Source organism: Achroia grisella, unplaced genomic scaffold (assembly GCF_030625045.1).
Source record: "Achroia grisella isolate CSIRO2021 unplaced genomic scaffold, CSIRO_AGI_Agris_v1 utg359, whole genome shotgun sequence".
Lineage (NCBI taxonomy): Eukaryota > Metazoa > Arthropoda > Insecta > Lepidoptera > Pyralidae > Achroia > Achroia grisella.
The window spans coordinates 113006-348802 of NW_026712817.1; the positions used below are offsets into that span (position 1 = coordinate 113006).

A 235797-nucleotide genomic window follows, 5' to 3' on the forward strand; every position below is an offset into this window, starting at 1 on the left:
ATTACTAGAGAGAGAGAGAGAGAGTAATTTAGACTGATGACAAGGAACACCAATCTATAATAAATAAACAAATAACCATCTAGTCCTATGGTAAACAGAGCTTGTGTTATTATGTGGATACTAGACAACTGATATAAATATATAGTTTTTTTTTTGTAAATACATAGTATACATATAAAACACACAGACCGATAAAAATATTCATACTCATGAATACAAACGTTCGCACAGTGAGAGAAATCGAACTTGCGATCATCGGAAGTAAAGCGGTATGCGAAACAGTTAGACCATTGAGGGCGTCATCATCAGCGTATATCCCAAGATAGAGCGGCAACTGGGGATTAAAAATCACACATTATAAAAATTGAAAAGGGTAATGACCACTGAACCTGCGCATGCGCACGCGTTCCCAATATCGCGCTATTAACCGATGTTACATTAAATGAAACATCCAAATTTAGATTCGTTTTACTTGGAATACCCAATGCGTTTGTGTTTATAGAGCCCAACTACGTACTGCTAGTGTTCTTATACTAACTCCATGTATTGTACAAATGAAAATAGTATTAAAAGTTATTTCTAAAAAGGTACTTATTATTTCATTCAGTAAGAGTTTAATTTGAATGACTTTTTTAATTATTTCAAAATAACACGTCACAAGTCAGCTATAGCAAAAGTCTTAAGTCATAAATCTTAATTATTTTAACAAACAAATACAATATGTACTAATAAAACAAATGGAGGTAGCTTTATGTTTTGAAAAGGTGAATAGGCAACGGTGAATAGGCTCATATGAGTTGGTTACTAGAGAGAGAGAAAGAGAGAGTAAGAAATAAAAAAGAACAAGTGAGTATTTAACACAAAACAGAAAATAGGGAAGAAAGAGATAGGAGAAGTAGACCGCTTCGCTCTACATTTAGATAAAATCAAATCTTAAATGGGTCGGTTTTCATTCTATCAGAATCTATTGACGGTCTACCAAATCAGTATAATCCAACCAACATCAAACGTTCAATATTCTCATACAAGCTCTTAGTGAGATGCGTATGATACAATTTATCCTGGTAAGGGTATTGAACGAGCCTTATTATAGTCAATTAAAGAGCATCCAACTGTCCAATTGAGTTTATTACATGTGATGTAAGTATGTATTTATTTTATGGTTGCTTGTTTTGTCCGCAATGATTCACTTTAAAGTGATTCTACATTGATTATCAATAGGTGTACAGACCAATGGAGACTAGTGGCCAATTTAATAACAATGTACCTTAGATTGTCTGGATTCGGACATTGTATTTATCATTCTTTGACCTGTCATCCACAAATTCGTCCAGGCGGAATTAAAATAAATATAATAAACGAAAATTTCAAATTAACAATTTGAAATGAAATTTTTAACAAACAGAGATTAAATTTTTATTAGTTATACATATAGACGTACTTTTGCATAAAAAGAAAATTAGAATAGAAATGTCAACAATATTTGTTGTATTTGGATTACAATAAATACCTTGGACAATTAACACTTAGATTTTTTTTTTGTAAATACATATGTAATATGTATTTACAAAAAAAAATACAAATACAAATGTTTACACCGAAAATAAAATAGATAAATTATTTGATGAATAAAAATTATATCAGGCTCGATGGGATAGCGGTTAACACACCTTTGCTTCCGAGGATCGCAGGTTCGATTCCTCGCACAACTAGCAGCTAGATGTTTAAGTCCGTAATAGCAGTACAACACCATTATAACTAGGGAATCTACACTTGCGCTTGTCCATTTCGTTTTAACAAAACTTTCTGTAACAAGCACATGTGGCGGCCGACCATTCTGTCCATTTATAGACTGGCCATTGTTTTTTTTAGTTAAATGGTGAATTGCGTAACTGTTACTTTAAACATCTGTTCATTTATTGCTCAAGGCACCGATATTGCAATGGTTAAAAAGATTTATCTTACATTTTTTACTTAATTGCACTTTGTTACTTTTAGAATGAGAACTGTCTAATAATTTTAAAAGTTTTGGGTGTATAATATCATGTATATTATTTTACTAAATGGTCAAAAGTCGGCTATGATGGTCAGATAGTAGATGGAGCAGGCGCGTTCTGGAGTGGAAACCTCGTAAGGTCAAAACAAGTGTTTTTTTTTAAATGTAATATGACAGTGAGGTAGTATCGTCGATACGATGGTAGATGGAGCAGGTGCGTCCTGGAGTGGAGACCTCTTGAGGTCAAAACAAGTGTTTTTTTTTAAATGTAATATGACAGTGAGGTAGTATCGTCGATACGATGGTAGATGGAGCAGGTGCGTCCTGGAGTGGAGACCTCTTGAGGTCAAATGAAGTCTTTTTTTTTATTCTAGTTGAAATAGCAAAGAAGCTGACTGGTGGTAAGTGGTAACTGTCTATATATATGAATACCACAATATAAAAAACTGTATAAAAGTCTATGTTCATACATGATGATCTCAGTGTTGTGGTAGTTTAGCACATCGCCTTACATCCGACGGTCGCGGGTTCGATTCCTCGTATGGTACACGTTTGTATTCAAGAGTATAATTGTATATATCTTATATATATTTTTATGTATATATGTATTTGCGAAAATACATATATCTATGTATTTATATCAGTTGTACAGTAACCATAACAATGATACAATTTACCTTCACGTCTTACATTAAGATGCCAAATTAGTAAATAGACAGACATGCACTATATATATAATTTAATTCCACAAGTCCTCCCGGATGTCAAATTCCGAGCTTTTTTCTTACCTCATATATATATTCTACCTAATATATTGTAGAATTATAGAATGCTAATGTGTAATACAAAATAATAGCCAATACCTAGCTAATAAATACCTTAAAAAAATAGCCATGCCAGCCAACACAAACAATGGCCTGGCCTGATTGATACTGGCTGATGATGACTTCAAAAAAAGTAATGCATATGACAAAATTCAGATCCAAAATTGACAGTTATTGTGTATAGCCACGTGTTTCTGATTGTGAAAGATCTTATTAGTGAAATATTATATAAATACAGTGTAATTCAAGTGTAACAACGATTTTTAGAAAAATACTACTCAGTAAATAATATATATCAGGTGAGGTTATGTTTTATATTTTTGTTATATCTATATGGTATGCAGTAATAATAATAACATTCTGGACTGAATTGTCGTCACAACGTCATCTAGTCCCAAGCAAAGCTTGTGTTATGTGTACTAGACAAATGATATTAATAATATAATTCGTCCGCGTGGCTTCGTCCGCTTGGAATGGTAACATTAGATAGCATAACATATTTAATGAATGACATTTTAACAAAAAAGCCAATGAAATGAGTATTCATCGTTCTAGCCTCAAAAATTACGAATTTTCATATATACTTATATCCCTTATTTTATTTTACCACCTTAAGGGTAAAACTTTTACAAAATTTGAATGTAATATTTATTTATATTTAATTAACAGCCTAAAAAATAAGTTTCTATTTTTTAGCTTTAAAAATGACGATACTTCCATATAACCTTTCATCTATCATTTCAACCCCCTTAATTTTTCAATTAAAAAGTAGTCAGTTTGTATTCGCCGGTTCTTTTTATATATTTTTCATTATCATATTAAAATCAAATTCTGTTGTCAGTTGACATAATTATGAATATATTTCAATTGTTTCAATAATAATAAAAAAAGGTTTTAAACATAGTCCATGTCCTTTTTCTGGGTCTATCTCTGTACCAAATTTTATTCAAATCGGTTCAGTAGTTTATAAGTGAAAGCGCGACAGACAGAGTTACTTTCGTATTTATAAAGAAAGATTATATAAAGTTGTTCATAATACTATGCGAAAAGTAGAAAATGACAAGTATTTTTCTCTATTATGATTCATATTGAAAAAACTAATTCCAAAGTATTACAGCCTGACACGTGTGTAACGGAAACAAAATGGCGGAAGTCATGTGTCGTACTGGCGAGTGTTTCCGCTTCAGTCGGGTCACTGTGTCGCCAACTTACCACTGATATGGTCATTTCTTGGGTTAAATTGCTAACGTAACTTCAACGTCTAGCCAAGAAAAACTAACAAGTATTATTAGTTACTAGTTGACCCCCGCGTCTTCGTCTGCATCACACTTATTTCACATTTGTCATATTTCGCCTAATTTACATAATATCTTTTTAAAGCCTTTCTGTTATTCTGATGTATAAGCTATATTACTATAATTTTCACCAAAATTCGTTCAGTAGTTTTTGCGTGAAAGAATAACAATCATCCATTCATACTCACAAACTTTTGCGTTTATAATAATAAGATTACTGACCAGAAAAACAGCAAACTTTCTGTAATCTACTACGCTTAGTTTGAATTAGGAATACGCAAACACATTTTGACTTTGTCACAGTAGCTATCGGTCTTACATAAATATCTTTCCATTAAAATTACTCATAATATCACTATGATAGAGTACTAGAGTGTTTATGGAGATATTATTCTTCAATTCTGCCATAAAGTATGGAATAGATTGAGTACATTCTTATTGAATAAGTGGTACTGTTCCGTACTATTATAATGATGACCATAAAGACTTCACTTGACCTATAGCACTATGGTGTTGTGTACAGAAACTACGAGATTTGGATAACAATTGCTTTATTCATAATATGTAGGAACTTAAATAACAACTAAGAGGTAAAACATAAACACATGAGTAAGAGGCATGCGATAATCAACATAGAAAATGTAGAGAAAATTTACTATATAATAGACATTAGTTACTATTATGTTATACAATACAATTTATATTATTTTGGTTGGATAAATAAGTTTTTTATAAATCATATTATTTCAGATATCCTAGAATATTAAATGAAATCTGAAGTAATTATACTAATTAAACCTGAAAAATCTAGTTCTTTGAATACCAGACTGTTGGTACTGATTGGTAGACATGTCTATTTACCTGCACTTTGTTTTGTAAACAGTAACATATATATATAAATCTAGTTACTACTAGAATTCGAATTGACGTCCTCCATCTATGAGTCGCAGTTGTAAATCACTAAATCACGACGCACTCAATACTAACTTAAATTTAGATTCATATTCCACAAAATACCAATTTCGAACGTGACTTTATCACGCTTACGAGTATATTACTTACGAAATAAACTACGCTATCAATTGAATAAAGAATTATCGAATCCAATGGACAATTCGCGATGATTTTTTAAATACTATTTGACGTATAAACCTTTTGTATCTTTTCGTATCTTTACCAACAGTTGTCTGGAAGATTGCTTAGTAATAAAATTTAAGATTCCTTTTGTATTAGTTCACATAAAATTATTATAATTTGTTTCTAATGCAAAGCAGAGCATCAATAAACATCTTTATTAGTTGAAGTCGACTGAATAGATCGTAAATATCTATAATACACAATAGCTCAGACATTATTACAAAAATGTGCCTACAAAAATTAGAAATCTAGATGTAGACTGAGCGAACGGCGCGTGACCTTTATCGCGAGCTATGAAAATAATTGGACTAAATTACCTTTACAATTTGTTATTTCAGCACGCCTAAAATGTCGCTTGTATTGGTAGAAAAAAATCATAGTTACTTGACAGCCTAATACAAGAAGTAAACCTTGTACAAAGTCATCTAGGTCGTAAACAGATTGTTTTGTTAGCTGTGAGTTTTAGTTGAAGGGTGAGATATGCCAGTGAAATTATCAAAGTATAAGAGTAGCATCGAAAAATATCCACTCAAGGACTTAATATTTGACAACAACGTGATTATCATGGTACTGTTCATGTATATAAATGGTCACGTCATCAGACAGACACATCAGGACAGATGGGCAGTGAGCAAGTATGTCATTTTAGTTATTTATATATAATTGGTTTTTTTTCAAACATTTGTACAAATTTTGATATTTCCAAAGGACTTTTTATTAGACATGCTTCGTAAAGTTAAGTATTTATTTTATCTAAAACCTCTTTTTTTGTATTATGTATTTATTTGTATACACAATAACGTACTAATCAATAAACTTATGAACCAGCGAAAAAAGTATGATGTCAGTTAGCCTTTTGTGACATATGGCGATTCACTAAATCATAAAAATCTCTGCTGTCGTTGTCCAGCGTATAACATTAGTGCAGGCGGATGCAGCATTTCAAATCTATAATTACAAACACTTTTAACGAAGTCACAAATACAAAATGCAGCATTTTAGCGAACAGCAGTCCACCCAAGAATTATATGGGTGAAGCTTTGAGGCTTTTGTGACGGTACCAACAACTAATTGCAGTTCGAACTTATTTTATATTACTCCTAATTATGTAACCTCTTATCCTGTGCCGCTGATTAAATTTCATGATGTGTGATTTCACAAAAAAAATATATATATACCTATTTATGTTACTTGTTACATCTGATTAGATCTCAATATTATTAGCGAGTAATTTTGGCTGAATATATTATTTTAATGGAAGCCCTCCAGCAAGGTGAACCGACGATCTGGCCAAGATCTCTGGAAGGTTAGGACTGGTATCCATTTTATCCTGGAATTTCACTGCCTTAGATTCGAGCAGCGCAGGACCGATCGTCGTGAAGATCTTTGGGGGTGGTCTTTGTTCAGTAGTGGACGTCTTCCGGGCTGAAATATGAATGATATTATTTTTAGAAATAAAAGAATTCTATAATTTTTTTTTTATGATAATGAAATACATACGCAAAATCTACTGAAAGGATATAGATGTAACTTTACATTAACATAGCTTATACATCAAAATAACACAGTCTATCATTTTAAATGATATCATGTAATTGAGTAATAATGATAAATGACAAGTAAGTGTGATGCAGACAGGGTCCCGCGGGTTAGCTGTTAATCATATATATAATATATATAATCATATATATTATGTTATTACGTGATGCCTGCGATAATGTGCAGCCATTACAGAGGACTGGCATCCATTTTATTCTGGAATTTCACTACCTTATCGTTCAAACGAAACCAGCTTACAAAGCAAACTGCTTGGTTGAGACTAAGGTGGGTAGGTAACTTAGTATAGACAACTTTTGTTATTATTCAAAAGTTCAGTGACAGCGTATTTTTAAAGTTATTCAAACAATGTAATGTAAGAGCCATTTCTCAGTAATACATTTAATCATAGCGATACGTTTCAAAGAATGCCACATTTGCAATGGTACACGCAGTTTCTCCACGGTACTGGGAACTGATAAATTCGCCACACAATTTACACCGCGCCAGCAACATTGTGGAGTTAGACAAAACATGGGTTGATTGAATTCATTGGAATTTTATAAGATCCAAAGGGAGTGTTGTGTTGCTAAATACCTACATGTTTATTGAACACTCAAAGCTGTATTATATCGTTTATGTATGTTTGATTAGCTGTTACGCGTTATTATGTCCTCATGAAATTACAATCAATATTATTATTACTTATAATTTCTGAAATTAATGTGGCCTAAGTTACTTCTTATAACATTAGCAATGTGGGAGTAAAAGTTTCGTCAAAATCGGTTCAGCCATTTCATACATTAGTCAGATCAAACTGATAGAAATACATGATACATTATTTTTGTAAGTATGTTAATAATATATAAACGGTAAAACACACTTTATTGGTTTAGGTTTATTTATCTATGCAATTCAATATTACTTACTATATGTATGCTAGACTGATTCAATATACCATTATTATATCTACTTATATAAATTATCACAATAAAGACCTGTTTATATTATGCGTTTGGAAAATTTATCGGTTTTATTATAAACACTAACTAATGCAGACTTTGTACAATACTAAGTCGCCTGCGTCATTCAAACAAACTGCTGGCGGCAGAAATACGTACAAGTAAAACAAATAATAACTATACATACAGGGTGTCCCTGAACTCAACGTCAAACCAAAACGGGGTGACAGGATTGAGTGTAACCATCATGAGAAAAATCAGAAAAAAATCTATCCCATGCAGTTTGAAAATTATGGGCATTTAAGAAAAACCTAGAAATTTGGTCAAACTGTAACCATTTTTCGGTTATTGTATTTTATTTTTATTATTTTTGTTTATTTAAACTCTGGAATCGTAACCCAAAATAACATTTCTAGAACTACAGTCAAAAATAACGACACAATTACCTCAATTTTTCTAGAATTAAGACTATTTGTTAAATGTACGCACGTATGTGGCACGCATATGGCCCATCTAATGGTAATCCTGGTGTTTCAGGCATCCATAGCCTATGGATGCTACTACTACGTACTAGATAACTGATTTATACATAATTTCTCATCTATCCTTCACCAAAAAGAAGATGCCAAACCAAATTCACCTCGATGAGGTCCTTGCGTGAACATTATTTAAAATTTCTGTAACAGTATTCAGCCAAACTTGAAAAGATGTATTTCATGAGGCTATACGAATATTATATTTATATATATGAATGTTATAGTTTCATGTTATATTTTATTTGTATGTAATCCATAGGCTTATATATTCTGTTTATTTATATAATTATATATTATTTTTCTGTATGTATCTATTTTTAATTTTTTTATATTAATTATTAGAATTATTGATTAATTATTGGTAGAAAATGCCAGCACGCATTAAGTCCGCCATTTTTGTGTGCAAAAGAATCAATAAATAATTTATCACAACTATGAAGTAACAGTATGCAACACTTACGCCCCACAAACGTGGTTCAAGACTAGTCTACTTTACATAAATAGTTAACTGGCCCATTATGGTATGATGTTGTTATACGATAACATCATTTGCAAGGGTGCAACAACCCCTTTCTGAACTTAAGCCTTTCTTATTAATAAGGGCAATTTTACTATACGGAACCGACTACTTAAGAATCAGTTAGAAATATAAATTGACTATCCTTAGCAATTCATACAACGCCATCTAGTCCCAAGCTTATCAGAGCTTGTATTATGGGTACTAGACAAGTGATAGAAATATATACTTAATTTTTTTTGTTACAAATATTTGAAAAATACCGAGATGAAACAAATAATCATACTCATGAATACAAATGTTTATACCATGCAAGGAAGCGAACCATAAGAAGTAAACCGGTGTGCTAAACCAATAGATCACCGGGACTTAACACACACTTTTTTGGTGTTTATGAAATTTGAACTCACGATCTCGTGGACATAATTTAGAGTAGCAAATCACTGTGCCACAGTGTTTCAAAATGAATGGATATGTTTACAATAATATACAAATAGGTTTTGTAAATAAGATATATACTTAATAATGATTATTATATAAATGTTACACATACAGATAGCCACTTATGTACGTTATGCATTTTATGTCCTGCGTCAATCTTTGTCCATGTATATACAAGTATTTAAATAAAAAAATATAACCCTGAACAATTAACACAGTGCCATCTAGTCCCGGAAAACAGGGCTTGTGTTATGGGTAATATTCAACTTGTTTTTATGTATCCTAGATTTTATTGGTATCTTTTTCACACGTTGGGTTATATTTTCCCTGTGGATACCTAACGTTTTTGAAAATATTTTGTCACCTGTGTTCATTATGGATAATGTAGGATTCAAATGGTAACAGAAGTTTTTAAATCAGTCTAATAGTTTCGAAACGTATTCAATGCAAACAAAGAAACAATCAAATATATCCTCTTTATAATTTTTTTACAGATGAATACTTAACAAAAACTTTTAAAAATAAATTGAGAGAGTTCAATAATGAGTTAGTTTACTCACGGAGTTAAGTTGTACACTTAATCGTACCCTGTCAAATGGAACAACTAGGTCCTGAACTTGATTGATCGAGGCTTAAGAACGAATAGTATGCCTTCATAATCACAGAATAATAACATAATATTAGAGACCGGGGTAAACTCTGAACAAAATCATCTGTATGGATCCGTCTCATTAGTTTTAACCACCAGTTAGATTTAATAATTATAATATTAACCCTGGACAATTAATACAACCCCATTTAGTATCAAGCCAAGTAGAGGCTTTTTAATGTTAAAAATATCTTCTAAAGATCGTCCTCCCGCCAGAAGATTGATGAGAGGGTATGTGGAATTCTTACCAAAAAAAAAAACCGCACGGTATATCGTGTAGGTATGTACGACCGCCATTGCAGGTGTAACGTTAAGCTACAGTCTGGATTATAGGTACTAAACAATTGAAATAAATATTTAAATACATATTTTTTTGTTTCAAAACACCCGTAACAATGTTAACAATTAATTCTAATAAAATAAAACAAACAATTCATAAGAATTATGAATACAAATGTTTCCCGTCTGCATTGCGCTATCAGTATATATAGCTGGGATGAATGACGAAGATGAATGTAGGTCACTTTACCCTTCGAAATTCATTTTAGTTTCTTGCCAGGTCCTCTCAATTTAATCTGCATACTAAACTGGACGGTAGGGGGAAATATTAATATAAAAATAAGAAAAATATTCACACAAACTACTTGATGTTTAGAAGAGGTTATATATTTATTGACCTGAATAAATTTTTGTTTTTTGTTTTGATTTGATTTCACCAAATAATTGTTCCGATGTCAGGATTTGAAAACGCTTAACATAACGCAATAATCTGTTAAGACGCGAGAATATAACAAACAAACTAACCATAGCATTTATGGCGTCTCATATTTAATAATACAAACCACAATGACCATAGTAAAAAAGATTTCTATGTAGAGAAAACAAATATTTTCGCGAATTTACAATGAGCAAAGCCTTGAGAAAAATCTACTATACGAAGTCAAGTTTACAACCCTGGTGTGGCCTCGTGGCATGCAATGGAATGTTGCAGTATTACATTCATGTTTTATACATAACAATGAATGATAATGGCATCATTCTTTCTAGTTTTGCACAAGGTCTTACTTCCGGTGATCGCGGGTTCAATTCTGTCACGACACAAATAATTATATTCATGATGATGTTTGTATTGTTTGTGTTTTCTATGAATGTTATGTATGTATTTACAAATATATATTGGTATTTCTATCAGTTGTTTAGTACCCATAACACAAGCTCTACATATCTTGGGATGACACGACTTTGGTATTAATGAATATGATTTGTATCGGTCTTAGTGATTTCTATATAGGTATTTGATTTGCTAATTGTCATGCTGCACTACCGGTACTGCACCAATATACTGATAGGCAGATGCACCATTCCGTACTTTATTTGTCTACAACGACTATTTGCCATCAAGTGGTTTGATTTCCACAGGAAACTGGATAAGGCATGATATTCCATGCAAAACGTAAGGGCATAATCCAATTGTATTAATTTTTTTTGTTTTGTTTTTTTATTTCATAAGCGATTAAAATGTCTTCTTCAAATAAATGGTTTTGAGTTTAGTTTTAAATACAAGCAAAGCTGCGAAATGCCTCTAGTATTGTAATAATTAATCAGAATGGCACATAATCAATAATGAACTGTTTCAATGTTCATTTGTTAATACATTTTTTCAAAGTGCCAGTAATCGCACCCTCTTTTTCCCAAGACTCCTGGTCGCCCCTTGACCGTGCTTACGTCACGCGATAGGTCATTGAACCTGCGGTCACGTGAAAGCCTGTCTGAAATTTTGGTCCGAGTTTTACCACAATATAGCAGCTACATAACAATGCAAGTTACGCCATATCATTTTATGGGTAATTAATTTTTAGAATCTTTTAAGCTCTTATATTATACTCGATATTTTTTTTTTTGGAGTAACATTTTCATAATCTGGGTTTTTCTTAATGCACTATAAGTATAAACTATGCATTTTAGCGGAATTATGCTTTTCATCTAGAATTTATCATTGTTAGATTGCGGAGATAATGCGATTCTTTATGTGGAAACTGATCAATGAATATTTTGACTGTGGCCTCATCGTTAACTGAATCATAAAAAAATCCTTTACAGCTTCACCGGACGAAAGGGGGCGAGTGCAGATGGCATTCCACATCCGCGGAAGGACTTATAAAGTGGCTGAAGTCCAACTTCCGCCTGATGGATACGACTTTAGTCTGAGGGCACCGCTAGGGATACAAACCTCGGCTCAGGCCGTCATAATTTCGATCTCCTTTTGAATTGGACAGGGGATTGATCGGAAGGAATTTTACTCATGTACAGGTGCTGTTTGTAGGGACTGATCCACTCTCATCACTACGACTATTTTTGACATATGTTTATTTTGTTACCTAAGTGACTATTTATTTAATAATTTTTTCAAGTGAATTAGTATTTTTAGTAGTTATTTGTAGTATATTATAGTATTACTAGCTATTTGGTAATTTTTGTAAATTAATGTGTATATCTTGGCTCACTCATTATATTGGCTGAATTTGCATTCCAAATGAGAGCCAGCATAGGAATACTATTCAAAAATACTTAATTTTTTTTTGACAGAAGATTAAATATTTATATATTTATTATAACTCAAATTGTTTACAGTATATGTATCATATCATCATAAGTGTCTATAGGTCTAGCGGTTTAGCACGCCGCTTTACTTCTGATGGTCGCGGGTTCAATTGCTCGCACGGTGCAAACATTTGTATTCATGAGTATCTTCAGCTACTAGTTGTCTAGTACCCATAGCACAAGCTCTCCTTACCTTGGAACTATATGGCGCTGTGTTAATAGTCCAGGGTTATTTATTTATTATTTCATCGGTATACTTACTACCAAGGTACTACAATAAATAAATTAATTAAGTCATCACATATATATATCACTACAATGATGAGGTGATATCATTATGCTACATTTGTATAGTACAATCCACTGTTTTGTTATTTTTGTTACTTAAAAAAATCAGTTATCAACAATACAAAATGAATATCTAGCTATAGACAATCTTAGTACGAGAAGGGACTTCATGTAATGAATAGTTAATGATAAAGAAACCAGGCCGTATAAACATCTGACAAAAATACCTTTATGAAACTCTACCTTAAATTTTTAATTGGTCGACCTACATTGGCATCAAGTAAAAGATAATTTTAGTTATTATTTCACGCTTTCATTAGGGCAACGTTTTGTTATATATTTTAAAACATATAATAATTATAATAACCATAGACAATCTACTCAGCACCGTCTAGTCCCAAGTTGAGCAGAGCTTATGGTATAGGTACTATATCAGTGATAGAAATATATACATACTATACGTAGGAAACAACCAGACCAATACAAACAATTGTTTTAGTTTGGCATCTTTCATCTGGCTGACTGGCATCTTCCATTGGTACCCTTCCAGCGTAAACCGTTAGCACAGACAGGTGTATTCATTTACCATACATAAAAAAATAGCAATCTGCACGACCCAATTACTGAAAAGTGGTAATAGCCTATTCCAATCATGTACTGTCATTCATTACGATAAATTTTAAGAAATTATAGAAAATTATTGTCTTTCTTAAATTAAAATTATAACATTGTATAGTTTATTGTTATATATTTTATAAATTCATGTTATTTGTTGACAATAAATTTCTTTTCTTTCTTCCTTTCAATATTTTAAAATTAGGAAATAATGACATACTTATTAAATGTAGATTAAAACCATCTTTTAAAAAAATACACTATCGTTATGTAGAATACGATACATCTAGTATCCAATTAAAAGAAATAGTTTAAAGTATTCGAATACATCATCTTAATATCCATAATACTAAAGAGTATATTGTGCAATCTTTTATAATCTATGGTTTTGTTCAAATTCTTTACAGCATACAAAATTATAAATTATACAAAGTATATCTACACCTTTGACATTAGCATATTTTTAGTAGCAATTCAGTGTATTCAGTGTATTTCAATAGAGTCATTGTCATTTACATTTTTTAAACATGACATCCATCTTTCCTGTGCTTGGCAGGTTAGCCGGATATACACGATAAAAAAAAAGTTTGTGAATTTAGAAATATAGTGATTGAGAATGGTTTATCGTGCTCTGTACAATGCAGAGTGCAGCGCAGCGCGGCCGATACCGCGCCTTGATTTATATGATCGCGACATTTATTCGTATTTCTTACCGTATTCGGTAACTACATGCGTCAAGTTGGCATACCCAGTTATTTTTTTTGTACATATATAAATTAAAATTTATAAATCTATTTTATATATATAAAATGTATATTTAAACCTAAAAACATGAGGAGTTTTGATGATGACATGTTATGACAATTCCAAAGATATATATGAGCATATTATGTAATTTGGTTTTAATATTATTTATGGCACTGATTATTTATTAATTAACCGTAATACTTGTTAAATTTATATTATAACATTAATTCATTTTTTATAAAATAAAGGTTATGTGAAGACGTCACGATCTTGCAAGTTGCAAATAACCAGAAATAAATTATCAAATATCTACATTAAAATAAACTCTTTCTTCTTCTATTTAGTTTAGTCCGAGTATAAGAGTCTAGTCATCTGTTTTCGATACAGAGGATAACGCCCTAAAGTCAAAAACAATTGAATTCATTGAAATTAAATAGAAATGTGGTCTTTCTTTTATCTGACCGCAAATGGTCGTACGAGAATATAGTGTAAAGTAAATTCTTATTACAGGTAGTACCATCTCGAGCTATTTTTCCTCTTAACTCATAACTCGTAGTCAGTTCTCATCGCCGGCCCGCTGCTGCTACGCGTCTACACTGGCGCTACGCCGTAGTTAATTCGCTACGGCACTTTACAAAACTACCCGTTATTTATAGCATGTTTAGAAAAACAATTTTGTTTTTTCTTTAAAATAAATATAATAAATTTAAAATATATTACATTGATTCTTATTAAAAAATGAGGAATTCAGTTTGTACACGGGAATTCGATGGAATGCGGTGAGTTGCTTGTATTTTTTATAGTCTCGCAAAAGGTTTTATTGCTCGGAAATTACTGAGGTTTTGTGATTTATCTACATTTTTCGTATCGTGTAATCTGTTTATCGTGAAACTTATATTGTTTTATTGCTGTTATTAATTTAGAAAATCAACTTAGAAATTTATTTCTTCTTAATTTATATCTTATATTTTATTTTTATTATATTTTTTGGCTTAATATTTTACTAAAAATAGACGTCTGAACAAAAAATGTAAAGCGGAAACGGCTCTCTTATGATATGGTTATGGCCGGCCATCTGTTTATCTTATTTGTATATTTAAAACATTACTAAAGTTAGTGGTATGAAAATTGACAAATAATTGGTTTAAATATTATTTATTTATTTTAGGAAGATAGTTTAATAAAATAAATTTATAACGCGTAAAAATTGTATTTGCTGTTTCAAATAGGTAAATTGCTTTTATCTTAATCTGATCAACTTATTTTAATTATTTCATTTAAAGGTAACTATGTTGTGGATGATGATGATGATGATGGAATGTTGTCATCTGCGCGAACGGTTTACGCTTTCAGCGTACCAGTTTTATGTATGATAATGGAATGATAACGCTGGCGGGGTACCAGTGCAGGGTGATAAGATGAGCATGAGGTCAGGTCAGTTAGTCCATCGTAAGAAATTCACCAATGATTTATCACGATGGTTTCCAGGGGTACCGCGTGGAAGTCAACCTGACATGGTACATTGCTAGCAATAAGATTATCAGTCCATATTACTAACCATCCCCATTCCCCCCCGGCGTACCAGTGGATGATAGGATAAAGATAGAGTCAGATTAGTTAGACCTTTGTGGCCAATTTATTAGCAATGAAACAGTTGCCAGTAGGATCAGAATTATCAGCATTCCCTTATCCTAAAAATGGCTATAGTGATTATCAGTGTGCAACCATGTTGCTTATTTTATTTAACTTTTTATAAAATTAGAAAATAATTCTGTATCTCTAATTTTTTAGGAATTTTGGAATGATTAATTGTTTGTGATGGTAATTCAATACTTCATAGTAAATATAATTCCTTGCATTATTTGAACGCGTATTTTTTATTACATAGTTCTTGAAAATATAAATATAAAATTTCCAAAGTTACGTGAATAATCTTAGATAACTAGTTGATAATAAAATATGTAAATGTTGCCGAAAAATAAAATTATGTTTTTGACGTTATTGAGTATCTAATCATCATAAATCCTTCACGTAAAATCACGATTTTGTTCACATTAATGTTTAACATATGTTTGTTACATGTATATCTCAGAATATTTAAAGTAGCCGTGATTTTCTTTTTTTATATAATGAATTATAAACCTGGACAATTCATCTACTACCATCTAGTCTCTAAAGCTAAGCAGGGCTTGTCTTATGGATACTAGACAACTGATAGAAATATGTAAGTACATTTATTTTGCATAAAATAATAAATATATACATAAGATACATAGAAAACATCCTACAGACTAATGCAAACACTCATACTTAAGAATACTAATGTTTGCATCGTGCCAGGAATTGAACCTGAGAACATCGGCAGTAAACCAGTGTGTTAAAGCGCAAGACCTGTTAGGCAAATAAGCTGACAGTTCACCTGATAGTAATCATCGTCCTATATAAAAGAATGGAGCCTCTACATACCATTGTGAAAAACTAAGCCATCATACATTTAATTAAAAATTACAGTATTAATAATAATACTGTAATTAGTAATTATATTTGTGTATTTTAATAGTGTGTAGTATTATCGATTACTATTTTTGTTTACTTAATCCGACATACTTTTAAAGTGGTTCATAATATATAATTATTAAATTGCCATTATTGAACTGATAAAGCTTTGAACGCGTCAATTTCCTTTCGGAATACATTTGGCTGTGGTTGATAAATTAAAAAAGGATTGGATGTCAACCAGATTCGACATTACGTCTAATGATCAATCATCAATAGAATGATAAATCTAATGACAAGTCAATCCAAGTCGAGTTTACAAACCTCAATACAATAATTAGACATAATTAAACAAATGTATAATAAATAAACAGGTTTTTGTTGAACGAAGAAGTGCAAGTTTGTCCAACAAACATATTTATTGATTAGTAATTTGTGATATCGCCGCAAATCGGTGCGGGCACGCGACATTCGCTCAGTCAATATTTATGTTGACATATTTGTTTCATCGACTCCCCGGAGTTGACTCCAAACAGGGCCCGCGTACACAGAAAGTTCCAGGAAGTGGTAATTGCAATACTGTGTGCAATACAAAATATATATTATTAATTAAATATTATATAAAATGTAATAATATATATTTTAATAAAAAAAACTGTTACAGGACAAAAATCAAATCAAAATATCTTTAATCATGTAGGTCTATTACAGACTGTCAAATCTACCGTCAGTTTGAAGCGTGGCATCTTAGTTCTCAGGAATGGCAAAACATGAATGGATTACGGATGTCACATGATCTCCGTATATAGGTGACAGTTACCGTCGCCTATATATATGGTAGCTTGTTTGTCATTCTAGTTACATAAAAAAAATATAAAAAATAATTTGTTAAATAAATTATCTTAAAAATCCATTAGTGCTATTTTTGGTATCAATTATATTACTATCCAATGTATATTATATTAGTGAAAATATTATAGTATCCTCGCTAAATCATTGACTTTCTGCACAAGACAAGATTCTGGCCTCTATCGCATATTATGGTGGTCACTATATAATTGAATTTAAAATTAGATAGATCTGTATTATAATAATCTGTATTATAACTGTAAACGTCACTAACTATAGCGCAGTGTTTTTAGAGCATTTCTCAATCAATGTATATATTTATTACTTATATGATGTCGACACTATTGTTAATACATAATTTTAATAGATTGGTTAGGGTTTCCAAAATAAGAGTTCACGCAGTTCTTAAATATCAGAACATCTATGTGTAATTTGCTAAATATACAAAATTATTACAGCAACATTTAAGATGATGAAATAATTTTGTAATACGTATAGACGTATTTTTGGCAGTACAGTATAAGTTCTTTATATATAAAATTCTCGTGTCACAATATTAATTACCATACTCCTTCGAAATGGTTTGACCGATTTTTATGACATTTTATATTCACATTCAGTAGGTCTGAGAATCGGCTACTATTTATTTCATTCTGTCATACCCCTAAATGACAACTGTTGTCCACCCCTAACAGTTATTTTTTATTTTCTGGACAAGTTTTTTTATAATGTGGCATTAAAAATACATACAACCATTAATTTTCACTCTTCTATCAGAGACCCCTATTTTTTTTAATAGCAATTTTAATTTATTTGGCAAAACAACGTTGGTGGGGCAGCTAGTATTGATATAAAATCTGTTTACTTTAATTAGTATCTGTTATATCATATAGGTGTATATTTCACGATGTCCATGTTTCAATGCAATATTTAAAATTCGAAACCACAAACAAGTTTAAAACTTTGAAGTGCCTTTTTTCGTCGCTGTCTTGCTGCATACGTTTTAAATATGTATTTTGTTTTTATTTGCGGCTGTCTATTCCTGGCAGCACGCACAGTAAGGCACGGCAGACAGTTTTCCCCTTTTTTTCATGATAAAATTGCTTAATAAGTATCTATTTGGGATTCAGTACGGGGTAATATTGCTTGTGGAATTTTCCGCGGGACAAAGACCCTGTCGTGATGAGTTTTTATTTTTTATTTTGTCTATGGATTCATTTATGGTTACAGCGGATTAACATTGTGGATTCGTGATTATTGTGCACGCCTTTCAATATTGCCTCAACGATGTCGTACCATACCACGGTCCGCCATAATTTATTTATTTCGAGCAAATAAATGTTTTATATATTTATCTTATATACTTATCTATCAAAGATTTATTAGTATGTAATTCTAGTCAACACGTTCATTCGTCAAAATCAATTATATTTTTTATTTAGGCTAATGTCATAGTTGACGACTTCGGTAATCTAGAGGTAATCACACCGCCTTACTTCCGATGGTTGCGGGTTCGATTCCTCGTGCGGTACAAACATTTGTATTCATGGGTATGTATTGTTTGTATCGGTCTGGGTGTTTTATGTGTATGTGTATTGTACGTAGCTATGTAATATATGTATTTATATCAGTTGTCTACTACCCATAACAAAAGCTCTACGTAACTTTGGACTAGATAGCGCTGTCTGAATTATTCTATGATATTTATATATATAAACAAATTATTGTTTAGCCACAGCTTGTTCGCCATACCAAATACAAAAAATATATTAGATATAAATTAAGATGTACCTCATTTCTCTGTAATTTATATACACGTTAAATATTTTTTAAGACTTAGGTAAAATTGTGGGTCTATCCTTTCTACCACTACCCAACAACTGCTTTCTGTCTTTACCTAAGTAGAGAATGCCATATGCCATATGTGCAATAAAATATTAAATAAATTAAAATTTTTTTTTTTTTTAACTTTTTTGCACCAGTTACAGAAAATATTAATTACTATAAAAATATATAACAATGACGAGTACAAAATTTGTCTTAAGCAATTCTTACAGGCAACCTTTAGGTAGACAGTGAAAATATAAGAAAAAGAGTAGGTGGTACAAATGACAACACAACTAAGATGGGTATAAATAATACATGCAAATATACATAAATATATATAGACATACATATGTACATAAACTTAATAATACACATATCCATGGAAAGTTTGAAGGAAAGAAAGGGTCTATAAGAAAAGGAAAAGTAGAACGTAAAATGAGTTTTTACTGATGCTTTAAAGCTAGCAAGAGATTGAGCGCGCCGAGCGGGAATGTTCCACAACCTAACAGCCTGGACAGAAAATGATTTTGAATGAAATGATTGGGAAATCTAAGACGGAGATTGTTTATGATTGTTTATAAAATAAATAATTTATGGTCTTTGTAAATTTCTTCTATCACAATAAATAACAAGTAATTTGTCTTAAGTTCTTAAATATGAGCGGTGACGGGAGATTTCGTTTTCCGTTTTTAGTCTTTGGTTATAGCCAATATACTATGTTTGTATAGCAACCTGCCTATTATCCAACATCAATTTCAAAAGCATAAAATGACGTAAATTGACGCACTATAGCTTTGACATTGACCCGACGATGTCTATTAACGGCACGATATGTCACATGAAATGTCGTATTACAACATTGTTGGATAGTTACTAGGTAAACAGTGGGCTTAATCGATGACCTTTGATATAAATACCCGTGTTTTATAACCCGCTGTTTGAATTAAAGGAAATGTTTACCCTCATCTTGAAATCACCCGCTAGCGGCCATCCTGATTTTGATATCAACTGCCCACGCTGTTAGGTAAATTTTTAGCCTATCGTTAATTCAAATCTGTTCAAAGAAACGTTACTTTCCTCAGTAACGTGATCTTTAATGTAACCTTCTTCAATACATGGACTATTAAATGCAATAAAGTTTTTCATATATAGTTATTAACGCGATCAGCCATTTAACTTTTGAGCTCCGTAAAAAGGTTGCTTATAAATAAAAATGAAATTTTATTAAATAGTATTCAATTGTGTAGTCATGAAAACAGACAGACAATTTAATACACTTTGCCATTTAAAATGGACCGACACATCAATAACTCAAGTTTTTTTTTTATTTTCGAAAATTTTCCTATTGCACTTATTAATAAGTCAAGAATTTTAAATTTTGCAAAGATTTTTCTGTTACATCCGAATGGCTCAAATATTTTTTTTGGAAATCCACGAAGATATGATCATTATTTCCGGTAAGAAAAGTCGCAGGCGATGCTTTGACTTTTATACGGTTAGAAATAGCTTCGCAAATTACTTTATGACGACTATTTGACTAATACTGATGACCTATAATTAAAAATGTATAATTTTACTTTTAAAACTTTTGTTATCAAAAGCGACGCGTTGAATAGCATCATGATGTCGATGAAAATTCAGAGAGACAATTTATTTGTTTATTTATTTATTAAAACTGTAATAAACATATTAAGGTGCACATGGCGGACTTCTAGACCTAGAAGCATTTTCTCCCAATCAATCATAAGGTAAACAGAAATTCATGTGGGCGATGAATTATCAATTAAATTGTTGTTTTGCCTATATAAATAAATATCGCTATTAAAAAATAGGGGTTGATGGTAGAAGGGTGAAAAATTAGAGTTGTATGTATTCATCATAAAAAAATTATGATATAAATTACGTCCAAAAAAGAATTTACAAAAATAGATAACGACGATAAATAGGTTGCTGTTTCAGAGAAGTATGACAAGTAATACTGTCATACGAGAAAATTACTGATATTAATGCGAAACTATGTCAGTACGGATAAATATGTTTTTGATTACTCTTTCACGTAAAAACTATTGAACGGGTTTTGATGAAACTTTAAAGTTAGCTTATACATCAAAATAACACATAGCCTATAAACCTGCGGGCGAAACCGCGGGCACAGCTAAGTTTATATACATGTATAACCGTTTAATAACCTAACAATATATATCATAACTCAATAATATTTCCTATCGAACAGTAAACTACAGTTCAGTAACACAGCCGATAAATTATCTGGTATATTAAATGATAGCCCACAATATTGTCTTCTCTATTATTATCACTGTATTTTCCAATAATTTATTCAAGATGGGAACAGCAACATCGGGTGGCGTAAAGCAATTAGAATACGTTAGCAGGTACTGTATTTGCATACATTATTTATTATAATGGTTTTAATTGTCGACAATAGATAGTACTAATATAGCTACACGTGGGTAAAGGGGATGGTTAGTAACGTGAACTGATGACCTTATTCCTAGCAATGTACCATGTTGGTTGACCTTACCGCGGTCTCCTTGGAAACCATCATGATAAATTCATAGTGAATTTCTCACGATCAGGTCAGCCACCTGACTTGTTGATGTTCATCTTATTATCCTTCACTGGTGCCCCGCCATTGTAAACAGTTAGCGCAGGTTGGTGCACCATTCCATTATCGTCCATAAAAACGTATAGCTATACCTATACTTATAAAGAAATTGGAAAACAGAAGTCATTATGTTCTTATAAAACATTTATATTTTATTTATAATATTCTTGGAAATAAGACCAGAAGTGATTTTTTTAAAAAGAAATAATTACAGCTACCTAAGTAAATTAAACTCAAAAATAAATTTATAACAAAACAATTTTATTGTAACCGTTTAGCAATACATCTAAATTTAACTAATCCGAATCAAAATGATAATCACATCGCTTATTTTATACTGCAAAAATAATTAACTACGAAAACTAATTACAAACAGAAATAATTAATCTCGATTCAAATCAAATACTATCAACTTAGAAAGATTATAACCGATAGCTTAGCAGTTAACGACCTAACATCTAAATTAGTGTGTATTAAAATCGCCTTTTATAGGGTCTCCCCTCCAATAATCTTCTTCCCAACACGGCCTTTCCTGACAGGAGGCCGTCCATAGGCTCCATTAGCTGAGATGGTCCGTATCCAGGATTGGCATGGAAGTGCCTTCGCTGCCGGACGAGATCCTGGGTAGCGTAGCAGTTTCTTCCATCGGTCCCTGCTTCCCGGATGTTCCAAGTTGTGCCTCGTCAGCATCAGGTGCTTGAAACGGATTCCTCGCTATCGTCGTCTGCATCTATAGAATAAAAACAAAGCACAAAAACTTGTTCTCAAGCTTAAAACAAAGGGACACCTAAATTAGATAAGTTTAAACATCAATACGGTAGGCTAGCTTAATTAGCTTTGCAACAACGGATATAAAGCAAACTGTTATCTGTTCCGATATGCCGCCTCACGACTCGTTAGAGATCTACGCGCCCTTACGTGAGACATAACTTTGCGTGTGTGATCGGTGCCACACAAAAGAATGCTTCAACCCAAACTTACAACAATACATGTACAGTGCTTACTACCTAAACACTACACATACACATACGCCACGACTAATCAGAAAACTATCCAAACTCCAAGACAGTGTCCGAGCAAAATATCAAGCACGTTCCATATACCAGAATCGCATGTCTGAGCGCACTCCAAGACAGCATTCCGCAACATGAAACATAACACACATTAGTATATATAAGAAATAGATAACGACGATAAATAGGTAACGGGATACACAATAAGCTGTTTCAAAAAAGTATGATTTTTAAGTCAAAATAATCAAACTCACTCACCGCTAATGAAAGCAAAACGGACATCAGGAGTCCATTCTCAGCCATCATCATTATCATCATCATCATGTATTCCACAGCGACCTTTAGGCAGTATCTTCATCGCCCTGTAAGGTCCTCGCATGCAGGAGTTTATCAGCTTCCTAATTGCTTGAGCTTGTTTTCTGCGGTCTTCTGAGCAAAATCAGCTGTCAACTGGCTAAACCCATGAAATGGCGAACATGCTTAATATTTTGCGGTTCAGGTGAGTCAATCAAAGCTCCGAGCTTCTCATGACTCGGCCTAACCTGACTTTCACTAATAGCCTTCACTATAGAGGTCGCAGTACTGAATATGAACAATTTTACAAACTCATTTATGATCTCTAAAAGTTTTTGTAACTCGACATCAACAAGAGGTATGTTTATGATAACTTTAAATCTCTTTAAAATATAACCAAACAGTTAAAGTATTTCAACAAGGATGAAATAACACAGTTGAATCGCCGTCTATAAAAAACCTGTACTAGAACGCCCTGAATAACAGCCACTACTACATCATTATTGGTGGAAGTAACCAAAATGGCAAAACACGTATCGACGCTGTGACCCAATTTCTTACAAAACGAACAATATATATCATGATTTACTCTTGAATAATATTTCCTATCGAACAGAAAAACATTTAAAAACTTTTTCGTGTCGAATCCGTGGTCTGGTTATAAATTATCTGGTATATTAAATGATCAGTTTCGCATTAGTTGCCGACGCTCGTATATTGTATTCTCTATTATTATCACTGTATTTTCCAATAATTTATTCAAGATAATAACCTCAGCCAAGATATTCGCAATATCGGGTGTCTTTGGACATAACGGCTTAAATTCCTGTTTAAAATTTGTCCATGAACGATCACTTGACACCACTCGTTTATGAAGCGTCACCTTTAAGGCAGTTACCGATACTGTATCATTCCAATGATTACATTATTCATATTATAATCGGATCGAAATTTGAAATATAATTGTCGACTACCCGCATAGTTAATGGAACGTATTGCGTCCAATATAGATACATTTTTCTGGCGTCGATCGCGGATGTCTCAAAATGCGTTCCGAATCGCGAGATGGCGATGGTTATGCGTACGATCACGAGACGGCGACACGAGAACGTGAGTGCGTACATGACCTTATACCTATCCCGTGATCGCGACATGCGTCTATTTGGCGGATTCAACGTACGCATAGACTGCGTTGGCGATGGGCGACGTGTACATGAACGTGACAGCCCGGACGGCGAACTACGTCGTCGCGGTGGTGACCTATCACGGCTCTTATTTCGTACCGGTACAGATGGAGGCCTGATCTTTTCTTCCAATGCTCTAAGACGAGCCATCAAAGCTTCTATTTCAGAAGATCGATCACGGTGCCTACTACGACGATCGTTAATATCGCGGCTATCACGGTCACAATACATGCTACGACCATCGTCTATGATCACGCCCGTGATCTGACATTGACCTGTTGATGTTCATCTTATTATACCACAGTACTGCCAAGAATATCCTTCACTGGTGCACCCGAAATAAAATTGTAAACAGTTAACGCAGGAAATAAAATTGGTGCACCATTCCATTATCGAAATAAGACCATAAAAACGTATAGCTACCTAAGTAAATTAAACTCAAAAATATATTTATAAAGTTTGGAAAACAGAATCAAAATGATAACATTATGTTCAAAAATAATTATAAAACATTTATATCTTATTTATAATCTATATTAGATTTCATTTATAGTAACAGTCTAAATCACAAAGTGAGAGTTGTCTGTTCAGTCTCCCCTCCACTCTTAATCTTCTTCCCAACAATATATATTTCATTTCATTATACTTCCGTTGTCTCGTATATTAGATTAATGGATTGTAATGCAGTTTTTAGCAATGAATAGTGATTCAAGATGATTTGTATGTAGATATAACACATGTACACCCGTGCGGGGCCGGGATGGGTTGCTAGGACACAATAAAATATCGGGAATTGTGAACAGATTTGGATGATTCCAGTTTTAATTAGAACGTTTTACTTCCGTTTTGTTGCCATAGTAATTATCGTCAATATTGAAATGACATTAAAGTTCAATCTTGATTATTTTATTATTCTTTCCGCCATGTCAGTCAAAAAAGACCTTGCCTGTAATGAAATTAAATACATTTTGATTAGTTTTATTTTTTATTAATGTTTCACATCACCAGAGAGTTAATAATAATTTGGAATTGACACAGAGCCTGATACCAAAGACATTTCTTCTCACAATCTTTGAAGTCAAGTTACTATAAGAGTTGTATTAATGAATCTGTATTCATCATCATCATCATCATCTGCTTCTTCCTTATCCCATTTATTTGGGGTCGGCGTAATATGTTTTTCTCTTGCATTAATCCTTGTTCAACATGAATTTGTATTATTTTGTTTAATTTCGTCACCATTAGCATTTGTGAGACCACAAATATTCAGTGCGGAAACCTGACCGCCACTACGGGAAGTGCTACGACATTCACTTTTGGTGATCAAATTCCAACCATTATTGAGTCTACACCCATATTACAACACACATGCTAATGGTATCAGAATTAAACAAAATAATATAAATCTATACAGTAATGAAATCGACTTACAAAATTAACTTACCTAATTCGATTAAAAAGAAAACAAGAGTTGTAATTATAATATATTTGTTCGCAGTTGTTCGAAGTGTGGAATATGAAAATGTCACCATATTTGGGTGGGGGCAGCCAGCATGGATCGACGGTCGACACTGTCACCATCTACGCCCAATAGCCGAGGCATGGACAAGTACGAACAGTTGGCAGTCGTGAGTATATACATTTTTTTTATTTATTAATGTTAACAAACAAGACTTTGTCATATGGCTTAAGCCTATTTTGATACATCGATTAGTATTTTCTTTTTTTTATACTACGATGGTGGCAAACATGCATACGGCCCATCTGATGGTAAATGGTGACCGTAGCCTATTTTATTTATGGTGAATAATTTACATTGTTGAATTATTACATTGAATTTTATTAAAATAGCATGAATTATACTTTACTAGTTAAATGTCTGAAATAAATACATAAATTAAAGGAAAATGTCTGTTTAATAATATTTTTTTAAGTATGTCCATTTTACAAATGTTATAAAATAATAGCACTTATTTAATAAAAATCTTTTCATTTGTATTTAACTTCATCTTAATATACTTAATAAGCTTTTCAAAATTCTGACGGCTCTCTGTGAATTGTCCTGGGATAACAATATTATTATTAATTCATCCAATACTATATTGAAATCAAACGCTTTTTCCTTAATAAAGAATAAAAGACAAAACCTAAATAATGTTGTAATAGGTACAATTAGGTTTATGGCCTTGAAATAAACTAAATTTCAGCCTAATTACGTTATGTTTAAAAATAGCAAGGGACTGGAAGCAAATAGCTAGGTACATTAGACCGACCTAATTATCTTATACTGAAACAGTTGTTTGGAAACTCGCAAAAATAATCTTGCACGCTAGTTTTCGACCTTGACATGATAATTAACTTTAAATAGCATAGTTTTTTTTAATGGAACTGGAATGGCAAATAAGCTCACGGTCCGCCTGATGGTAAATGGTAATCGTCGCCTACGAACAACAAGGATATTATGTCATCATGTGACGACGGTGGTGCACCTCTTGCGTTGCTATATTAAAGACCGAAGATGCCTTTGTATCGTCGTAGTTCTCTTGAATTGACGGCCTATCTCATTCGCTTGTTTGTTTGTAATTCTTTATTGTACAGATTATTAACAGAAGGACACATATGTTTTAAAAAAATGGTACAATGGCGGACTTATCCCAAAAGAGGGATTTCTTCCAGTCAACCTTTGAGTGACTGAAAGGAACTGTGGAGTGGATTCAGGTACAATAAAAAAAATACGCGTCGAAAAGCAATATATGTATAAATATTCGTATTAGTTATCTGTATATTAATACGTGACCTATTATTCAGTAAATTTTGAGTCCTGTCGGCTGTAATATAACTGGTGCAATAAGGAGTCTTATTACATTAATTCGTGAAGCAAAAACTTTGTGCCCTTTTTTAGAAAAATTGCAGCGGGCGGAGTTGCAGTATGAAATTTCGCACACGTATAGTTTATAAAGGAGTGCAGAATGCTAACATTTTTTTTCATAATTGTGCATATATATAATACAATAAATCAATAAATAAAAACTTACCCACACTACTACGCTTTTGACAGACACACACGTATGTGTACTGTTTTGTTTAATTGTTATAGCTTGTTCAAAGATATTTTAGTATTATTTGAAATGTTTAAATCTCGACCATAATAGCCAATAGTAGCTTTTGATACATACACAAATGAAAATATAAGAGTTAGGAAATAAATTCCATTATCTATCAATCACAATTGATTTCAAGTTTACCTGACAGGTGGGCGAAGGTTCGTACGGCGTGGTCCTGAAATGCCGTCGCCGCGACAACGGACAGTTGGTCGCAATAAAGAAGTTCCTCGAAACAGAAGACGACGCGGCGGTCAGGAAGATGGCACTCAGAGAGATAAGGATGTTAAAGGTATTTAGTATTGCTATGCCTTTTTTTATTTCTCTAGTTCATTCTTACGTCTTCTACCACTTTCCGTCTTCTTTCCTCTACCCAAAGGTTGTCTGGAAGAGATTGCTTACGCATAAGACCGCCCTTTGTGTCTTATAGCTTACTGTTTATGTTGTTTGTAATACACTTCTGGTGCAATAAAAAGTAAATAAAGGTAGTAATTTAGAACGAATAGGGAAGACATAACAAGACTTTACCTGATCTTCCGTCCAATTCAAAGAGGGATCGATATGACTACGGGCTTTGCCAAAGTTCGCACTCCTAGCGGTGTCTTCAGATTAAAATCGTATTCGTCAGATAGAAGTTGGCCTTAAGCTGCTCCATAAGTCTAAATAAATTGAATTTTAGAGTTCCATTTGCACTCGTCCCCTATTGTTCAGTGAATGTAAAGGCCAGCTGCGACCAAAACCGTTAAAGTAATTCGTAAAAAAAAAACGTAGCAACGTGTTCATGTTCATCACGACATGTTGTAATGAAATAGGAAGATTATTTTATGTTTGCTAGTTGTAAGCGTGTCTACCATAGATTTTTCTTTAATATTATTGATTTCCAATTGCGCGAGGCGATTTTGGTAGTTATCATTAATAAATTGGTACTTATATTTTTATATTTAACTAGTACATAAATTTTTATTTCAAAATAGAAATTGCGGCATGATCATCTAGTGAACATGATCGAAGTATTCCGACGGAAGCGGCGATTCTACCTGGTGTTCGAATACCTGGATCATACGCTGCTTGATGAACTAGAAGCGTCTCCTGGTGGATTAGGCGAAGATACTGCCAAGAAACATCTTTATCAGCTGCTGAAGGGTATCGAATACTGTCATCAAAATTCTGTAAGTAGATATTCAATTCAATTTATTTACACAAAGAAGTATACATATAACATTTATTTAATATTTGTTTAAATAATTTAATTTTAAATTGTTGAATATATAATATAAATTGCTATAGGTACTGGCAGATGATTGTAAATTTTTATGGCCATACAATGTACTTACATTATTTGAAAAAAGAGCTAGTCTTTGTTTAGGAATATAGATGGTTTTAAATTTTATTCTATTTTGACTCCTCATGATAATGTGAGCATCGGTAACTCTTCCCAACGAGAAGCCAACCTAAATATATTTGAAGTTGTCTAATACCTACAACACAAGCTCTGTTTAGCGGGGACCAGATGGCGCTGTATGAATTGTTCAGAGTCAATATTATTATATAAACCATACTGTTACCACTGTCTGTGAAGTGGACCATCAGCTTGTTTGCCATTGCAATTAAATAAAAAACAATCGAATGATTCAGATAATTCACCGTGACGTGAAGCCGGAAAATGTGTTGGTCTCCAACGCGGGTATAGTGAAGTTATGTGACCTAGGATTCGCGAGGGCTCTAGCTGCCCCGGGCGAACCATATACAGAATATGTGGCCACTAGATGGTACAGAGCTCCTGAGTTATTGGTCGCAGAGCACAGGTGAGTGTTTATACAATTTGTTAGATATCCAATCAGCCATGTTTTCATATTGTAGTGTAGTATTACAATCAAAACTATTTTTATTCATGTCATCGTCAGTTCGGAATGTATTGTAGTTTGAATCGAAAATAAATCTCAGTTTTCGAGTTATTTTAATGCTATTGGCGTCAGATGATTTCTGTAGCTTCACTAGGGGTGAGTGCAGATAGCACTCCAAACCCGTGTAAGGACTTATGTATGTAGCCGACGTGCCTCGCGACTGCAAACCGGAACTGATAATAAAACTATGTAATATTATGTTATCTGTGATAAAACTAAAATATTAATAAAAATAAACACATAAAAATATATAGAAATAACCATAATGTATATATAGACTAATACTTACCTTTTACTATATATATGTATAATTTAATACTTTACTGTTAAAATATATTGTTTGTTTGTAGGGTGTATCTATAAGATTCTATATTACTTGCCTGAATACGTACTTATTTAGTAATTAAATTAATCCCACCGCTTGTGTGTAGATAGCGACCCCTATGCAGTTATCACTTCCCTCGCACCGCAGGCGAACGCGTCCACTATCCTCACGTATCCTCACTATATGCGCAAGCGACACGGACAGCTGTAAACTTAACTCATTATATTCACAATATCTCACCACTCCACGTTTACCTGCATCGGCTTCAACTTATGTAGCGGTCGGAGGCTCCCTCTGCTCAATACGGATACGACTTTAGTCTGACGGCACCACTAGGGGTTCGAAGTTCTGCTGAGGTCGTCGTAATTTCCCGTTGTATTAAATATTTAAAGATGGCAGATGGCAGTTTAAACTTTGATATATTTTGCAATGTCTAAGTTCAAAAAGGCGAACTGAATATTTAGATTGCATATTTTCTTTACTAAAGCATCTTTCCAGGTACGGCCCAGAGGTAGATATATGGGCCATTGGGTGCCTATTCGCCGAAATGCTTACTGGGGACCCATTGTTTCCTGGAGACTCAGACATAGACCAGCTAGCGCTCATTATAAGGATAGTCGGTAAGGTTATATTTATTATTTTAGATACATGTATATCATTAGTCTTTCGATTAAAGAATCAGATTAAACAGTGAAATTACAAAATAAGGAGGCTTAACATCATCTTCAGGAAAAGCAACATATCAAAAGTACCTTAGATGTCACATGAGGACGTAATGACCAAGGTTCTGTTCATGTACATAGGTACCATCCGATTACTTGCCAATCCAGAAATAAAAAAAATATATAATATTTACCGCCACGGCAATTTTAAAAAATCTGGCCAAATTGACATTTTATTTTTTATCACATTCCACTGCAAACTCTAATTCTACTGCAAGAGGGAATGAGGATTTTGTGAACTAATAACACCATTGCTGGCAATGTTCGCTATCAGGGTGACCTCCAAGTAGTTCCCCCTGTAAACCATCCTGATAAATTCCTTGTGACTTATCACGATAGGCCAACTGACTACCTGACTTCGTGCTCATCCTATCATCTTTCACTGGTGACCTTTTAGCGTAAACCGTTAATGCAGACGGGAGTACCATCCCTAAAAAAATCGACTGCATACTTATTATGAAAAAGCATGATATTTCAAAAAGTGTCCACAAAAAATTTTTTTAGTTTTTTAATAAGTTTTAAGCAAGTAAACACAGTACGATATAACTCGTAGTTGGCGTTCTAAAAAAGAACCCGATTTACGAGTTACCTCGTAGTTGGCAATCAACGTGTTAAGGGTTCACGACCGGTCCAGGTAAGCTGGCGCCTCGTCACCAGCAAGTGGTGTCGCGGCTGGCGGCGGCGGCGGCGGGTGTGGGTGCGGCGCGCGGCGGGCCGGGTCTGCCAGGCGCTGGCGCGGCGCGTGACTTGCTGGCCGTATGCTTGCGTACCGAGCCGCGCGCACGTCCGCCTGCTTCCGCACTCTTACGCCACAAGTGAGACTTTCATGTTTTTCTAGTGTATATATTATCTGTACTAGTATTAAAAATATGTAATGTCTCGGTCTATTACGGTTTACCGTTTATTATTTTGATTTCAAAGCTTTTCAATGACTAAGTTATATTATTTCATTCTCAAATTCAATATTTCTCTGAAATAAATAAATTAAATGTTTATTTATTTCAGAGAAATATTGAATTTGAGATACAGGTTTACAAGTTTATTTTATTTCAGTAATAATAAAGTAAAGAACATTTTAACTTACTGACTAAATGACTTAAGAAATGTATAATATTTTTCCATCTATATAGAATTAGTATATATCTATATAGTAAAATTCCTTTATTTAATTTAAAAAACTTTTATAAATAAATGTAATGTGAATTTTATTTCCAGATATTTTATTACGGACGGCTTTGCGGAAAATTTCAATGCTGAACTGAGGAAAAAACTTGGCAAAGAAATAGAGGTAATAATTCTAAGTTAAGTAAGTAAGTTAAGTTAAGTAAGTAAGGGTATAATAAACTAGACTTATATTTTATTTGTATCATAATACATTGTCCCATATTCTGATTGTTACGGGTTCAATTTCCCATAGGTGCTTTCTTAGCACTATGTACTATACAAGTAAATAAAATTGAAGTGTCTGTTTGTAATTTAAAATTAACAGCTTTTCACTAAATGCATTTGAAAGTATATACACGGCACTTATATAAAAAAGTCAGTCTGTCTAGTCATTCATCTAAGACGGCTGGGCCGATTTTGACGGGACTATTACTCGCAGATAGCTAATATTATAAGGAGTAGTTGAGACTAGTTTTATTTTAGAACTTCTATTTATTTTAATAAAAAAAAAGCCGGTAACAGCTGTTAGTACCAAATATATCGATTAACTGCATGGAACTGCAACCTTTGGTATATACCTCTTTAGGTTAGAAGGTTTTGTTGTTGTTTTGTTCCATTAAAAAAAGTATGGCGTCGCATTATGGTTGTTGAACATATCTTTAGGTGACGTGTACTATTTACCATCAGATGGGTCACCACTTTGTTTGCTACTGTTGGTACACTTAGAAAACACCTAAAATTGTAAACTTAGGTGTAAACTAACAAATCATTCAAAAAAATACCTTAGTTTTTCTTGTAAACATGATTCTTCATATTTCATTTTCTCTAATCACATATTTTATTCTTATATAGCCACCTCCAGCCCAACAAAATACAGCACGACCACCTGGCAAACCTCGTCAGCAATGGACACTGAGTATAATCCCGGTATGTTCTAACAATATCAATAATTTCATTGACTTATGTTTACACGGCAAAAGCACAAGGTCTCAACACTTAGGTGTATACTACATACTTATTAATTCCAATAGATGGCGATATAAATGATCAATATCGTTTTTAATATTTTTTTTGTTTTTATTTTGAAAAATATATCATAGTCTAATTTAATTAATCCTCTAAAATATATTTTTGGTTTATAAATAATAATTTATAATAATAATAATACTTTGAACAATTCACACAACGCCATCTAGTCCCAAGGTAAGCAGAGCTTGAGTTATTGGAACTAGACAACTGATATAAATACAGATATTTTTTTATTGTAAATACATACATATAAAATACCCAGACCGATACAAATAAAACGAACTCATGAATACAAATGTTTGTGTCGTGCTAAGAATCTAATCCGCGACCATAGGAAGTAAAGCGGTGTCCTAAACCGCTAGATCACCGAGGCCGTCGAATAATGATTCTGTACTATAGTAATTTAGTTACAGCATAATGAAGTTTCACAAGCTAATTAAACATATGTTTGCAGGATCACAGTCGATCTAGGACCGACAGCACTGCAGGCGAATCCCTTATAGACTACAACTACACTCCCAGTTAGTACCTATTTATAGTTTTAATTAAATAACAATATCATGTATGTCTCATTGCAGACACTTATGATAAGTGAAATCACACCGAAAGTAATTTGAGTAAAGAAGACCTGAAAAAACTCGGCCCTCACTCTTTTCAAATACATCATTATATTAATAGATAATTATTAAAAATTAGTTTTACAATGAATACAGTAGCCACCAGCATATGCTATTTATTACATAAATTTTCACTAAATAAAGATAATCAATCAGAAAACACATAAGACCACGCTATCGACTCCCGTTCAGAGTATGTTTATATTCGAATATCGTATATCGAATCGGTATATAATTCAATCTAACAAGATGCTTACATGATATTATGAAGAAAAATATTTAATTTTATATTTTTGTATTGGATAAACTCAAAAAACACTTGAATTTATGAATTCTGTATAAAAAATAAGCGGCATTTGTTTTAAATTTCGATTAAGAAATAAAACATAAAATTGAAGATTGAGGACTGTATATTTCTAATTGAAGTTTTAGAAAAATAAATACGCTGATATTGCAACTTATATACAACCATGTAATAAAACGTCCACAGACGTTAGTTTATAATCCACAGCTTAGTTAATGAAACTATAGCAAGCTCATTCAATGTATCCTATATTCTTTAGCCTCAGAACTTCGATTAGAGACCAGTTCAACAGAGAAGAAGACGCTACATCAGCCAGCACCAACGCACGAAAATACACAAGTGAGAATTTACCTGTTTTCTTACATTTATGAAAAAAAAATATATACAACTTAAATTTCTTTAGCAACGCGAATAATATACACTCTTATTAAAAAATCAAATGAAGAGAATGGTAAGAACAAAACAATATTTACAGGACTATAAACATTTGGTGTTTTTAAAAACAAAATGGAAAAGAATAAAGCACAAATACATATAGTATTTTCAAGATAAGGAAATAAACCTAACCCCAAGGCTAGGCAGACTGACTCTTTATTCTAATACTGATGGTCGTAGCTAGCCTTTACCGCTTCAGCAAACGATAAGGGGAGAGTGCGGACGGCTCTCCAAGCCCGCAAAAGGACTTATAGAGCGCCTGAAAGCCAACTCCTGCCTGACGGATAAAACTTTAGTCTGAGTCCTAGTAGGGGTTCGGTCCTGGGCTCAGGATGTCGTAATTTCCATCGCCGTTTGAATAGAGCTATGGATCGAAGGAGAACTAAATAATGTATGGTGTTTTATATTATAATTACACTCCCATTTTGGATATGGATTAATATTTTAATATTTTTAGTCTATGGATATGTTGCCTCCACCCGCGCGTCCCGCCCTACCGCGCTCCCTCGCTCGTGCCATCAACGACACTTTCCAAGTAAGTTATGCATAGACAATATAGAATGATTGCAGAATTCTACTAAGCAAAGGCGGACTAAGGCCTATGCAAGCTAGGTACGTGCCTGAAGCCCGTAATTTATGCGGTCCAAAATTTTTCAATTTTTTTTACAGAAAAATGTGAAATTTTTATTATTCCAGATTCATTAATTGATAATGCCTAGCCTGGAATAACAGGGTTGCTTTATCGTTAGTCCGCCACTCATGCTAAGATATTAGTTTTATTATTCATCATTCATCATCGTTTCTTTTATGGCTTTGAATAACTAGATACCGTTAGTTCAAAATGTTACTATTGATGGCAATAGCCGTAAACTTTTATTGAAGTGTTAGCTTAATTACAATGGTAGCTCCATTAAACCAGAAAAAATTTAGACAACGTTCTGTAAAAGATAAAGAACGCCATCTAGTAAACATTATAGAAATTAACTTCAAGTTACAATTTTTTGGGACTAGATGGCGTTGTGTAAAATATGTAAGGCTATTATTATTAGAATACCTAAACAATAATAAGTAAATATATTATTTTCAGACGTTCCCAGTACCTGTAAATAGTTACCCGCGTACGCCATATATTAAAAAGTAAGTACATAATTATATATAACTATACCCAAATAAGAAACAGACATCATTACATAGTATAAAACAAAGTCACTGTCGCTGTCTGTCCGTCCCCATGTATGCTTAAATCTTTAAAGCTACGCAACAGAATTTGATGCGGTTTTTTTTAAACGATAGGGTGATTCAAGAGGAAGCTTTATATGTATAACAAGTGGGTAGCTAGTAGTATATAATAAAAATACAAAATCAAAAGTATTATAGATTACATTACTATAGAATATCTTTGGCCACTTAAGCACATAAATTTTTATAGTTTACTAGTTGTGCCCGCGGTTTTACGCTTGAAATTTGTATTCTATGTGTTATTCTGATATTATTCTAAGTTTCATTAAAATCCATACTGGAGCTGTTTATTCGACCCTCTATACTTTAGAGAGTGTTTTAACCCTACCATCCAGTCCTTCATACAATCTATGCATTAAAAATATAAAATTTAAACATGCAAATATATGGATTTGTTATCTGTTATCATCAGGGTGAACAACAAGCTGGTGATGGATGAAGAGTTACTGCGTGGTCGCGCTGTCACGAAGAAAACAATCAAGAAACCGCCAGAACTTTCGCTACCATACGTGCCAGGAGGTTAGTGGTGGAACTGGACAATCTAGACCCAACCCAACCATCATCTAGACCCAAGCTAAGCAGAGCTTGTACTTGGGTACTAGACAACACATAGAAATAATTAAATATAATATAACATATTTTTTTCGTAAATACATACATAATATTTATAGAAAACATCCAGATTACTAAAATCATACTCATGAATACAAATATTTGCATAGTGCGTGGAATCGAATCCACGACTAACGGAAGTAAGTCGCTGTGCCAATAGACCAACGAAGCCATCAAAATTAGTTAGAATATCAGTTAAAATGTAGTTCAAATAATATTATATTATAGCGTCGTTTTACTTCCGTTGTTGGAATTTCTCGTTTCTTCATACGATTAAAATATAATAATAGTAATAATAATAAAAACTCTTTATTGCGCATAAAAAAAAATAACAAATAGTTACAAAAAAGAAAGAAAGAAAAATATGCGAACAAAAGGCGGCCTTATCGCTCAAAGCGATCTCTTACAGATAATCATGTTTACCAATATTTGTATTGGTAAACATGTTTGTTTGTACTATTTTTGGTGTTATAAATGTATTGTATGTATTCTAAAAAATGTATTCTGTACATCTATATATAATAGATGGTATTCTGTGAAAAATACTGAATTGTTAAAAAAAAATATTTACATGTATTTTCAGCGAGCAACAGCCCAATGAAAAAAGCGAAGAACCCACCCGCGCACACCACCGGCTCAAAATCATACGACATGTGGGTTACTTCGGTGAGTTTATAGTTAATAATAATAATAATGACTTAGTACATACCTGCTTTTATCCGCGACTCATTCATCCCTTTCATCCCTTATTACAGTCCCTTCATTATTTTTTAACATGAAACTCCTCTTAGTCTATGTATAATAATAATAACCCAGGACTATTCCCCCAGGACCATCTAGATTCAAACTAAACTAAAAAAATTTTTCCAATGTATTGGCGTAGCTCAAAAACTTTTCCATGGCCATAGAGTAAAAAACAAAATGTAAAAATTTTATAAAAAGTTTTTTTCATGCTTCATCTTATGATTGCATGAGAACCGAAGCACTTAAATTTTTTTATCACAAATATCTGAAAACTAGAATCTTCAAGCTTCAAGTGCTTATTTTTTTATTTTCTGTGCGGCCATTTTTCACTGAAATAGAGCCTGTTGAGAATCACCCATAATTTTGGAAAAAAAATTCTGTTCCCTTAATTTTTACGAGAAGTGTAGTTCATGACACAGAGATAATTATGTTATAAATTACTTTTTATTATAAAAAAGTAATGAATAAATTGTTTTTTTTTCATTTTGCAGCGAGTGCCCGAACTGGCAACGAACGGGCGATCACCCACTAACCTACCGTATATGTGACCTCACACATTCGGGTTATCGAGAGCTTACTACTGATCCGATCGCCCGGTTTTACACGATTTTTAACTACTGTATGTAATATCTCTAATAAGACTGCTGTTAAAAATAGTACTGAGGATTGTCCATAAAATATCATTGGGAATAATAATAATCTCAGGATAATACAAGCAGCGCCATCTAGATCCAAGTTAAACTATCTAAAACTTGTGTTATGGGCACTAGATAACTGATACAAATACATAGATATTCTTTTTCGTAAATACATACATATTATACACAGAAAACACCCAGAGCGATACAAACAATTATACTCATGAATACAAATGTTTGTGCCGTGCGAAGAATCGAACCCGCGACCATCGGAAGTAAGGCGGTGTGCTACACCACTAGAACATCGAGGCCGTCAAAATCTTCTTATTCGATACGATCTTGACAGAACGGTCATTTACATAGCGTCTTTATGTAGTGGTGTGAGAGGCAGATTTTATCCGCCGTACGACAGACCATTTCACCCTACTGGTTGACATACTGGTACACTCGTGTAGTATTTACGCTGTCTAAATTTTGCTCGTTTTGTAGCGTGTTGTGTATGTATCTACAAAAAAACTGGCGGTTTTTTTGTAGATACATACAAACAAACTCCGATATTTTTTTCACACACAGACACACAAGTTAACTTTAATTAAACATGGTTTTTATATGATTGTAAACATACTACAGGAATACAAAAATAGAGCAAAACTGTTGAAAAATCGTGGCTGTCGCCTATAGACCTGCATAATGTACATATAAAATGCTTTGTGTTAAAAACATGAGAAGTCCTTTACAATTTCCCTTATCTTCATACTGCATTACGACAGGCGCCCTCTACTAGACTTCAAAAATAATAATTAGTTAAAAACATTGATGGGGCTCTGTTGTGAAAAAAACCAACTAATGAATGGAAGATCAGTCCCCTGGTACCAAATAGAAAGCAGCAGAAGATAACTACTTATGCTTGTTACATGACCCTAAACCAGGTCTCATCGTCTCTCAAATCGACAGGTTTGCGATTACGTATAACTTTACCAGAAATAACTAACTTAAACTTGTGTAAAGTCGTCTGCATAGAGAACTCTGTCTTCACCACCTATTGCTGCTAGCCGTAAAGCAGCTTCTTTTTCCGGTATGTTATTCATAATAATAAACCTGGACAATTCACCCTTCACCCTGCATGTAGTCCCAAGATAAGCAGAGCTTGTATTATGGGTACTAGAAAGAAAATTAAGTGTTTATATCAACAACTGTTTTTTTCTTATACACATAATATAGATAGAAAACACTCAGATCGATTCAAACAATCATACTCATCTAATTAGTCAAGGGTGTTTATTATTTATGTTTGCACCGCGCGAGGAATCGAACCCGCGACTGTCAGAAGCGGTGTGCAAAACCACTAGACTATAGACTACTTATAGGCCGGGAACTTGAAACGGGTACTATCTTGGGAACCTGGACCATGATCATTTTGGGACTTTTTGTACAGTTTCTCTATGAGAAATCTTTGGATTTTTTTAATTAAAATTAATGATTGTATGTCATTAACAATGAAATTTGACACGGACAATCCTCGAAACGTCTGCACAGTTTTTGTACAAGTAAATTTTAGTATCATAAATATTATATACATCTTTGTTAATTAGATGTTAGCCCCACACTTTTTGTTATTGTTAAAACGTTATTACTTTGAAGATTTAAAGAAGCAATTTATCATATTTAATTTATTTATTATATTTATTAATTATAACAGCATAGAAAAGGATATAAATGTTAAGTATGCAAAATGTCAACATTAACGAAACGGCCAAAGAAATATAATATCGAATTTGTCCATAGAAATTTTTGACACATTTTGTATATGTAGATTTATTATTTATATGTATAATGACTATAGTGAAAATGTTTGTAAATATGTATAGTGTTATGCTGCTTATTCGCCTTTTAATAAACGCTATATTAAAATAACCGTATTTTATTGTAATGTTGAAGTCCTACATTTTCGTATTCATTTTTAATTTGTCTTCAGTACAAAATCTTATTTGACATAATATATGATATGGTTTATGTTCTCTATTAGTTTTTTTTGTTCTGTCCGTTGATTGACACAACATAAACGATAAATTATATATGTTTCATATGATATGGGCCGTACCCTTGTTTGCCAGAATCGTAGTATAAAAAAAAATTGTCATGACATACGTCAGATAGCTTTATATAAAAACTAGTTTTAAATACAGATTTGAGGACAATTTAAAAAATAAAACTTTTTTTTGTATATATATTTTATTTTAGTTGTCTATGACTATATATTTAGTAGTATACAAATTCTGATGACTTGAAACTAATTCTACAACATAGTAGATCTATCTGTTCTACTAACGACAAATGGCATACACATCGTTTTAAACAATAGACCTTAACGACTTGAGAAGAAGTCTCAAATTCTGATGCACAGAATTTAAACTTTGGCTCTTTTACTCCGAACTAGGTCGTAATCATATTTTAAGCATTGTAATACTGCAGCGATGTGTATTTATAGGAGATTGGTTGATTATCACAATAAATAACTACACAGTAAAGTAACATACTTTGTTCTTATTATTGCTAAAAATGCATATACTTACTCACTTATTCACAAAAACAAACTTATATTACTGAATAAGATGATCAGAAACACTAAATATAGAGAAAATAATAAGGGAAGCACAGAGTAGATAACACCGGTAATCGGTAGCACTATGGTCGACCACAGATTCAACTTGTGTCAGTATCTGTCCGTCTGTCGTAAATTATTCCAATATTATATGATACTCTTTCAAATTAGGAATTTTATTTCATTAAAAATTAGGATTAAATAGTTGATAGCTAAAATAATTGAACGTTGATTTTTATGAATAAGGAAGGCAGTGTTTTAGATCTTTCGAACTATCGAGATCAACCCCTACTATAGATAAATTGTGAGGGGGTATAATTTATTCGAATCAATTGTTAGCACCACGGATAATTGCCAACGAATACAATACAGGCACAATACATTAGCATAAACTTATCATAGAATATGATAACATTCTTAACTTAACACAATGTGCCGTTGATTTCGTGTAGTAACAATATTAAATCTCGGCTTATCACGTCCTTAAAACTAGCGATAAAGGTGAAACTATAATAATATACAAAAAGATAGCTTAGTGACTAAATATATGACTGATGCATTAAATCTCATAGGAGTTACAAGATTAGACAAAGCAGAGCTAACACAGAACGTCCGCCGAGTGTGTTCACAACAATCGAACTGACAATATTTTTTCCAAACATATTGTAATTTATGACAAAAATTCAATCTCTAAATTTATTTAACACACAAATACCTAATAATTTATTGGAAGACTAATGTTTGTATGATTGAGGAAGTAAGTACTAAGTAATTAGCTCTCTGATTAAATTGAATAGTTTGGTATTTAATATTCTATAAGATTCTCATAAATACCAAGATAATTTGGCAGTGAACTGATATAGTAGACTCGAGTTAGGCGCCTCACATGCGTCGTAAGTTACAGATCTACCGTATTTATTGTCACACAGTTAGTATTAAAAACCTAATCACAGATTTAATTTATGTATTTTATACAAAGAGAGTTTTAAAAACATAGATAAAAAAATAAAGTAGAAAACAGAAAAGCCACGTTTTTTACGTAACCAGGATAAGGCAGATTTATCCAGATCAAGTGATGAGTACAAGGCCTACCTCATGCATTGAAAATAAGGCAAATTGCGGTATCCCATCGCTCACTGATAAATAAGACATGAAGTTACGAAAGTGAGACGGTCAGTCAGTAATCTCGAAAGACGATTATAAGGCAGACATGCAGACGTCTTCTTTATATCTCTCGTAACTAGGGTGAGATATAAAAGTCTCACGTGACGGGTGTAAGGCAGATGGCTGCCTCATATGAGTTTAAGGCAGGCGAACGGTTGCTTCGCGCAATAAGTGTGAGATAGACAGGCAGGTATCTCGTGTGACGAATGTAAGGCAGGTGTCTGCCTCTTACGAGTGTAAGGTAGGTGGCGGAAGGCTCAAGTAGCGGCTGCAAGGCAGGCGGGAGTCTGCGCGACTACACACGCTGTCCGCAGCAGTTCACCGCCACTCTCTGTGATGGCGACTTTCTTATGATAATTTATGAGATCAGCTGAAACAATGTAAACAAATTATTAATAGCATATCGAGTTTCTTAGCATTCCATGGAATCACTGCGAGGGTGCCAGCTCTATTATGTGGCAGAGAGAGAAATTACGAGCGGTTCCCGGGACTTGTGTCCCGGGTGTCCGTTTAAGGAGCACCATGCCGACGTACGACAATAAAAAAATTAAAATATTTTTTTATTTAAACGTACTCTCATATGCATTTCGTGAAAAGTCATTAATTTGAAATTATAAACAGACACTTAATTCTATTCATAAATTATAATAATGTGTTTATCTAGTGATAATTTATAGTCTTCTTGTGGTTAGTCTGCGTTCCGAATAAAAAAAAATGTGCCTATTCAAAAGTGCTTATATATATCAAGTTATTTAACTAAAGATTATTTGTCTTTCTATTTAGTTGTATAATATATATACATTTATACCTAATGTGTCATGTGTGGGTTGGTCCGCCCCCAGCAGCCGGTAGCCGACCCCTCCTGTCTCTATGAGGTAGTGCTTGCAGCGACCACCCTCGCGGTACGAGATCGCATATCCCCACACGCGCTCCGAGATACGGACCAAGAAGCTACCCGCCGGCTGACCAGACAGAATCTGCTCTGCTTCTGATCGGGTGATCAGACCTGCCATTACAAAGGTTCATGAGCGATCATTGTTAGTAATGTGGGCTACTGTGGTCTGCGTTATTGACTGAACCAATAACGCAGGCGGGAGCACTAAGCTCAATTTCATTATCATCAATGAAGAAAATATTCATTAGTTTAACCATAGCAGTCTTTAGGCGTACCTCATCATAAAAGCATTCCTTCATTATTTTTAACTCTGGTATAAACCAGAGTATATTAAGATAAGGTGCGTGTTCTGAAGTATAAATTTGGAGATCTAAATATCAAAATTATTGGATAAATTTTGTACATATTCGTCTTATAATTTGAGAAGCAGATAATCTAACGGTTTCTGTGATAAAATGCGGTAACTATCACCTATATTCATGAACAGCACTGCTCAACAGTGTCCCAATATATATTATTGTTATCAGGAGTTGCCATTTTAAAGATTAAGGCGTTATGACTTCGTGTACTGGAATTTTCCTGCTCACCATTCAAATTAGACTAAAGATTAGAATTGCAACATGCTGACAAAATTAGGTGATAAAGAGTTGCAACAGAGTTTTACGAGCTATTAAGAGTAAAAATGATTTAATTGCCTTATTATCTTAGAGTGACGGTTGACTGGTAAAGAATGACATCCGGCATAAAGTCCGCCATGTAATTGTTTTCAAAAGAAAAATGGAACAAATAAAAATTACATATTTGTAACAAAATAATAATTCACCATGAAACCATTCTATGGGTTTATTGTTATCATCGAGCCCCACGCCTCGCTTCAGTTCCTGTGTCCTGAACCACTCCATCACCGCCTCTCTGCTTGGTGGTTTTCCAGCTGAAAGTATGTATTTAAAAATAATTATCGAACCTACTCGTAATTCAATGTTCTCAATAGTTCTCAACTTGATTGCACTCAGTTGCATATTATTATTTCTTTCAGAAAACTAGAGCCATATTATAAATACCTTATAGACTAACATACATATGAAATAATATTTAAGTAGAGTAGTAGAAAAAATACAAGTAAATATATATGTGAGTTATATGCACTAGGCTACTAACAGTCCTGTCTTGAGTCGCACAAATGACGCAGACTAGTGACTAACATTCTGGTTAGTTGCAGGGATACTTGATGACACCACGAGGTATGTCCAAGAGATTTGTCGTCGACGAGATATAAGTTACAAAAAAAATCTCGTGCCTCATAATAAAAACTAATTTACTACGAAGATGTTACGCGTGCGTGTACGAAAATTCTAGAACATTCTCGTTAAGTGATTCGCAATTTTCTCTACTCTCAGCGAATTGTTTATATGTACGTAGTCTAAGAGTGCGCAGCGCGTTTACATTTGGATATCGGAGTAGATAGACTACGATACCCAGCGAACTGCTTAAATGAGTGGACGTAGCCTAAGAGCTCTGATCTGAATATAATATAAGAACTGGTAGGAAAGTTACCTTGCGGCTGGGGTGGTGGTTGGACTCCCCGCAGTTCTGTGCTACGCCGATGAGCCTCTCGCGCTTGTCGTGCGATTTGACGCATCGTAGCTTCTGCTTCTTTTGCTTTGCGCTCTGTGGTAATAATAATATCCGTGTTGTGATCAAATCTTAAAATTAATTTTAACATAAATACGACAAAGCGACATTCATTCAATTCTTGCATATCATATATTTTTTGACAGCCGCGGCTTCGGTTATCTAGCGATTTAGCACACTTTACTTCGCTTATGATCGCTGGATCAATTCCTCGCACGGTACAAACATTTGTATTCATGAGTATGATTGTTTGTATCGGTCTGGCTGTGAAAAAATGTATATAATATTTCAAATTATATTAATTATACACAAGCTCTACTTAGCTTGGGATTAGATGGCTTGTGTAAAATGTTCAGGGCATTATATTATTATTATATATTATTCCAACATTATGTGTCTTAAACAAAACAGTTAATAGATCTCCTTTGATGATATTTTTATTCTTGTAAATTAACGGATAAAGCGAACGCTGCAATACTTATTGATTAGACAATCAAATCGGCAAATAATAAATGTTAAAATTATTTAAATTAAGATCAAAATAGTTTGCGTACCTTGGTCGAGCCAGGCGCGGTCGTCGTCCCTGATCTGGTTGTCGCGGAGAGCACGAGCGCGTCTCGCGCGCAGTCCGCGCAGCAAGTCTCCAGCACGGGCCGCAGCCACGCGCCGCTCCCACGCCGCCACCCGCGTGCTCACGCCGGCCGCACAACCCCCGCCCAGTTCCTGCACACACACACACAGATTAGTAGCCTTTACACGATATGTTCTTTCACGTACGATCAGAATTTGATGATCAATTTAGCGCGGAAAAGACAGCGCACGTCAATACGACGCATTTCCATTTTACCTCTTACCATTTTTCCCCGCATTCCAAGTCAACCAGCCGATTTCGCTTGTTGTTTTTGATTATTGTTATTTATTCCCCCGCCACCTCATGACGGATATAAGCTAATTCCGTCGTGAGGTGGCGGAGGAACCTCAAACCTCCTGTTTTAATTTTCCTGACCTTGTCCTATTGATTGTTTGGGTTCGCCGTAACGTGTATTTTTTAACTACATTATTCATCTCACAATGGAAACCGCGACACCTTTATTCACTTCGCCCTCAATGGGTGCTGAATACTCAATTGAAATTAAATTAATGCTATTACCATAGATAACAAAACTAACCTGTAATACATCTCTCTTGCCTTCGATAAAGTTGAAATGCAAGGTATTCTTGTTGAGGTCCAACTTCAAGGTGTCACTACAGTAGTCCGCGCTGTCGCCAATATCCCTCATGCCATTGTCAGAGATCTTCACCTCAGGCTCCAAGGCCTCGATTCTCTGACGAAGTTCATCCACTGTGCAGTATATTTCTAAAGTATCTTCTAATGGGTCTAATGTTTTCGGTGACAGATCAAATTTCTGAAAAGAATGACACAAATATTTCTTTAAAAAACATTGATTACCAAAGTGCACACTGTTTTAATTCGTCTGCACAGTTTATTAATTTTCATACAACATTCAAGAATTTAAAGACCAGAGACCAACAACCCGCAAGTTACCTGTCACGGCATATGTCGGCCATCTTGCCCACCAGAAATGTAATGTACGTTTTAACGTAACGTTAATTGTTATTGTATGTATGTTTATATAAATGTAATGGTTGTCAATTAAAAAAAGTTCCTTTTTGTTTAAGTTGCTAGGTGCACGCAAGGTAGTCAGTACCTACTCCATAAAAACATATTCAAGGTTTTTATTAGATACAGAATCAAAACTGCGCTGGTATTAAAAAACCCAATAACACATTATGATAATACAAATGTAAGTGCAAAGAATGAGACAGATAAAATATATGTTAGTTTAAACAACATCTCTGATAATAGTGCTCATTCAATATATACCTACTCGTATACCCTAAATTATCTTATCGTATATATACATTTTATGTGAAGTGGAAAGGATGTCAGTGTCGTTTCAGTTTTGTGATTTTTTCACAATGTTTATTATACTCGGGAAAATCCAATACCTAATTAGTTAACAATTTTTCAGTACTACGTGCCTACTTTAAGTGAAATCTTTTACAAATACTAAACGGTTTTGTTAATAGTTTTTTTGTTTGTTTTATTCCTATGGTTATCCTTACTATGTAGTTTGATACTCTAAAGCTTTTGTCACAATTATTATTAGGTTTAGATATTGATGATTTTATTATAAATTACCTGCTACTCGCGACTTTGTCCGCTGTATTGAGATAAAAGATAGCTTATGCAATAGTCTTCAAGCAAATTTTCATTAAGATTCGTTCATAAGTTTAGTAGTGATAAAGTAACAAGCAGATAGATAAATACATTTATAATATTGGTATGGATTCGCTTTTTCTTTGACTTTAACAAACACACAAACATTGTAACAAGTAAAAAAAGCGTATAAACATTAAATATATCTACGAATATTGTATTCATACAAAAGCGTGTGCGGGTTGTTTTTAAGAAACAAGGACGAGAATCTTCTGTTCGATCGCCATGTATGTCCATATATATTTTGGTCATTTATGGATCGAGTTTAAAAAATATTTTTTTATATTATTATTTATTTACTTACACAACTATTATTACAGGCCTAAGCCCAATACAATAGTGTATCTAATTCTATATTATACATGTTCGTTAATATAACATATAACATACAATGTTGTTTTTGTGAATTCACACAGACTACACACAAACAAATCCGTTGTCTCTGCTATTTTATTGAGAGTGATATGAATAGTTTATGCCTTTACCTGTTCTAAACTGTCGAGTGGTTTGTAGTCTATGAGCTGTGTGAGTTCCTTCTCCACTGATTTCCTGAGCTGGTGGGCTTCCTCACGCGCCTGAGCAAACACCCGCTGCCTTGCTTCCTCCGTCAGTATAGTGTCTATCGACTTGTCATCTGGATGTTCACCCATCACCCACACCTGCAATCAAGGATAAAAATACGTATAATTATATACTACTACTATACCCGAGAAAACATGTTTTGCCATATAAATGATTTCTGGATAGAGTCACTCTTATGTCTTAGGGGTATAAAAACAGCTTAGTACCCATTCTCAGACGTTCTAAATATACACCAAAAATGACCTAACCTAACAATGTATGACTAGGTCATGTAAGTTATCATAGAGAGCGGTACATAGCGCCAAACGCGCCAGTGAATGCGAGGAGAACATTCGACTGAAGGAAAGGAAAACTTGTTAGTAATGTGGACTATTGTGGACTAATAATTTCTTGTCAACAAGTTTCTGTGTCAAGTGTTCTTCTTCAATTCTTCTCATCTCGAAATCATTCCGAACTGACGGTAGATTTGACATAAAGATATTTAGTAACAAAAAAGATATTTTGTATGTGGAAAAATTTGAAATTTGAATGACCTCATTGCTAGCAATGTCATCATGTTAAATTCCTAGTGAATTTGCCACGACAGTCATCCTCCACCGATGCCCCGCCAGTGTATACCGCTATCGCAGGCGGGTGCACAATCGCATTATCATCCCTTACCAAAGAAAAAACATTCAGCTAAAATTTAAAAAATCGATTAAACCGAATAATGTGGCCGGACTTATATTATTCACAGTTTCCATTAGCAGTATAAAGTACAGCAATCAATCCACTGCACCTAATAAAGAAACGAGGCATTCAGCAATTGTGGCGACTTTTATTAATTACCGGCACTCCGGATATGGCATTGAACTCAAGATACAGAACACATTGTATTCTGTTTGATACAAAGGTCCCTCATGTAGTGTAACCATATGTAAATGTAATTAAGATACGTCTGATTTGACCACTTTTTTAGTGATCTTTTAGATGCCAAGAGAATTCTATTTAGAATGGTTTTTTTTGCGTCTATCATATACGATAGCATTAAATAACTTTTCTTCTATGAAAATTTTGTTCAAAAAGTTTTATTTTATTCTATAATAAATCTTAATTTCTTTCATTTTAATGATAAAATTTGGACCAATTCAAGCCTGTGTCATTTATAAAATAACTAATCTAAGTTGGTTTAGAATTTTTAAATACGTTAGCGGTTTTACTTTGATGTAAATATGAACAAAATATGACAGACAATATCATTTATTGAGTGCAAAAAAATATTACGGTACATTCCATAATGTACACCACACACACACACACACACACACCCCACCATATAGCTAATCTATACATACCCCAATGAACGAAACCTTCACGCCATTGTCAGTGCTCTATTAAATCAGTCAAACAGGTTTTGTTAGATAATCATCAGTTATATCTTTTTATCTAACTATACATTAACCAAAGCTGCACAGACAGAGATACTTTCTGTTTCTCCGCCATACTGGATATTTCTAAAATCTACTTAACTGATTTTTTAAATCCTTTTCCAATATCAGGTTCATTATCAGATAGTAAAATAGGCCATATGCGGGCAATATCGCGGGAAACGATTAATATTGACTTTTACTATTTTTTTAACTCTAACTCTAACTAACATAAGATGCCAAGTAGTATAAGAGTTCAGTAACGTAGAAACGAACTCTTTAGTATTACATGGAGTCCATTTTGAGGGAAACTTCGAGCAGTGTGACCTGGTTGTAGATTTAAGGGCCTTTTGCTGAACGCTGACCATGACCCTTCGTGTTTTTCTCCCGGCCCAGCCTAACCTGGTAATAGCCTGCTAGTACAGCTTTACATACGCGTTCTATTACAGAACCCATTGAATTTCTAAACAGGCCAAGATTTTTCAGATGACCTCTCGCTCTCACTTCGACCGCATATAAATTAACCACAGCCATTGATGGATGGATTTTTTTACTTTACATTATGTTTACTTAAAATGGTAAACCGACTTCACATATCATATTAATATGGGACATAAAAAAAATCCAAAGCACAGTAACGAGTTATAAAGGGATTAAACAAACGAAGTGATAAAATAGAATAATGATGAAAGTATTGAATGTGAACATCCAAAAATGCAATGCAAGAGATGTTCGCCAATCGGCATTGAAAGCTTTAGCCATTATTTTGCAATACGATGATTGCATGAATGGCGATTGTAAAGGTCACAATGAGTACTCAAGGCCAATATATGACAAAAAACACTTAAGTTATTAATGGAAAATAAATTAGCGTTTAGAGGGATAGTTTTTTATGATAGTCAAGGGGCGTGCTCTGCCAAAGCACTTAGTATAGATGTACAATTGTACATGTATAATATCTAGTGGTCGCCCAGTGTCCAAAATTTGAAGCATAATTAATTATTCGTCTGGGTATGTATGTATTTATTTACAAGAAATGAACCTTATAAAAATGAGCCCACGACCTTCAGGCGTAGAGCTTTGTGCTAAACCATCAGACCACTGAGCCTGTTGGTTTATAGTTATGGTACATACATATTATAGTCCAGAAAACGAAGAAATTCAAAGACTTGTAATACAGCCGATGCCAGGGCGGAAAAATCTCAATCAAAAATATAATGTTGTCCCTAGTATCTACAGTACATAATAAGGGTAACTGAACTTACCCAAGGCTCTCCATCCTCGCCCTTAAGGAATTGCACTTGTTTCTTGACGTTCTTCTGGAATTTGGGCCGTTCATCATCTTTGCTCACCTTCTGGTCCCACGCCTGCCAGCGACGCACCTGCAATCATTTTCAGAAACATTATGACATGTCGATGATTAATTTGAATAGTGGTCACCCAGTGGTCGAAATTCGACCATAATTAATTTAAAATTCAGTAAGACTGTAACAATCTGCAGATTTTGCAACCAGAGGAGGAAACGCCACTACACATCTTATGTAGTTGTAGTCCACTCATGCATACACGAAATATCTCCTTTGGAAAGTATACACTCTATCCTGAGGAGATAAAAACTATCGCCTCTAAGAATATCCTTCAATTCTTGTCCCTTCCGGGTCAAGGGAAAATGGCGAGCACAATAGATCTATGCAGGTCGCAGTGTCATAGGTCTCTGTTCCTAACAATAGCCCGAAACCCCAAATTATAAGAAAAAGACTAGACAAATAATATTTAAATATATTAATAATTTCTGTTAATAAATATTAATAAGTTCTCTATTTGACCATAGACTTTAACAATAAACAAATATATGAAAACGCGCAAAACATTAAACTTTACACACACTATCATGTGTGCAATGTAATTTTTTTATTGATTTAATGTATTTTTAAGTATAATTTAAAAAAATATTAGCACTCTGCACTCCTTATCTATGTAAACTATAAGTGTACGGAATTTCATATTCCTCCGTACCCGCAATTTTCGTAAAAAGAGTAACAAAGTTTTTGGTTCACGTATTAATATATACATATCTTTATTTTGCTCAGCTATGTTGTCATTATCATCATATACAACATATAGAATGTCGAGTTATATAGTATCTGTCTTCTGACACCGACGACGGCGCGACGGAATCAAAATGGTCGAGTTCAAAATGGTCTATGCGACCATTTTAAACAAACATGCGACATATTGAATTCATACATATTTTTATAATCTAAAAACTTGTATTAAAACTACATTATGTTTATACATTTTAATACAATTACATATTCAAATATGTGTCAGTTATCTAGTACTTGTACATAGTATAGGACCGTGTAATAAGAAATAGTCGATTGAAACCAATTTAAAACAAACACTTAGTTGATTCATTCATATCATTAAACTTAATTGCTAACAATGTACCATGGCAGTTTGACTTCCACAAGGTTTCCCCTGGCAACCGTCGTCATTTGATCAATTGATGATTTGTCTTGATTTTGATAAATAGTAATTTATATTATCGTAAATAAAATAAAAAATTCTTGAGATGAAGTGATTAGCTATATAAATACTCACGTCCCTGATTATCTACCGGTGCTATTGAACTATATATAGTTGTTAGGATAAGTAGATACTTAAATTCGCATTATAAATACATTCCCCGAGCCGAGTATAAGTGAAATGAGCAAGTTCTGAGTCATACTCGTAGGTTTATTCCAGGAACCGCTTTGTTAGTAATATCAGTATGACTGGAGGGTTATTATTCACTAACCACTTTAAAGAACACTGAAATCAACATTCAATTGTACATTTTACAAATAGGTAGAATAAAGAATTAACTAATATTATATGTCATAATAATAAAAATATAACTACTCGCTGTCTGTACATGTTTTTATGAAATAACCTATGGTTGGGAAACGTAACATAACCCAAAACAATAATCGAGTCTACACCCATATTGCGAAACGTGTTTCACCTCTAAACGAGGCATCATCATTGGATAGAGGTCGGATATAACTTGAAGCCCAGTGCTGACTTCGGCGACCAAACTAGCAAAAACGACTCTAGCAATTTGGTCGCCGAACAGTAAGCACGTCGCAATATGGGTGGATACTCAATAACGTTCGGAATTTGATCACCAACAGAGAAGGTTTCAAGAAGAAGAAGAAGGAGAACGCTTCCAATAAAGGTTTCCACAATAAATCTCAGTCTCACACATGCTAATGGTAGCGGAGTTGAAAAAGATATTATAGATGCATTAAATAATGAAATGGGTTTCCGCAAAAGAACATCTAATTCGATAAAAAATTTCTCAAACATTGTGGTAAGCTTCACTTAAAATTTAGTATTTGCTTTAATCGTTTAACAATTTTTGTGCTTTTGTTTGCAATGCGATTCTTTGTTTATAAAAAAATATATAAAAAAAATTGTATAGTTTAGAATATTATTTTATGAAACACACTGATTGCAATATTTCATCCGTAATGTGTTACATAATTACATGATTTATTAAAAAAAAACAACTGTCATTAAATTGTATAAATGTAAATAAATTACATTAAATAAGTCTGCTTTCCATACTGAATTATATGAAAATCAATGTAAATTATCAAAAAATATTCAATAACAATAAACGTTTTGATTTATTATAATTATGTAGAAGTTTATTGTTTTCTTTATCTTCAGTAACACATTATATCAATAGTTAAATTACACAGTCAAGGTTCATTTCACCGGCAAATTACATCTATTCGTAATTAAACAAAAACTGCCGTAAAATTTTTATAATGTGGCAACACTGTACTGTTGTAAACACATTGAGAAGTTCGGACACAGTTGGGTAAGTAGCTGACTCCGTAAGCATGACTACGGTAACATCACAGAGTATCGTCCATAGTCTTGACTAACTTCTTAGAAAGATTATCACAATAAAACTATAATATTTTATTTATGTATGTTATACAATACTCGTTAATTATTTTTTTAGAAAAGAAATTATCTTTTTTTAAATAAGCAGTTCTTAATAATCTCATTTATTCTATGACACATTTGGAACGCAGTTTCATCAAAAGAAGAATGAGCGAGAAACTTGTGGTTTGTTCTTTTAAATTAATTACGAATGTTTTTCAGAACGTATTTAAGACTTTTATGTGAATACGTACTGCCAAATGTGAATACAATCTGAAGAATTTACTTTTATACTGACAACAGAAATATTAACATGGCATACCTATTGATTTTGTTAAAATTGATATTATAGATTAAAAAGAAAATTATTATAATTTTTATGATTTGGCAAAAGTAAATATTTAACTGGCTTTTAAATAATGAGTTGTTGTTTTATAATCTAATATTCATATAGTAACTGTATATTTACTTAATATATCATTAGAATAATTAAACAAATATATTTATGTTATTATTTTGTTTATAGTACATTGTAAAGAGGAAGGAAAATAGTTTGAAATAAGCATATTTGAAATAGGTATACCAATTGTATTATATGATATTTCATATATGTATATGTATATATATATATATATATATTGTGTACCTGTTCTTCTCGCATCTTGCAGAATAGTGTCTGTTTCTGAGTTTCATCGAGCTCGGCGAGGATCTCCGGGTCCACCCACATGTCACGCAGTATCTGCTGCAACATGGTGACAGCCCTGGAAAGAAGAAAAAATAATATATATTTTCTGGACATACTCCAAAACATCTAGACAAACTTAGGTAGGTATATTGCGAATTTCCTAAAAATTCGCAATATAAATAAGTATAAGTTAGCGCTAATATATATAAGTTCGCGAGTATAGAGTTAGTTGATAGATCAGGGTAGCTCAGAACAATAAAGTAAAGAGGTGTATACACATACATATACATAATTATGTTTTTTTTTATATTAATGGAATGGTCCACCTGCCTGCGCTAACGGATTACGCTGGCGGGGTACCAGTGGAGGATAATAAGATGAACACGAGGTCAGGTCAGTTGGCCCATCGTAACAAATTGACGAGGAATTTATCACAATAGTTTTCAGGGAAAACCGCGTGGAGGTCAACCTAACATGCGTAGATATCATCTATAGATGGCGCTCTAGTGGTAGAATGTGGAAAGCGCATTCTTTTTATTTATGATTTTTGTAATTGTTGAGTTTAATACAGATACCTCATATCTAAACCAATGTTTTACTTATAATTAATAAAAAACATTAAAAAACAATATCATCCCATCGTACCTATAAAGTGCATAATACACCTTTATCACATTTTTTATATTAATTGTATGTTTAGGTATTAGGTATATATTATATATTCACCCAATAGTAATGTTTGTAGATTACTACAATTTTTTTCGTAAGCATGATAAGTCAATCAAAAATAAGTATTTGTGATTTTATAAGTATAGTGCATATACGAATACATACTAGTTCTTTTTGGTTTCCGTGCTCCCAACCCCAAAGATACAGGTCTGACCTAGTTTGAGAACTACCAATAATACTAATGGAATTCCAATGTAAATAAAGTAAGTAAATAAATAATGTAAAATTATAAGTAATGGAATCGAAGTAATCAGCAGGACAATGTGCCTGAAAATATATGGTCAATATAGAAATATAACATGACATATATGCAAAACAAAATTGTTGTTATTCTTATTATAGTGCTTATTGTAATGTTCATACTTAATTGTTACCGCTTTCCTTAAGGCTAAATAGCTAAATTAGCTATTCGACAACCGGTAATGTGAGTTTATAACATTAAATATTTGATTGAACTATACTTTGTTCAAAGTTATCTTTATTACCTCTGTATCACTTATTTAAGTCGCTGAAGTGCTAGTTTTGTTACGCTATGTTTCGGTGTTAGATATATCAGAATAGCAATGTCTGTGGCCTGACGTTGTGAAATGATGTTCTTGCTGCTTATGGTATTATTGATGGTGTTAGATCTTACGATTAACTGCACCTTGTAGAGCTTGTTTACCATTCCGATTTTTTATTTTGAAGCTAAATACTTCAATGCACATAATACAATAATAATAAAATCTAAAGCTTTTTTTTCGGTATCCATCAGTACGTTGGATTGGTTTGTTGGTTTAATTTATATTTATTATAATATTGGTGGATATGGGGTAGCATATTTAGGTGAAGATCTCCTTACAAAAGGTAATAAATAACATTTGTTGATATTAACAGCATGCGGCATTTTCACCTAACTGGTAGAAAATGTATATATGGACATATTTATACATATAAACTCTAATCGAAAGGCGGGATGCCGATTGAGTTTCCATATTGATAGTCTATAAACCTCTTGGGAACCGCAATTTCCGAGTATATAAAACTAATACGGTAGTGGTTGACCTACCGGTATATAAATGGTAAATACCTTGTAATTAAAAATAAGTATTTCCCGCAACTACATCAATTCAATATGGTAAGGAATTTGTAGGATACTTAAGTAATTGAATAAACTATATTCTATTTAGAAAAATTTCTAAAATTTTCTAATATATATCAAAACTTTGTAGTTTTGCCACTTTTGTAGTTGCAACACCATATAAAAGTTATTATTAATTATCAATGAAGCTTATATGCCATTAATAAGTTCAAGGTATCTGAATATTAGTATGTATTATAGTATGTTATTTGTGATATTAGATAAGAAACATTATTCTTTTCAAAATCATCATCGAGAATACTCTAACCTCATATTTTGAAAACGAATAAATTTAATATATCGTTATATATTGATATTAAATAAAAATCTTTTATTTGTTTATTATGAAGTCAAGTTTTTTGTGTAAATTTTTAGTTTTCTGTTCACTTTACTGACTATTGTTTTTTTTTTAAATCATATACCTATTTAGCTGTCTGTCGGCCGCACTCACAGACATTCTTCAAATTATCGCTAATAAATTATCATATTATTTTAATTAATCAAATAATCAGTAATAGGTTTTTCTCAGTAAGAATGTTTTAAAATATAAAGGTAACTCCAGAAACTTTGATATTTTAACGTCGCTATTACAGTATTACTACATACAAACAGACACTACCACATTATAAACATATTTAATGTTTATGGCAAATGATATACGAGTATATTATGAAAGGAATGTCGACCATTCAAAACATTATTGAAAAGAAATGGCTTATTATTAATATAAACATCCATATAAAATTTATCGGAAGTATGTTTAAACATTCTTCGAGATGATAACTGATGTTCATATTCGAGTTATGCATTACTACCAATACATTGTGAGAAGATTGCTAGTAATGTACATGTTAGGTTGACCTCCACGCAGAAACCATCATCATAAATTCCTGGTAAATTTGTCACGATAGGCTGGCTGACCTGACCTCATGTTCATCTTGGTGGCCCGCTAGGGTAACCCATTAGCGCAGACGGACGCACCATTCTATTATCATTCATTAAAAAATACTATATTGATGAGAAAATATAATATATTCTTTAAGTTTTCAATAAAAGCATTATCTGAATGTGGCTCTATTTTTTATGTCAACAGACTTTCTTAATTCTTTTTTACTTGAAAGCTCCTCGAAGCTGAAAGGTCTTTTAAAGTTCTATATGTATATCGATCTGATATAACGGCCTCGGTGGTCTAGCGGTTTAGCAGGCCGCCTTATCTCCGATGGTCACGGCTTCGATTCCTCGCAGAGTACAACCATTTATATTCATGAGTATGATTGTTAGTATTGGTCTGGGTGATTTCTATGTGTATTATGTATGTATTTACAAACAAATATTTATGTATATCTATCAGCTGTCTAGACAACATTTTAACACAAGTTATACTCAAGATGGCGCTGCGTAAACTGTCTAGGGTTTATCCTGCTAATAGGAGTATAGCTTATACTCGTAATTGCAACAATAACTTTTATGTGTAAAACATTATATTTATACAGTTTAAAGCTTATTTTTACAATCAGATTGTTATCTAATATAATATTTTATACAAATTATTGAATTACACGTTTATGTTTTAATTAATAAATGCTATTATCATAATAATAAAGTTATTTATAAATTGCGAACAAAAAAAAATTGCCTTATACTATGATATCTCATTAGTATTCATAAAATAGCTGGCCATGTTTTATGTTGTTCGTTCGTTATTTTGGTAACCGGTTACATAGGTTGTGTACCCCACAAGCATCATGCTAAAACGGTTGAAACCAATAACCGAGTGATTTATAATCAATGCATGACCTTAACGTTTATGATAACCGGCCGGTATGTAACTTTTGGTTAGTTAGGTAATAGGTTTTTAAAATTCCCATTCCAATTAAAATTCACAAGGACCAACGGCGGCGGCCATTTCTCTTAAATTGTTACACTAACAATGTTAATCCTGGATAATTCACTCAGCACCATCTAGTTCCAAATTCCAATCTAATCAGAGCTTGAATCAGTCCCGCGACGATTGGAAGTAAAGCGTTGTGCTAAATCGCTAGACCACACAGATCGTCAAAAATTAGACTGGTGGTGACAACTATACTAGCTGAGCCCGCGGTTTCACCCGTGTGAAATTTATAGCCTATATTTTATTCTGATACATAAGCTATACTCCCGTAAAGTTTCATCAAAATTCGTTCAGTAGTTTTTGCGGGAAACAGTAACAAATATCCATCTATACTCACAAACTTTAGCGTTTATAATATTAATAAGCTAAGATATATAGAGACCAATGCAGCGTTAATAATTCATGTGATTTAAGATTAATTTATGGATCGGAATAAACGCGGCCCAACCCTGCGATCTGTCGGCCGCGCGACATATTTGTCGTATGAATGATTAATGGTACACGACATTTATAATGTTTACACCGTGCGAGCAATCGAACCCATGACCATCGTAAGTAAAGCATTGTGCTAAACCACTGCTAAATCACACCCCGAGGCCATCAAAAATGAGACAGGTGGCGAATATATTTTACATACTTATACAGACCAATGGAGCGTTAATAATTGAAGATTTAACACGTTAAAGACCGCATGCCCATCGGTGGGTCACTCCGGAACGAAAGTAAATTTAGACATTGGGACCCGGTGATCATCCATGGGCACTTTAATTGAAATAAATCTAGGGGTTAAATAATGTCTACCTGAAATTATTGTACATTAAAAACATATTTAAATAAATTTAGTGGAAGTTAAAAAAAAATAACATACAAACAGTTACTAAAATATAGAAACGAGAAGAAAACATTAATATACATTCAATATATTTAATAAATAAATATTATATTATATATATAATAAAATAAACATATATAAATACCTAAACAAATACATAAATACATAATAATGATTAACTAAGAAACCGCATCATGTATTGATGGAAAGGAAATGGGATTTTATTCTTTTTTAAATGTGGTGATGGAAGAACGCAGGAAAGAAGCAGCTCTAAAAGAGAACGAATTTCCCATGAAATGGGCTCTACAGTTAGGAAGCTTCAGCATTCTGGACTTAATCTGACATGTTCTTTTTGGACGACTACGGTGGAGAATTGGACATATGTGAGAAATAAGATTTTTCAATGCGTTCTTCAATGTGTTAAGATTAATTAATGGATTGGAATAAACGCGGCCCAACCCTGCGAGCTGTCGGCCGACATATTTGTCGTATGAATTATTAATGGTGCACGACGTTTCTGTACGCACATTAGAATTCCAGCCGGGCGCAGGCGTCGCCGCGTTTTATGTCGTTTCACAGAACACGGTTACCATACAATGCTCTTGTAACCAGACAAATGCTGTGCTGATTGTTAAATCATTTTAAATTATGTCATATTCTAGTAGGAAATCTGTTTATCGAGATATTTCGTGTGTATACTAAAGTTTTTTCACGCTTTCTTCTACCACTACTAATATTGCTGCATAAATTTGTAGCGATCTGCACTTGCTTCTGAGTTATGGGCATGTATATAGCCATAGATAAGATATGAAATAACTAAGGACATAAAAATTATGTATATTTAATGGTTATATACCCTGCTAAACATATTTTAGAAATTACAGTGAATACCAATAATAATACCAGTACCATAAATATCCAAAATTAATAAATATAGAGTCGTATCAAGATCCTACAAGTGTTTTAGTTAGAAGAAGTAACAGCGATTTTCTTTTATACTATTGGAGGCGTGTGAAAATATAAATATTAAAAAAATATACAGTGAATACCAATATCATAAATATTCGAAATAAATAAATAAAAAATCGTATCAAAATCCTACAAGTGTTTTAGTTATGAGAAATAAACGAAACAGTGATTTTGTTCTATACTTTGGAGACGTGTGAAAGTAATAATATAAAACAATTAAACATTCATTATACTAGAGTGAAATATTATTAACATCATTATATTCAATAGTTTATGCAAGCTAACATAATAGACTCAAACCGAGAGCGATCTGACAAAGGAATCGTGACTGTTGCTACACCCAAGTACATACTCATAATTATAAAAGCGTAGGCAGGTACAAGTAAAGGTGACTTTAAATGTCGGATAAGCTCTCATACTAAGCTGGATGCAGACTACACTAAGACGAAATTATTCTAAACAAGGCCCGTCCCAACTTCGCACGGATGTATTATCAAGTGACCCCATAATACCCCTTATATGTTGCCATTCTGAAGGACTGCGATGTCATAGGTTCATATCATGTATTTTAGTTACTTTATCTCCACAATTGAGCCTAAATACAACTTATAGAGCAAGCGTGGTGGCTGAAATAGATGAGACTGAGATAAGAACGCAGAACAAACTAATTATAGTAATCCCCGATATAATAAGAATAGAATAAAATAGAACTTCATTTATTTATTTGAAAAAATGATTTTTAAGAACTTACATTAAAGCACTTTTCAGAATAGTCATCACATTTATTTTTTAATCTACCGCTCATTCGGAAAGCTGTCTCATCTCATCACAAGATGAATGAGAAAAACCTGTGTGTTGCTCTTTTAAATTATTTTATTGTTATTTGAACTAGCAACTAGCACTAATTCAATTAAATACCTAAATAGAATATATTAAATATACAACCAACTGGTTGAGTAACTAAATCTTATTAATATAATATATTATGGAATTTTGATCAAACTTTACAGTAATATAGCTATACATCAGAATAACATATAGGCTATATATTTCACGGGAGTGAAACCGCGGGCACAGCTAGTAAGAAATGCTTTGCACTTAAATAACTTACTTATATTTAGTTCCAAAACAGTGATTAGTTTATGGTGAAACTTTGTCTTAACGATATTAATCAAATTCACTATATCTATGAGTAAGCACATTATCCTTACAATGAAGAAAGTGAACGCACGGCCGGTGCAACGAAGACTGCGTGGGCGACGCCGGGAGTCAAGGCCAAACATGCAGACGGGTGTTGTAAATACATTCATTGTTAAAATCAACTACTACTAAACATTTAAACCACGAAAATATGGTCTTCAATTGCATTATTAAGAATAAATATAACAGGTCACATCTTGATCAGATTTATATGAGAACTAAATGTGCCCCGCGGTTTTGCCCGCGTTAAATTTCAATGTAAAATATAGCCTATATGTTATTCTGATGCATAAGTTATATTACTGTAGAGTTTCATTTAAATCCGTTTAGTAGTTTTGCGTGAAACAGTAACAAAAATCCATACTTACAAACTTTCTCGTTTATAATTATATAGATTTGGCCTCAGATAAATATGATCAATCAAGTAGCAGTATCATTATACAAATAAAAAATAGTTCTTCTTGTAATGAGTCCGCTTTCCGAATTAGCAGTAGAATAAAAAATATTAAGGTTATTTGAATAAAGATTATTATTATAGTAGTGATAATATAGTAAAGTTTGTTCGAACAATCGGACATGAGATTTCTATATAGATCAGATTGACAGGACACACATTAATAATACGTACTTTGAAATTTAAAATGTTATGTGAAATATTGTAAAATTGCAAGGAATTAATACAACACCTCGTTCTTCGGGAATTAGAATAAGTAAATGGAGTAACACATTATGATAACTGTTTCTATAGATGACGACATAACTTTCCATCAAGTATCCATAGCAGTTGTTAAAAGAAACATTATCATTTCACAACATGTGCGGTCCATACCACTACGTGTGAATGCCCCAAGTTCAATGGGGTCTTTTGGGACCAAATGTGATACTTTCGAACGATTAGTCCGCATTCAAAGTGAATTATTACCCGTTAAACGGCATATAATGGTTGCTTAAATTTCCTACCATACAAAACACTCGTCTAAGTAATAATAGGCGGAGATATTCGCAACATAACCGCAGTCCGCTTCATACAAATTGATGTCAATTAACAAAAACGTTTCATAGTAAGATATGTAGGCCGGCTGTAGGGTTGGCAATATTTTCAGCAAAAATTACAGTTTCATAAAAAACTACATACATTCTTAATTAATGGACTAAGAAAGTATAGTTGTTTTCTAGCGATACAAAATCATATTTTTTTTAATGTTACATTTACTATATATGTATACTAGGTGAACCCGCGGTTTCACGCGCGTGAAATTTATAGACTATGTGTTATCTGCTTGGAGGAACCGAGTTGAATATAATAACATATCCCTTTGCGCAATATGTATAAACACATTTTAAAATATTGGTATTAAAAAATACGGTAATTTAAATCATGCTGCTTGATTGTTAGTATAAAAAGTCCCAATTTTTTTTTACCTTTCATATATGGTTGATAACCCTAGCCTTACTATGTGCGTCGGTAAAATACGGGGAAAATGCTCTTGTACTGTTTAATGCCCATTTAGAATCCGTTAAAGTGCTTACTGTTTGCCTCGAGATGCGAGTGACTGACAAGTAAAACGATTATGTTAGTAAGTCGACTTACATTAATAGGCCAATATTACTGATTTTTTATTCCCTATTTACTACAGTAGCGGCCCGACCCGGCATCACACATGTGAATATTTATTTTTTAAACATTTTGAGACAAAAGAACAGTAAACATATCTTTATGTAGGACAGAAGTGGTTCATTATCCGAATTATTATTGATATTTTACTTATTAAATTATTTCGTTTGAACCTTAGGTTACTTTATTGAAATTTTAATGTTACTAAGAGACAATGTAGCATTCTAATGGAAAAAAGATATAAAACATGGGTTAAGCCATTTTTAAAAACACAAAAAAATAGGTATTTTGCGCTTTTTATTACTTTAGACAAGTCTCCTTGTTTAATCTTCTTCTATAATAAGCCTGGGCAGTACACACAGCGGTATCTAGTCCCAAGCTAAGCAGAGCTTGTGTTATCGGGACTAGTCAAGTGATGTAGATATTAAAGTATTTTAATTTTCTATAAATACATACATAATACACACAGTTTATAATACAAACTTTTAGATTATTGGGAATGATATACATATTAGATATCTTATAATTTGTTATAAATACGTATCTTTATAATTTGTTATAAAACACCTGATTTTTAAACGACATAGAAATTAAATTGCCTTCGACTCTACACATGTGTAGAAGAATAAATAATCTACTACTATACTACCAAATCTAAACAGAACGTGTATTAATAATCCGAACTCGATAAATAAACCCAATTGGTTGTAAAAAGAATCCTCAAAATGATTAAGATGTGAAAGATTTTTTATGACTATAAAAGAATTTTGAAAAGTATATTATTATTTATCTCCTCTTTTTTATTGTAAAGTACACATAAGGCGCGCCGCGCCGGTAATACCGTCCTGATAATTAACACGATTACACGAAGCAAGTGTGTAGATACCAGCCGCTAGGATTGCCAACCATAAAACAAATAGCCTCGTGCGAAGCATTAAAAAAAACTAGTACATTAGCTCAATTTGGTTTTCTAACTTTATACATCATAGTATTTTGACAGAGCGGTTTGACAGAGTCAAAATATCGTACAAACTTTTATGAGAATAAAAATGTTTTAATACCAAAGGCCAAAAATTTCTTTTTTATGTAATTGTAATCTACGGACATTTCAGACGACTACGATGTCATCTTATCCTGTAATTTCACTGCCTAATCTGCACCCTACAACCAAAACACAGCTTACAAAGCAAGCTTGGCGGCTGAACACCGCCGACTTTTTACAGTCCTATTTGTACGAGACGTCTCGTACAATTGACGTCCCTAAGTAAGTACAACAGCTGCATTCTCTGTCCCTCTTTAGCCGGCGCGGCGTCAAAATGGCGCGAGACGACCGGAACAAAGCGGCGCGGAGGGGTGGCGCGGAGCGGGCGGCGCGGCGCCGGCGTGGCGCAAGGGATGTCACATTCTGCTTACAAGATCGAGTAGTAACAATCGATTGTTTAATTAACATATAAATCGATTCAAAAATATAAACGAAGAAATAATTTATTTCATAGAATAATTGATTGTTTGGGCTTCATGGCCTACGAGTGCTGTTATTTTAGTTCATCACTTGATCTATTTTTTAAAACAACAGGCATGGTATGTAGCCTTTATTATTAAGATTGTTTTGGTCGGATGAAAAAGTATTTAAAAAACTATTTTTAATTAATCGAGTTGTAATAATAATATCGATAGTTTAAAATACATTTAGAATAACAAAATAGATGTTTTCTAATTATAATCGTTGAATATAATCGATTTTTTTTATAATTATAATCGAATAGTTTAATCGATTTTGTCATTTAATGTCAATCGCTTTTTGACATCCCTACGTGGCGTTGCTTGCGTGCTCGACCGCCGCGCCGCTAGTTCGCCGTCGGCGCCGGCCATCGCTAACTGTTACCAGTTAAATACTGTATTCTTTATTTAGTAATTTAATTTTAACAATGGCGGATATTGATAAGCTTACGTTAATGAAAACAAAGTTAAAACATCTTTCTATTAAAACATTGCATTGTTCCTCAAAAAGTAGTTTTTGTTGGAAAAACTTTGGATTACTAATGATTAGTGTGAACGGAAAAAAACGTTTTGTACCCTCAGATCAAGTGTTTTGCATGGTCTGTTTAGAGGACGCCAAAAACTTATATGAAGACGAATTATTTGGAAGGTAAGTACTAAACTACACATGTAAACATTACTTAACTGCTATAAGTTCTCTATATAATCATTGGATTTGGGCACGCCAAAATGTTTAAAACCAATTCATATTTAAAAGCTATAGATCGCTTTTAAACATGAATTGGTTATATGACCATATGGTATATATTGGATATGGCCACAGATTCTTAATTTTAATTATTATTTTTATTCGTATTATTATCACAGTAGAATATCTCAAGATGGTCGTTTGAGATTAAAGAAATTATTGAATTCGCTTATTATTATGTTTCAGTGTAAAAGTGAAATCGTACAGTAAGAAAATAAGCACAGGAAACCTTATGAGACACCTGAGGGAAGAACACCAAATTATGAGTGACGAACCTCGTAAAACTCGCAAAACCCGCAAATCTCGTCAAGTTCAAGAACGTAATGATGACCCTCAAAAAGAACATAACATTGCACCTTATAATGAATCTAAACCCCGTGATGAACTTTGTGAATCTCAAGAACTAAAAGAATTCGCAAATGTCGGCACAGGCGCCTCAAGCAAAGCTCTTGTTGTAAACAAAATATCTAAGTGGAAATTGGGAAAACATCTAGCATTATGGCTCTGTCGTTCACTTTTGCCATTTGACTCAATAAACGACGAAGCTATGATTGAATTGTTAAAAAATTATAATGTTACTCTTACAAAGGAAGACGTTCCATCACAAAGTATTATTCGATGTGCTCTGGATAATGTTTACGAATGTACGTTGGAATGCATAAAACAATCTGTAACAAAGTCAGCTTCGCAACATGTTGCAATTACCACAGATTTGTGGAGTGATTGTTACAGACATAACAACTATATAACTATTACTTTACATTTCCTTAATGAATTATTTACTCTTGAAAACATAACCCTTGCCACGCAACTCATCATAGGACCCAAAACAACTGAGAATATATCAGATTATGTATTGAAGACCCTGCAAAAGTTCGATCTTCTGGAAAAACATATAGTTCTTGTTTCTAAAACGGAACCAACTGCAAATAAAATGGCAACATTATTGTCAAAACAATTAACATGCGAAAGCCATTATTGTTTAGGAAAGGGCTTGCATGACCTTATTGTTGTGGACGGAATTAAAAATACGACTAATGTATTCAACCTAGAAATCAAGTGCAAAAACATTATCAACACATTAAGATTCAAACAATATGAGTTAGAAGATTTAATTGATAAAGAAGAACAAATTATATTAAGTTGCATAGCAGATGCTGGTCAAGTGATTGAAATTGATGAAAACGTGTACATTGAAAATGACAACGATTCTGAAATGGATTACAATGGAATAGCGGAAAGATTATCAGGATTAGAATCTATAAACAAATCTATACCAACACGTTGGGATAGCACACTGACTATGTTTGAAAGCTTATACAATAAATATAACATAATCCCTATCAATCGACTACTAAATAAGTTAGAAAAACCCGAATTAATATTAAATGAAAGCGAATGGTTACTAATACAACAGCTTACAAATTTCTTAGCTAAATTCCGAGATTGTGTTTTAATAATGAGTGCACAAAATTCTTGTACAATCAATATGGCATTAGTATTTAAGATGGAAGTCGCTGAAATTTTAGATACACTGGATATAAACGACAGCCTAGAAATATTTAATATGAAGACAAACATGAAAGCTAATTTAGACTGTCGTTTTCCAACAAATAAATTAACAGTTGCCGCCACATTATTAGACTGCCGATTTCAAACAATTAAAGAAATAGACGTGTATTTACAAAATCATAGTCTAAATCGTGTATCGTTTTTGGCAAGTTATATACGAGAAACTGTTAGTACAAATGATACGAATTTATCTAAAAATAATTTATCAACTACATCAAAAATCGATGTAAACGCTTCTCCGAAAAATTCTACGTCATTACTAATACAACTTGCCATGAAGTACGAAGCTAATAGAGATTCCGATGAAATTGAAAACAAGTCGATTGAAATTGAGTGCTGTAAGTACTTCGCGGAGTGCGATCCCCAGGATCTAACTAGGAGTGACATATTAAGTTATTGGAATGAGAGAAGAGTGTCACATCCCTACTTGTCTACACTAGCAAAAAAAATATTATGCACACCGGCCACTACTGTACCTAGTGAACGTATGTTCTCTATAGCTGGCCTAACAACAGCAGCAAAACGATCGCAACTTTCTGGAAATAACGGACATAATATAAATAAAATTCTATTCGTCCATGATAATTACAATAAATGTAAAAACTACATTGATAACATTTAATACTCTTCCTTATACAGTATCTACTATTGAATCATCTTTTAAAATTTATTATATTAGTAGTTTAAAGATAATTGTTTTATAATATTTTAAATACTACACTTTTAATCTTGTGTGATACATACATTCATTAATGATATCATAAGTACTGACAACAGAGGTTAAAAGCTTATATTCTGACTAATAAATGATAAGTAAACAATAAATTTTATAATAATTCAATTTCATTTCATTTATAAAAAGCAAAAAAGTTTAAAACACGCAATTAAACGAAATTCTGTTTAAAATGGAATACGAGTACTATTATATCGAACCGGGCCCTACAGTGGGTTTGCACTATTATCAACAAATACCTTATAGGAACATATAATATAATATAATGCAATAAATCTACGCCTTTCGTTTGCGCTGCTTTATATTCAAGTACTCTAGAGTACAATGACTACCCCTGATGGTAAATGGTAATTGTCGCCTATCATGTAACCCCCTGGCACCACTTGCGTTGTCATTTCAGAGGACTAAGATGTCTTGCCTCGTATCCTATATTTGAAACAGAAAAAAACTATACAGCAAGCTGCTTCGCAACCGAACAGTTTAGACTGAAGTACCTATCCTCACAGATCTCCAACATTGGATAATTTATTGCATTAATAGATAGGTAAGAATTTTAGTCACTACACATATAAAGATTAAATTACAAATCATTTACTTTAAAAAAAGTTACCACAGCAAAATACTGTAAAGAAGTTATCCTTAAAAAAATTGTATTGACAATAAAACAAGGCCTTGTTGTTGGTAATAATTTAGAAATGGCTAATAGCAATCATATCTATGATTATGAAAAATCTATGATATTATCTATTCCGTAAGGGACTTGCCGCAAAGATAGATTATATATTTCGTAATTGAAATGCGATTATTGTAAACGAGTACATTATCAATAAATCTGTTTCACAAACTTAAACAGCCTTCCATTGCAGACCTTGACTGAAATATTATGTAAGCAAAAAATGCAAGGCATTTATCTGCGATAGAAAGTGAAATTGAAATTTATGTGAAACATATAATTAATATTTTTGGCAGTATATCACGCGGCACTGCAACTAACTACTTTAAAAAAACTAAAGGTGACAGATGAAAGATGTCCAAGGTGGGAAACAAAGCAAACGTGCGAAAGTAGGTTGTTCATACAAACAATTAGAGGTTATATTGTTAACTTGGTGTCACGGAGTTCACGTAACAGATTTCTAGATTATTTTTACTTTCACAGGATAGATGATTCTTGTCTATATTTATATTTAAAAACGTAATAACCTATAAGTAGTAGAACATTTATAAAATTGTTTAAACGATAATCAAATCAACACGTGGCCATATTATTATTTTTTTTACTACGATGTGGGCATGGGCGTGTCGAGTCGACTCGACTAGTCGACACATGTTCAAAATCCTTCGACTTTGAGGCACATAAATATTTTATGAGCATATTTTTTGTGCACAGTGATGGAGTCTGTACCATGTCAGTGAACTTTAAATGTCCCTTGCTAACTGATGCAGCAAACTGTACGTATACTCGTACGTACTTTGCCTTCGCTGGTTTATTTGCTCTACTCTAATCGAAATTAAGTAATAATATAATCCTGGATAATTCATATAGCGCCATCTAGTTATAAGATAAGCAGAGTTTGTGGTATGAACTGATAAAGACTTATTTTTTTATGTAGATACGTACATAATATGCACAGAAAATACCCAGACCCATACCAACAGTCATACTCATGAATACAAATGTGCATTGTGCGAAGATTCGAACCCGCGACTACTGACAGTTAAGCGATATGCTGAACTGCTAGACCACCGAGATCATCAAAATTTAGGTTTTAATGACCTTCTACTAGAGATTGTGTGAATACAAAGTTGTTTGCGTGGGTGCCTATGCTTTACCTATTTTTTCGGGTAAGATATTTCAAAAACAGTGACTGTATAAGGTTCCGAGGTATTATACCTTAGTCTATCGGCTGAAACATGAGAACACATACTCATTTTGTGATGTCTGTAGTGTTCATTAATTTAGGCTATGATTATCACTTGAGTTATCAGATAAGCAAGCACCTTCAGATGAGCAGTCATCTTCAGATAAGCAGTAATCACCAGAAGATGACTGCTCCATTAATGTAAAAAGTTAACGTTATCGTAATGCGAAATTTACTAAGTATCTCATTAGAGTCAGAACCCTAATTAGAAAACAAAATGTTTAATAATTGATTATAATATATACATATTGCGCAAATTACAGTAAATGCAAACTAGTGGATTAGAGGTCGATGACTCAACGGCGGACTTAGCGTAATAATGGATTATGTTGCATTAATTTTATGATCATGAAAAGTAGCATACGACATACCTTTGAATGAAATCACTACATTCAAATGTTGAGTATTTAATATATTTAAAATATAATAAAAATAATATCTCAGGACAATTCACACAGCGGCCAATTCACTCTACTCGCAGTCTAAGCTGAGCTTGTGTTATGGGTACGAGACAACTATAATGAATACATAGATGCAAATATCCAGGCCTATATAAACAATCATATTCATGAATAAAAATGTTTGTAGGTACCGTGAGTGGAATTGAACCTACGACCGTAGGATGAAAGGCGGTGTGCTAAACCATAAAACCCATATCTATGAGTGAATTAATCAAAAACCGTTACCTTTTAACTGAATAAGCAACACTAACAGTTAATGGCAAAAATATGGAGAAAGTATGGTAGGTTCTAGAAAAGCGAAGTACATTATGCTGATTTTCAGAAAAAGAGTTTTGAACTGAGTTAGAACTAAAGATGCTGTGAATGCCTACTGTTATTTCTGGCCGAGAAAGGAGGGAGAGGGCAAGAAGATGCTTATTGAGAAATTTCTTATATAGTATCGTACAAAATATCTAATGAAACTACCAGTATAGCTCTGTAAATACATATTTGGTACGAACACTTATCTTGACATAGAAACTTAACTGGTCCAGTTCGAAACGTGGTGTTTTCTTCAAGGGAAAAAAGGGGAAATTCAACAAAACCTGAGCTGATAAACGAGAGAAAACTTATCTAGACGATGTCCTCATTTGGTAGTTTAACGACATTTAGTTTCTACAATATACCTTGCGTGGAATGTAGACATATATGGGCGAAGTCATAAAACTAAACAGCATTGTATCTAACCTGTCAGCGTGGATACGTTCTGCCACTTATTTCTACTGATAATGGGTCAAATTACATGGTAGGGAGGCATAAAACAATCTTCAGGAGTGAACTGAGAAGGACTGGATCCTTGAGTCAACGTATTTTGTGATGTATTGTCAACAAATTTACGTTAGTTTCATTGGAAATTTCTATTATGTTTATTTATTATTCGTATTTCCACATTATAATAAATTAAATAATACATTCAAAAGGAAATAATGTGTCATGTAGTTTCCCATTATGTAGTCATGTTATCGTATGTGTGAAATGGGTGGAAATTCCGTTGTTGTTTTTGGCTACTAATATTACTTATCTAGCTGTTATCTAAAGACAGAATATGCGGGAATAAAACACTTAACCAGAACACAGTAAATAGCTGTTAAAATTAGATTAATATCTGAAACTGTCCAAATATATATACATAATTGCTAATCTGTCACTAGCAATATCCTTTAAATAAGAATCAATAGCTGTTACATCAATAATAGTTTTAGTTGTAAACCGATCTATAGAAATACAAATAATCTTTATTCAAATAAACTCATTACAAGCACTTTTGAATAGTCATATTTTTATTCTACCACTCATTCGGAATGCAGATTCATCACAAGAAGAATGAGCAAGAAACTTGTGTGTTGCTCTTTTGAATAGATGTTTTTTATATAAATAATTACAGTATAACAAGTAAGAGGCATGCGATAATCAACATAGAAATCGCTACGCACTCATTATTAGTGTAATTAGATAATATTGTCAGTGCTATGGATTTAAAGTTTTTCTATAAAAACATTATTATCGTTAACGAATCCTTCAATTTTATAGTAAGCTTTTTTGCAAAGGAACTTTTTTATTTGACATTTAAATCTTTTTTCTGGCAGATTTATAACAGATATTTTATTGTAAAACCTTACGCAATTGCCATAAAACGAATTACTAACTTTAGCCAAACGACATTTAGGTAAAATCAGTTTGTTATTGTTACGTAAGCTTTAATTGGTGCAATCACTAACTCTTTTGAAACTGTCTATATTCTTCCTGGCATAGATGATATTTTCATAAATGTATTGAGAAGCAACGGTGAGGATATTTGATTCCTTAAAACACTCTCGCAATGACTCCCTGGAACCCATACCATAAATGGTATGGGTTCAAATCGTAATTGAAACTATCAAATGATATTGACAACCCTACAAACTGGGAGAAGGGATTTTTAGTAATGGAATGGAAACCAGTGGACGGGCCATCGTGGTTAATTTGTAGAATTCATCACGATGGGTTAACGGACCTAAATTATCCTATCATCCTCCACTGGTACCACGCCAGCATATACCGTTAGCGCAGGTTTTCATCCATAAAAACCTAACTGACAATTGCAACTTTACAAATATGAATTAATAGAAATAGAATTACATAATCTAGTTGTGGTTCATGCATTGTTGTTGCGAAATCTTCTGTTTATAGAACTGAATTATAACGTCGCAGTATCTTGATCTACATTCTAGTTTTTACATATCGTAAAGTAGGCTCGCAATATCTCAATGTCACGCCATTAAGCGGTACTAATGTTACCATACATATATACATACGTTATAACGTTAGCGCGTTACAACGCGGAAGGAATTGTATCGCGCAGTAACGTTGCGTGGACCAGAACATAACGATTCAGATGTTCTTCCTCTATAGTTTCCTTTTAGCCCAAGAGCCCACGACGGCCAGACATACGTCATATTAGTAAACGTGAAAGTTCTTGTATGTGTGTCCCCAACACAGGTAAGAATGATCCCCAAACATGAAACCTGGCTCGTGGTTCCTTTGGCAGGTAACAGGTAACAAAGGTGTAAAAAATTTCATATCAAATTCGTTATTTTAAGAAACTCCATATTTTCATATATTGTTCGTAGCATTATTATAACTTGCGCTGCTCATTGCCAGACACTTAGTGTGGTTCCAACCCCCCGCCGGACCCCCCTAAAATATACTATTTTATAAATAAACTTACGTCATTTTAATAAAGCTGAACTTTATATATATTATTGAGAGAACCATTAAACTGAGTTTCCTAAATAGCCAGACAGTTGTCTTGGTTCCTTATCCTACCAGACTCATTAAAACCGGGTTTCGTGTTTGGGGATCGTTCTTACCTGTGTTGGGGACACACATACAAGAACTTTCACGTTTACTAATATGACGTATGTCTGGCCGTCGTGGGCTCTTGCTCTATTTGCAATCAACTGCCTAACGGTGGTAGTTCTCAATTCTATCGTGTTTCTGTGTCTTTTATAATATAGTACCTAGGATACCAAGCTTGGTTAAGCGTTTTTATTTATTACTGCACATATAACTCTTCCATAAACACTCCAATAATTTTTTTTCCAAAGTTATGTTATGCATTTTGTGAGATTAATATTTATATTGTAATTGCCTTGTTTAAAGTAATAGAATATTCATTAAAACTGTAGGCACAGTTAATCTAATTCCGAACTGAATACAAATAATATATCAGAAAACAAAAGAGAAATGGCATATCGTAATGTTCTTCTGTTAGGGTTATTAATATTATTAAATTAAAATAATGACTACCTGTAATTAGTACTCCAGGTAGTCATTATTTTAATTTAATATTGTTAGAGATAAAGCTATCTATATAGTGTTGTAGATGTCGTGTTGAAATCATATACCAATTTATCAACTACAGTTTATAAAAAATTTACTGGTTTTCTATATTCCTTATAAATAACCAAGGTGTAACAAATAACATTTCTGTTCATATAACAGAATAATATTAATCTTATATACGTTTACATAATATGTGCAGTAGGTAATCTGTGCCTTTACAAATAACTCTGTGTGGACACAGTTCTATAAAAAGTATTTAACGAATAATTAGATATTTTAAACGGAACGCCATAAATGCCTTCTAACCTAAACAATAATTAGACCACAACAAATTGTTCGGTTCATTCCAATGTTGAACTTTCAAAACGATAATCGGCTATCTTTTGTATATTTTTTTGTGATTTTATATATAAATAATAGTTTAAATACGCCTTTTATTCTCATTGTTTAGTATTACAGTTGACTGGTAGAGAATGGCGGTTTTCATAGCGGTTTAGTGTAATGGAGGAAATTTAGTGCAGGAATTAATATGGCAAAACAAAAATAAAAAACCTTAAAATAGTCATCAAAGAATTTACAGTATAGCGGTATAGTCTGTAACAATATCTATGAATAATAACCGATTTTGTATGAAACATGCGGTATACGGTTTGATGTAAAATCGATATCTATTCAATTAATATAATCTGTAGTGTTGAGTATCTGATGGAGATATTCATTGGATTATATACAGCAGCAAATATAATTTATTCTTGATCTGATTCAGTTACACGTTACATACCAACTGTTACTTAGCAACAGGATTTTTTTTTTAAATTACTTATTTTAAATGTGATAGATTAGACTTGTTCTTCTAAAATCAATGTGCCTAATAATATCATATTCTGAAGAAATCCGTCAATATGACAATCGTTAGAAATCAGTCATACTAAAATTAATCTGTCGAAAGATAATGACTGTTGGACTCTTTGTCATTCCTATAAAGATAAACAAGACAAAACAATTAATCGGTAGATAGAACGGGAAAATGGAACTGGTGAATTTATATACAAAAAAGTTTTTCTCTTAGATAAATTATAACTTATTACAAGATAAGATTAATAAAACCAACTGATTATTAAAGAATAACTGTAATCAATAAAACTAATTTTAAACAACTGTGTTAAGTCAAAACACAGTCAAACATCGAGTTGACCTTCCTTTCGAAGTCGGTAAAAAAACTCGCAATTAGTCAAGTCATCGACCTCCGAATAACGCCTAAGATGCCTAATGAAACGCCACAATCACTTAGATTCAAGTTGTGAACAAGAAAGCTAGGCGACAATTACACTTAGGTACCATTACTAAGCAATATTCACTTAATACTTTCTCTTTCGGCAACCATTTAGTGAAAATCCTACATACTTAACTAACAATTTCACTATTGTAGTAATATTATACCTAGTTTATGAGTTTGGAAATCTGTGGTTCACAACACAGATTTCACACAAACTCGTTTTAACCTTTAGACGTGTACTATACGACAATAGACCCAGTACTAGTCAATAAATAAGAAATTACTAAGCATTTTTAAGGCGTCAAATACTTTACCAAATATTTGCAATCTATTTCAAAATAAAACGCAATTTTTGTCGTGAATAGCGAGGATCTGATGGTAAGTGGTAACTGTCAAACAGCAATAGACAACGGATATCAGATGATGCTCGTGATACCGTGCGTACCGCTAATATGTCATGTCTTTATATCCTGTAATTTCTCTTTTACAAAGCAAGATCGGCGGCTGAAATAAGTGAGGCAGGGTACCACGCGTGATATCTGTCGAAACTCGGAATTGAAATTAATATTGCAGTCTCCTATGATGGAACCTTCGTTTTCTATCTATCTATATCTAATATTTGCGTAGGGATTTACGGGGTGCTGCATGACATGTGTTTTTGTTACATAGTAAGATCCAAAACTGTAGCATAGATGCTACAGTTTCGGAGATCGTAATAATTTATTTATTTGCTCACTACAGCGAGCAAATAAATAAATTATTACTATCTACTATATACTCATTTTATGTTCTCGAAATGATTCGGTATTTTAATGTTGAGTTACGAGTCACACTGACCAAGTCTTTTTATTGCATTTATTATTAAAATAAACATATATAATAAACTAAATTTATCAGAGAAATGACTGTAGGCTCGCAAGCTGTCACAATGGAGTTAAATCTATCTAGAGAAATAGAGACATTCTGTCATTACCTGATAACCCGATCTATAACACAACTACACTGTGGAATAACCTTCCAGCATTTTTTCCAGGTATTTCCGAACCGATATTTAAACCCTCAAGAAAAGTGCTTATTCCTTTTTAAAAGGCCGGCAATGCACTTCCAATTTGCCTGGTGCTGCGTGTGCTCATCTGCCGCGCTAATTGCTTGCCGTCAGGTGAGCCCCAAGCTAGTCTGTAACGCCCCTATGCAATAAACAGCATGTATATGCAATAACAGTAGTAAAAGTATATTTTAATATTACAATAATTATCTAATTACCTCTTGTTGGTAAATAACAACACCGATAAAAATGTGTAATCCGGTGTCATATTTACGGCCATTTGCCGATAAAATATTAAATGCATGATAATGAATGTTTATAAACAAATCTAGCGATAAAAGCTATGAATACATTTTTGGTACTCATTAGTCAGTACTTATTTTTTTATTGATGATTTCATTTTATATATAAACATGTTTTTTTCGTCTAATTAGTTATAAAGTGTAAAATATAACTATGAAATCATTGACTGACTATTAAGTTACAGAATGGGTACAGTAGGTACTTAAAAATAATAATATTATCTTCGGACAATTCACACAGCGCCATCTAGTCCCAAGCTAAGCAGAACATGTGTTATGGATACTGGAGAACATACATAATATACATAGAAAACACTCAGACCGATTTAAATAATCATACTCTTGACTACAAATGTTTACCGTGCGAGGAATCAAACCCGCGACCATCGGAAGAAAGGCGGTGTATTAAATCGCTAGACCACCGAGGCCGTCAAAGTTATTAATAGTATGAGGAGGAATGTATTAATAACGTTTGTATGTTCATTGAAGGTCAACAATATAAGGAAGTAGCAATACAATACGAAAAGCACTTTCACTATTTCCCTGTTATTATGTACTTAATACTAGTATTTACACGCAGCTCCTACCGCATAACCCGGATACATATCCTATAATCCGGAACTATATCCTATATCTCCATCCTCAATACTATATGTCTTCTGTGTATCTCAAATGTTATATCTAGTGAATGAGACGTTAAGGTGCTAAAAGGAAACAGATAAATTCTTATATTATGTTAGGTAACAGTTTTTTTTAGTATATGAGTACATTTAACACATCTTGTAGTATAATATTTAAAATAAACTTTAATATACCCCTAAAATAAACTTTTGGGTTATATTATTAAATATGAACATCAAAATCTTACTTGTATTATAAACGCGAAAATTTGTGAGTAGGTATGGATGGATGGATGTTACTCTTTCACCCAAAAACTACTGGACGGATTTTGATAGCTTATTAATCAGAATAATACATAGGCCGTAATTATGTAAATAAAGATATTATGTAAATTGGGCGAAACATAATGAAAAATTTTAAGTAAGTGTGAATAAATGAAAATATATAAATAAAATTTAATATTTATAACATGCACCACATCGTTTCATATCCACGTAGACAACTTTGTCCAAAGGGTACATCTTTCTCATTACTTAGTAAGTAATGAGAAAGATGTTTTCTATGAATAGTGGTACGAAGTAAGATAAGGCAGTTAAATTACAGGGTATTGAAGCATGATACCGTTCTCATGCATTGTAGAAATAATAAATTTGAAACCATTTTTCGAAGTATTCTAATACTGTTGGCCGCAGCAGACCTTCACCGAATGAAAGGCGACTGCAGATGGCACTCCAACATCGCGGAGGGTCATATGGAGCGGCTGAAGACCAACTCTGCCTGACGGATACTACGTATATATATGATGTAGATACTGTTCATGTATATATACAATGAATAGGCTCATCAACTCGTTTACCATTCCAGTTATATAATAAAAAACCTAAACTTACGTAACAGAACGCTGCCTAGAAATAATTCGTATCAAGCAACCAGTTGTAAATACAATACTTTCATTTTTAACTCATTAAAACACTCGCCGCGACTACAGCGGGCATGTGTTATACTCATTAATTATAATTTAGTGTTAATTATGTGATGCGAATTATATACTTACTGCATGTGCAATTTATAATTAACTCTAAATATTATACATTTTATTGCGAACTTTCTAGTTACGCGGCAAAAGTGTTAAAATGGCGGCCAAGTGCTCAGCTTGTTAATATTTTTAATCGACTACAAAAGACAATATATCCATTACTAGCTGTGCCCGCGGTTTCTATTGCGTGAAATTTATAGCCTACTAGCTTTTGCCCGCGGCTTCGCTCGCGTTAATTTATACCCTTAGGGGTGGAATTTATCAAAATCCTGTCTTAGGGGATGCCTACGTCATAGTAGTTTCATACATTCAAAGTGTCAGCCCGATCGGTTTAAAATTGACAAATTTTCATCCCCTATTTTATCCACTTGGGGGTAGAATTTATCAAAATCCTTTCTTAGCAGATGATGTAGTCATAACATCTGCCTGGATGCCAAATTTTATCCCGATCCGTCCAATGGTTTGGGCTGTGCGTTGATAGATCACTATGTCAGTCACCTTTGAGTTATATATTATATTTAGATGTGTTATTCTTATGTATAAGCTATATTACTGTAAAATTACATTAAAATACATTCAGTAGTTTTTGCGTGAAATAATAACAAACACCCAACCATCCATCGATCCACACTCACAAACTTCCACGTTTATAATATCAGTAAGATTCATTGCGATTTTGTTAACTAGTATTATTAAAAGAGAATTGATGTTTTTTTTTGTAATAATAGATGTACTCAATAAAATATTAACAAATTTTAAATATTAGTTCAAATGATGATAATTTCTTAAATACTAATTAGCCTAATAAATCTGTATCGTTCTCGTGTTATCAATACTTTTGGGCTCGACGCAATAAATTATCATATTTTGTTTTATTGCGTTGTGCAATTCAATTAAGCTTCTAGTGTACGACGTTATTGATGAGCGATTAAGGACATTGTTTTACTTTCTTAATTGTATCCGTGTATTCCTTTATCAAGTAATAGTCCTTATGAGGTATTCAATTTTCTTTTATATACTTGTAATGGCAATCAAACAGACGCCGCATTGGTGATATACACATGAGCAGCACTACAGACATCACATTTTCATGTTATACCACTCACACGTAGCTATTCCAGAGGAATGACGTCATAGCTCTAACCCTGTAATTTCTCTCTCAAATAGCAGGTAATACCCATAAAGCCCATCTGTTGGTATACAGATGAACAGCACTATGGACATCACATTATCATATGAGACCCGTGATAACACTAATGCGTTGTCATTCATCCAGCACTAAGATATCAGACCTCTCATGTTGGAACTGTTTATACTCACAAAGAAAGTTGATTGGCAGTTGAAATATAAGATCGAGGTGTACATGGAGACGACTTTTCACAGTCTTTTCTCTGGTAAAGTAGTTTGTAGTCCAGTTGTTTATATAGTTTCTAATTGTACTAAGTTTATAGATAAATATCAATGAACATAAAACCCGTCAAGTGTACTATAACAGGATTATACTCTAGGTCGTCTATCGACATTTTAAATACCGTCTTTATTATAGTAGACTGATACCCGTTTTTACTAACCAAGTCCAAACGTATCCTTAAATTAGTATCCCTTAGTTTAGAGAATACCAAAATCGGATACTTAAGTTCGTTTTCACCACCTTAAGTTTTTAGCACCTAGGAGTTCCTTAAGTAAGTGATGGGTTGTTTTTATTAATAACTCATAAAATCGATTGTTTACTTTTGTTGCGATTATATTACAATTATCCTAAAATGTATGTATGAAGGCCGAAATAGGTATGGACTGGGTGAATGCGAACAGGGATGAATGGAAGAGAAAAACATATTACGTCGACCCCAAATAAATGGGATAAGGAAGAAGCAGATGATGAATATAATTCAAAAGTTCGTCGTGTCAAGTGGCAACATATTTTCCCACCTATTCTATAAGACAGATTATACATAATTTTTATAATCTGTCCTTCTTTAACCCTTTGCAGTACTTCTTCATTTAGCTAATAATATTTCTAATATATATACCATTTGAACGTCATAGAACAATATTTTTTGTTATAATCTATGCAAGCGCAGACGACGCGATAATACGTGCCATTGTGTTCAACAAGTAGAGCGGAAATGAAATAATATACGTATATTTTAATTCCGCCAACATTGCGAGCATAATGGAACAGGCCAATAGGTTATCAGAAAAAGAATTACGATGTTTCAGGCCTTTTTTAATGTGAATGATTTGAAAAACTGAGTGGCGGACCACAGATTCAAAACAGTAACCATAGATATTACAATATATTTTTCGACATCTTTGCTAAAACTAATACATCACCATTTCTGTGGACTAAGATAACATGTAAAGCCAAATATGTATAAATAATCATTACAAACCTTTTTTAAGAACAGGGCTAGCTGAAAACGTGGCAAGTCATCAACACCTGAAACAAGACAAACACTTTTAGAATTGTACACATATATACATATATGTTTATAATCTTCATTGTACCAGATAATAAAAAACTACTTGGCTAGGTCACAGCTTGGTGAAAAAATTACGCCACACAATTAAGAACAAATTCTGTGAAAACTGCGTCCAAGTGCCTCCAGCCATTTTTGTTCAAAAGCTTAATATTCGATGAGACAAACACAAAATATATAGTTTTCGGCTCAACATGATTTTACAAGCTACCCGCCCCGGCTACGCACGAGTGTACATGTATTATACATATAAATCGTCCTCTTGAATCGCTGTATCTATTGGTACAATTGCAAATCCGTTGCGTAGTTTAAAAGATCTAAGCGAACAGCGGAAGCTGACTGATGACTTAATTTTATATTATGTAAACATTTTTCATAACATAACATTGGTCATAAGATTAGTGGAAAATGAGTCTGTTTTCCAACATATTGTGAATACGAAAATTTTCTTACTTTTATATATGTATATATTTAGGCATTACATTCTTGTTTAAATAAGGTAATACATTGGAACACCTGTTTCTTTTTAATTTTCGCTTCAATGAAAGGAAATTGCCCAATAAAGTAATGTACACGACAAATAATGTGTAACGTTTTTACACATGTTTTAATTAACGGCACAGATACCCAGTTTCATATTCTGTGACATAATTAAATTATGGCCGCCACGTGTAGAATAAAATTACTATTATGCCATTCAGTTTCCTGTTTAGTTATGTACATGGGAACATAGAATTTACGCCTCCGATCGATCCCCCGTCCAATTCAAACGGGGACCGATGTTACGACGGCCTGAGCCGAGGTTCGAACCCCTAGCAGTGCCCTCAGACTAAAGTCGTATCCGTCAGGCGGGAGTTACCTTCAGCCGCTCCATAAGTCCTTCCGCGGGTTTGGGGTGCCATCTGCACTCGCCCCCTATCGTCCGGTGAAGCTGTAAAGGCCAGCTGCGGCCAACAGCATTAGACAAGTCCGAAAAAAAGAAAAAGCTAACATGGAAGTTGGAATTTTGTTTTGTCTTCAAATAGCGACCCGTCAGGGCTTCGCATGGATGTATTTAAAATCTGCGAATTTCTCGGATTGTTCTATATTCCTACCATACATATATTATACATATAAACATTCCTTATGAATCACTCTAGTAGCGTAGTTTTAAAAATATAAGCGAACAGTGACTTGAGGCACATTCTATTCTGTACATAAATGTATTGTTTCTTCTTTAATATTTGTTTATTGTATTTAATGTGAAATGTATTAAAGTAGAAGTTTATCTAACCAATTCATTAAAGTCGGAATATTTGTGTATATAAACCATAACATCGAGTAAAATATAAGATAAAATATAATAGGAACATGTTCAAGTTTATATAGAAACTCTATAAAGTTGGTAGAGCCCTCAACTATCTCAACCCTGTACATGATAATTTATTTATTTATTTTAAATCAGGTAACGTAATATTGTTTATATTGGCTCATATTATATATACCTTGAGAACTCACATCTATATAAAATAATAATATTGTCCTTGTTATCACCACATTCACTATAGCAATCTGCCACAGTAGCGTTGGTACACCACCCCCTTCGGCCAGTAGTCTTCCTTCATGAAGATGAGTACCATTTGCATTCAGCCTTTTTTTATAAAGGTAATTTCTCTTTTGTCTGTGGTCAATCCTTTTTGGACTCGGGGTCACTAACCGTTAATAACGTTCTAATCATTGGTTAAAATTATTAATAACCGGTTTCGCATGTATACCCAGGCTACTGACGCTTTACCCATAATAAGTGACTTAATCTTACAATCATCGTTACATCCATCACTTCTGCCCCATCAGCGTATACCATCAATACCAACATCCATTAAATAGTAACCCATATCCGGTTCTGAATAAGGTTTAGTATTGTTATAACAAGGAAACTATTTGTATGCATCTGTACACAACTGACTATTAACGAGTTGCGTAGTCGAGTAACATGTGACTATCAATGGCTTATTGAGTATTCTCAAAGTACTGCAAGTGTTGTAATATAAAACACATATTATTACGCTGTTACGATACTTCGTTTTGTTAAACTGAAACGTATAATATAACTAGCAATTATCAACGACTTTGTCTGCGTGGAATGCCACATATCGTCCAGAATATTTATATATTTTTATTAAAATAAATAAAATTTGTAAAATAAATATAGTTTACCTAATATACTCTTTTGAATATTAGCTATCTGCGAGTGAAAGTCCCGTTTCTACCGTTTCATAGATTAACAAGAACAAACATACAGACAATATTTTTTTTAATTAATTCTCAGGTTGTAAGTTCCATATATATTTCCATAGGCATTTAATGAAAAGCTGTTAATAAAAAATAATTATTTTAAATATTGTCTCTTCTTGCTAAAAACAGATATTTCAAGTTATAAGATTGAGATTTTGTTTATTATATTATGCTGCTTAAAATCGTTACAGAACTCATATAACTCATTAACGAACATTTTTAAGTCAATGGGTCTTTTATGGGAATGGGTACAAAATTTTACTGTAAGTTACTAAAGCATGTACTGGAATTTCATATATTCATTTATATATATTTCAATTTAAATCATATTTATTAAGCCAATGCATATTACACCGAAACAATTACTTAAATGACAAACGTGCATGGCAATAGTTGTTTATTGTTGGGATTGTCATTAAATTATAATCATAACATGTAAACAAACTGGCTTTTAAAAAAACAAATTCAGTTGAGCTTCTTGGCACTTTTCTCAACTGAATGTATAAATTGAACTTGACTATAGGGAACAAATATTAATTATAAATAATAAACATTAATAACAAACACCTTAACGTTCAAATGAAAATTAAGTGAGCGGCTAAAGTGTCCTACATGAATAAATAGTTTTTGAAAAAAATATAATATATTTCTGAAAAAAAAAAAAAATATTATAAATTATAAAAAATATTTGTATTTTGTAAGAAACAAGACGTAAAGACATCTACGAGTAGTTGCTAATATATCTGAGTTATTTGCAATTATTATTTACAACGGTGACTTTGCGCGGGCGTTGTTATGTAAATCGAACTTTGAGAAAGCGTAGCAAGTTTGTTGCTCGTTAGTTGTAACGTACAAGTAAGTTACAACTGTCAGTCGAGTGCGCTAAGTTATGTAACACTTACACATATAGTGTGCCTGGAATTCATATACATAGTAATAATACCGTACTTATTTACAAAGGTACGGCCTTATTACGCGGTTACCGCTTGCCAACAACTGGGCCGTCAGTCGCCATTCCGTATTCAAAAACAAAAAAACACATTTATAGGAAGATCCATAAATCTTTATAGTTCTCTTGGAAGAATTAATGATCTTCCAATGAAAAATAAAAAAAAATATTTTCTTGTTTTTGAAATTGGAATGTCTAAATTGTACGCATTTGTTATATATATATAGCACTACGACATCACGTTATTACTAATGAGTGGCCATTCCGGAGAACTAAGATGTCATACCTCTTATCTTTTAGTTTTACTTTATTTTTTAAAAACTGAAATAATACCGTATGTAATACTACCCTTATACGAGTATACATATAAGCAAGAATAAAATATATAATGAAGAATAATATAAGTAGAATATATTATAAATAATATGCAGTCACGAGTGGGCAACGCAAAACTTAACATCGCTGGATTATCTGAATACAACTTGGCGTCTCTCTGTTTAATATGGTTTGTTAACAGTGTTTCCATCACCAGAGAATGTCAGAAATTTATCGCAGAGACGTTTATAACCTTTTTTGAACACACGAGTTTACGGTATAACAGCAAAACGCCCATTAGAAAAAGAAATGATTGTAGACAGAATCAGGTGAGAAAGAGGTAAGCACGCAGATAACTTTTTGCAAAGTACCTCTGCCAAATTAGCACCGAATGACCTTGAACCTATGAACAATGGAATGTTTTGTGTACAAAACGGAAAGTTCAACAGACAACAAATGAACCGACAATTATTAAGGTCACATCCTTGTTAGCACTGGAATGTTAACTTATTTGCACCAAAACCAGTGACCTTGGTCAGCGGATTTATCACGCGGAATCGATTTCATAGAAGTTGACCTGGATTGTAAAGATTCTCGTGTGGTGACCTCGTACTAACAGATAGAGTGTAATTCAATCCTTCCCCTATAATATAAACTAGCAACTTAAACATGAATTTTCACGGCCTTTTCCGCATGGTACTGTTAGTATATATAAGAAAAAGATCTTTTTAAATTATGTTTTAAGTTTATATAACACAAACAAACATTTTGTTTGTGTAACTGGGATGGGATATAAGCTGACGGCCCACCTGATAGTGGCAACCGTCGCTTATGTACATGAACAGTGCTTATGCATTGTAACTTTAAAGTTATAGGGCATAAGGTCCATTATTTTCAACAACGAAATTGAAAAGCTTCTGAGATTCCTGTGTGCCTCAACCAACAATTATACAAGTTTCAACCGGCAGGAGATTAGTCGCATTAAAGTGATTGTTGATAACTTACAGTGCAAAATTACAAGGAAAGATAATGTGATTTGGCTTTGTACAGAAGTCTCTCGCGAAAATTTCGCTAGGTTTTTCTTTCGCGATGATAATGTAATACTGCATCTGCCTGCGCTAACGGTCTACGCTGGCGGGCACCAGTGAAGGATGATAGGATGATCATGACGTCAGGTCAGATTGCCCAAGGTAGCGAATTTCCAGAAATTGACTAGAAGGAAGTCGACATGGTACATTGCTAGCAATGGTGCTATTAGTCCACATTACTGACAATCCCCTTCCTCTCGCGCTGTAATATTAGTTTATCCATAACGTAGTGAGATAATGTTTTATTTCCAATTTGATAAAGCTAAGATCTATACAATGTGATGCTTTGTCTCATAATGTTATGATGCAGACTAAATAGATGAGTACCTAATATTAGCTATACTGTAGAACTAGCCTCACTGTTATAACGGTGGACGGGTTACCTTGCTTCGCGAAGCATGAAGTATATTTGTCATGCACACTTCATGTCGCTCGAAGCTATTTTTACATCCGACTTTGAAAACGGAGTAATTAATTCTCTACGAATGAAATGTCATATTCTTCCGGCCGTGCAATTTTCATAAAAAGGGGTACAAATAGCATTTTTGCTTCATGTATTAATATAATGTCACATATTTACACTTACACAATTTTACATACATACATAAAGGTTAGTCGACATCACAGAAGACCGAAGAGCTGGCAGCTACCTTGGACAAAGAATTAGTCTATTCAAAGAGGGAACGCTGCCAGTATCTTCGGAACGTTGCCTAAAGGGACCTCTTTTAATAATATATTTTAGTCATCAGATATTTTATATTTTTTAAGCTTTTTAATTTTAAGTTCTTAGTTGTACAATTAGGTTATGTAAATAATAAAAATAAACTTACTATTGCGTACATACATATTATACGTAGAAGACACCCAGACCGATACAAACAATGTTACTCATGAATACAAATGTTTGTACCGGTACCGTACGAGGAATCGAACCCAATAGTTTAATCCGCCAATTTCCAAAGCAATTGGAGGAAAAAAAGCATGTCCATTGTAGCAGTATAAAAACAAAACATAGCCAAATAATATGCCATGGACATGCCAGAATTCCTAAACAAGAATATAACCATATTTCATAGAATTATTACTTGACTGGTGTATCTATGGGCCACACCCTGATTAGCTCACGGTTTCATCTTCCATAAAAGGGCGTAAGGTCGATGGAATATCAATTATATTACACCATTCTCGGCTCTATGTCTTCACCATGTATTGTCTTCACTATAAAGAATGAATGGATTTGTTTGCTTGTGATGGACAGACTTAAAAAAATAAGTACATTTAGATTTTAAAAATTCTTTCACTGTATTTCTTTTACGTTATTTTTTATAAATGTTGCTGACGTACTGGCCACATAACTGTATAGTTCATATTTTGTATTTTTTTTTTGTATACAGGGCATTTAGGCCAATAAAAATTTTTAACAATAGCAACATTATTAAAACCTATGTTTGCGGAGAATTATTTGTATGGAAAATTCCAGAGATGAGAATCTTGAGATAATAAAAATCGTAGATTTCTGGTTATTTCCTAATGAATTATTTACAATGGTGAAACGTTACGTTAGCGAAATTTTTTAATCTGATTATTTATGACCCCTGAAACTGTAACTGCATATTTGAAAACAGCAACACTGCCATGTGGCGACGTCTTAGTGTTGCAGTCTTTAAATATGAAAATTGACCGACATATTCATAAACTGAAACTGAAGACCTATGTCATATTATATCAAAATGTCATCTTTCCATAGCATAAAATGAACTCACTTCCGTTGTCTGTTCGCTTAGATCTTTAAAACTACGTAACGGATTTTAATGCAGTTTTTAGCTGTAGATAGTGTTTCAAGAGGTTTATATGTATAATATATGTAAATCCGTTCGAAGCTGATGGGAAAAGCTAAGTGATAATTATGAGTACCCACGCCAAGATATAGGTGCTACTATCTTGACTAATATTATAAAGAATATATTTTTTTGTACGTTTCTAATGAAATATTAAATAAAAAACCTAACCTCTTTTAAATATCTCGTCATCTATGAGTGCCTAACAAAGTAGTATGTATTTTTTTTAATTAGAGATGTCTATACATTGATAGTCTCTTTCTTATTCTAATGAGTCTGCTTTCTGAATGAGTGGTAGAATAAAAAATATGACTATTCATAAGTGCTTATATTAAGTTTATTTCAATAAAAAGACAAGATTATTTTTATTTCTATTGTATTCGTACAAAGATGATGTATGATAGGAGTACCTAATACAAACTACGATAGGTATTTATTTATATATATAGGTATATATATATACAAACTGAAGTGGTCATTATTACTTTATTGTTTAAACACTTTATTACACCTATAAAGATTTATAGTCAAATAGGAGGGGAATGAACTATTAATTAGCAATTAAATTGAAATAGAAGATTCTCAATCTGGGTAGTTAGTTAGTTAGTTTACTTAAATTTAAGTAAGATAATTATTGCGATTAATTTTGAAAATATTATATATGATAACTAGCTGTCCCGGCAAACGTTGTTTTACCTTAAAATAAAAAAAAAAAATTAGGGGTGGACTACCCCTAACATTTAGGGGGATGAAAATAGATGTTGGCCTATTTTCAGACCTACTCAATACGCTCACAAAATTTCATGAAAATCGGTCAAGCCGTTTCGGAGGAGTATGGTAACGAAAACTGTGACACGAGAATTTTATATATAAGATGTACACGTTTAATATACATAAGTATGTATATTTAATCTGTTTCATAGGTTTTTTTTACCCATGCCCCATGGATGACTAGGTGAAAATGTTTTATTAGTGTATTTGTCCATTAATGTTTTAATAAATAAAAATTAATTGTAATTAATTACATTCGTCTTTTTTCGAACTATTCTATTGATAGAGCAACAACTATAGCTAGATTTACAGCTTCACCAATAGGAAGCGAGTGCTGATGGCCATCCAAATCCGCAGGACTTAAGGAGCTGCTGAAGGGTACTGCCTGACGGATACGTTTTTAATCTGAGGGCACCGGTAGTGTTCGAACATCGGCTCAGGTCGTCGTAATTTCAATCTCTCTCTCGATTGAACAGCAATTCAAACGGGATCGACCGGAGAATGGAGTGCGACTGAATAAATGATATACGGACTGTGTAAAAAACGGCATACATAAAAAGAGAGTAAGTTCTGATATGACACCTGCAAATATAATTCAAGGCAATGATGATAGGTAAATGACTAAAATCAATTAAATATATCACTATATCTATCAATGACCAAGTCATTATTATGCTAGACACAAATTGAAATAGAAGACGCATGTACTTACCTCAATTTATGTGAAAACTATCCGTGCCACTTCACTACTAAACTACTTGCATGCTCACTTGATGCTATAAAAGCTATTTATTAGTAGAACAAAGTAGTAGTACAAATATAGATGTGTGTGGGTATGTATCTATTTAAGGCAAACGTATCGGCTTTTTCTTGTGTTTTATTGAATTAGGTATTATTTGACTTAATTTGAAATTCATGTATTTTTATTTGGACAATATAATTTTGTATTCAGGTAAAAGGTCTAAGAAACAACATCCTTAACATAAAAAAAATTATATAAACATTAAAATTTTTAATGTGTTTTAATTTTTTATATTAAGATTGCATGTTTCCAACTCCTCTCCATACAAAACGTGCAACTATGAAAATTTTGTACAATAACTAATTAAACTCCATGAATATTTGTCTATAGGATACGGCAGCTAATATAAACATTTCTTATTAGTATGATTTTCTTTAAACAAATTTGTTTTAGAATTACGCATATCTGACAAACTCTATTTTTACCTAGTTCACTCTTCAAGAACCTATCTACTTCATCTAGCTTATTCATATTAAAAATCCAAGACAGTATAAATTAAAAAAAATGTTAGAACTGTAATGAATTTTCAGAATAACTTAAACAAAATAAATGATACAGAGGTACCCCACGCAGATAACTTCATACAAAGTCTACCTTCGTTATTTACTATATTAGGTAAACTGCGTAAACGCGTCAGTTTGTAAGTGTGGATGGATGAATGGATGGATGTCTGTTTCTCTTTCACGCAAAAACTACTGAATGAATTTTAATTACATGGGCCATAAATTCCACACGGATGAAACCACGGACACAGCTAGCTAAAAAAATAAAATAGCAAATAAGTATTCGATCTTAATATCTCTAGGTACCTCCAGCCTGCGTATCTAGTTACATACTATCTGACAGCTATTTACATAGATATCTTATCTCCCAAGACTATGCGTCCCTTGAAAGCGTGTTTACTTTCTTATTCCACTATTTGGCCTTCAGCATGTTGTGTTGCGAATACGTGGAGTTCCCGTTATCAGTCACCAATACTCTTATCAGTATGTTTACCGGCTGTAATAGTGTAAGTATAACAATCCGAAATAAGAACTATATATAACTACAAGGAAATTAATATTAATAAAAATGGAAAATTATCCAACAAGCTTGTGGCTCTGCTGATGGTAGATTATTCCCACCGCTCATAAGCACACGCAACACCAGGAGACTTGCAAGTGCGTGGCCGGCCTCTTAAGAAGAAATAATCTCTTTTCTTGAAGATTTGAAAATCGTATCGATTCGGAAATACCATTGCTGGAATGTGATTCTACAATGTGGTTGTACGACAGATGGTGGGAGACAGCCATTCGTCCAGATGATCACGATGGCAAGTTATTTTATACCAGCTAGTGCGATGGTGAAATTCAGCAGCTGGTATTAATACGAATAATTCCTCAAAACACTCTCCATGATATAGGCGATGGAAAATGCACAGGGATGCAATATCGCGTCGCAAAGCCAGTCGAATCTTTCAAAAAGACGCTGATAAGATTTTGAGAGCTTTCGACGTTTTAGTATTGCTGCGGATAACGCTTGACGCAAACTTGTCACTATACTATGCATTGTCTATATTTAAAATAGTGTAATTGTGTATGAAAATCATATAAACGATTTATCTATCTATCTATCATCATTTATAACATCTCTTCACAAATATACAACCGTGGTGATTTGTTGTACCCAAACTGTTACAGACTGTTTAAAGAGAATGATAAGAGAATTGTGGAGACCATGCGCTACCATTCCTGACGACTAAAATGTCATTCGTCCGTACCTTACTCTCGTTATCAGTTACCAATTCTCTTATCGTTCTATTTGAACAGGCTGTAACAGTTCGGGTACAACAAACCGAAATTAAGTTACAATATGCGTCAAAGTAATCGCTTTCTACAAGGAATTTATGTCAAAACTGCATAGTTACTCAGCCCGTCCTCGCACGGCACATATTGAGGAAATACCGTTTTTTTAAAATAAAGTATAGATCATATGTTTCACTGAGTTTACATGCATGTGTATTTTTTTTTAATCGTTCAGTTATTTTTGTATTTACAGGTATCATCAAAAAAAGTATTTCAAATTCATAATCATTTGTTTATGTAGGACATTGTAGCAACTTTATGTAAAATTTCTTCCACCCTTCACTCTCGTATTTTTAATTACAGATTCCTAAATATTGAACAACTTTAAATTTTTTATATTAGTGATATTTATTTATTTATTCTTCATTGTTCTATTTCAATTATATGTACAATTAGCAGGCTTAATGCAATATGGCGTTCTCTACCGGCTAGGACAGTAATAGGAAAAAGCACACCTTTGGTATTTATTTAACTTAGTTAAATATCCCAATACTGATATGCTTTCATAACCATAGCAATATGTAGTTGATGTTAATAAAACAATAAAAAAAGCTTGCTTAAATGCTTGTTTAAAAATTGTCAACTCAGTAAGTAATAATGGCACTAAACGATAAATATAATACTTCAATCAGTACCTACTCGGAAAACACTAGCTATAGACAATATTAACATCACGTCAACCTATCCATTATTTGTAACCGGATATCAGTATCAAGTATTATATTAAAAAACAGATGAAAAGAAATCATTTTTATCTTTGCGTAGACATTATAATTCTGATAAAATTGACTCAGAAACGTATTACACATAGGCAGCTATTATAAATAATAAAAAAAACATATTTTTCAATCAAAATTGTTACAATAATATTCATTTTTAATATAAAATCTTATTATGTAAATTAATTATATGTGTTTAAATGAGATTTAAAGTCTATTATTTGAAACTTATGTTAGTAGCATAGTTTATCTTAAAAAACAGATGAATAAGAATAGTTTTTATCTTTACGCAGATACCTACTATTTTACTGTAAAACATTATACACCTAGGAAGATGTTGCAAATTTAAAAATTTTCTTTTTACTTCAAATAAAAAAATCGATTTTCGAATGTTACCAATGTAATAACGGTATTAAAAAATATATTTTTTTACACATTGATAGATGTCGTAAATTTAAAAAAATTGTTTTCAATCAAGAAGTGTATTTTGAACATTACAATAAAAATAGCGATTTATGAATAAAAAATAATTTGTAAAGTTATAGCTGTTTAAAACGAGATCAAATGTACATTGTTAGAGCATATGTCACATGTCCACACCTCATAAATATGACACGAATTAGGTACCTAACTACTAGGTACATGCCCCACACGACGTGCCTCAATTCCGTTATTTCTGATTCACACAGTATGACACCATATATACACCACCATCCCATTGTATAAAGCAAACCAAATACAAAGAATCGATGTATTACCTATACATATACCTACTTTGTCAAATTCTAGAACTATTTCTACATACCTGTGAGCAAAGGGACTTTCTTATTATGCTGGTGAATATTATTACTGAAAGAGTGGTTTTTGAGAAGAAATAATAATTTATTTGTGTACAATTTATTCTATATAAAATATTATACCAAAGACATAAACATCTATATATATAAAAGGGCGCGTAATAATTGGTATAGGCACTGGAGCAATGTATTACTAAAAACACGATATATATACGAATATCATCTAAAGTTAGTATTTAAATTGTATAGATTACAACGAAATAACAACCCTGGACAACGCTATCTAGTCCCAAACCAAGCAGAGCTAGTACAGTAGTACTAAACAACTATGAAATACATAACAAATACAAAAGAACTAGAATAATACAGACATTAATACTCATGAATCCAATTTCCTATATCTTTCAAGAATCGAACCAGTAACTATCGGGAGTACCTACCTAAGGTGTGCTAATCCACTAGATCACCAAGACCATAATTAAATATGGTGATTACAAACTGCGAAAACTTAGAGATTAATTGGACTCTAATTTTATCGGACGGGTTTTTCGACTTTGGCGTATTGAAACGGTTACCTTGAAATAACTAGAGGGTCTATCATTATAATAAATAAATATATTGTTATTTGTTACACTGATTAAAGTTTACCCAGTAAATTAGTTTTTATTTAAAACACAGTTCAAGTTTCAAGAAAATTTTAAATTACAAATAAACACTTTAATTTTATTTATTTGTATAGAAAAATACACCTTGGTACATGTGCAATTACTGCATAGTTCATATTGCAAAATAAATATTGTTATCATTTATCCGCAAACAAAACCAGCATGAAATCTTCTAAACGCTACAAAACACCTACTAAAATGTAAGCCATTCTTTCAAAATGATAATCTCGTGAAAACAAACATAGTAATGTATATTTAAATGAAAGCCTGGCTTTCTACGTGTATGTTTTCTACTTTTCTACATGTAGACACAACATACAATCATCATTTAAATGTAACACATGGCGTACATAGTTCTACACTATAATTTTTTTTTAACATCATAGTATTAAAAAAAATAACGCCGTCTTTGGTAACTTATAAATAATTATTATAAAATATAAACTTACAATAGAAAACGTAGGACGACACAACTCCGGTTCCTTTGTCAAAATTAAAAAAAATCACGTATTCACTGCACAGTAAATTTCACAGATAAAATAAAATGCGTCGGAAAAAACTTTTTAAAAACTAATTTCCGGTAAATTTAAAATTGGAAGCGATAGCCCGCGCAACGCGTGCCGACGCTGCGCGCTCTCGATCGACTGGCCGCGTTCGGAAATCCAAGAATGTGTAATGTGATTGTAGCGCATACGAGAGAGAAGCGTTATTCTTTAACTTTAACTAATAATTTGTTTAATTATTTCAAGAGAATTTGTACAGAACAATTAGAAGGTATTTATATTCGCTTCTTATTTCTTACGGGGTAAGGAGAAGACCGGAGAATTTAACAGAAATGTTGCAAAATTACGTAATTTTCAATAAGTGTTAGTACTCATATATTATGGACGAATTTTACGGAAAGATATTAGATTTACACGTTCATATACATAAATGGTTTTATACACAAAAAAATACTCCTCCTCACTCAGAAAACTGTGTTGTGATGTGTCTGCACTCCAAACGCAGGCTATTTCAAGGTGTCAGCCTGCTAGTGTCACCAGAACTTTATGTTTATTTTATGTTTCAGGGTGTAGTTATGTTTGATATTTATTTATATATATGGTAGTATGTCGTAAATGTTTCCTCTGTGTTATCCGCCTAGATCTATGTATGTATGTGTATTATTATTATTATTTTATTATATTTATTATATATGAAGGTATCCGCAGAATACCAGCGTAGTGGCACCCCGTCACTACATATGCTGAGCGGAGACCTATTTGGTACTATAAAATTAATATAAACCGATAAAATGTAAATTAAAATTTAAAAATTATTTTCAGTATGTCATGTACCAAATAAACAATTTTCTTTCTTTCTTTCAATGTAAAACAATTTGGCTCTCCTTAGTCTCTGTTTACCTACCCTAATTCGAGATGTGACCTTATACGGTTATGTTTATTCAATTTCTATTAAAACTATTTAGCTATACTACTGCTGTATTATATATAACGCATTATCTGTTAAACCATTTTCTTAAATAGAAAAAATATGATACCTAGGTTTGTAAGACAGATTTTGTGAAGAAATAATTAATAATATATTATATAGGTACGCATTAATATATTATTTATACCCATAATATGATATTAGATTTTTTATTTATATTTTGTAATAAGTTCATCATATATCACCATAAATAATTGCCAAATAGTTATAATATGTATAATAATATATAACAATTTGTTATGTCGTGATATAAGACAATAAAATTACATGATATACAATGCACAATGGCTGTGGAGAATAGCTCTCGACATACTTCCGCCGCGCGGCATATCACGACGCAGGGTTGCCAACTGTACGAGAATTCTCATATAAGTATTGAAATTTTTTACCTTCCCAGCAAGAACGTATTGATAAGTTGTAAAATGTTGTGACCTACAGCCATCAGTCGCAATACGATGTCCTAAGAGAAACAATTTTAAGTTTTTAATGTTTTCGTACGTGGTTGGTTTTTAAAGGTGGCAACCCTGGCACGACGGCGGCGGCGTCGCAGGCGCGTGTTGGAAACTGGGCCCATTACATTTAACACGACTATTAAATTACCAATACTGTACTAAAAAAAAAGAAAATATTCCACAGAGTACACATCATGTGATTTTGTTTCATTACTACATACATTTTGCATGTATTAATTATAAAAAATATATAATTGATATTAAATAAGTTACGGTAAATAGAAATTAATACATTTTCCAAATGTCTATTTTAGACAAAATTATTCTTCTTTATAAATTATATACTACATACACCTCTATGACTTAAGTAGTAGTTTTTTTAAGTAGCAGTCGACTTCAAAAAAGGAGGATCTCAATTCGGCTATATTTTTTAAATTTATAAACCTATATGAAAATAAACTTTATTTGAAAGATTCAGATTTTCACATTCAGACATTCTGATTGAACCCATTTTATTTTTTTAATGTTCCGAGTCGGTTCTTTATTAATAAAAATTATTTATATAATAAGTTACAGTCTGTCCATACTCAAGATACAATCTATTCTATATCAACATTTTATTAAGATCCGTTCAGTCGTTTAGTTGTGAAAATTTAACAACGCACGTTCGCAGTTATCATACTATTCTATGTTCACTGTTTACTGTTACAAGTTAGAACTACGCGTTGTGTTTACATTTTTTGTACGCACCTAACGTTATCTTATCTACACATTGTATGTAGTACGGTTAGCTGCGTCTGCGCACACCTGCGGACCACGAGCGTGCATTATTGTCATACCTCAAACGGCACGTTGGAAAGAAATGATAAACCTATGAGACTATCATATTTAGTAAAATGTTGGTCATCCGCACCCTCCTATACTATGTGCCTTCTAGCATGGTGCGGGTGACAGTTGCCTGTATTTGTAGACTAGAACATTCTGGCTGGTTAAATTTAAATTACTACAATTATTTAATATATTACGTATGTGGTGAACAGTTGAAATACTAAGTCATAATTTGTAGATCGCGGCAACTTTCAAATTGAAACGAAACGTTACTGAAACTGTCACCCGTACCATGCTACAGCGTACATGGTATAGAAGGGTGAAGGTTGGGGCCTAGGGGCCCCGGCAACAACTTCGGGGGCTACTGTTGTAGCATGTAATCTCAATGGTTTCTAATTAATATTTTAACGTCTATTGTCACTCTACTTCTTATAATTCAATTTTACTAATGTCTACCTATTCTTGTTGTTTTTTTAAAATAGGTACAACCTTCTGATTAACTGGTTGTAGACCTCTTAGGGCGGGTTACTTAAAATGAACTTAAGGTAGGGACATAAATTGATTACAATTAAACTAAACCTACTAACCTAAATAACTATATACTAACTTAAGAATTAAACGGTTGTCGCCACTGTATCATGTTCGGGAATTAGTAGCGCCATCTTTCCCAGACTATCTGTCTCAAATAATGGTGGTGGGAGCAATATCGGCTGGTAGGAAGAAAAAACTTCCTGAAGAGACTCGCGGGAGATTCGCGGGTTCTATTCCTTGCACGGTACAAACAATTAATTAATGTTTCCTATGTACATTATGTAGGTAATTACAAAAAAAATATAAATATATCCGGCAGTTGTACCCATAACACAAGCTCTGCTTAGCTTGAAACTAGATAATAGTTGTCCAGGGCAAAAAAGTATTATATTAGCTTGACCGAAACAAATTACACTGTAAATATATACCAACAACATTCAACTTCTCTCCTTCAACAGTTATCCGGCAAGTAATTGACAAAGGTTATACAAGTCACGACACGAGCAGTATCACCTTTAAAACTAAGTAACGCAATTACTATTTAACCGACTCTAAAATCAAATAATATATTATCCACTATTTAATATGTTAAAAAAATCGTAATAGTATGTAATATGTTATCTGTGATAATAGTATGTAATTTGTCGCAAATTTCAAATTCAAAAATCATTTATTCATTTTAGCCGCTATATATGGTATGAACGTCAAGTCTATTTTTACATTATTTATGTTTATGTTGTGTTCTTGTACCCGGGAAAGAAGGAGGTAAAATGATGAGTCCAGATTTTGTACATATTTATAATTACGAAATATTTACAATGAATATATATATGTAATAGTATTGACAGTTATTTTATATTTTCACAACAGTGTTGCCGCGCGATTTGTTTAATTCGCCACGTTGGTTTGTAAAAACTCCTCTTCTTGGAAAAGTTATTATTATTTTACTTAGATTAGTTCAAGAATTCAATCGTGAAAAGGTAACAAATACACCAGACAGACACACCTTCTCTATATAGTATTACTGGTAGCAGTGTAGATGTTTGTTTGCAATCTTGGTTGGTGGTCGATTGTAACGACATAATCTCATTAGATTACCGAATTTATCGCACCGTCGTACATTAATAATCTCATAATTGATTTCTACGTATATATTTTATACATACATATAATTGATATTATAATGAGGCCCATAGACAATTCTAAACAATAAACTTGAGTAACTGCAAGGTCGAACTAATCTAACAAAGCAATTTGACAATGACTCAACGTCAACCGTTGACATATTTTCTTTTGTTTTCCACAGATAAAATAACGAGTGAAAGTGGTACAACGTTTGCTAAAACCGTGTAATTCGTTTATCGAGTTTGTATTCTTTTAAAATAGGTTATAAACGCACTTATTGTCTATAGCACAAACAAACACAGGATGGTATCTGCAGACGGATTATGCAAATGAAAAAAAAATATTTGCATATAGCAAAGGAATAAATAAGACAATTCTTCAATCTTTACTGTTCTCGCATTGCCTACTTATAACAAAATATTTATTGTTTTTAATTGTGTGTTTCAATTATTTTGTATGTTTTGCGATTATCTGTAAGCCAAATGTGTGCACGGCGCACTTTTTTATGTATATTGTTTATTTATTGTCTATTACTTTATATGTATAGAAAAATATTTCATTCTAACAGCCATTCTTATTTTATCTGCTTTTCTTTGGAATCATATTAAATATATGATGTCTACCTAAAAATCTTTTTTTTTAATAATTATATTTACCAGTATAATGAGAATACCTACAGTCCCTTCGTTCACAACCGGCTTTCTTGAAACAGAACTATTTTCATATGATAGCATACAAGCACTCCAAATTTAAAACCACTTTACAAATCAAATCTATTCAAATTTTATTGAATTCTCATTAACACTCTGTGTGGGGTAAAATCAGTTTGATGTTCAACTGTGAAAAATCGGCGCTTGTGCACAGGGCGGTCTAGGACGAGAGATTGCCCTGTATGCAGCGCAATGTGATTTGGAGGACCCTAAATCTCTATCTAGGAACCTCCCAATCACCACACTATTAGTGGCGTGTGTAGTAATCCATATTATAAAATATAAAATTAATTTCTCTGTGCTTTGTTCTTTTATAGGTCTCTTTACAAGTTGTATTTATTATATTTGTGTACATTTTTAATTCTATTATCATATTTGTAGATATATTTTGACAAAAGATAGCAAATTACGATATGTACATAATCGATCACAGCCATGTTATTTAATATCTAATCCGAACATACTATTATTTAACGTGTAAGTGCACTTTCTCCGAGGTTATCAATAAGAATTACAATTCACAGGAACAGGTTGGTAGAGTTTTCACATGATTAGCTTCTACACGTTGTTCATGTGGTCATAAAGGTAGCGTTTATAAACATTATTTCGAAAAAAAATTTCTTAAATTTGAAATTTTTCTCATGAAATATTACAAAAACTTATATATGCAGACAGTTTTGTAAAACCAAGGATCCATTCCAGGAGAAATTCCAAGAAACCTCTTTTTATAATATTAATTCGTTATTTAATTTCTCATTTATTATATTTTTAGAGAATTACAGTTAAGGTTTTACGGTATTATTAGCGTCTAGTTTGCTTACAAGAAACAAGAAGTCGAACTTTCTGGCTAAAATCGACAAAATTATGCCTATCTAAAAGAAAAGGTTTTACAAATCCATCATAGCATTTAAAAACATTGTTATGAAACAAGCGAGCTAAATAAAAAGGTTACCAGTTTCACGAACCAATTGAAATATCAAAAAACAGTGACACGTGATCGGAGAAAGGATCGTCCGGATCTAGATTTCTTTATCGGGGAATTTTTTCTTCTAAACCTACACTTTGGATGGTGTTTGGGTAATGTTTGGGAGTAATACCAGATAGTTTTCTGGCAACACTGGTCGCAACATAACCTATAATTAAAGTGAGATTAATACACAATGTGCCGGCGTACGTCCGCTGATTCTATGGCCACATTGCACTTGATAAATGATAGTCATCGTTGATGTCGGATCATAATGCTCTTTTTTTATCTGTAACTTTCTGTAACGTTAAAAACTGCTATTGATGTTATTTAATAGCGGTGTTACGAAACTGTTTATATATAAAAAGATTGTATGAAAGTCTATGGTTTCGAATACATTTAGCACCTTGAGAAAAAAGCTGAAAACACAATGACGTTCTAAACACATAATGTGTGTACATAAACAGTGAGGATTTCAATCTAAAAAAATAAAGGCCCACTAAAATTACCACTAGTATTTATTAAATAGATATTATGTGGACTTTTAAGAAATTTATCGATAGGATAGTTCAGATAGGTTTCGCCAGGATATAGGCTCTTTTAATTTAAAAGTTGGCTGTATGTTATTTTAATATAGATATACAAACGCATTGTAATAAGTATCCGGATAAAACCTGAGCGCGTTACCATTTTTTATAAATCAACATGTCTCAACCCAGGTGAGTTATACCTGCACAACATTATAGAGAGCGTGGACTGTAGGATGCTGGTAAAATATTAAAAAACAGTTTTTGTATACGAAATTTGTTATATCAACAACAAAAACATCATTATAAAACTAGGTACTTTGTTTTAACATGTTTTTGCTATTATGAATCCGTGTTATTTTTCTCTTTTCAAAAACGGGCATCTTTAGCTAAGGCTAAGGACATCAGGATAGACAGCCTGAAACCAGGTCAGTCCCGCCACAATCAGGACGATTAAATCTGTATTATACAGTAAACATGTACAACATTTATTTAAAAAGAATACAAGTTGAGTTTTTTGTCAGTTCTTCTCAAACTGATGATAGATTTGACATATCATGAGAATCTATAATAGAAATTTATTTATAAAGATATTTATTAACTTTTAATGTACATATATGTACGTTATGTATACATGAAAAACGGCGAAATGAGTGGGACGCGTCGGCGTCGTGACGCAAGCGCACTTTCGCCGCAAACAATGCACGCCGAACTTACAATGCAGTTTTTGTTCGTTCACTAAATGCACTTCGACACGAAATATTTAGTATGCGGCATAGTCTTATGACTGAAACAAGTATCAGTGGTATCGATTTTTTTTTATTCTACGATAGTGGCAAACAAGCAGGCGGCCCATCTGATGTTAAACGGTTACCTATGGACGCCTGGGACACCACCACTTACACATTGCCAGTATTTGGAACAATACATACAGTTTTAGGACAATTAGTAAGAAACATGCATGACATGTATGGGTAATGCAAAAAGGGAGGTGTTATAAGTTAGACGTGTCAGAGCGTCTGTAATTAGTAACTTCATACCTAAAAGACCGATTATGATGCATTTTTTTGTTTAAAGGCTTATATAATAAAGAAATCTTATTGTCAATAACACGAACATCTTGTTATCATGTGACGCCTAGATCATTGCCGTGCCGTGTAATTTTACTATATTTTTTATGTTTACAATTTAATTTAATTGCGTCGACGGGCCTGTTTGTTCATTTATCCTATTCAGACTCGTCAACAAGACCCCACGGCCACTTCTCGTCACATGAGCGCAATAAACATGACGCGGACATCAATGTCTATTTATTAAACTCACATGTTCTAATCACTTATAATAAAACTCTTATTGGATGATTGGTTGCGTAGAGTAAACATTTCCATAAAGTCAATCAGGGTTGTCTAGCGGTTTAGCACACCGCCTTACTTCCGATAGTCACGGGTTTGATTCCTCGCACGATTTGTATTCACGATTATAATTGTTTGTAATGATCTGAGTATTCTATGTATATTATATATATGTATTTAGAAAAAAAAATTAAGTATAGCACAAGCTCTGGCGCTGATGGCGCTGTATTTTATTTGGTAGATATTCAAGTTACATATAAAGTACTATTTTCTTAGTATTTCCTTTCATAATTCACTATCCTATGTATAGTGTCCCTCCAGCGTACGCCATTCCATCGTCTGAACTGATTTAGGAAATTCTTTTACTAATATAAAATTACGTTATTTGTGAGTATCCTAAGCTATATAACACCACGTTACGATCAACAACTCTACAACAACACCAATCTTAACATATTATAAAATGAAGTCGCTTCCTATGTATAATATATTCGCTTAGATCTTTTAAACTACGCAACGGATTTTAATGCAGTTTTTATCAATAAATAGAGTGTTTCAAGAGGAAGGTTTATATATATACCTGTACCCGAGACTTCGTCCGCGTGGATTATAACTTTATTTTCTAAAATAATAGTAGCCTAATTTACTCCTCATTACATCAGCTACCTGCCAAACCCGTCAAAATCGGTCTAGCCATTTCAGAGATTAGCCGGAACAAATAGATAGTCAAAAATTGTAAAAAAAAATATTTATTATTATATTATATATATATTATAAACGGTTATTTCAATATTACAAACAGTCACTCCAATTTTATTAAGTATAGATTAGTTTATAGTACCCGTGCGAAGCCGAGACCGGTAGCTAGTATCATACTACAATATACATACCTTGTAATTCAAATTCAAAATATTTTTATTTATTTACTACTATTTGCCTACTACAGACTCTTATGATATGTCAAATCCACCGTCAGTTCGGAATAATTTCGAGATGAGAATAACTGACAAGAAACTCAGCTCGTATTCTTTTCAAATAAATGTTGTACATGTTTACAATAATACAGATTCATTTAAATTCAAATTTGGGAGAATAGAGTGACCAATGTACCTTGTGTCTTGTAATAAAGATTTTCTATATTTAGTTACCTTCTGTGTGGTCAGTTATGTGACAAAACGAGATTATGTTACCACTTGCCGTAACCAGTTAGCTGAACACTGATTTAATTACTTTGGAATGCCTTTGTGTTGAACTAATTCGAGTTAATGAGCTGATGGGAAACTAATTTCAACTTCGTTATATTTCAACGTTTTTCAACACACACATATATGTTTACTACTAATTGACGCGCGCGGATTCGTTTGCGCCACATTTTCCTAGTTTTTGGCAATACCTTTTATTTTGAAGCTCTGCTGCCTATGGTCGTAGCGTAATGTTATATAGCCTTCGGCGAAAAATGGCTATCCAACACTAAAACAATTTTCAAAATCGGTTCAGTAGATCCAAAGATCTCCTTATAATATTATTATATTTTACTTCTTGGCTTCATTCTTAGCGATTTATGTTAACAAATTGTAGCAACATCTCCAGCTGTCGTCAGCCTTGCATGATATTTAGAATAAATAAAAATCATATTTGAGGGTACATCATCTCTCCCCTAGTCTACCTCTGTGCAAACGCTGTGAATATTGTTCATTCAACATAACCATGCTGAATCATTCGCACGTCTTAAAAAAGTCTATCGTATATTCGGTAAATTTTTTGCTTTACTTGACGGTCATCCTCTTTTTATGTAATAGGATATACAAGCTTAAGGCTCTCTTAATGGAAAGTGGTAACCGTCGACTATATACATGAACAGCACTATGGACATCACATCGTAATGTGATGCCCATAATACCTTGGCCAAGGCTCATGCCTTGCCATTCCTGAGAACTAAGATGTCATGTGTCTATATCCAGTAATTTCACTTCTTTATCTCGCCCTTTAACTTGCAAAATATGTGTGAGAACTTACCAAAAAAAAGTATTCATTTAAATAACATAATTAATCATGAAATCAATGGAAGCCAAAAGGATTTATTACAATAAAATTATATCTACCTAGTTAATAATCACTAATTAGGACACCTTATCTATACATAGATAGACAATAAATAACACTTCCCACTATTATTATAACAATGCTATCATATTACACCGATATATACCGAAGTTCAATACGGTTACCAAACTTAGTGACCTAAATACACAATTTCAGAGTGGTATGCTAATAAAATATTATCGGATATGATTATCTTGATTCTAGATATTATGTGACATTGAATAGGTGGAGGGGATTGTTACTAATGGGGACAAGTAACCCCATTACTGTATCATGTAAGGTTTCTTAAGGGTCAGCAACGCGCACGTGACCTACCTGGTGTTTCAGCCGTCCATAGGCTACGGTAACCCTTTACCATCAGATGATCCGTATGCTTGTTTGCCATCTACGTGGTATAAAAAAAATTACGTTAGATCGACTTTCGAGCGAAAACGATAGTGTTATACACTATCGTTTACGATTTTTTCCCGCCAAATCCTTCCAGGGTGGCCAAACTAATTCTCATTCTGTCATCCTCCACTGGTGCCTCCCCAGCATATGCCACTACTGTCAGTATGCGTGCACAATCATCCGGAGAAGCTGTAACGGCCAGCTTTGGCTAACAGCATTAGAGTAGTCCGAAAAAAAGATACAACAGTTCCATAAGAAAAAACTATTAGCCAGTATGGGATGATATTTCACTTACTTTGTACGTTATATTTAAACTGCATAAGTAGTAACTAAATTTCTGTTCACAAAAGTTATATGCTTCTGTATTATAAATCTTTTACTGCTTATAACATGAATTAATTCGCATATGTGTAATATAAAATACCGACATTTTGATATCAGAACTTTCTTATTGTTTTTAGGAAATAGTTTTTTATTAATGACCACTCGACCCCTCTATTCTATTCTATATTCAAAAGATATTGATAATTTAAAGTCTAAATTTCATTCATCCATTTTTGGTGATTCATTTTTCATCCATTTCATATGATGGAAACTCACTATTGGTATCTAATTAAAACATTGCAGAATAATCATAAAGCGGTGATAAATATGCTTTTGAAATAACATACCAATACGACGCAATTTGTACTTAGTCATGACGTCAATGTTCCATAATTGGCGTAAATATTAACGGCTGCTGACTGCTAAATATATTATTGTCTTGTTTATGGTCTGTCTATGGTTCAACTCTGTAAAACAAAATAGTATATGGGAAGATCCATATTGATTAACAGAATGTCTACTTTAACTCTCAAAACTTACTAGATTTCTCATTGTCATATATAAATTTGATATAGGTATAAATAATTAGCAAATGTTGAATTCATAGTAAAAACTATTAATTATATTATCTGTGCTGGTACTAAAGGCATGCATATCATTTATAATAAATTGCTTTGCAGTTTCCAAAAGTGAATAGATTGTTTATATACAGCAAATCTTCTGTTTTCAAATTCAAAAGCATTACAACACTCTCGCGTCACTTACATACAACAAAATATGTTTTGTATGAAACTATGTGCAAATATTTGTTTAAGAATAATATTTCAATATCAAGTGATTGCATAGATTGCATTTAGGCTGCTACTTCATTAAAGTAGTGCGTAATCTTAAAACGTTATGTTTATTTGTTCAGTGCGTTACTAATATAGGACATTTTAGCTAAATATACATTTTTTTTTAAGTTTTACGAAATATACCCAATAATACCCAAGTTTTTTTAATTAAAGAGGCAAAGTTCTTAGTATATAATAATAATAATAATAACCCAGTACAATTTACACAGCGCCATCTAGTCCCATTGTAAGCAGAGCATGTTTTATGTATGCTAGACAACTGATATAAATACGTAGGCATTTTTTTATACCGATATGATTGTTTGTATTACCGCTACAATCAATACTACATGAATACAAATGTTCGCACCGTGCGAGAAATCGAACCCGCGACCATTGGAAGAAAAGCGGTGTGCTAAACCACTAGACCATCGAGGCCGCCTATCATTTAAGTCTATATAGACTTATTCTTCTTTGTTCTTTGTCCTGATTGTCCATGATTCCTCAAGACTGAGGGTCGTGACCAGCAGGAATGTTTCTTCCAACCAAAGAAGCATTCCTGGTAGTCTTGTATAAAGACTTATACTAAATAAAAATTTGCGATATGTGTCAAAATCGCGGCCAAGCGGAAGCGGCGAGTGAATACAATATAATAACACCAACATAATAGGCTGTGTCCAATTAGAGCGGGTGTACGCCTCACTGCGCCACCAGTAGATCTTATAGGGCTGTTAGAATTGCACTTGTATTGTTGCAAATATAGATATGACAATTTCCATAAAAAAATATTTCTCGTACATCATAGATAGGTACATAAACATATTACACCGACCCCAAGTAAATGGGATAAGGATGAAGCAGATGATGATGATGATGATGATGCTATATAGGTGATGATGATACATATACTTAAAGGCGGGAATATGATTTTCAGACGTTTCGCTATAAACTAAACACTATCTCTTTCAAGTTAATTATATCTCATTATTTTTTATTCGAATTGTTATTATTTGTTATTTTATTAAAAGCTCATTATTTATATGAAACACTGGCGAAATATCGGCAACTTAATAAAAAGAAATAAAACGTGTTTTTTTTCTATTTTTACGTACAATTATGTCTTTTCAGTTATTTATTTATTAAGATTTGAATTAAATCGATTTAAAAAACCAATATTGCAGAAAGTTTATTACAAAAGGTGGTCTTGACATCAGCTATAGGTTACAATCTATTATAGCCAAGTCTATAAAATATTGTGTTTATAGTAATTTCTATAGTATTCTAAGAAATAAATATACTATTTTGTTTGTGGCAACCCTACTACATGGTGAATTATAAATGCAGATGATCACTGAAATGTTACATCACGGTTTCACTCCAAAATTCAACATTCACCATCGCCCGCACCTAATATGATGACTCTGACCGTCTGATGAATGGCATCGGTCAATCTATATTTGTTATGAATGATTATGGAATGGTGCACCCGCCTACGCCAACAGTATACGCTGGCGGGGCAATGGAGGATGATAAGATATTTAAAATGATAAAGTCTGTTTTAATGCTCTAATCTCTGGAACTACCAGTACAATTCTACAGGAATATTTGGCTATTATGATTTTTGCGTGCACATAGAACATTTGAGTCTCTAAGGGCTATAATGTGATGTTCACATTATAGCTCTTAGAGACTCAAATATTCTATATGCACGCAAAATAGTTCACTTATTTCCAAGAGCCATATTCATAACATTAATAGATTTCAAGACAAACTTGCTGTTCCTAAGTATCGTTTAGAAAAAGTGAATAGGTCTTTTATGGGAACGGGTATAAAAAATTACAATAACATACCAAAGGAACTGGAATTATCTTTAAATAAATTCACAACATCTGTTAAATTATATTTATTGAACAAAACCATCAAATTATTATTTGAAGGACAAACTAGTAGCTAGTTCATGAACGGGATTTTTACTTAATCTTATCTCTATTCATCTCTACCATCTTTGAGTCTTGCCAAGGATAATAATACAAAAAATTTTACGATTTTTAATTTGATTGTACAAAATATAACTTAGAATTAAAATTAAACTGAAAAGTTACAACGTTTCATGGACTTTGTTAGTCATCATCTTAGAAAAAATATTTTTTCTACGGTGACTATCCGAATTTAACCTTTGTATGGAGTCTAAGTTAGTATCATAGCCATGCCATGGCGGTATCTGATCGGTTTTTGTCAGTAAACCATACGACAAAGGAAATTACTGCGTAATTGACAATAGCAAATTAAATAGCAAATAAGGACCTTGGTACAGACCTTCTATTGGAAACACGCATCGGTGCACACTACCGGCCCTGTACGTTACATACTACATTTAAACGCAATCGATTTTGAACCTTAAAAACTTATGCCATGAAGGAACAATTTAAAATTACAAAAGTGTTTATTCATTAAAATTGCGTGTTCCAATATTTCAGCTGCGGTATCCTTATGGTAGTGTCATGATCATGACAATGCTTTATTTATTCTTCTTTCTTATGTACATATTTATTTTATTTATACTCTTTATGGTACCAGAAACACAGAAAATAATTATAATACTAAGTTTACATACTCACTCAAACAACAACTCATACAAAAGGCGGTCTTATCGCTACGCAATCTCTTCCAGAATACCTTTGGGTAGAGAAAGTAGCATAAAGATAAGAAAAGGGTAGATAGCGCACGTAATGAACAAATTATGTATATATGTAAAAAAATAACAACATAGACATACATATACCTACTAATAGTGCACGCAGATCTTTAGAAAGAATGAAGTAAAAGGGACCATGAGAAAAAAGGACAATAAAAACTTAAAGGGAAAGAATATATGATAATTTCACTGCCATATGTCTCTTAGCCATAACACATAGTACATTAAAATAATAAAGAACAAGCAAACCGTAACTTATCGGGCCGTAATGTTGTTTTCCATTCAAATTACATAAAAACAAATGTGAAGACTCTATGTACAGAATTAGATGTACTATTTCACATCAAAATTAGATTGAAATTAGACTGAAAACTAGATTACATTCATACCGACCACAAGTGGGACTATCTTAAACAAAAGTATAGGATCAGTAGCAGTAAGCAACGTGCTTCCTTAAGGTTTTATCTATAGATGCATTTCTAAATAAATAATACAATTCCCACGTTACAATTATGCGTTCCGTTTCACTTGAACGCTTGAACATCGGCTTATCTGTTACGGTACTGTACAACGGAACTGTTAGCCGGACCGGACTGGGATACTTTGTGCGTGTAATGTTACGCTATAAACTATATATATACCTTCTTACTGGTTTTTTTTATTAAGGGATTTGGGTTATCATTCGGTTATTTAGACCTGTAGCATTGCGACCTACATAGATCTTTTCTGCTCGCCCTGATTTAGAATAGAATAGAAATAATCCTAATCAAATAAAGTTGATATAAGAACTTTAGAATTCTATTGTATCACTCATTCAGATTGCAATCTCATAACAAGAAGAATCAACTAGAAACTTACGTGTTGCTCTTTTAAATAGATGTTGTTCTAAGTAAATACACATTATCAACAAAGGTTAGGCATACGACAATCAACATAGAAACCGCATAGCACTCAATATTTGTGCAGTCAGACAATATTGTTAGCACTATGATTTTTAAGTTTTGATTTTTTCTACAGAAAGAGTTCACTCCAAAATTCGTTTTGTCATTTCGCTGTGAATAGGTAACAAACATCCTGACAGATCCGCTTTCAAATTTATTATATTAAAATATGGATTTTGATTCTTGAAGAAGTATATTCTGATACAATTAACTTATTAATGACGTATCTTTCTCAGCAAACTTGATAAAAAGTGAAGCAGTTCTTCAGTTCTATGCAAATAACGGACATAAATAGATAGACTGTAAACACAATTACAATCAAACTTACTTTAAAAAACCGGCATTTACATACCATATCCGGCACTGAACAGTAAAAATTGAGAGCGTTATAATTATCACAAACGTTATCATAAAAAATACATAAATTTAAATACAACTAAACCGTATGAGACAGAAACAGAGTTGTGACTGGAGCGGAATCACTGCACAATATAAAGAAACAGAAATAATTTTACGTGTACACATTTGCAAGTAGAGCTCGCAAGGCAGTCGAAAGTAGGTAATATATAGAAAAAGATTATGAAAATAATATTAATATTTATAAAAAGAATGATGGACAATCTGTCAGCAACAATAATACCAACATAATCGCCTAACAAATTTATTACGGTAGAAATTAACGGAGTCTGGTCCGAGTTGATTGCGTAAGATCACTTTCATTGTTGATCCTTGTGACAGTTGCGAAACTGGTTTGGGTGGTTTTTCTACAAGTATGCTAATTTAAAATGCTTTGTCTCACTTTATCAGAACAATAAATATAAACATAAGTTTTTCTTATAATAATCTGGTTTTATTACGGAGTAATAATTGTTGTAACAACTTAGACGACTTCGTAAGTAACCTGCACGGTAACTTTTTATAGAATAGAGATCAAATTGAAAACTCAGCAAGTAAGCGCCATTTAGTATTATACTATCAAGATAAAGATACTTATTATTTGCACAATTGTTCGTTAATTTGATTTTCCTATGTTTATTTATTAATTATTTTGTATCCCGCAGTACAGAGTGCCTTGTGGCAAATGCCTTTAGATAATTCCTATCAGTGTACTCTATTTTGGGCTACCCTTCTCCAGTCTTGCTGTGAGACTTCATTATTTTTGATTTTTATTTCAATTGAGTTCATAATTCGATCTATTTATTATTACTGTTTTTCCATATCTATATAAATAAATAAAATACAAGTGACTGTTTGTAGTTTGAAATTAATTACTTTTCACTAATTGCATATGAAAATATATACGTGCCTTACATAATACGATTTTGATTTTTTTTGCCTCTCTATTTGTTTTTTATCTGAGACGACTGGACCGATTTTCACGGAACTTTCAGTTGCAAATAGTTAATGTTATAAGGGATAACTTAGACTACTTTTATTTAAAAAACGATATTTAGTTTACTTAACATAAATATTCCACGCAGTCGAAGTCGTGAAACAGCTATGATAGTTAGAAATAAAAATAGTTTTTAAAGTGATCTCACGAGTATCTATTAGAATAATTATTTTTACAAGTACAAAGCTAATTACTTGTGCCTACCTACTTAGATAAATTCTGATTTTATGCGTAGTTAACATTAATAATAATTGTTTTACTAGTTATTTACAGAGAGCCAATTAAACTGGTTGATCGAATAGATTGATTGACACAAGCCTACACTGCACCTACATTCTTTATAAATATACAATCTTTTACGAATCCTAGTTTAACTGTGATTAAGTTACTAAAATCATGTTTGTATGAAGGATTTGTATAATTAATATAAATTTTCCACATGTCTTCTTGAGAATATTATTCAGTTTAATGAATACATCTAGCACATTCTTTTGGTCCACCTTTACGACGTATCTGTTCTAATCTGATTTAGATAAACCACAATGAATCTATAAAATGTTTAAAAGTAATGACATTATTTGCAGTCTATTGCATGTATAAGTAAACGCTGACTATCTTAAAAATTAACTCACTAACGAAGCTAATAATGTAAGTGTTTATTTAAAACATTTCGATTTCACTCGGCGGCAGTGCCGCTGCAGTGGCTGCGTGCCCGCCACCTCGCAGTCTCGGACCGCGCCTTAAAAAGTTGTAAATTAAAAAGTTGACTCGTTTCGTTGTTGCTAATGCAGAGGTAAATCGTGCATTTCCCGCTGTCGCGTCGTTGCTAAATATCTTCACTGCACTTTCGTGTGCGAATCTTCTAATTACTCAGTAGAAAGTCACCGCTGCGTTTTTTCATCAGACGATTTGCGGAGCCAACAACGGCAGCGGAACGATTTTTGTGCGTTACTTTATTATTATTACGTTTAGATTCCGCACTAACAAGATGAAAGTCTGATCACACTTTTAATGAATTCCGTTTGCATTCCTGAGGACGCGGACGGGAGAGGGACGCATATAGTTGTTGCTAACCGAAAGTTTATTGGCTCACTGAGTTTATATAACTAATTAATTAAAAAAATATTTTTATTTCACTAAACATATAATTGTCGGTGAAAATAATTCTGCTTGGTGATATTAAATAAATGTACAATTGGCCGTCGTTAAAAACATTATTCAGACTCTGTACTCTTACGAAACTTGCGTGTTTTCAAACGACACTCTTCTCTAGATATATTTACCATAAAGATTGATACTTCTTGTTATCTTAGGTCCCCTTGTTTCTGCTATGCTTAAACTAAACCATGGATTTTGATGCGGGTTTATCTGTCATTTGCACAAATACGTATATGTAGTATATTTACAGAGAGTTGTAGTAGAATATATCGTAATATGAAGGGTAAAAAATAGGTAACTAGAAATCTATTAGTCAATTAACAATAACAATATTTTTTTTTCATAGACTATTTTGTTTAAAAATCACAGATGACATATGAAAATCTATAAAATAACTTAATAAATAAACTACCGTAGTCAATAGAGTTAACACGAGTGCCTTGTTTGTAGTAATCTGTATTTTTTAAAATTATATTTTGCTTTAGTCAATAGCTAATAACAATTTCTATATCAGAAAAAGTCTTTTAATATTTTTGAGTTTACCAAATATAATTGAAATATAATCATCCCGCCATTGATATAGCAAAATTTATCTAATTCGATTAATATTATACATGCAAATTATTAGTATGGACGGATATTTGTTACTCTTTCACGCAAAAAGAAATGAAAAGATTTTCATGAAACTTTACAGTAATATAGCTTATACATCAAAATAACACATAGGTTATAAGTATCAAGCGCGAGAAGCCGCAGGCGCAGTTAGTCTAATATATATTTAATGTAGTAATACCCTCTCTATCGTATTTCAAATACAATTAAGTAAATTACCCGGGTATTCATTATAAAGATTATCTATATAAACATGGCCCGTTGTAATGTTGTTTAATTTTCTAACACTGACAATGTTTCGTAACGGCAGCCTTGATAACTAACTAATTACGCTAACGCATTTTTTTTCAGTTTTAGTGCATTAAATGCATGTAATGAACACTTTCACAATATACTTACTGCGTAATACTATGTTGATATTGTTGTAAATGTTTACCGAAGTAAAACAATTAATTCGAAAGATTCTCAAGCTAGGATATAATCTATACAAATATTATAACAACCTCGGTGGTGTAGTGGTTTGATACACCGCATTAATGCCGAATCCGTGACGGGTTCGAGTCAGTATTAACATTTGTATTCACAGTATGAACGAGGATAATAATTGTTATATGAATGTGGATGGTTATGATTGTGTTGTATTAGCGAAAACATATTACGCCGACCACAAATAAATGTTGTTTATGTATATTTTGCAGGTATATATAAAAAAAATGTATCTAAATATTTTTAATAGTTGACTAAAACCTAGGACTAGATTGCGCATTAATTAACAACAATTATTTCTATGGGGTACCCCTATAAAACTATCCCATGGAAATAATCGTTGTTAATTGCTGGTTAATTCACTACGACGGACTAATAATAATATATTATCTACGGATAAGTCGCACAGCGCCATTTAGTCCCATGCTAAGTAGAGCTTGTGTTATGTCTACTAGAAAACTGATAGAAATACATAGATACATTTACATAAAATATACACTCATATAGAAACACCTAACTAACACAAACAATCATACTCATGGATATAATGTTTGAACCAGGCGAGGAATCGAACCCATGACTAGGCATAAGGCGATGTGTTAAATCGGTAGACTATCGAGGCCACCAAATATTTAAATTAGATTCATCCTAATCTTATCACCTACCACTGGTGGCACCTGCATTTTAGCGAATTGAACATTCCATTGTCATAGATTAAATGGACCAACATTTGACAAAAAAAAAACAATAAACACATGGTTTGCTGTAGCTCAGCTAATAAGCATTAAAATAGAGCACGGATGTACCTACGGCACGTAGTTTTTTTTTTATTCTTTTATAATAAAGGTTGACCTTGAGCGATCTAACCTTCTAAACTCAAGGGTAGAGCTCTAATAAATAATTCCTCGTAGACTACGCTAAAAATCTTAATACATTATCCACAACTGAACTGATGTGGTTTAGTTGAATATTTAGCAAACCATATTGTTATTTAGTTAAATTGGTATCTTTAATTGAGCGGGGCACGAAGCGCGGAGCGATCTTAAGGATCAGATTCGCACTCTTTGTTACGATACTCCTCCGAAACGGCTTGACTTAAGGTCGACCTTCAGGCCTCCATCGTTTAGCACTAAAAAATTCTGTTCGGTCAAATTTTTAAAAAGAAACGCGCTCCGCTCTACATCTGATCTTTTTTTATCAAATTTTATTTTGAGGTGTTATTTTCAAACATGTGACCTGGTGTGTAAACAACACACCGTTAACAAAACTAGTTTACAGTACACGTTACAAAAGATGTATTATGTATTATCTTGTTTAGGGAAAAAAGGAGATTGTTAGTAATGTGGACTTACCCCATTGCTAGCAATGTACTATGTCAGGTTGATCTCCACGCTATTCCCCCTGGAAACCATCTTGAAAAATTCCTGGTGAATTTGTCATGACGGGCTAACTGACCTGACCATCTCAATACTATATTTATTTCACTCATCTTATCATCCTCCATTGGTGCCCCGCCAGTGTAACCGGATGCACCATTCTATTATCATCCATAACAAAAAACAAAGTTGTGTTATCAGGGTCCTCACATTGGTTTACTCAACTTTCTGCCACTTAGTTCCCTAGTGTTAATTTTAATTGTTATACATATTATACTCCTTTTCCTTTAAATGTTGTGATTTATATGGTAAGTGTGCACAAATAAATTATTATTAATATTATTATTTATTTCAGAATAGCTGTTACACGCGACTTCGTCTTTTCAAATAAAATATAGTCTTTATCCGTCATCGTGACACCATCTATGTTAACGCCCAATTCCATTAAAATCTGTTTAACTGTTTAATCATGAAAAGGTGACCATACAGGCACACTCGAATCTATACAAATAAATATGTACTTACACCAAAAAATTAATTTAATTTTTTTTTTCTCTTACAGACTGCTTCTTGTTGCTAATTTCTGAAACAGCTGGATCAATTTTGGCGGGACATTCACACGCAGATAGATAATAAGTTTCAAGGAGTAATTTACGCTATTTTTGTTTTAAAAATTCTATTTATTTTAATTCCACACAAATGAAATCCACGACTTAATAGCTAATTTACAATGTCAGTATGGATATATTTTGTTATGCAAACCGAAGACAATCTGACTACCCACTAGATGCATAGAGGCAAGCGTCTTCGATAATCTATATCGAGTACAGAGCAATGGACATTACAAAATTAATTTGTAATACCCCACAAACTGCCACTGAATCTTGACATGTCTCTCCATACTCTGTCGTTTCACTATCTTATCTGACCCTTTAAACCGCAACACAGCTTATCAGCTTGGCGGCTGAAATATTTATATGAGAATGAAAAAGAGAAAGGAGAGAGGTAAAAATCACTAGCACAATACAACTGAGTATACTAGCCATATCCTAAAACTCTGTGAGTGGGAATGCAGATAAAAAATATAGTATGTGTTAATCTATGAAGGAATTGTTTGTCATGGTTACTTGTGAATCTATTCATAACAATATACCATGTCAGATCTCCACGCGATCCCCCCAGGTATACAACCTTGGTGTTCAATTCTTATGCTACGTTTACATTCAGACGCTTCCCCTGCTACTCGCGCTGCCGGAAATATTGCCGGGCGACAACTGAGCGAGAGGGCTGAATGTAAAAACACGCTGCCACTCGTGCTGCCAGTTCTTTGACTCGCGCACGAAAAACCGACAATCGAGGGAGCGCCGGGCAGCGCCAATGGTATGGGAAGTGTTTCCACTCGTGTTTACACTCTGCCGCTGCTCCCGTGCTCACTTCCCTGCCCGAGTGAATATCGCGATAAGTAAAATGACCTGACTCATTTTATCATCCTCCACTGGTGCCGGCCAGCGTATACCGTTACAGCAGTCGGGTACATCGTTAACATTTTCACGCATAAAAAATACTTATATCTTTTATCTGTGTTCTAAATTTAAGATTCATTTGGATCCGACGGATGGAAGTTATAATGTTTGTTACTCTTTCTCACAAAAACCACTAAACATTATAACAACCATCCATCCTTACAAACTTTCATGATTATAATATTAAATAAATAACTCTGAACAATTAACACAGCGCCATCTAGTACCACAGTAAGCAGAGCTAGTGTTATAGATACTAGACAACTGATATAAATACTTAGACACTTACGTAAAATACACCCAGACCGATACAAACAAACAACTATCATACTCTAGAATACAATTTTTTGCACCGTGCGAGGAATCGAACACGCGACCATCAGAAGGAAAGCTGTGTGGTAAACCGCTACACCACCGAGGCCGTCAATAATATGTTAATTATATTACAGCAATGATTATTTAGATGTTATTAATAATTCCTGTAACACTTGGTCAATGACGTAGGTTGTACGTAGTAATTGATCGCACATTTTTAATATCATTAATAATAACAAATAAATTGATGAAAAACCCGATGAATGTAAATATAAATCACCAAAAGAATGTACAGCCTTGTCTCTAAATTCATGTGTTCCCAGTCCTAAAAACTATATGTGCTTTACTCCTTTGTAAGTCAAGGAAGGTAGGCATATAAATATTATACCTCTCTGACTACTCCGTAAAGGATCTAGTGTGAAAATAGAAGAACTGATAAATAGTAATGAAAAATGACAGCATATTCTTTATTTACAATTATATTTTTGACGATTACACGATTGTTTTCATTTTTAGATCACATGTGTATTTTCATTTAAAGTTGTGATTAGTATTTTAATATTACCTCTTACCTTACAACACTGCATCCAAAAATGTATATTGATATTTAAAACAACACGGCGATATTGATCATTTCACAAAACGCGCCTTTGTCCGATATAAATCAAATTAAAAAGTAACGAAAGCAACCCAACCTGTCGACGAGGCGATGGGTAACCAACTGAATTGTTCTGGTTATGGCTTATGGTTGCCGGTTACCAAGTTTCACTGCTTTGTTTACGTCGGCAAACTTGTTAGACGGTTGGTTATGCCCCACTTATAGGAGATATATAAAACGCTAAAATTATTCAATACTGGATTAAGCTAGTTGCATAACTGTTACTATTATCTATGCGAAATAGATTTCCGTAATGAAAATCATGTCTTTGGTCCCACCGAAGACATGTTTTGGGGTGATAAGTGACTCGATAGTAAAAGTAATAATTATATTAACTGGGACTATCAATGCCATTTAAGGTCGATGTCCATATCCATACGGATCCCCCTAAAAACCACTATTTATAAATTAATTAATTGACCGGACTTACTTTATCTTCGTCCAGTACCCCGACAGCGTATAGATACCATCCACAATCATGCATTATAAAAAAAGCTATTAAGTTGGTGAGAATAATGTGATGTTAAGAAAAAAATTATGAAAAATCGGGCAAGGAATATTTGAACCCACAACTCCTTAAATCGACGTTGCCTCATAAATGTATTTACATAACGAATTACTTGAATAGGATATTTCATAAATTAACCCACGCATTGAACTCTAAGAAAAGAAAATACGTTTCAACTTTTCAAAATATGACAAAAGTTTTCGTAAAATTCGATAAAATCACCTCAGAATTTTATGGTATTCTGCAGACATAAATCTATGTAGATAAAACAGACAGATTTACTGGCACAATTAATAAATTAATGATAATTTATGATATGACAATAGGATCTTTCATTAAATTCAAATTATAAGTAGCGGATTTGATTTATGTGTGTCCTGACACATAAATCAAATTCGCTACTTATGTAACGATTTCAGTTACAACAGCGGTTACGACCTATTAAATATAACAAAGAAAGAAATTAAGATCATTAGAAAATGAAGTTCATAATTTTTTTTTTATTATTTGTTACAGATACATTGTTTAATCTATTTGAATTAATTATGAGTGGTAGCCTTGTATAATTCGCGAACGAAATTAGAACTAGTTCGCGTAGCCTATGGACGTCTGAAACACCAATACCCACTATAGAAGCTATATCTATTGATAAAAAAGCAACTTGCTCGGACTAATCAAGAATGAACAAAATAAAATAAGGAACTAGTTCGCAAGAGATTATGCATAAAAGTAGCTACCAGAGTGTAATAAAATACTAATAATATATATCTCATAAACTAGAAATAATAATCATGATAATTTCTAACAAATAAATTTTAATTTATTTAATACTTTAAGTATAATTATAATTTGTTACAAATGCGCATAGAAATCAAATTTAAAACGGAATTATGTAATTTTTTATTGACACTGGTGTTTTTTGTACCATGGCAATATTATTAACATACTGGGCTGTGTGAAAGGGACGGAGTTCCTTATAAATAAACCTCAAGAGATAATGTTCTTCTATAATTCATTTTTAATCAAAAAAGAACATTAGGTGTATTGTAATAAGGTTAAAATAATTTTTGTATCGTATATTACACTAATAATTCTCTTGCCACTGACAGTCATGTTTGACAATGATAATTTATGACAGTGACAGTTGAGGACAATTGTTATTGTTAATGTCACGAGATTTATGAAAAAACACCAGTATAACTTTATTCTTTATTTTCTATCCTACCACCAAATTATTGGATTGTATTATGTAATTGATAACAACTAGATTTGTTGTAACATGAGCGCACTATCATTCATAAAGTCGACAAAGGGCAAGGTTATCTTGGCTACAGTGGCTGCACTTCACATCACGATCTACGTAGCCAAACCTTCGTATTTCAAAGACGAGAGTAATTCACAAGCATTGGATTCGCGGCCTAAATACATGCCGGATAAATAATTACAGTGACCTTCTAGTTACTTAGTATTTATTTGCAAAAAATAAATAGGAAATTGATTTAGTATAGTATACCTATTATGTTTCTCTAATGGTCTATAAAGGCATTGTACGATTGTCATCGAGGTTAATTTGTAGCCGGAGTTTAACAAGAAAAATGAGTTCAGGAAGACCAGTCGTTTATATTACTCGCAGCGATATGCCAAAATGTGGCGTCGAATTACTAAAGAAAGAGTAAGTTTTGTCATACAATTATTTGATTTACAACTGACTGCCTCTCTGGTGATGGAATCCCTGAAAACAAACTCTGGATTAAAATATATTTTTAAGTTTATTTGTCATGTCACATATTGCATTTTTCCCTCGACACACACCTCTGAATCCCCCAACTAGAATATACAGTTATGAAAGTATATTATTATAGTTACAACATACAAAATACAATATAAATATTTATAGAAGTTGATATACATGTTATACACTGTAGAACAGACTTAATTAACAAGAAAGAGCAAGAAACTCATCTGATTAAAAAAAAAAGAGTAATACAAGTTTTCTAGTTTATGTTGATACAACAACCAACTAATAAAAAACAAAATTAATTAATATTATGAATGAAAATAAATAAATTATTTATTTAAAATTAAAAAATATATCAACATCAGCCCAATGCAGTCTGCTGCTGGACGTAGACCTCTCAAAATGCACTCCACTGGGCACAATCTCATCCAGTTACCACCTGCAACCCTACATATGTTGTCGCTCCACCTATAAGTATTATATGTAAATACAATTGATACATGTTTTTGTTGGCCAGGTGTGATGTAAGGTCATGGCCTAAACCATCACCAGTACCACGAGAAGAATTCCTCAAACAAGTATCAAGTGCAGCTGGCATCTATTGTTCCCTCACTGACAAAATTGACAAAGATATCCTCGACTCCGCAGGACCCAACCTGAAGGTAGTAGCGACTATCTCTGTCGGATACGACCACATTGATGTGCAAGAGTGCAAGAAAAGAGGCATTAAAGTTGGTTACACACCTGATGTACTAACTGATGCTACAGCTGAACTTACAGTAAGTTGATATGATTATACATATATATTTGGCACAATGCACATGAATTCACCTCTGCCACATGATGAACTTGGCATAAACAGTGCCTAGTCTTTTCTCTCCCTGCCCAGGCTAATCTGGTATGAGTCTGCTAGTGCTGCTTTAGAATTGAACTAGAATTGCTTTAGAATTGACGTGAAGATAAATTGTAGTCAGTATGGACATAATGATAGGGAATAATAGAGTAGAGTTTGTACATAGGAAGACAAGGTAACAGATAGTAGACAATATTAATGTATTTATTAGTAATAAGAAAAAAAGAAGACTATAACTTATAACCATATTTGGAAATATGAGATAATATAGGTTAAAATGATAATGATTGCATTAATTACTATATTGTATATGTTTACCAGTTGAAATTTGCTATAAAAATAATAAATTCCTTAATAAATTTGCTTGCTAAGCTTGAAAAAAATACAGTTGTATTTTTACAACTGTATGTTTTTCAAAGCCATATAAAGTATTTATTCTAGTAATTGATTTCTTAATAATTGAGTTAAAGACTAATCAATCAGATTACTTTTTCAATTTTGTAATAAAAATCACATTTATGCCATAATAAAATAATGCTAATTTAGTGAAAGTTTTCTCTGATAACAAATAAAACTATATACTATGCATATGTCTCATTCCAGTTGGCCCTTCTGCTATCAACGTCACGCCGATTACCGGAGGCTCAACACGAAGCAAGAACCGGTGGGTGGGTATCATGGGCACCAACATGGATGACAGGGCCAGGTTTGGCTGGTGCCACTGTCGGTATCGTAGGTTTCGGAAGAATCGGCCAAGCAGTCGCAAGAAGAGTGAAAGCTTTCAATACATCTAGAATTCTTTACTGGAATAGAAGTGTGAGATCAGAAGCCAAAGAAGTCGATGCAATCAAAGTTGATTTTGATGATCTACTAGCTGAAAGTGACTTTGTGATATGTTGTGCAGCATTAGTCCCGGAAACTAAAGAGATATTCAATAAATCAGCATTTGAGAAAATGAAGAATTCAGCTGTATTTGTAAACACCAGCCGTGGTGGTACAGTTGATCAAAATGCTTTGATTGAAGCTCTAAAAAATAATACGATAAGGGCAGCTGGACTGGATGTAACTACCCCTGAACCTTTACCTTTAGACAGTCCATTATTTAAGTTGAAGAACTGTGTTGTACTGCCACACATCGGAAGTGCCTCTATTGAAGCTAGAAACGTAATGAGTGAATTGACAGCTAAGAATATATTAGCTGCTATACAAGGCACTGAAATGCCAGCTGAATTAAAATGAAACTGCCGATATAGGGTAATTCTATATATGTATATAAATATTATTTATATAAGCAATGTTATTATTGAAATGGATACTTAACATATGTATATTGGATTTCTTATAAAAAAAATATATATATTCTTGTTTACATTGTTGTTATTAAATCATTTGTCTATTTTATAATATACAAAGAAATAAATAATAAAAATCCTACTTTACATCCATTACAAATTCAATACATATTGTTCACTCTTAAAATTTTACACTCAACATTTTTCCCATCTGAATTTTATTATTTATCCAATACCAGGAAAGCCAATAAATGAACCTGGCCAGGATAACTTACAACTCTAATATCTACATCAGTAAAAATGTGGTAATATATTTGTTAAAAGTCAGTCTGACTTGATGAAATGAGGAGCTGACAACCTAATTTGAAACTATAGGGGAAATAATATTTCATAAAACTTGCAACAAGCAAATGGCATGTATGATATGTATTATTGAATTTGCAATACCTCTTGTTTTATAATACATTGTCACATTTATTCCTATAGTAACTGAAAAGCATGTAACACACATATATTTCTCATATATGCCTTTGGAATTTAAAATTAAGGTACTTCAACAGTGACTTCAATTTTGCAATTACACAGTAAATAGAATGATCAGCGAAATAAGGATATAATTATAATAATATTATGATAACAGCCTTGTCATAAATATAACTGTTTAATAAATGTAACAAAAACATGCACCTAAAAATAATATTGAATGACATTAGACTAATCATTGTGTTCGTGCTGTGCTTCACTCTCTCTCCAATTGTTCTGCACCATCTCCACAATCATTCTCCACCATTTTGATTGCATAAAGTAATACAAACCACATACTATAATGAACAACCAAGATAATATCAAAAAGTGGTCTGTATCCTTTTCAACAACACTCGATACTGGGCCTTGGAAGTCCTTTGATGTGACGAGTAACCCTTGTGGATGCTTCCCTGTGATGGCATGCACAAATTTGCTGAATGACTGTATGTTATACTCTGTGCCATTGAATTTCCCAACTGGGCGTCCATTGTGGAACATTTTCAGTGTTGGCACACCAACAATCCCATACTGTGCATTAATACCGTAGTACTTCAATGCATCTAAAGCAACCAATCTAACATTAGGGTAAGACCGGGCTAATGCATTGAAGTGTGGGGCCGCGTGAGCGCTAAATGGACACGGTCTTGCATAAAATAATACCAAAACACAATCTGCCTCCATATCCCTACTTGTGATATCTGGTTTTATTTGTAACAACTTGGATAAATATGTGCCATTTATAATTTCAACAGTGGGGTCCAAATGGTCGTCGGACTCATAAATATCTTTACATTTCACAAGCTTCTTTGTTTCATTAGCTGACTGAGTGGTATTCTCTGCTGTGACGTTAGCAGATGTTACATGGTTATAGAAGTTTGTTAAAGTCTTGTTAACATCGGAAACTACGTTGGATAGTAAGGATTCTGACTCGTCAACGTTGGGAACATCGCTGTCGAGATTTGGCGTGTCAGCCAAATGATCTTCATCGACATCGAACTGTTCTGTATATGCAATAACTCCTGAAACATATATTTATATATTATTTCTATATTACCGGTTATAGAAATATTTTTGAGAGTTTATATGTACATACCTAAGATTAATAGAACCTTAATTAATGTGTTGAATGTAAAATTAGACATTTTCATAACATTTCCAACTTAAATTCTAAAATAAATAATGACTTATTATTGATGCGGCTTGACGATTCTTAACACAATAATTTTATATGTAGTCGAAAGCCTTTATTCTGAAACCTAAACCAAACATGTATCAGATTCTAATTTCTCAATTATCACAGTACTACAACTACCGCATTTATTTTTATTATTTGTTTTGCTTGCAATCCTTCTCAATTAAACTGTACTCCGTGCGTTATTGCAAGGTAACAGTGACAGTGACAGCTCAGAAAGACTGAGGTAACAGTCGCAGAAGATAAGCTTCGGTTGCTCAAAGAGAAATACTTATAAGGGATGGCGATGTGAGATTAATTAACCAAAAAAATTACTCTTTCGACCAAGAAAAAGGGATTATTAAATCAATAAGAAACACGATAAAATTTATTCATACTAGATGTTGTAATACGTACGTTAAATTATTTTTTAACATAAAATTATTTATGATTGTTGTAACAATTACTCAAAAAGTCTGTGGCGAATTAACTATTATCGCGCGGCAACACCGTTGCCTAGTTACGACAAACGAATAGAATAACAAGCTTGTCATTCGAGACCGAATCACTTTCTTGTACATACCTATATATTCATTGTAAATATTTCGTAATTATAAATATGTACATAACAACAATCTGGACTCATCATTTCACCTCCTTCTTTCCCGCTGCTGCTACAAGAACACAACATAAACATAAATAATAGCGGTAACAATATAGACGCTAAAAGTCTTTCGTGCTAATACTTATGCCTTATTGCAGTTATATTGATATTGGTAATTATTGTCTTTTTAACATTTTGTAATAATAGTGAAATCGATATCGAATCAATTATAAATTCTGTCATCCATAACATGTTAAGGTCCTCGAAGTATAGAATTACTGATTTAATTTTTTCAGTCAACATATTACTTCTTCAGTCAACATTTGTATAAGCTGCGAATATGACATAGGGTATTAAATTCTACAAATTTTAATAATAATAATAATAACTCTATTTATAACTGATTTTACTACCATAACTACTTACTATTTATAATTTCTTACCACAATCGTTTGTCTACGTTATTTGTAACCCTATCCTTACTAATATTATAAATGCGAAAGTAACTCTGTCTGTCTGTCTGTCTGTCTGTCTGTCTGTCTCGCTTTCACGCCAAAACTACTGAACCGATTTAAATGAAATTTAGTACGCAGATATTAGACGCCGAGGATGGACATAGGCTACTTTTTAATGCGAAAAAAGGGTTGTAAGGGGTTCAAAATGGAAATACAAGGTTATCTTTATGCGGTTGAATCCTTATTCGTTATTTTCATTTTTAACCAATCAACACATCGCGTGCGTTTGCGCCATTCGCCATCTTTTCATTTCACTAGCTAACAACCAATCAACACATCGCGTGCGTTTGCGCCAATAAGGTATCCATCACAGAGAACAAAACCACAGATAACATAATGTAAAACGAAAGATCTTGCCGGAAACATGACGTTGACGTTTAGTGAAAATATTGTTTTTGACACTTTTTTATGATAAAATCGTATATCGTGTGTATGTGTTTTTTCTTTAAACCTGAAATTGGCCGATTGCGAGACAAATTTGGCGATTTTTTTTATCAATTTGTTTTACGGCTCTGGATATAGCCCAACTTAAAGTTTTACAATATAAATTACAAAAATTAAAGTCAATATCCAATGTTAAATAATAATAAAATTTGAAGAAATTGTGATTGTACTGAACAACTTAAAAAGAAAACTTAATAGTTTTTTTTTAAGTTGTTCAGAACAGGGAAACAACATTTGACATTTATTATTATTTACATTTTTTAAAGAATGTTGTGGTGTGGCACTATCCGAAATTAAATTATTTACCCATTTTTGTAGGTTATACAGAAATAATGTGTGGGTGTTTATTTAAAAAGCATTAACACAAAATTAATAAAGTATAGGTATTAATAAATATATGGTTGTTGTATCAAAATAGAATTTTCTTATTTTTCACTAAAATAAAAACTGTCTCTTTTATAAAATAAATGACCTTTTCATTGTGCCATATATTATGGAACTATTTAAATTATTTAGCTGATTGTAAATAACAAAATGTTGGTTTGTAGATTAATACTGCAAAATTATTATTTGTATGGAAACGATAAAAATATATTTTTGTGCTGCGACAAAAACTAATATTATAAATGTGAAAGTAACTCTGTCTGTCTGTCTCGCTTTCACGCCAAAACTACTAAACCGATTTGAATGAAATTTGGTATACAGATAGTCTAGACCCTGAGAACGGACATAGGCTACTTTTTAATGCGAAAAAAGGGTTGTAAGGGGTTAAAAGAGGGGATGAAAGATTGTATGGAAGAATCGTCATTTTTGAAGCTAGAAGCTTGAAACTTATTTTTGAGACTGTTGATTAAATATAAATAAAAATGACATTCAATGTTTGTAAAAAATTACCCTTAAGGGGGTAAAATAAAATAGGGGATGCAAGTTTTTATGTAAATTCGTCATTTTTGAAGCTAGAAGCTTAAACTTATTGTTGAGACTGTTGATTAAATATAAATACATATGACATTCATTGTTTGTAAAAAAATTACCCTTAAGGGGGTAAAATAAAATAGGGGATGCAAGTTTTTATGTAAACACGTCATTTTTGAAGCTAGAAGCTTGAATCTTATTGTTGAGACTGTTGATTAAATATAAATACATTGACATTCATTGTTTGTAAAAAAAATACCCTTAAGGGGGTAAAATAAAATAGGGGATGCAAGTTTTTATGTAAAATCGTCATTTTAGAAGCTAGAAGCTTGAAACTTATTTTTGAGGCTGTTGATTAAATATAAATACATATGACATTCTTTGTTTGTAAAAAAATTACCCTCAAGGGGGTAAAATAAAATAGGGGATGCAAGTTTTTATGTAAACACGTCATTTTTGAAGCTAGAAACTTGAATCTTATTGTTGAGACTGTTGATTAAATATAAATACTTATGACATTCATTGTTTGTAAAAACAAATACCCTTAAGGGGGTAAAATAAAATAGGAGATGCAAGTTTTTATGTAAAATCGTCATTTTTGAAGCTAGAAGCTTGAAACTTATTTTTGAGGCTGTTGATTAAATATAAATAAATATGACATTCATTGTTTGTAAAAAATTACCCTTAAGGGGGTAAAATAAAGTAGGGGATGAAAGTTTTTATGTAAACACGTCATTTTTGAAGCTAGAAGCTTGAATCTTATTGTTGAGACTGTTGATTAAATATAAATACATTGACATTCATTAAGGGGTAAAATAAAATAGGGGATGCAAGTTTTTATGTAAAATCGTCATTTTAGAAGCTAGAAGCTTGAAACTTATTTGTGAGACTGTTGATTAAATATAAATGAATATGTCATTCAAAGTTTGTAAAAAAATTACCCTCAAGGGGGTAAAATAAAATAGGGGATGCAAGTTTTTATGTAAAAACGTCATTTTTGAAGCTAGAAACTTGAATCTTATTGTTGAGACTGTTGATTAAATATAAATACTTATGACATTCATTGTTTGTAAAAACAAATACCCTTAAGGGGGTAAAATAAAATAGGAGATGCAAGTTTTTATGTAAAATCGTCATTTTTGAAGCTAGAAGCTTGAAACTTATTTTTGAGGCTGTTGATTAAATATAAATAAATATGACATTCATTGTTTGTTTTTTAAAATAAAGTAGGGGATGATAGTTATTATGTAAATTCGTAATTTTTGAAACTAGAACGATGAAACTATTTTCATTGGTTCTTTTGGGGTAGATTTTTAAAAACCCCACTAATGTTATAACTGTGAAAGTAACTCTGTTTGTCTTTCTGTCAGTCTTACGCTCCAAAACAAAATAAAAATTTAAATGAAATTTGGTACACAGTTAGTTTACACCCGGACAAAGAATATAGGGTACTTTTGAATGTGAAAAAAGGATTGTAAGGGGGTTGCAATGGTAGGCTGTATGGAAGAATCGTCATTTTTTAAAACTAGAAGTTTGAGACTCATTTTTAGGCTGTTGTTTAAATATCAATAAATATGATATTCAATGTTTGTACAATGTCTACTCTTAGGGGGAGGGGGGGTAGTAAAATAAAATAGAGAATGAAAGTTATTGTGGAAATTTGCTGTTTGTGTGGTTGTGGAAGCTAGAACGATTAAACTTTTTTCTTTGTCTTTTTAGGGTTAGTTTATTAAATACCTTAGTGATATTATAAATGTGAAAGTAACTTTATCTGTTTGTCTCGCTTACACGCCAAAAATACTGAACCGATTTAAATTGAAATTTGAAACAGACATAGATAGACTAGATCCTGAGAAAGGACATAGGTTACTTTTTAATGTGAAAAAGGGTTGCAAGAGGATTGAAAGGGTAGATCCAAGGTTATATACATAGATGTATCGTCATATTTAAAGCTAGAAGTTTGAAATTTATTTTTTAGCCTATTGATTAAATATTTATTTTTACTTTTTATCATTTTTGAAGCTAAAACGATGAAACTTATTTATTTGACTTATATTGTGTTAATTGAGTTAAATATTTTTTCATTATTTACGCGGCAGCTAGTACATATATTATGAGTAACACTCGTTTCGTAAGCATAGTGATTACTTGCTCAATTTTTTTTTTTAATCATCATACAGTGTAGGCTAGTCTTTATCAAATTGTCAATGTCACTCATGTCATTATATATACTTTATTCTACATCCGCAACGATCGAGTGTGATTTGTGACCGAGTAGTGCATGAAAGTGCGTCGTAAATATTTCCACTGAAAATTATACAAAGAACTTCTTTTTATGTGTAATTATGATATGACAAAAGCTTATAATCGATATAGTTGAATTGTGAACACTGTGCAACGATGGCTCGTGTTTGTGAGAGGTTTTTGAAGACATTTCTGCCCTTATTAGGATGTCTAATAGTGATTCACTTAGCAGAACATGTAAGTGTCTACTACCTATATTACATTTATTTTCTACAATTCGTTCTGCACTATTAATTTCTACTGAGAATTTATGATTTGTATATCAGAATATTCATTATTGCGTGTTTTACTTACGTATCCATTACGGTATCAATCAATTTCTTGTTAAGTAGGTGGGCACATTAATTTCACCAAATCTACCTTCTTTTGCATTTATTTTATATCTGCTGTGTATACTCATGTATTCTTCACTATGCTATTCAGAACTGACTAAGTATTAATTTCTTGAGTTTTCTTGATAGTTTCAAATATTTTATAATAATATTTTGGGGGGAGGGGATTGCAAGTTTTGGAACATAGTGATCTCATTGGTAGGAATGTACCTTATCTGATCAACCTCCATGTGGTCTCTTAGCAACTTTCATGGTTACATCCTGTAGAATTCTATTAATGTAATAGGGAAGTTACAAGTTACATACATTTAGAGTGTTTTCATCTGCATTTTCACTCATTCTCTGTTGAATCTCTTCCATCTCAAATATTTCTAAAGTACCTAAAACTGTACAATCTATGTTTTTCAATCTATGTCACTCCTTCATAGTTACATCGACTAATGAAACTAATTGATAAATGATCTAATGGGTTTAATTTAATTCTTAGCACAATACCTAGCAAGTTAGAAAGAAAAATTATGTGTCACATTGTTTGTATGCGATGGTCTCTTAAACTACTGAACCGATTGTAAATTTGATTAGCACATTGTGTACTATTTGATCCAACTTGAAAGATAGCTTACATCTCAATATATAGTCACAATACTATTTAATTCAAGAACCTTAGCCACAGCAATGCATGGCCGGGTCTGCTAATATATTATATATACCTATATCTCAATTATTAATAGCTGGTAATAGTTCAAATACTTGCATTACAATCCTTAATATAATTTATCTTATATTAGTAGCACAAACCTCATGTTATTGTATTGATAATATAAAGTAAATATTTAATTAAATAATTCAGGTGTATGTGATGTGATTTATAATGTTTTAGATGTCTATAGGCTATAGTAACTGTTTATTCATCTCATGGGTTTAAAACCCAGCATTTGTTTACCACCATTGTAGTATAAAAAATATAAATGACAATGTATAACATTTGATAAATAAATAAACAGCTTCTGTGATCTACTGCTTTATATCTGATAATTGCAGGTTCAATTCCTCACACAGTGCAAACATTTGTATTCATGAGTATTGGTCTGGGTGTTTTCTATGTATATTATAGTATTTACAAAAAGTATTTAAGTATTTATATCAATTGTCTAGTACTCATAAAACAAGCTCTGCTTATCGTGGGAATAGATGACACTGTTAATTGTCCAGGGTTATTTTAAAAAAGAAAATTAATTCTGCATCTCTCCATTTAGCATCTAACCTGGGCTGTTGTGCATTTTAATACCTATACAATGACCCAAATTAATGATAGTTAAGTGGAAAACCTGTATATGATGACTACTTTTAACTTTTAACTGGAATTAAATTAAAGACATAAATATTTTTGAATCTTCAAACTGAATCTTACTAACTTAAATCTTTAATTTGAACCATATTTTATATTTACAGAAGTATTTGTTTTCTCCCCACATAGTATCAAATATATTTAGTATTTTATAATTTTGTTACACATGAGTGTAATAATTTTGAGTAAATATACCATTTGTATGTGCAAAAGCTGCCAAAACAATGAAGGAATACAAATATCATTAAATATAGTGCATTTTATTTATAATGTCATAGTAATTTTGTCTGATAAGTGATATCAGCCATACAACTTTTCCATTGTTGGTTTTAGCTCAAAGAGATTGCTAATTTTAATACATAGATTTTCTATTCATGTATGTACTTCATTTATATTTGTTTCAATTATAATTGATATAAAAAACAATTCTTACATAACAATTACAAGGTTTTAGAAACTATAAACAGGTTAATAATTATGTGTAGGGTCCTAAGCCAAGAACTTCAAGTAAAATACTTAGACAGACTGTAAATTTGTTTAATTTAAAATATGTGTTATAGACAATACAAAGAATGAAAATATAATAGTTGGCACATAGAGTAATACTTGGTGGTGAGATGTGAAGTGGACGCCACACAACTTTGCTTGCAGACTCCAGTTAGGCGAGCCCGTAATGTTGAAGCATTTATATAAACTTACTTCTCTTGATTTAACCAATTTTATAACTTGTTAAAATGCATGCATTTACCTGGTACCTGGATATCCTCAAAAGGACATAAGTTGTTTATATTTATGTTTGTGTGTTAATAGACCATACAACCATAATATTATGTACCCGAGGTTGACATACAAGGTTGATGAACAAGATCTGCCTACTCAATCCCTCTATGTCTGTGTATGTGATAATTACCAAGCATCTTGATTTCTAGGCCTAAAAAGCTATGAAAATGGTTGCAGGCATTTTAAGCTGTTAAGACATGAAAATAGAATAATAATGATTTATTTATTTGCTTGCTGCATTGATCTTACTAATAAAATTACAAGATAAGTTAAGTCCCTGTAGTGGTATACAAATATTGAAAATGTTGTTAACTGTATATTAGACTTTAGAATCTTGTTAAATATTTATTTGAATGGACATGCTGCACTTCCTATGGGTGTGTATATATTAAAAATGTTATCCAATGTATACACTTTAAATAACTACATAGCAACCAATGCCTTATTATTACATGAATAAATAGAATGATGTATGGCAATCAATAGCAGACAGAACTAACCAATTAAGATTAATTTATATCAATAACATGATGTATGCCTCCAATTGGTTCACATTAACTGTAGGTTGACCCCCATTCTCTACTAATTGTTTGAATCGGTAATTTAATAATATTTATTGAGATGAGGGTATGTATATCCATGAAATAAGCCATGTCAAATTGAACATACAAATCTTGTTATTTAGATTTCCGTTTTAATCCAATTTAGTGTAGAATTTGATAGATATACTTAGAATGTCTATTTTTATTTTCCAGAAAAGATTTCTATTTCCTGAGAGAATTTGATACGCTTTTTACATAAAGGTTTAGTCATAGAGTTCATATTAATTCTTTTAATTATTTTGTTGTATAGAAAGGTAACATGGTAGCAAAAGAATATTTTAATGAATGAGATCTTAAATTTGAGAATGCAGATATTCTATTGCCTCAGTTTAGATATAAAACCGCTGCTGTGTCGGGAATATTCCTCAAGGGAGTACTTTCTAAGAATGGTGTTCATAATTAATAGTTGCCTTACAGTGAACATCTAGAAAGATAGGTATAAGCTATAGGTAGGGAAAGGGACGGAACTGGCCACCATAATTATCAATTTGAACAAAAGAAACTGTTATATAAGGGGTAGATAAACAAACACAGAGACAGTCTGTTACGCGCTGATTTAATAACGACTTAGTTAGTTGGACTGGAGCTAGAAGACCAGCAGTAGCTCTAGGATGCATTTGAGTAGAAATTTCTAATGGGAAGCCACTCTACATCTCTACATGATTGCATCACAGAACAGATTCGCTTATAGTCTTAGGACTGATCACAAATATACTCGAGGACAAAAAAATAGTTACGTAGACGCAGCCACATCTTTATCTACTTAGGAATTTTGCTTAGGTACATTGCAAATATAACACAAATATATTATATATATACAACATATATATTATATACAACAATCATTCTCTGCACCACTCATGGTTGGTAGATAAAGCCGCAGGGTATTAAGTCCGCCATATGTACACATAGTTTTTGTGCATTGATAATTAATAAATAATAAAAAAAATATTTCCTCTTTACAATAGTACAGATTTGTGTTAATATTAGTCACTATGAATCATTGCCTGCTGATTTAGTGTCATAACAACATATTATTAGCTCATTGTATGACACGGGTTTCTTCATAAAATTAATGAAACATAAATAATAATATAACCTTGGACAATTCACACATTCCATCTAGACTGAAAATAAGCAGAGCCTGTATGTACTATGGGTACTAAACAATAAACCCCTCCGATCGATCCCCCGTCCAATTCAAACGGGGATCGATATTACGACGGCCTGAGCCGAGGTTCGAATCCCTAGTGGTGCCCTCAGACTAAAGTCGTATCCGTCAGGCAGGAGTTGGCCTTCAGCCGCTCCATAAGTCCTTCCGCGGGTTTGGAGTGCCATCTGCACTCGCCCCCTAACGTCCGGTGAACCTGTAAAGGCCAGCTGCGGCCAACAACATTAGAGTAGTCCGAAAAAAAAAAACTAAACAATTGATATCCATTTTTATGTAAATACATACTTACATCATATAGACAGAAAACACCCCATATGAACAGAATATTCATCATCATACAAACAATCATCATACTCAGGAATACAAATGTTTACAAATATATTATTTTATTCTTATATGATGCATCATACAAGAATAAATTCCGCGCCCATCGGAAGTAAGCTAAACCGCTAATCAAAGAGATATAATTAATTTTAGTGTATATATTTAATATAAATAAATAATGTAGAAAACACCAAGGTCACTCTACTCATGAATAAAACTGTTTGTATCGTATAAAAATCGAACCCGCGCCTATCGGAAATAAATCGTTGCGGTAAACAGCCAGACCATCAAGGCCGGCAAATAAATATGATAAATCTGCCACGCTTGAAAGCCGGTAAGGTATGGTTTTATTATAATACTGTCAGTCGGTCGGTTGTATATCATCTTCTAGCCTAAAGGTTTATTGAAAAGTTTCCTTTCAGTATTCAGGCTGCCTTCTATACACTGGCTTAAGTACTTTCTATGTGAGGTTCATTGCAAATACGTCAGATGAGGGCCTCCTTTTATTTAAAAAAAAAACTCAATAATAATACGTTAAATTGTTTAAAAATAAGTTGTTTAGTAAACCCATACTATTATTATAAATGACTAGCTGTGCCGTGGTTTCACCCGCGAAATTTATAATATATGCGTTATTCTGATGTATAAGCTATATTACTGTAAATTTTCATCAAATTCCGTTCAGTAGGTTTTGCGTGACAAACATCCATCCATCCGTACTCACAAACTCTCGCGTTTATAATATTAATAAGATAGTGTATGTGTGTTTTTTTTTAATAAACCTATCTCTTCGTTCCGAAGTTCTGTGGTATTTGCTCTCTCTACCATCATATTTTTACGCCATTGATTATATATAATAGTATAATTTAAAGTATATTCTATACTAAGTCAGTCCAGTAGTGTTGTATTCTAAATAATTATAGTTCATAACTGTTTTGGTTGTAAACAGATTGGAATAAAACAACACATTTAGGCCGTTTCCAAAATAGCGCGCGCAAACTGTTTATATTTAATTATTTTGGGTTCTTGGTTACTTTGATACATAATTAATCTATTATATATTTAGTTACTTTACCAGTTATTGTTTATTTAATCTTTTGACTCTAATGAATTTGTGTTAATTGGTAGTTTATATTTACACTCAACTTAAAAATGTAAAGTTACAACAATTATTTAAAAGTCAACACGTTAAATTTATTGGAGTCGTTCTTCTTGTGATGAGGCAGCTTTTGCAAAGAGCGGTAGATTAAAAAAAAAAGTATTACTATTCAAAAGTGTTTCAATGAAAAATAAAATATTATAAGTTAAGATACTGAAGGTGATGTAAACTAGCTTCCATGATAAGAAGATCCATAAGAATAAATGTAATATAAATTATAATTGTTTTTGTCTTAAGTATCGTGATTTTTTTCCATAATTCTAATAAATTATTAATTACAAATTAATTATTTATTCACGAAAACTGTACGAAATTAATGAATAATTCATTTCAAGTTGAGGAATTATGTTTGAGAAATATATTTCATTAATATTTATATTGTACCATACTTACAGAGCGTGATTGTACTTAACTGGGATTTCCACCCGACCATAATACATAGGTATATAGTAGCTTCCTATATATTAGTAAAATTTTCTACGTGAAATAGAAAAATAATCTACTACGAAATGTACAATATTATGATTGCTAACTTAACTGTTGCAGTCAGTCGTTACATCAAAACACATTTTTCTTAATTTCCCAATACGTTTATAAAATTATTTTACCATTTAAAAAAAGAAAATTGTCTTTTTTGTTAGTAAAAGTGGCAACCCTAGTGATTTCACTGCTTAGGACATAATCTATGATATTGAACTTCATGTTCTTCAAGGCGTATTTTTTTAATGTATGTATATTATGGTAGTGCTATTCACGTATACAGGTTACCATTCAAATTCAAATTCAAAATATCTTTATTCATGTAGGTCTATTACAGACTCTTATGATATGTCAAATCTACCGTTTTACATTTACCAGCACATGGGGTGTTGGAAATTAAAACCTCCTTGTTAATATTTTTTTATAGCCATATACTTTTAAATGTTCCTGTCACTGTTCTTCTTTTGTTTTTTTCATTGCATTTGATCTTTTCACAATATACGGAAGCAAATTAATTTCATTTATCCACAATTACCTAGTTTTATTACAATCACCATAATAACCAACTGAGAAATCCATAATACTCCCCAACATGGGGCATCATCTTATTTGCCATTCAGGTTAAAGTAAAACGAGAAACCTGACATGGTGCATTGCTAGCAATAGGGTTATTAGTCCATATCACTAACAATCCCCTCTCCCCCCTCTCAGAGTTGTTATTTAGTTACAATTATTTAGTTAGCAGCCTAGCTATGTAAGCTGTCTTTTGGTTGACAGGTGAGATATGGCAGTTAAATTATAAGGTATGGAGGCATTACATCTTAGGGCTCTGGAATAGAAACGCCTAATGGCTACCACAAGCGTCACAAGACTCGATTATGAGTACTTCATAGTAATTTTGTTTCGATTAATATTGGTTATTGTAGATTTTTTTTAACTATGATTGTGGCATACAAGTATATGGCCCATCTGATAGCATATCTGGTAAACGGTTATAATAGCTTATGGACGCCTGAAACACCAAGGGTGGCACTTAAGAAACTTTAATATATCCTTTTTGAAAAGTCCCATGGTGTAGTGACGCGACAAAACCTCGACAGGCAGTTTTTTTTTTGTGGATGATAATGGAATGGTGCACTAGCCTGCGCTAACGGTTTACGCTGGCGGGGCACCAGTGGAGGTTGATAAAAAGAGCATGAGGTCAGGTCAGTTAGCCCATCGTGACAAATTCACCAGGCATTTAACACGATGGTTACCAGGGGGAACCCCGTGGAGGTCGACCTGACATGGTACATTGCTAGCAATGGAGTTATCAATCCACATTATTAACAATCCCCTTCCCCCCTCGACAGGCAGTTCATTCCACAATCTGAGTGTAAGCGGTAGAAATTCTTCAGAAACCGCACTGTCCGAGAGCACTTAGGTTACAAAGTGTTGGAATTAATTAAATATACTTAAAGTTAATTATCTATGCAGAGTAGGTAGATTCCAAAATTGCCAGAACAAAAAATCATTATGATGATCACATCAGAATGGCCTTGGTATACAGATACTATCTATTTACATGACCACTATGTGAGTGCCAGATATTTTATTTATATTAAAATAAACATAATCACAACGATTAGTAACGCACACGTGCACACGAACTTTCGATAGATTAGATTACTATCTAAATTATGGTCATAGACTATTAAAAAAAATAGATTTGTTTTTTACATCTATAATTCTATGATATTATTGCCTTGACTTTACCCCATTATTTGTGGGAGTGTATATGTGGAGAGGATGGCATACCGCAGTATGCCATCCTCTTCCACTGATCATATCTGAGCATGCTCTCCTTTTATTCATATCATCTTTCACACAATCCATCCAATTGTTTTTTCGTCCTCTCCCTATGCATTTATCCACGTTCATACATCTATAATTCTATAGGTATAATGAACATATAATTGATCGCTATTACATGGAATATATATGAGAAAAAATATTATTGAAGGATTTTATGAATGTAATAAAAATAAACAATCGTAATAAAAATAATGATTGTTAGAATTTTTGTTTGTTTGTTGACTTGAAACTCAGAAACATGTTAACCAATTTGGGTGCTTGTTTTATGTATTCTAAACAAAAAAGTTGTACGGGTACGGAGTCACAGGGTAATCTAGTATTAATTATAATTAAAAACAAATTTTGAAAGCAATCTTAAATTTGATGATGAACTTTGATTTGATTAGAAATATATGACAAGCCACTAATCATCGAGATAAGTCAAATTACCCCAAATTCATTGTGGACGATAACATCTTTTAAACTTTGATTTATGATAATCTTAAGATTTTATCATAAAATTATTCTATTATTTTTCTTTAATTTGGAATGGCAAATAAGCTGATGCTTCACGTGATGGTAAATGTTAACCGTCTCCTGTATACATAAACAGCACTATGGACACATGCCACGGGCTTGTTACCGTTGATACGTGGCTATTCGGGAAGACTATCACATCATATCAGTAATCTTGTAGTATCACTGGCAAATTTTACCCTTTAATGTAATGTAGACGTAATTTAACGTGCTGAAAAAAAAATTTGTCCTAGAGATCACAAATCTGCTGCTTAGCCTGCTATTTCAATTAGTGCCAAGTCATCCAATCTAATCGTTAGTAATCGAGTAAATGAAATGTCGTCGTATGTCGTTGCCCTATACTTTACTCTTTTTTTACATGGCTGCATGTTTAAGTCTACTTGGTTGCCAGTGTCATTTTAATTGCAATAATGATGCAAGTATGCGGTATGCGCAGGGGGGGGGGGGGGGGGGGGGGGGGGGGGAGAGGCACCAGTTGAAGATAATAAAATGAGGATGAAGTCATAATGATGAATTCGACAGGAAAATAAAAAAAATGTATTTCAGTATTTATACAACAATACAACCTATGTTTTATAATGATTATTATTATCTTATATGATCATTCGTAACATCCGTTTTCATTTGCATACTTATATCATTATTTAGGTATATGATATCGGGAAATATAATCGGTAAATGCTATTAAATTATACATGCGTGTGTTTTAGTTCCTAGTTCTTATGAAACTGTTTATATTTTTGTCATAATATTTGCTCTTATTTAACTATAGTTAATATTTTATAGCGAAATGAAAATACTCCAGTTTAGCAATTTCCGTATTATTGAAGTAAACTATTAATTGCATAATGAAGGTAGGTAGTGTTTTGTCAACTCGTTTGAAAATAGAATAGATAAAAACATTTTTTTTGCAATTTTTTTTATTATTTCCTCTTAGAATGCGTTCGCAATGTTATAAGAAAATATGTTATTTCGAATAACCGCGTTCATTAATATAGAGCATAGTCTTCTGAGTATCAAACCTCTAATTAAATCATACAGCTATTAGAGGTTACGGAAAATTACTAGCGTTACATACAATCATTCACGATTAGAGGTTACCAATAAAATGCATGGTTTTGTTCAAAGCTTTAGGAAATAATTTTATTGACGTATATTACGATCGTAAAGGAACCGTGTTTATTTTTTAAATAATGTACCAAAAAATATTACATGCATAAAAAAATATAAAATGTCGTTCTTCTGCTGTCAGAATTTAAACATAGTTAAAAGAATTTTTGACTGTGCATTTTTGCTAATTTAAAAAATAATAATATCTTAGGACAATTCACACAGCGTCATGGAGTCCCAAGGTAAGTAGAGCTTGTGTTATGTATGCTAGACAACTGATAGGAACACAAAGATATTTTTATACGTAGAAAATCTGCGTATTTTCTATGTATAAAAAATGTATCTACAATACAAATAATTCTACTCATGAATTCAAATGTTTGTATTGTGACAGTAATCGAACCGGCGAACATTGGAAGTAAGGCGGTGTTCTAAACCGCTAGACCAACGCGGCCGTCATGAAAATTGTCTGAACCGATTAGATTTTGTTTTTCAATCAATAAATAAAACAAATTTATCGATTAACATCTAAAAAGAAATATATATACGTACGTATTCTTATGATAATAATCTATTGTTATTGTTACGTAGTCGCGGGCACAGCTAGTGGTCATTGTTTACTTAGATACCGTTTGTACCTGCCAAAATATTGCTCGTATACGATTAAAATCAAATTATGTCAGATTAATTATATGTTATTGCTAATTATTTAATTATTAACCGGCGACTTTACCCCCTTGAACGATAATAACATAACCCAGGTTATCAGGAAAATATTGGTTTTGGTGATAAAGTTTTCTTTTGTTAATCGGTTTTTTTACAGAGTGTAATTTGTACTTGTTTGTTTTCTTGTAATTTTTCTTTTACACAATATTTGTATTATTTAATATAATAACAATATCTCATTTAGGATATGGTTTATCGATTTTATTAAAATCCGGCCAGCTGTTTAATCGCGTTAATCCTATGCTACTATATATACTATACTTATAGTATTGATATAAGTACTGTTCATGTATATAGGCGACGGTCTAGCGGTTTAGCACACCGCTTTACGTCCGATGGTCGCGTGTTCGATTCCTCGTATAGTACAAACATTTGTAATCATAAGTATAATTGTTTGTATCGGTCTGGGTGTTTTCTATATATATTATGTATGTATTTACAAAAAAAATATCTATGTATTTGTATCAGTTGTCTATTACTAGGACTAGATGGCGCTGTGTGATTTGTCTAAAATTATTATTATTATTGGGAGTGCGTTGATAAACAGACTGCAAAACTCCAGAAGTCATAGGTATTTTTATTTTCACTGTTGTGTCATTTTCTCAGCTTTTGCTCGCTTTTTTACGCTTTGTGGCGTATATTTTTAGGAGGGCGTAGATAAACAAACTGTTCCAGTACAGTTTGCTGGAATAACAGAATTATTCCACAAGTCATTACTCAATATATTGGACATTGAGTCATTATTAGAATCACTGGTGTTATTTCGCGTCGTTAATATTCCTGCTGCGGCCGACTGCGCCAAGGTGATACCATCTGCCGAAGGTCGGACAACCTTGGTTGAATCGTGTGCACTCATAAAATTGCAGCTTACCAACTTTCGCCTAAAGTAGGAACGTTTGTCGAATGCAGCGTGATAACTGCCACTTATTAGGGGCTAATTCAGTGTTTCGTAACGTAGAGCCCATGCCCCACAGGGGGGCAATTCGAAAATGTACTCAACACGAGTTTAACCCTTTCGCTCCGGGCCATTTAAATGAATTACAATATGTCTGTGCCAAATTTAATTTTAAAAAATCTTAAATAACCTTTTTATAACTAAATTAAAATAATAAATTAATAATGAAAAATCTTTATTAAAATTATTTGGAATTTTGATTTCAGTTTCAGTTGAATCGTCTAGAGTTATATTAGTTTAATATAGTAATGTAGAAAATGTATGGAAAAGGACTTCTTTTCATAGTGTTTGGTATATTTGAGATCACTTAGTTTTTGCCTCGTAGTTTTAAATATTATATTTTTTACACAATTACCTGTGTACGAGTACATATGTAGATGTTTAAACGAAAATAACACAAAAATAAATCGATAAATTTGAAATTAATGAGAGCACCTACTAATGCTGTACTAATAATAGATTACATTTCACTTAAATATTACGGTGTATCGATTCTATGTATAAATAAATTGTATAACATAATTTATGTATGGTTAATAATTGTAGTGAAATATGGTTCTCTCTCTCATCTTAATTGAGATCGGCTCCCCTAATCAACCGTCACCACAGGCTTCGTGTCTGGATCCTTTAGCTTGGTGGTCTATCACCTTAGTACACACAAGCGCTCGTCGCGATGGTACCTACGATTTTGTTGATAAAGATAATAATAAAGATGACGTAGTTGTTTACAAAAATATATTTTCTATTAATAAAACAATCAATCTTGATAATTGCTCCATATTAAATCATCAATCAGAGAAAATCCTGATACCGGATGTAGTTTCGACCTATTCTCAGTAAGTGGTCTAAAATAAAACGAAAACCGCAAATTTCCTCTAACACTATAGGATTAATATAAAATAAGTCATGCATTTTTTAGGAATGTTGTCATTGTGTATGACGTTACAAATCCTTTGTTTTTAGAACTATTCAAATACTGTTTAATACGGCTGGCAATTGCAATGATGTATTGTAGGGTAAATCAATCATACTCGTGAACGGGTGCTGCTTGTGGTCTGTTCGGGTAACGAACACTGATTAGAGTATTTGCTTTTGCAGTAACATATACTGATGGTCACTCTATTCTCCCAAATTTGAATTTACAAATGAATCTCTATTATTGTAACATTTATTTGAAAATAATACGAGCTGAGTTTCTTGTCAGTTCTTCTCGTCTCGAAATCATTCTGAACTGACATGGTTGATTGGACATATCATAAGAGTCTGTAATAGACCTACATTAATATTTTGTATTTTGTTTTTTTTTTAATTAATAAATAACTTACCATTTCTTAGCAATAGAAAGACAATACAGAAAATATATAGTGTCAAAAATTGTAAATAAAAAGCATGGTTATAAATATGAAAGAAACTTTAAAAGGAGGTCTGTCGTCAATACTGATGCAGTTGTTAATAAAAGAGCAACTACTCATTTATTTCTCTTGTAAGACTTGAGAAAACTTAAATATATAATAATCTGTTCAAACCGAATCCTTACTTTCAAACTCAATCGGAAAATCGTTTAAAATTATTAGATTTACTAAATCATATATTGTTTAGGTATGTAGTTGTCACATTACGAATACAGGATGTAAATCGTCCAATGATCCGTACATCGGTTTGTTTATTGACACATCATTATAATGAGTGACACAGTGCGTCATACAACTCACATTGGTATCATGATGTCCTGGCTATACGAGGAAACAGATTCTTGTTTACCAAGAAATTGTTTCCTCATAATTTAAATATATATTTTTTTATATTGCTTAAAACGACACAAGTATGTATGTAGTGTAGTCATATTACCCAGTTTATTCAAAATACAGGTATGTCTCTTTAGATGATGGCAAATTAATAATTTGTTTCTATAACAATATACATATATATAATAAACAGGAAGGATTGTTTTTTATATATTTGTTTGTATTGGGTAAACTTAAAATGTAATTATCCTAATTTGAAATTAATTTTTATTTCACTATGAATGTTTTTTGTTATTTTTTCTTTTTGTACAGTTCGCGATATTTAAATCGACTATTAAAGGGAACTCAATTAGTATTATTATAAAAAGTATTACAAGATTTAGTTTACTAGTCCTCTTTAAGTTTATTAAAAAAATACATGCTGAAAATATCGCAAGTTTTAGTATAGACAATGGATATCCGACTAGACGTATAGATGAACTTCGTACTACGATCCTATGAAAGTGTGTACATATAGTCTGAGTTTCTTATTATATGAGTATATATTATATTCTCAAGCTGACCCCGGGGTCGAACAAGGGCATTACCTTATCCGTAACAATGAAACTGTTCCTTTCATACCTTTATAAACCAGTAAACATGTTTATATGGATTAATTTTTAAAATATTATCGGAAACTACCCAAATACGGCGTTAATTAAGATTGCATGAAATATTGAATGAAATGTCTCAAGATATAAGTGATCAAAGTACATATAAATTCTTTTGCATAAATTATATAAACCATTTATGCAATACATACAATAATCAAGAACAACTACAAATAACAATTTTATTTATAATTTAGCATAGATCTGTAAAGTCCTAGTGCAGTAGCACTTACTCTGTGTTTTTTGGCTAGGCTTAGAGTTTGGGATCTTCAATAAATAAATATACAAATACTCTAAACAGGAATACCGTATTTTATGTGTTCATTTTAACACAATAAATATAGCATACTTAGTAACTAAGAGCAAATTGCCTACAGAAAAAACCTCACAGGAGTTTTGCAGGACAAAAAATGTAATGTTGTGTAAATTGGGAAAAATAAAGCTTTTTGTCTATCTAATTGATGTATCTAATAATAAAGATTTCATGGAGCAAATTCTATTGAATTTAAAAGTAATGGTTGTGAGGCAAGTAAATATAAAATCTATATAACAACATTTCGACCGTGTATTTAGCGGTCAACGCACCGTCTATACAAAAAGCAGGACAACAATATCTTATTCAATGGAGGTAGACTTAGTATAGAATTGTCTGCGTAGGTACCTCGGTCTCAGCTATTTCTGCCGCTAATCGGCTTGCTCTATATGCTTTGAAGGGTAAGAAATGAAATGGCAGCGAAATTACTACCTCGGTCTTAGCTATTTCTACTGCTAATCGGTTTACTCTATAAGCTATATTTAGGGTGTTCTGTGTTCAGCTTTAAAGGGTGATTGCAGCGGAATGACAGGCAACGAACGCATTATATATTACAGTAATAAGAAATTGTATACCTAATACAATTAAAGTTTTATATATATATTCTTTAGTGCACTTTTAAACAGATTAGAAAACTAAATTTATTTTATTTTAAATAAACAAAAAATTGCAATTCGCCAGTAGTCCCTTGGTTGTCCACAAGATGTCCATAGTGCTGTGTATGTATATAGTCGATAGTTAATCTGCAGTCGGAAGGACTACAGGCTGCATATTCGGTGTATGACCAAGTCTTCATCTTACCTTTACAGCCTCCGGTTGCGCCATCTCTTTTCTTTTTCTGTATCTCTTCCCATTATTTATAAATTCTTACACAAATATCTGCATTTCGTCACCCGTATCAAATAGCGAGGAATTTTAATTATGATTAATGGAAATGATTTTGCGTCAAGTGTTTTATTGTTTATTTTGGTAGAATCAATCGAATTATATATAAAAGATTTGTGTACTAACTAATACCGTTTTGAAATTGTAACTTGCATCTTTTTCACCATTCCTTTCCGTCCTTTGAAAGTATAGTATTGGAATGTCCTATACTATACTTTCAAAGGTTTATAGTGCGTAATCCCTTTAAGGGGTAAATCCATTATAACACATATACATACAATGTCAATGCACCTATCTATATATTTCATAATAAATGTGCAATAAAACAAACAAACGTATTATTTTGCGGTAATCTATTTGTGGTTAGGGTATTATAATAATGCCCTAATTAGCCATCGGGTACATTACTGATAAATCTATTTTAATTGATATAGTAATAAAACAATTTTATGTTAATTATAATATTTTGTTGATAACATCTCGCAAATCTGCGTTGTGCGCGTTTCTTTTCTTGCAAAGTGAAAGTATGATGCGTCTGATTCGCAGAATTTTTTTTTAAAGTATGTATATACGGTTTATTGATAGATAACATGCTATTCCTCATATAGAGTACCTCTATAGAACTAGGTTTAGTATTTGATATTTCCCGCACCAACTTTGCGTGTAACAATTAATAAAGAATATTAAACGAAATTTTCCCTTTACGATACGATCATGTAATGAAGTAAAATGATAATTTTATGTCATTATATTTCATGTTTTTATATGAAGATTTATTCAATAAAGTTTCCTTTATGATTTTCAAACGTCCTGGAAATTATAAACATCCAAAAATATTGAGTTAAACCGGTAGCCGTTCTGAATTGATTTGTTTACATAGTTATATTACGTGAATTTTTAAGAAGTTTCGTGAAGGCTCTTTATTTTTTTTTTCTCTCGAATGGCTTCTGTGTTACGCTTGCTTGCCAGTGTCACGTCTTATTATTATCTGTCAGAATCCATAGAGGTTGAAGTTCAATGTTCACAATTTAAATATTTATGCGTAGAACAGTTCGATTCCATTTTGAATATTGCATTCATGACCCAGAAATAGGACTTTTAGATTTTTTTATCTGTAAGTAACTGTAATATTTTTGACTTCCTGCTGGCGGGATTTTGAAATTGCATATTTCAATAAGAATGTTCTAGAATAGTGGGAGAAGAACGCTTTCAATTTTAAACTTTAATCTGAACACATTAAAGGCTATATTATACTATAATAACAAGTTGTTTTGTAGGACTAATTGCTTCGGAATGTTTACTTTCCACATAAACATTGTATACGTTTAATGGTTCATTCAAAGAGTATAAATGAAAAATTGTTCTGCTATAATAGTTACTGTGTATGATAAATCTTGTAAATACGTTTAGAGACTGAGTAATAAAATTTGGCGAAGTTTGAAAAACATTACGACCTTCTAATAGAACACAAATAGATATATGAGCTATTACAGATAGTATCTTTACAAACAACAAAACAACAACAAAAAATATTAATGAGTTTAAAATATGTGTACCTGACAACAAAATGTTCTGCTTATTGATTCGTCCTCGAAAGGGTTTGGAGGTAATATATTATTAGGGTGTATACTGGTATACAAAAAAAACACAACCATGGAATTTCCAAATAACAATAATATTGTTTTTAGTACGATATATATTTTTTAATGGATGATAATGGAATGCTGCAATCGAATGCGCTAACGGTTCACGCTGGCGGGGCAGCAGTGGAGAATGATAAGATGAATATGAGGTCAGGTTAGTTAGCCCATCGTGACCATTTCACCAAATTTATCATGATGGTTTCCAGGGGGCACCGCGTGGAGGTGAACCTGATATAGTACATTACTAGTAATGGACTTATCAGTCCACATTACTAAGAATCCCTTTCCCTTCTATACGAGTATATTGTGTGTGTAATATATATAATATATATAAGTACATATAATAACTTGCCGACAGAAACATGTAGGCTTGGACTAAAAAAATACTAATATCACGTACTAATTGTTCGTGAACCCCGAACAAATACAGAATGCCTCTAATAATATTTTAGCACGTCTACACTAAACAACATTGGAGAAGCAGGGGAACAACAAAGACTCGCTAGTTTGTTCTAAATCTTGACCTTATTTAGCTATACCGTCTGGTTACTTGTCTCGCACACTTATACTTGTTGCTTGATGTTAAATCTTAAAATATCAACATTTTCCTACTTCAGCGCCATCAAGCAGACAGTAATAAAGTTATGAAAGCGAAGCTCCGACTAAAAGCTAGTAGGCTATAAATTTCACATGGATGAAGCTAGTGGGCGATATAGAGACAATTGCCGTCTACTTTACGCCACCAAAACATTATTTTTACATTTATGCGTTGACCGTTCCCATTTATCATTTTCTAAAATCATGTCTAAAACATCAATATCGGTGTAACAAGCCGGATTGCACCTTTATTATTCCTGTGGCCCATATCAACGGTTCTATGCTGAATAATGTATATAAATGTTTGAATTTACTGTGTGTTGAAACTTTTGGATGGAATTTTTTTATGTAGGCAATTGGAATGGCAAAATAGGTGACGGCAAGCGTCTGAGTAATGGCAACCGTTAGCTATATGCATGAATAGCACTATCAACACCATCATGTTGTAGGACTAAAGTAAAACTAATATTGTTATATCAGTTATACATATATTCTTGTATTTATCCATTACAAAAAATAAGACTATCGTGATCTTGTGGTTTACATTCGACTTAGAGCCAAGAGATCGTGAGTTCAAACCCGACCGATATCAAACAATTAGTATCACGATATATAACTAATAACTCTCCGGTAATGGAAACACCGTTAACATACCAAATTAATCAGACCACGGTAGAGCTGCTCGTAACGCAGACATTTGATGACTATTATCATCATCATCTAGGATAAACGTCGTCCCCGCAAAAACACTATCTGGTGCAAATTTGGACATGTTCGAAACAATATTTAGTACTGTTGTATATGTTTAAACCAAAATTATACAAGCTATTTAAGACGACGACAGACTAGGTTTTAGCGCTTAGACATTACAAACTGGAATATTGAAACATACACTAGTGGCGGCCTCTTGATTGAAACGCTCATTATTAATTCGAGTACCCTGTATATTATTATTAGTCACAAAATATAAAGATAAATACAAACAGATAGATTTAAAAAACATCCAATAAATGTGTTTTTTTTTTATTTTTTTATACCACGTAGGTGGCAAACAAGCATACCTACGGCCCATCTGATGGTAAACGGTTACCGTAGCCTATGGACGCCTGAAACACCAGGGGTATCACATGCGCGTTGCCGACCCGTAAGAAACTTTAACATAGGGTATGTTAAGGTTTCTTTTCTTGTTGTTGAAGGTGGCTTGAAAAACCCATGCTGTAGTCTCTCGAGGAAAGTATTATTCAGTTTTTGTAATTACATACTTCAATACATTTACGTTCAGATTTAAATAAATAATTAAGCTCGCTCACAAAATATATCGAAGCCAGATTATGAACAAAATGTACTCGTTATTTTAATTCCACCTTGGGATAGTGTTATTGATAACCTTTGTACATAATTTTTCTTTCTCTACTTTGTATATCTAAGATACAGTAAAAAATTAATAAACACTACAAACATTGATATAATGTACTATCAATTAAAAATAATGAATGTAATATATTACATATTTAATAATAATTACATGAAATAAAAATAAAATAGTCTACCATAATAGACGGACTCGGCGGTCTAGCGGTTTAGCACACGCTTTACTTCTGATGATCGCGGGTTCATTTACTACCGCGTTACAAACATTTGTATTTATGAGTAGAATTGTTTGTATCGAAAGAAGAAATTATTTATTTGGTACATAACAATAATAAAAATCATTTTTAAATTTTAAATGACATACTGGTTTATATAAATTACATAGTACCAAATAGGTCTCCGCTCAGCATATGAGTATGTCGTGATGGCCACGACGCTGGACGACATAATAATTATATACATAAATCTAGGCGGATAACAGAGTAAACATTTACGACATACTACCATATATAAATAAATATCAGTCATAACTACACATTGAAACATATAATAAACATAATGATCTGGTGACCCTAGCAGACAGACACCTTGCATTACCCTACATTTGGAGTGCAGACATATCACAGCACAATTTTCTGAGTAAGGAGTAGTAGTTTTTTTAATTTATTTTTTAAAATCTGCACAGTAAAGAATTCTTTATAGGTGGAGTGATATTATTCCAGCACTCCGAACGCGTTACCATCCAAAGTAAGTTGATGTGCTAAACCATTAGACTACCAAGGCGCTCTTATTTCCTCTAAATCATGCATTGGATTTTGATACAGTTTTAAGTGTCATTTAGACAATTTATTATTTTAAATTTATATGTACTAGTGGTCACCTAGTGGTCGAAATTCCATAATTAATTTAACATTCAGTAACACTATAGATAAATAATATTAAAGACACAATATTAATCTATTCTTAATTTGACCACAGACAATAAAGAAAGGAGTATATATGCGCGTGTGAGTCAAACACATGGTAGTATGTAATGTTTTTTTATTGAGTTAATGTGAGGTATTTTTTGTGCATAATTAAAAAAATATATATTATCCTTCTATATAAACTGTGTGCGAAATAACATACTCGTCCGTCTGCGCAATATTCGTAAAAAGAGGTGCAAAGTCTTAGCTTCACGTATTACCGTATATATGTATGTATGTATAATACATACATATATATTATACTTATACAACCTCTTTCACAAATATAACAAACAAGAAGTCGAGGCGATTCGCAAGTTGTTATATATACCTACAATCTGAGTATTTATATCTTAACTTTTGTTGAGGCTTGAAATTATACGGCATTCGTGGAATGACGTCATAGAGTTATTTCATATGCAAAGTTTGCGTATGCGCATATTACCAAAGTTTGATTGAATAATGATTGAATAACAAAACTTTTTGTTTTATACTTCAGTCAACAAACAAGTAACCAATTATTCAATTTTAGGCCAGCATTATTTCACTTATATATACGAATATCATCATATCATATACACGTTTAAAATACTACACGTAGTTTTTTTAAGGCAAATGCAATAAGTATAAATATAAATAATCTTTCTTCAAATAAACTTGTTATAAGCACTTTTGAATAGTCACATTTTTTTTGTTCTACCACTTATTCGCAACGCAGGCTCACCACAAAATGAGCAAACTTGCGTGTTGCTCTTTTAAATAAATGTTGTTCGAAGTAACCATACATTAATAAAGTTAGGCATGCGACAATCAACATTTAAACCGCAACGCACTCAATCTTTGTTCAATCGGATCGTCTATAGGATCTTGTAAGTTCATATTTACAAGTCGGAACGTGTGAATACAGCCTACCAACCAGCACTAATTTATTAGGGTCAAATATAAATACACAATAAGATTAAATCAATCGTAGTGATAAGAGCAGATCAGTCCCTACAAGCAGCACTCGTTCACGATTATGACGGATTATGTTATTTAGTACCTACATAAAGTCAATATATGTACATTTGGTCAGTTCATTATCATCTGTAATATATATCATGTCAACCGACAACATATTATTATTAATACTCCGCATCAGTAAGTCATATTACAGAATAGATAATAGTTACTAGTTTATTTTTCTTCTTTTTGAATACTGCTAATTAGGAATATACTTTTTTATATACAGTAGTCCAATCTGATGGCTGAATGAATGAATTTTTGTTTGTTTGTATTCCTTTTAAATTCATGATGCTCCTATGAATCAGACCTCAGGCGCTGTCTGCGAATCTTTCCGCTAGTCCATCTTTTAAATTGAGAGAATGTTAGATTCTCCGATCCCTGCTGTTGCGCGGCCAGTTCATTTCTGTGTCCATTTACAGTAGACTAGTAAAACGTAATTAAAAAATTCTTATCTCGCTCAACTGTAGACTAGTTTAATGAGATTAGTGTTATTCATTCGACACTGATTAACTTCATAATACAATGATAAGGATTGTTTTGACGTCGGTCGAAGAGCGGCGATGTGAGTCATCGGCTGTCCGGACGAATTTCTCAAAAACATAAGTCAAAGTTCAGTCAACCAGTCTGAATGAATCTCGACTGCCGTTAATGGTTGCATATAACTTTATACGTATCCTATTATATTGTCATTTAATCTATACTTACTAGCTATAACCGAGACCAACCAAAAAAAAACATATTTACTTAATAACCTATCCCAAAAAGCCAAAGAAAAAAGTTTTATCTTTGTAGCTTTAAAAATGACGATAGTTCCATACAAATTTTCATCTTCTCTTTTCACAACTTACGATCGTATTGTCGCATTAAAAAATAGCCTATGTCCTTATAAACTTTAAACACTATTGTTTGTACATAATTGTTTATATTTTTTTTATGTTATCTTTTAAATATGTATATTGTATTTATTTACAATTATTTAATTTAATTTCTTCTTTATGTTGGGTCCGTAATTTTGCGAAGAATTAACATACTCGTTTCTATTTCTTTATTGGATCTAACTGCATGCGGTTTTGTTCATTTTAATATAGACAACGATGTATCGTAACAGTACAAATTTAGCTGCTAATTTCAATATTAACATTTATTCATATTCAAGAATATAATTCTCCATGTATTTTATAATATTAATAATATTTCGATATAATTCCACCTGTGCCAGTAGTAAGCTTCCAGATTAGATTACATGTTACCTATTAATAACATAAGCCCAACTAATAAGTCTAAGTGGATTTATTACCTACGCTTATATATTATGTTATGGTAATAATAATAATATTATATTTATAAAGACATACATACACACACTTATTACACTCACAGACATTACATGTGAGTACATGACTACATAAGACTTTTTTTTAATATGTTATGCTGTATCTTCACGAAGTATGAGTAGATTTTGTGATGTATTTTTTAATTATTTAACTTCATCTCGAATGTAATTGTTGTTATTGATTAAGTCTGTATTTAGTAGTATATTAATATCGTATATTGTATTTTTCTTTTAGATTCCTACAGCCGCAGCAGATGGCCACTGTATATGGCATGGCGTCTGTTGGAACAACACTGAAAATCCTTTTAAGAAGAAAAATTGTTACTACGATGGGCCGGCCCTCCCCATTGAAGAATCTACAAGGGTAAGTCAACAATAATGTGTAAGATGTGATTCGGTCCATCGGTGATGATCTATGATAAGGTAGTGATGTTACAGGATAAGAGGCATTACATCTTAGTCCTTCAAAATGAAAAGACATGGATGGTATCACCGGTGTCACATGATAACGTAAGATCTGTAATGTTGTAGATATAATCTACTTACCATTAGAAAAAGTTTCAGCTTATATCTCATTCTAATCTTTATTATTTATTTATATGACAATATCTTCACGGTTTGTATGATTGTTTTCAACAACCAACAAATTATAGTTTCTACCCCTCAAGGGCGGGGGTATGACCTGTTCGAACTGGGTCACTGGTCTCTTGAACACTGCTATATTTAGCACATGCATGCAACAATGACGTCACAAGAGTCCTACTTTAGGGTAAAGAACTTGACCTGGCAATTGCACGATTTCAAACGCCTGCATGCAAACGAGAGTACCAAGAGGCGTAGATGAAGAACGGTGTCCCACATTTTTGTTAGAAATGTTAGTTGTTCGTCTGAATTTTTTAATAGACAATCCATCCATCCATTAATCCATTTTACCACCACTGTGGTATAAATAAATATGTTTTCACTAAGATTCGAATAATCGTTTAGTGGTAAAAAGATAACAAACACAGACACGCTCATTTATGATATTACTAAGTATTTATTAGTATGGAGTTGTCATTAAGTATAAGAAAAATTCTGAATATGGCCATTCCAAAGAAAAACCGAGAGTGAAAATATATAAAGTTATCACAGTGATCATTGCTTGAAAAACTAGAAATATTAAACATATTACAGCGTCATACTGCAGCGTCATTCTGTGGCAATTTTACTTCGTCACTTTCTTTTTAATTAAGAGAATACCACGAAAGAAAAGGACTAAACAAAATAATAGTTAAAAATATATACTTGGTCCTTGACAATGTTTTAAATAAGAGGAACTGAGTATAAAATATACAGAGCGTAGTAATTGTGGAGCATACGTTTTGATCGCCTTTACTTGTATTTGTCTCTCTCTCAATTAAGACTTCGCGACATTGATGTATGAGCACACAAATTACTCCTACTGACCCAAATAAAAGCGAGGGTCGTCTCGCAGAAGTTACATCTTGATAAATGGAAAAGTTTGGAAAAGTTCTCAATGAAATATTTCACATGTACTATAGATACTTAGCTATAGGTGATTAGCTTCTATTCTACCTGAGCTTTCATCAGTCTTACGTTTTCTTTTTATTGGATTTTCAAACAAACATATGATCATCCTGATGGAACTGATAACAGTTATCTAGAGGGAGTCTAGGGGCTGTTGCTTTATTGCTAGAAATGTGGAATGTTAGGTTAATCTCCACAAGGTTTTTCCTGGAAACTATCATGATAAATTCACAATGGGTTAACTGACCTGATCTTGTGTTCATCTTATCATGGTACAGAATGAAAATTTCGTTATAATCCATTAAAAAAAATACATTTTATAGATACATAGTATACGTGATCAGCTTTTATTGGAATAGAAGGTGGACCTTTATCAAACTGATGACCCTCCTAATGGAAACTGGCAACAGTCGCCAACAAAGTGTATGCAAATTCTTAATTTCCTTTCCTCGTAGCAGAAACAGCGAGGTTGCCAAATTCATATTTCAATGTTATATTATTAAACAGTGTAAGATGTGAATCATGACGTCATGCGTTCTTGTTTACTTTAATAACGTCAAATGTACTAATTTAACTAAATAACTTGTATATATTTGTATACCTATATGTAATTATCGATCAGTCTATGTATTCGCCAGGACTCTTACCAGAGCTTATTTTGGCTGTAACTTCACGACTGTTCGAATATATGTACATTACTTGAATGCAATATTTTTTTATCCTAGACGAGTCTGGGTCTAGTAGTCTTTAGGACTATTTTTTTACTTTATTATATTGAATCAAAATATTTACAATTTTACGTTCTTTAAAACTAGATTGAGGGCATTAAAGAAGTGTTACTACTATTCCGTAGATGATTATTATAATGATGACCATAAAGGCTTCAGTTGACCTATTGCACTGTGCTTGCTAACATAACAGAATTTGCTGTTTAAGTTACTATTATGTGTTAGACCTTGTATATTATGTTATCCTACACAATTTATATTGTTACTGCTAAATAAATAAATATCAGTATTTCCATCGGAGAATCATCCAGAAATATAAATTGACACACCTTGATATTGACGTCTGTCAGATTTCAATTCACGAGCTGCGTCTGAATCGAGGTAGTAATTGTTCCCTCTAATACAATATTGTTTATTGTTAGTGCCACGATCTATATTAAGGTTACTATATTAAAATCGGCTTGTTGTTGGGCTGGAGGTAACCTATTTTTCTATTTTTACGATGCTCTTGACTTCCCTCTATATTTACAGTAAAAGGAAGTCTCCAATCGTGTCTGTCTTTCTCACGTATGTATATATATCGATGATGCTATTTTAACACCCATTGTAGAAAATGTAGAATCTTTGATGTACCAAGATACTTTTATAAATATGGGCAGTTCATAAAGGGGTATTACCGAACTGTTTACCATTTAGATACAAAAAGTATTTTTATAACTAAGAATAAGCCTGGACAATCTACACAGCGTCATCTAGTACCGCAAGCTAAACGGAGCTTGTGTTATGGGTACTAGACAACTGATATAATTACTTAAATACATATTTTTGTAAATAATAAACATGAATTCAAATGTTTGCACCGAGACGTCAAAGTCAAGGGAATTGAACTAGCAACAATCGGAAGGCGATGCGCGATATACTAAAATTATCGAGGCCTGGGTATTGTGTGTTCGGTTAGAAATAATTATTATTGTGATATCTTCGTAAAATGGTGTTGATGTAAATATGAGAACGGTTTGCTTCGTTGGTTTAAGCATGCAGAAAGGATGTCTGATGACATAAGAGATGTACTATATGAAAGTGGATCAATCCAGATATGCAGGAATCGGAGTTGGCTCAGCCTAGTATAACCAGGTTGCTCGTGTGTTGTCTCAAGGAGAAGAATTGTGCGTAAAGACGAAACTAATATCTCTCTGACTACCCCATAAGACCTGAATATGGATGGGTAGTAATATCTTTTAAGATTATTAACTAGGCAACCATAAACGCATGAGTTACTTTATTAGTTTGTATTGCCATCATTAGCATGAATACAGCAACAACATAATATCTGTGCGCGTTATTTAGACGTTAGTCATCGCTGTCATTGCCTTCTGCCTCTGTACCTTGTCTTATATTAAGCAAAATATATGAAAACCCTCGTTTTAAACGTTTCATGTACACGTGAGACCTTGTAATTTAACTTAACATTATAAAGTCGAGTTCAAATATGATCTTTTGTTTAATTGGCTAGTTCATGCGCTTTTAGTATCTGGGTTCTGTATTCGATTCCATCTTAAAGTATCTTACATGCTGTACCTAATGTGACTCGAGTATGAAATCAATTCCAGTTGTTTTGCATACCGCTTTACTATCCGATGGTCGCGGATTCGATTCCTCACACGGTACAAACATTTGTATTCATGAGTATAATTGTTTGTATCGGTCTGGGTGTTTTCTGTGTAATATGTATTTATTTAAAAAAATGTATTTATATCAGATGTCTAGTACCCATAACACAAGCTCTGCTTAGCTTGGGACTAGATGGCATTATGTGAATTGTCCTGAGATATTATTATTATTCCTTATCAGCAAATTATAGTAGTTATTCTTCATTATAATTATCGTCTTACTCATGCAATTGATCGCCAGTCCTGAGTCGAGGTTAGAACGAGGTGTCCTTACTCTGAAGTAGTATAGAATCCGTCAGATAAGAGCTCAGTATTGCTGATGTATAAGTCCTTTCGTGGGTTTGGAATACTTTTTGAAGTTATCCTTTGTTGCGTCTGATAAAGATGTAAAGACCAGTTGTGGCCAACTTTAGAACAGTAAAAAATGTATATCTAATTGTTGGCATTATTTAGTACATTAGTCATCATCGGCATTGTCTTCAGTTTCTATACCTTTATGTGATATCAATACTCATTTCAAATGGTTCGTGCGCACGTGAGAACTTGATTTGGCTCAATATAATGTGTTTAAATATTTTATGATCTTTTGTTTAATAGGTTCATGCGCTGTTAGTTCCTTGGTTCTGTACTCGATTGAAAAATAATCGGTAACCGTGGTTGAAATATATTTTAACGGTTTAAGTGAATATTTCTGTTGGATGGAGTAAGTTATGGGTAGGAGTAGACAACTGATATAAACTGTCACAATACATGGTTTTGTAAATGTTTCATCCAGACCAATACAGTACTTGGTTAGGATGACCAAAGACCAAATAATCATACTCAAGAATACAAATGTTTCCACTGTACGAAGAGTCGAATCCGCGACCATAGGAAAGTAAAGCGGTGTGCTAAACCGCTAGACCACCATGGCCAACCAAATAGACGACGAATTTTTAGTCTCGGTAACATGACTAACAAGAGACTAAAGTTGACAATAGTCAGAGATAGAATGAATGTATTGCATGTTTTCGCGGCTACAATTATCTCGCAAGTCGTAACTTCTCTCATCGTTTAATTATACAAAGAAAAATAAACTTGCTTTCCTGTAAACGTTTGTAAGACGTAATTTGTTAGTTGTGTATGTACTTATGATTATGACGCAAGTTCTTGTTATAGTCGAAGGACTCCGTTTATCAGTGGCTGATCTTAGTATAATGCTATCACACTGATGATAATGGCATGTTATGGTATTTAACTGGTTTAAGGATAAAGTATTTTGGTATATGTTGTAACTGGCTAATCAGATATGTATTTTATTTTATTTCTAAATTTGTATTTGAATTTATAGTTCTTTTATATTACATTCTTGTTTTTTGATACTTCAATTCATTCTTTCTGTTGTCAATATGTTAGTTCTCTATTATTAATATATTTTCTCCGTTTACCTAGTCTTCTTTCTTATTACTACAACAGTATATATTTTTAGAAAAATATCAGCTTTGAAAAATTATTAAGATGTGTCACGTAAAGAAAATGCCAGCCGTAATATAAACCTCATTTGTTTTAAGTTATCTAATATTTAGGATACATACATATATGTATTTAGATATCTACATCTACACTAATATTATAACGAGGATACATTTGTATTTTTGTATGTTTCTAGCACAAAAACTACTGGATCAATTTCAAACATTCTTTCAACATTACAATTCTACATTCTTCCGTAATACCTTAAGCTATATTTACTACTAAAAAATAACTATATTTACAACTAGAAATTTGCGAAATCGTTGCTAATAAAAAATGTAATGATTTTATTGATTATGATGACTACAACGGTTATCTAGTTGAACTTAGGTGTCTGATGACGCGAGTCTTATTACTTATAAAGATAAATATCTCAAGTGCTTAATTGTAATATGATTATGAAGAAATTCTTAATAAGGAAATTGGGAACAACAAAAATGAGTCAGTAAATACATTTTGCCGGTTATTTATATGATAGTTTTTTTATATATATCGTTAGTCAATGGATTTATATTATTTTATTTAATTCCGCTACCGCCGTATATGTGAGATCACAAATATTCAATTAAAAAAATCTATATCATTACTCCATGGATTTATATTATTTTATTTAATTTACCATTAGTATATGTGATATCACAAATATTCAATTAAAAAAATCTATATCATTGCTCCATGGATTTATATTATTTTATTTAATTCCGCTACCATTAGTATATGTGATATCACAAATATTCAATTAAAAAAAACTATATCATTACTCCATGGATTTATATTATTTTATTTAATTCCGCTACCGCCGTATATGTGAGATCACAAATATTCAATGTGGAAGTATGCCCTCCGCTACTGGAAGTGTTACGACCTTCTCTATCGGTGATCAAATTCCGACTGTTATTGAATCTACACCCATATTTCAACAAGTGGTTCGCTTCTGAACAAGGCATCATCAAGCTTAGAAGCCTTAGTGTTGACTGTTCGGCGACCAAACTGCTTACCTATCCGAGTGACATTTGTTTCTCTTGAACGCAAGTCATGCATCATCACAACATCTACAAAAAATTTTTGGGATTAATACAGAAATTAATTGATTGCTAAAAATCTCTGAAATCCGTTCAGTCTTTGCGACTATAACGTGTGATATACGTATATATATATAGATATATGTATTATACTTTATACAAATATTATAAAAAGAGAAAGCTGGTTTTATTATAACGAAAGTTAACTCCGGAACCACTGCACCGATATGAGAAATTCTTTCACTGTTTAAAAGATACGTTTTCTGAGTGATTGGCTATTGATTGGATAATAATAATCCAAGACAATTCACACAGCGCCATCTCGTCCCAAGCTAAGCTAATGTGTTATAGGTACTAGACAACTGAGAGAATATTTAAATACATTTTTTTTTTAATATATTTGTAATTTACATAGAAAACACCCAGATCGATACAAGCAATCATACTCATGAATACAAATTTGTACCGTGGTAGGAATCGAACCCACAACCATAGGAAAGCGGTTAAGTATTATGTTTATATGAATAAAATTGATAAAATCGTGAAAGACTGCGCTAAGCAGCACCGGGTTATTAGTAACATAAATTACACAAAAAATAGTACATATGTATATATAAAATGGATACATATGTACGTTTTTTGTGTAGGTGCCCGGTATGCACAAATCATTTGAACATGACCTATCCATTACCATTTTGATTTTATATAAAAACAAAATCCGGTTTAGACGTAGGTGGAGGTACAGTCTAAATATTTATTTAGATTTCAGTTTCGTTATATTTATTTCAGTGCAGTTAAGTTTAACTTATTTGCATTTTATATTTTTTTTTGCAATAATGTAGTAAAGGTAGATAGGTATATAAAGAATTATACATTTTGAATTTATGTGTATTATTTTTCGATAAAAAATGAAAAGAATATATTTATGTAACCGACTGTAACCTGGTGTGGCGTAGTCGCATAACAATGCCTGGGCAAACAGCCAGGTAGTATACAACTATTTCATTATATACCTTATGGGGTACACAATAAAGTCTATATTTTAGACGCAGGCTATGGTGCATGCACTATGTTTTTTGTTTACCCCCGGCAGCCGCGATGAAGTCAATATGCTTGACTTACGACGTGTTTGTGAATCTAATGTTTATGAAAGTATATCTAATAATAAAATCTTTATTCCTTTAATACATCAACATTTTAAATTGTTACTGTTGTTCTATTTAAATTATTACAATTAAAAGGTTAATAATATATCAGGACAAATTACACAGCGCCCCCTCAGATCGCCGCAAGGGCCTGAGGTGTGACCGCGGGGGCGATTGCGTCTCCAAGAAAAGCCCGAGAAGGTGGCGCGCGTATCCCCGCGTGCCTTCTCAAGAGAGGTGGGGTGGACCCCCAAAATAAAAGCGAAGGGGCTCGCAAACTAAAGCGGGCCGACGTCGCCAGAGTTGCGGTGGACTGACATTTGATCTCGCGACTCCGGCTATAGGCGCTTCATCGGGATACCTTGGAGTTTTTAGTGAGTAGGAGTCTCACAGTACCCGCTTGCCTCCCCCGGGGCGGGCGAGTCTCCATGAGGGATTTTCTCCAAGTAAAAAAAAAAGCTAAGGCTTGTGTTGAAGGTACTAGACTGGACAACTGATACAAATATATTACATACATAATATACATAGAAAACACCCAAACTAATACAAACAATCATGAATATTGTGAGTCTGTACCATGCGAGGATCGAATCCGCGACCATCGGAAGTATCATAAAGCGGAGTGCTAAAATGCTAAACATAAATAGGTATGACTATTCTATAGTGCTTAAATTTAATTTTGGCGAATATAGAATTTCTACAATCTGTTTTGGTTACCGTGCAAAACTAAAACGTTGCGGCTGCCAATTTTTTTTATTACATTCCTAAACATCCGGCGTAATAAAGATGGAGTAAACTCATATTTAATGTTCGAAATTTTAACTAGATTGTTTTTTATGCGACTGGCGTTCAAACTGACGGCCCGCCTGACGTAATGTCACCTACATGACATGAACGGCATTACAAACAGTATTGCAATGTATCAGCCTCATTGAGCCAGCGGTTTAGCACACCGATATATATAAATATAAGGTTCGATTCCCCGCACAGTACAAGCGTTTGTTTTTATGAGAATGATTGTTTGTATTGGTCTGGGTGTTTACTATATACGTTCACTATCAGACTATCTATAGCATCAAGGACAAGGGAGTTATCTAGTCCTAATTTTATCCAAATATGTACTGTAGTTTATGTACAGTTTTAGTTCCTAAACAAAATTTTATAAGCGACTAGCTGATTTTAATTTATATGACAAAAGTTGTTTTGCCATATTAATTAAAAAGTTATTAAAAAATAGGAGTTGGTGATAGAAGGGTGAAAATTGAGGGTTGTATGTATTTTTTAATACCCCAATTAAAAGAAATTGTTGAAAAAAGTAAAAATTGATTGTAACCCTTATCACTTAGGGGTATTAAAATTTAGGGCTACTATCTATTAGCCGATTTTTAGACCTACTAAATATGCATATAAAATTTCATAAAAATTGGTCAAGTCGTTTCAGAGGAGTATGATAACTAACACTATGACACGAGAATTTTATTATTTGTTGATATAAATACATATGTTTCTTTATGTGAATGTCTTTTGTAGCTCATTATTGGGTATTATTAAAAATATTGAATACTGACTCACGCGATTTCGTATACATTTTTTAATTAAAAGACAGTCTATGTCCATCCTAGTAACACAGGATGAACATGTCTATGTTGTTATATATGTCTTTTGTCTAAATACCAGTACTATTAAACAGCCAGTATTCAATATTTAGAATGATTATTCTAAATTGAAAATATCTTCATTTTAAATTTAATTAAGATCCATTAAGCTGTTTAGTCGTCCAAAGATAAGGCTTATTCGCAGGCAGACAGACTTATCCGCATTCATAATATTGGTATCGATATTATTTTATATGTAGATAATGCAAACTTTACAAATATTTGATATCAATCTCAAAACAAATAACTAAAGTATAAACGTTTGGCATACCAAAAACTATGAGATGACAAAATTAACGGTGGATTCTCAACTTCCTATCTTAGATTACGAACTTTGCGTCGTTTCAGATAAAGGAGGATTTGTATTTTGTCTGATGTGTCGTGACATGACGCGTCAGAATGGTATCTGTTTAGTACACTTTGTATGGTAACTGTTCATACAGTACAGAGTCCCCGTTTTGTCATAGCGGAGGAGTGTAGGAACGGGGCGTCATAACATGTCAGACAAAAGTACAAGCACCAGTGTTGTGTTGTGACCCGTTGGTGTTTACCTTACCCAGAGCTTCGGCTGTTTTGAATCAAACTGTACAGAAGGCGTTAGAAGATAACATATATATATGAAAACTAACCGTCACGTAATGACACGACACGTCACGTCACAGCAGACCAATTTAAATCCACCTTAATTTCGTCACACAACAATGTATTATCGGTCAAACTATTTCTTACGATTCTAATAGTACTTCAATATTCTTTTGTTCCATTATTATATTTGTTCTTAGGTTCATATTCCTCAGAATATAAGAAAATAAACAACTAAAGTATAAAGTAAAGTAACGACATATGATAAATTCTGAGATGACAAGATTAAGGTGGAATCTCCACGTCTTATCTTAGACCAGCTACCCGCCCCGGCTTCGTACGAATGTACATGTATACTACATATTAACCTTTCTCTTGAATTACTCTATCTATTACTAAAAACTGTATTAAAATCCGTTGCGTAGTTTAAAAGATCTAAGCGAACCGACAGTGTATGCGACTTTATTTTATACTATGTAAAGATTATGAACATTGCATCGTTTCAGATAACTGCATCACAGAGAATATTATCGCTCTAAGTATTTTTTTTTTTAATTGTTATTTTGTTTATTAAATACACTGCCCACATATTCGTTCTTTGCCCTAGGGGTTGACTGGGAAGAAATGCCATAAGGTGTTCAGTTCACCATCTGCATCCTTTATTTGTGAATTTATGCTTAATGCATAATTTTACAAAAAATAATGTTTCCCTAAATAAATAAATCTTTAAAGATTGTCCTATGTAATATCTGTTTGTTTTTGTAGTGATGTGACCAAATAACCTTGAGACAGCGCAGTTTGTTGTTTTTATATTTGTTAAGTAGTTAATAGTTAATAATTATAGCCCAACGTTTATTGTAAGTTGGAATAATTATTAAATTTTTAACGTGATCACTTGTTAATAAGACAAATAAAAGATATTTAAAATTTTGCCGTAAATTCTACGTCAGTTCAAAGTTACATCGTCCATTCGTTCCCGGCCTGTGAAATGATGAAATCTCTGAACAGCCGAATTGTAGCTAGAATCCTTAAAGAAAGAAAATTGCTTATATCTGTTCTGTGAAGCTTATCTCATTTGGCGTCCTCGTGATCAGAAGCGGGCATTTAAAAAAGGTTCATTTTGAGAAACAATAAAAACCCATAAGTGCTTTGTGTTGGAGATAATACTTATCCGACTGATAATGCAGGTGTGCTGTTAGTTTTGTATGATAAGCACTTATCCTAGTATGACTCGTGTAGTAATCCCACTGTCTATCTATCAATTGCGCTATTACCGAAAAGGAAGTACCTGTTTACATTTTTTTCCATGAAATACATTAGAAATGTATGAGTAATGGTATTATTATGGGAGATTTTTTTTTCCAATATTGTCATAAATTTTATTTTGACAATTGAATGGTGCGGCTTTCAGGACTTTCTTAGTGTTAACCAACATTACAAAAAAGAAAATGTGTTCTCAAGTTAACAGTGTATTAATTATACGTCATTATGCCATTATTTCACAGGTTGACTTCTTCAAAACATTTAAACATACTCTGCTAAAGCGAGCGTAACCTGAAAGCGGAAACGCAGAAGCTAGGAGTTTTAAAAATATGCTCACTCAAAATAAAAAACAGGTTGACGTAATAGAGTCAGGATGTTATAGACTACTCGATAGCATTTGTCTACATATAGTATTATCGGAGGTTTGTTCCACAGAAATGTAGCTAGGACCCTTAAAGAATTACAGTACTGTATTTTTATTTACATTTCTGTAACATTTGAAAATCTAACATAGTTCAGAGTCGCATTTGACATTTCTAGATCTCGTTTTGTTAAGGTCTAAATGCGTCAGTTAGTTTGTTGAACGAATGCTCATGACTTTGTCAATCGATGTGTTGATCCTCTTGTTCCTATACGAAATTTGTAATTTGAAGTCGATTTTAAAAAATATGTGATTTAATTCTAGTTTTAACTTAAACGGTTATGTGGCACGATTTCCTTGACATTAATGAATCTGGTTCTGACGTAAGATTTAATTATAAGTTGGTACTTTAATAGTACTTATCTACACGATCATTTGTTTTTTAAAAATTATCTATAATAATGCTTGAAGTATTGGAAAGAGATAACTTTTACAAATATCCTAATTGTTAATCTATGATGTTATCTAACTGTGTACCAAATTTCATTGAAATAAGCTGTTTTTTTTATAATAACGATAAATATAACTCTCGACAATTCACACAACGTCATCTAGTTCCAAGCAAAGGAGACCATGTGTTATAAGGTACTGATAAAAAACCTCCATTCAGTTTTTTTAACACCCAGAGCAATACAAACTGGCGTTGTAGGCGTCCATTGGGTACCTTAACTATTTACCAACAGATGGGCAGTATATATGATTGTCACCTTCGTGGTATAAACAAAAATCAATACCTAATTATTCATTGTTAATATTATTGTTTCAGTCAATCCTAGAGTACTACTGCCCGGATATAGCAGCGGGTGGGCTAGCATGCTGCGACAGTGAGCAACTCATGAACTTGAAAGAAAAAATCGCCCCAGCGGAGAACATGCTCACGAGATGTCCAAGCTGCTGGGAGAACTTCGTCAAACACATCTGCAGTCTCACATGCGCCCCCAACCAAAGTGAATTCCTGTTCCCGAAGGAACTCGCGGATTACAATGGTTAGTAATAATATGTCTTGATGACTGTCACAAATGGGTTATTCACTATAATAAAAATAATCTCATGACAATTCACACAGCGCCATCTAGACCCAAGTTAAGCCAGCTAAAATTTGTGTTATGGGTAGGTACTAGATAACTGATACAAATACATAGATATCTTTTTCGTATATACATACATATTATACATAGAAAACACCCAGACCCCGATACAAACAATTATACTCATGAATACAAATATTTGTGCCGTGCGAGGAATCAAACCTGCAACAAAATCGGAAGTAAGGCGGTGTGCTAAATCGCTAGACCACCGAGGGCGTCGTAAGAACCTGCAGCACCTTAATATTATAACTGACCCGGCAAATGTTGTTTTGCCATATAAATGGTTAAAAATGGACTCATGACCCCATTGGTAGTATGTGTTTTGGATAATAACGACTGAAGATTTTGGCTAACAAAAAGTCTTGTCCTAATAAAAGGGTAATAAATAAAGGGGCTAGCCTGGCCATAGCGATGGGCTTACTGACCTGACCTCATGTTTATCTTATCATCCTCCACTCGTGCCCCCCCAGAGTAAACTGTTAGCGCAAGTGGATGCACTAGTCCATTATGTCCCTGGAAAAAAATTACATTGTCAAGATTTTCTGTGACGTCAAGACATTTGTAGAAAAGAACAACAGCAATTTTCTTGTCCATTCTTCACGGCTGAATCTGCATTCCGTATGCTTGAAATAAAGTTTAAACACTTTTCATTCTACAGGTTTTTGTATCGGCCTGATTCGTTTATTTATATGACTTTTTTCAGGTACAAAGAAACAAGTGAAGGAGGTTGACTATCATTTAAGTATGACTTACATGTCTGCTACATTCGACTCATGTGCACAGGTAAATAATTATTGCACTTATTAACATTTATACTAACCGCTATAGCTTTGTGTGTACTTATATACATACATTCAATACAAATAAATTATGAAAATATGCTAGAAAGTTCATATTCAAAGGCAGTGTTATCTGTATAAACAGACTATTACCTGTCCCACCCAGTGTCTTAGAATGGGACAGTATAATTTTCAGGCAATTGCGTGTCTTATTACGTGCCTTTTTTTACACAGAAAATATTTTATAATGTCTTATAAAATATTTTCTTTGTAAAAAAGCTTATTATAAAATTGAAGAATTTACAAATGATAATAATGTTCTTGTAGAAAATATCTAACTTAAAATTCAGAGGGCTGACAATGTTATCTCATTGAACAGAGATTAAGTACGTAGCGTTTTCTATGTTGATTGTCGCATGCCTAATCGTTGTTAATGTAAATATAATTAAAACAATATTTATTTAAAAGAGCAACACATAAGTTTCTTGCTCATTCTTGTGATAAGTCTCCATTCCGAATGAGCGGTAGAATAAAAAAACTTGACTATTCAAAAGTGTTTATATTAAGTTTATTTGAATAAAGATTATTTCTATTTCTATTTGTATTTATAGTATGAATAAATGATATATATGATACTTTCAGGTCCAAATGCCTTCGAGCAACCAACTGGCCTTTGATATACTGTGTGGAGATTACGCGTCGAAATACTGCACGCCGCAGCGGCTGTTCGACTTTTTGGGCAACGCCAATTCACCTTTCGTGCCCTTCCAGATAAACTATATTAGTAATGAAACCAAAGGCGATGGATTTATACCGAACAACCCTCCCACTACGCCCTGCAATGTTGGCAAGAATGTAAGTTATTTCAATATAAAATTAAATTTTGCACGCTCAATAATAAAGTGCTATAACTCAAAAATGATAAATTTTGGAAAATCAATATTAAAGTTTAACATTAAGGTTGAATTTATAAAAATTGTATTTTTAGTTAATGCAATTCATTATTAAGTGTTCGATTTTTAAATACAAATAATACCGTGTTTAGGATGCAAAAAAAACTTACTTCAATCACTTTATCACAGATAAGTGAGATTACTATCATATTTTGTTCAAAATATGTACCTCATGTCTTTCTATAATAATTAATTAATATTACAAAATGGAGGACTGACTATAGAACAAAGGGAATTATAGAGTTATTTATAATTTATAAATCTTAAACGTGTCAAATTTGTGAAATAATGTGAAATATACGCGTTATCCCAGGGAAAGAGTGATCACAATGAATAGCAAAATGCACTCACGATGGCTTTCCCGCGGTAAATCGCGCGCGCTTCTGTCGTGATATTCTGTAAGCGTTTCATCAATTCATTTCACTCATCGTGTCATTGAAGGCACTCGTATCCACTTGTCAAATATAAAGTTCCTACTCAGCTGTCGAGTTCGCCTATATTTCTAAGAAAATCACTAGTGCCAGTTTTACCTCCATCACGCTCTCGAGCGTGTGGCACTGCAGTCGCTATCGAATTTTACAGAAATCGTAAGTGATGCTCACAGAATAGTTCTACTGATCGCGCGTGAACGAATGCGTCGTGTGAAGGCAACTATTGATAGAATGCCCGATGTGTAGGGTCAACCGGGTTGTTCGTGCCTGGACTGCGCGGCTTCGTGCCCCGCGCCCCCTCCGCCTCAGCCTCCGGCGCGTCCGTTCAGCATCCACGGCGCGGACGGGTACGCGGTCATCATGGCCATCGTCTTCGTCATATTCACCACGCTCTTCCTCAGCGGTGTGTACTGCTGCAACCAGCAGGAGAATGCCATCGGTGAGTCCTTATTTGTAGCATCGGATATGATACAGGTTGTAAGATAAAAGAATCTGTAACGATACGAGTCGGCAGGAAGTGAGCAATAGATAGATAGAATATTATGAGTACTTTATTTGTAACATACAGTAAAGAAAAGACATAAATAATATATTAATAAATAATATATTATAGTTAGCGCCAGGAAGTAATCAATATGTAGATAGAATATGAATATATATAGAAATATAAGTTCTTTATTTGTAACAAATATTAAAGAAAAGACAAACAATATATTAAAGAACACATTTATAGTTACAGTAACACAGCCTTATTCCTAAAAGCAATATTTTCAACGTAACCAGCTACAGTAGTAAAAAGGTACAGTAGGCAAACAGGAGAAAATAAAAAAACACATATAATGATGAAGGAAAATAATAAGTGGTGATCGATTTTCGCCGATATTCAATAAATGTTTAGTGCGAGAAAATCCATTGTTTGACAATTTTTTTATAATAAAAACAAACAATAGATACAGCCTATTTTACTCATTCCAATGTCTTAGGTCTATGCCTAATAAGGCATTTTCAAATCATTTTCATATTTTTTTAAGTTATTTATAATAATAAATAACTTATCAAATTATCAAAACGAAGAACGTTGGTGAACCAATGTTCTTAATTTTGAAAATCTTTTAAGTATTTTTTTCTTTTGATCTACCTTTTTATAATATTAGTGTATATAATACTATACAAAATTAATAATTGTATTAATTAAAGGCAGAATAGTTTAGCAGTTACCAGGATATCATAAATATGTTATAGATACGGGTACGGAAGCATATTTCAAACAACTTCCTGGTTTCAATGGTGGTGGACAATTTATTTATCGTTCCTCAGAGACTGGTCAAAAATTTAAGTGACTTTGTTTTTCGAACGGCTTTCAAATGGCCAGTGTTAAATTATATATTATTATTTTAGTTTACTTGGTAACAAATAATTTAAAAAAACAACTTTAGTGGTATTAGTAATAATAGATATTTAATTAAATTAGTATATTTCATCTTTAGCAAAAAAAAAATATACCATTTTTGCCTCGTTCTGACTGTTATATATAGAATCATATGCCTTTGAAGTCTCTATTGAACGATGAAACCTTAATAATCTTAACCTTATAGTATATAATACTATAAAACTAAGTCAATATTCTTTGTTATTAATTTGTAGTGGTTAAACGAGGAGAATATATTTTTTAATTGCATCAACAATACTTTATTTATGTATATACATACATTATATTAAATAACACGAATGACGTATGAAATGAACACATTTGATTAAGTAAATAGCACATTAATATCAATATCATACTGTTATATACCTCGTTACGAATATACATAAGTTAGAGCGGGACGGCTATATCATACGTCTTAATCTCTCTCATGCATTCAGTAATTGTAAATGAATGTATTTATTATTGATAAATTAAGTTAGTACTCGTTATTTAGTTCTGATTATTTCGATTTTATTATTAAATTTAATAAATTAAAAAAAAAATGCATGATTCCAGTATGTAATGGTATGATATGATACTGAGTTTTCTAGCACAATGGGTGCAGTTTTCGATTTTTTTTCATTTCGATACGTTATGGTGAAGGTAATTTGTTTTTAAAACGATGTTATCATTATATGATTTAGTAATTGTATTATATACTAGTATAATTTACATTTTAAACGATTTTCAATATTTTTAATTGTTTATTCTGTTATAATTAATTGCGTCCGTAATAAACTTAAATCGTTAGTAATCTTAATCTAAATTGTAGATTACATTAGTTTACAATACGTTATCTATATTAAAAACATTGTTTTAACCAAAATTAAGATTTAACTTTTTTAAATCGGTAAGAAATAAATCAAAATAGAACAGTTTTAGTAACGCCACATTAGAATATGGATGTTTCTTCTATTATGAAGATGACCAAACAACTGCATGCAACAAATGCAACGGTAACCACTTTAAAATTGAGTACTGCCTGTATAATAAATATTATACACACTCTGTATAATAAATAATCGTGTGCAGTTCTACTCTGATTTATTTGTGTGCGACCGGTGTGAGGTTAGAGTGTGAGTAAGCTAAAGCTAACAGCGGTGCTTGGGACAGAGTGGGCGCGGACGGCGGAAGCTCGACGCGGCGGCGGCCCCGAGACCAGCCCGCTACACAGCCACCGCTCTAGTACGTACCCGCTCACATACACGTGCACACGCAATCGCAGCCGTACTCTCGCAAACGCACGCGTAATCACGCGAACGTGCGCGTACGCATACACACGCACCAGTACATAATAATACGCATAAATACCATGCGTACCGACACAACTGGCATTTATACGCATCTAGCTTCTATTCGATTTATTTTACAAATTTAATAAAATTGTATAAAGTATGTAGATACTTTTTATTGAATTATAAATACAAAAAGGCACAGAAAAACAATATATGACTCGACAATTGCTTTTACGTACTTTGTCGCTAAAACGATATTTTTTAAATGTCCTTTAATTCGAAACGTGTATAAATTTAGGATTGGATAGGTTGATGCATGAAATTGAACTTTGCGTGAAAGAGAAACAAATCTGTGTGAGAGAGAGTTAAAAAAAAATCGGGAAAAAATAAAAGAAGGAAGTACAACGTAAAACTATGGAATAGGGATGGACAAATCAATCCCCTCAGACTGATTCTCCTTTAATTTATTCATTACAACCCCTAGCGACTTTAATCTAAGGGGGTACCCTTAGACTAAAGTCGTATCTGTCAGGCGGGACTTGACCTTCAGTCAGTCCATAAGCCCTTCCATTTGTTTGTTTGTGGTTTAGAGTGCTCCGCACTCGCCCCCTATCGTCCGGTGTAGCTGTAAAGGCCAGCTGCAACCAACACATATTAGTCTAAAAAAAGGACAAATAAACGGAACATTGCAGATATAAGAACTAACTATTATTTACTCCCACTAAATCCCATATAAAGTACATTTAATTATTATTTTATTACATCTGAATGTGATTTATGTATTGCATGCTCTCTATTTCATATCATTAACAAATTATGCATGATTCTTAGCCGCATGTTATTTTTATGGTATGTATATTTAAAAATTGCTTATATTTGGTTTGGTAATTATTTATTACATATAATAATACAGTTACATAAACGTTTAATATTTTATAAACGATCTGATCAAATACTGAATAAAGAAATGAAAAATATTTAGACATGTTTTCACAATGAATGTAGAAATAAAGTAGGTACATACTTAAATGGGAATATTATTTGTAGATGTGAATTATTAGGTAGATCTCTCACCATTCGTGACTTATTAATGCAGAGCTGTCCAAATGATGGACCGCAAACCATGCGACCGCGTGCTAGATATCAAGATAGATAGATAAGAATTTTTATTTGATTAGTATAAACAAAAAGTGTTATATATTTTATTATACCCAAATTGTGTATTTGTCGGTCGCAATGAATTTATTTCTGCAACCCCAGCATTATTTTGTGGCTTATACGAATGTAAAACCGTAACTTGATTGGTTGATTAGAGTATCATTTGTAACGTTTTGTTCACATTGTCCGAATTTGTGATTTGTTAATAGTAATGTTGTACGTTAAAAATAAGTGTTGCAGTTTATTATAAGTCAAGGTTGAAACGTTTTAGAATATAAGAATATTTGTGAAATATTGGTTCGAAATGTTATGTCTAATTTTATTATAAAAAAACAACCAATTTCAATTGAGATTTGGGATAAAAACAATGTAGAACTAATACAATAGTACAGTCGATCGATTGTAGAAATATACCTTAATTACGATGGATTATTATTTACAAAATATACAATTTTTATAATTACACTAGCTAATTTCTTCATACTAATATGATTTTGTTGTTTCTACCTTGACTTATATGAATACGCAAATAACATATTTATATTTAAAAATATCATTCGTTATAATAGGTGTAGCCTCAGAAGGCAATCAGGACATGCCTGGTGAACCCACGTCTGGATGGAACGGGGAACAAACCGACGGTGTCGTTGAGGCAACCTTCTTCGAAAAACTCGGCGCTGCAACGGAAAGAATACTCGAAGATTTCTTCGAGTGGTGGGGCAATATAATGGCGTCTAGACCTTGGGTCGTATTGTTCTGGGGTGCGTATATCAATAATTTTTAACTATTATGAGTTGCTCAATTCGAATGCCTGTTTTATTAGGGACCTATAGGAGTTGACCGAATTATGTGGATCATGCCGTTTGATTGGCGCATTGTTCGTAAACCCCGCCCTCTTTAGCATTGTGCCAATCAAATGACAATGTCGACACAGTTCATTCGGTCGGAACGCAATAGTGTGAACCTAGTCTTAGAATCGCCAAGGATTTCGTCTGCTTTATTGTTTTATTTTTTAATATAAAAGTCTACATCTTTCCAACACGAGGACGGATGCAGACTAACTTTCTCTCTTTATGTCAAATTTCGATAAAATAAGTTCAGTCAGACAGAGAAACACTTTGAAGGAAATAATATTAGTATCTAACTCAAATGTTAATTTTTCCCACAGGTATGTGCGTGGTCGTCGCTTTAGGGTACGGCATGAAGTTCACCCAACTGACGACCAACCCAGTGGAGTTATGGGCATCGCCAAACTCCAGGTCACGCATCGAGCGCGAGTACTTCGACTCGCACTTTGAACCATTCTACAGGACTGAGATGGTCATCATCAGCTCCAAGGGTTTGCCAACTATAGAACACGAAACACCTGACGGTACAGTCAAGTTCGGGCCAGTATTTAATTCAACTTTCATGCTGGACGTTTTGGAACTGCAGAAAAGTATTATGGGTAAGTAATTTTTTACTACGATAGATAATACCAATCCAATCAAATATAATAAAATTTTCTCCTTCTTCCGTATCCCATTTATCTGGGGTCGGCGTAATATGTTTTTCTCTTCCATTCATCCCTGTTCGCAGTCATTTCGTTATTTACTCCCATTCTTACCATATCATCTTTCACACAGTGCATCCAGCTTTTTAGGATAGCAGTAATGAAGATATTTTTATTTTTTATTATGATTGTTATAGCACTAAACAAAGGCTACGGGATCGAGGATATCTGCTATCGACCGCTGTCATCGGCGTTTGAGAGCGAGGTGACGCCTGACAACTGCGCCATCATGTCGGTGTGGGGCTGGTTCGAAAACGACCCCGATCTCCTCGACCTGGACAGGATCATCTCCTGTAGCAAGTTAGTATCGTCTTATATTTACACCGGGTTACTCGTAAAGGGTGTGTATTAAGCCGCAAGGATATGGATCCCACGCGCAATTTATTTGTCTTTATCTTTGTCTTATTTGTTAAATTTCGAACTGACCGCTGCGGGACGCAAACGGTAAAAAAGAAAAACGACGGAAAATACGTATCATTTCAATAATTGTAAGTACAATTTTTGAATGATACGTATTTTGAGTTATACAATTATTGAATTTAAAATGAACAGAATATGAAATAATTTTTTATTCTACATCCTCGCAACTGTGCTGAAAAACGTCGGACGACATGCGTTTTTAACACACTCTGCTCTACAACGCCATCGCCATCGGCGTGCACTGAAATTCCGCCTCGTGTGTTGTAACCATCATAATGCACTTATATAGTAATATACGTATCGTATAATATATATGGTGTGTTTGCAGCAATCCTTACTTGTGCCTCGCACCATACGGCGGGCCGGTTCTGCCAGCGGTGGCGCTGGGCGGGTTCCTGGCACCCGGGGAGCAGCTCAACAGCAACACCCGCTTCCACGAGGCCACCGCCCTCATCATCACCATCCTGGTCAACAACAAATACGACAAGGAACAGGTACCTACCAGATGCAGTATTACTTACATTGATGTCCTCTGTGGTCTAGCGGTTTAGCACACCGATTTACTTCTGATGGTCGCGGGTTCGATTCCTCGCATGGTGCTTACATTTGTATTCATGAGTATGATTGTTTGTATCTTATGTAATATGTATGTATTTACGAAAAAATATATATCTATGTATTTATCAGTTGTCTAGTAACCATAACAAAAGCTTTATGTAGCTTAACTTGGAAGTAGATGGCGCTGTGTGAAGTGTCCTGAGATTATAATAATAATAATTATTATTATTAAGTTTTATTACTATGATACTGATTAGCTTAGTAATATTACTGTAACCTTTCAGCTGAAACCGGCCCTCGAATGGGAGAAAGAGTTCATCAAATTCATGAAAAACTACACTGAGAATTCAATGCCAGAATATATGGACATCGCATACACATCGGAACGCTCCATAGAGGACGAACTGGACAGAGAGACACAATCCGACGTGTCCACTATACTCGTCTCTTACTTCATCATGTTCGCGTATATCTCTATCTCCCTCGGACGCTTCACAAGTTTCTCGAGACTGCTGATCGACAGTAAAATCACTCTTGGTCTTGGAGGTAAGTTTTTAACCTTTTTTTATAATACGAAGGTGGCAAACAAGCATAAGGGCTATCCGATGGTCATCTAAACCGTTACCATAGGCTATGGACGCCTGAAACACCAGGGACGTCACCGATGATGTTTTCTAACGTAACTGTAAAGGCGCTATAATTTAAAGGGCTACTTTTAGTCCTGGTAACGTCCCAAAATTCTTATCACGACTCATACACACTAGCTACTCAGCCCGGCGTCGCAAAAATCGACTTTCTCTCACTTTTTTCTCAAAGGAATTCTATTGATTCGACTCCACTGAACTACAATATATATATATATAATTAAATAATTGTAATATCAGGTGTGTTCATCGTGCTGGCGTCGGTGGTGTGCTCTGTGGGCATGTTCGGGTACGCGGGCGTGCCGGCCACCATGATCATCGTGGAGGTGATACCGTTCCTGGTGCTGGCCGTCGGCGTCGACAACATCTTCATCCTCGTGCAGACCAGCCAGCGCGAGGCGCGCCGCCCCGACGAGACCATCGCAGAACACATCGGCAGAACGTGAGTGATCATCTTCGTGATGATTATAGTAGGTGGTCTACAGGCCATACTTCCGATGAGTGAGACGGGAGTATGATTATATAGGTCTGGGCGTTTTCCATTTATGTTATGTATGTATTTAAAAAAGAAATAAGTATTTCTATCAATTAGCTAATACTCATCACACATGCTCTGTTTAGCTTTACAATAATTGATTTATATTATAAGTTTGAACATTATTAAGTTTAGGTTGTCAAAGAAAGGTAGTCAAAGACTATTTTTCTATGCATGACTATGTTAAAGACATGGTAGTGTATGTAATATATTTTATGCATTATTAAAAAAATATTAGCATTTTGCATTCTTGCCTTCTCTATATAAACTATAAATGTGCGAAATTTCATATTCTGTATAAAGTTGTCGCTTAATGTATTAATGTAATGTAATGATACTAAGCACGATCAACGGCCAAATTTACGGGTAAAAATAAATAAAACGTGGTAAGAAGATTCCGTGATTTTTCTAAGGATTAACGTAATGACGATGCATAATACTAAGTACAAAAGGATTTCTATGGCCATGATCACGGGTAAAAATAAATAAAACGTGGTAAAATCATGCCATTTTTCCTAATACCTATATAAATAATGGCAGCGTCAAATTTAAAAAGAATATATATATATAAAGAGGAGTCTCTAAAGCGCCGAGTGGGTGTAGGCTGGGCCAGGTGGGCCCGTCGATGTTCCTGACGTCGGTGTCGGAGTCGGTGTGCTTCTTCCTGGGCGCGCTGAGCGACATGCCGGCGGTGCGGGCGTTCGCGCTGTACGCGGGCGCGGCGCTGCTGGTCGACTTCCTGCTGCAGGTCACCTGCTTCGTGGCGCTGCTCGCGCTCGACACGCGCCGCCAGGACGACAACAGGTCACACGCTTTCTTTTATTTATTTCATCATTCGAACGGCAGCAGATATAAAAAAATTACCATCCTGTAGGACACTTAGTATTTTTTTTATTTCATACTAGCTGTACCCGCGATTTAGTCCGCGTGGAATTTAGTAAAAAAGTTAATTACACAATTTTTCTAAAATAAAAGTAGCCTAGGTTACTCCTTATTACATCAGCTACCTTCCAATCAAAATAGGTTCAGAGATTTCAGAGATTAGCCGGAACAAACAGACAGACGGACGTACAAAAATTGTAAAAATTGTTATTTTGATGTATACTATATTTATATTTATATACGTATAGTAAAAAATCTTTATTTCAATATTGCAAACACACTCTCCAATTTTTGATTTGGTTGAAATAGCAGCTATTTTTTAAATAGAGGCAACCTAACCTAGGTTTTTATGAAATTGCCTTCAATATTTGAATGCCCGGGGACCCATCATTTAGTTATATATAACTTACTTCGAAACTTATACTAAGATTACATGTTTGTCTAAGTTTTTGACCTCACACATATTCCACATCCTACATCATCTCCTATTTTCGACCCGTCTGTAAACCAGACTAGGTCATCCTTGTATCATTTTGATGTATGTACCATATTTATATTTATATATGTATAGTCAATAAGCAAAAGTCATATTAACATTGGAACGGCAATTAGAGATTTTAATAATATTGCATTTAAGTATATAATAGTAATATTCATCAAAAAATATATATACTATATATATGTTTGAATTTATTAATGTGTCGCACACACTGTGCGAATATATACTGGTATATATTATTTTCAGTACATGCATTTAAAATATACATATACGGTCGATTATTTTGAATTATAAAAACCTTCATTCCTCTTGGGAGGTGCGAATGATCAAACAATATTCCTAACCTATGTATTGAAGCTAACATAGATATAACTCGATACCCAGGTTCGACGTGGTGTGCTGCGTGTCTGGCACGAAGTCTGCCGAGGGCACGGGCGGTGAGGGCGCGCTGTACAACTTGTTCCGTCACATCTACGTGCCGTTCCTCATGAAGCGCGAAGTGCGCGCCTCCGTCATGATCATATTCTTCGCCTGGCTCTGTTCCTCGGTCGCAGTGAGTACTCTATTTATAATACATCATTGTCTTCCCGTTATTATTTAATTTTGTTACTATCCTATTTTTATGCTTAATGAATAATTAGTTTGCAATTTTGTTATGTTGTTGTCAATTTTTTATCTTTACTTGTTAAGGACATTTTTAAACTCGTAGTTGATTTTATTTATATGTGTTATTTAATATAAAAAAATAAAGGCTAACATTTATGAAAAATAGATGTTGGCTGATTCTCAGACCTACTCAATACGCTCAAAAAATTTCATGAGACTCGGTCAAGCCGTTTCGGAGGAGTATGGGAACGAAAACTGTGACACGAGAATTTTATGTATAAGATTAATTTACTAATAAAGGCGCACTGTCCCCTCTGAGTTATACACGGTTTTATCACAATTGTTACCTCTAAATTTTATTATAATAAAGATGATTATTATTATTATTTATTTCTCGAAATTCGTCGATATTATAAGTTAGATTTAAATAAATATTAGCACGGTAAATAGTCACACTTTATTTAACACTTTTGTACAGGTTGCACCACACATAGACATCGGTTTGGATCAAGAACTATCCATGCCCCACGATAGCTTCCAGCTGAAGTACTTCCAGCACCTCAACCGGTACCTGAACATCGGACCGCCTGTGTACTTCGTGATCACCGAGTTGGACTACTCTACCAGGGACACGCAGAATATGGTCTGTGGCACGAGGTTCTGCAGACCAGACAGTGTCTCCAACCAACTTTATAGCGGTTTGTAGAAATTCTTCACTATTTTTACATATTATCTTTACATAGTGAAAAGTTGCAACCGCTGTCTGATCGTTTATATCATTTAAATTACGACAACGGATTGTAATGCAGCTTTTAGTAATAGATAGAGTGATTCAGTAGGAAGGTTTATATGTCAAGAATATCGAATATCGATCGTATCGAGTCGAACAATATCGTAATTTTTCTGTAAAGTCTTGTTGTGTTATTTAATATTTTGACTTTACTGAATTACTGCTAGTTGGTAGTTTGTATTCACACATTCATTTAAAAATGTAAAGTTACAACTATTATTTAAAAAGAAACACGCAAGATTCTAGCTTCTTCTTAGCGTTCTTCTTGTGATGATAATTATGACTATTTAAAAAAGCTTAAATTTAAGTTTATTTGAATTAATAATTTTTCTGTTCTATTCTATTCTATTAACTCTGACGACGCTTCATAGCAGTTTCACTGATGAGACCAATTAGATGTTATTAAATGTTTAATGTTACAGCATATCTGGCCGCCAACGAGACGTACATAGCCCAGGCTCCGAACTCTTGGCTGGATGACTTCTTCGACTGGTCTGCATCATCTACCTGCTGTCGCTACTTCCCGACTAATACCAGTTTCTGTCCGAATGACCGTAAGTACATTGTTTATGGATGATAATGGAATGGTGCACCCGCCTGCGCTAATGGTTTACGCTGGTGGGGCACCAGTGGAGGATGATAAGATGAGCATGAAGTCAGGTAAGTTAGCCCATCTTGGTAAATTGCAATTTACCGCGTTGGTTTCCAGGGTGTCCCGCGTGGAGGTCAACCTGACATGGTATTTTTCCGGCATGGAGTTATTACTCCACGGTACTAACAATTCCCTACCCCCTGCTGATTACATATTGTATTAATATGGGTGAAACATCGTGACAAAAGCTGCTTTATACAACTGTAACTTTCTTTTACAGATGGATCTCCATGCAAGGCCTGCAACATCCAACTCACTGGTCCTGAAAAACGTCCAGACCAGGCAGACTTCCAGCGCTACGTCCCATTCTTCCTGCAAGATAACCCAACCTCCAGCTGTCCCAAAGGTGGCAATGCAGCATATTCAGAAGGCGTCAACTACAAATATATTAGCCCCAATGTCTCCAAGATCGGAGCTACTTACTACAGAGGTTATCACACAGTGCTCAAGACCAGTCAAGACTATTACTCGGCTTTAAGAGGGGCCAGGACCGTGGCAGCGAACCTCACAGAGACATTGAACAGGAATCTGATGGAAGCAGGAAAGAATACAACAGTGAATGTGTTCCCATACTCAGTGTTTTATGTCTTCTACGAGCAGTATTTGACGATGTGGCCAGACACACTCAAATCTATGGGAATATCGGTGCTGTCTATATTCATAGTGACGTTCATATTGATGGGATTCGATCTGTTCTCTGCTTTGGTGAGTGTAGTCTTTCTTGTATAGCGTAATCTATTATTGTCAACGAATTTATTTATAATTTCGAAGACTGATTACATGATAATTGCTAAAAAAGTAATATCATCAAATTGTATAACAATTTTGTATATCTGGTGTTTGTATACTACCGGAAATTTCGAATATTGTACTAAATAAAGAAATATATACTGTTGATGTACCATAAATAAAATAAAGAAATATTAAATGCTTAATGGTAAACTGCAGTAAATGATAACATCATACTGACTCTCGAATAATAGCCATTTAAAAAAATTCATTTGATACGGCCATTAAACATGAAATCTGACAAGAAGATCTGACAAGAAATTCAATTGGTACATTTATGTATATATATTCGTTATTATACTTAAATACATTTTTAGTTAGATTCCTTACAACTAATGTTAACAAAAGATGACTTATCTCTAAAAGAGATCTCTTCCAGTCAACTCAATACAGCGTGGCATAGGATGTGTTGAGTGGGTCAAAATGTGCAAATAATCTTATTATTATTATTATAAACGCGAAAGTTCGTGAGTATGGATGGATGTTTGTTACTCTTTCACGGAAAAACTACGGAATGGATTTTAATGAAACTTTGCAATAATATAGCTTGCTAATAACATTAGAATAACACAAATTTTAAAAGATATTATCTAAATTAAGTGATATATGATGAAATTGATAAGTGTGATGCAGACGAACCCGCGCGGCTTCGTTAATAGCTAGTATAAATATAAAAATATATTTATATTATTGTTCTAATTGACAGGTGGTGGTGATAACAATCACAATGATAGTGGTGAATCTCGGCGGTATCATGTACATGTGGGGTATTAGCCTTAATGCCGTCTCGCTCGTCAACTTGGTGAGTAAACAGTCCAGAGATATCTTCTAAAGTTTCGTGTTTAATATACATTATTTCTGTTGTTACATTGGTCTTAACACGAATAATTTTATGGTAAATAAAGGTTTACCTCTCGATGTTTCGACTGGGCTGCACTAGCCTTGATCACTAGCGGTCGGAGTAACAGCGATGTATTTTTTATCCAGTAACTACCTTTTTAGTTTGAATTTATATATTCGTTTACTTGAACAATCGTCTTTAATATAAGTTAAGTCATAAATATTTAATATTTATTAGATATTCGTAACGTCATGTATCTTCTTGTTCTCTTATCAACATCATTGCCTTGCCTTTATCCCATTATTTGGGATCGGTGCAGTATGTCATTCTCTTCCACTGCTCTCTATCGGTTATCATATCTGAACTTACTCTTCTTTTATTCATATCATCTTTCACACATTCCATCCATCTTTTCTTAGGGCGTCCCCTCCCTTTATATCCATCCACATTCATATTATACACTTTCCAAAAGACATGATCCTCGTTCCTCCGCTTTCTTGTTCTCTCATCATAATAACTTAATACTCACTATTAATAAATGTGTCTTAAGTTTATTGTAATAAAGAAGACTTGTATTTGTAATCCCCGCTCGTCCGCGGCCCGTGCGGCAGGTGATGGCGGTGGGTATCGCGGTGGAGTTCTGTTCGCACCTGGTGCACAGCTTCGGAGTGTCCCGCGCGGGCGGCCGCGCGGCGCGAGCGGCCGACGCGCTCGCCAGGATGGGCTCCTCGGTGCTGTCCGGCATCACGCTCACCAAGTTTGGCGGCATCATAGTGCTTGGCACCGCCAAGAGCCAGATCTTCCAGGTATAGTAGATGCTGATGATGGAGTGGTATACCATGACGATGGAATAGTACGCCTGCCTGTGATCACGGTGTATGCTGTTGCGACAGTGGTATGCTGCGTAGACAGTAGAACATGAGATGTGAAGGAAGTCATGCTTGAGCTCTCAGTCTACGCTGGCGGGGTGATGGGATGAGGAGAAACAAAATTTAGGTAGCTCTTGTATCGAATTCAGTATTAATTTATCACTAAACATCGTGATTATTCATATTGAATTAGACAGAATGAAAAGACTATGAAAGCGTTCCAACGGTGCACGTTAATGCGGTGCCAATGGAGGGTGATGACATGAGGAAGAAGTCTAGTCACAGCACTAGTATCAAATTCACGATATGAGATTTAAATATTAATTAATCACGTACAATCTTGATTAATTAATATCGTACAACAATAAAAAAGACACTAAAAGAGTTCACCATTCTAGTGATATACGTTGGTAGGATGATGGGATGAGAAAACGTCAGGTCACTTAGCACTAATGTCAAATTCACGATATGAGAGTTCAATATGAATTAATCACGAATTGCCATAATCATTCTGTCATTAGGTTACCTAGTATTAACTTTAATTGTTATATATTCCTTATTTTACTTTAAATGTTGTAATTTACATACAAATAAAGAACAATATTGTATTTGAAATTAAAAACACACTATGGAAACCATTCCAACGATTGTACGTTGGCAGCGTGATTGGGTGAGGAGGAAATCTGGTCAAGTAGTTATAATGTCGAGTTCAATATGAATTAATTACGTACAATCATAATAGAATTGGACACTATGGAAACCATTCCAACAGTATACACTGACAGGGTGATGGGATGAGGAGGAAATCAGGTCAGTTAGTGCTAGTGTCGAATTCAATATGAATTAATCACGGTGGTTTGAAGCGGGACTACATGGAGGTATTTGCTGCACTGCACTTTCCACCAGGCGGACCATCCTGTGGAAACTTATAAGCAATTCCAATTACATAAAAATACCTTTAAAGACAAGTTTTGTTTATTATTTTATTAGTAATTACATAGTAAGCCATGAATTATCTATGTTATGATTGCAGGTGTTTTACTTCCGTATGTACTTGGGAATCGTGCTAGTCGGCGCGGCCCACGGCCTCATATTCCTTCCGGTCATGCTCAGCTATATCGGTAAGTACCTACGAGACCCAAGGGGATGTCCGTACATTACGTCACATGTTTTTTTTTCAACAAACAGATGGTTCATGCTTTATTAATTTGTTTTATTTATTTTATTATGCTAAGCTTCTTATATTTTTTTTTCCCTCACAACCGTTTACAATTCTTAATAAATTTATCTGGCCAGGTCTCAAGAGTCAAATTCTTCTATCTAGTCTATGATTAATTAGTTTTTTTTAAACAAATAAAACTTTGAGTTAATTGATTTTCTTTGTCTATAATTAATCTAGGATCACTACGAATTTAAACTTCTAGTTTGTTGAGTCTGACCATTTCATGATTAATGTATTGATTTATTTTTTAAAGATATAATACTTACGTCATACTTTAATGTGACGAGAGGGTCGGGGGTGCACAAAGTGTGACGTGTGACATTGTAGGTTTATAATGAAATTCAATTTGATATTAAAAACACACATTAATATATGGCTGTGATTAGGGGGGGGGGGGGTTTGAAATATGTTATTGTGACATCACAATTCAATTTTGATATTAAAACACAAACATTTTGGCTATTAGTATGTGACCACCTATTACTAGAGGGGGGGGTCTGAAATAAAAATTTTATCTATCCATCTAAATTATTGTGATGTAATTTAAGGATGGTCCCTGATAATAATCACATAAGTCATCACCTTCCGACGCATAATATATCACAGCGGACATTTGTGAACATTTACGGACGCGTGCTACCAATGTCTATGGCAATGGTAACATATGAGGGGTAACGCTGTCACGTGCGTAATGTCCATGGTTTACCTTAGTCTACAGGAATGGTAACATATGAGTGGAAATTGCGTCATGTGACTGCTAATAACATGGTGTGTTCATCTATATAGATGTGATGACCTGGTAATGGAGTAAACACACACAGTAGGGCATAATGGTTACATCTTGAATTACTGTAGCTTACACTAATTACATCTATATATATACGTGTCGATAAAGTACACTGGCACAATGCTGATTTTCACTATATTACATAGATACCAGTTGCCATTTCCATCGGGTGGGGCAGATGCCTCTATTGACTACATGCTTATTTGCCATTATATAAAAAGTTACAACAGTAGTTAAAAAGTTTTTTTTTTTTTAATATATTAGCCTCTTATGAGTTCAACATTTATTACGGATATAGCAGTACTGCCAACGTCATATCAATCATGGAAATAACAGGTTAGTAAGGGAAGAGAAATTGTAGTGTGAGATAATTTTAATAACCCAATACAATTTACACAGTAAACTAAGCAAAACTACCGCTGAGTGCAGAATAAGTGAGAGAAGTAAAAGACGCACTTAAATACTTTATTCTCTGTGTAATTAAATGTATCCGTCAGGCGTAGTAGATCTTCAGCCGCTCCATAATCCTTCAGTATGTAATTGTTTGTTGTTTGGAATGCCATCTATCACCCTCGCCCCACCCTATCATCCGGTGAAGTTGTAAAGACCAGCTGCGGCTAACAACATTAGAGTAGTCCGAAAAAAACTTCAATCCTTTTATTTCCTTTTATTATAAAATTAAGTTATCACCTAAACGTAAATGTTCACAAGTATCGCACACATTTTAATTTATTGTCGTTTTATTTAATTCGAATATATCAGTTTTTATAATATTACAAGAAATAATTAATAGTGAAGATATTCTAAAACTGATATATTTTATTCTTACGTTTGTACTGCATGCCAACATTTCTTTTATTGTTTGCCCTACACGCTTGTATATTGGACCTTTTACGTTTTTTTTTATTATATATAAATAAATTTAAATATTAGGTTCTACCATAGGTGTAGTTTATCCGATTATTATATTTTCCTGTTCTCAATATTTTGAGAATATAGGTAGTTAGTAATATAAGTTGAGATTTCTCAATTCTTTATATAGTTGCGTTTTTGTACAGAAATAATTAATGACATATTTTGTCAGTGGTTTCGAATAATTGTTTAATGAATTATTTCTAATTTTATATCAGTATCATAAATGAATGAAACTTTTAATTTTGTTTAAAACCAGAAATTCCCGATATCTTATGGAAATCGAGGAAAAACATAATTTTCAAAACACATTTGAAAACTCAACTATGATATTTCCATTTTTAAATTATGATTAAGAAAAAAGTAGTGAACTAATCTATATATGTTTTATCACTGAATGAAAGGCAAAAGTCATCATAATAAAATATATAGGCTAGATACTTTAATAATACTACCCAGAAAAAAAACGAAGTGTAAAATACAACTGTGGACATAATCTGCAACTATTGACTGTAAGAGATTTCTTCTAGAAACGTTACCTTTGCTAACATTATGTGTAATTAGTATTTTTACCACATCTAAAAATACACTAAAATATTATTTAATATTACGTCCGGCTTTAATATCATCGTATATTTTTGTTCTTTTTTTTATTAACAACATTTTTTTCCCACTAAACCATACTTACACATAATTTTTGTGCGTACTAACAACGAGGTAAAAAAACACGAAAGACACGAAAGAAAAACAGCGGAGTCATGGTGTCTATTAAAGGAAGAAGAGCATTATAACCATAACATTTTGTAATTATTATTTTGCACATATCAATTGCTGTTTATATATATATATATATATTCACATTGCGTATTGAATTGTTACACGGCATGTAATAAAAAGGAATATTTTTTTATTAAATGTCTATAAACTTGTCTATGATCATTTCCATTTATGACCACAATATGTATGCAACATAATTAATCTACACTTTTTAATCTACTGCTGCATGCGCAAATGATGATTTAAAAAAAAAATATTGGTTGACGGAAATGTTTATCATGATAACTTACAGTGTCACTTGATTTGGCGTTTTGCATATTTGTTTTATTTTTAATATAATTGACGGAAAGATAACCCTGCGAAATGAGACATATATGATGTTCATTACATAATTGGAATCGCTGCGAAAATTTATTATTTCACTAGGTACAAGTGCCATTACATGCAATTAATAAAATAAAAGTATTTGAACAGGTCATGGCGAACAAGGTGCCCGTGCCACTATCAATACATATAATTCTGTTCGAGATGTATGACATATTTTTAAAATGGCACCGCATGAGTGGTATATCGGGCTAAGTTTGATAAAGTAATTCTTTAGTGCTATTCCTGTATATAGGCGACAGTTACCGCTTACCATCAGGTGACAGTCAGTTTGTTTGCCATTCCAATTACTAAAAACAAAACCAGGTCGATTGATCTATATAGGAACGTTGCTATATTTGTGTATCTGCCGTCCGGTCATTGTCTAAGTGCATTTCAGTTAGTCGTCACAATATAAGCATAGAGAGACATCGTCGTTTTATTTACACTTCAATATAAGATTTAACTACTCCCAAAAAAAAAGAAAAGACACCTTAACAATTTTTCAAATTTTCTGTCCACACATGGCCATTGTTTTTCAAATGTAGCGAATACGTAAATATGCAACGCCAAGTGAAGTGCTGACATTATATCTAGTCAGAACTTTATCATAAACAATTACATATTTCACTAATCCTACAGTCATATGTGCTTTTCCGCGCATGTAGTATAGATTGAAATGCAGTGAAACAGCTGATGCGACATGCGGACGACTCGTTCATTTTCAGGTTCCCCTGTGAACAAACAAAAGCTGGCGAACCATATGCTGCGAGGCAAGGAGATGACTGTTGCGGAGACGTCACTCACGAGAGTAAGAGACGGCACCGGCCACACATATGTTTATGTACAGACCGTAGCATAAGTAGAAACATGTTACACTGCTAAATAGAATAGGTCACAACTATCCGTGACTCTACACTTAAATTGATCACTTTTTCATATCGTCGTATAATAATTTTGTAATATTCTATATTGCAGTGCTTTGAACGTGTTTCTACTTCCAACGTGCGTGTACGCACTGCGTGCGGACGAACGAGAATGTGTCTCATTACTATCGTATTAAAGCTTAAATTTGTAATTATAGCATAAAAATATTTTTCATTTTTAACACCATTATGTATATATATATATATATATTCTCGTTCGTCGTATACTAACGCCATATGAAATACAAACTCACCGTGAATCGAGAACCTACAGCTCATTGCCCTAGACCGCTTGTACTTAAACGATTTAGTGTAATTGAGTAATTGTAATAATATAAAGTAAACGTACATCACACACTCTTTACCTAATAATGATAAATAGTACTTTTTTTAAGTATATTTTAATACTTAAAAAAAAAGTTGTGTGCCAAAACATAATCTTGTCTCTTGTAGAAAACCTATTCATATGATATAAGAATAAATTTACTTAAACATAAATATTCGTTTAATAATTGCTATACAAAATATTTAATAAAACATATAAAATAAAAGTACTTATTATTATTATAATAAATTTTATTTAATTAATATTCAAAGTGATAGATTCTGAAAGTTCTATTGGCAATAATTTTTTTTAATTCCATTCCTTTTTTATCTATGGAAAATGTAATGACGTCTACCCGTTAAGAACGACAGGTGTGTCATTTTTATATTGCTTATATATATTTTTTAAATATAAAAAAAGGCGCGTGTGATGTATTTTACTAGACGTCGAAATGGCTGTGTGGGAATATGGTTCTCTTCCCTTTGTTATATGGCATTTATTGTATTAACAACTTTCAATAGGTGATTTATAGTAACTTTCAAACATAACCTTATAATGCTGTGCTCAAAAAGGACTGGTATCCTAAACCGTAAAAACAGCATAATAAAAAATAAGTTATTGAAAGTCTTTTTTTTTAGTCCCTTTATAAAAAAAAGTATCAGTTTTAAGGGTTGTAACTATTTATTCAGAATATAGTCACGTATTGAAAGTATATCGGATGAGGTATCTAACGAATGAGGTTGGTTTGTGGGACGGGACACCTTGCTCCGTACGGAGATACGAATAATTATAATCTGCATGTACCGATGTCTAGATGTTACAATTAACGATCATTCCTATATCACTTCGAATTATAAATTTATTTTTACTATATTTTTTTTATTTGCGTAGTTGAAACACCGCCTTTGTATTGTGTATTATTTCACTTTTTGTGGCATTATAGCAGACAGTAGTACTTATTATCATTTATTTTTAATTATAAGTACTTAATCCATTAGATTTCTGAAGGCGTAACAACGAATACTACTTAATTTAATGATTTTAATTTATATCATTATATAGAATTTCTTTTTTCTAAATTGAATATGACTAAATATATTTTTTAATTTAATCTGTATTTTGTTGGCAAAAATTTGCTTTACAGTCCCCGCGCTGTGATTTGTGTTATACAATAGTAAATTATCAATATATTTATTTTGTGTGAATGTTAGTGTAGGAAATGAATATTACACTATATTTTCTTAGTTAATATTAAAATTTATTAGAATGTCATGTCGTGAAATCGACTCGTATACATTATTGTCTAAGTGGAATATGCTTAGTGTAAATTGGGCATAATATTAAAAATGTATTATTATTTTTAAATAATATTAGTTTTGGAACAAAGTTGGTAATATTTGAATTTGGTATATGAATGTTATGTAGTCGCCTGGAAAGGGAAGTGACCTTCAGGTGATTTCAAATTAAGAGATTCAAGCAACAAAAAAAAACATTTGGCCTGTAAATAATTGCTACAGTTGTGTCATAGTCTAAACAAACTTATTGCTGACAGTTGTATGATATCTGTATACAATATTATCTATGCATTCAAATTATTAAAAAAAAAGTTGCTATTAATATTGCACTGTACAAAATATTCACAGTTGAAACTGTACATGCTTTTAATTAAATAAATGCTTTGCTGTTTTAATATACTTAAACCACATCAAGAATTATTTAATTTTATAATTATAGTTGGAACTATTAAAATGCGTTAAGTAATCATATACTGGATTGTTTATTGCAAATGGAGGCAAATATAATAAAATGGTGACGGAGCTACATACCATATATTTCAATGTGGCTGTTTAAAATAGAATTTCGCGCCTTTTCCCTCCGTAGTTACAGCTCCACGTAGGCGAACACTGCAAACTACCATTTATTATGTAGGTAGTACATAATATTAAATAATATTTGTCTTAACAATTCATATATCATAAACAAACTGAGCTGACTTAGAAATAACAAACTGGTGAAGGTATTTTATAATTTGTCCATTACTTCCTCACAGTACTAATATTAAATGTATATTTTACGTTAATATCTGATAAAAGAAATTAAACTTTATTCCATTAGGACTGAAAGGTGATATTGAAAAGTACTTTAAATTAACAGTTTTGTATTGATAATCATTATTCTGACAGCATATGACTGTTTAAATATGACATCACTATAGCAGTATACTACATGCCCTTTGTCAACTGCTTAGGAAAAAAGTATTAACATGCGATATATGTATGCAGTCGATGCCACGAAATCACAAATTATATTGTAGTTCTACTTATTGCTATGCACTTTGTATAATTTTTTCTATCTATCTTTTAAGTATTGACTAACGGTATGGGTACAATAGATTTTTCTAATTAATCCTGGTGAATGTTGCACCTGAGTGACACGGTGAAGGCGAACTCCATAATTTTGTATCACCACAGACCTCTGAAATATAAGGAGCATCTGTTCTTACAGGTCACGCCTGTAACCGCAACGAAATAAGAACAAATTTAATTTATTATTCTTTTATGTTAATTACGATTTTTTGTAATTTTGTTTTCTGTATTATTATTTTGTTTTCTATTAGGTAACCCTCTATGTTCCTACTAAAATAATGTTAATGAAATGCTATACAATATTGTACCATAAATATTACACCGTAAAGTAAAATGTTGAAAGAACCATAGACCATATTGGAATCTCTTACTTAAAGTTAGTACTTAATTTAGAGGGTGTAACTTCTATCCAAAGGTAATGGCTTAATAATGTTAATGTACCAAAACGAGTATCAATGAAATATTTTAGAAATAAATAATGTTTTTTTTATTTTGTTTGTTTTATTTTTTATTTTGTGCAACTACGAATGTATTTATATCGACACCTGTTCAAATAATGCCACAAGTAAAAAATATATATATTATGCTACTAGCAGTTACTTTATCTGCTTTTTTAGGGTATAGCCTAACGCCGTTAAGACCTGAAACGGTTATAAATACAGACATACTGTCGCATTTACAACATTAGTATGCATTTTGGAATTCGTTATACTTTAAACTTGCATACTGTCATGTAAGTGCTTTGATAAAACTTTTTATATAAGACACGCATTTATTGTCAATACTATGTACAGTTTTTGCTTTTTAATAAATAAACGGTACCTAATATTGTTTCTAAGACACAAATAGTGAGAAATGTATTTAAAATTATTACTAAAGGTTTTTTTGTTTTTTTTTTACTTGTGACGCTTTTTGAGTATGGATGTAATGAGTATTGCCAGTAATGACTCATATATAATATACATAGCATGTTTAGTACTTATGGAATGTGTACATAACTACATCACATATTTTTTTATTTTACCAAAGTTTCGCACGCCTGCATATAATCTATTTTCATATTAAATTTATACAAGTTTCATTTAACAATTAGATACATTGTTTACACTATTTATGAATGAGTCGCTTATTATCCGTGACTTCGTTGACATAGTCGATCGATTTAAAAAACTTATTAGACTATTTGTTACCTCAAAACTTTTCTAGTTGAACCGGTTTTCATGATTCTTTTTTTTATTTGATCAAGAGTTTTATACTTATTCTTAATATACGCGTTTGAAGTAAAAGAGTTCGAGTTTTAAATAAAAGATAGATTCATCGGTTATCTACGATTATGAACTGTTGTATTTTTTTATACAAGTTTATACGTTAGTATGACATAATGACATAATTAAAGCATATAACACATCTAGAAATCTTTTAATCCTTGATAAGTGAGTCATTTCCCTCTATCTATGATAACAGTTATAACACATTTCACAAATAAAACAATAATAGTTTTTTTTTATTTTCCTATCAAGATAAATGATTGATATAATAACATCAATCATCAACGTGTTGAATGTTAATAGCGTCATTTTTTATCATATCGCACAAGGTCGCCAAAAGACAATTTTCTATAAATTTACGACCAACCCTCTGTAGATGGCAAACACCGTTAACAAACATCAAATTCTCTGTACAGCATATAAGTTGCTGAATAGTAATTGTTAAAATATAACATGGTTATAACTTTTAAAAATATGATCTATATTAACTATAATAGGCTATCTTTTAGATCTAGAAATAACAGACGAGGTCACGTATAAATAGGTACTTAAATCTGGCATGTTACGTAAGTACTAGTGTTGAAACATTCATTTCATGTAGAAATAAATGCAGAAAGCTAATTTATTATTGTCATAGACCCATGTCATTTACTCAATAATATAACCACGATTATTTAGGATACAAAGGTCCAATGTACAACTGCTATAACGACAAAAAATCATAAAACTAATAATAAACAATTTCTTCTTTGCCTAAAAGGAGCTACTGAGTCCTCAAACAAACGTAAGAAAACTTTATTTAATAAAACATCACCGTAGGAAATTGCAATAAAATTAGATAAAAAAATACAATTCACTCCTAGAAAAAAACTGACAATTCGTGCACAGATAAATAATATTAATTACAAATCTATTTTTAAACATGCTCTTCTTAATTTATATTTCTAATTTATATTTATTAATAGTATTCATATTTTTTTTAAATAATGTTTATATTATATTATAATTTATAATGTTTAAAAATAGAACTATAATTATAATGTGTGCACACTAAATAAAATACAGTATTAAAATCACAAATCACAAGTAGTCACCGCTGTATTGTAGACTTCGATACCAACTGAATAGTCAGTTATCAATCAGTCATATCAGTTTACCTAATAATATCTTATCATAATCTAATAATATTTATAAGTAAATAGAAATGGTCACAATCTTGAAATCACAAACTATTGAAAGGACTTAAAAAAAAAGAGATTTTTTTATTCTCTTAGTAGGTACATAATCGTAGTAATGTTTAACAACGTGTTTACAAACTCTAATAATTTATGACTATTTTCTTTTTAATTGACAGGGTTTGGTTATGGGTTTTTTTTTAAATTGAGGTTTTTGAGCAAATAATATTTTTTTCTAAATTTATATATAAAATATACAATACAATATCATTCATTGTCTAGAGAATTCATTAAGCATGTTTGTTTTATATCTCGATGCATGTGTCAATGTAAGCACAATTTTATAGATATTAACACCTGCGTAAAGACAGGCGTAAGATGTCAGGCGAAATCAACGCCATTTCTTATTGGTGCCTGTTACAATCTTATAATTTATAGAAGTGGTATATATATATATTTAATTAAGCACAGAGTATATTTATACATATAAGGGAAAAAAGATATCAACAGTTTATATTAATGATAATTGAATGGTCAATAGCACGAATTTCATAAATTTAATTCACTGAAATCTGGGATTATTATATACATATATATATGTACATTGATACTAATTGCATATATATTATACATATTAATTTATATGCAATATAGGGAATTTATTTTCAACGTAAAATTAATTATGTGCTTTTTTCTAAGTAAGTATAGGTTTGCATTATATCTCCATTCAGTATATAGACCGTATGTGACATGCTCTACGTCTGTCTAAATTAGATGAAATTTAAAACAACAACTGTGTTTGAATTACATTATTATAACATATATTTTGTTCTTTAATCGAATAATCACGCTCCATTGTATGGAATGAAAGCAAAGTTATCTACTTTAGGCATAACCCGGAGTCGGGGACGTTGGCGAGTGCTCCCGCGACGGGGCCCCACCTACGGCAGTCTAGACACCACGCCAGTGGAGCCCCGGGCCACCACCAGCGGTACCGTCAACGGCCTCACAGAGGACATGTAATGATACAACTATGGTTTACAATAATCACTCACAACGAGAATTTCTCACGCAGATCCTGTAATTTAAATGTCTATACATAAATATTGTTATATTTATTTCATAAAAATTCTTTCAAATTCACGAATATATAAAAACGGACTAACATTACACGAAGTTTGGAAATTTCAGTTACAGTAAGAGTAACTCCTTCACCGTACAACTTTGAAATTTATTGTCCTTGCAGGAAATGTGTTGCAGTATCCAATAGTACTTTTTTTTTTAATTTTCTCTGCCCCACCCCTTCTCTCACCCTTCAGTGTTCGACTTGAATGTACCTACGTTAATACTGTGTAACAGAAAATAAATTATTTTTAATTATAACTGTCTGGATAGTCATGCCCACTAGTGGCCCATACGGCTGAAGACATCGTCTAAGTGCATTGGATAAACCCAAAGAAATATCTATGGATATTTTAATGTTTACTGTTTGTTATAACTATATAAATGTTCTTTAATGTCGATTATTGTAAACCCTAGTTTTAACAGTGGATAATGGACTTTAGTAGTGAATTCGGATGTGAGGAAGAGCGAGCTATCTAGGCTGCGATATTAAGGTAAGTATCTACATATAAAAATAGTCATAGACACTCGATTACCCGTCAGTATATTATCGTTCTAATGGACTTCGATTTGCGCTTGTGGTTGCTACGTCCCGCTCTCTTTGGAGATTCGACGTCACTCTAATCGGAGAAGTCGAATTAGAACAACCTGGCGGGTGACCGACTGGTCTGTGACCGCATTTAGTGACCAAAATATTTAATCCATCGTAAGTACCTAGTCCTATACTTAGGTATCTATAACGTAGTCTAGTAATAAGTAAGGATTGTAAAGGGAAAGCAGGGCTGATGTAACTTAAATCATCAATAAGATGATCAGGTTAGGATGAAGAATCATATCAAAAAGTTAATAACAAGGCACCTTCCTGACGAATGGTCTATTCGGGAGTTAAATCTCAGTAAATCGGCAATCGTTTACGTTACAATACTGAGACGTTTATGCGTACTATCTACTACTGTAAAGACTGTTTGTACCGAAAAAATCTCAATTAATTACATGGTCTCTGTAAATAATCTGATAGAGATTTTGTATAGGTATAGAAAACAGCCTAGAGGCTACATTTTGTAGCATGTGAGATGCAAAATGTCATTTCACTAATGTTTGAAGGTAGTATCTCGACCAAGGCGCTTTAGTGACCTATATTAAATCATGCTTGCAGACTTTAATCTACTACCTTAAAGCAAGTGAAATAACTGCAATCGACAGCATATTTTTCATGCACAGAATACAGAGAAAAGAGTAACAGTATCTGTCCTTTTTAATTTTTGATCTCACTTTGAATAAAATTCTTTGATTATCTGTATAAATTGCTCTATGACTTTTCAATAGACAATATTTTTAGGTCTCGCCCGTAATGTTCTGTTTAAAAATTATTTAGTAATTTTGATGGATATATTGTTAACACAAAAATAACATGTTTTGATGAGATTGTTTTGTATGACGGGACTAATTGTCTAAATTATGATAATGTAATAGCTCCTAAGATTATAAATAAGTATTCAAATACCTATATATCTATTAAAGTCCGCCTTTTATATCAATACCAGTAAAATGGCAGTCGGAAATGTCATTATTGTGGAATTATCCGATTTAAAAGTTGGATTGTAGACTACAGTTAAATCAAATACCTACAATTTTTTTTATATAGCTGCAATATTTTTAATTCTATTTATTCTGTAATTTTCCATGAATACAAAAAGTAAGATAAAAAAATTGAAGCAACATACATACTAGTACCTAACCTAAAAATTGTTACTTTTTTATTTAAATCAAGTACCTAATTTAAATATAAAAATTGATATTTATTTATTTAATTTATATTTTTTATTTATACAATTTTTGCTGGAAATTCATATTAAAATGATGAGCTAAAAAGCTTCCAATTATGTATTTTCACTGTGCTAATTTAAATATAGGACGATACGGAATTATCTTAGTGATATCAGTAAAAGACATCTCGCAAATGACTCAACATTAACGATTCTCTTCAAGAGTAGGTTAGAATGATATCAGGCACTCCTGTAACAGGTTATCTATCTTAGTGCCAGGTCTTGTAATGCTATCTCTGACCGACGTTAGAGATGCCCCAATTTCTTTGCTAATATACTTAATAATAGTTCAATACGGGGAGTATAGTGTCGAATTACTATGTATTTGTTATACATATAGCCTTGAAAATGTAAGTATATATACTCGTATATATGATATATAGTATATCTCACGATAATTATATGTGTTATCAAAGAGATTACTGATAATTTGATATTAATGTTACGTAGTTTATATAGAATTATGCATACACTCATCACGAATAAGGGGTATAGTATGTAATAGGTAGAACTATATATTAACCAATTTAGAATTATATATTATATCATATAATCTAAAAAATATAAAACAGGCTGTTTAGTTGTTAAATACGTTTTTTTCTATGTAAGCTTTTTTTTGTGACTACTATTATTGCTGCTATTGATAATGTACTATACTAAAGGGTTGCTTTTATAATAGACATATTATTAGGTAGAAGCTAAATTGACTGTTGTTTTTAAATATTATAATATTTTCCTTTGCCTGTGCCTTCAAATGTCAATTTGACGTTAAGCGTAGATAAAATCTAGTTATTATCGTTAGTTAATAAATAAACTGTCTTCAACGCTCGCTGATTGAATTACAGTGATTAAGTCACTAATTCATTTAAAAACATACCTAACCTTATCTTCGTTAGTTGCGCTTCTCATCATGGCTAAGAAGAGGCTAGATGGAGTAATATGTATGACAAAAGTGAAATCAATTTATTATTTAACAACGTTGAAGAGGTTTTAATGACTTTACTATAACCTACCTCCCACATGCTCCCGAATTAATATCTACTATCTCATCTACATTATGCTTAAATAAAGGTTCTATTAGTATATAGGTACCTGTGGGTCTTTAAGTGCTAAAAACAAATAAGCTTACGACATTACAGCCTAATAATTACGTAGGTAATATTACGTATCTACCTACTTGTTATACTTTTCAGTCGTACAGAACAATCATTGGTATATAGACCAATGTCAAATATCGGGCCCAATTTATGTATGTAATGACCCAGTTATCGTATTTTGGCCTATATCCATTGACAGTAGTGTGGATGTCATCCTGACATACCCGTGGTACTCCACATGCTTTACTATTTCGATCTAAAGTGTCACGTTTCCGTACCCTTTTCTTTCAGACTACTCTAATGATGTTAGCCACAGCTGGCCATTACAGCTTCACCGGACGATAGAGGGCGACCCCTATCATCCATGGCCAATCCCAAGTACTATCTGTAATTCCAAACTTCAACACAATTAGTTGACTGGTTAAGGTGTAATAACGTAAAAAAATTCACATATGTATCTATGATATTAATTAGGATTACATAATTTTCCAAAAGAGGATATTGTTCTGGCTGTGCTCTATACTCTATCGTTAATAGTACCTAAACAATTACAACTCATTTGATATGGTTATTAAATTAGAGTTTTAAATCCAAATATTATAAGATGAAAATTGCTATGGCAGAAAGGAGTATACGGTTCTCTATATTTGATCTTGTCCAGAACCTAAAGATAACCGAAGTCGGGTGTGAAAATGAGTCAATTTCTTGACTTAATATTAACAGTTTGGTTAAACGAACTCTTATACATGTAAGCCATGTATATAATATACATAGGAATAAATGACTGACTCGGGCTGCAATTTCAGTGTCTTTTGTTCTTTTGTCCATTAGAGATACGGCCCGACTTCACACGGGTCTAATTATTGCAAAGATCTCAATTAAAAAAACATTTCATCTCTCTACATATAACCTTCAACAAGAAATTTTTTATAAAATCAGTCAAGAATTTATTTTAGTTTGCAATAAAAACAAAATATAAGTCTGCTTTTTATTAGTCCATAACGATACAGCAGAAGATATCTTGCTGGTATTCGTTTTTATTTCTTTTATTCTATATGTATGTATAACCATTAACACAATATTTGTAATATATCCACGAATATTTCACCCCTCCATAGGTCTATTTTTAGAGACATTTTGTATATAAATGTACATAGCTACGTATGCTGAAAATGCGTTACAGTTGTCTTAATTAAAATAAGTAATCAACAGCTTTATACACTGACAAGTTGATCTATGTAGCTGTTATCATTTATTTGATAATATAATAAGTTTTATATATGGAACAATAACTTAACGCGGATTCAAATGATAACTTAACCTTTAATTAAATTAATTTGTATTAAGTAGATCAAATTACATCGGAAAGTATTAAAAATTAATCTATATGCCCAAACTATAAAAAATATTTAATTTAACGTGACGCCCCAGTCTTCTCCATTTGTTATTCCTGACAGGGTCTTTGATATATTTTCTAGTATATAAGAAATATTGTAACATATAATTGGATTCAATATGTATTTGAATACATTTGAATCTTTATGCTATAGAAATGTATTCAACACAACAGCAAATAATAACTATGTAGGTTTTAGTACGTTTACGCTTTTATAAAAACGACCATTAATAAATTAATAACGTTTAGGGTCAAAATAGTGTGATACTCTTTTATATTCTTTCTAGAAAGTGTTTTACCACATTATAAAAGGGTCGATTCACATTTTGGAACTAAAATTGTTGTTGTAAAATTATGTAATTTCTGCATTATATTTTGATTTTTTAAACAATTAAATTTTAATATTTATGAAGAACTTACTTTCTTATTAATACGTTTAATTTTGATGAATAAAAAGTACTTGTAACTTTAATATAAGACATGAACGTATTATCTTAAAGTTTACAGGTACTTTTTATTCATAATACAACAGTACTCTTTTTATGTAATCATTTAAAACTATATTTATATGTTTTAAAATTTGCTAATTTAATTATTTTATTGAAAGAAAATACAGAAATTCCTAATGAACAGCTTAACGTAAAATGTACTTTTACAATGGAAACAATCTCATCTTTTTAATTGGAACTGTCTATATTCCAGATATTACTTAATATTGATGATATTAGTCTTCTGATACACAGTCGTTGCGGTGCACTCAAACTAAAGTCGTCAAGGCAAGGCGCTTTGACGACTTTAGTCTGACTGCACCGCTAGGGGTTCGTACGCGGCTTGGGCCGTCGCGCGCGGTAAGACCGACTGTATATCAGCCGCCTTAGTTATATATTGACATCGTTAGGTAACGATCTAAATTAGAATTAAACTGGCGTCAATAGGTGTCACTTGCCTACATTAGTTTTAGGTACTTTTGTAAATAGCGAATGTCGCCTACTATATTATTGTCAATGTTTTCTTAATAGGTAGGTATATTACAACATACGAAATGCTATATATTGTTGGCTAAACGGCAGAGAGGGTAGTTGAGACCGTTCAGTCAAGATTAGTGAAAGTTCTTACTTTTTAATATGTTCTATTTTTAAAATACATTACTTTTTTTATTTATGTACAACACTACAATAAACAAGCGACGTTTTCTGGACCCTTGTAGTCTCATCTACCCTCACTTGTCTATGGTCAACATAATCTAATACTCTGTATAATTACAATATGTATCATACAATGTAAAATCTATTGAGAGTTTATAAATTCTGTGTAATAGCGTTTGTAATAAAAATTAAATATATTAAAAACGTTTTGTTATTTATTTTGTGCATAAAACTTTATTTACAGTATGTAAACAGAATTTACAATTAACCTATAATAAATTAGTGCATAAAAATTATTATAAGCAACGACGACCTTGGTGGTCTAGCGGTTTAGCAGACTTCCGATGGTCGCTAGTTCGATTCCTCGCACGGTGCAATACGTATAATATTAAGTTGATTACGAAAGTTAGTTGCTTAAAAACTTACATGGGTCCGACTTAATTATATTTAATGTACCTAAATATGTATATATTCAGGTACATTTCCCAGAGTAAACTTTACTTTGTGTAAGTATATCTGTCTCGCCTATTTTTGCCGCCAAGAAGCGTATTTCGCAAACTGTGTCCCAGTTTGAAGAGATAATAATGCTAGTAACATTAGAGAGTAAGGAAATTGGGAAATTATTTTTCATTACGAATAGAATGGTAAACAATTCAGGTGTGGACATCTATAGATGTTGACATCTGAGTTGTTTTGATCTATACATATATCAGCTTACGTTCTTTCACCACATCTTATGAAAGACGGCAGGGAAAAAAAAATATAATGTAAAAACTTGACGTTCATAAGCGGCTAAAATGTCCTACATGAATAAATGATTTTTGAATTTGAATTTATACGTTCTGAAGAAAGTCTTTTTAAATTTTAATAATATTTTTATTATATTTAGCAATGAAATTAACTTTTGTCAGTCTCGTACAATTAAGTATAACTCTGATATTTTCTTGCTTATAAAGACTTTTAGTCGTCGGCTTAATATGAATCCTGACGGCGTCAGACCGATCGAGAGTGTTAAAGAAAAACAATAAGTTTTTTTTTAAGAATTTTATTATAACAAATAGGATGTTTTCGTTAATAATGAATATTTACACATAAGTAATATTCTTAAGAACTTGATAACTAGATTCATTTTGTATGTTTGAGCACAACAATCAACATCGCCCGTACATTCCCCATAAGTCCTATAATATAATAGTTACTGCCTTTGTACATAAAAGTAATATAAGTCGTAATGAACCATTTAGGTTTCGTTCGTTTCATAATTATAATGATACCATAAAATACTCTAAAAACGATAAGGGGGACTCAACAATCCTGAAATCACGAAAAAACAATTCATATCTAGTATAAAGTAACGTTGGAAAACAATAGAATAATAAATTAATAACAATCGAAAAACCGTTTACAAACTATAATATGAAAATATCAGAAATTCAAAACAAGTACAGACTAGCATTGTGGGTACTTAAAACTAAATTATTTTATAAACAAATCTATAAAATATATTATAATCGGGAACGCATCGCGCCGTCAGATCGTTATTTTGGTGCGGTATCGATGCGACGCTGGTATATTTCTAGCGCGATATTCCGCACCGGCGTAAAATAAACTGTAAATATAGAAACATGGCGGACGTAGGCTCACCGTGACGTTATCGGTCACGTTCAAAAATATTATACATTTCCCGCCCTTTAGCGATTGTCTTGCCAATAATGAATTTAACAGATACGTGCCGTGCCACCTTCAAACTTCCGCCAAGTTTCTGCTATTTGGAAGTTCCCTTTGTCTTTTTCTTGTAGCCTTGTTTAATTAAAATAGACAATTAACCACCTTATTTGGGAAACTGAAACTTCCCACAAAACCATTTTAACTGTTGTAGTGTTTCGTCCCATTCTTTCACGTGAAGGAAATAGCTCGAAAGAAAAGATCAAAACAGTTCAATTGCTAAAATCGGTTTGTTAGGCGTCTGAAGTTTTTATGAATAAGGGCTAGATTAAATATAATTGCTACTAAAGTGTATAACACAGACCAAAGTTTTTATTATACGATGTTAATTTGGTTCTTATATAGTTCATAACCATTTCTTATTTCCGTCGTGTAAACGTCGTGTTACAACATTTGATAGTTCGAGAAGTCCTTAAAGGCTAAACTTTATTGATGTTGTTTTATAATAAAAATTGAATTAAATAGGTGTGTCAGTCATAGCTTAACCTATAGCAGGTTATAATTATATCTCTAAGGGGCCAAACAGGTACTTCGCTTGACAACTGTCGGTGGTGTCACCTAGGAATTGGGCGAAAAGTTCTTGATACCTGGATACCGTAATGCCACCTTTCTTTCTGTCATCGTCCTGAAAAGATGAACATAAATGCTTCATTAATTTTAATGTTAATTAAAACATTTGTGTGTACTTTTTTCTGTAAATTAATTATGGATACAAATTCAACGGTTACGGGTACTTGTTATTTGACTTTTGTAATACCTAAGTCTATTTGGCTATGAACATCCGTCTAAGGCGTCTCCTACCGGTAACTTTAAACATTCTTGAACGTTATATCTCGTTATATTTCGTTAATCTTTTGTTAACCATTTTGGCTACTGGTTGACTCAATTACCCTAGACCCGAATAAAACTAAAAATAAGTCCATCAAATTAAAAATACATCTAGGGCTCTATATAAATAAATACTCATTTGATAATTGCTCACGATAAATTACAATGGAATGTAAGAAAAGATCAGGAAATGGGTCTTTAAAGAAACAATTGAAGAATTCTCTTGGTTCCGAGCCAAGGGGAAAGTTGTCTAATGTTTTTATTAGTTTTATTACGCTACTGTGTCCCTTGTTAACGCGTGTGGTAATGCGCTTATCTGATATACTATTATTTATGTGGTAATTAAATTATGAGCCTGCTGTTTAAATCTAACATTTATATATGAACATGTTTTTTTTTCAAAATACATGAATTGATTTGTTGAATAAAATATTATGAGTAAAAACTTTATTGTTATGATTAACCAATTTCATTCAAATTACGAAAATAAATTATTTTAAAAACCAACCAAAAGATTGTATCAGCTAAAACTTTCAGATTAAAAAATGCTATAGTTGTGAGACATATAATTGGTTTAATACACGTTTAAAGTTTATATGAAATAGTCGGTTTTTTTCTAATATTATATACAGATGCATGCAATAAATTGCAGCATTTTTAATGGAGAAGTCAATTTACCATATTATCTTCATTTATGTAAAACTTTAAATGTAGTTAAGTCAGAAAATCCATCAAAATATTGTAGCCAAGTATAAACAAATACAAGGTGTTACAGGTGTCCATAAGCCACGATATCCATAAGGCGGGCTGTATACTTGTAAGACGTTTTCGTATAAAAGAAATTTACAGATTTTACGAAGAATAAACAATTCTAAAAATTTTTAAATACATATCGATTGTGACTAACAGCGTTAGACCATAAATACACGCGTAGGTTTTATATCAATAACGATGAGGTAACCGACATGTAATAATAGAGTTCACACCTAGTCTATGGCTACAGATAGTTAATCGCTTCATAGTATAAATAATACAGAATCACTTGTGTACTACGAGGTATTTATTTTTAAATGATATTGGATTGGTTAATTCGAGCACCTAGATTCACGCCACATCAAAGCTTTGTCTAGCCGATCACGTTCGCTGTCTCTCAAATAAATTTACGATCACTTCTCTATTTTACGAAAGTATTCGCACAACAAAAGACTGTGGACGCATTACGTTGGGTTGAAGGCCAATACTATTGTAAAGCGACACAATTGTTGGCCATCCATCAATAGATTGGGCATTCGCATCTGCTTCCTGATGTTATAAATGTTTGCTCCTTTAGCGTAGGGATGAGAAAAGTAATCGATTATGAAAGTAAATCGAATAATTAATTCAGATTTTTCGTTAACGATGTTTTCATCTTACCTAAACCACTTAGTTGGATTAAAAAATCGTCTAAAAACAATTCTAATATTTACAGTCAGAAACATGATAGTGTCTTAAAAACCACAATAAATTAGTGATCTAAATTTAAAACAAGAACACTCTCTAGTCAAGAGGCCTAATAATCAATTATTTTAAGAAAATTAACAATTATTAAATTTTTTATCGGTTATTATATTTAACAAAATAATCGATAAATAGTATTATTTTATACAGGATGACACATCCCTACATTAGCACAACGTAGAACATCTACGAGCACCAAGTAGAGAGGTCTACGCAGACGAGGGTTAGCCCTCCGCGTATGTTTTTGTTCATTAATGTTACATTGAAGAAAGACATATAAGGTTATAAAGTATAAAAATAATTACAAGTATTGTAACTTTTAATAATAATCATTTGAACAATTCACACAGAGCCATCTAGTTCCAACCTAAGCAGAGCTTTTGTTATGGGTGAAGGTTGAAGCAGTCAGTCAGCCCCATGGTAAGTTAGCTAGAGCTTGTATTATGGGTACCAGACAACGAATATAGATACATTTTTCTTGTAAGTACACACATAAAAACAACCAGACTAATACAAACAATCATACTCATGAATACAAATATGTGTACCATGCGAGGAATCCAACCCACAACGATGGAAAATAAAGCGGCGTGCTAAACCACTACCACCGAGGTCGTCAATAAATCTTTCATCTTCAGACAGGTAGTACAAAATGAGCTAGTAAAATGGGCTGTAGATATAATTAGAGATCTCGACTAGCGAGAATTCTTTTCTTTCACCACTTACAACAATAGTAGAGTGAAGATTCCGTAATATTGTAAAATACTGATTGCATGCCAAATTGTATCGTTAATAGATCCTTTTAGAGTATATTATTCATCACTAATTGGAAATTCAAAATATTCTTGTGAAGGCATTGTCAGTAAGCAATAGGTATAACCTCTCATGTGTCCATGATTCCGGGACTGTCGTTGTAATAAATCCACGTTTGATGCTATTGCCAAAACTTGCCTTTAGCTACAAGCCGCAGAGCAGTCGGTATTTCGAGAGCCGTGTAAACCATGGAATACTACTTGGTATACATCTGTTTCATTTAAATGAAAATCAACCGTAACTATGTAGAAACAAGATTGTTTATATAATTTATTACCTGTGCACACGTGCCATTGGTGTTAGTTCTAGTGACGCCTACAGATATGATGTAAAAAATATAAAGTCTGAAGATTATAAGACGAATGTAACTATTAACAATTACAGGTGGTAAAGTAACAGACTCCTCAGCGGATGGCAAACAATTAAAATAGTTTAATTGCAACATCGACAAGGTTTTATAAGAAGCATTTAGGTTTCTTAAGAGTCAGCAACGCGCACGTATCACCCCTGGTGTTTCAAACGTCCGTAGGCCACGGCAAGGCAACCGTTTACCATTACATGGACTGTAGGTATAGTTGTTTGCCAGAGTTGTAGCTAAAAAAACGTACAACTTACAAGTTATTAACATTTAAAAACCATACTCTTTTTAATACTTCAGTACCTACTGTAATCTCTAAAAGAATTCATTCCGCGATAATAATCTTCGCTGGTAGAAATTTTCCTGAATCCACATTCTAATTTTGATTTTTATCATTGTCAATAATATATCATGTATTGCATTTTCAATAATATGTGATAATTTCTGTATCCTACCTACACATTTATGGTAAAAGAAATCATGTAATATGAGTATACTTACATTTAACAGTGAGCTGAATGCGTCGTCAATAACTTTGATCTCTTCCACGACCATTCTCTGAATACAGTCGTACCGGAACTCTTCAATGCCGATCACACCGTCTTGGTTTATGTCGATCGTCTTGAAATTGGACTCGATAAACGCCTTCAATGCTTGTGGGAAGTCGTCGTACTTCTTACCTACACAGCTGTTCTTGACTGCTTGTTTGAATTCGTCCACTGTGATCATGCCGTCCTGTAATTCATTTCTATGTTACTTTTATGGATTTCACTGTGAATATAAAGAGAGGGATGCGTGTGCAAGAGCTCAGTGTAACTTGTATCATGAATAAAATTTATAAAGTACGATTTAGTAATTGTATTTTTGAAATAAAGGTTACAGTTTGAAATTTTAATGACATCAATATAATATGAGTGTGCTTTTTCTGACATATGGAATATGTGTTCTATATACGAAGAAAATAGTAGGTATTTCCTGTTCATATTTATGTACAGGTCAGTCCAAGGATATTTTATATCGATAGGGAACCGGGGTGCTCGCGAGGAGAGGCTGTACCCTAATCAAATGGCCACGGATTGAGTAGAACAAAAGAATCCCACACACCGCCTCGTTCCCTCACCTGCAGAGAGAAGGTCTTTTGAAGATTTTTCCACACGATTAAAAAATGGATATTCTAATGTAAACGTAATACTCGACCTATACTGATACCGCTGAGTTCCTATTGGGTATACAGCATGGTAGGTCGGCCATTTCTGTTCTATTAGAGTAGTAAAGTTCCAAACAGTATAAAAACCTGTAGTTGAATTCGATCGGGTTGATTTCGTGTGTCGATGTGGTTACGTTCTTTATAGACCAGTCGATCAAATCAAAGAAATGCCTATTCCAAAGAAATGCTATTTGAATTCTGATGTGAAATATAGCGTAGATAAAATTAAATGCCAGGCTTCGGAAAGAGAGGTAACATGTACCAAAATTCATACATAATGTTGAACATCTACCTTACTTTTACATAGCAAAATATTTAAAATTACTAAATAATTCATAAGTAAACATTAATCGACAACACCGATTTAATTATTTTTAAAGCAACATGCCTCTTACAACATTTAATTTTGGTGCTAATTTAAAACTAAGCGTGCTCTACTATCACTACAAGACTACAGCTGCGTGCAAACTCCATCTATTTAATAACTGTTAGCTTATTATAATAATAATGTTCATTATATTTTTAAATACCTTAAAGAATAAGGCATTGATATGTCTTGGGAATAAGGAAGCGATCCTTGCTCGTAAAGATACAAAAAACGTAGGTTCGTAACATTCAGTCCGTACCTCGACTATTGTCAATTGAAGTGACCTTTTTTGACGAATCTGCTTTATCGTGATAGGTCAATTTAAGACTAGGTCTTCCCCAGTCTATGCGTATTTTCATCTACTCGTGTATATTTGTTGTATCGTCTTCTCATTGGATATTCTCTCCAGCAGCATGCAGTTTGCTTTTATAATGTAAATTATATCGAGGTTCTACATAAGTCCGCATTTAAGGTTAGTAGCATAACTATGATACGAAACATCTATTTCAATACCTACGGTTACTTTGCATTCTTCACGCCTTTAAAAATCCATCGCAACATGAACTCCTAATAGCGGATCACTAAACTTGTGTTTTTTATACTTACATAGCCTTGCCACTGCCGAATCTAGCAGCTACAGTTCTGCTAATTAGAAATAAAACTAATAATGCATTACATCTAAACATGCCCGCCATTTCTGCGACATCCGGCCATCTTAAGAAGCTGTTAAACCAGTCAATCGTGTGATTCGTGCCAATTGCCAGCGTGTAGCTTCTGAAGCGTGTATAATGTATGGAGGGGGATAACCGACATAGTCTGGAACCTTATCGAAGTCCGCCAGCTGGGTGATCTCCTCCCAGAGACTGAGCATGATGTGCTGGTACTTCTGCAGACGCGCTGCGCTGCAGTCGCCCTTGCCCTCGAGCACGCACGATCGCAGCGCAAGGCATTGGAAGTCGTGCGAGTCTAGATAACCGTTGTTGTCGATATCTGTAATAATAATTTGTTACTCATCAGAATAGCATGTCTTCTGTGACCAGTCCGGTGCTTTTTGTAAGAAGTACTTCATTACCCAAGTGTACACTTTAATGTTATTATTCAGAAATGATAAGTTCATACTTATAAATACATTACGTATTACAAATTAAATTATCTTTATTCCTGTAGATCTATTACAGACTCTTATGATGTGTCAAATCTACAGTCCATTCCGAGTGCTATCGAGCAAAGAAGAGATGACAAGAAACTCAGCTCTTGTTTTTTTCAAATAAGCTATACATAGTTAAAATTGCATTAATTTTTATTAATAAAATTGTAATAGTTTTATTAGAGTATATTATTTAGTAAATTTAATATTTCTACTTAGATATTATATCTTATTTTTAACGAGGCAAAACATGGAGAAGTTAAGATCGTAGACAATAAACACAATTGCTAGTATGCTCCCAACGCGTCTTGAAAATCCTCGAATAATAGCTAGAAGAAACACAAAACTAAAACATTACAGTTTAATCTAAATAGTATATTTTATAATTCTGTTTACACTCATAAATCTAAAGAATTCTGGTAACATCTGCAACAGGTACGAGTACGTCATCTGCATTTCTGGTTTTATTTCATGTGCGCACAGTTACATTACTGTGTGTGTATGACATTGTAAGAGAGACATTTTCAATTGCCGATCAATGTCGCAACCGTGTGCCGCCGTCCAGTTGGCGGGTAAACAATAGTATCAATTTAATTATAGCTCCCATGCCAAGAGTTACCATTGACTTTCGCAACATGACTTTTCGCTTTGTGCGAGACGACACAGTACGAGGATCTTTCAGAATGAGTGACAGTGGCAACAGGTCTGTCTCAATATCAACGAGTAATTTGTATTAATCGTGATATATGTATAAGTTAATAATAATCATCAAAACAACTCATTAATGTTCACTAATGATATGAGACATTTCAGTAATATTGCGGAAAACTTATTTTGGGACGTTACCGGATATCAGTCTAGTCTAGGTACAATAACTACTATGTTAATCTACGGAGTAGTTGACAAAACTGTTCAAGAGTAGATTTAATAACATATATACATTAGAGAGTTTTAATTCGTGTTGACTTTTTTCATCAATGTATTGTGCATTGTACCCCTAGTTAAATCTTACGATATTCTTAGGGAAGGAAGAGCGATGATACGTACTACGGCTCTTCACATTGCTGTGTCTTTTTTGCTATCCCAGTGATATAAAAAAATCAGCTCAGACAAGAAAAAAAATAAAACAAAGCACCACTGCCAAAAGCATAATGTGGTGTGCATAATTAACAAGACGATCAAATCACAAATGTTACTATACGGTTTAAAAATAATCGGTCACGCAGCTATTACGATCGACGTTGAATTAGTTGCTTGCTGCCAATTATAAGTCTTATTTTAATTTGATCTAAACTCATTACGAATTATTTATATTGTTAACCGGGTCTTAACACGGATGATTTCATGGTAAACAGAAAGAGAGAGAGAGATAAATTATTTACCTTTATTTACCATAAAATTATTCGTGTTAAGACTCGGTTAACAATATAAATGATATATACTAAATACGAAAGTTTAAAAATATTCCTTATCCAATACATTTTTGAGCATTCACTGTCATAGCAGGATACTTGGAAAAAATTATACCTACATTAGAAAACATTTAAATAAATCTTTTTCCTACAGACTGAACTTTAACTCAAGTTACACAACCATCCGTGTAGACAATCCGCTGTCTGAAGAAGTAACCCTATTATTATCCAGTTTTGTTGTTATTTTTTAAATTTATTTAACATTCCTTTTAGTATACGAGTACTCTATGTACATGGCGATAGAAATATGCAGGTAATACAGATATATTTTTCTTTATATTACTGCACCTTGCATGTGTGTGCACTTTAACGCAAATAATAAAATAATAAGTTTAATCTATCTATGTATACTCAACAGACGAATTTGAACCTTTTGAACAAAAATTACTTCGACGTGCATGTACCTTTAAAATCGCCTTGTCCATGTGAGCTTTCAGTCGAAATTTTACTGAGCTTGTTAATTAGTAGGAGAAGTCAAGCGTAAAACGCTCGTGTTATTGGCAAACATGTGATATTACTAGCTACCATGCCGATATGAATCATTATCCTTATTGAAATTTGTGAATCCGAGTAGGTAAATGACAAATAGTTAATTATAGATTACGTTAATTTATACTATCTCTAATTAATGCGCTTTTCTAAGTTATTTGTTTCAGTTAGAATTATAATAGGTACTTGTAGAATATAAAATCTGGGAGACATGTTGTCTTGTTAGCGTTTTAAATTAATTTATTACATGGTGCATATCAGGGATTTCTATTCATATCTATCTTCTCGGTCGCAGTGGTCTAGCAGTTTAGCACATTGCTCTACTTCTCATAGTACCGAGTTCGATTCATCACACACATCAATATGATTAAATTGATTGATATTGGTGTTTTCTATATTTATTAAATTATCCATGTATTTACAAAAGTAGAACCAGCTCAAAGGTAGAAAATAGTATAAGCTGCTGTGTGTCTGTGAATTGTCCTGAATTATTATTATTGGTAGATATATATATCTATATATTTTATTCTTACATTTATTTAGGGACTTTTATCATAATATGATAATGCCAGTCTTGGCATATAGATATTATGGCTCTCTTTTATAAATTGCTAAATAATGGTTGTACCTACATCCCCCGCTACGGCCCAGATAAGAGGCTAAATGCGGATAATAGTATCCAACATACAATACTATTGTGGTTGCCCCTTAATTGATTGCTTAGTTTGACTAAGCAATCAATTAAGGGACGACGTAGTGACGAGACTTGTTCTAGGCATAATATTCGATCATTTTGAATTTCATCCTTAATTGTTTTCATATACGTTTAAAATTGTAGATGTTATTACCTACCTTATTTATTCATTTAAGTTCTACATGTAGTCGGAGATGTAGAATAAAAAGTACATATGTTTTGTCAAAAAACCACTTCCATTCTTGGTTCTGAAATAGTTTGGGATCGTGGACTTTAACTACGTTACCGTTTTCAAGAAAATACTGCATAACAAACATATAAGAAAATGTATTTTATCAAGAAGGTCCCTCTAGAAGTTTGGATTTCCCGATTGGATGGACATGGTATAGATTCCTCTTTGACCGCCCAGAGCAGTGAAATCAATGCAAGTCTAATTATAACTTCCAAACAGATACTCTCTACAAAAGTTTCGATGTAGATGAGCAGTTAAATATTTTTAGACTCTGTTCCCGTGTAATTCCTATAATAAAGTTATCAATGGAAGCATTCCAGCGTTGCACACACATTCCGCATCGTTCCACAACGTCAGACACTGATGGATTTATCTTTGTAAAATACATAAAAAAATAAACTTGGTTCCCATCCAATCCTACTACGAGGTGTGCTCAATTATCTTAACACAAATAAAATAATCTAAGAAACTATAACTAATTTAAAAAGAATTGAATTTGTTTATAGAAATAATTTCAATTATAAACTTCCATGACTAGATTTGGAAAAATCCAGTAAGTGTAAACTGTAAAAATAAAAAAAAAGGAAAATTATGAAAAATAATTTAAATTATAAACTTCCCAAATAAGAAAATAGGTAAAAATATTCGGTTTTAGTTGTGTATATATGAGAAACAATATACAGTTTTCTTTAATATTTTGAGGTAGTTATTTTTGCGCCTTAACTTTTAATTTAATTAGTTATCTCTGTCTACACGATGGGACTAGGTCTTGTCATATGCACCAAGGAGCCTGACGTGTTAGACGGATACTGTTATATTGGTATTGCAATATTTTTAAGAACTAGCAATTGGTTATAATAACTTACCGGTAGGTAGATAAACACGAGCTTTTTAAACTTTTTATTTTTATTATTTCTAAGCTTTAAATTTAACAAGATTAATGTTAGACATCAAGTTGAAAAAAATTATAAATTTGAACATATTATTTACATATTAAAAAAGAAATCAATCAATTATCTATTAGCCAATTATCTGGTAAAAGGTCCTATAAACCAATTGGGTAGTGCACCATACAACACGAGGACTTACCATAAAGATATCGGACCACGAACGCGACCCTGTTGTCCCATGTGTATGCCATGTCGATTAAAACTTTACGACTACACTCTATGGATTTGAGAGTATGTTAGCGAGGCAAGGAGCGCGGCGGCGGTCGCTCGGCGACTGCCGCCCGCCGCCTGCGCCACCCTGCTCTGAATAAACGAAATAAAATAATATTACTAGCTCATTGTACGTCACACTACTATACCCTAAATATACGGCGACTAGGTAACTAGGTATTGACATCAGATGGGGCTCGGATGCGCTTGACCTGGGCTAAGCTGTCTCGGTATGCCCATTTGAGTCATGCAAGCTTTTGTATTAAGAAACGGTACTTTCATATTAATTTTATTTCCAAAGGTGGCTAAAGTATTTTTCAATTGACTCCAAAAAAAAAGGTACTGAGCTTTTGTGTATTCACCTATTAAAGTGCGCAGTATCTTCGCCAATTTCAAATCGATACACACAAAAGTTCTATTCGGTTGTACCTATTTCTGCTGTTTTTGTATACACATTTATGTAAAGGTTATTTTTATTTTTAAAATTTAAGTTTTTCTATAGGACACGAATAAAACAAGGTTGCGGCTCACCTAATTGTGATTTTTTAATTATTATAATGGAAAGGTCTCTCGCCTGCGATAACGTATAGGCTGGCGGAGCACAAGTTTTGTATGGAGAGAGGACTGGGACTCCTTTAAAAATTTTCGTGACTAACTATATTTACAGACTATTTGCTACTGGTAAGAAATATACAACTACTGCAAGAGAAGTGCAAATTATTAACAGTGTATCCACTATAAATCGGTCCAGCTACAGCAACCTTAGTAAAAGCAAGCTGGCAGCCCACCTGGTGGTAAGTAGTAACGTTCGCTAAATGCCTACCATACATGACCAGCACTATGAATATCACGTTATCATGTGACGCCCGTGACACCGCTCATCCGTTGGCATTCGAGACTTCCGGAGGACTAAGATGTCATGTCTCTTATGCTGTAATTTCACTGCATTATCGTAGTCTAAATTACGACCTTAAATGTCCTTAATAGCTGGTTCCTCTTTAATTTTTAGTAGGTGTTGTCTGCCATTTCAAGCTGTTCAATTATAAGTAGTTGGAATTATCGGATTAATGTCGGCGATAGACTCGATAGTCTAGTGGTTTAACACATCGCCTTAATTTCGATGGTCGCGTGTGCCATCCTGCTCATCATTCAAACATTTAATCATTGATGTTATTGTTTGTATTGTTCTGAGTGTTTTCAATATAAGTTATATAGTATTGTATGTATTGATAAAAAAAATCAGTAAGGCTATAAAATAGGCGGTGAATGTTTGTACAGATGAAAACGCGGATTAGCAGCTAGTGTAATATATAATATTAATATGAATCCATTGTAAAACAGAAATAAATATTAATTCTACTATTTTTAGCAGCTTTAATATTTTGTGTACAATGAATTTTCTTAATGAAATATTTATATGAAAAATAAAATAAAAGATATTTTAAGAAATAAACATCATTATGAAAGTCTTATAAGTTTAATTATCTTTTTATAACTTAATAAATAATCCTAATTAAATTTAAGTTTCATTAATTGTCCATTACGAATTAATTTAAATATCACTTTGATAGTTCCCGAGCAATACTCTTCAGAGCCTCGGTTTGTTCTTTCATTAATTTTAGTTTTTGTCTCAAGTAATCCTTTTTGAAATTAAAATAGTCCTCTTTTAAGTCTATTTTCCGTTGCTCCGAAGTAGCTAACAGATCACAATTGGCGAAACAGTTATCAGAATGCTTAGAACTACGTTTTGAGCTTTTCATTTTACGTTTATTGTCTGTGGTGGGAGTAAACACTTTAACTTCAGGTGGAGATTCTGGTTCACTGAACGAAATAGCTGATTCCATTTCATTCTTGTAGTTATCCATTGAATTGTCCTGATCCATCTGGACGAATTCTGTAGTCTCTTGATAGCTGGTTGTTGATGATACGTTTTTGAGACCTAAAGCTTCCTGTTCTGCTGGTGTGAGCATCATCGCAGATGATGGCACTTCACCATTGATTTCAGCTTTCCTCTTAGTTTTTGAACGTAAATCCTGCCACGTCTGAAAAATAAGTAAATAGCTTGAATAATGACTATAATTATATTCATCAGATATTTTATGAAAAAGTAAACTGAGCTAGAGTTCGTAAAGTCTTTTGCTTGGCACGTCTATCTAGCCTATTTCAGCTACCAAGCAGCTTATCTTATAAAACAGGGAGTTTAGAATAAGATTTTAGTCCTTCAGAATGGCAATGCATAAGGGATACATGTGTGATATCCATGATGCTGTTCATGTATATATCTGGTTATCTCTTCAGGCTTTTTGTCATTTCAATTATATACAAAAAGTAACAAATAACTATGTATATTTATATTTCTCTCTCTCTAGTAATTATCTGTCAAATATATATATTATAATCCATATAGATTGATACATCTACACACATGCTCTCATTACTTCCATAACAATATTGTAAATGTATGTATGTCTGTCTAGCTGTTCATTTGTTACTTTTTCACAACTAAATGGTTGAATAAATCTCAATTAAATTTACCATGAAAGTAAACTATAATATCAGGATTAACATATGCCATCTATAAAAAAAATAATAACAACTTCCTGTTCTTCAAAACTAAAGTCGCTAACAGAACTGATTGATAGTAATAATAAGTTTCTTGTCACTTTGTCTCCACAACATCTTTTCAAGAGATGTAGCTAACCAAATAAGCCAATATATGGCTTAAAAATGTCTTGGATAAATAAACAATTTTGACATTGGCTTTAATAAGAAAGGCGGTTGAAAACAGTTGACAGTTTGTGCAGTATCAGGTAAGAACTGGTATACTCTAAATACACAGCACAATAGGTAATATGTTTAAAGGTAAAATAAAATTTTACTTTTCTCCACTGCCTCCAAGTCTTGCGCGCGCCGGGCCCAGGGATGGAATTGCACTCGTGCGCAATAGTCTGCCACAGTTTCTGTGAGTCTCTATAGTTGAATTCTTGTGTTACTTTACAAGTTATTAATTGTGGGTGCTTCGTTACAAATTCAATGAGCTTCTTCTTTTGGCGGGCAGTTACATACATACCTCTCTGCCTTTTCCTCTCATCCATTCTATCAACAGAACAATGCACCCAGCATCGTAGATAGCGAAATCAACGGCCGGTAGAAACATTTACAGTTCGTAGTTTAATGTCCATTTCACCTTAATTTAGGATGCATTTTATAATACATCTATTGAAGTATTACCTCGTAACGAAATTTACTATATTATTGATGTTCTAACAAGCAAATAGCATGTTTTTATGTTTGATGTATTATTCTCATTTCATCAAGTTTAATACAATTTATAATTTCTAGAATAAGTACATCTAATTATTCTATATCATAGACGACTTCTATTATTTGAAATTAATAAAAACATTGATATTTCCTATATTAATAACAATAAGTTTAATCAAATTGAATAAAAGTATTATTTGCGGTAAATTTAATACCCGCATTGACATTGACAATCAATGACATGGGACTGGACAGGACAACTGACACATATCATCAAACAATGATTTCAATAGCATTCTTACCTATGAACCATAACTCAATATTATTCTTAGGTACATACGCTTGTTATTTAAGGTCTTATTGTAATTTTTATATAACTCATCATCTATAACTCTGACTAGAGAAAAATAACTTCAAATTAATTTTGCCTGAATGGATTATCCAAAGCCGTAATATTAGTCCTGTATTTAGCCGTCACTGTCAGTTTTATTTTTGACATTAGTTTTTGTTAAACTCAAATGTATTTGTGATCTGTGCTGTGTATAATATAATTTTGTATTTTATATTTTTTATGCTAAATTAATAATATCCAATGTCCGCCATTTACAATATAGTACCATAATTATTTATTTTAATATTATTTTACATTACTAACTATCAAAAATGCTGGAAAAGCATTATAGTAACTTTGTGAGGCCAAAGTCACCATTAGAAAGTGTGCATAAAGAAAAACCCACCCACAAATATTTAACAGGCGAAGAAGCCAAGCGACTTTATCTGGAAGAAGTTAAGGAAGTAAAAGATAGTATACAAAGGGACATATATGAGATTCCTTCAGCTAGAAGAGACAAACGAACTCGCGAATCTCAGATAGAAGAAATATCTGTTAAGGATTTGTTAATGTCGGTGCAAAACAATGATGTTGACACAGTGACACGAGTGCTTGATAACAGCCCAGATAAGATTAATATTATTGATGAGTACGGTTGGAGTTTACTCATGATAGCATGCCAGGCCAACTCTGTAGATACTGTTAAAGAACTTCTAAAAAGGGGCATAGATACAACTGTTAGAGATAAAGCTGGTAACTCGGCTCAAAGTTTAGTAATTAAGAACAAAAATTTTATTCTTGCTAATATATTGTTAAGTGACAAGAAATGTAAAACAGAAAATACTAACATATATAACAGTAATAAAAAGGTTAAATTAAAAGAGGAATATCTGTGTGAATTATGTAACAAGTTATTTACTAACAAGGCTGAACATTTGTCATCTACCATACATAATATAAATGCTAGTAAGGGCAAGAAAATACCAGCAAACTATGTTATTCCCGAAACAAATAGAGGCTACCAGTTGATGTTGAAAGTTGGCTGGGACAAAGATTCTGGCTTAGGGCCGGATGGTTCAGGAAAAAAGTATCCAATTAAAACAATTCAGAAAAAGGACAGAAAAGGTCTTGGTAGCGAAAGAAAGAAGGAAGATAAAGTAAAAAAGGAAATTGGTAAACATCAGAATAGAAAAATGGTAGCAACAGAATCTCACAGAAATAGAAGAATGGAAATAGACTTTAGAAGAGAATTTTACTAAAATTACCAAAAATAATAATATAATAATAATAATAAAATAAAAATTACCATAAATTGTTGAATTTGTTTTTTTCACCTTCTATATGAATGTAGCTTTTACTATTATTGTTAGTTTTTTAAAATATACAAATGTTTGCATAATTGCAGATTATATGATCTAAATATATTGCTTAACATAATTTAAAAACTACACTACTTAGCTTTCTACTATTTTACTAATATCTATATAGAATATGCTTTTGTTTGCATAATACAATGAAAGAAAATGGTTACATTTAAATATTAATTAAATCTGTACGAAAAATAGGCAGTATATGAATATACATATTAGTAAATAAAAATAAAAAAAAGTCATTAGTAAGTACCTAATAGTCAATAACTTATAAGCACTTCTATTCAATTCTAGATGAATAATGGAATTGTCATTATTATGAGATAAAAAAATATTACTATACTTTGATTATTATGTAATATCAAGTATTATTGTAAATCCAAAACAATCAAATGTATAAAAAAAATGAAACACAACTTCTAAAAATATTCTTTTAATTTCATAAGGCAGTGTGATTATCCTAAATGTAAGAACAATATCCAATTATCATTCTTAGTCTCAAATATGTCTTTCCAAACAATTACATGACTATTAACTTTAGTTTGTGTGGTATACTAATAAAAAATATAATTCATATATTTATATTCCATTAATTAAAACTGTACATTATGTTGTAAACTTGTATATATATTTTTGGAAAATATTGATTTAACATTATATATTTACATGTGTTGAAAATAAATAAAAGTATGTATTTAATGTAAAAAGTTAATAAAAGCAATTACATATTGTGAAATAAAAATTAAGTTTCCTATCTGTAACAGTTTGTGTCCATTTGCAGCTTATTGATTGGCAGCCTTGAATGTCATGGAAAACAGCAAATAAAATCTATACTTCATACAACATTATATTTCATATAACAATATTCGATAGAAGTTACATTTCCTGCATAACACATTTTTACAATAACACCTAAAGTAATTCTTAATAATAGTGATGCTATAAACATTGTTCTAAAATTTTCCTTATCATTTAAAAGCTATCAAAAGCCTGGTGCAACCCAATCGAGGAATTTAATAGCTAATTCAAATCCAACAAAACAGGCTGCATTAGCAGGGAAAGCCCTGATCATAACTGGCGCTACTCCTTTATACAGAGCTGTAGGTCCTTCCCTCTCCATAAGCTGCTTGAAGACATCTCTCATGCCATTTGGATATGTTCCCTCGGGAGCAGTCTGCAGTCTACTCTTCAGCACATCAGCTGGCATGCCCACTAGCCAGTTTGCAATACCAGCAAACCCACCTGCCACTATTGTTGCCATCATTTTCAATTTGGCACTAGCATCTTCTGGTGTAAGGACCTCTTTAACCCACTCATATGTCATAAAGTACATACCACTCGCTGGGACGTCCCTGAGTATGGTGGCGACACTGCCTTTATATATACTCCTCATACCACCCTCAGCATACAACTGCCTGGCACAGTCGACCATGCCATTATATTTTTGAGGAGCATTACCACCTTGTTGTATTTGAAGTAGACATTTAATACGTTCTCCTGGTGCCATGATGGACGTCGTGAAGATACCCGAGAACGCGCCCGCCGCGAACAGCTCAGGTTTTGTAAGAACTTGGTTCTCATCACTTTTTATTAGTTTTTTACCTAGGCCAAAACCAAAGAAACTAATAGCGAATATAGGCGCCACTCCGGTCAGCGGCGCCGACATGCCCTTGTAGAGGCCACGGAAACCTTCCTTTTGAATTGTTTTCTTGAAACAATCCCAAGTACCCCCATACAGGGCCACTTCGCCCGGCTTGGGTAACTCCATAGTCTGCAGTCTCACTTTTATAGTGTCCATAGGATGTCCAGCTAACACTGTACATACACCGCCAAACCCACCACTTAGAAAATATTTTATAGGAGAACTATTTTCAGACATATTTGCCTTGGTTCGTTCGTTCGCTTCGAAAGGGAAAGCAAGGTAAGTTGTCGAACTAGTCTACCAAACGGACCTGTGCTCACAGCACACCTGTTGAACTGTTTAATTTTGTTGATACTCTTGATACGCTGTGATTGATATTACTACAATCGATGTCAAAGTCCAATTGGTTATGTTGATTGTTGATCAAGCCAAGTTTAAATTTTAATAAATTATATCATTTCTATAATTATTTGTTTTATGAAAATGTAGGTAAAGTTATAGCTTCTGTATAAATTAATAAGAAAATAAAATACTTGTGCGTGCTTTTTACTTTTGAATTAAATATTAAATAAAAACAATATCTATTTATATTCTAAAAACACGAACGAAACATATATTTACTCTGAATGACATTTGTCATAGACGTCACTGATATCTGAAACTTGTAACACCGACTGTCAAATTGACATCAAGTCCTTGTTATTATTTTCACACAAGTAAAAAAATAGAAATCTAATTATTCTTTCAAAACGTAGACAGTATTAATATTAATAGTCTAAGTTTCAAAACCAATTTTATTTTTCTACTTACTGCAGTTTCTCAAATTCAAATGATTGTTTTATTTACCTTCTTATATAGTTTTAGAATATTGTTCAAAAACAACAAACAGTAAATTATACAATCCCAAAAGCCTGTGATAAAATGTAAACTTTTTCAATATATAGTTCGAAAATGATAATCGTATTATTGTTAAATAGAATTAAGATTTGTATTAATTTTTGCCTCGAATAATGTGAAGAACATTTTGATTCCTGTGCCTTTTAGTAATAGTGTTTTAACTTAATGAATGTTAAAATGAGTTGTACAAAAGAGGAAATTGAAAGGAAACGTCTAGCTGCATTACAGAAACGACAGAATAAAAGTGATCAAAATCAATCTCCAAATAATTCTACAATTGAAAGCACTAAATTATCAAGAGACACCACTCTATGGCATAGCCCAGGTCCTGTTAGGAATTCACATAACAATAGTAGAAACTTTCATCCATATGTTAAAGCAGGAAATTCAAATAATACAGAATCTCAGAACATTGTCCCTGTGGGCAAGGTGGTGACTGGTACTGTGTATTTGATATCTGAAGGTAGATTTGAAGTGAATCCTTCAGAGTTTTGCACACCACTTGTTAATGTATTTAAAACAATACCTTCTAAAAGTTATGGTGAGTGTTATGTATTCTGATATATTGCATGCCTAATAACAATCTGCATTAAGTACGAAAAAAAAGTATATATTATATCAGTATTATTATTCTTATATTAAAATAATAATGTTACATAGTTAATATTGGTATGTAGTACATTACTTGCAATAGGGGAAGGGGATTGTTGACCTCATTGCTAGCTGATGTTCCAGGCGGGGTTGACCATACTGTTCCCTCTGGAAACCATCATAATAAAGGAGTTGAACCATCATAATAAAGGACTTGTCATGATAGGTTAGGCTTGTTTTTACTGGATGACAATGAAATGATGCACCTGCCTGCGCTAACGGTTTACGCTGGTGGGACCCCAGTGGAGGATGATAGGATGAACATGAGGTCAGGTTAGTTAGCCCATCATGATAAATTCATCAAGAAATTTATGACAATGGTTTTCAGGGGGAACCGCGTGGAGGTCAACCTGACATGGTACATTGCTAGTAATGGGTTCATTAGTCTACATTACTAATAATCCCATTTCCCCCCATGATAGACTTAGGCATGTTATGATCATGATGATCAAACCTGACCTTATGTTTATCATATCGTCCTGCACTGGGGCTCGGCCAGCATAAACTGTTAGTGCAGCCAGGTGCATAAATCTATTATAATCAATAAAAAAAATAGGCCTCTAGTCACACTAAGAATTCCTTTCCCATGTCCACATTATATTATAAGAACAATTCATTTAATTTTCAGATGCAAGTACAAAGTTATGGAATTTCTCAATAAGTGATTATAAAGATCTGATGAATAAAGTGGCACACATGGCCCCCCATATAGTGCTGGGTCCACTACCACCATATGTCTTGAAGGTGAATTTCATTTTAACACATAAATCGCCATGTCAGTCATATATGTCTGATGCTAAGAAGTTCTACATGAGCCATGTCAGTCATATATGTCTGATGTATGTGATTTGGTAGAAAGTCACGGCAATCACAGATATCTGACACAAACAATACATTTTCATTATACATATATATATTTCATACATTTCATTTTCAGGTTTTGTTCCTCCTGCCAAGCTTGGCAGGAACAAATCTGAAAATTTCTTTGCTTATTACAAACTAATGACACTGCTTGTCGAGAAAATATAGTTTAAATATAGGGCTATGTCAGACATATATGTGTGACATACAAAAAAGTGTTTTTCTGGGAAATTTGTAAAAAAAAAAATCTGTGATACATTAAGTTTCCTTGATACATTTTTAACTAAATTATCTATTAAAGTTACCATGGCTAATATGAAAATTTTTCTGATGTTATTGTGGCGATTAACATGTTAATAATGGTTTTTTTGTGATAAATATTGTTATACAGTTATATACAATAGTTTTTCATACACTGGAATTTAATTTGATCTTTGACATAGACACTTAAATATGTAAACAATGTTAACAAACTGCGTTTTAAAAAATATATAAATTTATTTAAGTATCCTTGCCAGTATTTCTCAAGACTTAACTGGATGTCAAAGAAAGTATCAATGCAAGAAAACAAGAAAACTTGACATTCATAAACAACTAAAATGTAGAACACTAAACTATTAATATTACTACTAAATGTAGAAATAAGATGTAGGGCACATAAAGATATGATTGTTTGTTTTTCTGTTATAACAGTATATTGGAATTTAATGTAGTAATGGTAAAACAGATCAAATTCTAATATAGTAATTAATTAATGAGAATTAAAAAATATGTTATTTCAATTGCTCATTCTTTGTGAAGATTCTTTCTGCTTCATTTATTCATCATTTAAGAGTCTTATTCAAATTGTATTTAAACTTACCTTAAATAAATTTACCTTAAATATTAGTATAAAACTAAATATGTTTTGAAAATGATACTTGATAAAAATAATGTTTGATTTAATTATATTACAGGTTCTGAATGAGGAAATGTTGGACATAAACTCTGTTGACATATCACCAATAGAATCTACTATAAGACACAAGTTGATGCCATTTCAAGAACAAGGAGTCAGGTCAGTTCCTTATATATGTATATAGTAATGTAATAGTTATATCAACCCAAAAACAAATTAGAAAAGTCATAAAATTGAAACAAAGTGGAAATATGAGAATAAATTTTGAACTTTTCACAGAAACTATTCTTTCTATCTATATGGGATTAAAAAAAACCTAGGTATTCGATCTTTTAAACTCCAATATAGATTTTATATTACAAAAAAATAGTGGCTCTGTTTTAATTATATTATTCAAAAACTTAATAACTGTCTAGTATTATAAAATATCATATAATTTCAAAGTTACATAACATAACAAAAGATTTAATAATCCGAATTATACCATAGAGTTCAAATCTGATCAAATCAATTCTGCCTGACACAAAAACAATGGTGTGTCTATTTACATATTTAATTTAACTGAAGTGAAGCAAACATAAATATTAAACCACAAATTCATCTGAAGCAGGCTAGATTCCTATACATTACATTACATTGGATTAAAATATACCAAGAGAAATGTGGCCATGTCAAGTGTTTTGTTCGTCATAATATCAACAGTTGACAATGCTTAATCTCAGACTACCACACATGTAATGACAGTCTTGATGATGTTATATAATTTCAGATTTGGCATATCACGTCGTGGACGCTGCATGATAGCTGATGATATGGGCTTGGGCAAAACGTTTCAGGCTCTTGCCATAGCCAGCTACTACCGACATGACTGGCCACTACTTGTAGTCACTACATCCTCCATGAGGTAATTATATTATTTAAGTACTAGTGATATGTACAGAGTGTAGTACATAACAGTCAGCGCCGCAAAGTTAACGCTGCGGTAGTGAATGCCCAAACAGCTTATGGAGTATTGGTTATTAAGTTCTTTTATAAAATCATCAAATAATCAAATGGCAACAATAAATAAAGCAACTACACAACGCCGTCTATTCTGTTATTAATAAAAAAAATAATAAATTTGTGGATGGTGTATTAGTAATATTCTGAAAATTAATTATGCCTATTTTTTTCAATTTCCTTTAGCTTATGTGTTGTTATATAACAACATACAAACTAAAGGTGGAACACCATATTTAACAACATACTATATAAATATTTCATCATAAATAAAAAAATTGAATTGAATTGGCAGTTGATTTTGTTGCCAGTTCTTCTCAACTGAAATAGCTAACTGAACTCAATGGTGAATTCTGTGATAAAAAAATACTTGTATAGGTGGCCGGAAGCATCCTATATTAATTAACAATTTTAACTACTTCAATTTTAAATTTCTTCAATTTTAAATTTATTTTCACAGAGAGACATGGCAAACCAAGATCCATGAGCTTTTACCTTCGGTGCCATTAATGAACATAGTCACGTTAACTACAAGCAAAGATACGCAACTCGTGGCGGACAAACATGTATGTACCACCTAACATATTTATCTATCTTCACGACGTTTGTCTTATGGAGTGGGCAGAAATAATTCATTGTTTCACTTCAAATATTAATAACAAAAATTGACGTTTATAAGTGGCTAAATGATTTTTGATTTGATTTGATTTGACTTCTACTGTGTCCCAGCACACATTTTTTTATATTTCCCTGGCCTCTCTGACCTTTCTTCATGATTCATTCATTCTCTTAATTCTACGCGTCAAATTAAAAAAAGTATATATCTAATGATGTTATAATAAATATGTAATAATTATTACCCTTCATTCTGATAAATTTATTTTCAGACAGAAGTTGTTATTGTTAGTTACAAAATCACTGGAATGCATACAGATCTGTTGAAGAGCAAGAAGTTTGGTGTAGTTATTATAGTAAGTATATTGATTAAATAGTGTTGTTTTATTTATTGACTAGCTGATCCCGCGACATCGTCCGCGTGGAATTTAACTTTATATTTCTAAAATAAAAGTAACCTAAGTTACTCCTTATTACATCAGCTACCTGCCAAAAAAGTCAATATCGGCCCAGCCGTTTCAGAGATTAGCCGGAAAAAACAGACAGACAGACAAAAATTGTAAAAAATGTTATTTTGGTGTATGTACCGCATTTGTATTCATATGCGTGTAGTAAAAAACTGTTATTTCAATATTACAAACAGACACTCCAATATTATTTATATGTATAGATTTAATTACTAAAGCGAAAATGTGTAGGGTCACTGTATCACAGTTAATTAACCTATTTAGGAGGCCAGTTTCCCTACCTCTCGACTGTTAATATATGTTTATATAAATTTAATTTTAAACAAACTGTAACTACATTAACCTTTGGACTAAATAATTTTTTATTAAATTTCATAATTATTGTCGCTAATATCAGAATTGGCTTATAGCATTTTAGAGTAATTTTCAGTGATTTTAAAATTCAATCTACCTTCCAACCACACTTTTTTATTTTTATTCCAATTTGTTTATAAATATAAATCTTTTGTTATTCCGAATATCAAATCTGTCGATTAGTGGAAAAAGTTAATAAATAAAATTTCCTAACGGACAGGACGAGTCGCACTACTTAAAGTCTCACAAAGCTCAATGTACGGTGGCTCTGAATAGCATCACGCGGCAGTGCCGGCGAGCTGTCCTGCTCAGTGGCACACCTGCTCTGAGTCGGCCCGCAGAACTCTACACACAGTTGGCGCTCATTGAGCCGGGCCTCTTTGGTTCCTACACAGAGTATGGTAAGATTTTTTTATCTATGGATATAGGCCATCTAGTCCCAAATTGAGAAGCTGTTACTAATATTATAAACGCGAAAGTTAGTGAGTATGAATGGAGGAATGGATGTTTGTTACTCTTTCACGCATAAACTACTGAACGGATTTCAATGAATGTTTACAGTAATATAGTTTATATATCGGAATAACACATAGGCTATAAATATCACGCGGCTGAATCCTCAGACACTATTCCATACCATTCAATATTGAGTAAGTGATATCAAAACTTTTAAGTACTATTTTTAAATATGTAACATATCAAGACTGTTACAAAGTTGTTTGTGTTTTTAACTTTCTTGTTATAGTTTAGTGTGTTTTATTCTAACATATAATAATGTTTAATTATTAAAGTAATGATTTACGAAAAGGATTTCATGTGTTGTCTCCACCGTACCATTAACAATTAAATAAATAACCCTGAACAATTAATACAGCGCTATTAGTCCCAAAGTAAACTGAGCTTGTGTTATGGGTACTAGACAAGTGATATAAATACTTAGATTTTTTTGTAAATCCATACATCCATACAATGCCTGGGTGTTTTCTATGTATATTATACATAACAATCATACTACATACCAGGAATCGATCCCGCGACCATCCGAAATAAAATGGTGGAAAATGCACATCCGGATCACAGTAATGGAGACATGCATAGATAAATTGTCTATTGATATGCAGGTAAACGTTACTGCGCCGGTAAACAAACAAATTTCGGCTGGGACATGACAGGACAGTCCAATTCGACGGAGTTACAAATAATTTTACAAAAGAAATTCCTCATCAGGAGGACTAAAGAACAAGTGCTGACTACCCTCGAAGAGAAGACTAGGTATGTTTATTAGAAGTTTTAATAAATATGTGAAACAGATATTGTTAAGTTATTGTAAATTTTTATGTTTACTTTATTAGTAGTAGTTTAGAACTTAATAATTCTTCTTATTAAGAACTTAATAATAATTCTTAGTTTTTATTTAATGTTGTAACTAATCCTGAATAATGTTTAGATTATGTATATTTAAGTTTGTTATTGTCCAATCTTATTAGTTTGTAATCTTGTTATTGTGCGTTTTTATGTTTACTTTGTTAGTTGTAGTTTAGAACTTAACTTAATATACTATCGTCGTTGTCGATCTCACAGTGTATTATTTTACTGATAAAAGCTATAACAGAATAGCACAGAGGGTGGACTCACTGCCCTCACTGAGTTATAGACCGTTTTGTCTCCTTCATTACTTTTATTATTGGGCAGCAATTGTATTAGTTTTTGTCTGAGACAAAGATGATTATTATATTATTATATTGAAGCAGACAATTTAGTACAAAATCTAACGCGGTAAAATACGTTTATATATTGTCTTCTTATTATATTTATTTGTTTGTTTAATTCAGGGAATCAATACTATTGGACCAGACATTACTACAGTTCACCAACAAGAACCGAGAGGAACTGTCGCAAATGGCGGAGAAATACAAATCAACCAAGTCTGGGGATAAGCACACAGCACTTATCAATTACTTTAGCGAGTCCGCCAAAGTTAAAATACCGGCTATTTGGTGAGTGAACACTAACAAGGGGAGGGCACGGTGTGGGATATTCACTTCGGGACAAGACTCCGTGTAGTAGTAGTTTCCCATAAGGGTATGCAAACCCTAAAGAATTATTTCAGAATGGCCAGTAGTTTCGGAAAAAAAAAGTACATCCCGGGAATCAAACCCTGATCGTCCGCGTAGTAGGCTGAGGCACTGCTGACTAGGTCATTTTGCAGTTCGTGCTAGCGATGAAAATAAACTAAATAAGTTTACACGTGAAGTTTCTAAGGCTTATTTCTTCGAAACTACTGGCCATTCTGAAATATTACTTTAGGATTTGCATATCCTTATGGGAAACTACTACTACATGGAGTCTCATCCCGAAGTGAAATAGTGTCTAGTACCTGTCTAGTGTATTTACCTAGTCTAGTACCCATAATACAAGCTCTGCTTACCGTGGGACTAGATGGCGCTGTGTTAATTGTTCAAGACTTATTTATTTATTTAATTCCAGCAAGTACATTAGACAGTTGCTAGCGGATGGGAGTACCGGCAAGTTCCTGGTGTTTGCTCACCATCGCAACGTGATTGAGGCGGTGTGCCTCACGCTGGACGAAGAGCGGATTAACTACATCTGCATAGTAGGCTCCACGCCGGCCAACACCAGAGCGGTATGTAACTAATTATTACAATGATAACCTCGGTGGTCTAATATTAATCTTATCTTAATCTTAGTCATATTATAAACGCGAAAGTTTGTGAGTATGGATGTTTGTTACTCTTTCACGCAAAAACTACTAAACGGATTTTGATGAAACTTTACAGTAATATAGCTTATGCATCAAAATAACATATAGGTTATATTTTTTTTATTAAAATTTAATGCCGATAAAACCGCAGGCACAGCTAGTGATATTATAAAAGCGAAAGTTTGTGAGTATGGATGGATGTTTGTTACTCTTCCTTACTACTGTAGCGCTGTATATGATGTGTCGCTACTTAATGTATTTACATCCTGTAGTATCTACGTAGTATGAGTATACAGGTGTAATAATTGAATTACAGTATAAATTTATTTGATAGTGTGCTACATGGCTTATAAATAACGCGTACACTACACGTACATAAACGTCTAATTTAGGAGTCATAAACAAGTGCAAGGATGCCGATTGTTGACAGAAATATTACAAGTGCATGCACAATGTTATAATAATCCATGTATTGTCCAGGGATATACGTAGAATGATGTTTCCCAGGACCTAGTGGACAGGTTCCAGCACCGCGAGTCGTGTCGGGTGGCGGTGCTGTCCATAACTGCAGCCAGTGCTGGTCTCACGCTCACAGCGGCTGATCTCGTACTATTCGCAGAACTGCACTGGAACCCTGGGGTATGCACCGACTGTTCATAAGACTGTTTTGCAAAATGCTGAATTTAAATATGCCAGCGATATGATAACACAGTAAGGAAGTTGTTAATAATGGATATTTTTTAATGAATGATGATGAAATGGGACTCACGTCTCGCCCAGATATGACACAAGTCGAGTATAAAATGATAGGATAAACATGAAATCATGTCAGATACAGCAACAGTATAGCAAATTTGCCATGAATTTACCCGAAGATTTCTAGTGGGTATTGTTACTACATTTCTAGGAATGGGACCTCTAGTTCCCATACCCAAGTGTTTGGTATGGTTCCTACATTGCTAGCAATGGGACCTCTAGTTGTGTTGGTGGTTACTACATTACGTGCAAAGGGACCTCTAGTACTCATTACTACTTGGGTGTCGTGGTTGATACTCAGCGAGGGTGGTGTGTGGTGTCCAGATCCTGACGCAGGCGGAGTCTCGCGCGCACCGACTGGGGCGGCGCGGCGCGGTCGTGGCGCGGTACCTGCTGGCGGCCGGCACCGCCGACGACCTCATGTGGCCGCTGCTGCAGGGGAAGCTCAATGTGAGTGTTGTGACCGGCCACCGGTGGTGGTGGTGGTGGTGGTGGTGGTGGTGGTGGTGGCGCGGTACCTGCTGGCGGCCGGCACCGCCGACGACCTCATGTGGCCGCTGCTGCAGGGGAAGCTCAATGTGAGTGTTGTGACCGGCCACCGGTGGTGGTGGTGGTGGTGGTGGTGGTGGTGGTGGTGGCGCGGTACCTGCTGGCGGCCGGCACCGCCGACGACCTCATGTGGCCGCTGCTGCAGGGGAAGCTCAATGTGAGTGTTGTGACCGGCCACCGGTGGTGGTGGTGGTGGTGGTGGTGGTGGTGGTGGTGGCGCGGTACCTGCTGGCGGCCGGCACCGCCGACGACCTCATGTGGCCGCTGCTGCAGGGGAAGCTCAATGTGAGTGTTGTGACCGGCCACCGGTGGTGGTGGTGGTGGTGGTGGTGGTGGTGGTGGCGCGGTACCTGCTGGCGGCCGGCACCGCCGACGACCTGTTGTGACCGGCCACCGGTGGTGGTGGTGGTGGTGGTGGCGCGCTGCTGCATGTGGCCGCTGCTGCAGGGGAAGCTCAATGTGAGTGTTGTGACCGGCCACCGGTGGTGGTGGTGGTGGTGGTGGTGGTGGTGGTGGTGGCGCGGTACCTGCTGGCGGCCGGCACCGCCGACGGTGGTGGTGGTGGTGGTGGTGGTGGTGGTGGTGGCGCGGTACCTGCTGGCGGCCGGCACCGCCGACGACCTCATGTGGCCGCTGCTGCAGGGGAAGCTCAATGTGAGTGTTGTGACCGGCCAGCGGTGGTGGTGGTGGTGGCGGTTGTCATGGAACGGTACCTTAAACCAGTATTCAGTCTACCACTTGTATCACGCTTGCAAGCTGTATGACTTCTCGTGGTTGTGCAGCACGAATGGCTCTGCTCTAATTGGAATATACCACACTTCTTCAGAATATTTCTTCCGGACGCCGATCCTCCGTCTTGTTCCTTTTGTATGTATAAAAAAAGTAGAAAAGTAGTTAATATTTCTGTCAGTTGTCTAGTACCTACAACACAAGTTCTGCTTGACTTGGAACTAGGTGGCGCTGTCTGAATTGTCCTGATTTATAATTATAATTAATTTTTTATTATTGTATGTTCTACAGGTATTAAACAACGTAGGTCTCAGCAAAGACACGTTTGAAGACACCACTGTGAAACATCAAGTAAGTATATACATCTAGTAGGCTTTTTATGTAGCTTGAATAGCAAACAACGTCAGCTCACCTGATGGTAAGTGGTAACCGTCGCCTATATACATGAACAGCGCTGCGAATATCATGTAAGCATGTGATGACCATGATAAATATGCTATACTGTTACAGCAAAATTATATGCAGTTTTTCAAAGTTACAACGCGCCGTTTACTAATTTGTCAGTCTGCCTTACGGTTGACTGGTAGAAAACGCCCTTAGGTGTTGTTCAACATATATACATTTATATATTGTATTTGTACAATCAAGTTTATAAAACTAAATAAATACAATGTGATTTCTAAAATCCATATTAATTTTATATGATCACGTTTTATTTATAACTGGCTACTCGCCTAGCTACCCATCTTCGCACGGGTATATGTATTATATATAAACCTTCCTCTTGAATCACTCTATGTATTAAAAAACCGCTTCAAAGTCCTATGCGTAAATGCGTAGTTTTAAAGATTTAAACATACATAGGGACGGACAGCGCCAACGACTTTGTTTATAACGACAATACTATGTAATTATAATGAAGAAGCCGTATAAATACTTTTATCTCTAAGATGTCATAGGAGCCGGCTAGGGAAATAATGCATACCGCTATCAGTGTAAGACAAGGAAAAGTTAAACAAAGCTCTATATCAGGCCGTTTGGCCACCATGGTAATATCCATTCACCACATGAAAGACCCGCACAGGACAATGGGTGGTTGGTGGTGTATTATTGTATTATATACAATAATTTGAAGAAACCACAAACAATACTACATTATACAATCATACAGATACATACAAGACAAAACGTACATAAATATTGAAATAACCGATTATTTGCACTTTAGTCGGCAAACAGGATCTGAAATCTTATTAGATGTTTACTTCACGCAGTGTTTTGTCGAATTTTTAAACGACTCAAATAAAATTAAAACAATTTAAATACAAAAGCATTTTTTGTTTTCTAGTCAGATTATTGTTACAGAAGATAATTTGTTTAAAATTTATAACTAGTTTCTTTTAATTATATATTAGTATAGTAGATATATATAATATAGTATTGTAAAAAAATATTAATATAAACAGATTTTTTTATTAAACATGATGGGAATTAAACTTGTGTTCAAATTTTTCAGCATTTATTTGTTTGAGAGAATAATAGACAAATTATAAATATTCACAAAATCTATATAAAAAGTTTATTATCACTAAAAGTATTATTAACTGAGACTTTTACATTCAAATCAAATCAAAATATCTTTATTCATGTAGCTCTATTACAGACTCTTATGATATGTCAAATCTACCGTCAGTGCTTTCGCTAAAAAGAATTGACAAGAAACTCACCTCTTATTATTTTCAAAGGAGCTTGTTCTCGTACATGATTACAAAATACAGATTCATTTTTAAATTCCATTAGTGCGAAAACTCTGACCACTAGCATATGCTATTGCATTTTTGTCAAAAAGAAATAATATGATGGCTGTAACACGGACAACGAACAAACCAGTTGTTTATTAGTACATACATACACTACTGTAAAAAAATGTACTGATATTATTACGTTTTTCACCAAGACTTCAATTATAAGACAAATCGTAGAAAATGTAACTTTAAAAGGTTTTAAGACATGTTTTTATGCAAATATTTTTTATGTAACGCGATGTGTTGAACTTTGTTTCTTTACACATTGTAGCCGTAAATGTGTTGATGCAAATGATATGTTTTTATTTCAGGACAGCAGAAATAATATATCTCAATACCTTAGTCCGAGTACTGTAAAAAACAAATCAGATTACATTCCGGGCACAAATATACGAAAAATCTCAACTGACACATCGTGTAATATGAGTTTACAAACACAAAATGGTGATAAGACTGATTGTAACGGTATCTCTGATGATGAGAAACTTGCTGATGCGTTCGCTGAAGACTCATTTTTTGATGAAGAAGGTGATGAATTATTAGCTAACATTGATTTATGATGTACATACTCAATAATTGTTGTTTTTTGCAAGTGGATTATATTTATTTAATTGTATTTTGTAGTTTTATTCATTGTTCTTTTTATTACGTTTAAATGTTTTGGATTATGTTATATTTTTTTTTATTATTCAATCTTTTTGATAGTATTTTTGTTCACCAAAAAAAATTAAGTTTGTTCTATGTAAATTGGAATTATTTAAAAAAAACGGGAGACTAAAACAAAAAAATGTCCATATTACACATTTAGGGCGTATTGTTTTAAATTCTGACTGAAGTCAGTCATATCTTGAAAGATACAATGTTATAATAAAGAATCATCGAAAATAGATCAACTGTATCATCGTTATTAGTTATATCTACATAAAAAAATGTAATTCTGTCATGGCGGTGTGTTTTTGTCTATAGTTTACTGTCGTCGATACATGACGTAATTCGTTCTAGAATCACCAAGATTGTGATAATTTCGAAATGGTGGTATAAGGAAATGGTTGCACAAGTGCTAATAATATTGACCATGAGCAGATCTAAAAACTAAAAAGATACTTCTTATGATATAATATACTATGTATGTTCTGTTTCATTGATGATTTTTGTAAAGGTACAATAAAGAGAAATAAATAAAAAAAACAAATTAGAATGATACACTGTGCTAATGATTTTTTTTCGAACTATTCTAATGCTGTTGGTCGCAACTGGCCTTTACAGCTTCACATAACGATAATAGACAAGTGGAGATGCCACTCCAAACCTGCGGAAGGACTTATAGTGCATCTTTACTATGGGTATGAAGAGATAAGAATAAGCTTACATATTTCTATAAAGCTTAGATCGAATATTTATATTTTTTTAATAATTGCTAAATTTCATAATAATAGTCATAATGGTTTAAAGAATTTCTGAAATTGACAATTTTATTACTTTAACCATGTTAGTTTACTTTTTTATATCTACTCAAAACACATAAAGAAATAAAAAAACTAAATTCCGACTATTCAAAAATACGATAAAAGAAATTATTCTCAACTGAATTTTTTATAAACTATTAGCTGACCCGGAAAACGTTGTTTTGCCATATAAATTAATAACGCTATAAAAAGGGGTTGGTGATAGAATGGTGATAATTTAGGGCTGTATTTTTTAATGCCACTAATTAAAAAAAATAAAAAATAAAGATAATTTTTTTATCGAAAAATTGTAAAAAATTTTTTGGGGTAAGCCACCCTTAACACTTAGGGCTATAAAAATTTGTTATAAATCTATTCTCAGCCTACTGAATATACATATAAAATTTCAACAAAATCGGTCGAGCCGCTTCGGAGGACTATATACACGAAGCCTGTGACTCTTGAATTTTATATATTATATTAGTTTTAGATACGTATCCAATCAACTAAGTATTAAAACAAAAATATAGAATAAATAAATTTATGTGTAGGTACTGGTACTTATTCATAAAAAAAAACATTGTATCATCATTAATTTTGTTGGTAATAATTCATAAAAACAATATAATTGTAACAATATTTTAACAAGAACGTAAATTTAGATAATTATTCACTAAGGGTCGTGAGTTCGCATTCAGAGACGTCACACTGTAATATTACGTTATCACTGTTATATCGAACGACGGCCTTGATGGTCTAGGTCGCGGGTTCGATTCCGAACAAACCGGTTCGATTCCGAGAGTACAAACATTTGTATTCATGATTATGATTTTTTATGTATTCGTCTGGGTGTCTTCTATGTATATTATGTGTGTATTTACAAACAAAATAATTAAATATTTGGACCCTGGACTAGATGGCATAGCGCCATCTAGTACAGGTCAGTCCAGGGAATTGTACATTGTTATTATTATAACCTACTGATTTAAAATTTCCTTCTAATTTGCGTAGTCACACAATACTTTTGCGGCAAAAGTTTTAATTAAGTTATTATCTTACTTTATTTTAATAAACTGGTAATGTAATTCCGTATTTTTCTATATAGATTTATTTTATCACAATATAATTAATATTAAATTGAAAGAAAAAAAATTGTTTATTTGGTACACTAAAAATAATAGTTAAATTTACATTTTATCGGTTTATATTAATTTTACAGTACCAAATAGGTCTCCGCTCAGCATATGTCGTGGGGTGGGGTGGGGTTCCACGACGCTGGTTTTCTGCCTGTTTTCTTTAAATTGGAATAACCGCTTTGAGATTATATTTCTCTCTGTCTGTTTAAATATATTATGAAAATAAAATTCAAACATAGTATGTTAAAAGAAGGAAAAACTATATATAAGTATACGAAATAAAAGTATATATATATTGGATGTCATTTAATATATATTTAATCTGATAAGGAGAGATTTGTTCACAAAAGAATGAAGACAGAACTCTTATGTATATTATATATATAACTATATATTCAGATATACAGATTTTAACCCAAAGGTTTCTATAATAATTTGATATCTAACTATTCATAAAACTGAATATGTATTTTTCTTTAGAATACTCATTTTATATGTTCTCACACATTTTTAAGTGATAGCAAATACCTATCGAAGTATAATTAATATTAAATTACGTAACTTAATCTCTACAGATAACTCGTTAATAAATAGTATAGACAGATAAACAAGTTCATGGACGTTGGAATAAATCTAAAATAAAAGCGATGAATGACGTCAGCATGCTTACAACGATAAAAAAATAATTGCAGGCCATAAGCCAATATGCCCAATCCGTCCACACGACACTAAAATATAAAGATCACAAAAATATTGCAACATCCGAGAGAGAACAGACTTTCGAATCGCGCTTCTAGAATCGTCTCGCACCTATCGCAAACGTAAACACTTGCATCATACTTTAGTTCACTGTTCACATGGGCCCTCTCTTGCTACAGTCGTCTGTTGACCTCTGCATTTCATTAAACATATGTTGTTATATGTACGGCCATCTGAACCACATACGGGCTTCAGTTCGCGGGTACAAGAGCACGGAGGGATGACGTCATTACCGGGGACCACTTTGACGTCGCTGCTGCAGGGTCCGAAGTGAGCGATACTCAGTGAGGGATTGAATTGTGTAGCGCAGTTCAGCATACAATCATTGCTGTATGTAGCTCCGTCAGAACCGCAGACAGGTTGCTTTTCCTTCGTGCAAGTGCACTGTGGAAGTTGAGCTACTCGTACGGGCTCCGCGCATTCTCCTTGGTAAGCGAATCGCACTGACGCTTCGCAGTTCAAATTACACATATTCGAATACGTTTTTCCGTCAGAACCACAGACGGGTTTGTATTCAAAAGTGCATATGCATACGGGTCGCTCTGTAGACTCGCAAGGTCCAGATTGCCTTAACGTGAGTGCCCTGTTGGTTACTTGTGCGCAATTTAACATGCATTTGTTGGAGTATGTCTCGCCGTTAGATCCGCAGACGGGGCGGTAGTCTCTGGTACAAACGCAGGGCGGCAGGGCACTCGCCGAAGACAGGTATAGCGCGAGCAGCAATACTCCTGTAATTTAATGAAATTTTAATGCTTAGTATGAGGACTTAGAAATATTTGGTATATACTATATTTGAATTTATATGGTAAATGGATCAAAATTATTTGTACTTTGTCACAATAACATTTATTGGTAAAGTAGGTATATAAAAATGTTTGGAGTTGTCACTAATGTTAAAATAATAAAGTACTAAAGTGTTTACATGTATTAATTATACCCGCTATATTATCTACTTTTTTTTAGACTTAACATAGTCTAAGTCTGTTCTTATAGAACAATCTATCTTTGTGTTACATTTTATTAAAATCCGTTCAGCCGTTTAGTCGAGAAATGCTAACAGACGGAGAGACATACATTCGCTTTTATAAAGAAGTATATTTAAATAAAACCCACGATACTCTCTAATAATGTAACTTTCTATAATTACAAGATATTTTAAATAAACCTAAGAATTTTTTGTGTTTACTTATAAACAAAAAATTATTGTCCTTAAAAATAATAATTTAGACAGACAAATTATATTGTACACTGTAAACGTAGTACAGCCCGTTCTGATTCTCCTAGTGAGTCTCCTATCCTTCATGAATATTGGAGACAGTGTGAACCATTATTATGCTCTTTTACTTTTAAATATGATTACATATAAAAATACTACTGTTTGATTTTACGGTTCAAAAACTGAACTTAATGAATATTGATACGGATATGGTACCTAATCAAAAAAAGGGCGGACATGGACACATAATATTGCTATTTTTTTTACATTAAAATATTAGTGTTACTGTATATTATATATTTTCCTAATTTTGTATTGAAATAAAATTCAGTAACTTGTATTTTTTTTTTCATTTCCAAATGAACTGAATGACCTTTCTTAGTGAGATCACTTCTTCGTTCGAGTTTCTAAAATAGTATATTTATAGCAATAAAGTTATTTCTCAAATTAAACTGAAACAATAGAACCATAAACAATCGAATCTAATTTCCACATGGCATTACTGTTGAGGAAAAGGTCCTGCAAGAAATCTACCACTGATTTACTAGTAACTACAGAAACAAATAAATTTAAAGAAATAATTATTTCAGATATAGGTATATGTCATTAAAATTCAATCAGCGTTGTTAATGTAAAATTATGAATAAAATTTGATTTAGAAAGATTTACGAATTAATTAATTATATCAAAACCCATTTTAGTTTAAATCAAACACCACTGTTATTTATTATTATTAATTAATTGTTAAAAAAAGGATCGTTTGCATCAATTAATTGTAATTTAATCCACTAACTTACCGTATTTAAACATCTTGACTGCAAAAATATAAAAAACAAAATTAAAAAAAGTATTTGTTTCAAATTCGAATTTCGAATCGTAGTTGAAATGTATTAATATTAATATTTAATAACCGGCCGTGTGGCACGCTTGTCGTGTTATGGTTGTTGCGGCGAGCTAGTGTTGCTTATATACGTAAATACAATTTACCTGCATTGACAACACGCTTTTGACATCATAGTCGTGATTCCCCGTGCGTCAGAAGAGTGGATGATTACAAAAATCTGGGTTAAATAAAGCTTGTTAAGTTGGAAGTGACGTAGTTCGAAATTATTTCAAATTTTCAGGAAATTTATGAAGCCTTCGTAACGCCCGCGTCATTTCAAACAAAATATTTTTGAATTGAGGACATCTTTTTTTTTTTATTGAAATGGAGGTAATCGTAATTTTTAAACAATGATTGCCTTGATTACTATTATTTTACCATGTATTATGTTATTAAAATCAATAAAAGCACTTTTGAATAGGCAATTTTTTTATTCTTCCACTCATACGGGGTGCAGACTTGTCACAAAAAGAATAAACAAGAAACTTGCGTATTGTTCTTTTAAATGAATGTTGCTCAACATTCAGGTTTTTTTAAGATTCTGCGTGAATACAATGCCAAATAGCAAAATTGATAAAAGTAAATAAATGTAACATCATTGTTATAACGTACCCTTCAACTGGAAAACGAATTAGCGATTATCAAATTATAAAGCAATTTGTACATACCAAATTTGTATTTATATATTATTTATTTAAACTGGCTACACAAAATACATATAAGAACCAATTGATGCTATATTTTTCGTGTTTTATATGCGGGTCGCTGATGATACTTTAATGGTATAGAGGACTTAAAAGGATTTTTTGTCATTAATAATAATGGACTGGTTTTCTCGACTGTACTAATGATATACGCTAGAGCGTATATCGTCAGTGGAACAAGAGATCCTGATCAGGATCTCTTGTTCACGCGGTCCTCCCTAGACCATGGGCTAGCTAGCCACGTAGAGATCGACTAATACGTTTAAATTACGTGGGAATTGAACCCGCGACCATCTAAAGGAAAGGCTGTGCTAAGCCACTACACTGCCGAGGTCGACATTAATCTGATTATTTACAACAATTACAATACATATAAAAACAAATTGTTGCTATATTTTTTACGTTTTATATGCGGGCTTGCCGATTACGACGGCACTTTCACAGAATGGTGGATGGTATAAATGTTGAGCATTGTCAGTGATGAGGTTTTAAGTAAATATTTTTTCTTATGTACCTATAGTTTATTTATTTAAGATTTATTTTCTATATAATGACAATTTTTAATTTATATTTCAAGTTTCATTAATTTTGTTTCTTTATATATGGTCCTTTATATATGTGAGTAAAAGCGTCCTCGAACTTGTTCCATGATTTTCTATTTGTAGCTACACTTATCCAATTTTCTCCTGCTATTTCTTTGATGTCATCGGATTAAACATTTTCTCTGTCTACCTCCTCGCCTTTTGCCTGCCGGGCCTGTATCTGTTTTGTTAATTGGTGAGCGAATTTGTTTCTTAATATATGTATTTTCTATAGCTTTAGTATACTTCTCTGTATTACATGCTGACAGGTAGAATTTCGTTTTCTATTTTTTCAGTACATTTGTTTGGCTTGCATAAGTTAAGTTTGGCAAGATGCAAGAATTATATATAGTTAACTACATGTATATATATTATACATATCAAACTTTGTCTTGAATCACTCTATCTATTGCTAAAACTGCATTAAAATTCACTACATTGTTTAAAAGATCTAAGTGAACAGACAGCGGAAGCGACTTTATTTACTATTAATGATAACCAATCAGTGATACTCATGCGTTGCCATTCCAGAGCTTATTATGATATCATGTCAGGAATCCTGCCATTCATTCTAAACTCATAACAACAGTCAACAATCTATAAGACATACATATAAACAAGCAAGTAATTTCAAGAAAAAAATAGGTAAAGCTAAATTGCGTCGCTAATTACTAAGTAGAATAAATATTTTTAAAAATAGTTCCGAGTAGAGTATGTTGTGATAATGATTTAGCCAATGTCACACGTATTACATAATGTGTCACAGTTATTTTAAGCATTTCAAATGATTCCCACGATATAAAACAAATACGTGACAAATTCACAATGAACGGAACAACCGCGTATTTATAATCACATTCACAGGGAATCAATAAATGACGATATAAATGAACGAGCTTGATATCAGCTTGTTTACTTGTTTTGTAGGTTATATTTTAGTTAAAAAAAATTAACTATTATAATGCTGTAACTGGCCGTTACAGCTTTAGAACAGAAAATGGTGGCGAGAGCAGAGAACACCCTAATCCACGAAAGTTTTACAGAGTGGTTGAAGACTATTTTATTAAGGCCGTTGCACGCCACTTCCTATATAGTTAACCCCTAAAAGAATATAATTTGAAATAATATGTTATTTTGAAAAACATCTTATTTACAATATTACAGAACATGTAAACCAAAATGTAATAGTATTTTAATTATGATTCTTAATCATATTGTGTAATGTGGACGTATTTAATTAATGTAATGTAAACTTTGGGTAAATATCATAACTGTGTAATATAACTTACCGTATATATAAAGAAGGTTTTTACATTGGTTAATAAACGAAACAAAATATAATTTTGTTCCCATTGAAATACGATCGTAGCGTGTGCACGACGCACCTCTTTACATATTATTTATGTTTTTTTACCTATTATTTATTATAGAAAATATATATGTCATTATTTTACTTTTGTACATAAAATTACATTATTCCTTCCTAAAGACCCTGTTTACATAATTATATTTATCCGCCCAAAATATATGTATCCAGTCCTTCGTTCACAGAGCGGATAAATCGGCTCCGATCGATCTTCTGTCTCGGTGTGTGTGAATGAGACTTCATTAAAGTAAACCGACAGACTTTATTATTTATTCACACATTGATGTACACGAGGTACATCCCAGATATTATTTCTATGGAATAAAAAACCAGACAAGAGCATCTCGGTATAATTGTGAGATGTCAATTTCGATTATGTTTTTTTTTAAGTTTTAACATACAAAACCAAATTATAGATTATTTATTTATATAGAAGATATTTTTGTCGTTTTATACACGTAATGTTTTTGTAGCTATTCCTTATGTTATTGCTAGTATAGTATTTTGTTCTAGAAATATGAAATATAATATTTCTTAAAAAAATATTCAATGATGTAATGTGAATATCAATATGAAGATAAATTATAATTTAGATTTAGACTAATTATAATTTGGTGAAAGTCGTTTAATTCAAAATAATAAAAGAGTTGAAAAGTTATAAAATTGAAAGTATGTTCTGACTTGTGACTGTCACAACACTTTCGCGCCAAAAATAAAAATAAATCTATACTTTTTATTTAATTTATCTATCATACTTAGATTATGTTTTTACTAATACACCATTGATCGATATTTCGTCCCATTGAAACCGACATTGATATCACGGCGGTCTTAGCCGAGGTTCGAACACCCATAGCGTTACCCTCGGACTGAAGTCGTAACTGTCAGGCAGGATTTGAACTTCAGCTCTTCCATAAGTCCTTCCGCGGATTTAAGTGTGAGAGTGAGTTATCGGGTGAGAGAGTCTTCTACACTTTTTGCCTCCCGTGAGGCCGTAAAGGCTAGTTACAGCCAAAGCGTCAGAAAATTCGACAACAAAATACTACTATTAAATAACAACTGAATGTAACTTCATTTATTTGTATGTATAATCGAGTACTGTTAATACCTGTTTACATAATAAACCGTTATGTACAATATCTACACAGATAGTATTCAATTGTTACCTACATCCTGAAATACCTGTTTCGAATATAGGTACAATCAACATCCTGTAATGTCATTGAATCAACAACTTATCGTACAATTAATATTATAATCATTATTAAAATTAAACGTAAAAATTTAGATTAACTTTCGCGGTTAATTCATGATTAATTTGTTTTAATAGACTAACCTGTCCTCAGGCCCATCAATCAGGCTTTGGAGCATCAATCGTGTATGATTAACTTAAATTTTATTGTCGTCTCGGTTAATTCCTGATGAATTTGTCATGATAGGCTAACCTGCCCTCAGGCTCATCAGGCTTTGGAGCACCAGTGGAGTTTGATATTCCACTGGTGCCCAAAGCGCAGATGGATGCACCACTCCATTATGATCAATACAAAAAAGTAAGAAACTATTGTCGACCTCGGTGGTCTAGCGATTTACTTGCAGTCGCGGGTTCAATTCCTTGCGAAATGCATCAAACATTTGTATTAATGAGTATAAGTGAGTATTGGTACAGGTGTTTTCTATGCATTTTATGTATGTATTTACCAACCAAAACTGCATTTGAATATTTAACACAACCAAGCTCTGTTTTGCTTGGGACTAGATGGCGGTATGAGTAGTTATTATTATTATTATATATTTTTAACTATTTCGTGAAGTTACATTACTTTTGTTTATTGTTATGAATATAATAGGCAAAAGTTATACTTTTGGGGATTCTACGAATCAATTGATTCGTATTTTATTAGTAAATTTACATTACGTATACATGCTTATTTATTATATGTACCTAGTAACAATTGTCAAAGTAAACACTATAGTTATTAAACAGATAATATTCGTGGTAACTCGAAGGAAAATCATCATCTGCTTCTTCCTTATCCCATTTATTTGGGGTCGGCGTAAAATTAATTTCAACGAAGGAAAATGAAAACCGAAGGCAGACGTTTAAATTGTAAATATTGATTGTTTGATCTCAATTATTGGTATTGTATATTGATTTATCTTCCTTCTTCACGTTTGTCCATGATGACGCGTACAGCGAAGTAAGGCGAATCATTTCGAGTTAATAAGGTCGAGACTTCATTTATCAGTTTTTTATGTAAGTAAAATGGAAAACAGTCATGACGGCCAACACCGGTAAGTGGAGATTGATGTCATACTTTTTATCTGCCTTATTTAGCCCTTTAAATAAAACGCATCTTACAAAGCAAGCAACTTGCAAGTCGAATAAGGTGAGACTTAAGGTACCCATACAGATGAATGACAACTTTTATAAAGACGAGTGACGATTTTTATAACCTCGGTAATTTTTTGTATTTTTTTTATTTAAAGTAATATCTGTCGCTTCCTTTGTGGTGACATCCTTTGGCCTATGTTTTATTGTTATTATCATCATGTGTATATAACAAAAAAAAACTTGGTCATTAATTGCACCAAGCACATCTTGCAGTCACATGAGTTTCGCGGGAGTTACGTAGGTAGGTAATATTACGTTATTATTTCAAAGGACCAAGTTGTCTTGCGTTTACTGTGTACTTACTTACGTTGTACACTATAATAATATGGCCCTTATTCTGTTTGCCATTATAAAGATTTTAACTAGGTAGTTGCATATTTAATTCGTTAATATCCTTCAGTAGTCATCATTCGCTTGATCCTATTATTTGGAGTCGGCGCAGTATATAATTTTCTACCAATCTTTATCGGCCGTTATATCTGAGCATACTCTCCTTCAACACATAATCTTTCACACAATCCGTCCATCTTTTTTGGTCGTCCTCTCCTTTTTCATCCATCCACGTTCATGTGAAATTTGTTACATCGCCACTTTCCTCACCGATATATACGATTATTTTAACTGCTACTTAAGTGAGTTACTATGTAGAGATATACTTAACTGTGTTTGTTTATAACCTTGTCCCAAGTAAATACTCGTAAATAAATGAAATAAACCTTATGGACGTGTCAACAGTAAAATGTTATAATATAGTGTGTAATAATTGCACCGAAAAATGCTTAAAATTAAGTTTATTTGAATGATGATTAGGTACCTACCTATTTCTATTTTTAAAGCAAGTATAAATGTAATACAGTAAACATATCGGAGATAACCTCAACATAGAGGAGTCTTTTTCAAGCGTGTGAGAATACTATCATAAACCTCTCTAATAAATTTCCTGTCCAATTCACACAGGGATCGAATTTAAGATGGACTGAATTTCTAGCGGTACCATCAAACTAAAACCGTATTTGTCAGGCAGGAGTTGGTCATCAACTGATCCATAAGTCCTTCTGCGGGTTTGGAGTGCCATCGCACTCGTTCCCTATCGTTCGGTGAAGCTGTAATCCAGCTGAGGCCAACAGCATTAGAATAGATAGAAAAAAAAGCTGTAAGAATGATGGAATAGGAGCTGTAATACCCGTAATTGGTATACGATGGTTAGGCGCCAGTAGGTTGACCATCTGGTCCACGGTAAGCAAAGCTTATATTATGGGTATTACACAACTCATATACTTAAATATTTTTTTATAAATAAATACATAATACATAGAAAACACCCAGACCGATACAAACAATCATACTCATGAATACAAATGTTTGCACCGTGCGAGGAATCGAACCCGCCACCATTGGAAATAAAGCGGTATGCTAAACCGCTAGACCACCGAGGCCATAGTATATTAATTCTAAAACAGGAAAAATCACAAAACGTAGTACCTATCTTAGTATAGTTTTACCACAATAAAGTCATTTATTTGCCTATTAAAGCCTATTGAATGAAACCGCGTTTCATGAAATAACCATTCAATACGTTCATACCTACATTCAAGAAAATCTAATTATTAGTACTACTACGCAGATCACATACAAAATATTGTATTATATATTAATAAATAGATACCTAATTTAATATATTATAGTAAATAATTGACCATAAAGGATTTTCCTGTGCGTAAATTTCAGTACGTATATTTCAGTTATCTTAATACACAAATAATATGATTACAACATAAAATTGTATTTAATAAACCATAGTTATTGGAGGGGTCCTGTCGCCACTCCTGTGGAACTTAGTTGTTAATGAACTCATTGAGGAGCTCAACGACAACGACCTCTACACGGTAGGTTACGCAGACGACATTGCCGTACTTATATCAGGAAATTTTGAGGGAACCTTATGCGATCGCATGAGAGAAGCCTTCAGAACAATAGAGAGATGGTGCGAAAACCATGAACTCTCCGTGAATCCTTCTAAAACAGAACTCATCATGTTCACCAACAAAAGAGCTCCAGGTACTTTCAATTTACCGAAACTCTTTAATACAGAGCTTAAATAAGGAGGAGGTCAAGTACTTGGGAGTCATACTAGACAGCAAACTTCTCTGGAATAAACATCTTGATCACAAAATTAACAAAAGCACAATTGCATTCTATCAATGCAGGAAAATGCTTGGTAATAAATGGGGTGTCTCCCCGAAAATAACTCTCTGGCTATACACATCAGTAATAAGACCAATGCTAGTGTTGGTTTGGTGGACAAGGTCGAAACTTACGACCACAGTCAACAAACTAAGATCTTTCCAAAGACTTGCATGCTCCTCAGTTACTGGATGTATGAAAACAACCCCAACAATGGCAATGGAAATAGCCCTTAACATTACACCCCTTGACCTATACATACAGCAAGAAGCAGCTATAGCTGCCACAAGATTATACCATCTTGGTCTATGGGGCAAAACCATTACAGTTCTCACACAACCATCCTGAACCAAGCAATCGAATATGAACCTTTGATTGCCGCTCCGTGTGACAGAACTCAAGCATACCACTCGTTTAACAGGAAATACCAAATACAATTGAAGGAGGAGGAAAGGGACCAATCTGCAGTAAATGAACTACGCATCTACACAGATGGCTCAGAACGGAGGAGCTGGGGCACATTCCCTTGACCTCAACATGAACATATCTATACCGCTCGGCAAACACAGTTCGATCTTTCAGTGCGAATCACTGACCGAGGCAGCAAAAGCTGTATACAGGTTAGGGGTCAACAATTTCAACATTAAATTCATATCGGACATATAAAGCACTACAGAACAGAAAATCCAACAACAAACTAATATATGCCACATCGCCCTGGAAAAAATTGCAACGCATAACGGAGTAATTATCCAGTGGATAAATTGGGGCACAGCGGATCATATGGCAATGACGCCGCGGACGAACTAGCGAGAGTAGGATCCGGCATGGTGGTTGCAGGCCCCCTCCCGCTCATGCCAATACCATTCTCGCAATTTCGCACCTGGATTCGCCAGAGATAAATTTTAACCACTGATTGCAAACAATCGTATGGCAATCCAAAAACGAACCATCGGTTAACAACACGTCTACTTAATCTAGATAGACAAAACCTAAAAATAATGATAGGGACAATAACGGGCCATTGTTCCTTAAACAAACACTTATACAAAATTGATGCTACAGACAGACCCCTCTGTCGGGGCTGCTGAAGAAACGGCGGCTCACGTAATTACGGCAGTGGCCGAACAACGAAAACAAATCCTCGGAATCGCTCCGTGAAGCCTGCGAAGACACCAGGATTGCGCTTTTGGGAGGAGCTTGGCTGGCTACGTTAGTAGTCTGGCTCTACACGCACAACGGCCCGAATGTGAGGCTAATTGCGGAGAATGGAGTCTAACATACCATACCATACCATACCAACCATAGTTATTGTCCGAATTTCGTCAATCATTTCCTCTCCGTCGAAATCCTGATGGAATGCTTAGGAGAGTTGTATTATGAGGCAGTACCTAATGAACGTCAACTACGGTCTGCTGGGTTGAGACCCTTGCAAACATGTAAAAATTGACATTTCCTCCCTATTCAAATTACAGTTAACGTTGACACTATAAAGTCGGTATGTCTATTATTACATCGGTCTATTATTATAAAAGGCCAAATTGTCACTATTTCATGTCATTCAAATCAAATTAAATGTTCGTGCTATCAGTTGACACTAGGCTACAGCCACTGGACTTTTTAACTGATTTACTCTTATTTAGTTACTCAACGAGTTGGTTCTAGATTTAATATTTTCTCTTTATTAATTTAAAATTTTACTGGACTATTAATTAAATTAGTACTAGTAGGTAGTTTGTATTCACATATTTCAACGTATAAATAATAAACGCGTCAAATTTAAAACATTTGTAAATTT

The 235797-nt window shown here is 32.9% G+C and overlaps 12 protein-coding genes across 15 annotated transcripts; 6 read left to right on the top strand and 6 right to left on the bottom strand.

The window, feature by feature from the left end:
* Nucleotides 1-14853: 14853 nt before the first annotated feature.
* Nucleotides 14854-38080, top strand: LOC131843920 (cyclin-dependent kinase-like 1). Its single transcript, XM_059192705.1, has 16 exons — nt 14854-14923; nt 25932-26061; nt 27686-27826; nt 28509-28703; nt 29170-29339; nt 30262-30383; nt 31120-31300; nt 31701-31773; nt 32502-32576; nt 33133-33199; nt 33859-33938; nt 34492-34569; nt 35122-35171; nt 35686-35792; nt 36469-36551; nt 37121-38080. Exons 2-16 carry the CDS (start codon nt 25987-25989, stop codon nt 37175-37177), a joined length of 1554 nt encoding a protein of 517 aa, XP_059048688.1. The 5' UTR covers nt 14854-14923; nt 25932-25986; the 3' UTR covers nt 37178-38080.
* Nucleotides 38081-39716: 1636 nt separating this feature from the next.
* LOC131843955 (SH2 domain-containing protein 4B-like) lies at nt 39717-112791 on the bottom strand. Its single transcript, XM_059192740.1, has 11 exons — nt 112629-112791; nt 77779-77825; nt 52415-52529; nt 49095-49211; nt 46327-46500; nt 44730-44966; nt 44115-44283; nt 43483-43596; nt 42752-42859; nt 41842-42039; nt 39717-41403 (listed from the first exon to the last, which is right to left on the bottom strand). The coding sequence occupies exons 3-11, from the start codon at nt 52517-52519 to the stop codon at nt 41291-41293; spliced, it is 1335 nt and encodes a 444-aa protein (XP_059048723.1). The 5' UTR covers nt 52520-52529; nt 77779-77825; nt 112629-112791; the 3' UTR covers nt 39717-41290.
* Nucleotides 62690-65424, top strand: LOC131843954 (uncharacterized). The gene is made up of 2 exons (XM_059192739.1): nt 62690-62958; nt 63244-65424. Exons 1-2 carry the CDS (start codon nt 62738-62740, stop codon nt 65249-65251), a joined length of 2229 nt encoding a protein of 742 aa, XP_059048722.1. The 5' UTR covers nt 62690-62737; the 3' UTR covers nt 65252-65424.
* Nucleotides 112792-114382: 1591 nt separating the features above from the next.
* On the top strand, nt 114383-117626 carry LOC131843915 (glyoxylate reductase/hydroxypyruvate reductase). The gene is made up of 3 exons (XM_059192698.1): nt 114383-114894; nt 115478-115739; nt 116417-117626. The coding sequence occupies exons 1-3, from the start codon at nt 114752-114754 to the stop codon at nt 117050-117052; spliced, it is 1041 nt and encodes a 346-aa protein (XP_059048681.1). The 5' UTR covers nt 114383-114751; the 3' UTR covers nt 117053-117626.
* A 27-nt stretch (nt 117627-117653) lies between these two features.
* LOC131843931 (thioredoxin domain-containing protein 15) lies at nt 117654-118772 on the bottom strand. The gene is made up of 2 exons (XM_059192717.1): nt 118724-118772; nt 117654-118649 (listed from the first exon to the last, which is right to left on the bottom strand). Exons 1-2 carry the CDS (start codon nt 118770-118772, stop codon nt 117820-117822), a joined length of 879 nt encoding a protein of 292 aa, XP_059048700.1. The 3' UTR covers nt 117654-117819.
* A 4757-nt stretch (nt 118773-123529) lies between these two features.
* LOC131843983 (NPC intracellular cholesterol transporter 1) lies at nt 123530-185336 on the top strand. 4 transcript variants are annotated; one of them, XM_059192773.1, is made up of 23 exons: nt 123530-123760; nt 145683-145811; nt 157742-157961; nt 158767-158846; nt 159485-159697; nt 160473-160665; nt 162811-162882; nt 164660-164851; nt 165259-165537; nt 165780-165942; nt 166391-166556; nt 166905-167166; nt 167505-167706; nt 168403-168603; nt 169565-169733; nt 170265-170484; nt 170999-171130; nt 171449-171933; nt 172724-172819; nt 173470-173664; nt 174761-174848; nt 178517-178599; nt 181545-181896. In XM_059192773.1, exons 1-23 carry the CDS (start codon nt 123680-123682, stop codon nt 181569-181571), a joined length of 3948 nt encoding a protein of 1315 aa, XP_059048756.1. In that variant the 5' UTR covers nt 123530-123679; the 3' UTR covers nt 181572-181896. The 4 variants fall into 4 exon arrangements, with proteins under 4 accessions (XP_059048756.1, XP_059048755.1, XP_059048754.1 ...); XM_059192772.1 differs by lacking the exons at nt 178517-178599; nt 181545-181896 and adding an exon at nt 184738-185336; XM_059192771.1 differs by having other exon boundaries at nt 178517-181896.
* A 7211-nt stretch (nt 185337-192547) lies between these two features.
* Nucleotides 192548-202491, bottom strand: LOC131843929 (sarcoplasmic calcium-binding protein, alpha chain). Its single transcript, XM_059192715.1, has 4 exons — nt 202353-202491; nt 198053-198219; nt 196157-196390; nt 192548-192784 (listed from the first exon to the last, which is right to left on the bottom strand). Exons 1-4 carry the CDS (start codon nt 202402-202404, stop codon nt 192662-192664), a joined length of 576 nt encoding a protein of 191 aa, XP_059048698.1. The 5' UTR covers nt 202405-202491; the 3' UTR covers nt 192548-192661.
* Nucleotides 202492-203935: 1444 nt separating this feature from the next.
* On the bottom strand, nt 203936-205798 carry LOC131843971 (uncharacterized). Its single transcript, XM_059192758.1, has 2 exons — nt 205303-205798; nt 203936-204465 (listed from the first exon to the last, which is right to left on the bottom strand). Exons 1-2 carry the CDS (start codon nt 205516-205518, stop codon nt 203983-203985), a joined length of 699 nt encoding a protein of 232 aa, XP_059048741.1. The 5' UTR covers nt 205519-205798; the 3' UTR covers nt 203936-203982.
* Nucleotides 205799-206224: 426 nt separating this feature from the next.
* LOC131843967 (G patch domain and ankyrin repeat-containing protein 1 homolog) lies at nt 206225-207318 on the top strand. The gene has a single exon (XM_059192754.1). It carries the CDS (start codon nt 206351-206353, stop codon nt 207275-207277), a length of 927 nt encoding a protein of 308 aa, XP_059048737.1. The 5' UTR covers nt 206225-206350; the 3' UTR covers nt 207278-207318.
* Nucleotides 207319-208217: 899 nt separating this feature from the next.
* LOC131843950 (congested-like trachea protein) lies at nt 208218-209612 on the bottom strand. The gene has a single exon (XM_059192736.1). The coding sequence runs from the start codon at nt 209265-209267 to the stop codon at nt 208371-208373; it is 897 nt and encodes a 298-aa protein (XP_059048719.1). The 5' UTR covers nt 209268-209612; the 3' UTR covers nt 208218-208370.
* Nucleotides 209613-210053: 441 nt separating this feature from the next.
* On the top strand, nt 210054-221925 carry LOC131843926 (SWI/SNF-related matrix-associated actin-dependent regulator of chromatin subfamily A-like protein 1). Its single transcript, XM_059192712.1, has 14 exons — nt 210054-210468; nt 211207-211322; nt 212396-212496; nt 213107-213241; nt 213797-213902; nt 214224-214307; nt 214993-215173; nt 215894-216044; nt 216605-216769; nt 217260-217416; nt 218002-218133; nt 218575-218700; nt 219820-219879; nt 221645-221925. The coding sequence occupies exons 1-14, from the start codon at nt 210093-210095 to the stop codon at nt 221891-221893; spliced, it is 2139 nt and encodes a 712-aa protein (XP_059048695.1). The 5' UTR covers nt 210054-210092; the 3' UTR covers nt 221894-221925.
* Nucleotides 221926-224401: 2476 nt separating this feature from the next.
* LOC131843906 (serine protease inhibitor dipetalogastin-like) lies at nt 224402-226810 on the bottom strand. The gene is made up of 2 exons (XM_059192690.1): nt 226687-226810; nt 224402-225401 (listed from the first exon to the last, which is right to left on the bottom strand). The coding sequence occupies exons 1-2, from the start codon at nt 226697-226699 to the stop codon at nt 224761-224763; spliced, it is 654 nt and encodes a 217-aa protein (XP_059048673.1). The 5' UTR covers nt 226700-226810; the 3' UTR covers nt 224402-224760.
* Nucleotides 226811-235797: the final 8987 nt, after the last annotated feature.

Bases quoted from the DNA above. Each gene is read 5' to 3' on its own strand.
- LOC131843920 (XM_059192705.1), top strand. From the start codon at position 25,987: ATGGATCGACGGTCGACACTGTCACCATCTACGCCCAATAGCCGAGGC. The intron at 27,827-28,508 runs GTATTTAGTATT...ATTTCAAAATAG, and splicing joins GAGAGATAAGGATGTTAAAG to AAATTGCGGCATGATCATCT. The intron at 31,301-31,700 runs GTGAGACTTTCA...TTTTATTTCCAG, and splicing joins TCCGCACTCTTACGCCACAA to ATATTTTATTACGGACGGCT.
- LOC131843955 (XM_059192740.1), bottom strand. From the start codon at position 52,519: ATGTTGCAGCAGATACTGCGTGACATGTGGGTGGACCCGGAGATCCTC. The intron at 44,967-46,326 runs GTAAAGGCATAA...CATTCTTTTCAG, and splicing joins CACTCGACAGTTTAGAACAG to AAATTTGATCTGTCACCGAA. The intron at 42,860-43,482 runs GTAACTTTCCTA...ACATACTTTCAG, and splicing joins ACCACCACCCCAGCCGCAAG to CTGGAAAACCACCAAGCAGA.
- LOC131843954 (XM_059192739.1), top strand. From the start codon at position 62,738: ATGGCGGATATTGATAAGCTTACGTTAATGAAAACAAAGTTAAAACAT. The intron at 62,959-63,243 runs GTAAGTACTAAA...ATTATGTTTCAG, and splicing joins GAAGACGAATTATTTGGAAG to TGTAAAAGTGAAATCGTACA.
- LOC131843915 (XM_059192698.1), top strand. From the start codon at position 114,752: ATGGTCTATAAAGGCATTGTACGATTGTCATCGAGGTTAATTTGTAGC. The intron at 114,895-115,477 runs GTAAGTTTTGTC...TTTGTTGGCCAG, and splicing joins GTCGAATTACTAAAGAAAGA to GTGTGATGTAAGGTCATGGC. The intron at 115,740-116,416 runs GTAAGTTGATAT...GTCTCATTCCAG, and splicing joins ATGCTACAGCTGAACTTACA to TTGGCCCTTCTGCTATCAAC.
- LOC131843931 (XM_059192717.1), bottom strand. From the start codon at position 118,772: ATGTCTAATTTTACATTCAACACATTAATTAAGGTTCTATTAATCTTA. The intron at 118,650-118,723 runs GTATGTACATAT...TATATGTTTCAG, and splicing joins TAAGGTTCTATTAATCTTAG to GAGTTATTGCATATACAGAA.
- LOC131843983 (XM_059192772.1), top strand. From the start codon at position 123,680: ATGGCTCGTGTTTGTGAGAGGTTTTTGAAGACATTTCTGCCCTTATTA. The intron at 167,167-167,504 runs GTAAGTTTTTAA...TTGTAATATCAG, and splicing joins AATCACTCTTGGTCTTGGAG to GTGTGTTCATCGTGCTGGCG. The intron at 171,934-172,723 runs GTGAGTGTAGTC...TCTAATTGACAG, and splicing joins TCGATCTGTTCTCTGCTTTG to GTGGTGGTGATAACAATCAC.
- LOC131843929 (XM_059192715.1), bottom strand. From the start codon at position 202,404: ATGGCATACACATGGGACAACAGGGTCGCGTTCGTGGTCCGATATCTT. The intron at 198,220-202,352 runs GTAAGTCCTCGT...TTATTATTACAG, and splicing joins CGTGGTCCGATATCTTTATG to ATATCGACAACAACGGTTAT. The intron at 192,785-196,156 runs GTAAGTATACTC...TCATCTTTTCAG, and splicing joins CATTCAGCTCACTGTTAAAT to GACGATGACAGAAAGAAAGG.
- LOC131843971 (XM_059192758.1), bottom strand. From the start codon at position 205,518: ATGGATGAGAGGAAAAGGCAGAGAGGTATGTATGTAACTGCCCGCCAA. The intron at 204,466-205,302 runs GTAAAATTTTAT...CTTATTTTTCAG, and splicing joins CTTGGAGGCAGTGGAGAAAA to ACGTGGCAGGATTTACGTTC.
- LOC131843967 (XM_059192754.1), top strand. From the start codon at position 206,351: ATGCTGGAAAAGCATTATAGTAACTTTGTGAGGCCAAAGTCACCATTA.
- LOC131843950 (XM_059192736.1), bottom strand. From the start codon at position 209,267: ATGTCTGAAAATAGTTCTCCTATAAAATATTTTCTAAGTGGTGGGTTT.
- LOC131843926 (XM_059192712.1), top strand. From the start codon at position 210,093: ATGAATGTTAAAATGAGTTGTACAAAAGAGGAAATTGAAAGGAAACGT. The intron at 210,469-211,206 runs GTGAGTGTTATG...TTTAATTTTCAG, and splicing joins AATACCTTCTAAAAGTTATG to ATGCAAGTACAAAGTTATGG. The intron at 213,242-213,796 runs GTAATTATATTA...TTATTTTCACAG, and splicing joins GTCACTACATCCTCCATGAG to AGAGACATGGCAAACCAAGA.